This window comes from Chroicocephalus ridibundus, chromosome 2 (genome assembly GCF_963924245.1).
Source record: "Chroicocephalus ridibundus chromosome 2, bChrRid1.1, whole genome shotgun sequence".
Taxonomy (NCBI): domain Eukaryota; kingdom Metazoa; phylum Chordata; class Aves; order Charadriiformes; family Laridae; genus Chroicocephalus; species Chroicocephalus ridibundus.
Window position 1 is genome coordinate 163,199,756 of NC_086285.1, and position 288,358 is coordinate 163,488,113.

The 288,358-nt window shown below is 40.9% G+C and overlaps 1 protein-coding gene across 3 annotated transcripts; it reads right to left on the minus strand.

The window, feature by feature from the left end:
* Positions 1 to 6,612: 6,612 nt before the first annotated feature.
* Positions 6,613 to 230,525, minus strand: FAM135B (family with sequence similarity 135 member B). Of its 3 annotated transcripts, none has more exons than XM_063327583.1 (21): positions 230,337 to 230,525; positions 164,251 to 164,346; positions 132,110 to 132,189; positions 96,860 to 96,999; positions 89,866 to 89,936; positions 87,946 to 88,119; positions 74,482 to 74,608; positions 45,901 to 46,054; positions 43,174 to 43,223; positions 39,416 to 39,571; positions 37,232 to 37,305; positions 33,706 to 33,860; positions 30,548 to 32,621; positions 28,417 to 28,583; positions 26,627 to 26,718; positions 23,911 to 24,008; positions 23,474 to 23,625; positions 22,824 to 22,934; positions 20,212 to 20,325; positions 18,595 to 18,892; positions 6,613 to 7,982 (listed from the first exon to the last, which is right to left on the minus strand). In XM_063327583.1, the coding sequence occupies exons 2-20, from the start codon at positions 164,325 to 164,327 to the stop codon at positions 18,687 to 18,689; spliced, it is 4,272 nt and encodes a 1,423-aa protein (XP_063183653.1). In that variant the 5' UTR covers positions 164,328 to 164,346; positions 230,337 to 230,525; the 3' UTR covers positions 6,613 to 7,982; positions 18,595 to 18,686. The 3 variants fall into 3 exon arrangements, with proteins under 3 accessions (XP_063183653.1, XP_063183652.1, XP_063183655.1); XM_063327582.1 differs by having other exon boundaries at positions 18,139 to 18,892; XM_063327585.1 differs by lacking the exons at positions 6,613 to 7,982; positions 18,595 to 18,892 and having other exon boundaries at positions 23,484 to 23,625.
* Between the last annotated feature and the right edge of the window lie 57,833 nt (positions 230,526 to 288,358).

Genomic DNA, 288,358 nt, shown 5'->3' on the forward strand with positions numbered 1-288,358 from the left:
TTCCCAGTGCAGATCTAAAGTTGCACCACAAACTCTTCTAAGAGTCAAGGACCACCATGCAGAAATTGTACTCCTGGGATCTGCTTCTTCCAATATATTTGTGGTAGAGGATGGGAATAAAACTGATAATCCCCTCGACAGTAAAAAATGTTCTACTCGATGTGCTCAGTTCCCCTCTGGATAATTAATGAGTAATTTGCAGTCCTGTGGGAAGTGCACTGGGCAGGAGGGCATTCGGTGCATGCTGCTGATGAGGGCAGTCCTAAAGGGGGAGAGACTTAGAGGTAGGTTTTGATGTTTGGGTCTGCAAAATGGGACCTTGATTATGTGTTGGAAACTTTCTTCCAAGACAAACTGACGGGCATTGCAGTATGCCTCAAATTAAGGTAGAAGAATTGTGTGCTTGGCAGTATTTTTCATGGCTTGAACTTCCCTTTTCCTTATATTTGTTTATGACAAAAAGCCCATTGAAAGCCTGTCATCGAGAGACTGTCACATTCACTATTGTAGGTTGGTTGAAAGCAAGATCGCTCCTTTCACTTGTCCCTCATAGGAGTAATTCCACTCTATCTGTCAGATCCCAGGGTAATGCAGAGAGTAGCGTCTGATCCTCCCTCCATCCCTTTGGAGTAAGAGGTAATGGAAGAGGAAGAACGGTGATATAGTGGGATCCTGTAATTTACTGAGGAAGTCAGAAGGGCTGAAGTACTTCCACTTTAGGTCTGACACGTTTTCACCTTGGATTTAATTTCTAGAGCAGAGCGGTTTACTGTGGCACTTGAATCTGACCTGATCTAAGGATGCCAGTCCAGAAATTAGGCAAATGGAGTTGTTCTATCTCTGATGAGTCAGTAATATCAAGGCTATTCCAGAATGCTTCAAGAGAACTCTAGCTTGGAAAGACCTCAGTGTTTCTAACAGCCATTAATTTCCATTCATTTTGACAAAAAGAGAAGGAGACACATAGAAAGCTGTTGTGATACCTGTAGAGAAGAGACAAGGTGGTGGCTGATGGCAGCAGCAGAGCAGTGAAAAGCTGGCTGAATTGATGCATCTGTTTTTTCCAGAGGGGATCACACTGAAAGACTTTTAAACAAATATAATGAAAAAAATTCTAATATTAATCTAAAATAGAAACTTGTTGCTTAACTATAACAACTCCACCAGCTGGCTGCCTACTAAAGGGATTTAAGAGGATTTCAGTATTTAACTATGATTTGTCTTTTTGTTGTTGTTTGTGTTTAAACCATCAAAATATGACAACAGAGAATTTATATAACATTAACAGCAGAGTTTTAGTACAGCACTAATCTTTCTCTGTGAATGACTCATCTTATAGGAAAGGAAGTGTAGAGCACCAGAAACCTAAGAAGTTTTACAGAATGTATCTAGCTTATGCTTTCAGCTGAGCTTTGTCCTGTTACCAGTGTAATGGATTGAGCTTTTCAATACAAGCTCTCCAGCATCATTCCTTAAAAAGTTGAGGGATATTTAACCCTGAAGGAGAAATCCAGGAATGGAGTAGCCAAGTAACAGATCTGTTCCTTTTCCAGTTCAGTATTTTCACATTCTTCAATGAAAAAAATACATCCAAGCTTTTATATAAACTTCATGTCAGACAATTACTGTCTTCTGCTGGAGGGCATGTCCATACCAAAGTTTCACTGGCCATTTTAATCAGTCTGTAAGAAGTACAAAGGTGGTGTTTGACTAATGCCTCATGGCAATTCCTGTGTTAAGAGCTGGATCCATTGAAATCTTACTGTTAAATCCCAGCAGGCTCTGTGCCCTCACACTTTTTGATAGCACAATAGCCTAATCTGAGCTCACAGTTTTGTTAATAAGAAGCATCGAGTCCTGAACAGCCTGTAAAAGAAATCAGATTTGTAAGAACTCAGTGCACAACTTCTAAGAAAGTCATGAGGTAAAACACAAAGCAAGCCCATGGGCACTAAGCTTAAATTTGCCATGTGCTGGGTCTGAATCTCAAGTTCATGTGGTCTGCAGTTGAAAAAACATAAGGAAACAGTGATTCATATACCCTTGGGATACATCATGGGAGTCTAGAAAAGAGAAATGATTTATCAGAGGCAAAATTGCGCATCAGGAGAACACGCAGCTCTGCCTTTACAGCCACCCCGTCGTGCACGTGGTTCTGTGCTTAGGCATTGTGTGCCACATACCTGGGGTTGCTTCTACCATCATGTCCTTGGCCTGTCGTAGTCATTCCAGGAGTACATGATGACAGCCAAGGAAATTCACAGTTTATTGTATTTGTATGAACTAATACTGACATCATGTGGCTGCCTGGCAAGGGGAGGCGATGTCTTCCTCTGGCTTCTTCTGTGACTGCCCACTGACTATAGGGCTAGCAAACCCTGTGATTTTTAAAAACATCTCTTAGTGATTTGCAGCTTGGGAAGCCAATATAAAGTAACAAAACCTGAGTCGTCCCTCCTGTTTGCCTTCTGAAAATTTCCAGTGGCAAGGGCCACCCTTTTTGTGTCAGTACAAATGAATTGTGCAGGTTACTGGGGGCTGGTAATGACACCCCACCATTTCACCTGCCTACTCAGTGGCATTTCAGCTACAAAGGAAATGACATAGCCATGCAGGCGCTACACTGAATTCGAAGTTTATGGTGGAGAATAGAAAAAAAAAAATATTTGCTGCCTGTTTAGCCGTGCCAAAGACATTGCTTTTCAAAGACTTTCACAAGGAGACGAGGCAGCATGCCACTTTCACAACCACATCTCCGTGTAGCACAAAATGCGCTTGGGAAAGTTCACATCTAGAACTCCAGAAAGTTCACATCACATCTCCAGACACGGAGAGCCTCCAGTTACTGTTACTGGTGGTTTAAAATAGCTTTCATTTTGACTAGCTGTTTCTCCCTGCCATGTAGAGATTGCTTTTATGATTTATCAAAGCTTCTTAAGGATGTTCTTTCTGAGCTGCCTGCTGCTTCTTTACAGTTAGCACAGTAGTGTGCGGCACTGGAGAGATATTGCTGTATATATTCCACATTAAAGATCAGACAGGGTAATCCCTAAATAACTCTACAGCTAAAAAGCTTGTGGCAGCTTTGGGTTATACAATCAGGCGAGATGTGTGCTTGTGGCAAGAGGCTGTACAATTTAAAGCGAGACGATTCTATGATTTTGATGTCCAGGTTCACCAAATAATTTGAAATTTCACAGAGAAGTCACCAGACCTGTCTAACAAATTGATGGAGCACAGTCAGTGTTTCCTGAGCTAATCTCTCTCTGTTGCACAGTGCAAGGTAGACTCCTCGTATTGCTATAGAATAACACCATCACTCTCTGCAGTCCCCGCAATGAACCTTGTTTTGAAATCCCTCCTCATGCTGCTTATGGCATGAAGCTATTCTGGATGCAGGAGCAACAATTCCTGTTGATGATTAATTAATACCTGAGCTTCAATACAAAATGCAATGAGAGGGGGAAAAGGCAAGCAATTATGAAAGATGGCATTTCCAGTCCGGGTGTTGATTCTTATTTGCAATTTCATGGCTCAAGGAAGAAGAGTACAGCCCAAGTTTCATCTGCCTCTCCAAATGTGTACAATTTTGCATGAATATGAAGCTATGAGCTGCCTATTTGGACAAAGACCTACAGCAGAATTAACTGTGAGTAGATGCTGGTGTTATCTCTGTGTGCACATATGTGAGCATGCGTGAATACGTCACCCCCCCTTCTCTGACTCAGAGATGTCTTTGAGGCAAAATGAAAACCTGATCAGGCCAGTGTGAGCTCTCAGCAACCATCCAAGCTGAAGAACAGGTTGCTAATATAACTGTTCTGTACGTATCAGTGTCCGATCAATGGCACCTGGAAGGATGAAATGCAGAAAGCGCAGACTCTCATTCTTTTCTTCAGTAATTAGGCCTCATTTCCAGCACAGTAATGAACTCCAAATCCAGTAGTCAAGTTTTGGCTTATTAGTTTGCTAATTACAGTCTTAATTGTGTCAATAGGTGTTTGGGTCTGCTCTAATTCAGTCTCTTTAGTTTTAGATTTGCCTCCTGACTTTTCAGCCAATTGTCCATCATGCTATGTACTATCTTTGGTAATGGGCAGCGGGGAAGAAGGATGTCTTTGGGTTGGGGGCGCAGGTTGGACGGAAGGAGAGAGAAAATGGGATATAAAGATTATGGGAAGGATGACAGCTTACAGCTACAGGTATAAGTTACAACTGGAAGAACAAGACCAAAGCCCAGCTATACGCAAGCTGGTGCCACGCAGAATGCTCTGTGCTTCCAGGTGCTTCAGAGGCCTTAGACCAGATTCACTTTGGGCTATATACAGTAACATTTTACTAGCCTGCCTACGTGCTTTTAGCTCTCCAACCTTAAAGGAAAAAAAGCACTGACTAGCCCTAGTCTTGCGAAGACAAGAAAAGCTTGCGTGACCTGTTCTCTGCTTCACAATGCTCCCACCTGCCATGGGGTTATTTGTGATTCACCCTATGTCTCAAGGCCATACATGTCCCTTGCAGTTATACTCCCCTAAGAAGGTATCCAAAGGACAAAACAGACCATTTGCCCCCACATAGGCGTCTGCCTATTGCCTTTTAGAAAACAGGGACTTGTCTTTCCAAGTGTTGCTCCTGTCTTACTTTATTGGCCTGTGAAACCCGTGTGTCTCCGAAATCTGGACTAAAATCTAACCAGGGTGCAGACTGTACCATAGATCTTTTTGGAAAATACCTACTTCATCTTGGACATTCATGGCAACAAACCATAGTGTTTCTTCACCAGGAGTCCCGAGCACAATACTAGAGTATATAGTTTGCCATACAGTACCACAATTTGACTTACAAAAATAATCAGGTGTATTTAGCATTTTTTTAAAAACAATGGACTTGAAAATACCAATTTGCACCAGATATAATAAAACTGGGATTAGTTTGGCTTTCCAGCATAGTCGTGGCAACGAGTGTCTCCTGATATTGACAAGAGTATCTGCTTATCTGCTTATCATGATTGCTTTGAGGTGCATTCTGCCAAATCCCAGAAAATATGACAGCTCCTGTTACATTTTGAGGATAGACAAATGACTTGTTGGGATTAAGATGGGGCCAATTCATTTTCTGCCTGTGTGAGTGGAATGTAATTATAATCAAAAGGGAAATGCATTTAACCAATGCACTAATTATGCTCTCCCTGCTGCTGGTCCTTTTGTCATTTGATATGATTGAGAAATGAGTCAGAAAAAAACCTATCTACACAGCCACAGGCGGAACACCACAGCCCTTTGTTGGCTATTAATCAGTTTGCAACATGAAGGCAGCAATCCCCAAATTTGGCACTCCCTCCTTTCTTGTGTCTGGGCTCCTGTCAGCTTCTCCATGTATTTGCTGCTTTTTGGAGTCTTTGTGGAAGACACCATCAAACAGGTCTTTTTCCACAAGAATTGTCTGAAATAGCATAAAGATACAGTAGTTAGGGTCAGGAAATTTCTTCTGGGACTGTATTCTGCTCTGCTTCACTTCCTTCCTTTCCTTTTCCCAAGATGGATCCCATCATACCACACTGTACTGCCGATGCCATCAGCAGTCTGTAAATATCTCTGGGGTAAAATTGAACAAATAGAGAAGGATATATCCTTGCTACTAGGTAAGGATAAAGAGATGCTTGTGTTTCTGACATACAGCTGTGACTAATTTTAAGTACAGATGAATTTTTCTGGAAATTTGTGGAGTAAAACCGGAACTAATGGCTGTATTCCCTCTTCACTTGGCTGGGCAAAAATCAGAAATGTTCTTTCTTTGTTCTTTTAACTGGTATAGACATTGCCATAGAGGCATGAGGAAACAGCAAACCCCTCCAATCCCACCACACCAATTTCTATAACCTCCTGATTATAACCTGATTATAACCAGTGTACAGCTGGGAGTAAGGAAGTTCACAGCCTCAGTGCATGGGGGCAGAGGAACTCAAGTCTTCTCATGAATTACATTCCTGAAATGAGTTCTTAAGCATTAAACTCAGAAAGATCCATAAAAAAAGTGTTCAAGCATTTACTAATGCTGCCTTCAAGGTTTTGCTGCTTCAAGGTCTTGTTCATTTAATCGGTCAACAAGAGCTCCATGTTAAAAGACATTTAAGCCATAATTAGTTTATTTAATAATTACTGATTCAGTATCTCAGAGCTGTTTTGCATTCTTCAAACAGGACAGTCTGAATCAGCCATGGTCCTTAGTAAGACATAGTGCTTAGAGGTACAGTTTAGTGATGTTTTTTGTCAGAGTTAGGTTGATGGTTGGACGAGATGATCTGAAAGGTCCCTTCCAACCTAGGCAATTCTATGACTCTCTGATTCTATATACCATCTCATCTATTCTCTTGCTTCATGCTTGAGAACATTTTCTTCTACTTCTCTTTATGATTGTCATCGTGTTTGCCCCATACTACATGGACAAAAGGAGTTGGGGAACGTCCTAAGTATCAAGAATCACACAAAATACAGACAAAAGGAAGCAAAGATTTTATTGACATCTCTTTACACAGAACACAAGCTACACAAAATGCCACGATAAAGCATATGTAGAAAAATAGTAGAATCATATTGGCACTGATGACTATTCATTATTATTATTATTATCATCATCATCTTATTATACAGGTTTCATCATAACTATAATAAATAAGCATTAAAATTTCACAGTGGCATTATAAGCTTTACATTCATGATCTTGTTTATACAAGGGACCATGTCAGATTTCTTCAGCTTTTTTTGTATGATCATGATTCAAAGTAGTAGATTTAAAAATTAAAAGCCCTTTCCCTTAACCTATAAGGATCTGTCCACATTAATCTATTGACTTGATCCCTTGGAGAGGTCTGCATTTGTCTAAAAAGACATTGTTTTTTAAAACAGGATAGACCAACTGAAAAATTGGCCTTAAAAATAACCCAGGACATTTGCTATCTTCTGGTGGTCTGACTGTGAGATGCCATGAATGCTACTGGTTGCCATTCAGCAAGATCCTTAGGCTTTATAAACTGCTCGATCAGGCTAATCCACGTGGGGATCTGGCCCATTATATCAAAAGTGCATCTGAGCAGCATTTCTCAGGGTCAGACCCTTAGTTAAGACCTTGTGGATGCTGTTGAGTCAGAACCTACATTTCAAGAACTTTGATTTGCATCTCCGTTTTCCTTAAAATGTCAAGGAATTGACTCAACTTCATTTGTTTCCACTTTGTGAGTTCAGTTTTGTTTTTTTCGATATAAGTCTCACTTAAATCTTGACAGACATAGTTAAAGAAAATTGAAGTGTATGGCAGTTGACAAATGTTCATTAGGGAAAGGGAAGTAAATTAGAGAGAGGCAGAACGGAGCATGGGTTGTAAATCTTGGTGTCTTAAAAAATAAATAAAGAAACAGTACAGATTTTCCAAGCTCACAGCCTCTAATTATTGCCTCTTCTGCCTGATTTGAAATATAATTTGCGAGAAACATAACTGCCTCAATCGGATGTAATAATGTGTCATTTAACTGTGCAACCTCTAGTGTCACGTGACAGGATCAGTTGCACTCACATTCAGACCACAGAAACGGTTATAACTAAAAATGCCATAGACTACTCATCTGCAAAGTTCAGCCTCAGTATAAAGTTACTGTCTTTAAATCCAGATTTGCAGAAGGCTGTACTTAACTGTTACATGCACCAGTGATATCATGCATATTGCTTGCCCTGAACAATCAGCCTTAAAGGAAGTACTTGGAGGACGATATATCTCTGATGCATTGCCTTGCAGCCTGTGTGCACAAACACGGGCGTGTACACCAATGTTAGCATTTTACATCCACTATGCATGGGTACAAATGGTTAGTAAATCCAGGGGGCAGCTGCTTGAATCTTTTATAGTTTTTTTTATGAAGAAAAATATTGACCTCCGTAAAGCTGAAATTAATTTCTCGAAACTCAGCCCAACAGTATTTGTCAGTTGCTCATCTGAAAAAAAAATATTTCTTTTTAAAAAAGAATTTCTAGCTTTGTCCTCGTTAACCAAAAACTGTATAAGTGTACTTAAAGAAAACCACTTTCAGAGCTAATTACTTACAGGAAACAGTAGGTTTTAATTCTAAGGGGTACTTTCTTATCATTTAAAAAATAAGTAAAACATAACTCTTTGAAACACAGGATAAGGATCTTCACAGAACTGTGCTCCTGTCCGATGAATTCTACTCCACGTGTCAGTTGAGGAACAGTGAAGGTGCAATTTTAGGTGTTAACATTGTGCTGAGAATTAATCCAGCAGTCTAAGGTGTTCCATTTGAATAGATACCGTACAACTGAGAAGTTCTTTCTGATGACGTTGCTAACTTTTTAACTATTAAAAAGTTAGCCTGATTTTGAGGGTTACAATTTTAATACACTTTAAAGAGAGTTTCATCAAGGTTTCCAAGACTCTCAAACCAAGATAATGGTTCTAGCATCAAAATCAGAGTAATTGTGTTTGTACATTGCATACAGGGAAAGATAGAACATCAGTCAAGACCTGCTTCACAGATACGTTTTATTTGGAATATAAAACAGAATTATCTAACTTTAAGTGCCTGAGTGTGAATTTGCAGCGTGGAAGAGAGTGATAACAGAGAGGACAGGATTCATCTATTTCCTTGATTTGCCTAAATTAGAGACCAGTTACCATAAACTCCCTCTAAACAAGAATGAACGTCCCCCAACAGGCAAGTCTTCCCAGTTAAGGCTTGTACTGTGCACTGAAGGTAATTCTATCTGCAGAGAAAGCTTAATTTTCTGATATCTCAAATGCTGTGGCTAATTGTCTAAACATAAGTGGAGATGGAGATTTAAGATCAGATTTTTATTTTTTTTTAAGGACTTGAGTACATATTTAGGCATTTATGAAGATGATTGAGACCTTAGTCTAAGACTGTTGTTAAAAAAAAACCTCAATAATTCATTGTTCAAGTCCAGGAAAGCCAGTCCTGGGTTACACTGTTCATCATTTAGGAAAGCTTAGTATTAGAGACAAATCCAAGTAACAAAACATAGGCATAAATTTCAATTTATTTCTGAATTTTGTGTTTTGTTATATACTGATCTATGTTTTGATTTTGACCCAATACTTTTCCCAAAAGTGCAATAATATTCTGGAATTATTTATTTTAGTGAAGTGGATAGGGTTGGGGAAACTGTTCTTTTGCTCTCTCTGTCATCGCTGCCATCTTGGTGAGGGGTATCTTCCTGTCACATCATAGATAGAAGGAGGGTTTCTGCATCTTTTCCTTCTCCCATCCTTAGTCTACTAGAGCTATATCTGGACTCTTACTCACCTGGAGACCCTAAAACGCATGGGACAAAACACCAACATATCTTCTTTTTCAGAAAAACAAACACAGTGGAAAATAAACCTAGAAAACACTATAGATTACTAGTGGGTTTTTGGTGGTGTTTTTTTTCCAGACATGCAGTTGCAAAAGAGTACCGTGGCTTGTACAGACTGTTCTCTCTCATATTTCATACTTCATAAGAAGATTTAGTGGCAGAAAACTGAAAAAGCTGATTTCCCAAACTGGATGCATAGTCAAATATACACAAGACTAAAATTATAAGAGAAGCGGAAAACTGATAAATCAATTTTCTATCAGCCTATAAATGGATGATTGGTTGAAGAGGATGGATGTCAAGGAAAATTAAAAAAATGGCAACAAGCTTCCTGTCTCAGGAGATAGGGCAGCTCAGTTTGACATGTTGCATTGACCATGGAAACCATGGAGGTGGTAGATAACAAACATCAAGTTCAAGACTGCTTAGATAAGATTAGTTGACTAATGGTGTGCCAAGAGGTTGGCAAATCACTGAACAAAATAATCACTCTCCTCCAATGTGGTGGGTGAAGCCAGCAAACTGCTCCTTCACAGGAGCTCTGGAGGATAACCAAAGGAAACCAGTAAAACCATTAGACTCAACAATCACCACCGGCTTTTAAGTATGGTACGACATACATACACTGCATATGGGAACACCCATGCATCACATATGTAGATATAACATACATTCCATAAAAGAAAAGGTATTTTGTGTACACATATGTATGTAGGGGATACCACACATATGGCATAAAAAACATGCATTTTTTATTATCATTTGAACTGAAAGTGATGACACACTTTAGGTCAAAAAGGCTCCCACAGTCTCTTCTTCAGCCTTTCCAGTGCAGGTAGGTGCATATATGATAGTGTATCAGAAATGCCTTCACATATTTCCATGGTAAGGAACAATGCAGGTAGTCTTATCCATATAAAAATAGCAAATGTAAGTGAGCATTTGGGACAGGTAGGATTCTACCAGCACTTATGCTTTCAGGAAGGAATGAAAAACTTCTGAAATTAGTTGCTAGAAACTGCCATGAGAATTGAAATATTGGGGCTTTCAGCACTGGAAACTGTCATACTTATTAGTGTAACCCCATTTGTGGAAAGTATAGAATAGGTGAAGCTATCACAGTACTCAAACCACCCACTCCAAAAAAAAAGAGTTGTTTGTGTCTGGACTTCTATGTGGAGGAGGTTTTTTTGTTCCTTTGGATAAGCTGTTTGTGTTTGTGGCTGATAGCTTTCAAAGACTGAAAGGCACGCTGGATTGCAATCAGAGTAGCCCTGGTCACTGTGTCACAGTTTCATTTTTTCAGAGGCAGAAGATACTTGAAGACATGCAGCTCCAGGCTGACAGCCAATGGACTTCTGGCATGTGTATGTATGTGTGCAAATCAGTTTTGGACAGATGTGGTTAGTTTGCTACGCAGATAATAGGATCTTGCAACACTTTGGGTGAAAGTAGAGAGCTGAATTTTCAAAAGCAGAGAAATCAAGTTTCAAGGTTGTAACAGAAGTTAATTTAGTCTGACCTTTTGTATAAGAAGAGTTTATACATATTTATTCTTTTTATACATATTTATTCTTTATGCTCTTATCCTGTGCAGGGAAGGACGGACTCATCTGCATTTAAAGCAACTCTACGCTGATTTTCATAAGCATTTCTATTCAGTGTGTGAATTTCTTTTAGGGAAGTGCATATGTATTATATAGTCTTATTAAAACAGAGAAGAAACAGCAGCAGCAGCTCTTTCAGAGACTGTCAGGAAGCAGCATGCCATGGACCTGATGGTCACAACGTAAGTGATCGTCCCTGTCTGTCATGCAAGGGTGGAGAAGATTCACATCAGGCTTCCTCACTATCTGTGCCTCAAGTTTACCAGTGACTAAGATCGCCTCAAATAAGACGTGCAAAAATGGAAGGGAAACAAATAGCACGGCATTGAGCACGCCAACAGTGCAACGGGGGGGCAGATGTGTTGTATGCTGAAAAAGAGGCCCATAAATGGTGGTGGTATGCCATGGGTCACAGCTCTCTGCCCTGTCCAGTACGCTTACCTTAACCAAGACAACACAGGAGCAAGAAGCAAAGTTGAACTCATAGACCGATGCAAGCTGCAAGTTTGCAAACTGTGGCAAGCAGAAAACAGCTCTTCAGATTAAAACCTGATTTAGGAAGAAGATGTGATGAGACCTAACAGCCAGTGAGCCCCTCCTGCACAGGGAAAAGATCCCAGTCTGCACAAGAGCTATCATCCAAGGAAGTTTGCCAGTACCTTTGGCCTCCTAAACCCAGTTCAGGGTTGAGAAACTGGAAAGGGCCCAGAAAGGGTCTACCAAGATGGTGAGCAGTCTAAGCACATGGCTTCTGAGGAGAGGCTGAGAATTAGGCTTGTTTGATCTGGTAAAGAGGAGACCAAGTAACAACCTAAGAGCTGTCTGCAGGTGTTGAAAAGGAAGTTACAAGTACATCAGAAACATGGCCTTCCCATGGAATAAAAAGGTGGTATAATAAAAGGTAACAGCAAGAAGCTGCAGCTTGGAAAGTTTGAATTGGATTTTCTTTTTTTTTTTTCCTTAGGAGTGATGTACAGCAGTTGAAAAGGTAATCCAGAGTAGCTGGAGTATGTTCATCACCACGTGTTTTCAAGACTCAGCAAGACAAAGACATGGCTGACCTTAACATGATGCTCATGATAATCCTGCTTTGAACAGGAATTAGACAGAGAGATTTCCAGCAGCTCCTTCTGAAACAAAATATTCTGTGTTCTGTAATACATTTGGAGAGGCGGATAACAGTTCTTACATAAAGGGCTGAGAAAATTGACTAGAATGAATGTGTGAACACGATGTAGCACTCCTGGATAAGTGGAAAGGCAATGCTGAATGTATTTGTGAATGCATGTCCGCAATGAATTCAGAGTCTCTGGAGCAAACACTATCAACCGAATATTCACTGTGGCGAGAAGCTCTGTGTGTGGCCTTATGTGGCACTCCGAAAGGTACCGAGAGCTTTTAATTAATTTCAGATTGAGCTAGACCGGGCCTATAGAACTTCATAAGTATAAATAATTATCTTCTTCTTTTTTTCTTTAAAAGGGTATATCCCTTACTAATTTGTGTCATTTTAAATAGATGATAATCACCTGCATGACACTTTTTTATTTAATTTCTAGAGTTCTGTTCTGAGCAACTATGAATGTCACAGAAGGAAGGGAGGAAGGGAGGAAGGGAGGAAGGGAGGAAGGAAGGAAGGAAGGAAGGAAGGAAGGAAGGAAGGAAGGAAGGAAGGAAGGAAGGAAGGAAGGAAGGAAGGAAGGAAGGAAGGAAGGAAGGAAAGGAGGGAGGAAGGAAAGGAGGGAGGAAGGAAGGGAGGGAGGAAAGAAGGGAAGAAGGAAGGGAGGAAGGGAGGAAGGAAGGGAGGGAGGGAGGAAGGAAGGGAGGGAGGGAGGAAGGAAGGGAGGGAGGAAGAAAGGAAGGGAGGGAGGGAGGGAGGAAGGAAGGAAGGAAGGAAGGAAGGAAGGAAGGAAGGAAGGAAGGAAGGAAGGAAGGAAGGAAGGAAGGAAGGAAGGAAGGAAGGAAGGAAGGAAGGAAGGAAGGAAGGAAGGAAGGAAGGAAGGAAGGAGGGAGGGAAGGGAGGAGGGAAGGAAGTCACAATCAGCAGCATATGCAAGTGATACAGGGAAAACATACTGAAAGACTTTGCAAAGCAGACTGGAGTAAACCAGGGTGAATTGATTCGAACACCTATCCAGAATCAGCAAAATATCTTCTGTCCGTTACAAAGCCCAAGTTAATGAGGGGATCTGTATTTCTTCTTCCCACTAAGGATTCATGAAGGATAAGCTTGAATCCTGGGAAAGTTCTGCTGGGTCACTAATGAAAACCTCACATAAATGAAACCTCACACTAATGAAAACACACATAAAATGCAGCTTGAAGGACTGGATCTGTACAAATCTGTCATGGTGTAACCCCAGTAGACAGCTAAGCACCACACAGCTGCGTGTTCACACCCTCTCTCAGTGGGATAGGGGAGAGAACAGGAAAGGCAAAAGTGCAAAAATTCACATGTTGAGATACAGACAGTTTAATAATTAAAAACAGGATGGTTGGGGAACAAAAAAAAAGAGGAAAAAAAGAAAGAAAAACAAGTGATGCAAAAACCCCCAATTGCTCATCACCAACTAACTGATGCACAGCTAGTCTCGGAGAAATGGCAGCCCAGCCAACCTCCCCTGCCCCGTACCCCCAGCTTTATTGCTAAGTACAACGTCCTATGGGGTGGAATATCCATTTGGTCAGTTGGGATCGGCTGTCGCGGCTGTGTCCTCTCCCAGCTTCTTGTGCTCCTCCAGCCTACTCACTGGTGAGGCAGTGTGAGAAGCAGAAAAGGCCTTGACTCTGTGTAAGCACTGCTCAGCAATAACTAAAATATCCAACACTGTTTTGGTCACAAATCAAAGACAGCCCCATACAAGTTACTATGAAGAAATCTATCTGTATCCCAGTCAAAACCAGTAGAAAATCTAAAACTGAGAGTACCTCAGAGGGTGGTAGAAAGTAAGTTCTTTGATTAGTTAGACAATTTTGTAGCTTTGCATGATGGCAAGGACAGAGGGATAAAGAGAAGAGGAACTCATGTAAGACACAGGCAAAAGAAAAGCAGGAGATGTAGTCAGACCACAGAAAGGCATCCATGCAAACTTGGGAATACCTGGGCAAAGCAGAACAGTAGTTTAGGGCAATTTAGGCTACTCAAAGGACAGCAAATTAGGGGAACCATGAACAAACAGAGCAAGAGGGGCAGCCTTGCTCTGGTCGCATTTGATCCAAAAGGCAAAACCAAACCAGAGAAGACTGAGATGTAGCTAAACGAGTCCTAATCTTTGTATTTTATGACTCCAAATATTGATGGACTAATATTTACTTCAGTGGTTATATGTGCACAGAGTTGTGCTATATCTCATGAAGTTCCTGAGGCTCTGGTACTGTAACTTGCCATAAAGAAACTGCATTAAAGATTGAGAATGGATAGGCTGAACTCTGATGTCAACAGACCTGGATTTATACTGATTTATAACTGAAAACAATTCAATGATTAAATACACACTGGAAATTTGGGGGAGGGAGTAAATAAATATTAAAGATCGAGCTAGAAATTTTCAATTACTTAACAACATTTAACATCAAAATTGCTGAGCATATATGTATTGAAAAAAACCCAAAACACTCCATAAGAGTTCTTCACAGACATGACCTTTAGCATCTAAATGACTAGCTGGAGTGAAATATATTAGGTGTTCTGATGATAATTCTTAGATGGAAACTTAAGTCCACAAAGGAAATAATCATTCAGCTAGGACGACACATATTGGCGTGCTGAGACCGCTGCAGAAGTGCCCCATGACCATTCATTATATAGAAAGTTTCATGGGATATTTGCATAAACCTTCACAAGAGCCTAACCCTGTTATTAGCAGTTCTCACCTTTCCTTTCTCCTGCACCACCGCTTAGCTATTTCAAATGCAGAGGCAGAAAGGAAGAGATCTTTTTTTTTTTTTTTTAAACATGCAGAAAGTACCAGAGGAACCTACAAATGTGAATGAAAGCTTTGGCTTGAATTCCCAGTTTTTGCATCATTTTGTGATAGCTTTCTCTCTCAAGCATGGCTCTTCTCTGGCAAGGGAACAGTGAAGGGGATCGGTCAGTGGGTATTTATGAAGTGCTTTGAAGTAAAATAGTGCTCAGTATTCCTGTTAGTAATTTCCAAAGCTCTGTGCTAAGATTTCAGCCTTTGGAATACAATCCTTTAAAGCTAAGCGATTTCAACTTCCTCTGTTGCCAGTGGACAGACCTGATTTTGAAAACAAATTCACAATTTCATTAAAGACAGAATGGGCATCCATTGGAGGCTGGGAAAAGACAAATTTCCTGCCAAATTTTAAAGTAGCCTGATTCATCTCTTCAGTGCTTGCTTTTAAGAACAAATTAGGTGATTAATTTAGACAGGCTATATTCTGTCATTGAAGTAGAAACATCTCCAGAGGTTTCATGCAGGTCAGCATGCAACTATTGTCAGGAGACTGGAAACAAAGCCCTTGAAAATCCTCAGCCCAGATGCGGAAAGAACTAGCTCTTCTGCCCCTCATCTACACACACTTAGTCACTACTGCAATTTCTTTCCATCCATATTCAAGAAACAAATCTTTCATTTCAGAAGAGATAAAATTCTTTCTAAAGTGGAGCTCAATGGGCTTTAGGAGCCCCAAAATAGTGGAAAAACATCATCCAGCTATTAATAAAGGCATGATACCCACGGAATTGTTATAACCACACTGTTTTCAACTGCTTCAAGTTTTTAAAAATAGTTAATGCGAAACCTTTTAAATGTTATAGACTGCTTTTATATAATTTTATTTGAAGGTGAAGTAGAGATTGAAAACAAGTCAAGGATTTTTGTGTCTTTTAACATGTCCCTTTACAAACTTGTCAATAAAATTGGATAAGTTTGTGTTCTTATTTCTTCCAGAATTACTGTGCCATTCTAAGCTAGATAACTGTCATTGAAAAGGAAATGGCTTCAACAGCCAGGTGCTATTTCAAGGCACAATATCCTTTCTTTAGGTGTTTGGGGTTGGGATAGCATGCCATAAGAGTTCCAGCACTCTGTGGGATTCATCTGATCAAGGGTAACTGTCAAGTAAATAGATAGCTAAACCTGATATCCTGCATAGTCAGTGAAAAAGGACAGGCCTAGAGAAAATTAGACCAGAAAAGTAAAATATGTCTGATCAGTCGCACCCTAAAAATGCATCTTTCCTTCCACTTGTCATAAAAGGAATAAAACTCCCCCTATTAGGCCACAGACAGACATCTACACCGCAATTGCCTAAAGTTAGGTGAGATGATACTACTCTGTGTTGAATTTTTCAATTCTTTACAAGGAGTTTTTTTTTACGCTCAGGGTGGTGAGACACTGGCCCAGGTTGCCCAGAGAAGCTGTGGCTGCCCCATCCCTGGAGGTGTTCAAGGCCAGGCTGGATGGGGCTTGGAGCAGCCTGGTCTAGTGGGAGGTGTCCCTGCCCATGGCAGGGGGGTTGGAACGAGATGATCTTTAAGGTCCCTTCCAACCCAAACTATTCTATGATTCTATGATTAACCTACATGTCGCACTATATTTAATATTCTGTAGACAATTTACCAAGGAAGAAGTAAGCTGTGACATGCAAGTGCAGCTGGCGACAAAATGATGAGGCCAAAAAGTGATAAAGAATTTCCAAACAAGAAGTGGGAAGCAGAAATTCTTGATTACTGACAGAATTTATTTGTTAACTGGGTAAATCCGGCTTTTAGCTTTAAACTGTCAATTTATAAAAAGGGGAAAAAAAAAAGGGGGGGGGGAAATAGTATCTACCTATGTAATTCCAGTACTGAGGTAATGTTTAATGTTTAAAAAAATTTCCAGTATTGAAACACACAATGTAACTGTTTATATATAATTTCTACCCCTTTGAGGGGCAGATTATTTTTAAGTGCAATATACCTTCTTATTTATAGGTGATCTTAATCTCACCCTTTTATATATTCCTTCTTTATTCTTTCCATTTTAAAAAAAAATGCCTACATTATCAAAGCAGCCTTGTTCTTTACCAGTTTGATAGCAACTCTTTTCTTGAACTAATTCTGTGTAAGTTTTCCACTTTTCCTCTTTTGAAAAAAACCCTGCTTTTACTTTTTGCATGTACAAATATTTCCCTGTGGTTGTGAATTTTTTGTTTTCATTTTTTAACTCTCTTATTTCAGAAATCTCCACTATCTTGGTATTGATTTACTGATGAGAGTCTTGACACCTGAAACCACCCTTGTGATTTTTTTATAGCTTTTGTCCCAAAACATAGAGGGCTGGTCACTAATGTTTTTAAACAAATTATGTTTGCATTAAAAAATTGCCCGCCTTCCAAAAAAAAATAACTGTGAAGAATTATTCACTTTCTCTCTTTTGAAAAACCTGCTGTGACATTGAAAAATTTATAAAAATGGTATGAAAATGTATAGAAAGTTATTGAAATTTGTCACTTTAAATCTGATATCTTTTTGATAAAAATTTTAATTAAAAATTTGGGGAAAAAAACACTAAAAAAGTGAAAAATGGGACCTGTTCTGAACCCATAAAAATAACTTGGGTATCTTGGTATGAATAAAGTTTTAAACGTTTCAAACAACTGTAACCATATAATAATTAGGACTGTATATAGCACTGCAAATGGGCATTTGTAAAGCATTAATAGAGCATTGCAGAGGAGCCTAAGAAGACATCTTTATAGTTTTTAAGCTTTCCACAATCCTTAGCACTCTATCTCTCCAGCCTATTTTCATCTGATTAATTGGGGGTTTTTTTAGGGGTATTACTGGTTAGATTTTGAATTTCATATCAGAGAAATAAATTTAAAAAAAAATAAAAAAATTGTTGGGGTAAATGTACTTAGATATACATGTAAAAGTAAAAATTGTACCTCTAAGGTTATAACAAGCGTAATAATGATCCTCTATAAATGTAAACAGAAGAAATGTTAACAGATGCCACTGATATTTTACAAGTAATCCAATAGACTCCTCTTGGTTTGGCAGCTTCTAACTTGAACCAAATTCTTCCCAACTTAAAGTTCGGGGTTTTTTAAAAAATAAATATCAAGTTTTCTTCAGTCTATGTTAAACACTTTACTCCTTCCCATTATCTGAATGTATGTATGTTACAAATTATTACCAGTACTGGAACCATCCGGATATTTTCTTCCGACAAATGGAAACACTGAAACTTTCATAAATGTTTTTCAGACTTCTCAGTTCATCACAAAGGAGGTTTTATCCTGAGTTCATATATGTTTGTTTCCTCTTGTGTTAACTACCCCAAAAGTGCTACAAATTTATAGCTTTGTTAATACATAAATAAGCATTAAATCAAGGAAAGCCAAGTTCCCGCGTTAATATTCAGGAGAAATGGGAATCATATTGATCCAATCACGTTTAGAGAATTAGCCGCCTTATTCTGCTTCTGTACTTCAGAAGTGTCTCATGTCTTTATGTGGACAAAGAACATAGAAACTGAAGAGGAATATTTATTTCTTCCAAAAGCACCAATATTTGGAAGCTTGAATGCCTTAAAGCCATAGCACTTTACTCTCTGAAACAGAAATGGGAATGGAGAGTTTGAAAGTCCCACCTGATCTCATTTCTAACACTGCGCTCTTTTGGCAAAGGGATTCTCCTCCACTTGATGAAAATGTTTGCCTCTGCTATCCCATAGTTCAGGCACTATTTGAAGTAGTTGAGTCCTGCCACGAGGAAAAACTTCTCCAGGAAAAGTTCAGAGTCCAGCACGGCAATGTGGGCAGCTCGGCCTATCAACGTGTTGGCGGTGTTTGGCAGAGCATGGAACACGTTGTGTCTGATCAAAGTGCAGTCCTTTGCCCCAATCAAAGGCTGGAGCAGGTTGTTAATCATTTCTGCATAAACAGGACCTGCAAAAAAGAGTTTAGATGTCACACCTACATGCCAAAGCTGACAGATACCCTCTTTCCTTACAATATCGTTTAATTACACTCACAATGAGAAGGAAAAAGGAGGGGAAATTTCAAAGATTTGCCAAGTGCTAGGACGCTGATAATCTAATGGAGACACTGGTTATCTGAAGAGGTCCGCTGAAGCTGCAAGTATGAAGAGTGTGACACTCCTCAGCATTCAGTCTCATTTCCTCTGTGGTGGAAGGAGATGTGCTTGTTTCCGTCAGGGAAAAAGGGTTGGACTCATGCTGCCCGTGAATCTGAATGCAAAAGAGGCTGGCAAAGCACAGAGGCCCATTCGGGTTTCTCTGGGGAATCTAATGCAGAAAGGGCGTCATGCAGATAGTTGAGGAGTTGATAGAGCAAAACCAATGGCTCAGGAAACTTGTACTCATAAATGATCTACAGTGAATGTAGATCCATCTCCTGCTAGGTCAAACATCTCCCTGAGGAAAAACCACTGGAAGAAAGCGTTAGAAAATTACCTTTTAATTCATATCTGAGGTAGGGTAGAAAGAGCTGCAACTTAAGTAAGATGTGTGAAGGTAACCATGTTGATTATTGGACCTGGGTGTCTTTTTCTATTTCAAAAGAGTACCTCCATTTCTAGGTAAGCACATGTGCGAAACAGGTATGAAATTACACTGAACATTATTTCTGGAAGCGGTATCAAACTGAGGCCATGGAACATTTCATAAAGGAGGGAGACCGCTAATAACAAAGGCCATACTTGGGACAATGCACAGCCTGAGCTCACAGGAGGGCTGGGCCTCCGATGCCATGGTGTGCTTTACAGATTTTATTACAAACCAATATGATTTTAGATCCGTCCCTGAAATTACCTGGCAATCATCCAAGTGCTATTGAAAACAAATCAAAACCCCCCGACTTTGGATGTGCTGAGAGAGATTTCATTATGTGAAAACAAAGGTGAGACAATCCTAGTAAATCAGTAGACTACAGAAAAACATTGTCAAGAGCTAGTTCTATTATCATCACTTTTAAAAAAAGAAACTAGAGGTAAGGGGAAGACACAATAAGAAATCTTTGATTATGACCTGACTGAAAACTGTTTTCATCAGACAAAGAGCTTCTTAAAAAGCTTCTTTTACTGATTTCAGTCATTTCCTGTGGGAAGAGAACACTTTCTTCCTTATCAAATAAACATTTGAGTTTTCATCATGCTGATGAAAAACCCTTGTAGTGAAATGATCTCAGTTACACAAAAACGCGGTTCCTCAACAACTTTGTAAATATAGAAAGGATCTTAAACATACCTGTGTGTCTGTCCTTAAGTGCATTTTTGCACATTTCTATTCTTGCTGAATGAAAGGGTACGTATCTGTCTTGGGGTGAGGCCACTAACACAACATTTTTAAAGTACTGAAGACCTGTGGCAAATGCATTAAATACATTTATCACAATGATGCACAGCAAAGAAAATACATACAGTGTCAGCATGACTACTTCCTGTTCAAACACATTTGAAAATCTACATTGCAAAATAGATTATAAGAATAAAAACATGCAACACAAGCTTGGAAAGATTCATAATAGCTTAAGCCCATTTCTGCTGCTTCTGAGGACTATTTGTTACTTATCAACACTCACACAGGTTAAATGTATGTCAACCAAAAATGTAAGAACTTGCAGTATTCAAAAAAAAAATGTGTGATTAAAACCTTAGTCTTGCAGGTATTTGTACCTTTTAACATTGGAAACACATGTACAGCCCCGCTATGGTCAATGCGTGGTTTTGGATAAATGAGTGTTCACAGGAATGAACTGTGTTTCACATATTTCACAATGATTCACTGTGTTCACATATTCAAAAATAACACAACAAATTACTACAATTTTCAAACAAAATAGAGAGGGAGGAGAAGAGGAACCAACTTCACTGCTATGATGTCATACTATATACATCAGTGTTGAGGGAGCCTTGGGATCCAGTCCCTGCATTCAGCAGTTCCTTGATAAATGCACACTGCTGGTACATGGACTGGAAACCAGGAATCCTCCCTCTTCCCTGGAGACAACAGGGCCACTGATGGACTGTAGAAACATGCTCCTGCTGTTTGCCCTGTCTGTGGTCTCTTGAGCCCTCCACCACCCACATTCAGCAGAAAAGTAGGAAAATGGGCACAGATTATTTAGTCTACTAGTCCAGAGAGTATCCTGAACACAGAAGAGCTGTTGGTTTGACCTTCATCTTTCTCTGCCCCTTATAGGAAAGGGGCCCAGAACCAAGTCCTTTGATTTCCAGATTTTCATAGAAAAGTTGACCATCACCACCACAAAAAGTCCTGCTGGCTGCCTTTACTAAGCCTGTCTGAAGCTGTCTATCATTTTCTTCTTGTGCAATCAAACCAACTGAATTTGTGACTTCAGCCTGAGGTAAACGGTAGGAGAAGCAGCAGTGAGTGTTACCATATCTAAAATCTCATATGAAGAGTTTCAATAGGGAATCATGTTTATTTTTTCTTTAAAGACAAACACCAGAGACATTTAAAGAGATTGAAAAGTATCAGGGACTTCTGCTTTAAGAATAAAGTCAGAAATCGCTGGAGGCTTAAAGCGTTATCTGGGAAAGCAGACACGACACTGCTGCTGATATTTCTCCCTGTAGGTTCTCTCAATGACTTTGGGAGCAGGGTGCTAGAGTAGGGGCACCTCTATTTTGACTCAGTATCCCCAGCTCATATGTTCACGTGAAGTAGGTAGGACCTACCTACTACAGATTCTGACTTTACAGACAACCCTCTTCACATTTAAGTTTCTGCTTTCTACTTTTGCAAGGACAACACCTTCATTTATAGCTCCTCAGATCTCCAGCCTACCAAGCTAACAAACAATGATTCGCTTTGACTCACACCACATGCTTAGGAATTCTCTGTTTGGGAAGTTATGATGTGAGCTTCCTGTGTAGACCCAATTTTTTTTTTGAACATGTCAGATGGAAAGCAGACATCAACTGCACTCCGTAGAAATGAGAGACAGGGAAATAATACAGAAATTCATTAAATGTCCTGATACAGCAGCTTCTTGTCATTGATTATGTCATGTAGCGTGTGCATAAAATTGTGAAACAGCTCTATGTCTGTCACACTAAGAATTTAGAAGTTATATTTATCATGTTAAGATGTTAACTATGTTAAAGTCTCTGTTTCCTATTAGCAATGTACCAAAGTACAAAACAAGAATTAAATGTCAAGCAGTGACCTAGTGACTACACACTTAGCACCAGTTTGCTCACACACAATATTAAAAATAACTCATAAAAGAAAACATTTGCTTGAACCGAAGGATCATGCTTGCTTTCTTTTCTCAAGAAAATCCTGACATTTCATTTATCCATGACAGACCAAGAAGGATAAAAAGATCTCAATTTAGATATCATTTTTCCAGTGTGAGGCCATACATCTCTCTTTGTAGTACAAAGTTGTCAAAATAGACATGAATAAAATTTGTTCTTCATCTCACAGAGTCATATTTCCTAGAGACAAGAGATGTTAAACTTGAAAAAAAATAATAAAAAAGGAAAAATGGTTTTCATCTAGTAGCGTAAATTAAGCAATAGTGGCCTGACAAGAATGATATTTCTTGCTTGCAGAATATAAACTTAGGTGCATGTTTACTACAGCATGGAGGTTGTATTTGGTGCTAACAGTTTAGCAAATATATTCACTGACAACTGGCGTGGAAAAAATGCACAGATAAAATAGATATTGGATTTTAGACAGAACAGCCCCTCTCGAAAGCAAGAACATTTACAGAAAGATCATTAAAAAAATGCAGGTTTCCTTTGCTCCCTGGACAACATGGCAATCCATCACAATCCTTTGGAACAGCCCTTGATATTTACACAGCCACATCAAGCCCTACTCACCCGTTTTTTGGCTGAGCTGATAGAGGAAACACTTGCGCAGGTCTGCGTTGTCCCTGAAGGTCAGTTGCAAAAGTGACCCTGACTTTTTCAACTTCTGCATGAGCCATAGACCTGGAATGAGAATTGATGCATATTTTTATCCTGTTTGCTAATTATCAACCGAGGGGATTAAAGACATGTGCCTACAGTAAGGGTAGTGCTGTAACTCAATACAAGTCTTTGATTCCTCTTGTATTGTTAATCAACAGGGAGAAAATTCTAAGGGTCTCACTTGATTATCCATGTCATGGTAGCATAAACACTCAAGAAGGCTGAACTGTGAGACATTCCATTGTTATAGCACTATAAGTGTCTTCTTCAGCCTTGCAGGTCCTCTCTTTATTGGCATTATACAGTGGAAGCAAGGTCCCCTCTCCCTGCTGCACACCCTTGGGTTTTCCACATAGCACTGTGCTCGACCTTGTAGTCGACACTGAAAGCCCCTCTCATTGCAATTTTTTTCTTTGTGGGTTTCCAGTGTTCAGCAAATATTTCACACAACTTGAGTGTACAAGTCACGTTGTTACGATTTACTGCTACCTCCACGTGTTGCTGTCTCATGCACTCTGCCACGGACTGCAGCTACTTATAGCTTTCCCATTAACTCTTACCTGTACTAACCAAAGTACTGTTGTTGTAAAGGGTTCCCAGGTGAGGCCCAGATAGGGATAGGAAGGTGTGTAACTTGTTGAGGTAATAGCGAAACCTGGGGCGAGTTAGTACAGATCGAATAATGACGTTACCAAGGGAATGTCCAATAAAACTGTTGGGAAAGAAAGAATTACATTAACCCCAAAAAAATCTGTATTTTATTTAAATTAAACATAAGAGTGGCATAAATTGGTCTTGAGGGGATTCTATCAGGCTCTAGTTACCATTTCACATTTTTTTTCAGCCTAGTAGATACTCTTCTATCGATAACAATGTAAAAATTCATCTCACTGATTCAATGGCTTTTGACACAGGGCACTTTTGGAAAAGCTAATTTCACTAAATGTTGCTCATGTAACTCAAACAGTTACAGACTATTAACTACCAGAACGCTTACCTTATTCGGGATATGGAGAGGTTGTACAATTGGATATGCTGAATAATTTCATCCAATAATCGGTCTGTCATTGTATCAAAATCAGCAAAAGTATCAGTCTGGTGAAAAATGGAATGAATCAGTGAATTAAAATATATTGCACTTACTGCAGACTGATGTTATTATCTAAGTAAAATGCAAGCAGAAACGTTAATAACCAGTCCAAATTTTCTTTATACGAGCTTAAGCAGGAAGAGGCCAGGGGGGGAGCGATTTTTCTCAGTCTCCAGGTCCTCTAAAAATTGAAGTTCTCCTTTGAAAAGAGAGTCATGAAGTTTCATTTTCAGTTTATTAACAAATAGCTTCCAACTCATATTGAAAACTTACTCAAGACAAGTATTTTCTTTCTCACATAGCATCAACAGTAACAACATACCACAGGTCAGTATGGGTCCCACAGCTCTCCTTACAGCCCATGTGGAAATTCACTCTCTTCAGTGAGCTAGTAGGTAAAGTAAGGCAAAATTCTTTGATGCTATATTGTGCCTTTTAGCTTCAAGAACACAACCTGAGAATTCAAATTAGGACTACCGTAAACCTACACTTTGTAGGGCATGGGAAGAGGGCCCGCTAGAAGGCAATTTTTATTTTAAGGGGATTAAGTTACTGCCTGTGGTTACTCCTCTTTCTCTACCAACTGTGCCTCTAACTTCAGCATGTGTCATGATAGGATAAACCCAGACCTACAGTTTTTTAATAGTAAGATTAACAATATTAGGCTGAGTGATTCCAGAGTCGTAAGTACAACGTTAAAGCAGCCTGACTTGACACTTGTGAGAACTGGTAACGCTCATCCACTCCAGACACCATACCCTGCACATGGGAAAAAAAAAAGCTTTTGGCATTTAGTATTTAAAAGATTACTACAATAGAATAGTTTACAGCATTATACACTGACACGTGGCTTATGCTGATGCTATAGAAGTAATCACAAAATTATTTGGCTATTTAATGAAATGCTCTGTGTTTGTTATTCAACAGTTATCAGTAAGAGAATGAGTGTTAGAGAAAGACAAACAATTTGTTGCTTGCAAGAGTACTGCCAGTTGTGATACAACGAAACAAATAATATATTGTCCAGTCTACGCGATTGTAGGCAGATCTTATTCAGAACTGTGTCGTTTGGCAATCCAACAGGACTCTAAATCAAATTCATAATTAATGAGATGCCACAAAAACAATCATCAAATGTTGGAAGAGCTATTCAGAGCAAACATATCAGTAATTAATGCTTTTGTGACACAATTCATCTTGCTAATTGCAGCTCTTGCAAAGGAAAACATGAGTATATTCACTTTCCAATACGGCCTTCAAATAAATGTTCTCATAAACTACAAACAGTCCACTAACCTCCTGCCTGTTTGTTTTGCCTTTGTTGATAATTAATGATTTCCTCCTAGGCTCATTATCCCAAATCTTTCAGGTTGTTTTAAAGTGGGAGAACACCAGCCTGAACATTAATCATAAACAATACACATCAAGCATCGTATTTCACCTGGTTATATCTCCATCCTTTAGTATCATCTAAGCCTGATTGAGTTTGCCAAATGTATCAGAAATGAATGCCTAAAAAAAGTGATTTGCATTTTCCTCTATAAGGCAAACTCCAGGTAAATGACTGATTTCTTGCGTCATTTTCAGTGTGCTTCTCAGAGCACGGAAAAAGAGTGACAGGATGCTCTACAGCATTCAAATAGTCATCAAACCACATGGGTCCTATTTCCAGTGCCATGGGAACTTCTTCGCCTTCCCAAACTATAAGAGCACTAAACGTTCCTATTATGGAGTCTGGATAATGTTAAATAGAGATGTTGTAAGATGTTTCATCCTCTAAAAACATGACAAGAGGCTTTGAAGCAAGTCCGAAGTGGTCTCATTATTTTCATCTTACTCACGTTCACCAGGCATGTCTCCTGCTGACAGATGTGCACTGGAAGGTGGCAAGTTCACAGACTAACACCAACTGGCCACTTCAACATATAAAAGGTGTTGAACAACGAAGGTTGAAAAGTTTTGACGCAAGTTTCTCAGCTGCTCGTAAATCAGAACAATGTTTCTGACTGGGCACTGGAAATCCTTACCTTGTGCATAAAGTTAGGCCTCTGTCTCATAAATATGGGTTCAGTGCAGAGCAAAGCGCAGAATTCATTTATGTTTCTCTGCCTAGCCTAGCAATGAATTTTTCTGGAAGATGTTTCTTTATCGTTCAAGGAAATAAATCTCGCAAACATTGCACCGGGAGAAACAATGGCTGATGCAGCAAAGGAAGCTGACAACACCCGCTGGACAGTCCACATTCTCCAGATAATTTAGCATCACTAAACCTTCTGCTTTCTATCAGTGCTGTGTCGCCTGGCATCTGACAGGCAGAGGCACCAGGCCGTTAAGTTTGCAAGCTGACAGGAAAAATCAACTTTCTTCTTCTAAGGTCTAGTCCTATAAGTGTCAATGCCATTGCCTTTGACTTTAATACTAGGAATATTTTGTGGTGGGATTGACCACCCTATCAAATTAGCCAGGAGCAGGCCTTTGCACTAAATTCTACATAAAATTCCCTGAATTCCCTGGTACTTTTGCTGCATTCAGTTGGTGAAGTGGCTTTCCTGAAGGCCCTGTTTCAGCAATGTCAACAGCTTGTAGCAGATCTAAAGGAAGACAGAAATTAGCTCTGTACTACCTGATTTCTTTCAGACATTAGGAAGTCCAGTTTTCCACCAGGGAGTCCCAGTTCTATAAAAGTCTTTACCAGCCGCAGATCTGCACTGTTACCTAGAAATAAACGGTACTTTATAAGATGTAATTCAACAGAAAAATAACTAATATAGAGTCAATTTAATACATTCATCTTCCTATAAACCTTGACACCAGGGAGCTCTTGCTAAGTGCTGCTAAGACAGCTCACCACACCAAGGGGTCATGCACTGAAACAGCAGGAGAGCAAGAATAACCACAGCCTGCACCATGTGGGGCTGGATCCCCTGCTGCTGGGCACTGCATAAATGGTGGGGAAGAAAGGGCAAAGATCAGGCCCAGAATAACTCTGTCTCCTATTTGCCAGACAGCAGAGGTAAGACAAAAAGACAAAAAGCTGAGGTCTGTCCTTACGCCTTCACAGCTGGTGAGGCTCCCAGGGGACACTACAGCCCTGCCAGGGACCTCGGCACATGTGCTGGGGTATAGGACTGCACCTTCAGGTGTAGAGTAGCCTGCCTTTGCACATTCACAATTAGAGATGGTGCTGAAATACTGCCAGGCTCCTAATATTTTGGAAGCTGCCCCATTCCATACTAGAAAATTCCAGAGTCTTCTGCAACTTTATCTTGAAAAACATTTGGCTGAGAGAGTTGGGGTTGCTCAGCCAGGAAAAGAGAAGACTCTGGGGACACCTCATAGCAGCCTTGCAGTACCTAAAGGGGGTCGACAGGAAAGATGGGCAGGGACTCTTGATCAGGGAGTGTAGTGATAGGACGAGGGGTAATGGCTTTAAACTGAAAGAGGGGAGATTTAGATTGGATATTAGGAAGAAATTCTTTACTGTGAGGGTGGTGAGACACTGGAATAGGTTGCCGAGGGAAGTTGTGGCTGCCCCATCCCTGGAGGTGTTCAAGGCCAGGCTGGATGGGTCTTTGAGCAACCTGGTCTAGTGGGAGGTGTCCCTGCACAGGTCAGGGGGCTTGGATGATCTTTAAGGTCCCTTCCAACCCGAACCATTCTATTATTCTATGAAAAGGAGGTACCTCTACCTCGTGAGAAGGACATTACTGCCACTAAAATATCGAATGGCAAATGGTCCTTGCTCAAGCCAGCAAGTGTTTGTTTTCCACCTTTCTGAGAGTGCCTGAGATTTCAAAGTCTCTGCCCCTCCTTCTCTGTAGTTTCAAGGTTAGCATCTACACCTTCCCCATTGATAACAATAATTTGTCAAGAGAAGTTTCAAGTTTAACATAGCTGTTTTCTGCTTAGAAAGCACAATGTAAAAAATTCCAAGCTATGCTGGAGTTCACTCTACAGTGAATAATTATTTTTATTCTCTCACTTTCTAAAGCCAGCCACTATCTACCTTATAACGGGGGGGTGAGTGGGGTGGAGTGGGGGGAAGGGAGGGAGGGGGTTGGTTGAAATAATGTTTTCATCCTGATGACATACTGCAAAACACCCAAGTAACGGCGGAAAGACAAGAAGAGCTACTGTAATACACTCCTCCTATACAGAGAAGGACTGATGTGCCTTGGTATAGAATTCTGTTTAAACAACAACAAAAAAAACTTGCAGCACCCATTAGAGCAAATATTTCATATTTTCCTAGATCCTTTATTACAATGGACTGAATAACATACTAAGGCCTAAATATTTAGCTAAGATAAATACTGTCGTCAGACTCTCCATTCTTTCATACTTGCTGAATATCTGCCCTTTTTTTTGTTTACATCAAAATGACGCGGTGTAAACAATCCCTCCTGGCCTTACCATCCAATCCATGGACACAGACAACCAGGTGAATTCCATCTTCCAAATTTTCTTCCTCTTCCTCTGGTGGAAAATATGGGATATCAGAAGCTAGTACAGATAAGTCACTGTACAGAAATCCTTCAATCTTCATTTCTTTTTTAAATTTTTCTTTGGCCTGATAAAAACTGGAGAATACATTCATTAATCACAATAGAACTGGGTGTTCAACAACAAACCTTAAAACTAGAAATGAGGACGTTGGTCTTTGCAGGAAGTTACGTGTGCAACTTGCAAACAGAGACCTGGATGCTATTCCTTATCTATTCTGATTGAGACAAATCAGGATGCAGGGAAGAAAACCTGTTTCTGAGTGATTTGGCTATATACAGGTAATAGCTAAAGCCTATTAGCACCTCACAGCTGCCAAAGGAATGAAGCATTTACAAAAAATAATCTTTAATAAAAGAATTTCCAAAAAAATCATAACAGCAAGACTAAGATACAGAATTAGCAATTTTGCATCTTAACAGTGTCATCAGCCTTAAAGACACTGAAATGCAAAATGTATAATTTTGCTAGTGTCAGATGCATTTATAGGCATGTAGAAGGTGTTACCCCCATTCCTCAGACTGTGGAGTTAAAGGATGCATCTCATATGGTAGATACTTTTGGATTTGTTTGGTTTCGGGTTCTTTTGAAAACATTAAGTAGCTAAGAGGAAGAGTAGCTCAGTGCTGAAAGAATTAACCAGGGCCTAAAATTTGACACACACAAACTCACCCTGAAGCATTCTGCTGGCTGAACACGCCAAACTCTTCAGTGTCTTTTAGGAATGAATAATCACAACAGAAGTGTAGAATTAGGTAGAAAACTGGGATGGACCAGGTTAGGAGATATAAACCTTCAAAGCTTGGGGATAGCTTAAAGCCACAATATAATGGTAAGCAACTACTTCCATCAGCCCTACTGACTTTAAATGGACACAAGAACAAAAAATTCAGTATTTGGTCCATGGACCTGGGGGCCCTGGATTCATGTGCATGAATGCGTGCTTAAATATTTTGCTTCACAAAGAAGGAACAAATTTTGTGCTTAGATTAAGCAGCACTTTCATCAGGGTCTATAAAAGAAACTTCAAGATGCTTTTAGGAAATAAAAGTAAAGCCTTGGGCTACAAATGAATGCACATGCAGAAATCCAACATTTTGGACAGCTGAATGGGTTGAGAAATTCCCACGCTACTGTTTTCCCTCAGCACAGCAGAGACATCAAAGTATAACAGAAGTATACATCTGCTAGTGTGTCAATCTCTGAAATGGGCCACTGTGACATCAAGGCCATGATGTGGCACTTTTGCCATTGACAGTGAAACAAGAAAAGAAATAAAAGCCTCTCCAGCTACCCAGGATGCCAGTTCTCCCGTTATCCAGTTTGAGAAACTGAAGCTGAAACCCTACCAGCCAATCTTTTTAAACTTTAAAAAGAGCAGGGTACGTTTAGATTAGACATTAGGAAGAAGTTCTTTACGATGAGGGTGGTGAGACACTGGAACAGGTTGCCCAGAGAGGTGGTGGAGGCCCCATCCCTGGAGACATTCAAGGCCAGGCTTGATGAGGCTCTGAGCAACCTGATCTAGTTGAAGATGTCCCTGCTGACTGCAGTGGGGTTGGACTGGATGGCCTTTAAACGTCCCTTCTAACCCAACACATTCTATGATTCTATGATTCTAATCTGTACTCCTGTTTCCTAATTTAGCTAATGAGTGCAATTATTGAAGCAGAAGAGAAAAACAAGCTATGGCACTGCAGTAGTGAACTGAATGCTGGGGATCAATACCCAAGTTTGGGTAACCTTGACTTCATGAAGGAGATAAATAATCTTAAAGATTATTTAGGCATCTAAATCTTACTGATTTTCATGAGGATTAAGGACCTAATGTCATTGATGACCTCAGTCTCTCTGCATTTTCATCCTTCGTGTCTATTTAGATTATTTATTCTATATAAACTATCTGTCTGTTTGGATTATTTATTTTAGATGACTCTGAATGCAAGCTTGCCCTATGCTTACTCTGTTAATGCCCTGAACTTTGACAGGGTCTCTTGGCACTACAGTAACGATAATGAAGAAAGCAATTAGACATTCTTACTTCAGCATCCTTTCATTGGTCTCTTCATCCACCTCATTCGAATTAGAAGAGACAACTCCGAAAGAGCCCAGAGGCTGGCGTGTGATGGGGAATGCAGCCTGCTTTGCAGAGAAGCCGACCATAGCAGGGGTCTCTTTGAGCACAGAAGAAAAGGGAAGACATGTGGCTGTGCAAGAGACAGACAGGTTAACCACATCAACAGCCTTTCTGCTTTCCAGGGCTACTCCCTCCGCTGTCGCCGAATGAAACACGGTGCCATTGGCTACAAGTTTATGCTCTTGACCGTTGGGTTCTTGAGGATCTTCAGGCTGGTAGGATCCTGCAGCAGGGTCTGCTGAGGCAGGTGAGTCATTGAGCTCGATTTCTTGTAAGCCCTGCATTTCTGCATACACTGCCGGGCTCTCATCAGCAAGAGAGCTACCACATTCTCCTTGCATTGAGCCAAATTCAGTTGAGGTCTCTGAAGGAGCTGGAACAGGATAGCAAAAATCTGGTACCAGCTTTATGCTTTGTGAGAAACTCTCCTCGCCTGAAATTCTGCTATCGGAATAAAAGCCTTGTTGGGTTTTTAAATTGTCCGGCTTAAGTTTATCCTTTGGATCCTCAATACATGTATCAAATTTATCTATATTTTTGTCCAAGTAATTACAAGCCCTTGGTGTTTTTAAGCTGCACTCATCATTGCTCTCCAGTGACTGGCATTCAGAGACATTTTCTCTGAGCTGCTTTGGACAAACGGGTGGTCTTGCACTTTCCAAACTACAGTAAGTCTCTGGAAAATCTTCCTTCTCCTCCTCCCCTTGTAACTCAATGTTACTGCTACTGTGTTTGACATAGGGTTTGGGATGTCCTCCTTGTTCTAATTGCTCACTTTCAGTGGTGATTTGACACCCAAGAGAGTCCACAACTAATTGCCCATCCTCACCCTCTCTTTCCATGCAACTTTTTAAGTTTTCTCCTGAATCTCCTGAGGATGCTTCCCTGTGTTTGGATATATCCACCTCCTCTGCAGGCTCTTCTGGGCTACTGATCTGAGGAGCGGAGACAGATTTGGTCAGCTTGGTAAGCTCCACTTCCCTCTCATCTTCCTCAAAGGGCAAAGAGCTTATGGATGTGAGCGACGCTTGGATCCCACTGGGCAAGCTCGTATTGCTTTCTGTGTGGCCACCCTCCAGGGAATTTCGGTGGATGGCGTGCCTTCGTACCAAGTGATGCAGAATCTCTCGATCGCTGGGCAGCTCCAGTGCCCGGCTACGAGCATCAGACCACGCCACCGAACTTGGTTCACTTTCAATGCCTGAATCAGATATTATAGAGGAGGATCTCTTTATAACCCCTGACATCAGGGTAAATTCTTCACACTCCTCGCCTCGTTGCTCCTTTGTGAACAATTTCACTCCAACGCTGTGTGTGGGCAAAGTTTTCAAAACAGGGAGCAGAGCCTTGGTGTCTGGATCTTCTGTTTTTTCAAGACTGGTTAATTCATTCAACGCAAGCTCAGATGAAGTGAGATTATTCTCAGGATGACTAGATTCATCTGTTTTACGTATTTCGGTCCTGTCTTCCAAGCCCTCAGTTCCACATGCTCCACACTCATACTGAGCACTGACGATTAACATAGGCTCACTTCTGTGGGAATCCTTATTGCTAGGTTTCGTATCTTTGCAGATTACATCTGCCACAAGTCTATTGTCTTTTAATAAAACTTCCTGGGATGTTTTAAAGTCTTCTGATGTGCATTCTGTATTGCCTGGCTCTGAGTCAGAAGTAGTTTCCTTACTTGAAACAAAAATACTTTCAGTTTTCCTTTGGCCTTCTTTGTTCACTGTACATACCTGAGATGTGGAGTGCTGGTTTAAACCCTTAGATGTATAAGCAGCACCTTCAGTACCACTGTATATGCAGGAGGGATTCCCATTTATCCTGTCTGTGTGTATTATCAGAGTACGTTTCCCAAAGTCTCCTTTTATTACTGCAGTGGCATCATTTGATGTAAAATCTTCATTGTCACCTATTATGTCCATTTGGGTATTTGCAGGAACCTCAAAATCTGGGAAAACTTCCAAATTCTGGTCTGAAAGAGAGAAAAAAAAAAAAAAAAAAAAAAAAGAATTGATACCTGCAAGACCACAACAGAATACCCAAAGGTGCAAAGGTGATGTAGAACTTTGAAAAGTGATTGTAAGGCCTAAGAAAATATTTATATTATATTATAGAAATAATACATACATTAGAGGCATATTATATAAGTGCCAGAGTGCATTTAGCTAGAATTATACTCAATGAACAGGTATTGTTCAGCCAAAGAAGACAATATGAATAAAATACACTTTCCTCAGTATCGTTGTATCTAAACTGCTAGTTTCTACAGCATGGGTAAGTGAAACAGAGCTCACACTTCTTTGTATTCCTGCTGCCATACGACATTGTTCATAGTACATCTCTTGCTTGTGCGTCAGTTTAATACTTAGTTTAATAGTTTAAATACCTGTAATGAGCATTTTCAAAATCTATGCAGTTGGATAACTCTGGAAGAGAGTAAATTTTGGACCACAGGTCGTATTCACTAGACTATTAGCACCTATAATATTAATGCACATTGCTTCCTTGCTTCTTGATAGTTGAGTAAAAAGAAAAGTGAGCTAAGGGCTATGAGGTTTTAGTAAAAATCTACAGAGCTAAATAACTTCTTGATTAAAAGTTTGATTTGATTACTCAAGGGGAAATTTTTTTTTTTTTTTTGAAAGCAATGCTGCCTTTCAGGGACAGTGTTGGACTTTATGCTGAAATTGTGGGGGTTCATTCTGAGTTTTCTTGCCACTAGATGTCACACTAGGGATGAGATTCACAGTGCTGTTTTTCCTTTAAATTTGTACTGTAACAAAAATCCGAAAGATTTTGTTTTCTTTCTAGATTTTGCCTCCAGGTCTTGTAACTAAACAGCTTACTTTGAAGATGAAAAATGTGAAGCTACAGGAAATACTCTAGTTTGTCACTAGGGAAAACAGAATCATTCAACTCGTTACATAGTGGATCACACTCTGATCCAAGCCAGAGTCAGCCCAAGGGCTGTGAAATCGCTTACCCTGGGCTGGGGAAGTGAACCTCCCTCAGCCCAAGCTGTCTTACGAAGCTGTACCTTCTGGTGTTTCACTCACCTTTGCAAGGCATATCCATGTACCTATCTTCAAAGATAACTGGGAGTGTGTTCCAGTCCCCGTCTATGTCAAGGCATTCTGCCGGAAGCGGGGGCATGCTGGTGAAGTACTCCGAATTACGAATTTCTGTAGAAATCTGTCCATGACTTTGGATCCTAGCAGCAAAGTACAAGAGAAATTGAATGTTTGCATAGTTACCGTGCTGTTTCTCCATCACTCCTGCAAGCCCAGCAGCAAAGCTGGATGTGTAGGCAGAAGACACATAGTACTGCCTGATGAGGGGGTTCCCCCCGCTCCTAGGAAGTCTCCCATCAGCTGATTTCTTTCTCAGTTAGATACCTACAACTTGTACACTGCCTTACTGCAAAACCTCTGTCTTTTCTCAAAATTGTTCCAGCTGTTCCTGCCACAGGCTTCTGTTAGCTAACACGACTCATTGCTCTCCTCCCAGGGGTCACTACATACCTCAATTAGCTTCCTGGTCAGGAAAAGAGGTCCACCAAGGGTTTCAAAACCCAGATGCGGGAAGCAATAATCAAAAATTTGGTTGGGCAGTATAGGGAGGAATGAGTCCGAGAAGGACGCATGGCAGGTCCTCAATCTCACTTATAGCAGTCCTCAGAGCACTGCGATATCTCACATACATATGCATCCGGAAGAGCTAAGACACATCAGTTCAGCTTCTGCCTGTTGACAGAACTAGAATGACTGCCTGTTTCCGTCTTTTGGGCCATGTAAAATGCCACCTGGTTTTCATCAGGGAACGTGACATTAAACTGGCACATGGCTCTGGGTTTGGCTACAATAAATACAACAATTATTACTTCTGATGAGCTTTCCTATGTAAGCATCTTCCTCAAAAAACGAGGAAAACATCAGTGTGTTTATTTGTGTTGACACTTCGATTAATTTGTCTGTTTATCCTAAGGAATAAAGAGGAAGGCAACAAGCTTTTTGTAGATGGCCAGCTGAAAGCAACTCTGCACAGATCCTATAGGACAGCACAACGGCAATATTTCAGATTATCATTGGCAGAAGACAGGTAACCACCACGTGGCAGTTAACTGGAAGAAACAAACTTCATACGTTACGAAGCAAAACTCAAAACAGGAGCTTTGCCATTCAATTGGTCTGTCCTCGTGCCAGCATGGAAGAATACCGTGTTCAGACACAAATATCAACTTCAACTCCAGAACAGAGTTGTTGCTGTCAATCATTTGCTCTTACCTGTAGGCCAGTTATTTTTTCCTCAAAGATAAGCAACTCATTGGTTGCTAAAACATGACTCAGACAGGAGTCACAACCAGCTAACTGCTCATTATTGCCTGCAGCACCACCTGGGTATTTAGAGTTAACTCCTAGCACCATGATAAGTTCTCACTGACATACTAATTAATGTCATGTGTTTTACTAAAGACCACATGCAAAAATAATAAACTAAACTTGCTTTGAGACCAATCTCTGGCACTAAAGATGAATCACTTATATTGATAGGTGTGGAAAAAATATTTTTTCTGTAAAATATTGGGAGGATATGTCACCCACTGGAGCCTCCCACCCTGTGTGACACCCAGCCTATTGAAAATGCTGTGTCCTCCTCTGTCTAGGCAGTCAAATGCTGCCAGGTATGTAGGCGCATGGCCTCACACGGAACTCACAGCAGCAGTACGGGAGGCAAAAAACAGCTCTTGTCTGGTAAGAAGGAAGAAAGAACTGGGGGGAAAAACTGTTACTGTTTGAGGTGGTTGTACAGCACCTGTACAGCACCTGACATGCTGAGAGCTGATCTCACCTGGAGACCCTGTGAACCCAATTAAGGCTCCCTACCGCCACACCCAACGTTAATAATACTCTGGCAGCCAAGACTCTGTTTTTCCAACTACATCGTTTAGCAAATCAAAAAGAAAACATGATTCTGCCATGAGGCCTGTGTAGACCGAATTTACTACATAGACAAATTTTAAAGTTTGTAAACTATTTTACTTTTTTTTTAACTCAGTCTCCTTGATAATCACTGAGGTAAAAAATATGTTTATTTCTAGGAAATGGGCTAGTTCCGTGGCTGCCTGGAGAAATAAAAGCACTTCATGCAATTAGGCTTCCCCCTTGGCAGGGTTATGTTTGCTTGAATGGGGCCATAAGCATCTGTGCCCTCACCCCGGCATCTTGACATTGGGATTTCCTTGTACATAACTCACTCAAAACCTGACACGGGAGGACTAAGTGAGCACAGCTGGGCCCCTGCAGCCACGGCGCTGCTCCAATTTGGCAGAACAAGGTAGCCTTGTACAACCCATACGCTAATGAAGTCATGACCCTTTCTACCAACACTGAATCAGCCCTAATATCCCTAGTGACAGCTCCGAGAAAGTAATTTTCTTCTTTGCGCTAGGTCAGGAGCAGATGTCTCACTTAAGCCTCATCATCATAACAGGACCTGATGTCATGGCCTTTAAACCTTCTGAAAGATGGGTTTCCATACTCTTAATGCTGTGGTCTCCCTGTGGTGACAGGCTGTTTCACTGCGCAAATAGTCCCTCATTACTCAGAAATTCAAATCTGAGCATCTTTCTTTGAACTCTGCCTTCAGGTGTCGGGTGCTGAGCATTATCCATGTGCTCTAACTGGATCATTGGCTAAAACTGAAGGCAGGATTTGTCCTGGTGTAGCTTTAAAACTGGGTCCTCATACTGCCCAGCTTGGCTCCAAGCAAGAAGTGTCAAGTAGAAGGAAATACCTTGCCAATTTTTTATAGTATATTTTTATGAAAGCAGCCCACTGCGGCACTTGTTTTCCTGGACTATTTTGCACTGTTGATTCTTGGACAATTAATTATCAGCCCTGAGCTCACATCACTCCCACAGTTCCTCTAGCTATTGTGGTGGTATTCCCCATTCCCATCCTCAACTGCTGCATCTAGTGAACATTCACAACTTTGCATTGGCTGTTTAATGCTCCTCTCTGCATTTAAAGATTTTTTCTGCCATAGAAAGTAGAGCTGCACTAAACACCAAAAGAAATCCCTGACTGCCTACCCTCAAAAATGTATATTAGGAGTGGTAAAAAGCAAATTTTTAATGTTCAGCTTTTGTTGCTTGTCAGCAGTTATTTCCCATTAAAAGCACCAGTACTGGATCTGGTATAGTGGGTTTAGGAAGTTAATTGAAGAAAGACATCAAAAACTACTTCTGCCTGTTCTGAGGCTGGTGGTGGTGGTGGAGATACGCTCTGAAGAGAAATGCACCCAACTGTGACTAGAAGAGAGGTGGGGAAAGAGGATCTCCTTCATCATATCCCTAGAATATAGGAATCTTGAAATTAATACTCTCTGAGGCTTGATTGGCGTCACTTACTTTTAACACTGGTTTCAATGGTTTTACAATATGGAGCTAGAACAGACCCAGTGACTTCTCTCAAACTAAACTCCTCCATATCCAGCAGAGAAGACCTCAATCTTCTTTGCAAAATGTTTTAAACTACATTTTCAGTTGTTCCAGTGACAGGGAAGGGTCAATGGGCTACTTACAGGCCTTCCTGGAATGTGAGCACAGCGAGTTTCTGGTGCTCGGTGTAGAAGAAGGCTTCTGAGAATCTCCTCACCTGAGAGAGAAACACACAAGTAAATCCTAAGATCTGTTGAAAGGTGCCAAGTACAATCAAGTGAATAACAAAGCAGAGACTGTCAGGACCAGATTCCTTAGTACGCTCTGTCTGCTTTGCACCACTCTGGTGACAGAAAGACACAAAGAACTCAATTCTGCTTTACTTTCCCAGTCCAGCACACACCAGCTGGTGTTGTTGCATATTTTACTGGGAGGTAAGAAATGTCCCTTGACCGTAAATCATGATTTCCTTATGTGCATCTTCTGACTACTTTTCTAAAACTTCCCGTTTTCCCCTGTAATCTTAAAATTGAGAAGCTTGCTTTCTTTCCCACCATGCAAATCATATAGCAGCAGTGGAGTGAGTTACTAAATTATAACAACTCGTAATTGATCATGTCTTCTATGGGAACATCCACAGTGACTCCCAAGAGAGTAAAAGAAGCCTTATATACCAGCCCAGAGGAGAATAGGCCCTATCGTGGTAGAAACACATCTGCCTGTGTCATGATATTTACCAACGAGAGTTCTTTGAATCTCTTCATGGACATTAGATCTGTTCAATGTTGGATAATCAATTACAAAAGAGTCACAGATCTGAAGCGGCTGGCAGAGCACAGAGTGTGAAATAAGCTATAAAAAATTCAGTGCTGCTATCTGCCCTGGAATAAGCTTTGAGTTTCAATGAATCAAGCATAATATGCAATCAAATGTACTAAGCTGTTAAACTGCAGCCCATACATTACTAATAATATTTGTAAAAGTGACCTCTGTTACAGTGTCAGAAAATGGTAGCGAAAAGCATACGTCATAGCATCTCCCTAAATCCCAGCTGTGCTCCAACAAACGACCTTTCTAAAAAAAGCACTACCGTCTCTTCAAAAAGATTGTATCTTAATAGCAAGTCTTTTCATCTGGGACTCTCAAACTGTTTTCCAGAGCTGAGAAAGTATCGTTACACACAGCTGATATGGGGAGGAACTGAAGCACACAAAAGTATGTAATTTGCCAAAGATCAAGCAGGCAGTCGGCGTCAATGGAGGCTGGAACCACAGGCTGGGATTTACCTTGCTGGAGCTGGGAGCCTAGAGCGTTGGTTCCCTTGGCTGATAGTTAAGGGAGACCTAGTCAAAATAACCAGGGGAATTTCAGCATCGGTCACCTCTTCCTGAATTTTATGTCTCCTTTTCGCAAGCTCAGGCATGCTCTTTGGGAAAGCAACCAGAGAGTTGATCTTATTACTCTAGAGAGTAACTGGACCTCCACTGACTTTGACAGGAAGCAGAACATAAGCTGAGACATCAATACCTACACTGTAGATGCCTATATCTAAGCAAGGTGAATCCTACCCTTTTCTCTAATGATTAGAACAGACTACGAGTTCAGCTCAGGTGATGTGCTGAACTTAGGTCTGGTCAATAACCAAAAACACCCTAATGGAAGACACATCACTTTGAGATAATCAGATAAGCAGATCTGACAAAGTTAGTTCAAAAGACAAGTGCTTTTGTGCCTTCTTTATTATCAAGTCCAAGAAGCAATTTCCACATGAACAATATCAATATTTTGTGTGAGGTGTGCACCTCACTAGGCGAAAGGTGAGAACTATAGATATAGATATAGATATAGAAATAGATATAGATATAGATATAGATATAGATGACATAGTGAAGAGAACAAGTCAATATTCCTTATGGTAGTTTTGTGAAAGAGGTTTAGGTAAAATCATCTATTTTTGGTTATTTGACATTGTGATGCTTGTGCTTTTTAAAACAAATGTTCATGATTTATGGAAATCTAGCAAGTACAGGAGGTATCTACTTCTTCCCACCCACCTCCCGTTCCACATTGTATTCTGGTGTTTGAAGTCTATTAATTGTACACAGGATCCTGGGCCCCATAAAAGTAACAGCCTTCATTTCAGAAATTGAAATCTGTGATTTCAAATCCTGTGCTTCACCTCATCTTCACCCCTTGTCCTGCTTACCCCATCTCCAATAAATACTCATATGGGCAGAATAGTATTGGAAATATATATCCAGCTAAATCATTAATGTCTATCAGGAAGCTCTCATTACTGAACTTGCTTTTAACTTCTTTAACAGTACCCTTAGCATGTGATGTTCCTGAGTCAGATAAGCTGTGACTTCTGGGTGGAGAGTTGCCACCTCCAGGAACTGGGTCCACAGGGCCAGGAGGTGGGAGCAAAGCCAGGCGAGGTCCTTGCTTATCTGTTCTGCTATCTTCTCTGGATTGCTCAGAAGCTGGAGGAGAGAGAGGACATTTTGAGAGAGGGGAAATCAGTTTATTAAAGATTAAATCCTTTTAGGAACAACAACAACAAGAAAAATTCCTCATGATTTAGAATTATTGTTAAAGCTACTATTTATTTTACCCCAAATAAAGCTGGTGAGACTTTTTCTTTTACTCTTTAGAAGCCATGTATTTTAGCACAAAGGGTCTCAGCTACACAATTGGAGAGCAAGAAGTGGGAACAGCCTCACTTTTTGTGGACACTTTACTGCAGATGTAGTAATTGGGAAAAAAAATAATCAAAGAAAGCGGGTTCCAAATTATCCACCAGATGGTGCTGGATGCTCTGAAATAATAAACCATGGCTGTCATCTCCTTTCTGGCAGCAAAAGGAGCCTTCTCAGCCATGTCACACTAGGAAACCAGATGGATAACTGGGGCGGGGGGGACGAACAACAAACCCCAAACCCAAACCACCGTATCCCCAAACACGCGATGAAAACAGACATCCCAGAGTCTGCCGTTGATTCTCTCCCACACCAGGACATGCTGGGGCCCTCCCTGCCCTCCAGCTCTAGGCTGCAATTCTGCGTTAAAGCTCGGCAGCCCAGGAAGTGCATGTCAGCAGCAGTCTCTGCATATCAATCTCCCTGGTTTCACAATGTCTTTAACAAGAGACAGACATTGCATTTTACCTCCATGTTTTGGCACAAAGAGTACAGAACTGAGTCCTCTATTCCTAGGGTCCCTATCTCCTTCCATGAAAACGGTAATACTACCAGAAATACACCAGAAATGATACCAGAGGAATCACTTATCAGTTATCGGCCAGGTCATTTTTGGGTTAGGACTGTAGTCTAGCTGAAAGCCTCCTTATTTTTTGCATTTTATTATGCAGGTAGTTTCCAGATTGGTGACACTGCAAACTAAGCCTTGATTAAAAGCAAATTGTCTGTGTGAGAGAGAGAGAAACAGAGAAAATGTGTGTATGGACAACACAGATACTGTCACGGAGTTTACATTATTTGGGTGCTATTTGGGTTTAACAACTTGTCAAAAATGGCACAAGCTCCAGTACCCATTCTGGAACTGGAAAAACCAGGGGGGTACTGGTAGACAAAAGATCCTGCCCAAACATTTCTCTTTGCAGAGGCAGGGCACTACCTTATTTACTGCACTCAATTTTATATGCTGTATGTCGATTTTTAGGGTTTTTTGTTTAGTCAGTAAGCTGCCTCTTACATCATAAACTAGAAGCACAGTCTTCAAAGAAGATGCATTATTAATGCAAGCCATACTAGGAATAAGTGTATGATGGCTGTTTTTCTAGTTTATTGGTTCTTAACCTTTTGAACATATTAGGGAGGAAGGAAGGAAGGAAGGAAGGAAGGAAGGAAGGAAGGAAGGAAGGAAGGAAGGAAGGAAGGAAGGAGGGAAGGAAGGAAGGAGGGAAGGAAGGAAGGAAGGGAGGAAGGAAGGGAGGAAGGGAGGAAGGGAGGAAGGGAGGAAGGAAGGAAGGGAGGAAGGAAGGAAGGAAGGAAGGAAGGAAGGAAGGAAGGAAGGAAGGAAGGAAGGAAGGAAGGAAGGAAGGAAGGAAGGAAGGAAGGAAGGAAGGAAGGAAGGAAGGAAGGAAGGAAAGAAAAGACTAATGTCTGCTTCTAGTTGTGAGACCCTTACTGCACTGCCACACACAGGACGAGCTTAACAACACTAGCAATGCAGGTCAAATCCCAGGGACTAAGTCCCTCAGAGCAAACCCCAGCAATTAAAATGACCACCAAATGTGATTCTGGCTACTCCATTCACATACCTCCTGCTGGGCTGTTCCCTGTGACTGCACCTTTCAAGCCCCACTCAGGGTAGTCTGGCTTTAACAATACTGTCACACAATACAAATCGTGAAGTTTTTTTGAGGAGTTATTTTTGCATGTTTGTTGACAAATCAATCACAATTACAAAAATATTTCCCTTCCACTTTTTCCTGCATTGAGTACCTGCTGTGTTCTTGGGTTGAATACAAAGCTATGTCAGGTTAAACTCACTTTTTTCCCCTTCTTTTGTTTGTATTTAGTTTTAAACATGGACCTGGCTCTGGTAACACAGTGGTAATGGGAGACTAACCCCACAGGCTTCTCTCTGTATGGTTTTTAATAGCATTTTCTTCCTTTATAAATAACTGTTTTTCGTATGTTCTGCTGAAAAGAAATGGGTTTAGTTCATATACTCCTAGAGGCAAAATACTGGGAGAGCATTGCCAATACTAAACTGTACATCTTCCAGCAGTACATGTGACCTCAGCACTTACACTGCAGGGACGGTCAATGCTGTGCCTATTTCCCACCAATATTGTACAAGAGTTCAACATTTATGTCTTGAGAGCGTCTGCAAATTCACTGTCTTTATCATCACATTATGCATAGATGGATCAAATCTATCATCCCAGGATGCTAAGGCAAAATGTTTTCATGACGTACAAGAAAACCAAAGTTTTTATAACGCTCCAGACGACCAGCTGTTCCAGTTGTTGTGTTCACCTATCTGTTGCTATGCTCTTCCCAGCAGCTATCAAATGACAGTCAAAGCAGTCTGGCTTTATTAATATTGTCATGCAAAACAAGTCAATAAGCCTTTTGGGAGAACAAGGATTGTACAGAAATTAGAAAATACAGAGAAATTAATGCTAGCATTAATTTGCTATTGCTAAGCCAACTTGGACTTTCCCAGACAAAGAGAAAATAAGTTCAAAGGAGACATACACAGATTGTATGGTTTGACTTCCTATGCCCTTACAGCTTCCAGATCTAGTAGAGCTGAACCCAGTAACTTATATTTCTCTAAATCATATTCATATGAAATCAGATTTCTTGCAAATTATCCAGGTCATGACTTAAAATTAAAATATTTGCCATTTCAAATATTTTTCACCTATGGCTAACAAAAATTAGCTGGAGTGTGAATGCACTTCCATTTTGGTTTGGATTCAGCTTCCCTCCATTAATTGTTATTTTGTCATTCTTCCTTATGCTGTCCCTCCTGCTAATAAACTGAGGATATCAAATCTATTAAATCTCCAATTATAAAGGATTTTCCCCAGTGATCAGCTGACGCTTGCATTTTTTCCTGGCACCGTTGAGGGCTTGTTTGTATCTCACTTGAAATGAACATGGCAGAAGCAAGTTCAAGAGAGTAGTTCAGTTGTTTCTGTGCCAAAATCACTTTTTTCATCCCATGAGCTACCCTACATACTGAGGCATTTTTATTTGAAAAGATACGGTTGTACAACCTGCCAAAGGGTCTTTTCTCCTGTCAGCATAAAAGCTGTAATTGCAACCTACCCCCAAACCGTATTTTTCTGCATACTCTCATACTCAGGGCTAGGCTCACTAAAGGATGTTAAAGCAATGCAGCTGGTGACTTGCTAAAAGTGACAGAAACATCTTGTAAGTGACTAATTGAAATTATGTGAAATTGTTGGTGGAAGAGGAACATTCAACAAACTTTCTGCTGGCAACACATTCCTTTTCTCCCCACTCCAATATGTGACTGGGCTGTCTCAGAGCACTCAAAAAATGGACTTGAAAAAAGTATGGGCAGATTCTGCTGAAGAAAATACCTGCAGCTCCGTACAAAACTGAGATAACGTCTCTTCCACAGATAGCTCCTCTAGGGAAAAAACACAAAGACAGACATCAGGGTTGAGAACAATAAATATGAAATGTTAATGCTCTGCTGTTTATTCATGTGAGAAATAGGTTATTTGATATTCTTTCCTGACAGACAAGTTTCTGTTTGGATGTGGGTTCTCCACAGCCCACCTTGTACCGGTGCAGGTGCAGGTACAGCTTCTGCTCATATAGCCTGGACCACTAAAACTGTAGAAGTTCTGGAATGATGTTGACAGGACAAAGATGACAGAATTTGGCTTTTCATTGTCTGCCCTCTCTTTTACTAAAAGTTTGCTTATTCGCCTTTAATATTTATGGCCAACTCCAGAACTGAATGCAAAGTCTCACCGTGGCAAAGTCTGAGCAACTGATGTGCAAGAAATGGTTCTCCCTGTTGTGCTACACAGGACTGTGTAAATGATACCAGATGTCCAACTAGTAGAAGGTTGGGCACCTCTGTACTGCCTTGTGGAGTGTGCAGTACCTCTCCACTCCTACAGCAAGAAGCAGTGCTTTGATGTAGTCCTGAGAGAATCCAGCACAGGGACACTCCACTTTAAATGCACCACTGACCATAAGGCAAAAGAGGACATAAATCAACTCTCCGACTTTGGCAGCTTGATTTTGCAATGCGGAGCTTTCTAATAGTATCCGTAAAAAAACAAAGCAGAACAACCAACAGGCCAGTCCCCTCCCCAGTCCCCAAATGACTCTTAAATAGTACTAAGGAATGGGAACGGGGAAACTGAGATGGGTAGCGCCTTGAAAAGAGCCATCCTCAGCTGGTCACATATGGGAAATATTCATTCCCAATTTAAATGTCTAAACAAGGCTATTTTTTTTTATATGCTATTCAGGGAGCTAAAAAAAAATAATAATAATTAAGAAAGTCTGCAGAGACTTACAGTCTTGGATTTATCTTGACTATCTTTAGAAACCTATGACGAGATTAATCTGACCAATATAGATGTTTACAACAGAATGAGTCATTTACATTGTCCCCCTGGTCAGTGGAGAAAAATGAGCAAGAGCAAGGTGCGATTCCTGCCATCCCAAGGCATAAAGCACTACTTGTCAGATAACATATTTTATTGTCCTAAATGGGCCTGATTCTTCCTAATGATTGTAAGGAGACAGATATGAATGTTTTTTTCATATTCATCATACTGGTTGAATCTTACACCCCATGGTTTTGCTGAGTTTTGCAACAGGCATCAGATTAGCTTTAAAACTAAATCTTCAGAAGATTTTCAGACTCTGAATAAAATGATGCAAATAGCACTTTGCTCAAGAGGCTAAAAAGGGTATTTGCATTTAGCAAATTTGCATGCATTCCAACAAGCACATTTGCAAATTAAGTGCCTGCTTCAGTACCGGTAGTCATTTGAAAACCAAGCTAATTGTATTTAGAAAGCCCATATATGCTCTGGGGTAGTTCAAGTTGTGGTCAACCAACCATACATAACTGCCATCTCCCAACCTATTAGCCTCTGCAGGTGAGACACAAATCACCTATTACATGTGCCTGATAACCAAGATGCCTGAAGCATGAGTTTGGTTGCTTGTTGGATTCTGAGAGCTTATAAGTTGCAAATAAAAATGCTGTAATTTATTTTTTTTCTCATAGCTGGATTGAATAACACAGTATGTGCTCTTCCCACCCTAAGAGTTTTAGGCTATCTTGAAGGAAAATGTATGCTGGGGAACAAAACATGAAGTGGAAAACAGGAGCTATAAAGCCCGTAAGTCTGTAAAGTATAATTTATTATGTTTGATAGTTCTTGTGTACAAGCACTATACAGTGAAACTAGAAAATGGGTTTTGCTCCTTTTTTAAATCTCCTGGCCAGTGTAATCGAGTCTCCTAATATAATTATCTCTGCAACATAACAAACTGATAACATCAAAACCTGTGTACAGAAATACAAAGACATAAACACACAGATGTGAAATCATGAGCCACATTCCTTGAATTCAAAGAAATAGGTGGGAGAGCAGGAATTAGTCAGGGATGTGCCTCATTTTCACAGGAGCTCATGCTGTCGTTACAAACATGACTAAGCACAAATTACAGAGCTCCATCACGCAAACCCAGCCAGCCAGCACTTGCACATTGGACCCAACGGGCCTGACTAGCCAAAAAAAGCTGCTGCCAAAACCAGAAAATCTATTAAACAATCAAATTAGGAAGAAAAACACAATCATTTTAAAAAGCGAGTTGTAATTATGTAATTGGCAGGGAAGAAATACATTGTAAATTGTAAATGAGGGAATATGTTTCAAAAATACTCATATCACCTTTCAGATTTTTCTTTTCAGTTTTAAAAAAAGATGTTAGAGTCCTCCCCAGATCTCACGGCAATTCAGAACTGGAAGTTCAAGTCTTCAAAAAGCAACTGGGACAAAAATCACTGAAAAGCAAGTATTTTGAGAAATTTATCAAAACATTTTACCCCTCTACACATCAGGCTACCTCCAGTTCCTATAAAAGGATTTATATAAACTGAGAAGGCAGTCATCTTTAACATTGCGCAAAAAAAAAACCCCACTAGTCAGAAAACAGGGACAAAAATCCTCTAAAAATCTATGAAAAGCCCAAGAATTTTTGTACTACAATGTGTATTGAAAATGCAGCACTGTACAATCCTCAGTGATTTTAAATGTCTGTTCACTTACCCAATTTCAGCTGTGGTAAATCAGGAATCTCCTTCATTATGAGGGCGTAGTACGTGTGAAGTCCTCTTTGAGCATTCAAGAGCAGATGACAGAGGTCCTTATGCCATTTGTATGCATGCTGCATGCAGTTTTCAGACGGGGCATAAAAGCTGCCCTGTGCAACAGAGGATCAAGAAAATAAAATACAGAGATTAAAATTCATAGTCTCCATTTGTTCTAGAGGTTTTCACAAAAAAAAAAAACCCAACGTTTGTGGGCAGCCTTTCACTTCTAATCAAGCAGCTGGCAAACAAAGAGGCGTTTTAAACACCCCTACCTCCTAGCCACCTAACTAGCTAGATGTGCAACCATAATAGTGCCTCATTTTACATGTATATTTTGCCCAAACCGTACCAAAACTATTAGGCCCCAGCAATACTGCCACAGGTACAAAGACCCTCGGTCCAAACACTCTAAGAGAGAAGTCCATCTCTGTCCTTCGCACACGTCCCACTGTGGAGTCGATGCCTCCCCACAACGTAGGGAGTGCTGTGCAAAAGCACGTCCCCTCTGCCACAGGAGAAGGGGTGGAAAGGTCTATAAGGATGGCTACAATCACTTTCCTTTTTCCTCATATCCTCTTATCCCCTTCTGCAAAGGCTGTAGCTTGATGTCATTGTGGTATGTTTTGTTATGAGTATTAGCAGAAAAAATGCAGACCAGTATGAGCCACTCTGTACTGCAGGACCAATGTCTGGATTAGTGTATCTCTCGTGGGAGAGGAGATGTAATTGGACAGATCACAGCATGTTTAATGTAAAAATTCCCCAAATAACACATTTACACTTAGAACGTAAGGTGAGTTTGCATTAGGGCACCATAAATCAAAAGTTTTCACTTCTGTCAAAAAACACCTCTTGTATAAATTACTCATTTCTGAAATTTGCAGACTTAAAATAAAACTATTTATTAAACTGCGGGTTTGTGCCCAGGATTTCATGGAGAGTTGCAAGGAGTAGTACGACAACTATCAATAACAGCTCATATTTTTGAGGTCTCTGTATGCGTTTTACAATTTTTATCCAACGATGCGGTAGAAAAGTGTGTGAGCGCTTGCAATCCATGATTATATCTGGTTGTTATTCCCCCAAACAGGAGTAAGTTATCTGTACTGCAGGAGAAGAAAGGGTTATGAAAACAGAGAAGTGAGAAAGCCACCTAGGTGCTTTGTCCTTGAACTCTACGAAACATCAGAGAATACATCTAAATCTGCTTTTTACAGCATATGGGATGCACAAAGGCACCAGAATAGAACTCTCAATGTTGCACGACTGTGGGGAAACATGAACAATCTGCAATTTAATCCACTGCTGATCTCCAGTGGGGTAAGAATACAATTCCTACATGCCAACTAGGTACTGATTCCCTTTTTGGACCCTAACGGTCCCAATAGCTATGCATCTCCAGGAGCAACAGTGAAGACTCACGAACCACACAGCAGTGCCTCTCCTGTGCTGTTCTCCCTTTGACTTCCCTAAAATCTGTATTTCATGCCTCTCAGCTCGAGCTGGGATGTTTCTCTGAGCTTTCGCATGCAAATCTTCACGATGTTAACTAGCATTCTGTGGTAGACACAAAGGGAACTGCTTGTCTTGACCCACAGAGAAACGGCTGATGATAATTGAGGGAGCTGGTTGTTCTTGGAAGGTTGCAAAACCTCCAGGTTCAGCACGAATCTATTTTTTTTCTTACTATGGAATATAGAAAAAAGGAGCATAAAGCAACGCTGATGGAAACAATAGAAAATTGGAAGTGGGTTGATATACAATGTCACGAAAAAATGTCCTTTTTTATAATCCACTGCTGGTTTTTTTAGGCAAAAATTACTCTGCCATTTAAATGCTACACTGACGAGAAGAAGGAAAAATATGAGATAATTTCATAGTTTATATCAATACTATAACATGATATTGTTGTGCAAGACTACACTTTAATAGGTCTATTTTCAGCCGTTCTTGGCATAGATTATTGTTTAAAACTAAAAATAAAAAGTAATAGGAAAATGCAACTGCAAGTGCACTCAAAAAATGTGTGAGTTAAAGATGCTGAAAATCTGTTTTAAATTCTTTAGTGTTTGCCCTTATGGTGTGCTTTCAAATTTGACCTCAGTTGAATTCATAAAAATTCTTAGAGACCAGACAGGTTTCAGGAGAATATACTTTGCAAAGATTTACGCAGTAGTAGAACGTGAATGGGGAAAGAACCATTATAAAAAAAAATCATAAAACCAATTCATTGGGCACTATATGTTCGCAGCGTAACTTGGTCACTGTTATAGAAATTTAGAATAATTTAGGCTGGAAGGGACATCTGGAGATCATCTAGTCCAACTGCCTGCTTGACACAGGTCTAATCAGATCAAGTTGCTCAGAGTTGTGCCCTGCTGAGTCTTGAACATCTCTGAGGAAGCAGATTCCACCACCTCTCTGGGAAACACGTTCCAGGGTTTGACTGCCTTCACAGTCATTTTTTTTCCCTTATATCAAGTCAGAATTTCCCAGGTTTCAACTTGTGTGTGTCGCCTCTCATCAGACAACACCTCTCATCCCACATGCCTTGCAAAAACAACAGGCACCTGGAGTCATTGCCTTACTAATCTGTCAGCTGAGGATTTTAAATACGAACCTAAAATTGTTTATTTACTGTAAAGACAACTCTAGGATTGATATCACTGTGGGGATTTTAAATGTGTGAATAGCAAGAGCGTATGTATGGGGGATTAGACTGTTTTTTTAGCAACAGAGACAAGCCACCTCATTAATTGTTTCAGAGCTCTAGGGTCCTCTGGAATCAAGAGAAAGAGCAGAGCCTTGGCCATCATTTTAGCCATACTCTATACAATTCAGTCTGGATCCTCATTTTGGAAAAGGAAGTGCTTTAGAATGGAAGAAGTATGGCTAGCAAATGGTACAGTCCGAAGTGATGTTGGTTTTCTGCATAAGTAGGATCATACTGAGTCCACACAAGGTGTTCCTTCTGCTCCCTCCTTAAAGGAGTGCCATCTTCTAATATTAAGCACTAAGCACTAAGATGTATTTCTCATAGAAAAAGGTTCCAGTTTTATACCTTCCTCTTTAAGAGAAAATATATAAGGAGAAAGATTGTCAAATATCTTCATTAAAAGCAAACAATACGAAAATTCTGGGCTCTGAGACAAGGACTCACGCATGCAAACTTAGATACCTATTTCTGAGCTACCACCTCTGTTGAGAGATGGAGAACTGATAAAGAAAAAGACATTGCTGGGGAATGATTGTTTTCATCATAAAGCTGACATCTAAAATCAAGGAACTGAACTGCGGCCATTTCCTCCCATTAATTATGAAGGAAGCATAAGACAACTGACCATGTTCTAAACTGTAGACACAGAATAATCAGGAGCGCTGAGTACAACCACAACAGACAAGAAAAATTTCCTCTAGCATTGCTGTCCATTGAAATGTAAACTTTCTTCAAATTACTGTAAGATATGGATCATATACGCGTGTGCATAGAGGGCTGAAAAGATTGCTCCCAGATCTCCTTTCTCTTCCTGTCCCGTCTCTCTAGGAGGAATACCTGTGCCAAAGAAAGGTGCTGTGCTTTGAGAATATCGTTGCATGGTGGGAACAGCACTGCACAGTTGCAATTCAAGGCAATGCCAAACTGGCACAGCCCAGGCCATGTCGTGGGTGAGTAAGAGGCCATATCATTAAGCTGAAGGATTTTGATGAAACTCTATTAAATGGCAACTGACTTTGAAACCCTATTGTTTAATAGGAACATCCATCCTAATTTGAAAAATCATCACGTCAAGGTGGAAAGTGAGCGTGATAGGAAAAAAGACATGAAGCTCCAAATCTCTGGTCCTTCAGTGACTTAAAGACATTACTGCTCTCAGGACTGTTTCTTTGGAAAGTTGTCACACACATAGAGGAGGCAGAGCAGGACATAGCAGCGATTATTAAACCCACCTCAGGGACAGTTTAAGCTAATGTGAACTGAGGTCTGTGCATCCTCATCTGCAGGGATCCCAGCAGGGCAGGCATCTGTCAGATGATGCCACTACAAACTGCTGCAGCTAAATCAGCTTATCTGTCACCGTTCAGTTATCTGAGAAATGTCGAGAAATGTCTTCCTTTGGGATGGTCTGAAGAATGCTAACCTTCCACATTTGTTATTTTAATTGCATCTTCTTCTGTGCATTTATTTAGGTGGTCCCCCATTTCCTAGGTTATAGCCTGAAACAGAGATTCAGTCTACAATACTAACAAATCAAGTTCAGTAACAAACATGGTACATGTTATTCTGAGGAAAAGCACTGCCATAAAACTATCAGTCAGGAAAACCAGTAGCTGTGACCCATTAAACAGCTCGAAAATGTTCAGCTCTCTGGGTTTCTTGAATCAGGAGGACAGATATCTTATATTCCGAAGAGTTTACTTCTGATCAAGACAAAATTATCAAAAGAAAAGTTCATACCGAAGCTGACAATGCCAGCTTGTGCAAAGCATGATGGCTGCCCTGGCCTTGTGACATCCATTGTAAAAAGTACAGTTAGTTTCCTTTTGTAAAGAACCTCATGACCCTTTAAATTAATTCCTTTGTTCTACTGTTATTTTAATCTCATTAGTTTGTAGGTAGACAGATTTTTCTATGCTAGTTGTAAAATGCACCTGCACTGATTTCCTTTTCCATGACCTTATCTGTCTGTAACAGTAGACTGTATCTCCGGCTTTTGCCATTTTTTACTTCTGAAAACGTTGGGAGCAAATGAATGCCTGACAAACCTTCATTTCAAGACGTACCACCTAAAGGTACTCTGATAGCAATGATGGATGACAACACAGAAGCTAATAGGACTGACACCAGAGAAAAGTATGACTTCTATTGTGCCAACATCAACAGAGGCAAAACAGATCAAGAAAAACAAGACATGATGGTAAAAAACGAAGTCAGGAAAACAATGCAAACAACTGCAAATAATGCGGATAATTGCAGACTCTGCAATGATTTGTTTTGAGAATTGTTGGGGTTTTTTTTCCTGTGTGTTTGAAAGAACATCATCTGTATTGATCCCAGATGAAAAAAAAAAAAAAAGTTGTCCCATTAGCTGACAAATTAGATTATTTTCCAGAATCTATCTGATGAACTCAGCTATGGGATTCCTTTTCATGTTGAGCAAGTTACCGGTAGGGAGGCAGGCATATTATCAGGACTGAACTATTTCTGTGAGTGCTAGATTTGAAAAGCTGGAGACAAGGAAGTCGATGAGGTTGCACCTTGTGTAATTTCTGACAGAAAATGTTCTTTTGGTGTGCTCCCAGACTAGAAGTGAGGTATCAAACTGCATGTATTATACTGAAAGTAGAATCATAGAATCATTTAGGTTGGAAAAGACCTTTAAGATCATCGAGTACTACCATAAACCAAGGACTGCTAAGTCCAGCACTAAACCATGTCCCTAAGTGCCATGTCTACACGTCCTTTAAATACCTTCAGGGATGGTGACTTAACCTCTTCCCTGGGCAGTTGTGGGACACAGTGTCAAAGGCTTTACTAAAGTCCAAGTAAACAACATCCACAATCTTTCCCTTATCCACCAAGTGGGTCACCTTGTCATAGAAGGAGTAGTTTAGTCAAGCAGGACCTGCCTTTCATGATGACTGGGCCTGATCACCTGGTTGTCCTGTACGTGCCATGTGATGGCACTCAAGATGATCTGCTCCATAACCTTTCCTGGCACTGACGTCAGACTGACAGGCCTGTAGTTCCCCGGATCCAAGTGAATGTGACATTTTCTAACCTGTAGTCAACTGGCAGCTCCCTGGTTAGCCAGGACTGCTGATAAATGATGGAAAATGGCTTTGTGAGCACATCTGCCAGCTCCCTCAATAACCTCGGGTGGATCTTATCTGACCCCATAGACTTATGTATGTCTGAGTGGTGTAACAAATGCTAAACATTTCTTCTTGGATTATGGGAGCTTCATTCTGCTCCCTATGTCTGTCTTCCAGCTCAGGGGGCTGGGTATCCTGAGAACAATTGTCTTAAAGACTGGCAGCATATTCCCATTGGAGCCCTGTCTGGGAAGTTGAGTCAGTCGTGGTGGGTGCAGAGTTTAGGAGGACGGGGCCTTCTGCCAGGTGGATACCACGGGTCAAGCCAGCAGAGTTACAGCGCCCTTCCCGTGCGCCCTTCCCATGCAAACTGGAGCTGCTCACCTCGGCAACTGGTTAAATGTAAAATACTTCATAGTTCCTTGCTTCTCAGTGGTGAAATAGAGAAAACAATTACCCTAAGTGTCAGCTGAGGACACATTATATCAAAAAGGATATATCATTTAAGGTATGTTTGCAGGGTGTAATGAAGAATCATGTACATATAGCCTTAATTTCTCCATTTCTCAGTTTACTGAGCAGTGATGCATAAAGAAAAACCTAGACAAATGGCAGATAAAACCAACTGCCTGGTGTTTTGGAAATTTCAAGGCTTTGGTCCAACTTGATCATGTTCTGCAAAGCTAAATCCCAACACTGGACTGTGATTATCCCTTGTCCACTCTCCTCTAGTACGTTCTCCTAGATTTACCCAGCCAAGTAAAATAGCCTACAAAATCAACAACTCCAAACAAACTAAATATTCTTGACAATATCACTGCTGAATACATTTAAATAAATCAGCCTTTTAAATGAATAGGTGTCCTGTGCAATGGTCTTTTCAGTCAATAGATTTCTCCTATAATTAAAGTATATTACTTTATAAATGTACTTTTCCTTTATTAGAAGAGAAAGGAAAATTACTTGAGAAAAGCAAACACTGTAATTAAATTAGGTTCATGCCAATTCATTATTCAAACGCAGAGAACAATTTGTGAATATCCACTTCCAGTGTACTAAATCCATCTAATACCAAAAGGCATCAATTGGATTTTACGCTTTGTAATATACAGTAAGTTGCTTGTATTTGTTTTGTATTAGAGTAATTTCACAAGCTACATTAACTGTGTGCAATATTGAACAATAGCACTAACAGTTGGTAAATTACACCCTTTACATTTAATCCAATTCAAAATGGCATTTCATAGTTCAGATTCAAATTCAAATTGCTTGTGAAGAATTTTAAGTTACTAAAAAGCCCTTCCAGGCTAAGTAGACAAGATATGCAATCTCCAGTGGTATTTCATATATAGCAGAACCAGCTCACCCTGCCTACTTCTGGTGAAGATCTAGAGAACTGTTAGAAACAGGAACAAATCCCAGCATCCTGAGACGAATGCAGTTTCTCAGAGCACAGTGTCTTCCCATTTGTCTGCATGCCCATATTGGTCACCTAATATATAAATTTTATTCTAGCTTTGAACCAACTGACCAAGGAGATTCTTCATCTGTACTTTGGAGGCTGTTTTCTAAGATAGGAGATTTCCTGCTATTTGGTGGCTGGAAATGAAATTATAGCTATGGCTTGAGTTAATAATTAGTGTTTACACCCCATTATCATTTTTTGTAAAAGAAAGCAGATTAAAAGATAACAATTTCTGGTAATTAGGGATATGACTGAAGCACACGCACGCAATATTACTCTGTCACATGTGTAGGACCACAAATGGCAGAGAGGGATATTTTTATTTTAGAATTAAAGAAAAAAAAAGGCAAAACGGGAAAGGAACCAGGAATTACATCATGCCAGCTATGCTTGTTAATTACTTCACAAACATTTATATCTGTAAAGTGTTTGTTGAAAAGCAACAACCAAACAATGCAACAACCAAACAAAACCCCCCCTAATTGATTGGGATCTTTGCATCAGGTGACACTTGTACGGGACTCCAGTCTCCTGAGCAGGACAGTGGGTTGCTGCCCAGAGGATGGTGCAAGTCTCCGTTGCAAGTGTCCTTACACTGACCTTCAGCTGGATCAGGTGCGATTCCCCCAGCTGTTGTTCTGCTGAATTCCTGTACCAGCCAGGCTGTGGTCCTGTGTGACCACTCCAGCACACGCATCTTCCAGTGTTGTTAAGTATCTTAAACTGCATCTGAAACATCTCATTAATATCTCAACTGTTTATGAAAGACTGTTCCAGAAAGACCTCTGCAGGAATACTTCCTATTCACCATCCACGAGAGTCTCATCTGTGTTCAGTTTGATCACTTCTGCATCACGAACCTCTCATCAGAATGTCTGTGACAGCCAGACTGAGCACCCAGGATGTTTGTCGTCATACCAAAGCACACCAGTTGCACTGATCAGTTTTTCTAGGAGATGCTTGGAGGAATCTCTGGGTCTGACCAAAATTCCCACCCAGAAATATTCTATAGCAATGAATTAATGCTGTTTCTAATTGTTGTCACCTTATCTCAGGTTGATCCATTATCTCATCCATATAGGAGACAAACCGAGGGGCTCCTGGACCACCAGAGAATTAATGCCTAAGTGCACTGAGTGTCCATACGATCGCAGCACTGTCACCCTTCTATTCCATGACTATAACTATAGGATGAACTTGAACTTCATATTTATAACACATTTCACTTAAATTCATAGCTCTTGCCACCAATGATAAAATGCTTTATTTTGCAGAAGCTGACAAATGCTTTCAGAAGCACAATTTCCAAAAGATTCATATTACTTATATTGCAGTTAAGACAGAGACCTCCATAAAAACAGAAGGTCTTCCTACTTAGCCCTCCACAGAGACGGACAGCAAACGTAGATTTACTAAATGGCTAAACTTGTTTTAGTTTTTCATTTTTCCTGACCTTCATTTCTCTCTTTCTCCCTTAATCCTGTTTTTTATTTCTTGCTGAGTAACCAATAGTAGACCAACAGATGTTCCCTTTTCATATGACTACGCACGTAGAGGGAGATATGATATATCCTTGTTAATCAAATCAGTGTTGTGAATGTAAAATGTAAAATCTAAACCTTGAGCAGAGAGCACCAGTGGTGGGAGAAAGTTTTTATCCCATTTACTGAAACCAGTTGCATGGCGGAAATTGTTTTTGTCTTAAAGAAATTATTGTGTAAGTACGCTAAATTGAACTCTGAGAGAAGACCAAAGAGGCAAAGAACGTCTTATGAGCCCCAAAGTAGTTCCTATGTCAGAAATTACATGGAATCCAAAGGAAAAAAAAGAACCTTGATTATTTAAAATTAATTAGTTTCAATGGGAACATTTCATGAGAAAAACAGGAAAAAAAAAAGAAAAATAATGCATAAATATATATCATATATATAAAAAAAACCTATATGTATACACACATGTGCGTATATATTTACATTTTCGTACAGCTGTGAAAAAAAACCCAAACCAAAAAAATTCCCTTTCATTAATTCACTCATCAATTGAAAATAATTTCTAGATCCCCGTGCCAGACAGTGAAAAATTATTGGCAAATCTGAAACCACACCATAGTTCAAAGACATGAAAGTCCACAGTGGCCAACTTGTGGATGCCATCCTGCGGTGACATACTGTTTCTCCTTAGCCTGGTTTCCGCAGCAAACACTGCATATTCAGTCCTCCTGTCTGTGTATGTGTCACTCTGCCAGGGCTGATGGCAATTTTTCTAAATGGTGACTGAATTCAACCTTCTTTGAGAAACAGGAAAAAGTCCCCAAGAAAACTAAATGCCTAGAGGTGTCATGAAAATGGGCAGCCAAGAAAGAAAAGGGACTTTAAATATTTGTCTAACAGAAAGACTGTAGACTGTATATAAGAGGCATGGTACACAAACCTTGATCCTATCTGACAGAGACACAATACTTCTCAGTGCTCTCCGTTTGTCAGCAGCAGAGCTGTGAACACAAACTTTCTTGAGGGATGGGTGACAACCACTTAAGCCAGCTCCTGTAAACTTCATTCTTCTAATAACCACTAACAGGAAGACAACGTGCTTATGGGACAAACAGTGATGGAAAACTGGGGAAATGAAGGATCTTCCATCAAACAAAGCGAAAGCTAGAAACAAACGTGAGATAAACAGATATATTGGACTAGGAGGCACTTGAATGTGCATATTCTATCAATGTAATAAACTGCCTTTCTTGTATTGATTTACTAGTCTGTTATATGATATGATGGTTCATTACCCAAAGCTCTAAAATAGAATAAAAAGAAAATCACTGTATTATATTTACCTTTGATTTATATGACACTGGTAACACTAATCAAAAATGTCCATAAAGGACAATAGTTAGAAAGGCATTGACAATATATGGAACGATTTATGTTTCTCACTAAATCTGCTATGTAAGAAAATGGTATTTCATAAATACAAGATGCAATTTGACATTTATATTAAGTCTTAGAGTTACTTTGTCAAAATCACTGGGATGATAATATAGTAGTAAAAATATGTGAGATTGGAGTCAGATTTTGGGACAATTTACACTTTGTACAAAATTAGCAGGAAGAAAGTATTTGACAGGAGACCCTCAAAAAACAGGAACCATTAGGTTTGAAAAAGAGCCATCCTCTGAACAGGTAGTAGAGAATTATCTTTGTCAGCTCTAAGCGTTCTGTCTTAGGGTTTCAATACTGTAAGTTATTGTTGAAAACACAAGCTGTAGGTTTCTTAATTACAAGTGGCTGAGAAAGAAGAAGTGGTCGAGAAAGTATTTGACACGAAAATTTCCATCTAAAAATAGCATTCTAGTAAAACAAAAATGCTTTACAGGTCACATTAAGGTTTCCCTCAAAGTCCTTCTAGGAGAAAAATCTAGTAAAACACTGATAAAATTCCAAATGTTGACACTCTTAGAATAAATTGATTTTTCATTTCAAATACAACTTCTGGCTTTTTTTTTTGTTTTCTTTTCCATCAAGATCATGTTCAGATAGCAGTATATCATACAGTTTATAGGCCCAAAACAAAACCAAGAGCTTTCTTCTATGCACAGGTCTTTTTGTCTGTTGTGGCTTTTCCCCAGATTTTTCTTTTAGGTGACATTTCACAATTTTTTTATTTCTGTTCATTAGAAATGAAGCCAAATTCTGAAATCTGCTCAATTTGTATGAAATCTCTTTCCCACATTACTTTGAAAACTGAACGTGATGTCTAGAGGTCAAGTTACATCCTAATATATCATCACAAGCATCTACAATCATGATGGCTCTTCATGTAAAAGGACACATAGGGTATTCTGTAGAAGTCTTAAAAAGTTCTGACGATGATGAGTAAGAAGGGAAAAAAATTACATTTCCTCCACCTGATCTCTAGGGTTATACATCACTATAGGGAAAATTAAAGCCATAAAAAGATGTCTTTAGCAGTAAATTAAGCACTGTGGAAGACATCTCATGAAAGTTAGAGCAGGTGTCTGACAGGAGGCATACTTCTTCCAAGATGAGCATTGAATCATCTGGCACAAGAAAAGTCATATGCTTTCCTTTCCCTGTTGGACACATGTATGAAAATGAGACATATTAGTCCATATCTTCATCTTGTTATTATTAAGAAGCTGTGTAGGGAACATTCACAAAGCACTCTGAAGTGTATTTTGGCTAAGAAATGGTACAGCAATACTGAATAGCTATTTTACGGGGAAAAAAAATGGTTGATTTTCAAACTGTTTGACAATAATTGTTTATGCAAAAAAGGGGTCAGCTTAGACGTATAGATAGAGAGACAGACAGATATATATATAAAAGCTGGTCTTTATATGTAATTTTCCATTTAATATTTATGAATACAGACACAAACAGACACATACATATAGTGTAAATTTGACCTCCTAAACAAAGTAACACAGTGGAGGCATCAAAAAGGGCCTTAATATATTGTCCTTTCTGATTAAAGAGAGCCCGTGCTGCTCACTCACAGATAAGGAAAGCAAACCCACTCCTGTCGCTGTGATCAAACACGGGCCCCTGAGATGAAGAACTGCCTTGTTATTACACATCACTGCAGGCAGCAGGCATAAAACCAGTCAAGTTTCAAAAGGACACTTGTTAACATTTTTTTGTCCCTCCCACCTGAATGTACACACTCACACGTACGGAAGGAGATACTGCTCAGTGGCATAATGCAATTGTGCCATTAGAATTGACATTCAGGACAACAGAAAGTACTAAAAAGGTTTAGATTCAACTTTTACACATAGCAACAGGGAAGGATATGTTCAGCTGCTGCTCTGGCTGGGGCGTAGATGGCTTTATGCTAATTAATCCTGCAGGTTAGCAGCTGGTGGAGGAATTTTACTCTTTGCATCAATGTTCTGTGCTGCCCGACACTAAATACATAAATAAATAAATAAATAAATAAATAAGTGCATCCTGGGATTTTATAACATCCAAGTAGTTTTGTTTTTAAAAGTTTGCAATTAATTACATAGATGGTTATGATCAAAGCTCTAACATATACCCCAGTTTGCTTACATAGGAAAAGTAAGATTAGTTACTAGCAAAACTTTTATAGTTAGACTGTAAATGTGTCCAGCTCAGCTTATCACCCTGTACTCCCTCCATAGCACATAGATAAGCAGGCATTTTTGGAGCACAGTTCACCCCCTCGTCTTCAAATATTGATGTTATGATACATTATTCCCTAGAAATGCTCCTTGTTTTCCACAGACTGTATATGAAGGATAATTAAACTAGAAGCTCGGATGCAGACAATTCAGAGATGTGCAGAGCAGTTCCACCCCAGTGCTTACTAAAACAATAAAAGTAATTCATACAGTTTTGAACTGTCCTTTCCTAGTGATCTGTGGCATTTCAGGTCTTAGAGGTAACAGAGCTTTTAATTTATTTTACTTTTTTTAATTCTCCAGTTTTTGGAGCAAGAATCAGGATTTAATTGAGGGGTTATATTTATGTCAGCCTGGAAATACTGAAATATCAATGGCAATAAAAACAGATGAAGATTAACAGTCTCTGTTTTTATACAGTGCTTGTCATTTATAAAATCTGAAGCGTACCATAAATAAGTCAGTACCATTTTTCGTGTTTTACATTTGAGAAAACTAATGCTCAGAAAGATCATCTGGGCAACTCTTTTCAGGTTCAGGCAGAGGAAGAGAACCGCAGAGCATCCTGGATTTGAATAGATATTGTCTTCCTTCAAATAGTATGAACGTTTCAGACGTAACAGTTTGGATTCTTCACCCAGTGGTAACTGCTGACTCCAAGGAGGTGACCCCCAGCCCCAGAGTCTTTGTCTGAGTCTAGTGTGAGCTTGGAAATCCTCTAACTTAGAGCAGAAGCAGGAACTGGAGGGACCTGAGATAGAAGTGAAGAGGTGTGTTGGGAAGCAAAGGTCCCATCTTGTGTTGTCCTCACGGTGTTGCCTGCACAAGGGTAAGGCCATGGCTGATTGATAGAAAAGCCAACTGAAGATACTTTGCCAGAGCATGTGTGCTAATTTGGACCTGACAAACAAATTAGTTAAAAACAGTTCTCTTACCGATGCCATTTCTTTCATTGTGTTTGGCACAATATGCTATTAAACACAGAGAACTTCTATCACTGGATGCACCAAACTCCTTGGCTCAGTGTTGCTTTCTGATGCACAGACCCAGAGGAAATGCTCTTTTATTTAATAAAAGCAACAGCGAGGACCACAGCTTCCTTTTTAGAAATGCCAGGCTCTATTAAATACTGCCAGTCACTGGCATGGAGAAAGTGACTTCAGGCTTGGATCTCTATTCACGTCGGAGTAGAGATACAGGAATAATTGATTTTACGGTTTGACGCCCAAACTGGGAAAAAAAGAACTTGCTAGGTCAACTTAGAAAGTGAGTATTACCTTGTTCGGACTGAAATGAAACACACTTCTTTTTTTCTTTTTTTTTTTTTTTCTTTTTTAAAAGACATTTTTAATAGCAGTTGCAAGTTATCTAATTGTTGTGGCTTGACAATGTCAAGACTTGTCATTAAGCACCATAACAAACCTTGCACGCTCTCTTAATGCACTACAGATACAAATTAAAACATACCTTAAAGTCATCCGCATGTTCTGCAGCTAGATAAATTGCCATGTGCTGAACCATGCGACATAGCATAGGATGCCACAGCAATTTTTTAAGCTGGGGAACAATAGACAGTAGGATCCAGAGAGGATGTTCCTATGGAAAATATATTCCAACATACTATAATACGTGCCCATTTCACAGTTTCCCACAAAGGTCGTGGACTGAACTCAGCGATGGCATCACCCCTTCTGATCTCTGACCACAGTATTTGGGCTCTCCCGCTTGTTAGGAAAGTGGCATACCAATGGGTTACAATCTATATGAGAAGAACTAGGCTGACCCTGTGTCCTCTGCATGTCATTCAGTTTTAAGAAATAACCCAAGTTTCAGTGCACTTGTCTCACCGCTACTCCATTTGGGCTTTCGGAAATTTGGGGGGGTTTTTGCCCTTCCAAAATGTTCACTTAAAATCGCTTCAAAATTCAATACCACAGTGATAAAACATTTGATGAGTCCTATTTTTAAGGTGGAGTATTATCACTGGAATCAGAGGAAGAGGGTCCTGACTGATATCCTGCCACTGAGCACAGGATCAACTCAGCAGTCTCATTAAAAAAATCTACCTATAGCAACCAAGCTCACTTTGTTTATGCAGCAGATCACGACAATGAAAACTTAGCTTAGGCCTAGTGAAACTTCCCAACAAGCTGTGCTTGAGTTGTGAGAAGACCTTGAGAAAGTAGCACACAAAGCTGCCATTTTAAGCCTAAAAAGAACAACCACTTTGCATTCTGCTAATCTCTTAAAACAAAACCATACTCAGCTACAAATATGTCCATACGGGGAGGAAGAGTCAATTAGTTCAAACACTGGAGCACCAACTTGTTATAACATGAAGGACGGATTTTTAGTGCTACTACGGTCTGAAAAAATTGTTTCTTCTGAAGACTGTGTTCCAAATATGGACGTTAAGTAAAAAATATCAGCCAGGAAGTTATCACAGAATCATAGAATTGTTAGGGTTGGAAGGGAAAGGGACCTTAAAGATCATCTAGTTCCAACTCCCCTGCCATGGGCAGGGACACCTCCCACTAGATCAGGTCGCTCAGAGCCCCATCCAGCCTGGCCTTGAACACCTCCAGAGATGGGGCTTTCACCACCTCTCTGGGCAACCTGTTCCAGTGTCTCACCACCCTCATGCTGAAGAACTTCTTCCTAATGTCCACTCTGAATCGACCCATCTCTAGTTTTAATCCATTCCCTCTAGTCCTACCATTACCTGACATCCTAAAAAGTCCTTCCCTATCTTTCCTGCAGGCCCCCTTAAGATACTGGTAGGCCACTAGAAGGTCTCCTCGGAGCCTTATCTTCTCCAGACTGAACAACCCCAACTCTGTCTGTCCTCATAGGAGAGGTGCTCCAGCCCTCTGATCATCCTCGTGGCCCTTCTCTGGACACATTCCAGCACGTCCATATCCTTCCTGTAGTAGGGGCTCCAGAATTGGATGCAGTACTCCAGGTGGGGTCTCACAACAGTGGGGTACTTATGACCCTGGTGGTACACAAATTATGCACAAGTTAAACAAAGCAGTAAACTGAGTTAGAGAAATTTATTTGAATTGAAAGGTGAACTCATTTGTGCAGCTTATTGACTATTTATCAGAATTATATATAAGGTAAGCAGAGAGAAAAAGAACACACTGGGTGACAAAGTGGGCATGAATCCTGATCTATGGATAAATTAGATGGAGACATAAGACTGGAGTCTTTCTTTGCAAGATGTATAATAAGAAATGGGAGGAGATGGATTGCTGGTTACTCCAAGAAGTAGTATTCTGTTTCTGTATCTCTTCTTTCATGACTGATGTAAGACTTACAAGTAGAAATAGAATTTGCTTCTCAGATATCATTGAGATGAGTGTGTTGTGTTTGACATTTGGCAGAAGGGAAGATTAAAAGGCAAAGACAGGGATCCTCCTGTCCAAACAAACGAATATATAAAGAACCAGGCAGAACAAAATGCAGAAAAGGTACTAACAAGATTATAAAAAAGCAAGTTCCGCTTAAATGAGGTGATGAATTTCCTCATTTCCAGTTCACATTTTGCAGAAGAGATCTTTATGAGTTTGATGCTGACCCAATGAAAATCTGAGGAACATTATTCAAGCATCATGCACTATAAAATATTTCCTTTTTTGGGGGAACTTAGAATTAAAAAAGGCTGGAAAAAAAAGCCACCAAACAACAAAAAAACCAAACCAACAAAACCCAGGAAGACAAAACAAGATTTCTGTGTATTACAGCATTTGTCTATATTCCCTATCAAGCTAATGGCCCGAGCCTTTTCTTTAATCAAGACCCACTGCCATTAGCTGTGGGGAACCTATATCTACTGTCTTGCAACATGGCATGGTGACATCAAGAAACCAAGAAGGCTTGTGAATTATTTTAATAGAAAGAGTATAGGGACATGAGCCTCTTGGGATCTGTGATATGTTGTCATTCCTGCCTATGAACAGGAAGTTTGTAAATTGCACCATTTTCTTTTCAGACTATTTCTGTAGGTGGCCAAGACCACTTTGAAGCCTGTCATTCTACTCCCACTGGCTTGGCTTCTGAAATGACTTTTACAATAGGTATTATCTGAAAATAGTTTTCCAGTGGGTCATTTTAGTTCTTGATCACGTAGAGTCTCATAGGAGAGAAGGGATATGGTGCCAACCAGGCCCACCCAAATCTATGTATTTGAGAACTTTGCCCAGAATTCAGTATGGAGATCTCTATAATCAGAGCAGTTGCTGCCTGCTGGCTAATTACCTTTGTCTTCACAAATGGAGATAAGAATTAGAACAATCATAACATTATTTCTGATCTCTTCCTCAACTTGGTAAATTTAAACATTAGTAATGCTGTCAAACAATGGCTAAAGAGGAAATATTTAGTTATCATTTGGCAGTGACAAATTACTTCAACCTTTATGGGTTCATTTTTTTAAGCAGTCTGACATTTCGTTACTAAGGCAGATTTTTTATTTTATTGTTTCTTTCAGTCTGTTACACAGCCACGCTGCTACCAAGTAGGTTCCAATGAGTCATATGCAGGTGGGAAGAAATCATGTCTCTATTGATAGAACTATTATTTTTTTCTTATTATTTGCAGTTTTTCTTGCACATTCCCCTCTTTCTACTTGGTTCAAGTTTGACTTCTTATTTTTTCCCAAAGATGTCAGCAAAATGTGCTGGTTTGTGTAGGATCTGTGAAACTGTATTGGGAAAGAAGTCCAACAAGTTTTGTGTTTTACAACTGATCATAGTTAAGTATCAAATGTTCAATGAGGACATAGAAGTAAACAAAAAAAAGAAAACCCAAACCTAAACCTGACAGCTTCAGAAATTGCATGCCTTGAGGAAAAAACTTCCTCAGATTGCCCAAATATTGGCTTATGCCACAGCGCTCACAGTTCCCATCCTTTCTGAACAAGGACTGTAGGAATGATTGTGTCATTTTGCACAATTATGGCAAACCCTACAAAGTTCCCAGAAGCAGCTTCTGGCAATGTGTTATACCAGCTATCTTGTGGTCAATAAAACTGGAGAAAAACTGGAAAACCAATCTTTTGTTGGTTCTAAATATGCTATTTTTCAGGTTACCTGAATTTTGGCCATTCTTCTATTGTGAAAAATAATCAATAGAAGATCTCTTGCAAGGCCCTACTCAAAGGTTTGTTGTAAAACAAAGTAAGATAAATTGATTTTCATTCCCTTCCCAATTATTTTGCTGAAGATAAATTTGTATCTCGGAGAGCTCCATCACTCAGATAATTCAAGTTTTCAAAGTGGCCAAACGAGATCCATTGGCTTTTTCTCTTAGCAGTGTTTGAAAACTGGTTCTTTCTGGAGTATTACTTTATTTCAACAAATCACACCCCAGAATAATCATTTACAGTCCTGGTTACAGGCACCTTCCTTCTTGCAAACAATTATTCTGCACAAGAAATGCTCCGCTTCGGCCTAGGTGTTATATTGCTGTCTGTTTTCTCTGATGGGGGGGGATGTCTTTCCTGCCAGGAAACAGCTCAATGTCTAATGCTGTCATTATGCTGCATTCCTGAAGTCTTCGCTTATGACACTCTCAGGCAATGAATCATTTATAGCTCCTTGACATGCATGCAAACATATACCGACACACAAAGCCAATTATACAACAATGTACAGTCCTCTTTATCACTTGGGAAATCCACAATTTTTGTTTAACACTGAAACAGAAGCAATGGCTAAACAGAAACTTTCCTGGGTATGTTACTTCAAGGCAATTATATTAATTTGCTATAATTTACTGTAACAAAATGGGGAACTTTTGAATAGCTGGAGCTGTATAAATTTGCATAAGTATTACATTTTCATAGGTTCATTTTCCCAGCCCAGTAGTTACCTCCTGTATTATGCATAGTACATATAGCAGCCCTCAAGTAATTTATACTCGGAGACAATCAAATTTCATGAGCCATGAGTAGCTTACCATTTATTCTGCAGGCCATCATTTTATGGTTTTAAATAAAATACTTCTAGTGAGTTTAGTAGAGGAGAAAGAGGGTTTGACTGACAGCTCTGGAGAGTCGAACTGTATTTGTTTGACAAAAGAGACACAATATGTAGAGTAGAAACAGTGCTTTACCACCCCAAGGAACATGACTTAACACTGCTTTGGAGGTACTCTCCTGTCCTGTTCAGGCCTTCACCCTTGCTTCTCATCAGCCAACTCTTTCTACCAATGCAAGGTAGACCTAATTCCAACAGAGACGTTGCAGATTGCTTCAAGAACTAACAAAAACCTGTGAGATGACAAAGACTTTTCGTTTGAGTCATCAGAAAGCAGACATATAGTGCCTTCAATTGACTTTATGGTTTTCTCTCACACATGGAAAGAGTTTTGGAACACCCTGGGGGACCTTATTGCAGCCTTTCAATGCTGAAAGGGGGCTTATAAGAAAGATGGGGACAAAGCTTTTAGTAGGACCTGTAGCAGTAGGACAAGGGGTAATGGTTTTAAACTAAAAGAGGGGAGATTCAGACTAGATACAAGGATACTTTTTATTCTGAGGCTCTGAGCAACCTGATCTAGTTGAAGATGTCCCTGCTCATTGCAGGGGTTTGGACTAGATGACTATCGTGGTTTAACACCAGGCAGTAATTAAACACCACGCAGCCACTCGCTCACTCACCCCACAGCAGAACAGGGAAGAGAATCAGAAAAGTGAGAAAACTCGTGGTTGGGTTGAGATAAGGTTGAGATAAGGACAGTATAATAAGTAAAGTAAAAGCCACACATAAAAGCAAAGCAAAACAAGAAATTCATTCACTGCTTCCATCAGCAAGCAGGAGTTCAGACATCTCCAGGAAAGCAGGGCTCCATCACATGTAATGGTTACTTTGGAAGACAAAATGCCAGAACTCCGAACATTCCCCCCTTCCTTCTTCTTCCCCCAGTTTTACATGCTGAGCACAACGTCATGTGGTACGGAATATCCTTTTGGTCAGTTGGGGTCAGCTGTCCCAGCTGTGTCCCTTCCCAGCTTCTTGGATGCTTCTTGTTGGCAGGCCAGTGTAAGAAGCTGAAAAGTCCTTGACTGCTTAGCAAATACTGAAATAACAGTGTGTTATCAAAATTATTCTCATCCTAAATCCAAAACACAGCACTATACCATCTGCTAGTAAGAAAATTAACTCTATCCCAGCCGAAACCAGGACAACGACCTTTAAATGTCCTTCCAACCCAAATTATTCTATGATTCTATGAACTTGACAATGAGGAAAAATGATGGGAATACACCGCTGACCTTATCTGACTTACTAGAAACCAGAGGCTACAGATAAATAGTACTGCAGCTACTCTACACTTCACGACACTGGGATCGTACAGTGACTGGCTGCATGGACAGGATCAACACACCACGTCCTATTCAAATACCGTACTATAAAGCTGGGAACAGCAGAGGTAAATGTTATTGTAAAACCAGACTGGCTGGAAGCTTGATTTCTCAAGTTTTATGCCAGTTGAAGAAGTAATATAAATTCATATGCATACTGTCCATGTCCAGCTTACCCTAGATAAATCTTTAGCCCCAGCTTCTCACCCGAATACTCTTATGTCTAACTGCTTGAATACTCATGCCTTTCTCAGTTATGCAAAGAGCTTCCTTGCAGCATTGCCTAATTCTGCTCAAAAATTATTTTTTTCCCACTCATCAAAACACTCGAGTACAGGCTCTGAACATGTGACTAAGTCAAATCAACTTTAGGGGAAGTTATTCTTGTACTGAAGAGCTTCCAAAATTATTCTTATCTTGCCATGAAGCTTCAAAAAATGCTTTATCTTTACTGGCTAAACTTCTGTCTAATGTTATTCACCTCTGACTAGCAATACTTTTGAGAATCATAACACACTGACCCATCTCTATTCTCCTAGCCCATTTTTTTCTGTTTGTCGGATTGCTGAAACTTGTCTGATCCTCAGAGAACTCATGAGATCATTGGAGCAGGGACAGTCGTTTGTGCACAAGCTGATGTTGTGGGGAGTGTGCTTCTAAGTGTTCCTCCCAAGCACTGCACCAAAACTTATAATTCATATTAGCTGTGAAACTGATTCTTGGGTCGTTATGACTAGCGTGATGGCTTTGAACAGAGGTACAGGCTCTTGTTGTCACTAGAAGATTTGTTTCCACAAAACAAGACAAAGTGTTTGGAAAAAGAGGGAATCTCTTTTCTCGTTCCCCAGTCCCTGAGCTGCTGTCTGGGACACTTGCCAATAGCAAAGAGTTAGCTTCCAGGTGATGGATCTCGACTGTGCTGTTGTTGGCATCTGTGCTCCTGTTGAAAAGGCCATCAGCTTGGAAGCTATGAGACTTGATTAGGTCTCCTTTCAGGAACTCTCTCATCATCAGTCAGTGGGAATTATTGTAGTGTCCTTTAGGGCGTATGAAGACAATTTTTCAACAATGTACCACTGGGAAAAAATACCGAGAAGAAAGAAAAACTGGATCATAGAGCAGTCTATCAAAAGGTAGAGAGCAGCCAAGTCCATTTCCAGAAGTGAAGAGTAGAAAGGCCGTTCCTGCTGCTCGTGTGCTCCTTTTCAGGGAAGAAAGAAAGAAACACCTGCCTCAAGCCCACTCCTATAAAATTCCTCAGAAATCAACGCTGAAATCTTTAGAAAGGGAAAACTTTCATTGAAAGAATGTCAGTCAAGTGAATGACCGTACAAACCACATCAGTGGATTTCAGCCCTGTGAGTGGGGTGAAAAGTGAGAAATCATGGTGATGGAAGTCAAATAAGTTCTTCAGTATATAACTGTAATAGTAGCTGTGAAAGAGAAATAAATGCTCTGCGCTCAGTCTGCCTTTTACCACTCTACTCACAATTACTCTAAATTAACCATAAAATACTTCTTTTCAGTTATACAAGTCTAGGTGTGATTGACTTTTTCACAGTGGTATGCAGAGAAACAGGGAGATTTGTTAAAAGAATGCAGCAGGGAGATTTTTAAAGAGAATGCAGCAGTCTGATTCTTTCCAATACATAAGCATTGCAGAAAAATAGCAAAAAAAAAGATATGAAAAGTGGAACTTTCTATGCAGTTTCTATTGATTTTCAAAAGGAACAAAATATCAGTCCAATACGAGCAATTGCTGAGGATTTTCTACAGAAGAAGACTCCATCACCTTCCTGTCTGGAGTCTCACAAGAATCTCCAGGTAATTTCTTGACATTTTAATTGAACACCCACAGTGAAAAGATTATAAAGCTTTTTCAACATCATATTTTAGGCCTAATCCCAAGTTAATCTCAGTTTTGGACTCTACCATAATGCAGATCATTGCCTTGCTGTACCCTTCATATGACAGATCAAAAAGTAAAAGAGCCACAGAAAAGAAAGAAGCCAATGATTAAAGAAACCAGTTATTTTCACATTATTAGTTACCATGTTTTCTGCTACAGCTAGGAAATCATTTAGTTCTTTCTAAAGATCAGCCATTTATCTTCAGGCAACTGAAGATTAAAGACTTCATCAGTAATTATCACAAATGGTGCCCTGAACACACTGATTAAAGATACTTGTCATTATACCTTATAAAGAAGAGTGTATCAGCTCTCTTACTATTTCAGAATAATCATGCGTTGGACATCTGCTGGAGTCCCAGTCGCAACTATTCACCATTTGCGTAAACAAGACACTGAAAGAATCCTGTTCCTTTAAAACCAGCCATTACAAACACATGCATGAGAGATGTGCTTTCCATACCACGCTCACACCAAAGCAGAGAAGTGTGAGACAAAAAATAAAGCCGTTTCCATATAAAATTAACAATTCTGGGTGAAACTGTGATGTAAACGACACTTCTGCCGTCTGGATTAGTTATGTGGAATAATTATAAGTAAAAGCTCTTTTAAATACTGTTGTTTTGTGGGTTTTTTTGTTTATTTGTTTTTTTAGGGGTTTTTTGTTGTTTGTTTTGGGGTTTTTTTTATTTTTTTTTAAATTTTATGTTTTTAAATGTTAAATAGTATATACCAGCTATTTTACATACTCAAGTCCTAAATTGGTAAAACCAGAATCTTAACTATGCCTTAAGTTTGTAAATAGTCAGGTATTGTTTGTGAAACATCTTCCTTGGTACACAGTTACAAAAAAGAAAAAAAAAAAAGAAATTTAAAAAATGCTTGGCAACTTCACATCCCTTTAGACACACCACATCCCTTTTTTCCTAGCAGGAGACAGAGAATGTCTGCTAGTTTCAAAGGGGAAAAAAGAGAAAAATACACATTTCCCTTCCTCTAAGAGGGAACAGCAGAGTTTTAGTCTTTTGCAAAGCTTTAATTCTTTTGCAATGCTAACACCCTTTTTTTGCCTTGCCTTGCTTTGCCTGACCTTCCCTCACCTGTACCTCTGTCCCTGAGCCTTCACCTTGTCCATCCCTTCCTTCCTCCCTCCCTCTCTCTCTCTTTCTCAGGCAATTGTGTTTTAGGGTCAGGACACAGCAGATGCCTTGGGGAAAAAAAAAGAAAAAAACAAAACAAAACAAAACAAAAAACCCCACAAAATCAAAACCTAAAAAGGCAATGGCACTAAGTTAGAAAGACGGCTGCTGTGCCAAAAAATACCAAAAAAAAAAAAAAAAGAGATAACAGTAATCTCTACATTAAGGTTCCTATGTCTGAAAAGGAATTAAGTTTGCAGCTGTGTATTCCTCTTCTCCCAGCTAACCTGGGATTTCAGGGCATATTACAATTCCCACAATGGAGCCTACACGGGGTATTCTCTGATGCACACCCTTCCTTTTTCAAGAGCTGAAAAAGTGAAGTATTGTGGCCAACGACCCATAACTATACAGAAGAAAAGAAGAACAAAACACAGATGACTCCCACGTGAAATAAAATTGCAGGTTTGAATAATGTTTTGATGTTAGGCAGAAACAGCCTAGGTTTTTCATGTGTTGCTGAAAAGTCGAAAATATTAGCAAACCGTCTGTGGAAAAGAACTCTTATCATCAATGCAATTTTAATTGAATGACACTCCTAGTTCTTGTATTATGCCAGGCATAAACTTGATGTCTTTTGGGATAGGTACATCAATGCTAGATTGAAGAAGAACACTTCTTATCAAACACCAGTGCCTTATTAATGGGAAGTCATCTGATTAATCAATCTGATTACTTAGAAGTCAATTTATCTGCAGTGCAACTGCTATCCAAATGAAAATAAGATTACTGTGAGTACAGTTTATTAATAACCACCAGTATGTCATTGACTCAACTTGATTATAACACAGCAGGCATGTGATGCACAATATTACAAAGACATTAAAATGGTCTGACAACAGTGGATACAGAAGAGGTGTGTGGTACAGGGTAAGGCATAAAACTCCTGAAGTGTAAGTGACCATTCAATTTTCAGCTCTGCAAGGAAAATTTTCTTTTTATTTTATTGTAGATGTAGGATCTGTAGATATTTTTCAGCGTCCAGCTCTTATGGCTGCTGAGATCGCCTGAAAGCATGAGTCAGTGTGACGTTCAGAAACAGACCTTGTAACATCCGAAACAACCCCTTGAACTTCCTCACAGGGAAAAGCAATTTAGCAGACCCAAAGGGGAATTCAGATGTCCCTGAGGGAAACCAGTCACAAATAGCTCATGAGTCTGTTTCACCCCACTAGATGTCCCAAGCCTGCAGCAGATATGATCCTATTTTGAACATACTGTTAATATACTGTGATATATATTCCCTGTGAGTATAGGTTATGGGCTGAAGAGAGCTTGAGAAACTTCTAGCACATTTTCTTATACTGCGGATTGTCCTCTACTAGGTTTTTGACCATAAAAGCATCTTCCTTCATATTTATCTGACAACAAAAAAATCTTAATAAGAAATATCTTTGTTGTCTTAATTGTGCTTGAAAGTAAAAGCACAGTATAGGTAGAGAGAAAATATTAGAGAGGGAGGGAAGGAGAAATAAAGAAAAGGAAGACCCCTGTCTGCTGCGTAGAGTGGGAAGAAACTGGAAGACTTAAAAAAAAAAATCACCAAGGCTTAAATAGGATTAATTATTATAACTATTCTGCTAAACCAGGATATGAGGAAACTGTCAGTGGTATTCAGAATTCACTTGGGGAGAGCGAGGGAAAATGCACGTGTACAGTCTAAAGCCGCTGGCATTTAATTAGTCGCTGCACTGAGAATTCAGAACTGCAGAATGAGGAGCCTTCAGGATCTGTCATTAAGCAGTGGCACCTCAGCAGCCCAAATGTAAAAGATTAGCTCAGGAAGTGGCAAGAGGAGCTGATGATTGATATGGACTTTCTTTAGAAATGAAGGCACTCACATTTTCAGTAAGGAAACAGCAAATCAACTACATAAACTAGATGAGAACTTCCACAGACAATCTATGGGCCTAAAAATGAAAATTGTCTCTCTGATGGATCCATGTTTTATGAGGAAGAAAGAGGTAAAATGGGATGTATGACCTAGAGATGATATGTCAAGATAAGAGTCCTCTACTTTGCATTCAGGAGATGTCTGGAAAACATGACTTAGTAGTATTGACATCACATTTCTTCACAATTCTGTCTTTCCTGAAGGCTTAACACTACTGTAAATAGAGCCACTACTCTACTGAAGTTACACGTTCAAATCTTGTCTGAACCATGTGTGGCGGGTTGACCTTGTCTGGCTGCCAGGTAGGGACCCACCAAGCTGCTCTATCACTCCCTTCTTCAACAGGACAGACGGAGAAAAATACAACAAAAAGCTTGCAGGTCAAGATACGGATAGGGAGATCACTTATCAGTTACCATCATGGACAAAACATGGGGAAACTAATACTTAGGGAAATTAATTTAATTTATTACCAATTAAACAGAGCAAAATGAGAAATAAGAACAACTCTAAAAACACCTTCCTTCAGGGCACAGCCACCTGCTCCAGCGTGTGGTCCTCCATGGGCTGCAGTGGGACAACCTGCATCACCGTGGTCTTCACCACAGGCTGAAGGGGAATCTCTGCACTGGCACCTGGAGCACCTCCTCTCTTCCTTCTTCACTGACTTTGGTGCCTGCACTGTTGTTTCTCTCACAATTTCTCACTCTTCTTTCTCACAGCTGCTGCACAGCATTTTTTACCCTTTCTTAAATATGTTATCACAGAAGTGCTACGAACGCTGCTGATGGGCTCAGCTTTGGCCAGAGGTGAGTCCGTCTTGGAGCCAGCTGGAACTGGCTCTGTCAGACATGGGGGCAGCTTCCGGCGCCTTCTCACAGAAGCCAGTCCTGCTCCCATCCCCCTCTGCTACCAAAATCTTGCATCATAAACCAAATATACCACGCCACTAGCCCATCTACTCAGTATAACGAGAGCAAAGTTTACTTTTGTGAACCAGTCTGCTTTATGACTTTGTAGAAGTTATGCCAAACCTACGAAATTGAATAAATTGTGGAGGTAGTAAGTGCCTCAGACACAGCAAAACACTAATTGGCTGGGGCTTCAAGTCATACATCTCCTATACTTGAGGAAGAGGATGCAATAGGAATGATTTAGAGTTCCTGCCCGTTACAAGCTTCCACGCAAATAGAAGTATTCTGGAAAAATAATCTGGCTGCAACTATGGGGAAAAAAAGCTTTTTTTGCTTTACTCACAATAGGTAGACCTCAAATAAGGAAAGTCTCAATTGTCTGCAGTCTTACAGAGAACTGAATAATCAGGTTCAGTTCCCCAGAAAAGACTTCAGACAGAAGACGCAGAGGAGATGCATCTTAAGAGCTTAAGCCTGGCGACTTCTCAGATATGGAAAATACAGAAATGTACATGAAAAGTAGAAGGATCCAAATTCAGCTTTGCAGAGATGAAAATAAAACAAAAGGAAAAACAGGACAGACCAACATTAACCGTTTCACAGCATTTTACAACATAAAAAGGAACTAATCAAAATGCCTTTAAAATTCATTTTCTCATGTCCCGCTGCCCAGTGAAGCTCCGTCTGCCTTGTAAGACAGATATATTAATTGTTCTAGCCTAGATTTAGCCAGTTGCATCAAACTAGAGTATTTTACAAAGAAAAAAAAAAAAGTGTTGTATATCTTGAGTTAAGGTATTCAACAGTAACTAATTTGGACTTGCAGTAGGCAAGGTCCAACGAAAAATATAAACAAAGTGAGTAGAAAAGCCTGCAGTTTTCATCTAATGTCCAGACAGTGATTACAAAATTCCCCAAACCTAGACATGTCTATAGTCCAGCTGAAGTTACATTTAACAAACGCATTCAAACAACCTGGAATGGAATCTACAAATTTGTAAAGGGAAGTAAACTTGACCCAGTGCAAAGCATTGCAGCATTATAAGAAATAATATTACTCCTCTTCCTTCAGTTCCTTATGGCTTGATATAAACTCCCACACAAACCAGCAGTCAGTCACAAGGCCCTCACCTGGAGTTAGCTTTACTCCTGCAGCAGTTTCTTTTCAAGCTCTGAATTCTTATTTTTCACATTAAACCAAGAGAAATAGTCTTTGCTCATTATCATGCATCATGGATAGCATATGCAAAAAGGACATCACTGTCTATTAAATTAAAATGCTCAGATCAAGAGCAGATGTCATGACATACAGAGGTTTCGGAAGCTAAGCAAATCCACCTCCATGTGGAGATGGAGTGTGCAGCATTATATTTATGATTGTTCGGTGTGTGACATTCTGATGACCTGCAGGGTAGCAGGGTGCTAAAGCCGGTTCATGATAAAGTGCTTTCATTTTGGTATTTAATAGGTCACCTGCTAGGATAATAATTATGCTGTCACTTAAAAAAAAAAAAAAAAAAAGGAAGAAGAAAAGCCTCTAATCAAAGAAGATTAGTCAACCAGGACAGGTAGAAAATAGAGTTTGAAGCTAAGGAAAACATTTGGGAAGGAAATAAGGTTTCCTAATCGCAACGGACTAAGATTTTTCTATGGAGAGTAAAAGGAAAAATGGGAGTGGAGAGCTAGCCTTTCCATTTGCCTTCTTACAATAGAGTTTTGTCCAGAGGATAATGAAAAGTAGGAACCGCTCTCCTAAGAAACCTCTCTCTTGTGTGATGTACAGAGGTATACAGAGATTAGTCTACAAAGACAAATGCTCAAATCAGTTATTTAAATTTTTATGTTGTGACTGTCCACCAGAGAGGCAGAGGTTGAGGTCAGTTTGTTTGCCAAAAGCATACAATGACCCAATGGTTCGGATAGCAGCCTCAGGCCAAATATTCTCTCAGCCCACGTTAATTCCCTAGTAGTTCTTCTGCACGAGACGCTTTAGGCTAGCATATTTTTAATATTTATACAGAACACCTTCGACAAGAAAGGTTGGGGAAAGCTGAGGGCAGCATGTTAATCAGAACCTTTGAATCAGAGTTTCCAAACAATTTAATTTAATTCAATATTCTGGGTTGAGTTTCTAGATCTGAGGTAATATTTCTGACAAAAAACACTGCAAAGCTAACACTTAAAAAAAACCAAACCCAAACAAAACACAACAAAAAGCCCAAACAAACAAACAAACAACAACAAAAAACCCAACCCCCAATTAATCATTATTTTCAAACCAAACAACTTTGTACTAAAAACTGCACAACAAGCTCTCCTCTTCACCAGTGGTAAGTAAGGCATACACCACCTGTGGGACCTGCCTTGAGTAAGGCAGCGTGCGTAACGCCCCGTCACCAACACACAATGCTCATTACTCCAGACACAAACCCTTCCTTCAAAACATCCTTAACAATGACTCTAGTTCTCTGGCTGTAGAACATAAGACCTGAAAGCAAGGATCTTTTACTGAATAATTAATTTCACCTTACAGCAGACACCTGGTCAGGTGAATCCAGCCTCAAAAGTGTCACTGGCAATAAAGGTTACATCCAAACTTTTCTGAAACGGTTCATATAGGTGGGGGCTGAACACCCGGGAACTGTGTATCCAAGTCCTAGGTGGTTCATGGAGAAATGTTTGAAGGGTTCTTCTTCCAACAAAATCCCTCTACTAGCAACATAAACCAGGCACGTTCTTCACAGATAACGTGGACACTACACTCTGTGTGACCAAATGGAAGAAAGATATCATTGTTCATCCTCCTTACCTCTGAAGATGTGGGTTTGCAGTAACCAGCTCCAAACACTAGATTTTCTAATGACATACTGGACTGGTCTGGTCCCGCCTCCAGGTTTCCCTTACCAAGCCATGAACCTTTCCCTGGACGAGCAAAACTAAAAGAAGAAAAATTGAGAAGAAAAATAATTAGAGCAGTATTGTTACAGAACAGTAATTGTTGTCCCGGTGCTATTTCCTTCCTTATAAAATGTTTGCAGTTTTGGTTTTGATGGTGGTGGGTTTTATTTTTATTTATTTCAAGCTGACACTGTAAGTCCACACATTTCCCTTTCAAAATTAACCTTGTCCAATATGCACTAGCTCAAAGGATGTGAATTGAATTTTCTTTCCTGGTATTCAGTCCAGTGCCTTGAGTGTTGTTTTTCACTCAGTTCTTTCTCGGCTGTCTTACAGATCTTCTTCCAGCATAACTTCTCAATAATACAACCTTTCCATCTGTCCACATAGATAATACTCTTATCTGACTTCTCATCAGGTTGCATCTTGATTGATGCAACATCTTTCTCTTTGGCTTTAACCACATCACCCTTCCTTGTTGAATTATGCACCATCTCTGTTCACTATAAATGTCCTTTATAGCTCATCCCAATCTTTTTAACAGATTCGAAGTTTATTTCCCATTTTTCACTGTCCCATAACATAAGCCTCCAGAACCAAAATGACAAGACTTCGGCCCAAAAACTGCACTTCCTTTTGCTGGGTGCACTCCATTCATTTGGGATGCGTTCTCCCATACTCATCTGCAACATGAATTCACTATTATCCAATTTCTTCCTGAAAAACCTGATAGAATTTAAGTTGGTTTAATGCTGAGGTCATTACCTCTCAGCGCTGACTATTAGGTCACAGTGTTCCCTTCTGACTGTACCTTTATGTCTCCTATCTTAGAGCATGAACCCATTAAGAGTGGAACGTCTTATTTGGAGTTTTCTCAGCATCGAGCGCACCAGAGTCCTGATGCACAGCTAGTGCTCTTACTCTGGATTAATCTGAGCAAATGTCTACATCCCAGTTAATGATGTAGGCTGCCTTTATATTCGCTGGAGGCGAACTGGCATTTCCAGGGTATGAGTCATCTCTTTCTGAAGTAGTGATATCAAATAGGTCAGACACATTTCGCCCTCGAAGTGCTTATTTCTTATTGTAGACTATAAAGAGAGGCCAGGATGACTGCCTCATAAACAACTTAATTTAGGTGAGATAAACCCCACTGTTAGTCCCTGTGATAACCTGTGCTTTACATAAACCTCATCAAGATTTCAAGAGAGAAATCAGGCTACTTGTGGTGAATACAATAAACTGAAGTACTGAATCTAAATGGTGATGCAAGCAACTGTGTTCTTAAAAAGCATGTAGGCAAAGGTGGAATTGAAATAATAAACTGCCAAGAAAAAAGAAAAACGCGTTTGCTGTTCATACTCAGTGCAGACATAATGCCACTGAGCTTGTGCTACAGCTTTCCAACTGGGATCACCATCCACAGGCACATGATGCCCATCCAGGCATCCCAAATTACATCATACCCAGGAGATCTGGTCTCCTTGAAACAACAAAAACTTACAAGGTGGGAAGGACAAAAAACCATTTTAAAACCGTAATGTGCCAGCAGGCACAAGGCAGTGCCATCCATTCTGCCAAAACTTTCCAGTCTGAGGATATTCCTCTATGTAGATGTGTATCATGAGGCCACATCAGCTCAGATCAGCCATAATTCGTGGATATCTACACTTGATTCAGTTTTAAAGACAGATCAGAGTCCAGGCTGCTGTACAGAGACACACAACAAAAGAAAGGATGCTTATGCCAAGGATACAAGACAAAGGAGAGGTGCAGCAATACTTGTTATCACCCAAATAACTGGTGAGGCTCTGATGTGCAGGGAAACTCAGTGATGTGTGCAACATCAGAAAAAGAATCTCAAGCAAAATTAGGAATTGGACCAGTTTCAGGAGGTTAACCACAAATCCCTGCCTCGCCTCTAAGTCAAAACTGTTGTTTGCTATGTATCACCTAGCATTCGTATACTGGCAAAAGGGACATCCCACAGAATCACAGAATGACAGGGGTTGGAAGGAACCTCTGGAGATCATCTAGTCCAACCCCCCTGCCAGAGCAGGGTCACCCAGAGCAGGTTGCACAGGAACATGTCGAGGCGGGTTTTGGATGTCTCCAGAGACGGAGACTCCACCACCTCTCTGGGCAGCCTGTGCCAGGGCTCTGCCACCCTCAAAGAAAAGAAGTTCCTCCTCATGTTTAGGTGGAACTTCCTATGCTCAAGTTTGTGCCCGTTACCTCTTGTCCTGTCACTGGCCACCACCGAAGAAAGACTGGCCCCATCCTCCTGACACCCACCCTTTAAGTATTTATAAGTGTTGATAAGATCCCCTCTCAGTCTTCTTTTTTCCAGACTGAAGAGACCCAAATCCCTCAGCCTTTCTTCGTAAGAGAGGTGTTCTGGTCCCCTTTGTAGCCCATCCCATAAGGGGGAGGATGGTGTAGAAGACCGTAGCATATATCTGGCCTTGCTTATGTCTGTTTAAATTCATGCGATCCAAGAAACTTCCAGCTGGCTGCTTCTAAGCAGCATCAAGTCTTTCCATGTATTTCCTACGTGCAATGCTTAAGATAAAAATAAATAAATAAACTAAAGCAATTTCAAACAGCCGAGAGATAAGCGCTGCTCTGAATAATTTCAGCTGTTATTGGATGATGTTGTCTGCCCTGGTCTGCTGGAAAGGCTCAAGAAGCAGAAATAAAAAATGATTGCTGTGGTATCAGAGAGAGAAGCTTAAACAAATGTTGCCTGCAAACGAAAACCTCCTCATTTGAATATGAGCAAAGCTTTCAAAGGTTTTAAGGGGTAGAAAAGCACTTTTTAATGCCTCTTTTATTTATTTATCTTTTGCTTTTACAGCAGAGAAGGGATTTTAATCTGCTGGGTTTATGGAAATTGATTTCACATAGAACCGTAAAACAAAAACCTTTTTTTGGGAAACCTGCCAAAATGTCATCTGTCTGTTGAGGGAAAGTTTAACTGGAAGGCTCAGAAACTGTCGAGGTTCCCCTTATGCTTTCTGAAGTACGTAATACTTGAAGACAATTTTTATTAGCAATAACAGGTTAACTTGCTATGTCAAATTCTGTTTTCTGTGTTTATTTTTTCCTGCATTCCTAAATATTGATGCAACCATGCTCATTTGTACGAATCTTGAAGCCTGGTTATTTACATGTCCATTTGGACTATCTATTTAGTACCTTTGATTTAACATTAACATTTATATCTTCATCCTGTATGTTAACTTTAGTTTTTATTTGGAGTCAGGATAAAGAAGGTCAAAAGAGGTACGTGTGCACATCCAAGAGAATGAACATGTGTGCAGAATTATTAATATTATCAGTGAAATAAACAAATTATTTTTACTTTTATTTTTTGAGCTGTTTTTTTGGTGACCTTCTCTGTGAGATGCCATTATCCTTCAGAGGAGTCTCATAGCGCTAATAGCAGTCATTTATGGGCACATGCTGTAGTAAGCTGCCTTGAAAAGTCCATTTTTATTTTTTTTTCTGTGGTATAACCTGCAAGATACCAGCAATCAAAATTTAAGAACTTTCTGACTCAGAGGTTATGGTTAGGGAATTATTTCCAGCAGTCATGGTTACCTTCTGTGAATTTGTGTACGTGCCTTTTTGATTTATACTTTTGGCCTCTGTAACATCTCTTGGAATGAATCACATGTTATAGTATGTGCTGCACTTTCTGTTTGTTTTGAACCTGCTGTTGGAGAACTGAATGTGGCTCCTCTTAGTTCCTGTATGGCGCAAATTATTAAATAATCCTTCCCTGTTTTTTATCTTCTGTGGACAACTCTGTAACATAGAAAGGAGATGACAGTTCCCTGGCATAAGAAATGGTTTGACCTTGATGTGTTATTGAAGTAATTCAGAATAAATGTTTTTTGGTTTTTTTTTTTTCCAGTTTAATAAAACATAGTATTACTCTCGAGATTAAACTGCCCCAAAATGAAATAAACTATTTTAATTTTTAATTCACTTTTTTCAAGTGAATGAAACTTTTCAATACATTTTGGTTTTTTGGGTAAGCAAAGCTTAATTTTGTCACAAATTGTAGTTTCCAGCAGAATGGGGCAAAAAAAAATTAACAGATTGGGATCTGAATCTTGTTTGGGAAAAAAAAACCAAACTATTTTGCATTATATAAAATGGTCAAACTGTAAAAAAATGAAAAAACAAAACCCAACACAATCATCACATTTCTAATGACAAGAAATGATTAATTCTGTGACTAAACCAAGAGTGGAAGTTCGGGAAATGAACTTGCATCCTATTTAGGCCAGATCCTATGGAGAAATCACTTCTTTTTCTCTCAGTCCCTTATGCAGTAAATATTACTGATTTTAAAATGAAAAATATAAGTAAGACCCATAGAAATAACACACCTCAGAATCAAACCCTCACATCCTCCACTGACAGCACTGTTTGCATTTTACCAGGAACTTCTTTTTAACTCCCACAGATCAGGAAAGATGTAATGCACAACACTAATTTCCCTCAGTGTTTTAACTCAAAGCTTTAATATATATAATTTTTGGCAAATTGATACTTATTTTTGAGAATTATATGTGGATATTTACAGATTGTGCTCATCTAGACATGCTTCTCTCTTCCACAAGGACTTTCACTAAGATTATAATACAATCAGTGACTGTAAACCATTCTGAGCTTCTTGGGTAAAACTGATAAGATTTATTAAAATAAAATCTGTAATGGAAACAGATATCTATCCCTAGATCCCAAACAGAGCCAGGGCAGAATCTGGTTTGAAATCTCTAGTGATTTTGACTGCTTGAAAATGATGGTTCATTTGTCCTGAAATTAAACTTGGTTGCTATAAAATTTGAAAGCAGGTAAAGTCAGCTTGAGAGGTGGGCACATGCCAGCCTCATGAAGTTCAAACAGGCCAAGTGCAAGGTCCTACACTTGGGTCATGGCAATCCCAGGCACAAATACAGGTTGGGGAGAGAATGGCTTGAGAGCAGCCCTGAGGAGAAAGACTTGGGGGTGCTGGTAGATGAGAAGCTGAACATGAGCCAACAACGTTCACTTTCAGCTCACAAGGTGAATTGCATCCTGGGTTGCATCAATCAACTGTGGACAGCAGATCGAGAAAGGTGATTCTGCCCCTCTACTCTGCTCTGGTGAGACCCCACCTGGAGTACTATGTCCAGCTCTGGAGCCCTCAGCACAAGAAATACATGCACCTGTTGGAGTGGGTCCAGAGGAGAGCCACAAAGATGATCCGAGGGCTGGAGCACCTCTCCTATGAGGACAGGCTGAGAGAGCTGGGGTTGTTCAGCCTGGAGAAGAGAAGGCTCCGGGGAGGCCTTATAGCAGCCTTCCAGTACCTGAAGGGGGCCTACAAGAAAGCTGGTGAGGGGCTGTTTGCAAGGGCATGTAGCGATAGGACGAGGGGCAATGGTTTTAAACTAGAGCAGGGCAGGGTTAGATTAGACATTAGGAAGACGTTCTTTCCAATGAGGGTGGTGAGACACTGGAACAGGTTGCCCAGAGAGGTGGAGGAGGCCCCATCCCTGGAGACATTCAAGGCCAGGCTTGATGAGGCTCTGAGCAACCTGATCTAGTTAAAGACGTCCCTGCTGACTGCAGGGGGCTTGGACTAGATGACCTTTAATGGTCCCTTCCAACACAACACATTCTATGATTCTATGATTCAAGGTGCACAGGGTAGTACAGCGTGTGTATCACATACAGATGTATCAGTTGTGCTTTTGAGGAACAGGAGGATGCCTAGGAATAAAAGAATGTAAGTGAGATAAAATTGCTCAAGGATGGCCATGGTTGACCTAATTCCTCAGTGCAGTGGAGCAGAGCAGAATTAGGTCAGGGCTGAAACCTTTAAATACCCTGTGTCCCTTTGATTTTGTTTCCTCTTCCCAGAGCGGAACAAACTCAAGGCACTGAAAAATTCAGTATCTGTGTCTTGGTTTCTCCACCTGCAAAATTTCTATTATGTTATTTCCCCATCTCAGATGCCACCAAAATTTCTTGTTTCTCGTACAATGAATTGGATGTGGGCAATTAAGACTTCAATGTTAACAAGTAATATCCTGAAAGTCTACTTTGTTTTTTCACATACGTACAAAAGTGAGGAAGAGAATAGAAAGTTGAGGAGAATCCAGAAACCTGCGGAAATTAGACGCCTTTCTTGTGCAAACAAGAACAGTTTTGCTAGCTGCCTGTGATGAAGGATCTTGCTTATCTGCAGCAATTTCAAGCCTTTTTTTTTTATTATTTTCCCTTAGTCGTTTGTTTTGCTTTGATTTGTTTTTTTTCAGACTGAAAATGTTGTTAGCTGAAGCTAGTAAGACTGCAGATGCTGTGGCCATCGAATGAGCTGGATTCTGCACAGCCCTTAGACAAAGCATGGCTTTGGGGAGACCAGCCCGTGCAAACAGTAGCAGTCTGGTGCTGAAACACAGCTTTACATTTCCAGAAAGCTTCCAGAAAGCTGAAATCACTGGATAAACTTTCAATAGAAGATCCTATTGTCCATGTTGCGTGACAGGAAATACAATGTATAGGGCATTGTTTTCAGTGTGGGAAACTATATGTGTGTGGGGAATAATGTATTTGGGTACTTGTTTCAGAGATTATTTATGAGTTGTATATTTATTTATAAACAGTAGCATATGCTAACTCCTCTCGGGAAGGAGGGGTGCAGAGGTCTATGGAATTAATGAAGCGGGTAACCATGTTTCTTGCTGTTTGCTGCCTAAATGAGTTCAATACAAGAAAGGCAGCTCGCAGCATGCCTGAGACTAAGTAGACCTGTACACCATAGACACGGATGTATCCCTTTGGGAAAAATAGAAATATTGCTTGAAGCCTGAACTATGCTGGAGCAAAGTGCCCTTTCTAACAGCTGATGCTGGGCTAATAGAATCATAGAATCATTTAGGTTGGAAAAGACCCTTGGGATCATCGAGTCCAACCACCAGCTCCACTCTGCAAAGTTCTCCCCTACACCATATCCCCTAACACCACATCTAAATGACTCTTAAACACATTCAGGGATGGTGACTCCACCACCTCCCTGGGCAGCCTGTTCCAGTGTCTGACCACTCTTTCCGTGAAGAATTTTTTCCTAATGTCCAGCCTAAACCTACCCTGCTGCAGCTTGAAGCCATTCCCTCTTGTTCTATCGCTAATTACCTGTGAGAAGAGACCAGCACCAACCTCTCTACAATGTCCTTTCAAGTAGTTGTAGAGAGTGATGAGGTCTCCCCTCAGCCTCCTCTTCCTCAAACTAAACAGTCCCAGCTCCTTCAATCGCTCCTCATCAGATTTATTCTCCAGGCCCTTCACCAGCTTCGTTGCCCTCCTCTGCACTCGCTCCAGCACCTCGAGATCTCTCTCGTTTTGAGGTGCCCAGAACTGGACACAAGACTCAAGGTGTGGCCTCACCAGTGCTGAGTACAGGGGGACAATCACCTCCCTCCTTCTGCTGGTCACACTATGTCTAATACAAGCCAGGATGGCATTGGCCCTCTTGGCCACCTGGGCACACTGCTGGCTCATGTTCAGCCACTTGTCAATTAGAACCCCCAGGTCCTTTTCTGCCAGGCAGCTCTGCAGCCACACTTCCCCAAGCCTGTAGCGCTGCATGGGGTTGTTGTGGCCCAAGTGCAGGACCCGGCACTTGGCCTTGTTGAAGCACATTCCATTAGCATTGGCCCATCGGTCCAATCTACCCAAGTCTCTGTAGAGCCTCCCTATCCTCATGCAGATCAACACTCCCGCTTAGCTTCGTGTCACCTGCAAACTTGCTGATGATACACTCTATGTCCTTATCAAGGTCATCAATAAAGATGTTAAACAGAAATGGTCCCAACACCGAGCCCTGAGGAACACCCCTTGTGACCGGCCGCCAGCTGGATTTAACTCCATCGACCACCACTCTTTGGGACCGCCCATCCAGCCAGTGCTTGTTCCATCAGATCTTATGCTCATCCAGGCCACGAGCAGCCAGTTTTTCCATGAGAATTCTATGGGGAACAGTGTCAAATGCTTTTCAAAAGTCTAAGTACACAATGTCCACAGCCTTTCCCTCATCCAATAATTGGGTCATCTTGTCATAGAAGGAGATCAGGTTCGTCAGGCAGGACCTGCCTTTCATAAACCCATGCTGACTAGGCCTGATCCCCTGCTTGTCCATTATATGACTTGTAATGGCACTCAAGATGATCTGCTCCCTGACCTTCCCTGCTACCGAGGTCAGACTGACAGGCCTATAGTTTCCCAGATCCTCCTTTCTGCCTTTTCTGTAGATGGGCACTACATTTGCTACCCTCCAGTCCATTGGGACCTCCCCAGTTAGCCATGACTTCAGGTAGGTAATGGAAGGTGGCTTGGTGAGCACGTCTGCCAACTCTTTCAGCACTCTTCGATGTAACCCATCCGGTCCCATAGACTTGTGCGCATCCAAGTGGTGTAGCAGGTCACTGATCACTTCCTCTTTAATTGTGATGACCTCGTTCAGCTTCCCCTCCCTGTCTCCTAGCTCACGAGGCTGGGTGCCCAGGGAACAGCTCGTTCCACTGCTAAAGACTGAGGCAAAGTAGGCATTGAGCACCTCAGCCTTTTCCTCATCCTTTGTGACTATGTTTTCCTCTGCATCCAGTAAGGGAGGGAGATTTTCCCTAATCCTCCTTTTGTTGTAAATCAATTTATAGAAACATTTTTTGTTATCCTTAACTGCTGTAGAGGTTGAGCTCCAGCTGCGCTTTGGCTCTCCTAATCTTATCCCTGAATAGCTTCGCTATATCCTTATAGTCTTCATGAGAGACCTGCCCCTTCTTCCAGAGGTCATAGGCTCTCCTTTTGCTCTTGAGGTCCCGCCAAAGGTCCCTATTTAGCCAGGCTGTTCTCCTTCCCCGCCTACTTATTTTTCGGCACACAGGGACAGCCTCCTCCTGTGCCTTTAAGACGTCTCTCTTGAAGTATGTCCAGCCTTCCTGGGCTCCTATATCCTTCAGGGCAGCCTCCCAAGGGATTTTGTCCAGCAGTCTTCTGAACAGGTCAAAGTTTGCCCTCCGGAAGTCTAAGGTGGCAGTTTTACTAACCCCTCTCCTTGTTTCCCCAAGAACCAGAAATTCGATCATCTCATGATCACTGTGCCCTAGACGGCCACCAACCTTCACTTCCCCCACAAGTTCTTCCCTGTTCACAAGAAGCAGGTCCAGGAGGGCACCTTCCCTCATCAGCTCACTTACCAGCTGCGTGAGGAAGTTATCTTCCACGAATTCCAGGAACCTCCTGGATTGTTCCCTCTCTGCTGTGTTGTATTCCCAGCAGATATCCAGGAGGTTAAAGTCCCCCACAAGAACAACGGCAAGTGACCGCAAGATTTCCCCCAGCTGCTTATAGAAAGCTTCATCTGCCTCACTGCTTTGGTTGGGAGGTCTATAGCAGACTCCCACAGCGATATCAGCTTTATCGGCCCTTAACCTAATCCAAGCACTCTCCACCCCATCATCACTATATTGATTTCCGAGCTCTCATAGCATTCTCTAACATACAGGGCTACTCCACAGCCTCTCCTTTCCTGTCTGTCCCTCCTGAAGAGCTTGTAGCCATCGATTGTGTCACTCCAGTCGTGTGAGGCATCCCACCACATTTCCGTGATAGCCACTATGTCATAGTTTTCCTGGTGCATATAATAATAATAATGCATAATAACTGCTGGTTCCACTTGTGGACTGGACCAGTTGCAGAGCCAGTGAAAAGGAGCTAAGGGAGACTCCAATGCCTCAGGCCAGAAACCAAACTGTTATACACAAACCAGAAAACTGGAGTCCAAAAACCCTAACTCCGCCTCACCTTCCTCCTGCAATTATCTACTCACAGTTAGCCTCCGGAGCCTAGGTAAGAGAATAAAAAAAGTTATTTGAGCAGTTTGTGGAGGCTACTGCACTCAGCAGGGGAGTGCTCTAAAGCTTGAACATCATTCACTTTTTCTGCTTATCTTTTGACAGACTTTCTGGGATCATCTTCTGTCATCCTGGGTAAAACGAGGTCACCGGAGGCAAGCCCTTCGCTTTCCAAAGAGAACTGTCATTGCTGTGACGTTAGGAGAGAGATGCCAGCTAACTCCTGCTGTAGATTCTCGTCTATTTCTCCCACATCCCAAAAGTCTGAAAATACTGCTCCGGAATCGGCAACTGCCAAAAGCATTCCGTGCAGACACCATCGACCTGCACAGTAGAAGAACAAGGGGCTTGGGGTCTGCAGCAGCACAGCTCGAGCCCTGTGGTTTGCAAGCAGTGGTGTGACAATGTCCTGCTGTGCCTGGTGACAGGGTTTGGGTGTAGGGCAAGATGCAGGTGAGGGGTCGAGGTGTTTCAGGTCGAGACAACAGCTATCCCAACCACTGCACCCTACATCCTGGTTCTCCCCTATTACTGCACTCCTGCCTGGAATACCAAAGTTTTGGACTTGGGCCCAAGCGGTCCAGCTTTCCCAGACACTTCTGGGGAGCTTTTTAGAGTAATCAAAGAAGTCTAAAGGTCAAAGTGAGGATTTTTAACCAAGCTCTGTCTCAGTGCTCTGTAAGGACAAGTCAAAGCCACCCAGCTCCTTCTCTGCTGCTCAGAGTCCCCTCATTCAGAGGGATGCAGCTGCCCAAGAAGCCAAGGGAGGAGGCGATCCAAGCCCCAAAGCATCCCACCGTGCTCCTGGTCATCCTACGTCTAGACCAAATATGATTGCTGTAGAGAAAATAAAGCTAGATGTAAGTTGACTGCAAGTCTGCCTCATCACCTTCCGACCCAGCCTCTCACCTCCTTAGGAAATGCATAAAGCCATTGGCAGCTGCCATTAATTGGGACCCCACTAAGTAGCTGAGGGTTATACTCCGTAGAAAAGCTGAATCACAAAATTTCCATCCAGAATTCAGCGAAGGATCCCAGAAACTTGAATTTCACTCATTCTCAGTTTGGTAAGAGGTGAGGGCTTCAAAGTATCAAACCTAATGTAATATTTATTATATAAGAATTATTAACCAGGACAAACATCAATATCAAAACATTCACTTGTCAAAACACAGGAGGTGACGGAGGCACCCCGGCAAGTTTTGCCCACCAGGAGCTATTTGCGGGGGTATGTTACCCTGCAGGGAAAGGCCTGAATCGATCTTGCTGGTTTCCCTACCGTTTTCACTGCTTAAATACAGGCAACGGGGAAGAACTTTGGCGAAGAGTATCTAATTTGCCAACAGAGCTGACAAAATATGAAAAGCTGAGTCCACGGGGCATATGTGAGCAGATAGCTGTGCTTCAGGCAACTTTGTTTTCCAGGACAACTTCAGGACAGCAGTGAATTTCAATTTTACATAATGTGTGATCCTTATTTTCAGGGTAGGTATAAAACTGTTGTTGTTGTTGTTGTTTTACATTTAAATGTATACCTATATGTAGAAATAATATGTATATATGCATAATGTACATACTATGATGGGACAGGTCAAGGTAGCAAGTTAAAACACAGTGAAATACTGCATAGATTTTTTTCCCAAACAATTTAACTATCGGGTGTTTATTTTTTTCTATAATGTGACAAAAAAAACTTTCCAGTCATTCAGGTTCCTTTGTGCTACAAAAATAAAGATCTGATTTTACAATTAAAACTTTTTTTTTTAATATATTCCTAGTAAACTCCAGTGATAAGCAGGAAAGCTCTGGGCTGTGAGAAAAACAAGCACGTTTTAGTTGGCTAGTTTTGTTTCAGAATGCTTGGAATTTTAAACTACTGTCTTCACCCTGATTTATATTTAGAGAACACATGATATAAAAACTCTTTGGGTTTTGAATATTTATCAAGAAGAAGATAAATCCTCAGTATCACACTTTAAAGTTATTTTACTGGCTTGAGCAAATGAGACACTATATTGTGTTGTCAAAATTCTTCATTCCACTGCATTAAGTAAAAATATTGTATACTTCATAAATGCCCACAAAATTGCATTTTAAAAGCTATAATAATCTGACTGTGTTGCTCATCATGTGATTTATGCCTAATAACAGTAACAAGTCTTTGCAGCCCCATTCATTGGAGGATAACAAAGCACTGAAAACAGTGATTAAGCCTGTTAGCTGTTGTTCTTTCATCCTTTTATATAATAGAACAATAGGCAAATTATCTGACCAAAATTATCTGGTTAGTAGTCTGTTACAATCTAATTCGCTATCTAAAAAGTCAACACATAGCAGAAGAGAGATACAGTAGTCACCTGTATCTCAGCAGCAGAAACGACAGATATGTCACTTCTGGTCTGCTAACACGACTCACGTCACTGTCACAACGCAGCCTCTTACGATCTTAATTCATTCTATGGCGTTGTGTACAGCCAATGCCTTTACACAAATGCAGAACTGAAGCAAAGTTGTGTCAAGTCAAAACACGAAACCTGAGGAAAAAAAAAGGCGTCTACAGGTCCATCTTTTCTTTCTGACACAGTGCTCTTCGCACAATATTTGACAAACGTAAAAGAATCTCCTGGTGCTCTGGTAAACAGCAAGGACTTGCTGGAGTAAGGGAAGCTGAACAACGCTGAACACCGCATTTCGGCTTCAGGACCAAAGGAGTTCCCTCCCTCTCAGCACTCTTTATCTCACGCGATGACAAGATTGGACACAAAGTAAATTGCCAGCAAGACCTTTGCTTCCCCTCCCCTGCTCTAAATATTAGAGGATATTGACCTCCAGCCCTGTTTTATTTGAAGGAGTTCTGAATTATTTTCTTGTCATTACGAATCAGATAACATAAATCACACCTAGACACCATGGCAGCTAGTATCCTGCTGCTGCACGGCTAAATCAGATGATGCTGCAAAGGAAAAATTCAACTGAGCCTTATCCAGCACTGACTCATGCATGCTTCCTTCTAGCCGTGTTATGAATTATGCTAATGCACAGAAGCCACAGATGAGGTTGGAGTCCAACTGTCCTAAATGCTTTACAAAACCACAGGAGAAAAAAAAAACCAAAACATAAATGCTCTTTATTGCTTTTAGAATAAAGAGGAAAAACAGCCAAGAAGAGGAGAATTTTCACTTCCCTCACGTTACAGATGGGGAATAGAGAGATCAAGACTAATCAAAATTTCTGAACCTCTTCACAAAGATTTTGCTGGTTTTTGATCACACCCCAAGTCTTTCACCAAGGGAAGGAGCCAGTGTTTAGGCTGGCTCTAAACCCCGATCTCCAGAATCCTATCCCAGGAGCAAAAAAAAACCTTGAAATTAAATTATCCTTTCTGCTTCTCTTATACAATAAGCAAATGAACTCAGAAGAGGAATCTCCCTCTGCCTTTCAACAGGCATTCCTGTGTCCTTTACCTGATCAGAGGCTGGTGTAATGCTACCAGTGACGCGTGCACCGTGACGGATATCACTGACAGGTGGAAATAGTCAAACATGACAGGAACATGGTGGTGCAGACCTCTCCGGGGGTGGAAGTGAAGACACAGTGTACGGCTGCTGATCATGGGGATTGCTGGGACATCTCTCAGCCTGGAGGAGAAAGAGGTTTCGCAGGGTTAGTGAAAGCTTGAGTTGTCACAGCCTGTAACACGCTACGGGCAGCAGACTGAGAGACGGCTTGAGGTGAATTTTTATCACTTCCCAGCTTCGTAAGGGTTTACATAACTAATGAGTATCTTGTGTTGTACTTGCGTCTAGCAGAAATTATAAATATAAATGCAAATATATATATACATATACGTAGAAAAATAAATAATAAACAACAGATGTAGAGATATCTATAAATATACAGTATAAAAGAAAAATAGGTGTGATGCAATTCCAGCTTCCCCTGGTGACTGTCCTTGGTGTCCACCTATGCACCAGTTCTGGGGACATCAAGAACTACGTAGCAGAAGGAAACACATTTAGCAAACTGCTCATCTTATTTGATGAGCAAGAGGCCAAAAAAAAAAAAAAAAGAGTAGGTGAAGTAACTGGAGAGAAAGATTCAAGTTGGACAGGCTTCTCCTTGTTCCAGTAAATAAAACCTAAGACTTCAATTTAAAGTTTGATTGTAACTATTCCAGAATAACTTTCCTAGTGTACAGTCAACCACTTAACACCTGAGTCACCTATAGTGCAGGAGAACGAGATGTGAATCTGGAGCATGCCTAACAACGTCTTCCCAATGCAAATGAAACTCACTTCTAAAGAAAACTTCTTTTACAGTATTAAAGACCCTTCTGAAACCAATTGTTTCCCAGAACTAAGAATGAGATGGTTGAGTATGGTGCATGGTTAATCTCAAGAAGTGTTTCAATGAGATTTGCAGAATATCCTTTTATAAAAATCACTGCTTTTATTATAGTAAATAGGATTAATCATTCAGATGGTAACAGAAATTAAATGTATGTGTTAGAGCACAATTTCATAACTTGAAAGCTTTAGTTCTTTTTATCCTTGGCTAATGTTTGTTTTTTCTCTCTTCTAGACCCATCAGTGTCACAGCTGATGACTGATGGTCCAGTCCCATCTGCCTGAGAGAACAAGTTTTCACTTTTTGTATCTTGAAGAAAAAGGAAACATGTTCTTGAAATTTGTTTAGGTGCCCTATGGATATGAATAAAATCACATGGGGACAGTCTGGGCATGAAACATGGCTCAGATGATTTCTCTGCACCTTCTCCCACCCCCCCATAAATTCTGCTGATGTCATTGGAAGCCTTTTCTGTGATTCAGAGAGGCTGAATAATGTCTGTGATCACACTTTCTGCTATGTCTCAGGAAGGCATGTTACTCCCACATCACCTAAGATTAGGGAATCAAATGCAGTGGGAAGCGATCAAAGTCAATGGGAAGACTTTTTCCTCCTAAAATACAGAGACAGCTTTGGTTCTTATACAAGAAAAGTGCTTAGCATGTTCATACACTCATCTTCAGCCAGAAAATACTTTGTTGTCTCCTGAGATAAATGCATTCCTGAACCATAGCCCCTGCTCTCATGGAGGTCAGCGATGATATTCCCTTTGGCTTTAACAGCAGCAGAGATAGAGCAACACTTAACATCTTTGAAAACCTCACACTTAAAGGAGAAAAAATGTTGTTCATTTAAAGAGGAGTATGAGATACACTCTTCAAACACAGAAAGGAGAAACAGAAAGACTTCAACACTGATGCAAAGGAAAGACTTATCAAAGCTATCCCTTTTTCCAAAGGGCTCTCACTTCATCAAAGCAATTTCCCAATTGAACAAACCTCTGCATTACCAATTGAGCACTTTAAAACAGCACTTACTGTTGTTCGCTATCAGTAAAGTGCAGGTCCAACTTGAGCTGAAAATCTGCCTCACTCAATGCATCTTCCACCTACAAAAAGAGAAAGGCGTGGTTACCTTTAGAGGTTGGCACCTACAACACTGAAGACAAAGGTGGATGGGTTTGTCTGATAAGAGGAAAGTCAAAAACATGGAGCAACGGCAGCACCCGGACACAGTGCCAGAAAGGAGCAAATGAGACATCAAGTCAAGGTAATTGCTGAAGGAGTCAGAGGGAACCAGGGCAGTCAGAGGTGTTATGTGCTCCCAGCTGTCCTGTCTTGTCAAAAAAAAAATCACTCCAGACAAGAGAAACCAGAGTGTGTGGAGCACTTCTTCTGTTGGATGCATGTTCTTTGCACGCTGAGAGTCAATGGAGTATTTATGAAGCTGAGCACCCTCATTCAGCGAGTATTCGCTTGGGTTCTCGTCACCTGAATGAGAACAAAGACTCAGTTTTCTTGGTTGAGAAATAGCCATGAACCCTTCTGGTAACCTGCCTGTAACTGATGCAATGTTCAAAATTTACAGCTTAAAACACACAGCAATGGCTCAAATAATTCTGACAATTTCTGATCTGTGACCATTAGTGTTTTAGTTTCTCAGTGAATCGAGGCTTTTCCTGCCTCCCAGTCACTCTTTCTGGCCTTTGACAGATTTATGGAGGAAGTTTGTCATCGATTCTCATCTAGACCATTTTCTTTGCAAAGGCTTTTGTTGTTTTAAAAGCTTCATTTAACAGAAGTTGAAGTATTCAACTTCTAAGCAGGATTCAGCTTACCAAATACACTGAAGATGTCATGTGTGGTCATAGGCCGACTCACTAGTACCTTCATCTGATAGGTCCCACCATTAAGATTACCCTTCTTTTATTGTCAATAAAATACTTTCATTGGATTTTCTGAAACGGTACGTGAAGGGAGATGTCAGATCGTTACCTTCACCTGGAAAGGACTACATTGGATAACACAACCCAGCTTGGCACGTTTAAAGCAACTATAACAAATGGACATAAATAATTTAGAACGAAAGAAGGATGAAGCTGCCCAGCATTTTCTCCTTCACTCCTTTGAAATGTCTTTTCTTCCCCAGCAACGTAGGTTTATCAGAATAAAAAAAAAGGTTTTATTTCTCTCAACCTAAATGGAAGTATGAATAAAAAATCACTCACTTTATTAGCAAAGTAGTCTTTTTTCTGTGATTGTAAACATCCTTTATTGTATAAAAGAGTACAACAGGAGATGCACAGGAATGCAGGTGGAAAAGTGGAGTTGTTCACTGGGGATAGGGTATACAACTACTTTTTACCCAATTTTTGCCACAAAAAGGTGGGATGAGACATTTAGGTTCTGCCTTTTGTCAGTGGAAAGCAACAAGCGGAAGCACACAGTGAGCTGAGCCATCCTGAGATACACATCTGAAAAGGACAAGTGATTTCTGTTGGTGCCTGTCTCTTTCCATTGACAATAGATAGAGCCTAGAGAAATACATTGGTCTAGATACACTTGAATTTTAGATAGCTTCAGTTAGACAAGACGAATTCTGCTTTCTCCAGCTGATTAGCACCTTCTTAACTGCAGACTATACCAAAAAGGCACTGAAGGCAAAGTCAGAGGCATTTCCAAAGGTGAAACTCCATCTACAGTGTGCCTTTTTCTGTTAAAGCAAGAGAATTGAGAGTCAAGAATTGATTGCGCTTTGACAAAACTATCAAAGATGTAAAATTTAAATCCTTCTGAAGTGATATGGTATTCCTTCTGGCAGGACCACAGGCACAGAGGTGTGAGGAGAAAATTCCAGCTTCTGTTTATTGAAAATGTTCTTTCTCTTTTGCGTTTGTCTCAAAACACCTGGAAGTATGTCTTTCGGAAAAAAAAAAAAAAAGACTACTTCTTTTTTAATGAGTTGTTGTCACTAAAAATCACAGTTGCTGGCAGTTGCAAAGGAAATAATCATTATTGAAGCTACAGTCTGAATTTAAACTAGGAATTCAACTCAAGTATAGTGCTTCAGACAAAGCAAGCCTCATCCTCCAACAGAGGGGATGAAATTTTGGGTCTGTGCCTAATACTGCTGAGCACCTGCAACTGTCACTGAAATCTGAGTCTGTGTTTAAAACAAGTTCAATAGGGAGTGACATCAAAACACCTTGAGGCAATGAGCAGATGTCTGAGAGTCTTGGAGGTATTCATCACCGCATGGGGTCGTGCATTAAGGCGCAAGTATAGGATATTTTTAATCCCCAAACTCTATTGAAATCAGACTGCTCAGAATAGTGCAAAAACCCGCATAAAATTACATCACAGTTCTCACTACAGAGTTTACATGCTCTCTTTGTATATTGGACGTGTAAATATTAAGGCAAGTGAAAATTGGACAGTTGTTCAAAAATCACTGAACTCTTCATGAGAAAAATATCATTAAAAGGATTATACATAGGTTGAGATAGAAAAGAATTACGTGCAGTAATTACATGACAGAAGTTACTATACAGCTCTGATACCTGCTGTACTTTCCCGTGGTTTACTTTCACTTATTAGAACCACAGGTGGACAAGATCCTTTATATGGGGAAAAAATGAAGGGGCCTTTCCATAGCTCATACAGATGGGGAGAGGAGGCACTGAAATGTCTATCATTCCTCAGACTCCTGTACGAAATACTATTGTCCTTAAACGAAATATTGGCAGCGTATTTTAGCACTACTGGGATTATTATGGTACTTTCCACAGTTCTCATTTACGAACTGTACAATTTTCCAAAAGTTGGAGAGATTATCAGATATTTATTTTTTTTTTCCCCTGAAGAAAAGCTTTATTATTTCACACCAACATACTTAAGAAATTAGCCAGAAAAATGTCTCTGGAATATAATTAGTGCTTGACTGGCTAAACTAAGCAGTGTCCTCCCAGATACTCAGTGAAGTGCCTTCCAGTGGTTTTTACAAAGTTTTTGACCTTTCAGCTGTGTTAATAGTCAAAATCAAAACTCATGACAGAAAAAAATAAAGATCTGTGTTTGTGGAAATACCTTCATACTAAACAAGGAATATTATTTTGTTCTGTAATATTTCATACAACCAAATAAAAGTAAAGGAAATTCAGAATGTTTGAACTTTGGGAAATATTATTGCATTTTACATGCTGATCTCATCTCCAGTCAAAAATAAAATAAGTAAAGACAGTTCTGAATAGAAATTATGAACTTTCTTTGAAATAGTATATGCATTTTGTTCTTTTTTATCCCCCTAAAATCAAGCAAGGCTAAAATTAATTTCGTTATTTCTGATTTGATTAATTCTTCATTGTTTGCATCAGTTTAATATTACTCTGCACTTACTCATTACATCATCTTGTGTCTTGTGGAAAGTAAAGTCTGCAGACGCAGTATCCCATTCTCCAGCGCTGGAGGGTGCCTGCATTTCCCCCAGTGCTCCCTCTTTGGGCCCCATTGCTCGTGCAAAAGACCCCTTATTCATCTGTGAGCAAATGTAAATTTCCAGAAGGTGCTTTTTAACATCCGCCTCTCTTGCCAAGGGCTGCACTGATGGGGAAATGCATTTTATTCAACACTGTTTGGAATCTGTACAATAAAAAGTATAAAAAGTAAAAATATTTATACAACAAAAGTGTACGCAAAGCAAAGTATTCCAATTACTGTTGAACTGGCCTTGAATCAACTGTATCATTTCAGTTTTGAATTCTAATTTTTCAGGTTTACATTTACAAATTTGGGTTAGGTTTTAAGAGCTGCAATAATAGTTATAACTGAAGTTTCCAGCATTCTAGTGATGTACTTCCATAATATTTATCCATTTAGCCAGAATGTCAGACTGAATGATCCGCATGTCCCATCTCACTTAAATTTCTCTGGAAAGTACAAAATCTAATATACTGCGATATCCCAGCATGCCTCACACTGTCCTCTCCCTGCTACTAAATTGTCCCTGTATGGAGCCAGCAAGCAGGGAGACAGACAAGTTACCTGTTTTATTGCTCGATGAAAGAGGCAGAGTTCCTTCTTCAATAAGAATGAAAGCAAAAGCTTATGAAAATAAATTAGACTTCTTTGTAACACTAAAGGGTGCCTCAGCCCTGCAATATTGTTTCCTATAATGAATTCAAAGAATGATGCATTCTGGGATAATATAGAAAAAGGCTTCTAATAAACCAGAGAGTTTTAAAGCACAATTTACGTGGTGAAAGGTATGTTCAGTGCCAATTCTAGGTGGATAATTGAAGCTTTTTCCATTTAATGCCAGACAAAAAAAAAAAAAGTTGTATTTCCATATTTAAGCTTATCTAGGGTTATGCAAGAGAAGGGGGATAAAAGAAAAAAAAAAAAAAAAAAAAAAAGAAACCAGTAGCAAATTATCTGATCTGGAAACACACAATGGGTTTTGTTGTTTGGGCTTTTTTTTGTATTCAGCCTAACTCACTAACCTATCTCAGCAACAAAACTACCCTAGAACCATGAGGAGAAAGCATACTGCTCGCTTGGTATAATATTCGATAATTCCAGCTCTGACAGAAGAAACTACATGGAGCATGCAAATTCATCGTTTTCATTACCCACTCTAACTTCCTCATCTATTTACCATAGAATTACCCAGGTTGGAAGGGACCTTCCAGATCATCGAGTCCAACCATCAACCGAACTCTGACAAAAAACATCACTAAACCACATCTCTAAGCACTATGTCTACCCGTCTTTTAAACACCTCCAGGGATGGTGCCTCAACCACTTCCCTTGGGCAGCCTGTTCCAACGCTTAATAACTCTTTCATTGTAAAATTTTTCCTAATATCCAGTCTAAACCTCCCCTGGTGCAACTTTAAGCCGTTTCATAACTTCCATTTACAGAAAAAGCAGTGAACAGATCCTTCACCCTCAACCATAAAAACTGACCATGGCACACAATTGGCACAACAAGGATTTGTATCCATTGTGTGCTAAATAAGTTAAGAAGTTATGAACCGAGATAACATTTAAAGCACTTTACAAATCTCTAGTTTTGCCAATGCCACATTGCAAGGATCACAGCCAATATACGAGATCACATGGCAGAAGTGCAAAATGTTCTCTGAACAATAGTTTTTGGATATAGTTGGTTTCTTCTGAGCATGGTGCCTAGTGAAGTAGCACACTTTGATCTCTCGCATATTTATATGAAATTTGTAAAGTTGTGGAGGGCAAAACATCAAAGCAGAAAAAAGGAGGCTTCGGACCATTAAGCAGAAGTGAATTGCGCAAATCTGCTCAATACACTGAAAGTTTTACAGACCTCTATTTTTTGCATTTTGTTCTTTAGAGTTTCTTCAGCAACTCATCCGGGACCACCAAACCTGTTTACCCTCTTATTCTACACCCCTGAAAATCCAAAGCAACTTCATCAGACAGAGATAATGGAGCTTTCTCTGTGCAAAACTGTCCTGCAAGTACAGAATTGGGCAGCTGTCCTTTTCCCAAGGGACCTTCTATGGAAAGACAAGCGTGAAGCACACAGCTCATCCAGAGTCAGAATGTGGTTTAGCTGTGAGGAATATTGTGGGATTTTTATATTTTTTTTCCCAATTTGTGACATGCACAACTTTCCTGAATATTAATGTAAGAATCATCAGAAAGTATCCCTGCTCAACACAGCAGAAACTGCTATAATTTGAGGGGAGGGACTTTTAATCAGAGATGTTCCACTGAGGAAAGATAAAATTAATATTCAATTAAACATGTTGGAACATTTCCCTAACAAATATTGATAAACTTGCATTTAGCAATTTTTCATATAAGCACAAAACAACAATTCTAGGGAGGAATAAATTGATGACTCTATGTTAAAAAAAAACAAACAAAAACACACAAAAAAACCCCAAACCACCAAGAAAAAAGTGGGAGGGAAAGGGAAGTATGTGAAATAAGCTTCAACTAGGTTCTCCAGCTGTTTTAATATAGATCTTTATGTAAGCCATGTATATATCAGTTGAAATCAGACAAAACAGTAATTTTAAATTGCTCAAATATAAAGCTACATAAGGAAGGACAGGTGAGAATCTCTGGCCCCAAGTTGAGCACACAGCATTTGATTCATGCTGGCTAAATAACTAAGTTTGATGGCATGCTGATTTTATGAAAACAGCTGATGTCATAGAATCATAGAATAATCTAGGTTGGAAGGGACCCTTGAGATCATCAAGTGCAACCATTAACCTAACACTGCCAAAACCACCACTAAACAATGCCCCTCAGCACCACGTCTACCCATCTTTTAAATACCTCCATGGATGGTGATTCAAGCACTTCCCTGGGCATGTGTCTCTCTACTGATGGAAAGCAAAGGGGTGGGACTTATAGGGAGTTGCTGCCATGCGCTCCTGCAACCAGGGGTGGCAGAAAGGAACTGTAGCAAAAACCAGTCACAAGGAGAGAGGAGGAGAAGAGAACAGTAATGGATGGTAGGGGTAAAAGCTGGTCATAACAAGATGCAGAAGATTCCCGGTTTTCTCAGATGAGGTTGAGCTATGTAGATATGTAGAATGAGTGATCTAGTGCACAAATGATAAATTACGGTTGATACACTTGAATTTCTGATGTACTGATTTACCAGTATATGTCAACACTTTATTCCACTGGAAAGCCAAGCTGTAGACTACTCTTCATAACAGGCACAGTGCAAGGGTCTATCTGACCTAATGCAGATGCTCATAGTGTCAGCATTTACAAATAAACAAATCACGGCAGGCACCCTTGTCAGCATAGGTAATGATGAGTACAGGGCAGTCGACCACCTTCTAACGCAGATGCTGGTATTTGGTCAGATAAATCATGCCTTTACCTCTGCCATCTACATTGATGAGACCTCTGACAGTGCAGGGACCCCATGACAGCTTCTCAAATGGAGATATCTATGCAATGGACACCTAAAGTTAGGCAAGAGGAATCCCAGCCCTCCTCGTTTTCCTGTGTATCCCAAGAAAACTCACCCTTTCGCCATCCAGCAGCAGGTGCACTCTGAAGTTCATTGATTCATTAAGAATGATTTCTTCGTTTCTGTACAAAATCTGAAATATTCTGCTGTAAACGTTGTTTTCATGAACGCAGGCTGAGCAGAGGCTGGAATCACCTGCACAAAACACAGACAGACTCCTGGTGTGATTTCTGCAGAGAGATTATTTTTTCTCCTACGCTTTCACTTCAGGATTATCTAGGCCAGTTGTATTAGTACCTGTAATGAAACACTTGCGTTCTCAATAATTAATGGTAATGGAGCAGATTGTTATTGTGGGTTGCAGGTTCCCGAACATCGTATTTAAAGAAACTAATTATTGAACTGTAGGCAGGCTGGATTTCAAAATGAGAATAGCTGACCCTGTGACAGTAATTACCCTATCGACTTCATTTCTAATGACAGCTAAAACGTCAAATGTCTTCTAGGCAGGTTTGCTACGCAGCACCATGAAGACTGTGAGTGTTCACCTGTGAAATTTCATCTTTTATCTTCAGTGGGCATCTTTCAGAAGAAGGAGTTTTTTTGTCATTTCTGGTGCTCCCAGAAGTTACTGCCCAGAAGTTATTACCTGGGAGGGGGGACAATGGCCAATATCACACCTCAAATGTAAAGCCTGGAAGTGCAGAGGCATCTTAAGTTAAAATACAGAAAAATAACAATGTAGCCATTTTTTCAAGTGCCAAAAGTCCTGTGTAATCTTTCAGACCCTTGACCCATGTGAGAGCTGCCAAGTTGGCCCATACAATTGGGACTAATTCCAGGAACTCAAGAACCAAAACCCTAAGCTTCTCACATTGAATTCAGAGAGTCAATAGCTTCATCTGCGTGCTGATGCATCACATCATCACAAATGAAATTCACATAAACTCAGGTGGGATTTGTCCTTCCTAACTTTTAGCTGCTTCCAGTATATGTATTTTGTTGTGGTTCCAATGGAGACCATGGAATTTAAGGCATCATTCATCTAATAAAAAGAAGTGCATGATTTAGATTGAGGCAAATTTTTGCTTGAAGTCCACAGCTTATTGAGTCATTTTTCTTTCACTAACAGGAAAACAGTGTGACTTGCTTATCTGTACAAAGCCACATTGGAGGCAACAACATTTACTACAATGAATTCCTTCTAGAGGAGTCCGTGATGCCTATATGACTATTTAATTAACAACTGGGCACCAGAGTTAAGTACTTTCAAGTTGCATCTTGGCTATTAATGAGAATCCCCTGCTAATTCCACTTGCATAGTCCCTGAGCAACAACTTCTTGCAAAATTTACTCAGAGCCAGTTTTGTTTCTTTACAGCATTCATTGCTATAGGAGTCTGAGCTTTTGAAATATATTCTTTTAGCAAATGGTATTTTGGAACTCTCATGACAAAACGTGCTTAAAAAAGGTGCACCAGTTTCAGTCCTTCAAAGAGAGATACATCTGTGATCACCATGAAGAAGTCCGGAGGCACGTGCTTTTTACAAAGAATAATAGCTTTTGAGAAGGTTCTTCCAGGAATTTGGGCCTTTGCAGAATTGTTTTGAGTCCACGAGCTGTGGTAAGATAAAAGTCTAGGTGAGGAAGCCTTAGGGACTGCTGGTTTTTCAAGAGTCTGAAATCAGGACAGGTCTATTCTGCTGTGCTAAAGCTACTGGTTTGCTTTCCAATGTGAGAATCATACATAATTTGCAATCAGAAGTCAGTGAGTTGAGACTGACAGAGGACTAAAGATTTCCTGAGGTAAGGTTTGTTTAGGTGGAAAAACTAAAAGATGAGAAAAACTAAAAGATGAGAGAGTACTTTTTTGTTTGTTTGTTTGTTTTTTTGTTGTTGTTGTTTTTTAAATGTACTATTGGCCCTGGTAGACAAGTGAATGGAGCTTTGTCATTGCAATGATTAGTTTTTGTGGCGTCGGTCTGCTGGGACTGGAATAGTGCAGACAAAAGCACCTTCTTGGAAAAAAAAAAAATGCACATGGGGCAGAAGGAAGAGTTGATTAAATACCAATAAGACTAATAAGACTTGAGCTAATTAATTAGCGGAACCATAGGGTTGTCATCCAGACTGCATTCAAATCATTTTCCTATTACTGACTTTTACCAAGCACACCCAGGAACAGCCGAAGTGTTTCACCCTGCTATTGTCTTCCCATCACGTGTCCTGTACAACAGTTATGCGTAAGTCCAGGCGGCCTAGATAACTACACATTTATTTCCTTCTGCTGCACTGGTTAGGCTAGAACGTTTCAGCCTGATTAGCTCTTCAAAAGCATGCAGTCATATTTATTTTAATTTAAACCTCATCATATTAGAGACACTGCAAAAATCATATTAGAGGTATAATGCATTCTTATTCCTAGCTGGCAGACAAAAGAAGCTTTATATTATTTGATTTGGATATTGATATACTGGTACTCTTCTAGGATGGAAAGTTTAATGTCATTTTCTTTTCAAACACACTCTTGCACGAACCACTCCTAGTGTGTAATTGCTTTAGGAGCAAGATTTGCAAGGTGGCATAAAGAGTCATTTCTTTTGCTGGAAAGGTTGAAGTCAAAGACATGCTACAGTGCTTAGGGTTGTCTCAAATCAGTGTGAGTGCATATGATACTACAGGGCCAAAAATCGCTCAGCTTTAAGCACAGAGATCTACCTTTGAAGAGATCTGGCAGAGAATTACAGCAGATGTGCCTGATCATCTCCTAACCACAACCCATCCCTGCCTATTTCAATGGCCGCGGCCTACTGCTTTCTCTCTTTAAGTATGGCAAAAGGCTGTGGCACGAGTTTCCCCAGTGGAGCCCTGGTCAGCATGAAGATATCTCAGTAACACTGACAGCAATGAAGGCATCCTGCCCCTCAAAGCAAAGGGGACCGATAACATCTCCCAGGAGATGCTATTGCACTTCAGGCAGTAGCACTCAGACAGGGACTAGGCTGTATGACTGGGCTCAAGTTCTTTCACTAACAAGAAGTGGCACCTCACCACTAGGATTTGCACTATTTTCTTCCCTTTCTCAAAAGCTTCTTCTGTTGTGCGTGATGTCATCAATGTATTGCAGGTGTTCCGGGGCTTCACCCTGCTCCAGTGCAGTCTGGATCAGTCCATGGCAAATGGTAGGGCTGTGTTTTCACTCCTGGGGCAGTTGATTCCAAGTATACTGGATGTCCCTCCAAGTGAAAACAAACTGTGGCCTGCACTCTGTTGCCAAAGGAATTGAGAAGAATGCATTAGCGATGTCAATTGTGGCATGTCACTTGGCTGCCTTTGACTCCAATATGTATTGAAGTTCTAGCACGTCCAGCACAGCAGCACTCAGCGGTGTCGTGACTTCATTCAGGCCATGGTAGTCTACTGTTAGTCTCCACTCTCCTTTGGACTTTCACACTGGCCTTATGGGACTGTTAAAAGGTGAGTGAGTCTTGCTGTTCACTCCTTGGCTCTCGAGTCAACAAATCTGCTTATGGATGGGTATCAGGGAGCCTCAGTTGGTGCGATACTGCCACTGCTCACTACTGTGGTAGTGATTGGCACCTGTTGTTCTTCGACCCTCAGCAACTGCACTACAGAAGGTTCCTCTGTGAGACTGAGCAAGGTAGACAGCTGTTGAATTTCCTACATCTCCAAGGCAAGTATACCAAAACCCAACGGTACCCTTTCGGGTCCTTGAAATACCCTCTCTTAAGGTAGTCTATGCCAGGGATGCACGGAGCCTTTGGGCCAGTCACAATGGGGTGCATTTGCCACTTATTCCCAGCTAGGCTCACCTCAGCCTCTAAACACAGTTAGCTGTTAGGATCCCCTTGTCACTCCAGAAATACATGTGGGTTCTGACCCTTTATAGCTTGATGACATTAAAGTACACTGTGCACCAGCCTCCACGAGAGCCTTAAACTCCTATGGGTCTGAAGTGCCAAGAATATTCAAAATTCTCAAGAGCTATTGTAACTAGCCTGGAGGAGAAGGGGAAGGGGAAGGAGCAGGGGAACAGGGTCCTCCTTGTCTGGCCCATAGATTGGCACTCCAAGGAGAAAAGGTAAAGAGTGTAGTTATTAATACTTTTCAAGAGATGGCTCCGGAAGTGTGGAGGTGACAGCAACGCTGAGCACAAATATCAGATTAGTCTCATGACTGGTAATTTTATCATATCGTAAACCAGTGTTACACAGCACAGCAAAATTATAACCTTAATCCAGCCTCCAGACATGATAAACAGCATCAAAGGGAGTATATACCGCAAGTAAGGTGTTGCATAACACAACTCTGACAACACGCACCGCAACTCTGAGAACAAATAAATCAACATTGCAACCAGCGACTACTAAACTAAGAAAATGAATGCTTATAACAAATTTGTTTTAACACAATCTGGTCATGTCTGTTGGTATCTCAATCCTTTGTGCCCCGCGTTGGGTGTGAAAAAAAGACTGTTGTGGTTTAACCCAGCAGGCAGCTAAACAGCACAAAGCCATTCGCTCACTCCCCCAAAGCGGGATGGGGGAGAGAATTGGAAAAAACAAGGTACAAACTCATGGGGTGAGATAAAGACAGTTTAAGAGGACAGAAAAGGAGGGTAAAATAGTAGTAGTAGTAGTAATAACAATAATAATAATACAATATACAAAAAAGGTGATGCACAGTGCAATTGCTCACCAGCAGCTGACCAATGTCCGTCCGTCCATCCATCTATCCCAGAGCAGTGGCTGCCGCCCCCCCAGCTAAGTCCCCCCAGTTTTATGGTTGCATGATGTCATATGTTATGGAATACCCCTTTGGCCAGTTGGGGTCAGCTGTCCTGTCCTGACTGTGTCTCCTCCCATCTTCTTGTGCACCCTCAGCCTCCTCACTGGCAGGGTGGTGTCAGAAGCTGAAAAGTCCTTGACTTAGTGTAAACACAGCCTAGCAACACCTAATGTGATGCTTTAGTCACTGCCTAGCAACACCTGAAGTGTTGCTTTAGTTATCAGGGCGTTATCAACATTATTCTCATCCTCATTCCAAAACACAACACTATGCCAGGTACTAGGAAGAAGATTAACTCTATCCCAGCCAAAACCAGGACACTTTTACAAAATCTCCCTTGTTTCTGGGATACCTTCTGACACTCATATCTCCTTAAACCCCCAGGCTTGTCTGCTAACAGACAGTGGCAATAAGGTTGGGATTTGCCACAGCTGACATTGTTCAGGGAGGGTTGCTGGCAGGAGACACAGCAGATGTACCCCCATGTTCACACAAGCACAGGATGTTGTGAGAGAGAAGCTTGAAACTATAGGCTCTCCCAAATCTCTTTAGCATAATCTCGGATACGCAACCAGCTCTGAGCTGTGCCTGCGCGGCTCAGCAGACACAGGCAGTCCAAGGAAGACAGACTTAGTGGTGGCAACTGCTGGGAGCTCTCACTCCCTGGTGAGAGTTGGAACTAAGACTATATTGGCCTGCATTTATCTCTTTATTCCATAGTTTCTAAGACTTGAGCTTTGCTAAACTCAATAAGGAAAGTCTAATTTTGTGGTAATGAGCTCCTACTCAGTGAATTTCCTTGTTAGGAGATTTATTTGTGACACTTGCAGTGTCCCCTAAGCTAGAAGGAATCCCATGTTCTTTTCTTCTTTTCCTAAGTGGCTATTCCATTTACTGCTTATCTTCTTTGGGTTGAATAGGTCTTCAAATTATCTGGAAAGTGAAAGAGTTCTCAGGACTGTAAGAACCATCGCAAGCATGAACAGGACAGTTGTGCTCCACAACCATTTGTTTAAGAAAATGTGAAAAGCCATCAATAGTAGCTCTCTCTTTCTGTTCTTTCCACGGCAAATATATTGCCATCCCACCATCACCTCTAGCAATCCCTTTACAGACTATTAAGTAATGACATTTTTAAAAAAGGAAGGGAAAAAAAGGCTTTTTGCAGTTGTGCACAATTTCATACACATAACATAGGCGCCTGTACACACCAGCCAGTATATCATGTCCTGCTTTCCCACTGTCTCTGTATCCAATTTACAAAGCTCCCCCAGTTACATCCTAGTCTACCTAATCTTCCCATCTGGAAGTTTCTAAATGTTATTGCAGCGCGTCATACAGAAATTATTCACGCCTTTAAAGAATCAGAGAGAGTCATTGCTATTTAGATCCTGGAGGCCCCTGACAACAGCTGGCCAGATAATCTTACAAGGAAGGAACCGATAGACAGGTGACATGTACACAATTTTTTATTTGTTTTCCGCCTAATTTAGTGAGAATAGAAACTATACTGTTCTGACGACCACTGCCAGCAGCAAGGCACTAGTGCATTGGTGGTGGGTGTCTGTGGCAGGTGTGCAAAAGCCCCTGAAAGAATAGAACAGAACAGAACAGAACAGAATAGCATACAATACTTTTGCATAATTCCTCAGAATGTATAATAAGGGTCGGGATAGGAAAGTAGAAAGAAGTAAGCAATGGATAAGAAAATCTGGTTTAACATCTTCAAGAAAGCGTATTGGAACCTGAAGGACACCACCAGAAACCGTAGTCCCCTACAGAGACATGTGACTTCTGGTCAAATTCACTTAACCATAGCTTTGTTGTTGGTAGTAAGTATAATTTGATAAAGTTGATAATGAAATCAACTTTAATTGACTAATGTGCTAGTCTATTTGTGTTTTGATGATGTATGAAATCAACTTTAAGGGACTAATGTGCTATTCTATTTGTGTTTTGATGATGTATGATAAGCCAGAATAGGTTGCCCTTCTACTTGAAGGGCCCACTAGTACATCAACTGCAAGTATTGCCTGGCCAGACTGGCAGCATCCCTTAGCTGGTGCAAAGCTCTGACAGGGACCTAAGTTTTCCTGATTTTCAAATGTTCTCATTTGTGTTGTTTTCCCCAGAAGCACCCTCACACCACTTCTGTTCATGTGAGGAGAGGAAGATATTTGTGGGGAAAAGTAATCAAAGATGCTGATAAAATTCTGCAGGTCAGAACTGTTCCCCTGACCTTGCTAAGATCCTAGTACACACACCAGATAGATTAGCACTCCTCCTCCCAAACTCCACTGGCCAACTGTCCCAGTTGTCCTCTCCAGATATCGCACTTTCTTCTTTTTAAACTCTGAGATTTTATAGAATCCTTCTTCTGCTTTCACCACAACTAAATCATCTCCCTTCTTCCCTTTAAATCTCCTATATTTGAACCATCCTTTACTCACTTTTCTTTTTTATAACGTCTATAAAAATGGTTTGATCAGTTTCACATTTGTTCTATGTCAATAACATTTCCATGGAGCAAACAAACAATGAACTCACCTTGGCAGAATCAACTGACAATGGCACACATATACCTCAACCTCTGATTTCAGCCAAGGACAGACTCTGAAATGGCAATGTCTTGGTGTAGCTGAGACTTGATGATAAATTATTTCCCCAGAGCCACCTAAGTCATATAAGCCCTTGTTATTTGCAAAGCAATAGCATTGGTCAGTTTTTATGCCCTCTGCAATCTGTTTGGCGTGTAAGTGTTTAGCATGTTCCAATCCCAACAGATAGATTCTTTCCATAATTATATTTTCGATTGTGCTTCCTCCTGATGTCTATAACTTCCAAAGAAAACCAGAATAAGTGTTAAACAACAAATCTTTTCAAGGATGGTAGACATTCTGCTCTGAGACCTAGATTTGCCCAATTGGACCTTTGAGAAATGCTGGAATTTTTATTTATCTATTTATTTTCAGGGCCTTAAAACTTGTAAATGTCTAATAGCATAGCCCCTAACTCAGAACTCTTGAATGAGGTAATGTTCCTATGATAGGAGGGTGCCTTCAAAGCAATGAGTACGTTTTAGAGAGTTTTTGAAGACAAAACAACTGTTCTAAAGGAAGAGGTTCTCATTTGCAGTACTACAGAGACCATACACAACTAGCGTGATCATCATCACATCACTTTGCATTACTTTCTAACTCTTCTTCCAACAGGTGCCAGAAGCAAGAAGAAGGCCTTAGAATTAGGTCCTTGGTTTATTTTAAAATTTACTACCTTGCTAGGAATAACTTTTAATGTTAGATTTCCTGACACAACAAGGAGCATGAGATCTAAATGAAATGTGAAAAACGGTGTTCTCTTGAGGAAACACATTAAAAGCTCCTTCACAGCAAAATTTTTCCTATACAACTTTTCTGTTAAACTTGTAGGACTTGACTACAGCTTTGCTGATAATTAGAAGGGAAAATAACATATTTATACCCCTCCATTACCTCTGCTTTTAGTATATTTCAGCTGCTGGGTTTAACAAAGAAAGAGCAAAGATAGGATTTACCCTGAATCTGTCCTCTATTCAGTAGCCCAGTGAAGTGACATCAATTAATACTTTTTCAAAACAAGGAAGGAGGAAATGTGACGACTCAGTCCTGACTCTCTGCTGCTGGAGAGATTACATCGCTTCCTATGCCCCACGCAAGGTAGAGTGCAAAGAAAGTCTTTTTTTTTTTTTTTATTCTAAATACAAAATTACAGCTCCAGGGAATATAGCCTTTCAGAAAGATGAGTTCAGGTTTACATCCTGCTTTCACCAGAATTATCTCTGTGTGGTTTATTGAGCACTGTGCGAGAGGTCTAAAAGGAACAGGGAATGATTATACAGTCAGGAAAAAATCCATATGGAAAACAGATCTAACTTCAGATCTAGCGTCTTTAATGCCTTTATGACTATAGAACTGGAAACAAGATAATTACTCAATTGCTGGCAGCTTCTTGAATCTCTTACTGTCTGAGAAAAGCAGTACTGTTAGGCTGCTGTTCACATGAACGGAAAAGCAGGGTTCTGCTAAGTTTTGCTTTAATGAAAGAGTTGCTCTTCAATAACATGGGGAAATCAAGATGCTGCAGTTGTAAACAGGGCTTTACTGTAGATATTTCTTTATGAATAACAGTGCATGCTTAAGCGTTTGTATTTCATATTAATTCAGAACCACAAGAAGCATATCATAGTCTCTGTGTTGGGGTTCCCACACAAGGAAATCTCAGAGACATATGATGCCTTGAAACGTAGATGGGTTCATTCTCCCAGGTCACTCGTGCACAGAGGGATGAAGGGCACGGCAACACACTCACTTGAGAAAGAGCTGTGAGCATTTTGAAATCTTCCTACCCACAAACCTTATGCCGCTACCCACACAGACATGTTGTGGCAGCGGTTCATGCGGTCTTTCCTGTGATCTGCTTCAGTGGAAAGTCAACTGTTGGTAAACCACAGCAGAAGGCAGTTTAAACTGAGCTAGATCTCCTTGCCTGAAGCAAATCGAAAGCAATCACATAGTCTATTAACATAGGTGAACAGGGAGAGCGATAACAAATGGGTATAGATAGCACTGCCTTTAAAAGCTCAGTCTGGACTAGCTGTAGCCCACCGACCAGTAATCTGAGTGACCTCTAGAGCACACATCGTCCAGGTTGGGACCATCATAAACATAACCCAAATCTATCTCGGGGATGACTACCCCCCTCCCCCATCCAGACACACATTTTGGGCCTACTGGTCTTCAGCACCTGAAATTCCCACTAGCCTCACAAAGAGAGTTGGTTCTTGTTCACAGACCCTGCAAAATAGGTATGGATTTTCTAATTTCTAAGTTTCCTTGTTATGTAATTTCTACTATTGCCAAAATTCTCAAACACTTGTGGACCATATTGATTTTGCTATTTTTTAGACAAAATTAAGACATGTGGGCATTCCTCGAATGAACAGTATGCCATCTTGCTAGAACCTAAGCACTGTACTGCAAAATATAACCAAAGGAGACCAGAAAATCTTGTGCAAATAGCCTCGTTGATCTAACTTGCTTTTTTTCCTTTACCATCTGTTGGAGCCATATGCCTTCTTAAAAAAGAGCTAATTATAGGTCTCTACCACAACTAATCAAACACTGGTAACTGTTGAAAACTTCAGCTGGAAATATCGTTTCTTCTTTACAAAAAATTCCCCCAAAACCAGACACTGAGATGGTTGCCTTTCTCTGTTTTTTTGGATTTGGGTACACAGTAGTTGCAGTTGATGCACACATGCTTGTGTTAACATATGGGAGAAATTCATAACAAGCTGGAGAAATTAATAATAAGAGCCAAAGTACAGTTCCCGTCAAGCAAGTTAGGAGGGGTGACTTTGGGACAGAAAGTGACTGTGTCTAATAAATATCCACTGACATGTACTGTAGCAGAGCTAGTGTTTTACTAGTTTTTGCTAGTAGCAGTGTTTTGAGTTTTCCTGCACTGGCCCTGTGCTGTTGTACTGAGTGAAAGAGAGAACAAAACAACGCTGTCACAAAATTATCTGGCTTGTAGCACTGAGGAACTGGAGCAAAGAAGGATCCAATACTAAAATTAAATTTTGGAAGAGAGATTCCAGCCCATTTAGAGAACAATAAATCTCCTAATGAGCTCAAGAGAGACAAGACTTCACTTTCATGTCCAACGGGCATTTGTATAACTGCCCATTTGTATAAATGTCAATTTACACCATTCAGGCAAATGTTTTATAACTGCCTCCGGTGTCAATGTCACTCTGCATTGCTGTGTAATGCGAAAGGACTGAAGGATAAAAATTAATCCAGTCCTAAATATGACAAATAAAGAATTGAAGTGCCTTTTAAAAATCCCAAACACTAAATAGCTCTTTCAGCATCACAAGACTGTGGCAATTTCAGGCTGATATGCTGACCTTCCAGGAAGTTTTGAACTGCTCTGGCAGAAATTAGGATTTAAAAAAAAAGCAAAAAAAAAAAAGAAAATGGAAAGAGTGTGTTTTAAGTTAATTCATTCCAGCCATCAGGCAGGTAGTTGTTTCCCATTATAACCACCACAACTTTTTTGTGTAAATGAGTGGGTCATATAGAAGAAAGAAAACACCTCCAGGATTTCATTTCAGCTAGTCTTTCCCTCTGGCTACCAATGGGAAGGTTCCCTTCCACTTTTCTCACCACTGCTCGCAGGATGTTTTGAAAGCTGGAACACCACAAGTGTTTAAAGATCCAGATATGTAAGAGTTTAAATACATACTGAAAATGTGAATATATGCACTTTAGAGACACTTCTAGCATGTGTACAACATTACCATGCACCTGCTATTCCTCAGTGCCACATAGCGTATCTGGCATCATCTCATCAACGACTGAATCAGAAAAATCCTGAGCTAAAATCACAGACTTTAAGCCAAACTGGAAATTAAAGATTTCCCAGATGGGGCTGTTACACTTTCAAGTCCTCTGATCAATGGTATGGATTGGGAACTAAATGCTCTCCTAGTATACTATTGAAATGCCGCCTGTGTTCAAGAAGGTGATAAATGGAGGTTGTATAATTACCAAACCTTTATCTTCAGCATTACGGCCAGTTGCACTTTACTCAGAGGGTAAATCACTGTGAATTAAATATGTAAAACAATTTGTGACAGTCTAATGGAAAATCTGAAAATAAATCTAATTTGTCAGATGTAAGAGGTAGCCCTTAAGAACCTACTGTAAAATAAAAAGCCTGAGGATTCAGAGTGAAGGACCTCAGACTCCCTCTGGAAGAAGCCACCACTGCTGGTTAGTGTTTCTGAAAAGCCAGGCAAGTTATCTAGCTATTTAAATACAGGTTTCTGAACCCCACTCTGGATCACTAAAGTAAATACACAATAAAGCTTCAAGGTCCTACAGGTTTTTTCCTCTTTGAGTACAATACCAGCCAGGAGGTATTTCATGTCCTTTTTATGATCAACCTTCAGAGCTAAGTTAGATACAAGAAACCTGATTCCTCACCTGCAGCTGCTTCAGCCGAGGATCTTTTATTCTACAGGCTGCAGGTTCAATTTCTAATGTGATGTTCAAGGTGGGTTTGTCACATCCACATTTGCGAGGTGATCCCTCCACATTCTGTTCTTCCCCCACGTTCAGGTGGACACAATCAGATCCTTTGCTTATTCAGGAGAGACCTGATCCTAGTGCCCAGGTGGTCTGTGATTCTGACCACTGGATTTGGTATTTGTATTCAGTGGGAGAAAGGGTAGAAACACATATACCTCCTTACCTGCCCATAAAATGGATGGAAGAACTTGCCGAGTTCCCAGGGCAAGATAATGAGCTATAAATCACATGTGCCTATTCTGACTCCCATTCTTTCCACAAATGACTATACGGTCTTTGTTCTGGAGACATTCCACATGAACAGCACGTTTCTCAAGGTGAAGAAATACAAACCAGCCTCTGGAAAGGCAGTCAATGTGATGGAGATTGGCAGAATCAGAACTCAGGTAAGTTATGTCAAGGCCTCATATTTTCAACAAAAGTGCTACTACATCCCTTGAAGCAGATGGGTGCCACTTAGATACTCAAGCAAAACTGTACAAAGCAAAACAATTTTGTCTGCTTAGTAAAGGGGCTAAAGGAATAAAAATATCACCTAAATACTAGCACACATGCACACGAAAATAACTGCAGTTCCATTTGCTGAAAAACAATTTCTGTTAAATATAGAAACAATATCATTATAAAGTAGCTTCCAAATAAGTGAACTATATTGCTAATCTGTAATAGGAACTGTTTCCATATAACCCATTAACTGAAACACAAAATGTTCTTCTGTGTGTTTTGTATCTTTTAAACATTCATTTGAACAGATATTTTAAAACTTCCCATCCAGCTGAGACAAGAGATTGCTCCTTTCCTCGGTCAGCCAGCTCTTGTCTGATTAGTGATTTAATTGCTCAACTGTTTATACAGCTCAGCACAAAAATGCAATGGAATTATTTTTTCTTATTCATTTACTTCTCCAATTTGATTCTATCAACCTCTGCCACTGCATCAGTAAATATTATTTTTTTTGCTTTTTAATTATGCACATTACCTCAATCGAAATCCTGTAGCTTCATCTGGATCACACATGCACATAAATCAGCAAGAGACCGATCATACTTTGTCAATGCATGTCAGGCACAAGCCATTTGGCTTTCTGTCTGTGATTTCATTAAACTGCATTAATGTTCTCTCTGTCTGCGATGTGCCAAGAGTATCATTAGCTGTTCTCTTTCTTTGGGCTGTTTTCTGGTAAGGCCATTCATCGCCTTCAGTCTGAGTTAAGGGTCATTCAGGAGAAGGATGTTATCACTTTCTCAACAGTCTGTCTTTTTGTTTGGCAAAAACTTTGCGTACATATGATGGTCCTGCAGTAAGCTCTTAAACGGACTAAGCAATACAAGACAAAGGGTCCTAAATCTAATCCTACCCACCTTCCTGCATAAAACCTATCTAACACTTTTTGAAAATTAAATGAGCCAAATGCTGCCTCTCCAAAAAATCTCATATAAACTCCCCTATACTCAAAATTTTAAATGCCTTTACCTCTCCAAGACAAATAAAGGTGCTACAAAGGTCTTATTACTCTTATTACCACCACACTATAGAGAGTAAACTTGCACAGAGTTATGGTAGATTGCTCAAGACAATCCTGAAAACAATGGCAAAGCTGGGAATGAACTCACACCTAGTGTGACAAAAATCCTGTATTTGCTACCAGACAGACATAACACACTGCTGTTGTACCAGACATCACCTAGGGGTATGTGGTACACCAACACTACTTAGCACTTGAGAGATCTGGATTCCCATGCGATCACCGTCTTCTTGAGACACATTAGAAAAATCACGAGGCATCTCTGTGCCTCAGTTTCCCCTCGCTCTCTCCCTCATTTAACCAGTCTCCAGCTGCCATTTGAGCTCTGAGTTTTGTTACAATACTTACCACGCTGCTCTCAGCTGTTGCATCTAATTCAGTTGAGAAATACTGCTGAACCTGGGATGCAAGTCTTTAATCACTTTCACAATAGATAAATTGTGCAGATATTTCCCTAGATATTTTTTGCCTTGTGACAATCATACTCACAAGTTTTTCTAAAGATTTAATAAAATCTTGGCTCTTTTTCTTCATCCTCTAAACTTATCCATCAACATTCCTAATAATTTTGGAAGTAACGATCCCAAGTGCAGTCCATGGAGACAAATACACCTCCCTGACATAAGCTGACAACATTCAGGACATGAGATATGCAAGATTTGAATTGAAGTCCATGGGATCATTTCCTGGATGTATTATAAATTTTTACCAGGTTTGCAGAAGACGACAGATTAAGCCTGTATTGTGGCTGTTTCCAGGTCCCTTCCTAGCTTTTAAACTCTTTCCCAAAGAATAATAAAATGAACAGTATATATTCAAGTGACATAACTTTGGAAACAACCCATCATTTCTGCTGCTACATTTGAATTAAGAGAAGGGACATGTAACTGCATTGTTCCTCTGGATATTGTTGGTAGGAAAGTCTGAAAGAACAAATATTGGAGATATCAACTAGGAAATATTGCACTATAGTTATCAGAAAGGCACCTGTAATGTAGGGTAAGAAGACTCAAAACTAGTAAAACAAAGTTCCTTCTCTTTTCAATACTTTTACAAATGCTGAGAACCAAGGAGTTGTTTTCCATCACCCGGAGAATAGTGATTTACGTTAAGATTGTTCTACAGATAATACGAAGGAGAAAAAAAAATACAGTGCATTTTGTATAAGGCTTTTCCACGTGCCTGTATCCTTGTAAGGATGGCTGTCCTTGAAAATGAGAGCTATGGGAAATCATGTAAGAGCCCGTGGATATGAATCATGGGGAAAAGACTAAGAGTTAGCTTGTTCTTATTTAAAATTAATAGAGGGAATTTAAAGACTTGATGGCAACTTTTCATGAAGGCAAAAAGAATGAAAAACTGTGGGGAAACTGGAAAGCATCCAAAATAGGCTTTGCAAGAACCTTTAGCAGAAATGGTAGAAAAGCTTCATAAATTATAAGCAGAATAAAGAAGAAAGAAAACAAAAAGAGTAAAGGAAGGAAGGAAGGAAAGAAGACTTTATTTTTTTCTCAGGACTAAATCATCACTATTGTATAACAAACACCTTACTGCATGAGCTGTTCAAACTTCCCCGGTTTCTGGAGAAAAAATGTGTAATACTGTACTGGACATCTAGTTGCTTCCTTAGCGTTTCACAAGCAGCTGAATTTCTTGAGGGCTCCATCAGTTCACTCCGCTGTTCTCATCCCTATTGAGGTATCTGGATATTCTTATGCATCTTTGTCCACTGTTACTGAATTCAACAGTATTTGGTGTCAGAGAGTTTCAGAGGCTCATTATCCTGAAAAACATTTCCTTTGATGATGCCTAAGCATCCTGGATACTCCTTTGTTCCCTTTCTGCCTGAAAGGTTGGATTCAGAGGTCAGCCTTAGAATTTATGTTGTTTATAGGAGAGGTGCAGACAAGAAGTCATGAGTTGAAGGAGCTTAGCAGCTACAGACATTCAGAATTGAAGAGTTTATCCATACAACACGACAGCCATTTCCATGCTGCAGTTAATATTTAGCTGTTATAGACTTTCTGGACAGACATTTTAGAAACTACAACTGAAATTCAGTAGTTTTCTATCACATTGCTCTTCCTGTGTTACTACTCTTATTTTCTTCTGCACACTGAAGCCGGGTACCTTCCCCTTGCACTGCCTGCCACACGTCTACTTTATATTTTAAATCACACTTCTATCTGGACACCTAGCCTTGAGTAAATAAACAACAGCAGAGGCTTAAAATGTCAATCAAAACCAGTAGATGCAAGTTTTGGCAGATAGCTCTTACAGAATTTCCATAACATTGCCTCTATTAGTTTGTGAGCCAACCTTGCAATGATGGTCAGAGCTAGAATTATCTTGTCTTTGGAAGGAAACCCTGTGAGTTATTGTGAAACCTCTTAACAAAATAAGCTTGAAATAGAAGACATGCACAGTCAGATAGGTGTTTAACCAGTGTTTTGTGAAGAGTTTGTGCTCCTCCCTTACTTATTACAAAAAATAGAGAGCCGAGAAGGACAAAATAAAACCATGGCACAAATGCTAATCCTGTTCCAATGAGCTCAGCACTGAACTTGCAACTAAAAACTCCTGTTCCATCTTTATCAGACACTTGGTCTGTGGCACTAAGTAAATTACATGTGACTGGATTAAAATCCTGCCTACTTATTCCTGCAGCTGGATCATTAATACACACCTCCTCACCTACTCCTCTATACCCAAATCTGGGCAAAAGCAAAGTATTCTGGTTCTCTGAAGCATTGTGCAACCAGAAGACCTTTCTGGAGACAGAGATGGTTGTTAGAAGCTCAGGACTTCTGGAAAAGTGGTCAGTTCAGCAAACTAGCACCAAAATAAAAAAATAGGCTTCGTTTTTCTTTGAAAAAGAAAAATATTCTTAGTTGTGGCTGAAGTTCTGCAGAGGATAAAGGCAAGAAGGTTCTTTGCAGGATTGAATCCTGCAGAAACTGTATGTAAATCAGCCAGAATTAGGGCTGAACAGCTGACTGAATCTTAATTTCTAAAAGCAAATGAATAATTTAAAGAACACTAACATCAACACCTGGTAAATGTTTCTTTAATATCTTGTTGCCATTTTCTTAATTTCTACATTTCTCTGACTGAAATTACTCAAATTCAACCAGTATTCCTTCATACTTTTAATACAGACTTTGAAGTCTTTTTGAGAAAATACTCTGTCAGGAAAAGAAATATAAGTGCAACAGTTTCAAGCAAAATTTCATCTAATGCTGTGTCAGCACCTCTGAAAGGAGCTCATGCTGGAACAGCGACTCTTTCTTCAGTGCACCTGTGCTTTTCCTGCCTGAGAACGTTGTCAAATCATTTATGATGGGGTCATTTCTGGGAACTGTCTCAAAATATACGGAAAGGAAATGGTTTTCAACTCAAGCCTGCAGGCTTTAAGGAGTAATCCTTACTGGAGTGCTTTTGTTTCTTTTCTGCTACAGTCTACCAAGGTGTTTCATCAGTTTGAGCTCCTCCAAGCTGAGGGTGGCTTCTCCCTTCCTGCTGTTCCCTTTCAGCAACAGTTGTATACTAAGGTCTGCCTTATATTCTGATTGTCACAAAACTTGCAACAAGAAGTTCCTGATCACCTGGTGAAAAATAGGAAACACTTTGATGAACTCACCCAGTTACACCTGTTACTCACCCTTTACCTTTTCCCTTGTTTAACTCCACCTTCTGATCCTTTAAATCATGGACAATGCTGAAGTCTCCTTGGCCTGTGTTGAACTACGTTTGCAGAGACGGGAGTGATATCAAAATCAGGTGCCTTCAATGTGAGGTTTGGGTCAGTGGAGAATCAGCTTTTTAGTGGACTATAAAGTACGTGAGCCCTATGATTAACCCCCATGGAGGCATTGCTCCTTCCTGAATTCTTTGAGGAAAAAAGGATGGAATTTGATAATTTGTTTGCACAAAAGCACCACCAACATACTGTTTACCCTTGCCCTAGTGATGGATCAGCCACTTGAATCAAGAAGTAAAAGTGAATGCAACCAAACTTCTGTGCAGGAACAGGCTGGCTACATCAGGTGTCTGCATTCCCTGTTTTCCCCAGGCTGCTGGTAGACCTAAAGGCTTAAAGAACAAGGAGGCTTTTTTATCCTTTTTATCCATTATTATATTCTACATCACAAGGCAGACTACAAAGCGTGTATTTAGTCTATGGAGATCACACTGTGTGAAATAGAACTACCTCTTCCCATACTTCCCTGAGTTTGTATTCACCATCTTGTTTTGCTGTATGAATATAGTCATCAGGCTTTTGTTTGCAATCACCATGCAAGCAACTTCACAGACACAGGCAAGCACTAAATTCAGTTCAATTCACGTGTGTTTTCATTAATTGGCTGGCTAACGTGAAATGTATCCCCTAAGACCACCCACATCCTGCAACCGAACTCTATGACGGGGAGCGCTCTCTCTTCTGAAGATGCTTGTCACTAATGAGCCTCAGATTTCTTCCTTGCATAAGCCAATTTCCCAACGCACAGAGGAAATACGTAAATAAAGGTGAAGTTCCTGATAACTTCCATTGGTTCCTCTCGCCTCACAATTAAAGAGATGAAAAACATTAAATAACTTTCATTTCAGTCTAGGGAAAGGGCTGTCTACCCAAATGAAAAAATAAAATAAAAAAAAGTCTTTTAAAAGGACATTTTTAAATGGGCTTTCCTCTTTATGCCAAAAGGACAACAATAAATGGATGAAAACCCACCTCCAGATGATATTGTTCAAAGAGTTTACTTCATTGTGTGTAGTCACTTAATTTCCTGTTGCAGCTAACTGCTGCCAAAATCAGGCACTATGCAACATCAACAGTGAGCCACATTCTAGATTAAATTTATTTGGTATGACATGAAAGCCTTCAACAGTGCTTGAATGGCTTAGAGGCAATCTATCTTGTGAAAATTTTTATGGCCTTCAGCACACCCTCACAGTAGGAGTTCTTCACCTTCTTTATCTCTCACAATGCTGATTGTAGATATTCTTGATACCCCTTTTACAGGTGGGAACCTGAGGCAGAGCATGACTCCAGCATGTCTCATCAGGAATATTCAATATAAACCAATGTCAATTAGGCCATGAGGGACTTCGAAGATCTGAATCTGAGTATCTTGCCTAACATTGGAGAGAAAGCCTGTTGGAGAGTAGGAAATTGAAGCCAGATCTCACAGTTCAATGACAGTCTAGACCCCCTGTTCTCTTCCTCTCTTCCTGATAGTATGGAAACTTCTATTACTGGAAATGAAAAAAAGACATAACAATTTGCAATTTAATTTAGTGTCATTAAAACCTAAAACCCAATTCAACAAAAAAAGCCAAAACCCAGCCTTCCTATTGTAATCTACAAACAAGACAAACTCATTACAGAAGTCTAAAACTCTGCTTTTGTTTCCTGTGTGCAACACTAGTACGAAAGCACAGGGTAATTCCTTGGATCCCGTCAGAGGTCCTTTGTAGTCTCTTCTAATCTAAATCTTGAGACTCGGAGCTCTGGTGAGTGTATTTTCAATCAAATATTATTATGTCTTGTAACACAGAGATCCTTATTGTGTTATTTGTACGAAAGATTTTTCACCTCCAAAAATATAATACCTACTTTATCAGTGGTTGAATGGAGTTATTACACTACTTCCCACTACTTAAAAGGGAGGGGATTAAACCTTGATATTTTTGAGTCAGTCACATGGTGAAAACTCAGATCCTAATTTCCATATACTTCTTAGAACAGAGCCTACTGATGAGGCTCCCCAGATATGCATCATACCACTCTTAGTGCTCAGTTGCACCCACTAGCCTTGAATAAAATTTCTAGTGTGGGATCTGTCATGTCTCATTTTGGTCACAGAAAAGGCAGACAACTAATTTAAGTTGATTTATTTTATGATCAGTGGAGAGAAATCAAGACCTTACAGGAGAAAATCACTGTAACCTAAAATTCATCCTTCAGGTATGTGGAAACTTGCACTATCATTGTAGGCTACTCAATCTGACTCTAAGACTACTCAAGTCTGTAATTACTGCTAAAATCATGTGAGAAACTCCCTTTCCTCCTCCTGAGATTGTGAGTTGAATTCCAATGCCAAGGCCAGCAGAAATGCAAGAGGTGATTCAACCCTACCGTGGATATCGTAGAAACTGTAAAAACATACATGCAAAACTCAAATCCAAAGCAAAGTGATATTCACTTTTGTAAAACAGTTTCTAGGTGATGTGTAATATGAGAGGTAACAGATGGATAGACATAAACAGACAAATCCAGGAAATAATGCAACAATATTAGTCACCATGACTGGAAGTACTCCCAGTGCAAGAGTAGTATGGACTTGCGTGAGGTCTTCACCTTCACCAAAGCACCATTACTGTTGAAAAACCTCACAATAGTCAGTGGAAAGGGAGGAGGTTCGGGGCAGTTGCATTAAAAAAACCTCACTCAGTACTTTCCATTATTTCTGTGGATAAAACTTGACCTCCAGTAATACTGTTTTCCAGCTCCTGGGACGGCTTGTAGACAAAACACAAAATTTTTGGCATACATCTGTCTGGGGCTTTGGGTGGCATTTTTTTGGTGAAAACTATGGGAAAAAAACTTGTCATGATACCAACAACCACACAACAGAGCATGGTGCAAATACATCTAAAATGACAGCCACCAAACTTCTATTGGAGCAAGAGGCAGTATGAATAATGTACAATGTGCTGATGAAGAAACATTCAGCACAAGTACACTGCTCTCAGGGGGTAAGCTGGTTTAGAGAAGGTGTTGTACTAGGTTGCAGAATGTACCAGCTCAAAGCCAGGCTAGAGATCTTCAATACAGTCTTGCGCTTCACAGCACAGCCATAAGCTCTTGTTTACCTCACAAGAACTTGGCCTCAAAGCTGAGTTAACTCATAGCACTAAGGCATGTTGAAATGTGCAGATGGAAAGTGCTACACAGAAGTGCCAAGACCCACTAGCTGTTAATGAGCAAATACCAAAAATCATTAAGCTGTTTAAAAAGAAATAATTTTTTTTCCTTGCATTTTTAATTGATTTACTCTGTTGCTTCTGAAGGCATAAATATGCATCTTCCTCCGTATACATGACAGGCATTAAGCTTAGGTTTTCCAGAAAGTGAAAGAACATTGCCCAGCAAACAGGAAGATGTCATCTGCCCTAAGGTGAAGAAGGTGTTAAAGAGAAAATTTCCACCGAGATAGTATCTTGCTGTATATCTTATGCTACTCAGGCACTGTGCAGAAGGGAAGTAGCTAAGCTGGTAGGGGAAGTCATTTTTGCTGTTTGAGGCTTAAACCTCCTTCCCTCTGGATAGCCCTTAACTGTACACGCACCTTAACTGGTCTCTGTTTCATATTCACATTCAACACGTTGTGCATCCATAGTGTCCCTTCAGCTCCCAGCTTTGATGGTGGCAGAGGGTGATGGTGCAAGTGAAGCAGTGCAGTCCCCTGCGATGGGGTGGCAGCCCGAGCTCCAAGGAAGCTCTGCATTCAGCTCTGAGCTCAGCAAGTGATTCACCTCCTGGACCTGGATCCAGAGGCGTCCATCACGCACAACGGACACTCTGAGGCACCAGACACTCTGAGAGGAGTCTCCCTGGTTGGAGTTCAGGTGAATTGACAATAGTTTTGATGAGCATATAAAGGAAGTAGGTTTATATTTTCCTTTGCACATAATAAAAGAACAGGTCCTAGACAATCCTTCGCTCCTTCACAATGCCACCTACACTGGAGTGCTTAGGGCCAACATCTTCTGTCAATCTAACCCTCGTTTCTCACCGTGAGGGACCATGGGACTGGTGACACTACAGACCTGCTGGCTGTATTCAGATTCTGCAAAGCAGAAGCTGGTCCACTGCTGCAGATTTTCCACACACACATTAGTTATTTCTGGCAGGTTAATCTGTAGAGGTGGGGGAGAAATATTTTCATGAGCAGAATTATTCTCCTAATTTTGGATGTGGTACAGCAGCTATGATGATGTTGCTGCATACTTCCATTTAGGACATAAGCCATATTAGAAAAACCTCCCACACAGAAGAAAAGTCAGTGGTTTTAATTATATTAACACACTCCCAGATTACTGTTATTATTGCAACTCATTATGCAGTGTGTGGTAGAAAGAGTAGGTCAAACATTTCCCTCTTTGGATCCACTGTATTACTCTCTAAAATGTGAACCGACCATAAAAAGTTTCAAGACCACAAATAATTCTCTGCTCTCCTACACTGTCACACATCCAAGAATATCAAAGCTCTTTATATTAAGTAATTAAGTTTCACAATACCCTTATGATACAGACACAATTAACCCCATTACACATATGGGGAAACTAAAACAGAGGGAGGCTGATTGCTCAAGATCAGAGTGAGGAAAAAGAGCCCAGCAATCATAGGAATTAAAGACTAGTAAATCCTTCTGGGTCCTCAAATCCTCCAGCTATCATGTGCCACGGAGGCACACTTATAACTTCAACATGGCTCAGTGCTACAAACCCTCAGGGGTTCTTGGCTTTGTTAAATTCTGTCCTGAGGTTTTGTTTTTGGTATTCACTGGCTTGAGTGAGTACATTAGATTTGGGGTATTGGACATATACTTTGGCTACTATCCAGATGCACCATAGTTTCATTTTTTTTTATTTATTTGTTTAACGAAGTGAAATGTCAGTAACATAAGGATCTTCTCTACACAAAATTTCAGTGTGTTTCTTTTGTAAAGGCAACAAATGCTATAAGTTTCTCTGAACTAAATATGAGTACCAATTTCATGACTCTTTCAACTAACGTAATGAGGACGCTTTATTCTTACATTTAAGAGATACTGTTTACGTCCTAGATTTTTTTCCTAATTTACTTTTGTTATGTTTTTTTTTTTACATTGTTTAAATTTCAACTTTTGATACTAACATCTGCTGCCTATTACATAACATGCGATATCATTTGTTTAAGAAGAAAAAACAGCAGGTAGAGTACCATCCCTCGGTTATATGTGGTTTTTTAATAATATATTTTCTTTTGCTCTTCAAACATTATTCACAGAATATATAAAATACTCTTTGTGAAACAGATCTTTCAATGTTATAGTTTGCAATACTAGAGTAAAAAATTGTCCCATAGTGGCTGGAGACTGACTTTGTCACTTTCTGCTATGACATAGAAAGATGCAGTGAGCCAACTACTCTACTGATCTACCCACTTCACGTGCCATCCTCGGAGGCACATTTAAATGGACACAGTGCAATTGCAGGGAGTTAATGATCTTACCAGTGGAAGGTATTGCAGTAGCAAATTTTTAATACACATTATGACTTCCCCCACACGTACGCAAGGGAAGACTAAGTTAGACGGTAGCTGCAGTAGAAGGTGAGCTTTTGCCAACTGCCTGTAAAAGCCAAGTCCATCATTTTGAACTTCCTTAGTTTCTACAGAATGCGTGCTGCTGCACCATATATTTTTATGCCTCCAGCTACATAATTTAGAAGCAAGGGGAAAACAGTCTTCCTGACATTTATCTCTACTCTATCAAACCTTTAAGCGGGTGTTTATCCAATAAATGAGCAGGATCTACTTTATGCCAACAGGATTGTTTTCAAGCATCAAGTCACAAACCAGCATTTTACTACACAGAATTTTACAGCAGCCACCAGAGAAAGTGTCTGCTTCTGACAGATCAGGCCATATTCAGAGGCTCCATGTAGTCTGGAGGAAGTTGTTTGTTCATGGAATATGAAAGAGGACCCAAATTTACTAGACTCTAGATACAGAAAAGAAGAAAACACACAAAAAAAGTGTGGTTGGTTGGGTTTTTTGTTTGTTTTTATTTTTCCCCATGTGGCTTGCACCTGTTTGAGCCATTTGGTTTGTTATCCTGCTTCAAGTACTTCCTAATCATTCATGCAGGTTGAAAGACAATGCAAATTGTTCCCTGTGCAGGATGAAAGTTTTGCATGAAATCCAAGCCAAAAAAGGGTATTTAAGTAAATGTATAAACATACACACAACATTACTTCTGCATGCAGAAATCTGTGGGAAAGGAAGTGTTGAGTTCCAGCACTACCCGCAGGCTCTGTGGTGTCACACCAGCACGGAATGCAAGTCTACAGAAGGAAGAAGAAGGTTGGAATTGTTCTCCTATTCTTCAGTGTGTTATACAAGCCTGAGATCTCGTTTTCCTCAGGCCTCTATCTTCTTCCACGGTTTGCTGTAGTTGCCTTGACTTCCTAATGACTCCCTCGCAAGATTTTTTGTCAGACAAAGATCTGGCCTTGTAGCCAGCAAATGGTTCAAGGCTGCTGTTCAAACCAGACTCAGTCTCCATGCAAAAGGATGCTGCCAAGCAAAGTTTAAAGCAAGACTGGGGTTTTCCCACTGGGACTTATGATCCAATGCCAGGACGGATCAGTGAATCATCAGTAGGTTGCTAGGCACTGCTGGATGGGTTGCCTACAGCATGTCTCAAAGGTCCCGCTACAGATGGGATATTGAAAGATACGAGAGCACCTACACAATGAGGTCTTTCTTTAAGGGCAGTACACACATCATCAGTGAGAAAGCGATTTGACTCTAGGCACGGTTTTATACTGTCACACACATCCCATCTGTGCAACTTAAACATCAAAATGAAATGTAAGTACTTAAAGGGCAATCTCAGTCCAGCAAAAGTGCTTATGCTTAAATGAATCAGTTTATTTATTCATTTCTTCTCACACTTAACGGGTATATAAGGCAACCGTAAAAAGAAAATTGAAATTAATGCATTCAAACCTATACTCTTTGTTCATGCTGCTCATGACAATTCATACTTTGAATTAAAGAAACAGGGAATGGTTGGGGTTGGAAGAGACATTTAAAATTCACTCATTTCCAACGCCCCTGCCATGGACAAAGACATCTTTCACTAGATTAGGTTGATCAAAGCCCTATCCAACAGATTGTATCTGATTTTTTTTTGCTTCTTTCAGCAGTAAGGAGAACACGAAGAAGATGAACTAAAACCACAAGAGAAGGAGACATCAAGTCTCTCTGATTACAGTTGCTAGAAAGGCAATGAGTATTCCATTTGCTTCTAGTATAAAAAAATATTCCTAGAAGGCAGACCAATCCTTCCTCTTAAGTGGAAATAAAATTTAAAAAACAAACAACAACAACAAAAAACCAAACCCCAAACCCCCCTCTTTCTTAAAAATTATCATAGAACATCCTTCTACAAAGATATGCTACAGCTCAATCACCAGAGCTGTGCAAAACACGGGCTGAAGTTTTATGGCTTACGTTCAGAGGCTATCACATTAGCTATAGGAATTGTCCTTTCTGAACATAAAAGAATCGATGAACAAATCCCCCAGAACTATTCCCTCTCATGGTGACATCATTATCCTACGTAGGACATAGCTTTTCTGCTGATGGAAGATTTTGAAGGTATATCTCTCTAGCTATTTGGATTCCTGTAGTTTATCTTACACTTTTGGGAAGTTAATAAGTTATATATATTTGGATCTTTGAAGCAGTACCATCATTTTACAGATAAGACAGTGACAAGGACACACAGTTTGTCCTGCTGCCTGTGTTCCCTGGTTTGATCCGTAGGCCACAAGACCTTTCAAAGCAGTCCTTGTCAGTGTTATCGACGGGAAATTAAACCAACCAGCATTCCTTGGCTGGAATAGCAAATTAAGCAAATACTTCTGAAAGGCTTATACATACACTTGAATGCACAGAAAACTATCTCATTTTTCTAATTTATGTTCACATCTAATACATAATGTTAAGCTTTAGAGCTACTGACTATTGCATAATGCCCTAGAGAACTGTCAATAACACAGAATCCTTTGCTGAACCTCAAATTCAGCTCCTGGTTCATCAAAATTCAAGCCTGCTTTATATTTCCAAGTATATTCTTTGTTGATCTATGAAATTTACGGTTAAAATAGAATCATAGTTTTACTTTTACAAAATAGAAATAAACAAACTACACCACTTCCACAACTTCATTTTCAATGAATAAATCACCGTGCCATTCCAGAAGGAAAATTTGAATTCATTTTTTGCTCATTTAGCTTTTTTTTTTTTTTTTTCTCTGTTAGGGGCAGAATGAGGGCCAAAGACAATAATAAAATGGTTCTCACACTGGAGTTTTCTCCATGCTCTTATTTTTTACCTTGAGAAACCATTCAGAAGCATTATGTGAAATCCTGAATCAAGTTATCACCTTTGATTATTTGCTAGGAAAGAAAAGGGTACCATTTGCTATCTTTGTTGACTGTGTCACCTTTCCTACTTTTTATTATTACTTGCCTAATTTGCATACATACATAAAGGTGCAAACTGCAATCACAGCCTTTTTGTGCCAGGTCTTTCACAAACACAATGAAAACGTCTCTCTCTGCAGAAATTCCTGCAACTTCTTCTATAGTAAAAGGACAGAAATAGGTGTGATTCAACTCATCTTAAAATAGATATGTTAAATTACTCCCTCAAATTACCTGTTTCTCTCCTCTGACTATAAAGGGAGACTGGCTGATTAGCTTAGATGGAGACACTCACAGCACAGATATCAGCAGTTGGGTAAGAAGATTTTTACCCTTAGTCACAGGTTCCCAGGGCTTCTTCCATCTCACAGCCATAACCAAGGTTACAGATGATTTATATCCGGCCTTTAGAATACAACTGAACGCAACATTACAAGACAGCTATTTCCTGCTGGTATAGAAAACTTGGTGAAATAAGATTTGTTAGAAAGCTTATATATAAATCATGTAAGATACCGTCCCCAGGGAAGAACCACTATTATCTGTAACTGTTTAGAGTACATACATATGCTTTAACCAATGAATATCTACTTCTTACAGAGCAACTGTCATCTCTAGATCTCATGATATTCAAATCCTAATTTTTTATGATCTTCCCATAGTCACTAAGACAGCCTGAAGACCTATACTCTCAAGAAGCCATCACTCCCTGTGGCATGTCTGTAATGATCTGCCAAGCAGAACACTGGGACATAATCCACCACCCATATGAATTTTTAAAGGAAGGCTTAGAAATACTTGTAGTCCCCATAGAAAAATACAGTTGCACCTTCCTGAAATTATAGTCATTTAGTTCCTACTATGACCCCAAAGTCTTTCAGCTCAGATGGCTGGTGAGACTTCATATTTATCACCTTGGTTGGAGAGCAAAATCTTCATTTCAGAATTACCTGCTAAATCTGAAGGTAAAACTTATGAAGAGGCTGAGGTGACGGAGACTCTAATCATGCCAAACAAACTCCTTACTGGGGAACCCCTCTAACACAAAGCTGCAGACATGGAATCATAGAATCATAGAATGGTTTGAGTTGGAAGGGACCTTAAAGATCATCTAGTTCCAACTCCCAGTGTCTGTGCCCCTTCTTTTAGGAGCTGAACTGTCTAAAAACTGCATAAAACACTTCGTTGCAATGTGTGCTTATTTCCTGGCTACCATAAATCCAGCATGGTGGCATGTTCTGCACAATTTTCTCATATTTTTATAGACCTCTATTCCGTATGTTGTATTGCCTCTGATATATCCTACATAGAAGGAATATGAGGTTATTACAGCTCTCATTTAAATATGATACTGCCCCAAGTTCACACTGAATTCAAGAGATGCAGGACAAACTTTCAGTTTTATCTGTTACATCTGTAGAAAGACAATATACTTGTCATTCAATCTTAGCACTACTGCTGCATTGTCCTTGCAAGTACTTGGAGCTCACAGGAATTTATAGCTCCCATGAGGAGGAGCGATTTGAGGAGCGATTGAAGGAGCTGGGACTGTTTAGTTTGAGGAAGAGGAGGCTGAGGGGAGACCTCATCACTCTCTACAACTACTTGAAAGGACATTGTGGAGAGGTTGGTGCAGGTCTCTTCTCACAGGTCATTAGCGATAGAACAAGAGGGAATGGGTTCAAGCTGCAGCAGGGTAGGTTTAGGCTGGACATTAGGAAAAAATTCTTCATGGAAAGAGTGGTCAGACACTGGAACAGGCTACCCAGGGAGGTGGTGGAGTCACCATCCCTGGATGTGTTTAAGACTCGTTTAGATGTGGTGTTAGGGGATATGGTGTAGGGGAGAACTTTGTGTAGAGTGGAGTTGATGGTTGGACTCGATGATCCCAAGGGTCTTTTCCAACCTAAACGATTCTATGATTCTATGAAGTACTAAGGCAAACGCATTCTGGTTTTGGCTCTGATGACAGACTTGAAGGACCTTTGCTAGTAAAATAGGGTTGTCTCCTGCATAGAATTTCAGGTACATTTTGTGGGGTTTTTTTGTGCTGTGATCTATATAAAATTGCTATACACTAGTTTGTAACAGTTGATTGTCAAAGTTTTGGTGATTTGTTGCAAGCTTTCCATTTCTTAATGCAACTTCACCTTTTTGGCACTCGGTGAACAGAAAATATTATATTTTATTGCAGATTTTAAGCTGTGATAGCTTATTTAGTTAGCCCACTTTGACATTCCAGTTTCAGAAGTACTTTTCTACTGAAATTCAAGTGTTTCAGGCTGAAAAAAAAGAAAAGACTAAAGCAATACCAATAACCAATGATTTCTGAAATTTTAGGTTCTAAAGGCAACAAAACAGGGTTGAACACGCCACATTTATCTGCATGTACTGAGTTGCACATCTGCTTTTTAGATGGCTTGAAAACTCAATTGCTGAAGTTTGAAAATATGCATTCTTTAGTAGAGGAACAGTCGTGCAGACCCTCCATTTTTACAACTGAGCTAAAATAAGCCTACTTTGAAAGTGCAAAGACAACATTTTTCAGGCACAAACTCTCTCAATTCCTCATCATTTCCCTATTTAAATGTTTGAAGAGACTTGTTGTAGTTTTGAAATATTATGTTTAGCACATTTAAATTTGGAATAAATGCAGATTTTATATTTAGGATAAATAATTTCTAAAGGAGAAACCATTATTTTTAAATTGCTTGATCAAAAAGTTCAGAATGTTTTCTCTCTCAGTGTGACTTTGGATTAAGGCTGCACATTTCTGAGATGAATCCTTTATCTTAACCTTGCCTTTTGACATTTTAAATTAGCCTCATGGAAAGAATTACATAAAACTGCCTCTCTACCCATACATAGATTCAATGATGATAAAAAACAAGATGTCCTATTAATTTCCTTGTACGAAAGAGCCTAACATAAAAGCAGTCTCTTATCGCTGTATTGCTCTATAAACCAAGGTTCATTTCTCAGACATGCTGAAATGTGAGATGATAGAATAACTGACCCACTTAGGATCAGCAGGAAGTTTTGTCTTTTCTTTTTTTGAATACTTAATGTTTTGTTAAAACTAACAGAATCTGCTTTTCGTAATGTTTCATTTCCTTTTCAAAACTCATTGCCAGTTCCCAAAGAGCTTGTTCAGTCAGAGAATTCACTTCTGAAAATAATTCTGTCCTTTGGAAACTTAGGTGAGCAAATATTCATTTGCTGTGACACCTACCTGTGTAGCTGTCACTCCATATATTTATTCCAAATATTAGTTCAGATGAGAAAAACCCCTGAGTGAAGTACAGGACATCACAATAGGACACCACATAGTTTTTCATCGGTGCAGAGCAGGAGGAAGTAGTTGTCTGGTTGCAATTTATCTACTGAATTAGTATAAATGAATACTCAATATTTAGGGCAGTGGTGTATTTTAAAGGACTTGCAAGATTGAACCTTACATTAGGCTGAAGGCAGCAAGGATGTGGGGAAATCAGAGACATGTTAAGTAAACCTGGAAGAGAAGAAAGCTCTGTGAAAGTCCAGTTCACATCTGAGTTGCGTGTCTGAAAAATCTGTCTGGCCTATTTAACCACAGAGCTGAATCTCATTCTTGGCCTGAAGCAGCAGAAATACTGTGTTGGCTCTCTGCATCTGAACAACTGGATTCTGTTTCTACCATACCTTCAGGTGGCCGCTGATGATGAAATTTTGTGTCTCAGACTCACTCCCTAGAGGAACAGACTTGTGGCACGTGCTGATGTTTACAGGCTCTTCCTAGTTCTGGCTTTCGCCACTGACCAGGTCACTCTTTTGCATTGGGACGCTCTTCAGCATCTCCAAGTCTGTGGCCTGCCCCAGTGCCATCTGTGTGATCTGCCCCAGCTTCTGGAGGGAGGACTGGAGGGCGTCCTGCAGACTTCAGGGTCTGTAATGGAAAATCTCCCAGCCACAAATACATCTTTCAGCTTCCAACCTTTGAGACATTTATGAAAGGCCTTGACTGGAAGAGGATTGAGACATGCATACAGAAGTAGCATGTTAGTCTGGGATAAATTTGGCTTCATTCTTTTAATCTTTTCCCTCTGTTTCTTTCTTATCTCTTGAAAGATAATGAAGTTAGTTCTGTTTAGATTGTGGATTAATGACTCATAAAATGTCTCACCACCTCTTATGATCTCACAGCTAATAAGGTTTTCTAAGACAATTCAGCCCCAAAATATCTTCTCTCCCGGTAAGGTCCCCTCTAGCTATAATTTGTATTTTTCAGATATGCTTTATTTTACATATAAAACACATATTTATTTTCAGATTAATAACCTTTCAAAAATAAGACCATGTGTTTGCTAAAACATGAATCTCTCCTCCCTTTTCTCATGCTTCAAAAGCAGAAGCTTATCTTCACTTAATGGAGGCAGAAATTACCTTTCAAAAAATTATTGAAAGTAATGACTACAATTTCATATTGTTCCACAAGTCATGGTGCTGTTTCTTCTTGCTCTAATGAGCAACCAACTGCACATGCTTGTTTTGACTGCATTAAGATGCCATTTTCCAGAAAAGGTTTTTCTTTAATAGTCAAAGTAGAATCCCTTTACCAGGAACTTCTTTGAGATATCCAAATACTAATAAAGAGATTAGGATCACTAATTGTTTATTAAAAACAGGCATAAACAGATAGTTAAGGAGCATATCAGAAACGTAAATAACCCTTCAATAAGGGTTCAATAAGAAACATAAGGTCTTAGGTGCAAGGTACTCACTGACCAACACTTAATTTCCAGGAAAAGGCATTCAGTGTGGGTGACCATGAACTTGTACAGCACAATGCAGACACAGGTTACAGCAATATTCTTCACTTTCTGATATTCTCTCCTACTTTCCTTTTTGCACATCACAATTTAAATCATGCTAATCGTTTCTTGTCACCTGACGTCAGATTGTCCATTTTAGGAGAAAGCATCAGGCTGTGTGTACATGAAACATCTCTACATCACCAACCAAAACAGTTAATGTGTAATGGCAGTCACAGATACTTTTTCTTAACTTCTATGTAACAAATATTGCATCTTCTCTCCCCTGCCTTATATGAGACAGATGAAGAAAGAAACACATTACTGGGCTATCTTTGGCTTTCAGCACTCTTAGACAATAACCTAATTTAACAGAATAAAATTAGGTGGAACATTGCTACAATCTAATAAAGATTTGCCTGACAGTTAATAATTTTTCTTAAATATTTTGTATTACTTGCAATTAGATTTTCAGGCCAACTTTTCAAAAATATTTGTCTCTTTGAAAAGTTTTGAAAGTCGGTGATGTGGTACTTCTGGATAGGAGAAACAGAGGAAATCTGGACAAAAATCAAAGTCCTAAGTAATTTCTTTAGTTATATGCCATGCAAAATAATTTTTTTATTCATGTTCACCCATGAAAAAAATGTCCTTTGCCTGGAAGGTAAACAGCTAGGCAAGCTGATAGCCAAGCAGCTACCCATGGTTGCCGTACATGTAAATGAGGTATAGTGGGTCTAAAAACAGAACTTATAAAAAAAATCTGACTGCAACTGTCGCTAATAAAGAATAATTCTCTCCAAACAGTAATGCATCCAGGTGGTGCGTAGACTACTGTAAAACACTGCAGAGGAAATTGAAATTTATACTTATCCTAAGATTTGGCTTAGCTAGCATCTTCAACAATGTAATTCACGCTCATATTCTTTGTAGGCAGTAATGCTGCTAAGATTTACCCCATCCATACCATGTTTCTTAAGTAATCCTCACCTATACTGTTCTTCTGGTCTCTACCATTCTCTGCTCTTTCAGGTGGTGCAGGAAATCAAGATTAAAGGGCTAATCCTAACTATTTTCTGCCCAGTGTTATCTCTCCCAGTGCTTAGAACAATTATTTTGTGTGCTTGTGGGTAAACTTTAAAAAAATGTTAAACTCCTGCAGTCTTTCATCTTGTATCAATATACTGAAAATCACTGAATGACTGTATATTCATAACTTCTATGAATCCTTGTCCCAGAATTTATACAGTAGCCTAAAAATTTACGGAAGACACTTACTGGATAATAAAACAACTCAGACAAGGAGCTAATTATATAAATGTGCTACTATGAGATGGTATATTCACCTGCCCAGTTCCTTTGGCTGTTCGTGCTTGGGTCATGCAGATTCAGCCCACTGTGCGCTGCAGGTGGACACCATCACACAGCGACTTTAACAAGCCATGCTGCTGAAGAGTACCAGGGGCAAAAGCCCCACAAATCCACTCAGAAAGACATTTCTAGATTTTAGCTTTAAGATATGTCTGCATAAGCTCAGCCCTGCAGAACTCATGAGGAGGCCAATGAAGTATGCACTGTTATGAGCTGCGCAAGAACAAGCAGAGAGCATAATTTGTTCTTTACAAGCCAAAAGCAGGCTGCATCAGTCATGATATCTATTCAAAGACAGGAAGCTAAATTTCACAGCCTCTGAAAACCAGCATGGGAGCAACTAAGGACAGTGCACAACAAGCCTTGTTCCCTCTCTCCTTTTCATTGCTCAAAAAGTCACAAGCCACCAGACTTCTCTTGTCTTTAAGGAAACCCACCTTGCTAAAAATGCTTAGGAGTATGAATGAAATGTACATATATTTTTTATGAATAAATATATATATGCACGTCTATATATGCTACATGGCTTATTTATGTTCATACAGCCAGACTCAGCACAAGCTAATGTGCAGCCGTGACGATCTAAGTGACCAAACCACAGGGGCTACTGCTCTCCAGCACAGCACCCCTTTGCCTTGACTGCGGCACATCGACCATTCTCTTCCCACAATGCAGACAGGATGCAGCCAACCCATAGACCACGTCAGCAAGGTTATCAAGGCTTCCTATGCAGCCTGCCAGTCCTGCCATGGATGGAGTCTTTCCTGTTCAGCTTTGGCTGGCAATCACCAAGGGAATGCCTGATACTGGCTTCAGCTTCTCCTCTGATGAATTCTTAAAAGCTACTTTTTTTTTTTGCCTCTGTTGGTGAAAACATCTAGTGGGAAGCAAGTATCGCTAATGCTGTCAGTTCCTATGGTTTTATTGTAAATCCTGCAGATTTAATAAAAATAAAAGGCCACATGCACTGAAAGAGAAGTACTATTTCTTGTTTCTGTTGAATATTACATATTTTAGATACTTTATTACTGCATATATTTACAGATTTTACTTTATAAATTTACATAATTGCTTTCAAAATATATACTCAGTTCTCATAGATGCTACAAACCTGATAAGGAAAAGATTAAAAATATCTTCTTTAAACCAAAGGCATGAATCCCACCTATTTTGTATTCATTCCTTTTGGTGCTGTAGGAGTTTATTTGCTATTTTATAACACCACCCTCATTTTGTTGTAATATGACTTTAAAAGGAGTGTCTTATTGAAACATACACAGCAATTTAATTAGTCTTATCCCAGTTATCCGAATACTGAGAGAGATCAGTGGCATGAGAACAAAAAGAACATTACAGCCTGTTTGCCTTTAAGTTCAATCCCATTAAATGATGCTCTCTTGCAGGCCTATGAAATCAATTAACAAGTACTTGTGAAGATAGCCAAGGAAAAACTGTTTAAATCCTTAATAGCTTAAATACCCCCTGTCTTGATGTTAGCCCTATAAACCTATTAGAGTCCAGTCTGGATTGCATTAGCACTATAAAGTCAGCTGCTAATCCTGTAACCACAATGCCAGCCTTGACTCTCTCCTGCCCATGCTTATACAGGAATTGTTTTGAGCGGATGTGAAAGAAGACTGAATAAAAAATAAATAGAGAAAATATTTGATTCTCTTCCTTAAATAATATAGCCATCCCTGCCTTCATGAGAATAGGAATAGTGGGTTTTGTTGTTTGCTGTTGAGAGTGTTTTGCTCCTAGAAAATAAAATTCTAGATATCTTCATACTGAGAGTACTTCATTAGTTCAAGACTGCCTATACCATAAACTAATGGAAATTGAGGACTTTTCCAGAGAGCAAAGGAACTCGAGGGGATTCGGCATACACCAAGGGCAAATTACACTGGAACATGATGAAAAATAGTTTTCTTTCTTCCTTGGGGACTTCAAGGGTTGCCAAATCTGGACTAGGTTTGTTCATTTCTGTCTTTGTTTGTTCATTTCCCAAATCAATTTCTTTACTTAGATTTTGAGTTCGCAAATTTTTATTCAGGTGATTTCTTCTTTTGTTTTTTTTTTTTTAATAACCCTTTGTGTTTTATACAAATATAATTTGTATAATAATTTTGTGTTTTAATGTATATATGTAATTGAACCAGACTTCCAAATTGAAAAAAAAAAAATTTTTACTTAAAGAGAACCTTTAACCCACCAAATAATGTTAAATTGGAATATGTCAAATGTAAAAAGTATAAGAACTACAACGTGATACCCAAGCTCAGGAATTCATTAATCTTGCACTCAAATTTTGCCTTCCTCTGTGCACACTATTGAGTCAAAAGGACTCTATAAGTCGTTTTTTACATGCTGCCGTTAACACTGAAACAATTTGCATCCAGAAATCACTTAGAATAGTAAACCAACTCTTTCCATTGTCAGCAAGGAAAGCCACACATAAGAAACGCTGCTTGCAGACAAGACGGTAAGAATTTCCTCTGCTTTTCTGACATGAAGTCCCAACAGGAAAAGCGCAATTTAAATTCCACAAGAAGTTACGCGATCTATGCTGGTAATAATAATGTTGCAATAAATTAACAGATGTGACAGACTGTGATGTCTGCCCGGAAATGTCCGAATAATGAAGATACACCTGGAGAACAACTAGCAGAGAAAGCTCTGCAATAATCCTACGGTACAACATTGCTCTACCAGTAAATATCCTTATGCGAAGGACCTTGCATCCAGCCTGCACCAGTTTCTTCCAGGGTGAACTTAGGCGTGCACTTGGTCAGGTTTCTTTCAACACTCATTCCCACACTAACTGGGATGCTCCCACCTCCGCAGCACCACGTGACAGCACTCCATGTTAACCACACATTTAAGGCAGGTTGTAAAGTTTTCTCTTTACATGCACAGCTTTTCCCCAGTGTGCAATTTTGTTTTCCTTCTTTCAGTTGCAGCACAATTCATAAGGCTTCCCAGGTTTTGCAAGTTCAGAAAAAAAGAAAAAAAAAAAAAAGTCTAAAAAAGTCTAAGTAACATCTGGATTACTCAGTGCTCTCCTGGACCAATTCTGTCCACCTCAGCAGACTTTCCTCCTGCTGCTCTTTCCACACAACGGCAAGGACTGCTCTTCATCCACCTCCTCCAAGCATGACCTGGTCTGAAACAAGCCCCCTTGCACATATCCAGAGAGAAACATGGAAACAGACACAAAACTCAAGCCCAATTCAGTAATAACCCATACGAGAGCAGAGAGCTGAACAGCCACTAATCATTAGGAAATTCAGGTTTGGATCCAAATCCAAGCTCATGCTTTGAAATTCATAGCCTTAATTCACCAGGTCCCCACACGCCCCCTCCTCCGCCATCTCACGCCACGTCACATCCTTCTGCAACCTGCTTACCTGTCTGTCCCGCAATCGTAGCAAACACCCTGTGGGGAATCCTGGATGGGATCTTCACTCCAGCTCTTATCTGGTAATACCTGCGGAGAAAGAATTAAAAACGACATGCTGTTACACAGGCGACTACTTGATTCAATCTAAAAATCTGTGCAAACATATCCTGGGCATCCACACTCAAAGAGAAGTGCTGGAGAGACCAGGCATGCTCAAAAATACTGAGCCTGTTATTCTGCTTTGGAGTTTTAATTAAAGTGGGTTTATACCGATTTCAATTTGGCCCCTCTTATTTTACAGTAGTTGGAGTGGACACACTGGCCTGACATGTGAGTAATGAGGAAAGACTGTGAAAAGCGCCTGGCTTCTTGTAGGGAAGAGAGACATAGAGAAATATCTACAATAAAAGGCAGTGAGATCAGACAAGAGTGAAAAAAATTAATACAAAATAAAGAAAGTGGAAACTTCTGTGGAAAGAAAACAAATGTGTTAATCTCACATCTAGGAAAATTCAATTTATACATAGTGATTATCATTCTGCTGTTCCATATTGAGGCTATCATATCATGAAAATGTTAGCATTAATCATATCTAAACCAGCTGTATTCTAGTCATTTGCTATCCCATAGGTCATCACTATGTTAGATGAAGGAAGACGGAAAAAGAAAACATCAGCAATTTCACTGGCTTAAGTTATGCATGGTGCAGGTTACTTCAGAAAGTTGGCATATATGAGCTCAGCCTAAAGAGAGAAAAAAATTCATCTCAGTCTTTCCTTATCATCACTTTCATGAACGAGGAATAAGAGTCAGCGTACAGTACAGTATTTAATCCACCACTTGGTAGCTCAGGATACCTCCACCTGTTCACAGATGTCCCACTGACCTACTGGAACACAATGTTGGTGTCAATCCCCCTTTCTCTGCATTTTCCCTCATACTTGTTTGTTTGGTCTATTTGTTTATAAATTCCTCATATCTCACAAGTGTTTGCAGATATTTTCAGGCTGATTTGTGTCTGAGCCTCTAAACACTAAAATAAAGGTTAATTAAAAAAAAAAAAACAAGCAAACAAACAAACAAAAAACCCACCAAAATCCCAATTGATGCAAACACAGACCCACCCTCAGTGAAGGAAGAGTTGGTATGTGAACTATTGCAGGAACTTGACCCTTAATAATTGATGGACCCTGACGTTATCCACCCAAGGGTGTTAGGAGAGCTGGCTGATGTCATTGCAAGGCCACTCTCCATAATCTTTGAGAAGTCGTGGCAATCAGGGGACATCCCAGAAGACTGGAAGAAAGCTAATGTCACCCCCATCTACAAGAAGGGCTTAAAGGAGGACCCAGGAAATCATAGGCCCATCAGTCTTACTTCGGTTCCCGGGAAAGTTATGGAACAAATCCTCCTTAGGGATATCACAAGTCAAATGAAGCACGTGACTGGGAGAAGCCAGCACAGATTCACCAAGGGCAAATCATATTTGATAAACCTGATCACTATCTATGACAAAGTAACCTGTTCAGTTCATGTGGGGCAAGGGGTGGACATTGTTACCTGGATTTCTCAGAGGCTTTCAATACAGCTCCCCACAGTCCCCACAGCTAGAGAAACTGACAGGTTACAGTCTAGACAAGTGGTCTGTGCGGTGGCTGGGGAACTGGCTGACAAGCTGCACCCAGAAGGTGGTGGTCAATAGTTCTTTTTCAAACTGACAACCTGTCACAAGTAGGTTCTGCTAGGGATCGATAGTGGGCCCAACGCTGTTCAATATCTTCATAAGTGATTAGGATGATGGGATCAAGTGTACCCTGATGAAGTCTGCTGATGATACCAAACTGAGTGGGGAAGAAGCCACTTCGGAAGGGAGAGCCACCCTGCAGGAAGACCTGGATAGGCTGGAAGAGTGGGCTAACAAGGACCTTATGAGGTTCAACAAGGGCAAGTGTAAGGTCTTGCACCTGGAAAAACATAACCCAGGAGTGCAGCAAAGACTGGGATTTACCTGCCTGGAGAGCAGCTCTATGGAAAGGGGCCTGGTGAGTCTGGTGGACAACAAGCTCAATATGAATGAACAGAGTGCTGCTGCGGCAAAGAAAGTCCACAGGATGCTGGGTTGCATCAACAAGGGCATCACCAGCAGAGATAAAGAAGTCATTATCCCACTCTAATCAGCACTTGTCAGGCCCTGCCTGGAATATTGTGTTCAGTTTTGCTCCCCACCATACAAAAAGGGCGTGGACAGGCTGGAGAGGGTCCAGAGATGGGCCACAAAGATGACCAAAGGATTGGGAAGCCTGCCATACGAGGAAAGGTTGAGAGAATTGGCCTTGTTCAACCTTAAGAAAAGAAGGCTTAGGGAAGACCTTATCATCACGTTCCAGTATTTAAAGGGTCGCTACAAAGAAAATGGAGACTCTCTCTTTACAAGGAGTCACACAGAAAGGACAAGGGGCAATGGGTACAACTTACTCCTGGGGAGATTCCAATTGGACACAAGATGAAAATTTTATATAATGACAGCAATCAGCTGTTGGAATAATCTCCCCAGTGAAGTGGTGGGTTTCCCATCACTGGACACTTTTAAGTTTCAGCTGCACAGGGTTCTGGGCCATCTTGTCTAGACTGTGTTTTTGCCAAGAAAGGTTGGATCAGATGATCTTTGAGGTCCCTTCCAATCTGGTATTCTATGACTCTATGATTATAACTGTAAAGGTCCACCCAGCACCTGAAGACATTATGACGCTTAGCAGAACTATTTCCTCAGAAGAGTATAACAGTATGTGGAAATGAACAGTTAAAACACCCAGATTTCTGTGAACTGCTGTATAAAGAACAGCTCATACAGGTTGCACTTAGAATAAAATCTTTGCTAGGGGTGTAATAGTGGATAAACCAGATCTGTCTTTGCTAGGTTAAAAGCTGAAGAAAGAGGTTTGATGAGGAGAAAAAACAAACATCGAAAACCAAACACCTCAGAAGCAATTGTATCATGGTCCTCCTCAGCTCAAAGTTCATGTTACCCTACCTACTCCAACTGGCAGATCCTTGCCAACCTGGATATAATTCCAGCACAACCTTTAACATTTTTAGATATCTGTTTTAGGCAAGATTTCAGGCATGAAAACTCTCCATTTGCATTTTAGTTTTCAGAAAAGAAAATAAAAGAAGTTCAGATTCTAAATACACGCAGTATCTAGTTAAAAATAACAGCAACCAAATCTAAACTTTCTCTCCCTTATGCTGTCCTTGCACTATGGTAGGAGTTTTTAATTAATGCTGTGCTCCTGATTTCTTCCAGAGCAAGTGCAAGAATTATGTATGTATTTTCATTACAATTATATGCAATACAATTTTCTAACTAACAAAAATACCCTATTTGGACTACCCATACAGCCTAATCATTTCCAAACAACAGCAATATGGTATTAAAGGGGGATTGCCACAGCAGTGTAATGAGGCACTCCTCAATATGCAGATATTAATGTTCTACTGCATGTCCATTCCACCAGACTTGTTCCCAAGAATAGCATGCTATAACTGTCTGGCTACCGCTTTTAGACTTTTGCTGCTTAATATTGCGGTGGGTTATACTTGGCTGAGGGCCAAATTCCCATCCAGACACTCTCTCACTCCCCCTCATAAACAGGACAAGATAAAGACAGGGAGACTGCTTACCAGTTACTGTCACAGGCAAAACAAACTAAATCTGGGGAAAATTAATTTAATTTATTCACAATTGGATAGTAAGAAAGAAAACTGAGCATTAAAAAAACACCTTGCCCCACTCCACCCCCTTCTTCCGAGGCCCAACTTCACTCTTTCTGACTCCTCTCCTCCCAAGCAGCTCAGAGGGCTGGGGAAGGGAGTTAGAGTCTCATTTACAAAACTGATTCCCTGAGGCTTGGCTGGTGCTTCAGATTAAGTCACACAAAGCCGGGGACACTATACCAATGTGCCAGTTTCAATGACCGCGTAGTCAAAACTCTCAGTGGACTCAGAGACATTCAGCTCCTAAGAGAGGATGCTGGACAGACCTTGGCTTCACTCATGGTCCAGTCAAGAACCATTGACTACAATACAGCCTTGGATATCAGAAACACATGAACATATCTCAATACTGGTGACTTCATAGCAAGGTTATTTACACCCTTTATTGCCTTTGCAAACTGGACTAGTTGTAATGACATAAAGGAACTAGGTCTTCATCTTACTTTAAGCTTTCCCTGTTCACCCCCAAAATTTTGGCAAATTCATTTGAATGCCAGAGATATTCTAGAAGTCATAAGTAGACATCTTCCTGTGTACCCACCAGGTTTAACTGCTCAAAACAAAAACTGCATAGGAAAGCCATAGAAACCTAAGTTAAGGTTAAACGTTAAGGTTAAAGGTCCAGATGTAAAGAGAATATGAAGACTAGTAAGATCTGCAATACTAAGGAATGTGGGCAAAAATGCCACTCATCATATTTTACAGGCGACCAAACATGTTTTCATCTTAATACAAAGAATGACATTAATTAGTTACTAATAAACAATTTATTGCAGAGTGTTTGGCACCTGATGTCAAAAGGTCTGGCCTTGATAATAGAATGCTGTAAAGCAATTCTGGTATGAACCATCATGGAAATAGATACGTTCTTCCTAAAAAGAGACTATAACAAATGGTCCTATGCCCAGAAGACACAAGAGGCTTCTGAATATTCTGTCGTTTCAAGATTTGTGCAATTGCGCATATGTGTGCATTGCAATGCCTTGCACCTCAAGGTAGTGACACTGTTTGTCAATTCGGTTAATGCAGGGAAGGACAGTGATGTAGAGGACCTCAGATTAAAGTCCCCCAACACCCCAGTGACATTCATGGAAATTAACACACAGGGCCATGAAAGTGTTAAAGGCTCAAACCCAAAGATTACATTCAAAATCAAAAAGAAATAGAAATGTTCAAAATTTATCAGTTTATTCCTTTTAAAATTGAATGGTTTTCCTGAAAATCTTTGAGAACAAGTCAGTTTTCAATGAAAGCTTCAGGCAAAATGTTAAAAATAGCTCCAAAGGAGGTTATAAATATCACAAGCAGAATATCAGCTTCACCTTGGGTGGCCGGAAAAAGCTAAAGACATCCTCAGTTGAGTTGCACCAGACTTCTTCTTGTCCAGTTAAAATAAACAAGCCCCATACAGGAAACAATAAAACCCATTACCTGTTTTTTTTCTCTATTTTTAAGCCACATATCAATATATAATTCATAAGACAGTCAAATAATATCCATTCCTCAGAGTTTCCTCTGAGTCTTTGCAGGCAGGGAGGAATTGCCAAACAGTGACTTTATGCCTAAACAAAAGCATAAAAATAAGGGTTCCTACTCCCACACTGTGAAGTTGGATCTTACTTCGTAACAGTGCATTGTAAGGAGGGTTTTCCTGATCAAAATACAGGTCACTGCAAGATGCAGAGTCCCACACATTTTCTTCAGCAGCAAACACAGATAAAAATCTGATCTAGTTAAAGATGTCCCAGCTTACTGCAGGGGAGTTGGACTAGATGACCTTTAAAGGTCCTTTCCAACCCGACGCATTCTATGATTCTGTGATCTCTGCTTCCCCACTCCCCTGCCTACACACCTCTTGGTCGTGCCGGTACCAGTAATAGTGAGAGCAAGATGTAAAACAGAACCACGTTAATGTGAGCACAAATAAATAAAACAGCCTTTTTGTCATTACGTCTACAGAAATCCACACTGTTGTATGACTGTGCTCAGTCCCTGCTAACAGGACAGTAGACGGAAAACGGTTTTGACAGGCTAAAACAACCCTTTCTGTTACAGTGAAGTACTGTCTGAACTAGAAATGGCATAAATCATGCTGAGAATCAACAGGTAGAGCTGACCATACAGTGTTTCTGGTTTTCCTCAGAATGAAATAAACCATCTCCAGCTGGCTCTAAATACTCCCATGAGGAAGTTGCCTCATGGGCTGGTCATCCTCGTGGGCTGGTCATCCTCACCAGTCTCTTCCAATCCACCCAAGCAAAAGAGGGATCAGTTTTATGGCCTGAGCTCTCCTAGAGTCTGCGTGACCTGTTCTCACCTGAGTGGAACATTTGCTGTATGGACGCTGTGGCAGCAGAGCCTTCAGAGTGGGCTGCTATCTGCGTGGAGGCAATTGCACAGACATGACTTCTTCCTCTTTGTGTAATTAGCTGCTGTCTGCTTTTCAGGCTTGGGAAAAAATCCTGAAGACAAGAGTTTTATCTCTGGCCAGCTGAGTGAACCTCTCCAAAATTATATGAGGCATAAACAGAAAAACTACAAATAAGAACCGGACCTGGAGGTCAAAATCTACACCTGAACCTGGAAAATCAGGCTGCAAAAGCCACCAAAACAGTTACAGGAGGTCCTCCACCACAAAGGTGCAGGAAAGGACTTCTTGATAGTGATATGAGGCTGACAGTAATGATAAATGAGAAATTGCCTCCAAAAATAATAAGCTATTTTGCCCTCCTGCTTACCTTTTTTATAAAGAGCACAGATAGGAAGGCTAAAGGGAAGGTTCAAAGCTTTTTCAAAGCTTTGAAAAAGATCACAGCCAAGGTGCTAAGATCAAAGAGGTCAAGCATGCTTAGTGAAGATGAAGCTGGAGAACCGCGGCAGAAGCGGCATGTGAACTGGGCACTCAGTAATACAGGTTTACAACAAATCCAAGAGATCCATAAAGGTACAGAAGAGCTGGTGATGAGCAGAAGCTAAAGTAATTTTGCAAAGGGACTGAAGTGGACATCGTTATGGGTCCCTGAGTGTGACCCCAGAAATACATAAGGCTTTATGGTAGATTTTGAAGGAAAGAATAGTTAGGAAATAAATGAGAAATTTCAGTACAATTCATGTTTTACTAAAATTAGGCTAAGTCTGGCTCATTAGAATTAGGCTAGGTAGTACCTCTCTGAGTGTACAGCTGGTTTGTGGTTTGTTTTGGTTTGGCTTGTTTGTTTTTTTGTTTTGTTTTGTTTTGTTCTGTTTTTTTTAAGATAAGAGCAGTGCAGAAAAGCTTACTTAGACTTCAGTAAAGTAGGGAGACCACAGAAAATCGCCAATTAATGCGGAACAGGCACTGTGAAAGGAAGATCAGGAAACAGCAAGGTGATTTTAAGAAAAGAACTAAAGGAACTTGGCACATTTAACTAAGCAAAACACAGAGCAATCAGATCCCCTCTCCATCTATAAATACACTGGAAGGAAAAACATCAGGAAGGAAGAAGAAGAGTGAGGTACAAGAAAGTACAACATTGGCACAAGAACGATGACATATAAACTGCCCATGAATAAATGCAATTTAGACATAAGAAGTTGTAGCTGGCAAAGGACTAAGACTGAAACAACCTCCTAACAGAAGCAGGAATGAAAAAGCCAATTTTCTTTTATGGGAAGCTCAGTAAATTTCCAAATGATTTATAGGACATGGATCCTTCTTATTTGCAGGATCAATGTTATTTATGCAGGCAGTGCATACCACCCCAAGTCCCTTCTCTCTTATGAGACAGATTTGTGAATTGGTCATCTTTAAAATTAAATAGTGAATTTGAATATTCACTTTGTTTTCCTGTGCCTGGACACGTATTAATCCCTGATGACCTGTACTGACTCACCTAGCATATTGACGTTAAAGCCTTCCTCATGAGGCTGGCTCCACTAATGGATGTGTTGGGTGGCACTGTCTCCCCTTGCCTCCCCCTTCAAGAGGCAGAGCTACTGCCACCTTTCAGTCTTTCGGCGCTCCGGTGGTCAGACCTCCCCTCAGGAGCACCAAGATAACTCTCAGACTTTAAGTCTTAATGATCAGGCAGGGTGCAGAGGGTTGGGGTTTTCTTGCTGTCCGTTAATTATTACATTGAACTCAAATGAACCGAAGAAATATTTAATTTCAGAAGAATAAATTTTTTTAGCTTCAGATAACTCATCGTGTCATCTCTAGTGTTCTAGCCATACCACAGGGCATTACCTAATCCCAAAGGAATCATGGAATCACGGAATGATGGAATTTTTCAGAGTTGGAAGGGACCTCTAGAGATCATATAGTCCAACTGCCCTGCCAAAGCAGGATTGCCTAGAGCACATTACTCAGGATTGCATCCAGGCGGGTCTTGAATGTCTCCAGAGAAGGGACCCCACAACCTCCCTGGGCAGCCTGTTCCAGTGCTCTGTCACCCTCACTGTAAAGAAGTTTTTTCTCATATTTGTTCAGAACTTCCTATGTTCCAGCTTGTGCCCGTTACCCCTTGTCCTGTCACTGGGAACCACTGAAAAGAGTCTGGCTCCATTCTCCTTAAACCCACCCTTTAGATACTTGTAAACGTTCATAAGGTCTCCCCTCAGCCTTCTCTTCTCCAGGCTAAAGAGTCCCAGCTCTCTCAGCCTTTCCTCATAAGGGAGATGCTCCAATCCCTCAATCATCTTATTTGCCCTACGCTGGACTCTATCCAGTAGATCCCTGTCTCTCTTGAACTGGGGAGCCCAGAGCAGGACACAGTATTCCAGTTGTGGCCTCACCAGTGCAGAGTAGAGGGGGAGAATGGCCTCCCTTGACCTGCTGGCCAAACTCTTTTCTATGCAGCCCAGAATTCCGTTGGCCTTCTTGGCAACAAGGGCACATTGCTGGCTCATGGATAATTTACTGTCTACCAAGACCCCCAGATCCTTTTCTTCAGAGCTGCTTTCCAGCAGGTCCACCCCTAACCTATACTGGTGCCTGACATTCTTCCTCTCCAGGTGCAGGACCCTACACTTGTCCTTGTTGAACCTCAGTAGGTTCTTCTCTGCCCAGCTCTCCAGCTTGTCTAGGTCATGCTGGATGGCAGCACGGCCCTCTGGGGTGTCAGCCATCCCACCCAGTTTGGTATCATCAGTGAACTTGCTGAGCATACGCTCTGTCCCCTCGTCCAGGTCGTTGATGAATACGTTAAACAATGCTGGTCCAAGGATTGAGACCTGGGGGACACCACTGGTCACAGGCCTCCAACTCAACCCTGCTCCATTAATCACGACCCTCTGAGTCTTGTCTCAAAGCGAGCTCTCAATCCACCTCACTGTCCCCTTGTCTAATCCACACTTCCTCAGTTTCCTAATGAGAATGGTATGAGAGACAGTGTCAAAAGCCTTGCTAAAGTCAAGGTAGATGACATCTCCTGCTCTGCCCTCATCTAGCCAACCAGTTATAACATCATAGAAGGCTATGAGATTGGTCAAGCATGATTTACCCTTGGTAAATCCATGTTGACCACTTCCAATAACTTCCTGCTCTTGAACGTGTTTGGATATGACATCCAGAACAAGTCACTCCATTACCTTCCCAGGGATGGAGGTGAGACTAACCGGTCTGTAGTTCCCTGGGTCGTCCTTCCTGCCCTTTTTGAAGACTGGATTGATATTGGCCTTCCTCCAGTCCTCAGGCACCTCTCCTGTCCTCCATGACCTTTCAAAGATGATGGAGAGTGGACAAGCAATAACATCTGCCAGCTCTCTCAGTACTCGCAGGTGCATCTCATCAGGGCCCATGGACTTACATCAAAGGATTTATATCGAAAACAGTAGAGGGAGAAGTTAGGGGAGCAGGCTGTTACTGACACTTTGAACTCCATCCTTCCCTTGCTTCCTCCCCTCAGATCAATGCCACACCATCTCAGTTCTCATCTGGTCCTACAAATTGCTGCCTACTTTTCTTCCCGTGCCATTCACTGGTGATGGTATTGTGAGTGAAGCAATTTGTTGGATAATATTGATGCGTCATGCTGCCAAACCAGATCAATCCCACCAGGAGCCCTGACAGACCAGACTGCTCCTCCCTGATCATTCCTGCGGCATGTAAATCAAAAAGATTGGCTCAGTAACACTGAGCCAGACAAGTTCAAAACTACATAGCTTCCACCTTGCTTTGAATTATACCCGAACAGCTCCAAGGCTTAAAATTTCATCACGAGTTAGGCTACATTTTAATAAACAACCCTTAAGCTAACACATACTGCAGACAATCTAGCTGTTTCCTGAGACTGGAGCTCCTGTTGCTCCTCAGGCCAGTGTTGGAGTTGCCCTCCAGCGGCCCCTGTCACCAGAACTTCTGTTTGAATTACTGCAGCCAGGGAGCCGAGGCAGCACACTGTTTGGCAAGTCAATGAGGAAAAGCCTTACAGGCAAGAAAAAAGATTTCTTCATGGAAACAGCATGAGAAGGGACGTCAAATATCTATGCAAGACATGACTTCATTGACCATAAAAAAAGTTTGAACTCAGGGTTTTCAGGTGCAAAAAACCACATTCCCTCTCAGGAAACATTAACAGACCTTTCTGTCCTGTGCTGGTGATCCTTGGAAGAAGACTCCCGAGTGTGTTGCCATCTGAGAGCTGCCTGCTACATATTACAGAAGTTTATGCAGGACAGAGGAAATATCTGTGATCATCCATGCTGATTCCCAGAAAAACATAGTAATCAATGATAAGCCAAACACATTATCACTTCCTATACAGACTCTGGATGCTGAAACTTAAAAAATAAAAAGCCCCCTATCCAATTCGCTTCATGCTGAAAAAGTGAAAAGCAATACCTTTCAAACGTATAGGGAGAAAGACTGGGTAAAGATAGCAGCCAGACCACTGTTCATTTCTCCTTTCCCTTCAGTGAAATAAATCAGAGGTGTAGCCATTAAAAATTCTGTAACTTTGCATCAAATAACAGAGGATTTTCCTTGCTTCTGGTGACAATGTTTGAGGTTACGTATCTATCAGAGTCAATAATATTTCACAGATCTATAAAATGCATTAGTCAAACAGCTGTGCACTGTATGAATTCATCCTCTGTTCCTTTACTGCCTATTTTCTATATAAATATTTTGGTGGGTTCTTTGGCTATTCAAACAGTAGCATGTGGGAAAAGGCAATAATTTTACATGCAGGATTGAAGACAGACAGACTATGGAGCATAACAGAAAAATGTTCCCGTTGCTAAATAAACACATAAAATGTGCAACACCCATATGCATGAGGAAGCCCTACAAGATCGTAGAATCATAGAATGGTTTAGGTTGGAAGGGACGTTAAAGGTCATGTAGTTCCAACCCCACTGCCATGGGCAGGGAGACCTCCCACTAGACCAGGCTGCTCAAAGCCCCATCCAGCCTGGCCTTGAACACCTCCAGGGATGGGGCAGCCACAGCTTCTCTGGGTAACCTGCTCCTCACCACCCTCATAGTGAAAAATTTCTTCGTAATATCTAATCTAAATCTCCCCTCTTTCAGTTTAAAACCATTACCCCTCATCCTATCACTACACTCCCTGATAAAAAGTCCCTCCCCATCCTTCCTGTAGGCCCCCTTTAGGTACTGGAAGGCTTCTATGAGATCTCCCCGGAGCCTTCTCTTCTCCAGGCTGACCAACCCCAACTCTCTCAGCCTGTCCTCATAGCATAGGTGCTCCAGCCCTCGGATCATCTTTGTGGCCCTCCCCTGGGCTCAGAGGTCCATGTCCTTTTTATGTTGGAGTCTCCAGAGGTGGATGCAGTACTGGAGGTGGGGTCTCACCAGAGCAGAGTAGGGGGTAGAATCACCTCCCTTGACCTCCTGGCCCTGCTTCTTTTGATGCAGCCCAGGATACGGTTGGCCTTCTAGGCTGCAAGTACATCAAGTTTCTACAATTCTCACCCCAGATTCATTCTCAGGATCTTTAACTTCTAATGAAGGACAGTCTAAAATTAATAGGGAAAGAGGAGGGCAAACCATGCCCCCCTTGCAGTACATTAAGTAATGTAGCCCTTGTCTCCAGCTAGAAGGCATAGTGGGTCTACTGAAAGCAAACTTCTCACCTACAAGGAGGCTGTAGCATGCAGACACAAGGAAGCATGACAAAGGGAGTTGTGCATCCAATAAGAGGGAGTCATTCAATTCTCAGTTTATGACATCCCTCTTTTTTGATTTTTGATTCTGACAGAAAATCCTATTTTAACAATAAACACTGTCCAGTTCTGCAGACCTAAGAGGTACTTGGTGTGATTCATCCTCACCCAAGCAAACAGCATGCAAGGGTTCTCATCATCTTCTGAAGGTGCCCAGCACATCCCAGGATCAAACACAGATAAATATGTTTTAATTCCAAGATTTAGAGCTGGAAGCTCTCAAGAGATGAGTGCTCTGGGTACAATGCAGAGAAAATATAGACATCTTTTGGCAAATGAACACCAGTGTTATCAGGAGACCTCCCATATTTCGGTGCATTAGTGAATCAGAGACTACACTTGGCACTTGATGCTTTGAGGCAAGGTTTCCATTTGGATCCAGGTAAGCCACAACCTTGATCATTTTTACATTTCCAGCTTCTCGTAGCTTTTCATCAGATCATCTCTTCTCTGCAGAAACTTGCAGTCCTACAGGCCATAAAAGCTCCAGCCCTGGCATCCCTGCAGCTCTCTGACAATTACACCAACCAGAACTCTTTACATCTCCTTTCATGCTCACCTCAGGGGCTCTTGCCCTTTTATGCTCACCAAGGTAGCAACGCTGACTTTTATTTGGTCCTATATCCATACTCTTAAAGCAATTTGCCCTTTACTTCCCTTTCATACAGCACAGCAATGTAGGGGTGAAGAGGAGTGGGCGGTAGAATGGTGAACAGCAAAGTAAAATGGTGACGTGAAAGCAAAATGAAAGAAACATGCTTTATTGTTGGAAAAGAGAGACTGGGAAAGGAAAGGGCAGAAAAATTAAGAACCCAATACGGATATGAGCACTTATATCCTTGTCTCAAAGGCAGTAAGAAACCTTGGAAACATAGCTTAATTTAGTCTCACAGTCAAGCAGTAACCTTTCTTGATCTGCTCTTACGTTACACGAGCAGCTAGAGATCGAGGGATTTTGTGCTCTTCTAACTGAAGCACCTGAGAAATCTGTGATAATCTCAGAGAGTTAAGTAACCCTTAACTGTCCTGGGTGCAAACAAGAGGCACTCTATAGCAGTGATTTAATAGATATAAAAAAACATATTTCTGAAGGTCGTTCTCTTTCTTTCTAAATTCAAACTTTCATATTACATCTTTTTTACTAGAATAAGATGAATGAGAATTCTAAAGTGTTTTTGTAATTCTTATAGACTGAAATGCATAAACAGGTTTGTAGTAGTGGTTATTTACACTAGATTTTGTTAAGTTTTGGATCTCATTGCTGAAAACAGGAGGCGACAGAAAATGACAGCCAGGAAATGGCTTCTCAGAGGCTACTGCTTTAAAAGTATACAAATCTTTTCACATTCTGATTCTCAGAACCTCCTAGAAGATTGAAAGACAAAGTTACCTTGAAACAGATATACCAACTGGTTGGGGGCAAAATGGATGTGTCTAACCCAGCAGACCAAGAAAAGATTTTCATGTCATTTACAACCTGGAAATTGTCTAATCCCAAATGAATACAAAACCTGCGTATCTTCTAGCCATTGACCCTGAATTAGTTTCCAAAAGAAGGAAGTCTGGGGACATGAGCAAAGTGGAGATGCAGTGTGATCTGACACACACTGAATCATGATCCCAAGACAAGTTATGACACTTAGTCCATCCAGCAGATGTCTAAATTCTGCTGTCAGTAAATTGGCCAGTTCAAATATCTGGAAGTCTCATACAAGTTGAACGCTTCCTATGATGGAAGAAAGTCATGCAGTTGGGTCAAGTTGTGTGGTCTCAGCATAAGAGTTGCTTTGTTCCATGGCTATGCCTGTATCTCCTGCAATTTCAGGACAGTCTTCTGGTCCATGATCCCAGTCCATTGCTCTAGTACTGGTCTGCCAGCATTGGACTTGGAAAGCCAGCATTGGAAAGCAGCTCGACAGAAAAGGACTTGGGAGTGTTGGTTGACAGCCGGCTGAATATGAGCCAGCAGTGTGCCCAGGTGGCCAAGAAGGCCAACAGCATCCTAGCCTGTATCAGGAATAGTGTGGTGGGCCGGACTAGGGAAGTGATCATCCCCCTGTACTCGGCACTGGTGAGGCCCCACCTCGAGTACTGCGTTCAGTTTTGGGCCCCTCGCTACAAGAGGGACATTGAGGTGTTGGAGCGTGTCCAGAGAAGGGCTACAAAGCTGGTGAGGGGCCTGGAGGACAAACCTTATGAGGAACGACTGAGGGAGCTGGGGTTGTTTAGCCTGGAGAAGAGGAGGCTGAGGGGAGACCTTATCACCCTCTACAACTACCTGAAAGGAGGTTGTAGAGAGATGGGGGCTGACCTCTTTTCCCTGGTGACAAGTGATAGGACGAGGGGAAACGGGTTCAAGTTACGTCAGGGGAGGTTTAGATTAGATATTAGGAGACATTTTTTCACTGAAAGGGTTATTAAACATTGGAATAGGCTGCCCAGGGAGGTGGTGGATTCACCATCTCTGGAGGTGTTTAAAAAAAGGGTAGATGGGGCACTGAGGGACATGGTTTAGAAGTGGCTCTTGTCAGGGTAGGCTAAAGGTTGGACTCGATGATCTTAAAGGTCCCTTCCAACCTCAACAATTCTATGATTCTATGATTCTATGATTCTATGACTTTGTTTCAGTTATTGCTGGCAAGCTGGTAGAACAAGGAGAGGGGAGGAGCCACATTACCATACTGCAACTGGAAAGTGCCTCCCACCAAGGCCTGACATTTACAGGAGCCCAAAAGGAATTCATAGTCACTGCCGCCTCTTCTCCCCATTGCGATTTGGTGTTACAGTCTCTGCTTCACATCAGTGACCCAAGGCATCAGGTCTCCACTCTGCTCAGGTGCATCAGCAGGGGCAAGGTTGAAGCATCTGGCAATAGCACACAGTGCGCTTCCCAAGGGCAATGCAGAGCTGCATAAAACTGAGCCCAGTGATGGCAGATCACTACCAGAGCAAAGAGAAATTCAAAACAGCCACCCATCACAAATTCTGAGAATCCAGAATTTCTATCTGGGTCCAGCTGAATTCTTAAGGTACCTCTCAGAAAAGAGACATTTATCTCAGAAGTGCAACAACACTGTTTCAGTGGTTTCTGCTGAAATGAAACTTTTTTTGCTCTCGCTGGGTATTTTGAGGGGGAGTATAGTTTTTTCATTCAAATCACAGAATCATAGAAACACAGAATATCTCAAGATGGAAGGAACCCATAAGGATCATAGAGTCCAACTCCCTACTCCTCACAGGACTACCTAAAACTAAATCATATGACTAAGAGCGTTGTCCAGACACTCCTTGAACTCTGACAGCCATTTCCTAAGATGTCTCAGGTGGGTTTGAGAGAGGAATTTCATCCTGTTCTCTTTTGGACCCTGATTCCTACATCTTATTACAACTCGATTTTCTCCTGTTAAAGAGAATAAGGTTGCAGTGGTTCATCTCTTCTCAAAATGAGGTGCTGAATTCAGTTAGACAGCCTTATTTATGAGGATAACTCCTACGAGATGTAAACACAGATTAAGACATGACTGTGTCATACATTTAACAAAAACAGAAATAAAACCAAAAAAAAAAAAAGGCAGCATTCCCTATTCTAAAAGGCTAAAGATCTCCATACAGAATCAGAAAAAAACAATCAAACAAAACTAGGAAATGTGGACATTTTTCAGTGTTTCATGATTCAAATGTGGAGCAAAACCTACAGTTTTTGTACAAACAGAGCATTAGTTTTTTGACAAGTTTCACATATGCTGTACCACTCCATAAGACAATAAAGAGAAAGTGATATGCTACTAAACAGTAAAAGAAATAATGCAACCCTTGGATCCTGTTATAAATACTTTCTAGGACTGGAAGTGGAATTTTTAGCAAAGGAGAATTTAGAGCTTCACTGTCAGGCAGGAAAGGATTATTTGAGCTTGTCCTCTCAAATGAAAAAAATAGGATGTAGAACATGAGGAACAACTGCATAGTTATCAAGACTTGGCTAAGTAATTATTGGAGACTGTATATCTAAACAAGCAAATTACAGTCCTTGTATAAAAGCATGCAAAAGTGGCAACTGATGGATAAGTAAGATATAGGAAGTAAAAATTAATGGTATGCAAGAAATTAAGGAACTGGAAGAACAGTTAAAACTTACAGTGACATCAAAGATTTCTGGAATGTTTAGAGAATACGAGGCAGAAGCTTTGCAAGCAGAAATAAAATAGAAGATGGATGAACACAATAAGTTTTTATTAAAAAAGGAGCAAAACCATCAAGAATTTACAGCCTGTGAGAAAGAAATAGAGAAACTGGTGGCACAGATACAAGAACTGGAGAACAGAGGTACTGAAGTCTCAAAGACTGTAAGCTTGTTGGAACAACAACTACAAAAAAATTAAGAAAGTGGAAACAGAATTAAAACAAAATGAAGACAGATTACAACAGCAACAGCACAATAACCTGATTCAGATGTCCGCTCTACAGTTTAAATTGGATGATACAAGGCATGGTGTACCTACAGAAGGCAGTTCTGATCAAGTGCTAAAGGAACAGTCAGAGGCAGAACAGGAAGCACTTGTGACAAGAGAGAGAGATTGCAGCCTTATTAGACCAAATAGGGCAATACAAAGATAATTTGATCAGTAAAAATTAGGAGATATTACAGCTGAGCTTGCAGTAAGAGATGCAGGAAAACCACAGGACTTCCAGCATCACTCAGCTTCAGTCAGAGAATGCGCACCCGAAGGTGGACCTGTGTGTTGTGGGTTGACCTGAGGCAGCTGCCAGATCCCACCCAGCCTCTCACTCCCCCACCTCAACAGGACAGGGGGAGAAAATAAGACAAAGAAACTCTCGGATCAAGATAAAGACAGGGAGATCACTTACCAATTACCATCACAGGCAAACCAGACTTGATTTGGAAAAAAATAATTTATTTAAAAGTAGAATAGGATGCTAAGAAACAAAAACTAAACCACTTCCTCCTCACCAACTCCTTTTTCCAAGGCTCAGCTAGCCACAGGCTTTCACTCCTGACTCCTCCCTTTGCCTTTTTCCCGATCTCAACCCTACTCCTTCATTCCCAGCTCCTACATCTCCTTGCCCCTGACAAGTGGCACAAGGGCTGGGGCTGGGGGTGTGGGTCCGTCCGTGCCAGCCCCTCGGGGCCGCTCCTCCCTCCTCACCCCTCTCCCTGCTCCAGCGCGGGCCCTGCCCCGGGCTGCAGTCCTTCAGGGACAACCTGCTCCCGCCTGGGCTCTCCACGGCCGCAGCTCCTGCAGGAAATATCCCCCCGCTGCGGCCTGGGGCCCTCCCCGGCCTGCAGGGGGGGTCTCTGCTCCAGCGGGGTCTCTGCAGGGCTGCAGGGGATCCCTGCTCCGGGCCTGCAGCACCTCCTGCCCTCCTCCTCCTCCGCCCTGGGGCTCCCTCTGCTGCTGCTCCCTCCTTGCCTTCCTCCTCCTCTGCCTGGGCCGCCTTCGGCCCTTTCGCAAACCTCTTTTCCCCCCGGCGCCCCCAGCTTGGCTGAGGGGCTCAGCTGTGTCCTGCGCTGGGGCCCTTGGAGCCGGCTGGGACCGGCTGGGACCGGCTGTGTCCGGCATGTGGCAGCCCCGGCCGCTCCACACACAGGCCGCCGGGCACCCCCACTGTCAACAGGCACCTTACACACTGGATAACAGTGACTCTTCAGCTTTCCTTTTCCCACAAACACTGTTTCAAGAGATGAATCAAGAAACTGACCCTTTGAATGAGTAGATGAAGAGACGCCAGGCTTTCTGACAAAGGCGCATTTCTCCCACACCAGGAGCGGTGATGACCCAATCAGGGGCACCCGAAGGAAATCCTCCTCCACCTCCTCCCTTTCTCCTTATTTTTCTCATTGTTACTTTCTGCATCAGATCTGCTTTCCTAGTCTTTCTCAGGAAATGGGTCATCTCTATTTCCACCCACTCCCTCACACAAATAAAACTAATTGCTAAATGTGGGATCTTACCCAAATTTACATATTTTTCTCACTGAACTCTTGGCAGTAGTGGAGGGACTTTTCCCCCTGTTGTCCCATTTAAAGTACATCACCCCTCTTCCAAGAAGGATGAATACTCTCTTCTAAAAGTACACTTGGTGCTGGCACAAGCCTGACAGCTCTGGAGATGGAAACCCCATTTTCTGCAGATATACAAACAACTGCATCAGAACCTCTCTTCACAATGTTTTTGTTAGTATGAGTCCTCTTCCCTTTACGGAAAATCTGTACAGAGAGGTAAAGGGTTTTCATTCAGAATTGCATCATGGATCTGTCCCCTCTGCTAAACCTCTGGACTCATCTTTGAGCTAACCTATAAATATTGATACTAATCATGAAAGAATTCACAAAAACCTGTGTTTCAGAAATTTTCTCCCGGGAGAAATTTTTCACAGAAAACAAAATAGAACCAGAGCAGTACTGAACAACACAGCAGTGTATACAAATGATGTGTCCACCTGAGCCACCACCAAATCCTGGAAATGCCAAGAGTTTGTAACCACTTAGCCTTACATTAGTAAAGTCTCCAAGTTAGTTGCAAATATGTTCTTGGTATGAGGAGGACTTATTTCCAAAACTGCTAGAAGTGAAACCCACACTTATCTTCCATCAAGATCCACAAATCAAGTATTCTTCACAGAGTCATGGAATCATAGATGATTCTGGGATGAAAGGGACCTCAAAAGATCATCCAGTTCAGCCTTTCATGGGAAAGGGAGATGAGATGGAATTATCTAGTAGCATGTCCAATCATACCTTGAAAACCTACAGCAATGGCAACTCTACTATGTCCCTGTGAATGTTGTTCCAGTGAATGGTTCTTCTCACTGTAAAAACTTCCTTTCTTTTACAGGGAGATGAAACCTCTTCTGGTATAAATTGTACCCACTGCCCTTTGTCGTCTCCGTGTGGCTCCTTGTGAAGAGAAAGCCTTGGTCCTCTCTGAAGTTGCCCTTTAAGATGGCTTTCCCTTCTGACTTGTCCACCTCACCACCCAGCTTGGTGTCATTAGCAAACTTGGTGAGGGTGCTGTCAGTCTGATAATCCAAGTCATTTATGGTGATGTTGAACAGTGTGGGGCCCAGTATGAATTCCTGGTGGACCCCACTTGCGACAGGCTGCCAGCCTGAGCTAAAACCATTGATCTCCATCTCCGAATGCAGCCTTTTGGCCCATTTCCTACCCATTTCGCAGACAACCTTTCCAGACTGTATCTTGACAGTTTGTCGTGGTGGAGGCTGTGGGAAACAGTGTTGAACACTTTGGTGAAGTTCAGTATCACGTTCAGTATCACGTTTGCTCAGACAAGATCTGTGCAGACTCCTTTCAGAGGAGAAAGCACTCCTGCACTTTTCTGCAGTTTTTCTGTAACCTAAGTCAAACCTTTTAATAAGGCCAAGTGCTGGGTCCCGCATTTCGGTCACAACAGCCCCAAGCAATGCTACAGGCTTGGGGAAGAGTGGCTGGAAAGCTGCCCAGCAGAAAAGGACCTGGGGGTGCTGGTGGACATGAGCCAGCAGTGTGCCCAGGTGGCCAAGAAGGCCAACAGCATTCTGGCTTGTATCAGGAATAACGTGGCCAGCAGGAGTAGGGAAGTGATCGTGCCTCTGTACTCAGCACTGGTGAGGCCTCACCTCGAGTGCTGTGTCCAGTTCTGGGCCCCTCTGTACAAGAGGGACATTGAAGTGCTGGAGCGTGTCCAGAGGAGAGCTTCCAGGCTGGTGAGGGGTCTGGAGACCAGGGCATATGAGGAGAGGCTGAGGGCGCTGGGCATGTTTAGCTTGGAGAAGAGGAGGCTGAGGGGAGGCCTCATTGCCCTCTACAACTACCTGAAAGGAGGTTGGAGAGAGGTGGGTGTTGACCTCTTCTCCCAAGTGAATAATGACAGGACCAGAGGAAATGGTCTGAAGTTGTGGCAGGGGAGGTTTAGATTAGTTATTAGGAAGAATGACTTCACTGAAAGAGTGGTCAGGCACTGGAACAGCCTGCCCAGGGAGGTGGTTGAGTCACCATCCCTAGAGGTGTTTAAGAAACGTCTAGATTTGGCACTTCAGGGCATGCTCTAGTGGCAGAGACTGTAGGGGTTTTTTTTGTGTGTGTATGGTTGGACTCGATGATCTCAAAGGTCCTTTCCAACCATGAAGATTCTATGATTCTATGATTCTATGATTCTATATCTAGGTCCAGTTCCCTCCCATGTCTGAGATCATCTGCATATTTTATCTTTTCTGTGCTTATCCATATGGTATTGTTTTCATTCCTGCTGAGGCTGTTCCTGTTTTCCTCGAATAAAAATATCATTGGATCTCAAATCAGCATTGTATATTAGGCATTAGCAGAAGCAAGAATAAAAAATGAGGACTCCATTGACATTAAATGAATTCGCTATTTATCCTATTTTATCCTATTCACGTTTATCCTATTCCGGAATACAAGAACTCACCTAACTTGCTCCGTCCATTCACTGTGTATCAGATAAACTGGACTTGTGAATTGCTGGGAAGCAAAGCACCTAAGCATTTGGTCTGATAACACTAAACACCACCAGACTCAAGCCTCTCTGTGAATCTGGATCTTCATGCCATTATTTAACATACTAATGACAGATACGTGAAATCTTTTATCAACCATATGAGATGCTCCAAAGGGAGGCTTCTATCACAGACAAGGCTGATAAGAATTTCAGGTGGTGCCTAATCTTAAAAATATTCTCTTCACATCAAGAACATCACAAGAGTATGGATAGTCATTGATGAAGTAATCCTAATCTGTTTATTCTTTCTCTCTCCAATAAACTAAATTTGCCATTTACCTCAGACAATTAAAGCCTCACTAGCTCCCTTTAACTGGTTTCCTACTTTCATTAATCTTTGCCACAACCTTAAGTGCCCAAATTGAGTGTATTTAGTACCTTGTAAATTTGGCTAGCAGGGAGTCTTGTAAAATATAGGATGCCATCTGACATTGGGCTAATCTTTGGATTGGGCCATCCAAAAAGCACAGTGTCTCTCTGAAGGTAGCAGATAGGCTTGACCATCAACTAAGTTCTGCAGAGTCGAGAAGCAGTGCAACAGGTCAAGAATAACATTGCTTTCAAGGAGGGAAGCATTAGGACCTGAGAACAGGGGCAAGTTAAGTGTGTGTCCTGGCAGTATCTAAACCAAAGAGAATATGTTAAACTGGTCAGAAATAAAAATATTAATCACAAAATAAATTAAAAACCCCACAGCTTCCTCAGCACTTTTGATGTTGGCTGGTTGCAGACATTGCTCCAAACAGTCACATTATAAACTGATTTCTCATTTGTTGCAGGATATCATTATAAATATTTCTCATGCATAGCCAAATGGGAACAAGAGATTACTAAAGAACAGTTCATTTTTCAGCTGCATTTTATTTGTAATACCTTTTCTTGGCAGATGTTATCCCCACAAATGAATGAATGTTCTGAAGGAACAAAGTGAACATGGATTGATGGGAGAAATTGATCTGCATTTGTTAATGTACTTGTGCTGCAGCAAGCACATTAAGTAATTAAAGTGCTAAAAAAGATCTTCCTATCCAGGCACACAATATACTGAACTCCACTAATGCAAGGACAAAGACCAATTATTTTTTTCATGGCATCTGAAGTGCACCTTGTCTGCAGTGTACACACCATATTGTTTGATGGCATCCATAGAATTAAACTATCTAGTTACACAAACAGTTATGATCCCAAGGCAACTCTAAAGGATGAAGTGTCAAAAAAGAAAAATGATTCTGAGTTCCCACCATAAGCCATGTTAAAAGGATCTGGTAAGGAGATGGTGTACAATTTTCCATTTTGAAAATTAGATTTTTGAGTGTTTTAAGACGAATATAAAAATATCTGGAAAATAAAATTCAGAGACGCTTTGGAACAATTTTTCCCCATTTTCAGTGATGTTTTCTACTATCACAGCATCTGAGTGTTTGTGGTTGTACCCTGTTAAGAACAATCTTTTGAGATATTATTACTACTCCCATGTTTGTAGATAATAGCTGATGAGGTAAAAGGCTGTTCAAGCCTGTCTCAAGAAATTTCTTGAACTCATTACTCACTCCAGCAAATAATAACAGTCATAGATCATTTGGATTTGGAACAGTTATATTGAAATGCACCTTACAAAACTGTGCAGAAGTGTGTGGACAGTATTGCCAAGAGATGGCTTCCTCTAAGGGAAGGGGAATAGATTTCCCTTCATAAGGCAGAGAAATAAAGCTGAACTACATCTCCTAGCCACTAGGCAGTGCTTCCTCTGAAAATGATGGGCGTGGGGCACTAAGTGAGGGACACAACAGTAAGGAAATTACTGGTGTGGTTTTCCCTTTCAACCCTAGTTTGCATGGCAACGTGAAATTTTTCACATACAGGTCCCAGCAATCATTAATACCGAGTTGAAACCAGGCATGTGCAATATCAGAGGGCCTGATATGTGCAATATCTGGACAACATGATTATTTAAAACAAAGACATATTGGAGAACCCAGAAATGTTATATGAATTTGAGAGCTTATGAGAACTCCAAATGTCGTCTTATCACTTCTCAACCCTTATGGGACAGATTCACCACTTGTTCTCCTCCCATTTGGTGCCCATGTAGCACAACAAGAACTGTCTGACTCATGTCAAGAAAGAGTGTGCTCACCTTCAGTCACCTTTCATACATGGATAGCAGCTGATTTTTCTTGGTCCTGAACACTAGAATAATAACTAGTAATTAAAACAAATTATTTTAAAGTATACATTGCACAACATTCAGCAAATGGCCTCCATTTAGTCAGAGATATCAGGGTAAAAAAAACCAAAGTATAATCTAGTGAATCAGTACATTCACTGCCTAGCTTTCTTTCTGATCCTTCTTACAGTTGTCTCAGCTTTTTCCCATATGTAGAATACAAATAACTAGCATTTAAGGAAGACATTTTGAAGGATACGTAAAGGTTGCAAAGTGATTTCTGATCCAAAGATAAAAGGTGGTAATACTTATGCAGAGCACAGTTTGGTATAGATACTCTGGCTATCCAGGTGAAAACCTTTGTACACACCACGAAAATTCAGAAGTCAAGATGGAAGGATACAGACAGAAGGCATTCTACTTGCTCCTGGAAGACAAACATTAAAATATATCATACAGATGGTGCTAGCCAAAGGAATGTCATGCAAACAGATGGGATCCACTCTCTTAGGAAATAAAATGCAAGGTGATGTTAGATTAAAATCTTGGGTAAAAAAAATATAACTAAAGAGAGAAGAAGAAACTAAAATGAAACTTTTGGGATTTAGCCAGCTTTTAATGCTCATCAGTCATTAAGCTGGAAGACAGCTCATTCTATCATCTATAACATTAAAAATTGACCCTCATAAGATTTTCTTCAAAGCTCTTGGTGTGCTTTGCACATTTTCATGAATCCAATTCATAAAATAAAAATATTTCTGCAAGCAGAGATCTTAAATTTAAAGGATTATCCTCTGGAGCATCACAGAGTGCCTTTGATCACCCCTAAGAAAGTTAATTAAGTTTTAACTTGAGTAAAGCAAAGGTTTTAATTTAATATGCTAAACCCATGTCTTTGAGATGAATTTCTACTTGAATCAATAGACTTTATACAATAAGTGCTTGCATTTCATTCTTGGGTCTTCTAAAGACAGTTGTGATCTTCACTGATGCACTCAGGTCTAACTGTTTTACCTTCTGAGTATTTGTGCTTAACGATATCATGGACAATTGATGACATAAACCCCATAAATTCATAGAATAAGTCGGCATTAAATGCAGCATAAAAATTGGTCTTCCTTCAGGATGTGACATATTTGTTGAGGAACTGGACACAATAACATTAAGACTTAAGATGTGAAGCATCGCATATAGATGAGAAACAGAAGTTAATTTTATTTGGAAACTGCATTTCTCAGGTAAAATCACTTTTTAATGTTAATCAAATAAACCTATTTTGTGCTGTAAGCTAAACAGCTAGATGAATTACTGAAGACCATGGTGCTGACCATAAATCACTAAAACATAGTGTCTACTGCACGGGCTGAAACTGAACGATGCAGAATAAAGCTGCACAAGGTTGTTTCAGTGCCGAGGAAGGCGATGGTCACACCCACCCTAGTGTCAGGGAATCACTCAGGCTGGAAGTGAAGTTCGGTGGTCTCCAGCCCAATGTGTGCTCAAAGCAGGACCAGTTATTGAATTTGACCAAATTGGTCACATCAATGTCCAGCCAGATCTTGAAAATTCCCCAGCGTCTCTGAGCGGCAAATTCCAGAGCTTGATTATTCTCATAGGATATATATATATTTTTTTTTTTTTAAATCTTGCAACCAGGAACTGTAGCAAGGGACCAGGTCTAGCTGTTCTCTCAACAGCTTGTCCTATATTTAAAGACAAGATTTGCTGCTGGTGATTATGCCATGCTTCCTTTAGGGATATGCACTGTGTGTAACAAAGTGGTAACACATTCTGAACACAGATAACTTCATCTGGCTCAATTAGTTGCTCTTTGCAAAGTGCTTTAGAAAGGAAAAGTGCCAAAAGAGCTGCAAAGCACCACAGTCACCCTCACATGAAAAGCTGGAGAAAACCTTCCCGTTCCCTGAAAATTGCACACAAGGAACACAGTGTTTTTTTGAAGCATCTCATAGTTATTTTATTACCAGAGCTGCTCATTCAGTAATTTCTGGCACCCTCTCTTGTTTAAAATAATTGCAGTGACACAGTCTATGCTCGTGTCATGTTTCTGGCTTGTTCTAATTAAGTTCAGTGCTTTAAAAATATGTCACTTTACTTGCTCTTAAGTAATAAGATGTTGCAGCACATACACATATATCCTTTCACAAGCCTGAGGGCTTAAGACTCCCTTCTCTGACACACATACATGCATGCGTGCACACACACACAGAGCTGAGTGATTACCAGCTTTAGACACGGGTCCATCTGTGACTCTATGAATTAGGAACTGCAGTCAACATTTGAAGTGTAGCTCTGTATGAATGTAAATCATGTTAGGTGAAATTGAAGCTGCTTTCCAACATAATTCACTCAGAAAGTCATCAAAGCAGCAATGTAAATGTCACTTGGATTAGGGTGATATTTGCTCTCCATAGAGGAGATAGTGTCCAGATGTTAATGGACAAAGGTTTATTTTTCGGTCAACCAAGTACAACAGTTAGCTGAGCTTGGGGTTTTCTTCTTTTTATCTTTCTTTTTAAAAAAATAAATATAAAAGACTTGCAAGGAACACGCTTCCTTTCCACTCTTCCAGCACTGATTGCCAACAAAGGGATGTTTAATAAGTGAATGGAACCTGCAGTTAATATTTTAAAAATATTTTTTTAAAACTAATAAATACGCAATTAATTTTGAAGCTTTGGGATACAACCTTCCATGGTTTTCATCGCAATCAGGAGCATTAAAAGGTTAATTTTAAATGGTACAATAGTTTCTTGTCTAATTGCCTGACTCCAAGAAACATGACTCTAAAAAAAAGGAGTAGGACGCATAGACATTACCAAAGACTCAGCTACAAACTCTGGCACAGAAATCTTACTAGAAATGTCCTTGCTTAATATTAGGTATCACAAAGACTCATGCCTTCTTTGGAGGCATGAGTTACAGAGGTGCGTTGCTTGCCAACCTCTAAATCAGAGAAGACAATCCAACAAGCTGATTGAGACACTCCCGTTAATGTCAGTGGTTTTGAAGAAGGCTATAGAAACCTGATGAACATAAAATGCCACGTGGTTTTAATTGATTTCCTGACTGTTTAGCAGTCTTGAAAACTGTGGCTGGAAGAATAGCAAAAGCCCTGTTTTTTCTGAGATGTAGAGTTTTGTATTATTCTATTCAGCTATCACAACTCATTGCTGACAAGATCACTACTAAGTGTCCATCGTGCTATGCTTTGTCTAAACATGTAAAATTTTATACCTTTTTTAGTTGAAAACGTGCATAAACACACCAGCTGTGTTTCTTTTTTCTTTTGAAGCTTTTTTTTTTTAATACCATTCAGTATGGTATTTTATATTATGCTCATCACTAATACCTGAGCAGTGCTTCCACAAAGACCAATATCTGTCATATAATTTTCCTTTTATTCTTTCCCCTGGGGTAGAAACTTGAGCAGTAGAGCGTTTTCTGTTTTAACTCTAATAGTTTTTGCATTCAGAAACACGCTTTTGTCAGAAATGCCAGATCAGTTCTAAGACGCCTGACCCTTGGAGATGATCCCTTGTCCCTAGGGGTTTACTGCACTGCTCCAGTCAGGTCCCAGAGAAGGGATGATCCTTCTTGCAGGTGCATTTTCCTTTTCTGACACAAAGTTCTACTTTGCCTAAAAAAAAAAAAAAAAAAAAAAAAAACCAAAAACGGAAAAAAAGAAAAGAAGCTTCCTATATGAGCCTGTGTCCAAGGTGCTCACAGTAACCTGTGGGGCTGAGGAGATAATGTGCAGTGTTTTGTAGCATTTCCCTCATGATGACATTTCTGCAGCTCAGAAAAACTGTCATTAGGCCATGAGAGCAAGAGGGCATCATCACCTCCATCATCTCCTTTGCAGAGATAGTAGGAATATCAGTCATACCTGGTATGGTTATTACCAACAAGCAGCCAAGGGATAGTCCCAAGCTGCAATCCAGACAGACGAGTTACGGGTGTATGTATATATCTCTTTCATCAAAGGATAGTGAGCCACACTCTACAAGAAGCTGTCATCTTAACTGCTACCTTGTGTCTTGCTTAGGCTCACCTCTCCTTTTTCCCTGCTGCTCACTGAACCATCGTAGTGTGACATGCTTACACACAACAGAGGGGTATGCACATTCTCTGCATAATGATGTCACTTGATTTTGTGTCATCTGGTTAATTGTACAGTCAGTAATTATTACACAAAAATGGCAGAAAAGACACAGTAGGTCACAGAAGAAGAAGCTCCAGCAGGCAAGACATTGTACACTGGCTGCATTTCAGAGATGACACTCTAAGGTTCTCTGCCACATCTAGCATACGAAACATTATCTCAGGGTCCTGAGTGCTATCTATCCAGGCCTCTTATTTATGAATCTAGATTGTACTAAATCGGTGATATTGCCTTGGTCAGCAAACCTATTAGACGAGCTGGCTTTTAGCTTAGCTCTCTGTAAGTAAAGAAGTGACACAGAACAGTTACCTAATGTATTTAGGGTAAGGTAAGTCAGAGTATTGCTTATCTGAAGGAGGAAAATAATTTCCAGATACAAGAGTATCCTACTTTCCACTGACTAGTTTGATCGTGAGTCAATGGAGTTTGTTGAGATGCTGCTCTTCACTTGAGAACAGTCTCCTATCTTAGGCTTTACTCTATTTAGTTTCAATCATCTTTTCCAAAATACTACTGACACTGGAGATCTCACCTCTCTTCTGGAGTCACAGTGTGCCTGAAAATTAAAGTTGCTTACACTAATTAATCAAATGAGAGATTTGTCTTCACAAATTGTCATGAAAATAACATGAAAATAATCATCATACATGATTCTCCTGAATTTGGACATTTGCTAGACTTTGGGACATTGATGTTCAGCTTACTGAACACAAGCACCTCAGCTACTTTCATGAGTTCGGATTTGTGCTATACTAGTCTCAAGCCTGCCAGTTCATGGCAGCAGGTTCTCAACTATCACTGCAAGACCATGTAGATAGTCATTGTCTTCTTACTCCTGAGCTTTTTTTGCCTTTTTTTTTTTTTTTTTGGAAAGTATCTGCTGCTGCCTTAAAGTTAAGGTCTGTTCAAGAGTCACAGAAATAATGTCTTCATGCCAAGAAAAAAGTCAGTTCTGTCAATACATCTATTCCAAGGGCCGGCACTAATTATTCCAGAAATGCATCACTTTAGCATGCCTGTTAGCCCTCTTCTTTTTCTTTTTTTATTTTTTTTAACCTCATTTATATTAAAGAGAATACATGCATCATAAATGAACTAGGTAAGTATTTTCAAAATGACATAGATTTACAGTCCAAAAGTCATTTGTATTTCATTACAGGTGAGAAGTTTGAAGAAAGGCATATGGTTATGAACAAAGTAACAAGATTTGTCCTAGACTGTCAATTTTATTTTTTTTTTTTTTTTTTGCATGTACTGACACTGAACCTCAAAGACTCCAGAAATAAGGTCTGAACGTCTGAATACCATGTGTATTTCGCAGGTATCCATCCTGAATCTGAACCTGTATGCTGAGGAAGGGAGCTGCTGCATTTTGTCTCTGAAGAGGATGATTTCATGACTAAGTACACTGAAACACCGTTGTCCATCTGGTAGGCAAGAGGGATGTTTTCCAACATAAAGGCTTTCTCTGTTCAGGCAGAATATCACGTTTTCAGCAGCTCTTAATGCTATTGGTACTTGGTCTGATGCTTGTAGGGTCTTGGAAACTCTGAGACCACTGATCTTTTCCCCAGGGCAATGTTACATTCATTTTAGAAGAAGCTGGACTTTATTTTTCCACTCATTTTCAATTGTCACTACCCCTTACACACATAAACCACCAGTCTAAGTGTTAGACACTTAAAAATTGCAGCCCGGAATTTGAGGAGTGAAAAAACTGATAAGCAGTTGATTCGGTCCTGTGATTGGCAACTAGTGGCTTACCTTGATCCTTGCTTTATAATACATCATTGCCGGAATCCCAGCATTAGTAAGTCACTGTCTCACCTTCTTTGTGCCCTCTTTTCCCTCACAGGCTCCAAATGTTACTTACCCTCTGAACGCAGTAGTTGTGGGCTTGTTTTTTTCAGTCTGTCAAATAGATTTTGAAAAGCTTTAAGAAAAGAAGGTGCATAAGGATTGCATCTGACAGAGCCAGACAAATCAATTAATTGATCTCTGGCAGTCAGGGATAATTTTATTTCCTACTCTATTAAGGAAAATCAGAATCAGTTAGGTAATTTCACTAGAGAAAATATCTGTCACCAGTTATTAAGCAGCACATGATGGAGAGAATTAAGGATGGAAAACTTAAAAACTTTTTTCTTCCAGAAACTGCATTACCTGTTACTCAACCTTTAGAACTCCAGCATCAAACAGCATTGCAATTCCTTTGGTTTGACCAATTAAAAGGTTCTTTCTTCCCCTATAGTAGCACCTACAGCATTTAACCTTTGATGTCTATAAATACTAACACTGTTATGTTCGTGCTTCAAAAGAAGATAAATTTAACACTAATTGACCAAAGTAAACTACCTGCAACACATAATTTACTGATGACTGTTCCTGTTATATAAGACAGAAATAAGACAGAAACATATAACCACAAGCAATATTTACAAAAAAAAAAAAAAAAAAAAAACAACCCAAAACAACCAAACTGATTACTTTTATACCGGAATCTCTTTTCAGCATTAACTGTTCACACGGGTTAAGAAACATGATTCAAGTATCACAAGGTGCAATTCAGATAGATTAAGGAGTTTCCATTCCTCCTGAGGAGAGAGGTGGCAACTGGCTGTGTGTGCATACAGAATTCAAAATAGCTTCCAGCGCAATCAGAAATAGAAGAGGACCATTACTGAAGGCCTAACATTTTAAAGCACTTTGACTCCGTGCCAGCAGATCATGTCTTTAATCAAGTTTGATTATTAACCGTCACCTAACGGGTCCAGAAGGGCTGATTCTCCCAGGATTCTCTTGCTATACCTTTTTGATTTACTTATTCCTTTATTTGCATGGAGTGCTCTTCTCCAAAGGGCTCACTGTTGGCCCAGACACGCTCTCCCTAAAGGTACCGTCTTTAGAAGGACAGTTAGCCAAGACTAAGTGTTTTGGAAAATACTGTCCTTACTTCTGCACAATTACACAGTTCCAACCCAGGAATATCAACCTTATGTCAATTAGGCATACAGTAGCAGAACTGCTGTGTATTTGTGGAGATACATAATAAGGTTTTTTATTATGGTGGGTTTTTTTATTTTGTTTTTGTACCAAAGTATCAGGAGGAAAAGTAAACAACATAAATTTTTATTAATATTCTTCATTGTTGTTCTTGCTTTTGTTGTTAAAAATACGCAGCATGTTAGGTTCCCATAGAAATTAAGATTTTTTTCAGCTGCACTGCTATCCTGATGGACAACTTTTCATAAATCATCTTTCTGGCCTTCCTCAGGACAGAAGGATATTGACTCAATTTACAAGGCACTGAAAGAAGGAAAACAGTACTTAAATATAAAATTCCCTTCATTATTACTTCAATCACCCTCTCCTCTGGGGAGACCATATGTCAACCCAAGGTATCCCAGATGTCTATAGTGAATATCAACAATGGTAACAGGGTAAAAAATGAAAAATATGCCCAACTTAAAATGAAATTGGACAAGTTATTTACCCCTTTTCTTCACATATTCATGCTATAGTGATAGGGGCTGCTGCGTAGATGAAGCCAGGCAGAGGATAGCGATCAGCAAACATGAGACACAATAAAGGATTTTGTTGGAAATGCAAAGGTTAAAACTATGGAAGGAAAGCAGACTTAATACTATGCAGTATATATAGAAAGAAAAATTACTGTAAACAAATTAATGCAGTATAACCTATAGTACCATGTGTTTGGAATATTAATCAGTAAAGCCAGGTAAGCACCAGTGGGGAAAAAAGCAAGGGTAATTAGGAACTCATTAGTGTGACAGCAGAATATATTATCTGTCTTAGTGCTAGGTTTACCCCCACACCAGAGATCTGATCTGACTGTCAAAGCCAAAGAAAGCATTTTACAGACATTATTGAATGCAAAAGCAGACCGATATGACAAAAAGCAGGCAGCTCGTCACACAGTAACATGAGAAGTGGGAATATTCCTAGCTAACCTTTGAACATCCTACTGTCTAAGTGCAAAAAAATCACTGAACTCACAGATGGGTGTGGATTTTCAAATGTGAGGAAGATCAAAGACATTACCCTGATTGTCAGAAGCCAAGAAAAAAATCTATAGCTAGGACTGTCTTCTAAGGTCATAAGGACAGGAATACACAGCAGATTTCTTTTATAACTCAGATAAACCAAACACCTCAAGCACAGAGGATTTTTTTTTTTATTTTCCTATTTAACACAGTACTTGGTATAGTCAGAGTGCTTTCTAACATAAAGCTGGTGGATATGCACTTGGAGACAAGAACAGAATGACAGATGTCAGCTGTTAAAACAAAATGTTTCCTTCATTCAACTTCACAGCATCTTTTCCACGTAGTTCCTCACAGTGAAAGCAATTAACAAAAAGCCCGTGCACAGGTAGGAATGGCTCTACTTAATCTATCCCAATACCTGAAACAATTCCATAGTTTTCTTGCTTGAAATGGTTCTCAAGATGGACAAATCAGCTGTGAACCACCCCTGTGCAAAGCTAAGGCTCGAAAGAGAACATCTAGTGTACTGTACACATCAGTCCTCATAGATGGAAGAAAATAATATTCCGCTAGACCCACTACTGTCCATTAAGTACATTCTTTTGACCCATCTGGGTCTTCTGATCTCCTCAAAAAGTGTTTCAGTACCTTGTCTTTTCCTCACTGGAAAACACTGTAGGGTCCAATACGCAAACAGAGTAACAACTCACATGTGGTTAGGCTGCTGCACTTCACGGCCACTAGGTTGCTATAAAAGCTATTGGGAAGAGAGGTGTAAAAGAATAGGGGCAAAAGTTTCGGTAAGTTGTACATGTTTTTCTAACTTACAGGGATGTGAAAGAAACATTACGGCCAGCAGAACCAGAGCTTCAGGCAAACATGAGTATTCATGTTCCCTTCTGAAATGGTAAGATTCAGCTAAAATTCGTTAAAAGAATGTTGTCATTAGATTTATGACCCTAAAATTAACATGTTTTCATGATGGTTCAACACAGCTGTCGTTTAGCAGAGGCTCAACACCAGTCCAAAAGCATTTAAAGCAGCTATCGTGCTTATATCAAAACAGATACTTAAAATAATTTGGATCATTACAACATGGTATTACAAAAACAAGTCAGTCAGTCTGACTTTATAGTGAAAGTGATGTACATTGATCTTCCTTGACAGCAATGAAAGCCCAATGACATCCTTCCCTGCCCCAGAGATTGCATAAAATATAACTGCATTTGGCAGAAAAGAACCTGTTTTGTAGTTTAACTCTTTTCTATAAACTACTCCTCTGTAATCGGATGCAAATTAATGGAAATGTCAACTCACCCTCTCTGGAAGAGGTCCACATTATGGAATTTGTGTAGCTCCACAGAAAACTCGACCGTTCCCTGGACCTCAGACATGATTTTTTCAGGTCATCACCTAAAGAACACATATATAGAGGCATTATAAACATTTAAAGTATTTTGCTTAACAAATCCATGGATAGATTACTACATTTTATTCGTCATCTCGGGGTTCATGCAAAGATTGAAATCAACTGCAATCAACTGGAATCTTTCCAATAACATCATTGGGCTCCATCTTCAGGAAGACTTGCTAAAAGCCAGATCAAAGCAGTAATTAAGAGAGGTAAAAAGCCTAATTGAGCCTAAGGACAGAATGATAATATTATGGAAAGTATAAGAAGCAAAAAGTAAATAACATATTATGTGGAAGAATCTCAGAGCAAATTTTAATTAACTCTCTTGCTTCTCTTGTACGGGAAATTGATTTTTTTATTCCCATTTTACCAAATGGCAGATATCCAGGGTCAGCGCAGCTCATTTCTGTAAAAGCATAAGCCAAAAAGACATAAACCCTAGGCAGATGAGAGCAGAATTCAGAATCCTCTTGCTTTTGACCCTTCTTATGACTTAACTAAAGTCCCGGAAGGGAAGCTTCTGTGGGAATGTGAATAATTTAAAGATTAATGAATGGAAGAGATTCTTCTAAGGAAAATGCTGACAATCAAAGCACCTAATAGGCCACAACAGTCAGATCAAGATTTTGAAGCATTACAGCCGTTTACAGATAATAACTCATACGTTCATTGAATCACAGAATAATTCAGGTTGGAAGGGATCTCAGGAGGTCATACCTTACTCAAGGAAGCTTTGCAAAAATAAATTTCCAATCCAGCAATATTTAATACACCAGTGCAAACCCTTAGCAATTCCCTCATAGCAGCAGAGGCAAGCTAAGGGCTTTTACAGCTTTTGGACAGATTTTGAATTTTCTATTACCTTTTCCTCCTTTTCTCCCTGCAAGTCTACTCCAGGCAATCTGCAAGCTGTCTGGAAATGGCCTATAGCATCACTGAGAAAACGGAGATCAGATTTGTTTAATTAATAAGTTAATAAGCACGATTTTGGTAGCTGTTTGACAGCAGTCAAGTGCAATATCTGAGGAAGACCCATGACAGGGCTATTAATAATTACCTGTCTGAGACACGGGGGGCTTTAAGGGGACATCCAGCTCAGACTGCAAAGGGGAGAATTTCTCCATATTTGATAACCACTAATTTCCATGGCACTCAAAGATTTGTTCATTTTCTCCAATGAAGCAGGAATGAAGAGGGGTTTGATACATGAATTCCTCAGATAAGCATTAGGCTGTAGCTTTCTGATAAGTCTTAATGCTCAGTCCTGATTAGTAATTTTCCAACTGACTGGCTTATTACACCCATTATTTTAAACTATGGGGTTTCTTTCTGGCTATCCTCTCAAGCACTACTATTTTTCAAAAAGACCTCATTCCAAAGTTAAAAGGTTGTTGATTTTTCATTCACGCTCCTCAAAAACAAACATTGCAGATGTTGACTCTGGAATGACAAGAATGGGACCTAAAATGTATGTAATACATCTAATATTTGTCAATAACTGTGAGAAAGAAAATTAGAACAATTGCTAAGTTACCCATCTGATATACTTCCAAGGTAAGGAACTCTACATTAACTTGTGTCAGGCCATGATTTAGGAGCAGTGAAGGTAAACCCAAACATTATCACTTGACAATGTACTATTCTTTTTTTTTTCCTTTTTTTTTTTCTTTTTTTTTCCCTTCCATTTGAACGGGAATGAGACTAATCCTTTCTTGCTTTGCCTTTCTGCAGTTGTATACCGTTTATAAGTCTCGTATATCACATATCGACCTGCTTATGTGTGTGATAGTCTTGTCTGAGTGTACAGTATCAAAGCAAAGGAGACCATGTGTGGGAAGCCAAGAGACAACCACACAATACCACAAAGCAATACTCTGACAGGTTATTTAGCCTTGAGGAGGGTGTTAATTGGGAGAATTGCCTCTGGGTAAATCTGCATGTTGTGCTGAGGCGTATTTCCCTAGACCAAAAGCTCAGGATCAAAGGGAAATACATGCTTTTGAAGACACCAGTTTAAAGAGGAGAGGTATGAACGGATGCCCAACCAGTTCAGACCAGCACCAATGTTGTCAAAGATCGAAAGAATGATGTGAGGCTAAGGTTAGCTAGGGTAAATGAAAAATTAAATACATGGAATAAACACACAAATCTTCACTGTATTTACATTTTATTTTGCATGCTTTTCAAAAAAAATGTAGAAGAATCATCCTGCAAAAGAAAAACCTGTTCCTGTAACTTTATTTCCCTCAGTGATCACCAGAATGAAAGAGTAAATAGTTACTACGCCAGGCTGGACTTCCATCCACCCCACCGGTGCACCAGAGGATCAGAGCACATACACCTACATCAGGCAGTGATAGAGACAGGGCCTCCAGCAGCAGGGCCTGGAGCTTCATGGAACCCTCAACAATTCCTAAAAGGGGCCTCTGCTGCACCTTATCAGCATGGCACTTAACAAGGTTCAAAGAAAACCTACTCAGAGACATGGGCATCATGCTTCAATGAAAGAAGCTATGAAATTTGACAAAACAGTTGCAGGAACCCCTGGATCAAGAACACACAAGTGCTTAAAATGATGCACAAATTTTTTTGGTACTCTACCAAGTGCCTCCTTAAAGGAACCTGACCACACCCCTTCAAAATCCAGGACTTGTGAAGGACCTCTGACCACCCCTTGCTCAGTGATCACTCTGTCAGACAACCTTGGCATGTAAATAGAGGAATAGTCAGTAAAAATAACACTGAAGTGAAGGATGCCCTTACATCAGTATTGTAAACACAATAGGGAATGTTGCCAATAGGGAATGTTGCCAGTATTGAAGTATCATCAATTTATCTAATAAGCAGTTCAAAGAAAAATAGAGGTGATTCTTGGGAAGGCTTTAGTACATTGTTTTTTTTCTGAAATGTCTATTTTTAAGTCAATCTCTTTGCATTTTGCAGAAGAGAACTGAAGACAACACTAATAAACAGCCATGTGAAGCTACTAAATTAACATGGGAAGTGTTTTGGCCATATGCTTCTGTAAAAGCAGTCCGCATGAACATTCTCATCGCTCAAAAGCACTGGATTGCTTCATAAAGTGCTGCCATTGTCACTGGTTGTGCTGTGCTGTCCTACATGCACCAGTGTTACGAGTCAGACCACAGCTTTGGCAGTTTGTCCTTCCAACAAGCGTTGGTGTCCTAGCAAGAGACAGTCAATTTCAATTGTCATTTTGCTTGTAGCAAGGAGACACGAACTGAAGATCAAAAATCCTTTATACAAATAAAGCCCTATGAAAATCAATGTGTTTAAAGATTGGAGACTGTCTCACTTGCATTTTTAAAGGAAGGCTTGATTTTACGCCCCACATCTCCATTGTTGTCAGTGGAGATATCTTCTGGATTGGAGATTGTTCAACATTGGATACTGGCCAAAGTGCAATAGCTTTATTCATCTTTATCCTCCATTGCTCTCTGCAATCTTTTTGACTCACAGTATTTGTGCTAATGACATTTTAGAGACACAGTCAACTGACCGAGCCCTCTGACAGCAGGTGATTAGTTGGTTACATACCACACACACACAACTGTTAAACACCTTGAAGTTAAAAATGAGTCTGACAATTCCCTGCTGAGATAGCAATCAGCATCCACCCAACCGAAGGGAGTAAAGGAAGGTGATATGGGGACAGAGCAGGGTGGAAATAAGGACTCTACATACTCTGACAGTCCATGAACTTTCTAGCATTTGTGTAATTTAATCTGAGTTAAAAATAAAGTAGACATTCACCATTCTTGTCCATCTCCATCACAGAAGCCAGAAAAAAAGAAAAGAAAAAAAAAAAACAACGCAACACCACCAAGGACAAAAGAACAAAACAAACTGTGATAAAGGGCAATGACTCATAAACATAGAAACATTCATTTAGGAGAATAAAGCTGCCTCTCAGGAAACACAGCACATACTATCTCCAGGATAGCACCACTGTCCTTAGTGCTTTTAAAGCATCTTTTATTTTATTGTGAATTTCTTCAGAAGCTGGTGTTTGTTGGTGGCTGGGCATTTTATTTATTTATTTATTTATTAATAATTCCTTGGTTAAGTGTGTAGAATAAAGTCACAGCGAGATAACCTTATTCTCTTCTCCCCAGATTACTTCACCTACTGTAAAATTCTAAGTAAGGAACAGAGGAATAAAGTAAAAGGAGGACTATAAACACACACAAATACACTCTGAGACTAAAACATTAGGAGAAAAAGGACATTCGTTAGGCCAAGTCTCTTTTTTCTGGTTGTTTTACTTTATTAATTAAATTGTTCCAGTGTTCATCCCAGTGTGGATCCGGGTTCTTAGGGCAGTGATTGCACCTCAATGGACTTCTGGGCATACATTATCTGGATTCTGAGCATACATTAATTGCTTGAGTGAAAGCAGTCACAAATGTCAGTAAGTCCTTTCTACACTACAACACTGTCATTAACCGTTCTCCAGTTTACAGAATCTGTCATTTTTTTCTGCCAGTGCATCAGTAAAATGGGAGAGGTGAGGTCTTCAGCAAAACAATGATTTCAAAAGTTAACATCTCATTTTATTAAAATAAATTAAGCCAGTAATTCTCTTCTAAGATTTTAGGTGACAGCAAGATATCTCCTTTATACTTTTAAAAGGAGCCAATCTAAATATAATACTAAAGTTACAAATCAATGACAAGGCTTGTTAAGAAAAACTATTAAATAAGTAGTTATAATATTTTACATTTTACCGTTTCTTTGTAGAAATCGCTGACATTACAGGGCCTAGAACCTGGATCTCCCATGAGTAATATATTTTTAGACTATTCTAGGGTAGAGGTGGCATTGAATTTTATTCAGAATACCTCTTCTTTTCCTAAAACATTTTTTTTTTGTTTCCCAGCACTGCAGAGGCTACATAATTACTGAAATGTAAACTTTTTACTTGAATTATTATAAAACTTCATTTTTTCTGAGACTTGCGTCAACCCTGAGGAAGCCACCAGAGATAATGTTTATACTTTAGCAAAGTGATTCAAGCATGGGTTTATGTTCCTTTGACTTGTCGAGTTAGACCTTTCATCTTACTATAGCACAGCAACAAGCTAGAGCATTTATCTTGACTCATGGAAAGTTAATGAAGGATGTGGTCCCTCAAGACTCACCTTTTGCCACAGCTTTAACAGTAACAAAAAACCTCTGACTAATATTCAGTTTCTCACATTCAAGTACCAGAACTTCATCACATTGATAAAACAAAATATCTACACTCAGTGGAAAACAGCTATCATGTCATTCAATATTTGGCCTCACTCGAACAGTATGCGATGAAGTTGAAAGAAAGGAATATATGCAATAAAATTTGAATAGATGATGCACATACACAATCTAGAAATCAACCAGAAGGCTTGTTAGTTTGTTTTCTAAATGAACTTACAAAATCCACAACTTCTGGGTCACTGCTTTTTTGTAATTTTTCTGTTTGTTTTGTTTGTCTGTTTTTGTATTACCATTTAAGACTTCAGTCTCAAGTAGTGACCAGTGACGAGTGGCAATCCTCTGGGGTCGGCACTGGGACCAGTGCTGTTTAACATCTTTGTTGGCAACATTGATGGTGGGATCAAGTGCAGCCTCAGTGAGTTTGCTGATGACACCAAGCCATGTGGAGAGGTCGACACGCTGGAGGGAAGGGATACCATCCAGAGGGACCTGGACAGGATTGAGAAGTGGGCCTGTACAAACCTCATGATGTTCAACAAAGTCAAGTGCAAGGTCCTTCACGTGGGTCAGGGTAATCCCAAACAAACACAAACGCCGACTGGATAGAGAATGGATTGATAGCAGCCCTGAGGAGAAGGACTTATGAGTATTAGTTGATGAGAAGCTTAACAATTCGTGCTTGCACCCCACAAAGCCAACCATATCCTTGGCTGCATCAAGAGAAGTGTGTCCAGCAGGGTAAGGGAGGGGATTCTGCTCCTCTACTCCACTCTGGTGAGATCCCACCTGGAGTACTGCATCCAGCTCTGGAGCCCCCCACCATAAGAAGGACATGGACCTGTTGGAGTGGATCCAGAGGAGACCACGAAGATGCCCAGAGGTCTGGAGCCCCTCTGCTGTGAGGACAGGCTGAGAGAGTTGGGATTGTTCAGCCTGGAGAAGAGGCCCCCTTTCAGTACCTAAACGGGACCTACAGGAAAGATGGGGAGGGACTTTTTATCAGGGAGTGTAGCGATAGATAAAGAGGTAATGGTTTTAAACCGAAAGTGTGTAGATTTAGATTAGATATTAGGAAGAAACTGTTTACTGTGAGGGTGGAGAGACACTGCCCCAGGTTGCCCAGGGAAGTTGTGTATGCCCCATCCCTGGAAGCATTCAAGACCATTCTATGAGTCTAAGTCTTCTTCAGAAATCATGTTATTCTTGGGCATGAGAAACCTTGTAATGCTCTGTTTAGTCATGTAAGTATCAGGGATTATTTTGTAAGATCTCCAGTCTACATTCCTCTAACATTACCCAGTATAGTTCACAGAATGAGATACTATCACAGCACAAGATAACAATAATCCCTTGCAGCTATTTTGCTAAGGTTTCTAGGTTTCCAGTCCATTGCAAACCTTTGAATTTTTTCTTCAATATGTAAGCAAATTAAACACTTGTGTTACAGGTGAAAAATAATGCCAGGCACATAGTTTTATTCAATTATATTCATTAAACTTTTTTTTTTCCACTGCATAAGCATTTAGCCTTGTTCAAAATATTAAAGACACATATTTTTTTTTATATTCTAAAGAGCTAACTCAGTTTGGCTGCAAGCCCTGAAAATAATCTTCCAATATTAAAAAAAAAAAAATTAAAAAATAACAATTTACTGCTTAGTATTCTCAGGGAAATCAATATTCACAATTTTGTCAAATGTATTAGACATATGTTCATAAAGCGTGCCACACCATTAATCACTTTTACCAAGGTTCGTTGATTGCTACCACCCAAATGGTATGAGTTAGAGACACAGAAGACAAATAATAAATGATCCTTTAAAAAATTACTCATAACCCAGAGAGTATTCAGAGTGGAGCAAATAAGAAAGGAGATGTTTTATTTTATGTATTTTTTTTTTTGCACTTACGAACGCCACTGTGTTTTGCCTTTTGCCAGCACAGCTGGAATTCTCAGAGTACCAGTGGTGCCAAGTTCACTAGGGGTAGATACCCATTCAACCTCCAGCAACAAAATTAGTGTTATGAGTCAAACCAGTTGCACCTCACAGTTGAGGACCTTCAGTCTAGATCAGTAGCTTCAGATATATGGTCTACATAGTCACGAGCGAAAATAGAGCGTACAGAAGGGATCCAGAGAAAGTCACTTAGGAAAACAAGTCAACAACTTCAATTTGTCTCACATTCTGTTTGTGGGACTAATACATATTTGAGAATTTGCCCAGGTCTCCAAATCCAAGAAGCTTGAAAAGCAATGATCTAGATTATACCCGTCATAGACTGGTCATTTCAAGGGTATTTAGATGAAGGAATAAATCTACCAGGGAAAAAAAACAAAAACACCAGGTTATGCCAGAGGATTTGTAGGGCAGAACTGAACGAGGGCCAGAATACATGTCAGGTGCCAGTAGGCTGCTCTTATGAGATATAAAGCCTTTGAGCTATTAGGCAGGATTAAATGTGAACACAGCTGTGCAAATTTAGGTCAGACCACTCAAAAAAAAAAGGAAGAACAACCTCAATTTGTCCTCTGTTAGCACGTGCCTATCAGGACACCAGTCTGAGTTCAGCTCAGCACAAATCACTATCTGCTTACAACAGTTAGTAATAACCTGCTGTTGGTATTGTGCACAAAATGAAACAGCAGGGAAAATTCAGACAGAAGAGGAGGGAGAGCAAAACAGAAGGAAAAAAGAGATAATACAAATTTTCTCCTGGACTAGCTTCCCACTGCTACATAATCCTCTCTCTTTCACCCCTTCCCTACCTCTTCCTTCCCCAACTTGTATTTCTTCTTTATGACCTTCAAAAGAAAAAGAGGTTTTAAAGTTCTATGTACAACTGAGAGCTAAAACTCCAGACTCCTAAGAACTGCTTCGTCTTCAATCCTGAGCAGCTTTTGAGACTTATTCCCATCATTCATTCATCTGAATCTTTTTTTTTTCTGATATTCCCACTGTCAGTCTTAGAAACACAAAATGCATCAAAAAGCAGCAAGTTATTTGAAGCCTATTTTGGACACTCAGAATTATCCACCATTCTCACATTTGACTGTGCTCCTCTCACCAATAAAAGGAGTTATATTCTTCTCAGTCTGGGCCAACCAACAAAAAAGTTGGTTTCATACAGGAAATTTGAGCTCTTTAGGACACATATCACATATTATTTTCCTGTACTCACAAAAGATCCCTCAAGATGTGTGTGTGTATATATATATATATATGTATGGTTTTTTTTTTAAGTTCTACGCAAGTTCATACATGACAGATATCCAGACTGCATGGACATCGATCTATACTAAGTCCTTGGGAGTATATTTGACCTCATTCGAATTATTAGCAACACCTAAAGCTCAATTCTGTGTTCCAGGTCACACCTGGACATGACAGGCAGTTGACCGAGATCCTCCTTGGAAAGGTTCCAGCATCAGGTGCTGTAGTGCTGGAAAGGACATGTAAGAAGATGGATGAGATGCATCCTCTTGTAAGAGCCACGTGGCTGCCTGATGCATCTGTAAAGGAGCTAACTGCTTTTGAGCACAAACCGACATGTCAACAGAGACATCAGCAAAGAATCCAAGTACATAACAGAGGAACTTTAATGTCACCATGATGCTACTGACTAATGGCAGCTAATGAACTAGTGACAGCTATGACAGTGAAAAGCTAACGGATTATATGGTTTTTGGGACTGTTCTGACTGCATTTCCATTTCTGGTCATGAAAAATTTCATGGCACTGTCAAACTCCAGTGTAAACTCAGCTGTCTTTGTCAGATTTTAAATGCTTATATTGCATTTTGCCTGATCAAATTCACTCCAGAGTTTCACTCAGACAAGTTCCAGACTTTAGATGTTCTGAGAACATTCTAAGTAAGCACATAATTTACGTTCGTCTCACTGATTATCCTTGTTCATGAAAAATTTTAATCGCAGACACTTGTCCATGAGATTCATCTCACTAACTAGAAATGCCTTCAGATGCATGAGGTTTTTAGAGTCACGCTATAGTGAATAGAGATCTAGCAAATACATTCAACAAGATTCATGTGGCCATTGACAACTACTTCTGTGCTGACTACTAAGGGAGCTGAAGGTCACTTGCTTGGACGTAGCCATATGAGCGAAGTCCGCATCTGGTTAGATGAATGTCATTCGTATCAAAATTGCACATATAAACAGGATTTTGAATGTGTCTGCAGAATCACACATGAAAAGGGTGAGAGAGGAAAAATGTGTGTATCTGTAAAGATATTATTGCCTTATATGTTTATAAAGGCTAAAGTAAAACAAACAAACCAACAAACAAATACTCAAAACTTAGTGATACTACATTTTGCCTTTTTTTTCCCTACAATATTTTGCCTTTTATAATACAGATGTAGACACCTAGCTGGGATCAGTATTCAGAGTATGACTGGACTGAAAGGTGTTCGGCATTCAGAAGAGAGGAAATGACAAAGATAATATTGGCTGTGGAGTCTCCATTCTCTCCTTACTTAACACACATGCATCATGTTATGATCAGACACTGATCTACAAAACCACTTCTGTCTCTTGCAGTGCTCAGGACAGACGTGCTCAGGGAATGAACCTGGAATTTTTAGAAGTTTCTTCCCTTTTTCAGATTTCAGAAGATCTGTTATAAAGGAGATAAGGGAACCCAGGAAAAAAGCGAGGACTCTGCTGGTTCAAGAAAATATGTGTGTATTTAGCAAGTCAGGTTCTCTGATGTCTTGATCTCTTGATCCAAGTTTTGGTCAAGTTAAAGGCTTTTAACACAGCCCTTTTTATGTAATCAAATTTTCTGAAATTGCTACCAAAGTAAACATTGTCAGCAGCTGCATTAAGGTTTCATGTGGAATCAGCAGAGCTACTGACGCTCGTACAGAGCTGTTGTCTGTTTGCAGTGATGGGGCAAAAGAGAACAGCACAGCAAGCAGTGTTGTATCGTCACATGCTGGGCAAGACAAGAGCTCAGAGCATTGAAAGTTTGACAAGCAGTTGTGATTTGGATTATTATCACCAGAAATACTCACAGGCTGGGACAGCGTGGGGAGAAGATAAGGATATTGGTGAGAGAACTTGACATAGACCATCAGAGCAGCATCAGCAGAACTAGGGTCTTGGTACTACTGGAAGAGGGAATATTTGCAATACAGAAATTAATACAGCATGATGCTTTAATTTCAGGCTCACACACCCACAAATGTTATGGCCATCCTCAGCTGTAAAATATTTAACAAATTGCACTCAAACTTTGAAACAAATGTTTATTCCAAGGAACACTGACTACTGAAAGTAAATAATCTGTAGACCATTTTCCATCATGATGGCTCTTTGGACAGGCAGCAACTATTAAACTGGAATGCGATAGTAGAGGAACAGGTGCCAATTTAGAGCAGTATGATTTAAATATAGGCAATAAAATATGCAGAGCCATAATCAGAATGTTGACTTGTTTTAAGTGCTTGGGGCCATGTTGATATAAATAACTGCACCAGGTTTTGCTGTAGAGCAAGAGCTAAATTAAGCAGTTTACAAACAGAGGAAAAGGCTGACTTATTTGTCATGGCATTGCTTGGTGACAAAAAAAGAGAGGACCAAGTGAGCCACTGCTAGACATGGAGCCATCACAGCAGAGCCTGAGGTACAGCTGCTGAATAAAACGAGGCTAGCAGGGTCTATCAAAATGACAGGAAAAGCATTTCTTTCTCAAATTCAGGCCAGCACCTAGGTAAACTTCACCAGAAAGATGGCTCTACACAGCTACAAAGTTTGCCTCATAGAAGGGCCGTATTTTCTCCTGGAGGCCTTGGCTCTTATTCTAGCTTCAGCACACCTGTCCCTCAAGTTTTGCCTGAAAACCTGTCATACTGCAAGTGTGCTGCTTGGTCATCTCATGGAGCTAATGACCCGTGCCTAATGAGTGAGGACTTGCAGGATAGATGTTGAGCTCTTGACGTTCATTTGGACAGGGAGCTGGATTTCCCTTTGGAGAGCTGTGGGCACTGGCAACCCATCACATGGTTCAAATCATTGGTTCTCCAAAGCATCTGAATGTTGGCATCGGTCTTGTCATTAACACACTTACTTGAGCACGTATAAAGTAAACAGTGCCTGAAGAGGAAGGAGATATGCTAACAAGATAAATATATCCAACTCAAGGTTATTTATTTCCCTGAAATCCTCTTTGCCTGTGCCCGACTACTTCCAGCCACACAAACTTGGGCAACACAAACAGAGAGCTTTCACAAAAGGCAGTTGCTGAGGCACCACCACCCTGCCACTCCACCGCTGTGACCCTTGAAGTTCTGCTTTCCTAGCCCTGGTTAAGTGTGAGCAGACTCAATGCCCACAGCACGCTGCAGATGTTTACAAACCAGCAACAAATTACACATTCTGGTGCAGGTAACAGTCTGATGGTAGCAACACAACAGAAAACCACCCTCTTTCTGCAGTCCTTTTGCAGCCTGTAATGAATTACATGCTGCCAAAATTTACACTGCCACCAGGGCTCAGCCAGGCTGTTTTGAGGCAAGCAAGGTACCCAATACCCTGAAGTTATAGAGACCACCATTTAGACATACCCCTCATCTTGTAAGGTCTAAGCAGATGGCAGGAGGAGATGCTTCTTGCCAAAATCAGACAGAAATGTGTTACTAACAGCTCTCTACACCCAGGAGACAATCACCTGCTGAGGCGTGGGCAGCGGAGAAACTTTCCCCTTTCAAATGGGGCTTCTGAGGCCACGCTTCTTTCTAGAGAACTTTAGCTGCGCTGATGGCTGGCTCTTCCTGGAGACCAGAGCTGTTGTCCTGACATTGTAAGCACAGAGCAAGTCTTGAAAGCTTATGAGCAGTGTCCTCCTTCATGGTCTTCAATGGGGTTAATAATGAAGTAGTGGAAGAAATTAAATTTTTGTCCCAAATGGTTACTGGGGCCTTTTGTGGTAACTGATCATCTTTACAACTAATGGAAAGGCCTGTTATGTACAGACTTCCTTTTCATCTATAAATGAGTGCCTTATAAGCAAAGTGTTAAAGACTTCTTCAATATTTTTGTGATCTAGGCAAGTGTCTAAGCTCTCTCCTAACTCTTCCCACACAGACAAGACTATGCACAGGACAACCCTGTCAGAAGATGCCAACAGCAAAGCTAGGAGCAGCAGAGTTTTACCCTCATGATCACTCCAAAAGCTGAGGCAGAGAGCAGTTACATCAAAGGCATTATAATCTTCTAATTAAAACACCAACACTATTGCAAAATATAAAGATTATGGGCAGCAGTTCCTCTAACAGTCACTGGAGAATGAGGGCAATACAGAAACACACGTAGCAAACCCATACTTGGTTCTTCCTTGCTTAGTAGCCAATCTCTAGCAACTCACGGAAGAAAGTTAGGCAAACAATGTAGTGGTAGAAGAAATTTCATATGGTCATTCACATGAGAAACACCATCGGGTACAGAAATCTGGAGGCTTTGTAAGGGTGAGGCTGTAAGAAAATCACATCTTCAAAACACCTGGTGAGGCTCTCCTTCCACCCAGCCATCTTCCCTAATTTTGTTGTCAGACTACTGTTCCTGACAAGTAAAATATTTTTTTTGCCTGTTTTGTTTGTTTGTTTGTTTGTTTTTTAAACATCCTTTGTCAAATCTCTGTGTCCACGGGGGCAGTGTATGGCATATTGCAGAAATACTTAGAAAAAATAAGGAACATTTCATTGTCATTCTTCATCACTGACATACAGCGGTACTAACCGTGTTCTGGGTACCGGGCTATTTACAATATAACAGTGGTGACTGCATTTACTAGTTTGCGAGATTACAGCTGGTTATCTATCTCAGAACCCTATTTAATTTTTCATTGTTTTAGGTAATGCAGACACACAATTTCAATCAGCACCCAGAACCAGACTGTGAACACACCAAATACTGTAATTTTATAGAAACTCCAAGACTTCCCATATAAACATTTATACTCAAATAGACACAACATGGGAAAAGATTCTAGGAAACTATCACACAGGAACTCTTCCCAAGCCAAAATATTGCAAATTTGGAAATTATGGAGGAATTCCCCCAGCTATGTGGCTTTCCCATCTTAAAGTCCTGCTTTGTCATTTCAGTAAGGACAGAAAGTTTACTACTGCTCTTTCTCATGTCTTCTCATGTTTTTAGGACATTAGATACGCAAGGAATAAAAATACACTGTATGAAGATAACTACTCGGTATCCATTGGTCCAGATGGATATTTTCATACAGTTTCAGAAAAAAAAAAAAAACAGATGTAAATGTGTAACTGCCTGAAAAAAAAGAAATTATAATGTTTCCTGCTAGACCTTTTCATATCTTGTGGGATAATCTCAGCAAAATGAAGTGATGTACCCAACACCATGTACTCAATGTGACCAATTTGCAGCCAGCAAAGGTGTCATTTTGATTATTTTCCTCCCATTTCACTAATACAATACAATTTCAGGAACAACAATATCTTGATGAAAATACATATCACCAAAAATATCTTGTACAACTCTACAATTGCACCATCGCGCCCAGAGCTGCTGCGCTAAAAATCAGAACAAAACAACTTCATGTACTCCAGGCCAGGAATTCAGTAGGAATAAAACACCTAGTCAGAACCAGAGGGGTTGTCAATGAGCAGAGGAAATTTCATCGTCCAAGCAGAAACTGGACAGCATTTTGGATTAAACACTTCTATTCTGGAGAAGGAATCTTTAGCAAACAAGGATGAGACACGGCCCAATTTTTGAGTTTTATGACAACCGGAAAAACAATACTATTCAGATTTCCACTGGCACATCAGAACTTAACAGATCATTGCTTCTTACTGGTTTGATATAAGGTGTCATCTCAAAAATTATTGATATTATTTCCTAAATAACAGATTTCTCTATAGAGGACTAGCCTCCAAATCCTGACCCTGATAAATTTTGAGCTCCTTGTACTTACATATCTCACAGACAACATTCAAAATCTCTTAAGAATGAAGACTCAGTTTAGGAGAGGCACTAACAGTTTCTGGAGCAAGACGTGACATGACTGTCAGGCACAGATCAAGCATCTATATTAAAACAAGCAGAGAGCTTTTCCTCAGTCTCCAAACAAGAAAGTGAGGTGTGCATCAAATTGAAGTCAAGCGAATGTAGTTAACAATACGGTTATAAAAAAAATAGGTACATAAGAATCTAAATGAAAGTCCCCGTCATGTGAACTTCTCTGTTCAGAGGGGTGTTCCCTGTGCATATTTAGCACAACTGCCTGCATTGTTCCTGTGTGTTTTTCCTAGCTTGATTCTTGGTAACAGATGAATCATTCCTGGTGTCCCACAATCAAATGCTTAAGCCCCGTTCTTTTTAATTTTTGTATTAGAAATACAATCAATATGTAGAACATACTCTTCTCCCAAGTGATAGGCAATAGGACAAGAGGAAATGGCCTCAAGTTGCACCAGGGGAGGTTTAGACTGGATATTAGGAAAAATTCTTACACTGAAAGGATTATTAAGCATTGGAACAGGCTGCCCAGGGAAGTGGTTGAGGCACCATCCCTGCAGGTATTTAAAAGATGGGTAGGCATAATGCTTAGAGATATGTCTTAGTAATGGTTTTTGTCAGAGTTCAGTTGGTGGTTGGACTAGATGATCTGAAAGGTCCCTTCCACCCTAGGCAATTCTATGATTCTATGATTCTAACATTAGGAGAACTTACAATGCACTCAGTGCTATATGCAGCTTAATGAAACATGAACAAAACCCAGCAAATTTCTTGGATTTCTTATGACCTCATTTTACCTCTGTTGTATAGGATCTAGGTGTTTTAAAAATTCTGCATGGCTTTTGTTAGAAGCATAATTTTGTTTCCAGAATTTACAATGGCAATGATGATGGACCTGTGGGGATGCATGTTTGCATCTCACTCTGAATTTTAGACACTAGCTCGTTGTGCAAGCAAACATTTCAAATTTCATCTGAAAATAAACAGGATGTGATAAACAGAGAGCCTCCAAGATCTTCGTACTGCCTTCTTAGGAGCAATGGCATTTTTGCCTTATATTTTGACCCCTGCAAATATTTATACCAATGTAAGATACTTTGGGAAAAGGGTAATTTTGGACATCTTGCAGACGCAGATGCATAGCCAGAAAGTCAAACCACTGCTATTTTCACCCATGACACAAGATATGAACGTATTAAAGCTCTATTTTCGCCAGCAATTAGACACCTAGGGAGAAATTCTAATGCCTAAACATAGTGATCTAGTGTCATTTTGTACCCCCTAAGGTATAAAATAAGACATCTAGTCGCAAACAGCAGTTTACCCACGATGTAGGGGAGTCCTGTTTCCTTTTGAAGCAGCAGCTGAATACCAGATGAGACATCCTAAAGCATCTCAAATGGCATCATACACTTATGGTTAGGCAACCAAATCTTCCCTCTGAAGTCTGCAGACAAATAAAGCCTAGAAAATTATTGAACTTAGCCTGAAACAGTCACCTAGGCTGAACTGATTTAGACTTTAGCGACTGCATCTTTTTTGGCTGTAATGGAAGCTTAAACACTCGGAGCACTGACAACAAAATGTAGGTGTCTCAATGTGGGAATGTATCCCATTCTCCAGCTGAAATTCGTCTCACCTATATTACGTATATACATTGTCTACTCTACATATGGGCTGCTTGTCTAGCAAAGAGAAAAAAAAGTAGACACCTTTAGAAAGAGATTCCTGTGACCCAGTTTTCTACATCCATTTTACACCGAAATGAGTCACCCCCTTTCTCTCCACACATCAGCAGGGGAATCTCAGTGCTTATCTCTGCTGTAAAATTCCTAAGGACAGATGACAAATCCCACTTCTGGAAAAGTGGGTATTGATCAAGAACTAGCTACCTGCCTCTCAGAAATACCACTAGACATCCACACGTATCTTTAGACACCTAAGATGCATTTGAAACTCTAAATTTTAAATTGCTAGATTTCACTGTTCTCCAAAACACAACTCAAAACAATACCCTTAAAGGAAATAGAATTTTTAATTATATACATATTCAACAAAAAAACTATTAATAGGCATCTAAATGCAACTTTGACCTACAGACTATATACCTCAAACAGAAAAATAAATCACAGAATTTAGAAATGGATCCAAAAGTTTGATGTAGGGACTTCGTGTATGAACATCAGAATAATGACTGTCAGTAATTTTAAATGGAATTTTGTTTGTTTATCTTCTTGATATTTTACTAACTTCTAATGACTCTCCATGGAAAGGAAAGGTAAGATTAAATAATAGCAAAAAAGACCCTAGATGCAATAGGAATTATGCTATGAAACTAAGTCCTACCCACTCACAGGTGGAAATGCCATTGCCCTTCACTTAACTCCCAATATAGGGAATTACATTTTCTGGTTAATAAATTTTCTGGCTAATAAATTTTCCTCTACCATATTGTCTGTTTCAAACCAATTTTCAGTTTTGATGCTATAAAATAGCAGCTTTCTTCACCTCATAAGAAGAAAATAAATACACGTATGCTGGAGAGCACTTTGGTGCTCCTCTGGGTTAAAGAAATGTGAATTATTTTTAGGACAAAGTAACAAAGCAGCAAGCCACTTCTTCCCCAGGAGTGATGGCCTGTCATTCTGTGCAAGAAAATATAAAGACTTATTTTCTCCAGCTCATGTTATCATCATCATCAACATCAGTTTTCAGTGCCTCAGAAGATCCCTCTCTTGAAAAAAATAAAGTTTAAAATTTGAAAACAAGTGTGATATCAAGGGTCAAAGTCTCAACGAGTCTTCAGGGTTTTAATCATAATCTTGAACCTTTTTGATCAATCATCATGGATTTCTGAGATTTTATCCTCCTATTAGCAGCCAAACACCTATGAAATGTAATTCTTACACAGCGCTGAAAATGGGGAAAACAGACAGAATGCACGGCTATGGCAGGCACAGGATTTCATCAGGCCATAAATAGCAAGTTGTGAAATGTTCTGTTCTTCTGCATTTGAATAAATATCACTATGAAGCAGATGAAGACAGGCCACCCAAGCTATTTTACAACTTCTGCCATAAGGAAAACACAGTCGTGTTTCCATAATGTCCTGACAGCAGGGACAGAAGATGGCAAAGCATTTCCCAAGTGTGCTCTTCATGCTTTATAGCTGCTGAGCAACGCACAGGCTGCCAGGTAATAAATTCGATTGTGGGCCAGAATAAACATTTCACCTGGTCTAGAATCTCACCCTGATCCTGCAAAGGAGAGGCAGAGTCGCTGAGTCCTGTGTGCAAGACCTAACTCTCACAGGAAAAGCATGTTTTAGGCTGCTCCAGCACTTTTTACTTTGTGTTTATATGCAGAAACATGCCATCTGTGTGTCTTCTGAGATAAAATCTTGGCAGCAAAGACAACATCACATGCTGAGTAATAGCCCAGTGATTCCTGGAATATACTGATTGCAATAAGAGTAACGATGGTGGGTAAAATTCTGGTCATGCTGGCATCAACAGAATAGCTTTGTACTCCGTCTATGCGTGTTAAACACCTATTCAGGGATATCAGAAAAATGAGAAAATAGAAACCATTATATCTGTCCTCTTACTCCAAAGTTTCATCTAAGGTCAGTGTTAAGACTTTATCAATAGCAACACTATGTGCACTAGAGAGCGCAAAAGACTATTACTTTAGTGGTCTAGATTCTCACACAAATTTGATGTTGAGCATCTGAAACATCAAGCGAACTTTGATACTGTGTCCATTAAATTCAAAAGCAGCTTCAGTATTGTAGAAGTAAAATCTTTGCAGGCTAAATAACACATTTAACATCGTATACTCTTCTGGCACAGTGTACACTTTGACATTTAGCCCTCTTTACAGATGTTTCTCATTTAGGTAGAACAACTTGCAACAACCTGTGGAATTGTTTTTTTTGTTTTTCATGATAGCAAATGACGCTTTTTTTCTACTCGCATGATCAAAGGAAGGATATACCAAGCCATAAGATGTGATTCTACTGAAATCTACTTATTGCACATAATCTTATTTCATGCACATGTTAAGCCAGGAAAAAATGTCTCTGTCTGTAGAAGTAAAAAATAACGTAAATTCTGCATCTTATTTATGAAACATGCCAAATTTGGCCATCAATAAAACTTTCTCCAGAAAAGGTCCCGCTCCCATCCAAAGCAGTAATATGGCTATTTTCAAAATTTTTTGCATATGACTACGTGTCACTATTAAGATCAGGAGATTCAAACGACTCTGAAAATTACAAAAAGTGTTCTCACGAATCTGTCAAGCTGAATGGGTTTGTGGGCTGATACTGTACAAAGAACATTAATTATCAAACAGCATAGAATGTGAGCAACATGGTATCTGAAATATTTCTCATTATTGTCAGGTGCTCAGCCAGTGAATATCAGTATAGTTTGACTGAGACCAAGGGGGTTTTTTTTGCCTACTTATACCACGGGAGAATGTTTCCCACTAAATGTTTAAAATATCTTGTCCTTTTCTGTTCTTGTATAATAAGGCATTATTTCTGCAGTCGAGGCTTCTGAAAAACATGATTTCTGTGTCAAAGGGATAAAAATATCCCTGACACAACACCGGATTTCATTTAGAAAAGCATCAGAAGATTCACAGTTTGAGATGGAATTTATAATTGATCCTTTCAGCTCAATGCAAATTTGAAATTGTTCTCTGAAACAAACAATACACTTTCATTAGTCAAATCCTTACAGCAGCATTAAAAAAAAGATCAAAACAGTTCTAAAATTAACCACTATTTTTTAAAGTATTTTATGGATCTATCATTAGATATACAGCCAAAAAAAAAAAAAGGCAGGAATCTGATTTTGATAAGAACTAGTGAAACTTGCATTTTCTTCCTTTTGGTTTGTATTTCTCTGATACAATTGTAATTTGTGTTCTGAGAGCACCAAGCTGAGATGGGAGACCCATTTTAATAAGCCCTATAGAGACAGAGTAACAATATGTAATTAACCCTTGGAACTTCACAAAACTGCTTTAAATATGAATCATAGAATCATTTTGGTTGGAAGAGACCTTTAAGATCACCAAGTCCACCACTAAACCATGTCCCTCAGATGTCCCTCAGCACCACATCTACTTGTCTTTTAAATACCTCCAGGGATGGTGCCTCAACCACTTCCCTGGGCAGCCTGTTCCAATGCTTAATAACCCTTTCAGTGTAAAAATTTTTCCTAATAGCCATCCTAAACCTCCCCTGGTGCAACTTGAGGCCGTTTCCTCTTGTCTTATCGTCTGTTACCTGGGAGAAGAGCCCGACCTCCACCTCGCTACACCCTCCTTTCAGGTAGTTGTACAGAGCGAGAAGGTCTCCCCTCAGCCTCCTTTTCTCCAGGCTGAACAACCCCAGCTCCCTCAGACAGTCCTCATAAGACTTGTTCTCCAGACCCCTCACCAGCTCCATTGCCCTTCTCTGGACCCGCTCCAGCACCTCAATGTCTTTCTTGTGTTGAGGGGCCCAAAACTGGACACAGAACTTGAGGTGGGGCCTCACCAGTGCCGAGTACAGGGGGATGATCACTTCCCTGGTCCTACTCACCACACTGTTCCTGACACAGGCCAGGACACTGTTGGCCTTCTTGGCCCCCTGGGCACACTGCTGGCTCATATTCAGCCGGCTGTCGACCAACACCCCCAGGTCCTTTTCTGCTGGGCAGCTCTCCAGCCACTCCTCCCCAATCCTGTAGCGTTGCATGGGTTTATTGTGACCCGAGTGCAGGACCCGGCACTTGGCCTTGTTGAACATCACACCACTGGCCTTGGCCCATTGATCCAGTCCATTGATCCTGCAAAACAAACCTAACCTCTTGGTGTCATCTGCAAACTTCCTGAGGGTGCACTCGATCTTCTCGTCCAGGTCATCGATAAAGATATCAAACAGAACCGGTCGCAGTACTGAGCCATGGAGACACGACTTGTGACCACCTGCCAACTGGATTTAACTCCTTTCACCACCACTCTCTGGCCCCGGCCCTCCAGACAGTTTTTCACCCAACAAAGAGTATTCCCATCCAAGCCATGGGCAGCCAGTTTCTGTCGGAGAATTCTGTGGGAAATGGTGTCAAAGGCTTTACTAAAGTCTAGGTAGACAACATCCACAGCCTTGTGGCTGTGAAGAAGCAACCCCTTTTGAAGAAAAATCAACATACTGTGCCACTAGAATCTTCTGCACAAAAACTAAACTCCAATTTATTTTTTTTATGGGGTTTTTTTAGGCATAACTAAATGCTCAAACTTCTCAAACATTTAAAATCCAGAAGCACAAAGTGGCTTGGGTATTTATAGCCCTACTATACCAAAATTAAGGTCAGGAACCAGTCTTATCACTGTCCTTCTTCCACTCCATCCAGTGCCTTACCTGAGTTTTCACTGGTAGGGCTTTCTTGGTACCTGCAATTCTGTATAAGGCCCGACTGACATAATTTTTGCTGGGCTGAGCAGTTACATTCCTATTTCCCAGCTGAATGGGACAGGGCAGCTTCAAAGCGTGCATCTTTTTGATGAGGTCCCCTGAGTGGCCCAGTCCAGAAAGCATCTTCTGGACACGCACAAACATATGGTAAAGAGCAAACTACACCCCAAATACAGTGTCCAGGAGTGCTTTCACCCCAACCCAAAAATGCTGATTGCAAAGGGTGTAAAGGGAGAGGGTTTGGGGACTGCAGGAAGCACCCTAAGGATCAGAGTGGAGATACATAGTATAAACATAGTCAACACTCATTTACTACTATATATCCCCACCTTATGCCTTGCCTGACAACTCCTACATTTAAATTCCTGGATTTGTCTTTGACAAATTTAGTCTTGATGCTCTAAGCAGTCCTTGTCTGTCACTCTCAGCCTTCCACCAGAAGTTTGTCTGCTGGAGCACAGGCTGCAGAAGGTATGTGTGCTGAGAGTTTCCAACACGCTTCTTTAGCAAGATACCACTTTCATCAACATTTCATCTAATAAGCTGAACTCTGAAGTGAACCTCAGATACCTCCCGCCCGTACTCTCCTTGGCTGGTGGGGCAAAAACTTCCTATAGAGGGACAGAGGAGACACGAGTATGACAGTGTCCTTAACATTCAGAGATCTAACTATAGTCATTCATCTGTCAGGGACCTCATCATCTGAAACTCCATCACTTCAGAAGCCAACAAAAATCCTTACTGGTGCCCTTTATTTTCAAGCTTTCTACAATTTGAGTATTTTAAAAGAAAAGCCATAAATGTGCAGAGAGTAGGACTTTCCTAGGGAGTATCATTTTTGGCAGCAGGAGCAGTTAGCAAGCTGCAGCTGGAACTTTCAGTCTTTGAACACCTCATTTACGACACGGTCTTTCTCCGGAATAAGCCTTTTAGTGATGTTACAGCTGTTAAGGTTGTAATTCTACAGAACCAGCACATCACAGACTCCTTCTGAAATCACCAGCTATTTCGGAGGTATAAAAGAACGCACTGGATTTCAGTGGGAATTCAGTACCCTAGAAAGTGTGTGAGGAAGCCAGCTTTTTAACAAGCAGGTTTTCAAAGAGACTGCTTTTACAAGGCTAGTTTGTGAACTGCTGGCTAAGCAGCCAGATGCTGGAGCTGATTCCAGATATAGCAGGTCTTAAAAATTACAACAGCGCTGTATAAAAATAAGATGGGGAGAATATAAACTCTGAAGAGGAGAAAAATTTGTTTCCATGTTTCAAAAAAATTTGGGTTTTGGCTAAAAGGATTCTGGGGTATGTCAGTAGCAACTGACTATGTGTGACCTCTTCTGAGTAAACTTATGAACTTTACACAAACTTTATGCGTAAAGACTCTGGTATAAAACACTGTATTTCATTACTGTTGCTAATAGTAGGGAAAATGTATCAGTGGCAAAATTTAGTGGTTCTGCAGAACCCATCACATGGGAACTTCAGCAGCGCTTCATCTCCATATTCCCCTGGGGAGTAAACTTACGTTATCATCCTTATTCTATAACTACGTGTAGGCAGTGAAATATTGGCTAAGAGCAGATCAGGAGAAAAGTGCTGAACAGAGAATGCCGTAAGCACAGTCATAAATGATCAAACTAAAGGTCCCTCTAGGCCTGCAACATGTTTTAGAGACCAAGAGAGTCAGAAAAAGCAAGGAGCCATCCTCCTTGCAGATCCTTCCAGCCCCCTGCAGTAACGCCCTGGCTCCCAGGCAGTTCCTCCCCAGGCTGAATACACCAGTCTATTTGCCTCTTTCATTACAGAAATTATTCTGTGTTTGCATTTTCAGAAACAAAGACGGAAACATAAACTATTTAAAGAGACCAAAATATAAACTATTTAAAGTGCGTACTCACTGTTGACGGCATACAATACAATGGCATAATGAATTTCTAAGCTTGTTCACTATTCGTTCCCTACTACTTCCTACCTCTGATTTGCCTTTTTCTTTTCTCAGCAGTGAGCTGCTTGCAAGAATTTTTCACCGTCTTTCCAATATTTCTTTGTGCTCTAAGCAACTACCTTAGAGCTTTAGTTTTGTTTAACTATTGAGGTTTTAAGGATTTTCTTCCTTGGGCATTTTTCCTCATCAACTGACACGGAAATTCTGCTTCTACAGAAAAGTTAATCTGGGCTTAACTCCACTTTCACTGAAATCAAGGACAGGTTGAACATTAAACATCACTTGTGTTTTGATGGTTAGCATGTCAAACCAGGTGTCAGCAGAAGGGAAAATCCTTCTCTCTTATCACAAGGAAGATGACAGAGAAGCCAATATACAGCTAGGAATTTCATATCAGGCAGAGGATGATACTACGGTGATAACAACAATAACAAAGTATAATCGTCTTTTCAAATCTAAAGATAAGTACCTTTCTAAGAACCTTTTAGTGGATTGTCCTAAAATCCTCAATATCAGCATGTAGGTCAGTTAATCCAGGGTTGGGGAAAGTCCCCAGGCAAATAAAAAAGAACAACAATCAGAAAAAAGGGGAAAAAAAGGAGAGTAACAGAAAACCGTAAAGGCGCAGCTGTGAGCACATAGCGCGTACAGGGACATGCATCTCCTCGCTGCTCACAGAGAAATACAACTTCACCTCTCACCTTATTTGAACCAACAAAAGCAAATCTGATCTGAGAAGCATTCTGCAGTAGGAGTATAAAAAGGATAATTGAAAGTTTATTACTTAATGCTTGGCAAAGCTATTTCCCATGGCAATTTGATAAATACCTTGACTTTTCTGCCCGTCATAACCTCAGACGTTTATTGCCTCATTTGCTATAACAAACGTTCAGTTATCTTCCAACTACGCAGCTTATATTTAACAGACTGCACAGCAGGAATGTTGCCACGGCAGAAAAAAGCCAAGAGATGAGACTGGAAGTTCAGGTGGTGGGAGACACGACAGCTTTCCAGAGAACTGCACCCACCTTACACAAGAAAAGCTGCTTAATTTTAGCAGAAATCCTGCTTCAACAAGCTTGGGGAAGCAGAGTGTCCTTTCTGCTGATGGAGTCTCTCTTCGCTCTTTCCCAGCTACAGGGAGAGCAGAGACACACATCTCCACAAAATACTATATGGCAGACAGCAGAAATCATCATGGGTCAAGTCACTTGTTCTGTTGACGTGAAGTATTTATTGCTTTATTTACTGCAAGCCAGTTCTTGCTTAGGCAAGGTGATCTTAGACAGCAGAACTTTGCAATCAAAACAGAATTGGGGGGTGAGGGGCAGAAAATCCATTATTGGATGGGATTGTAAGCCTCCACAACGGTGGAATTTTTATGGCCAAAAGGATAAACAGAACTCTTGTAGCAACTCGCTCCGCATCCTCTCTTCGGTTAATGCAGGCTGACACTGCCGCCAGTTTGAGCTCTCTCTGCTGCGATGAGTTAGTTGCTTGGAGGCACAGGGCTATGGGGAGCACTGTCATGGTGGAGCAAGACAAGGTTCTCCTCCTCCCTGTGGGGAATCAGGGGAAGCATGTCCCCAGCCAGCAATGCAAAATACATACTACAACGCTGCGGGCACTTTGGGGGAGAGATGGAAAGATATCCCAATGATCACTTGAGAACGATGGGGGAAATACTGTCATCAGAGGACAGATCCAGCTTCAGCGAGGCTGGGTACCTCACTCATTGCAACTCACTCCAAACGCCGGGTATTTGGAGTCACCAGGTGTATGTGCCACCTGCACAGTGAGGCACAACCTGCCCTCCTCGCAGAGTGTCTGTGAGTACAGGCGGTGATTACGAGGCAAACCTGTCCCAAGTCATCGCCCAGTGACACTAAGTGACACTCGTGGCGCCCATCCAGGCACCGCCCAAAGCTATTGCATCCTCCACATCTGGAGAGGTTTTATCTTTTGTATAAAGAAGTGAAATGGAACAAATTCCCAAGCCACTAAAAAAGAACCTGAAATTTCCAAAAGAAAACAGGTAATACTCATGAAACAGGGAAAAATATGCACAGACAGTGATTGCAGTGTAAAACATCAGTCCTGTTGTTCTCAGTGTCTCCTTCGGTGCTTGGGTACTTCCAGCAGCTAAGGAAAGATCAAAGGATGCCAAATAGACCAATGGATTATAACGTCCTATGGAGCCAGTATTAGAAGTTTATTCTTTGGTCTGCATTTCTCTGATACTATTCTAATTAGCTGTATTATGAATATGGCGCCTAGAGGCTCAATTATTTCATTTCACCAGGGATGGCTGCTGTATTAATTTTTAAACAGTACGCTTTAAATATTTACCGAACTTGTTAAGAACCTGCAGTGAGATGCCAAGGCTCTTCTTATCAATCGGAAGGATTCCACTGTTTTTAGAGAAGTTCTGCTTGGTTTATCATTCAGCCAAACACCAAAACTTCATGGGAAATACTAACCTGTCTTGTTCTGTAGTAACTCTCCAAACTAAAAGAATTTGTGATGTGTTTTTTTTCCTTTTCTTTTATTTACAAATTTAACCTGGAGACATTTTCTTCAAAAGACTTAATCCTTTTAGTGGTAAATCCCACACCCTGAAGAAGGGAGAAAACAAAGACAAAAAAGAGGAAATGGTAAAAATGTTATTTATTTCCAAATATTTGTCTGTTTTCTTGAAATTCCAGATCTCAGATGCAACTGGATAGAGAAATGTTCATCTTCTGTTACACAAAGGCAAAACAGGGAAAAAAAATAGATTTCAAAGTTTTAAAGGAAAATTATGAAAAACACAGAAGTATTTAAATCTGAATTTCAAAATCAAGTTGACAAATAACAGAAATGTTTATATACTTATATGTATATACTTTGATTAAACATTTGAACAGCTGCCCAGAGAGGCTGTGGGATCTCCATCCATGGAGATACTCAGAGTTCACCTGGAAAAGGCCCTGAGCAACCTGACATGACTTTTAAGGTGGCTCTGCTTTAAGCAGGAGTTTTGTCTATGTGACTTATAGAAGTCATCTTAAATCAGTCTATGATTCTATGTATATAAATGATAAATTATTTTGGAGGACCTTTAATGAAATTACAAAGCATGGAGTGAATTTCCAGGAAGGAGACCCTCTCTGCAGGCCCAGATTTCTCCAGATATTTAGAGATGCAAGCACATGGCTAAACGGGGACTCCAAGCACTCCCCCTGACCATGTTGTTCGTAGACTAGATCCAAACAAAGCAATATTAGGTCATTCTTCAGAGATAAAGATTGGGGTTTGAATAAGAACCAATGCTGAATTTCGAAGTTTCCTATGGTCAGACTTTCAGTGAAACAATCTTGGGAGACAGTTTCTTCTTTTTCTTCTTCTTTTTCTGCTTTTTGTCATCGTCTTCTGTTTTGAGAGGTACAGGATATATTTTGTTCTTGTTACTTTGGAGTGAAAAGAAACATCTAATACCCTTTTTTTTTTTTTGAAACAGATGATTTTGGCACTGCTGATGTGTTTCAGTATGTTTCAGTTCTGTTGTTTATTTTTCCCCCTCAAAACAAAATTTCAACACAATCAACACGTTCTTGTAAAAATTACTACCTTTTTTGATAAAAGCAGCATTTTCTGATAGGAAAATATTTCATCACAGTTTTTTTCCTCCAGCTTGATATTTGTTCAGGACATTTTATTCCCCACCCAGTAACTGTGATATCACTGTGCCATGGGCACTAAATAAAAATGAAAATAAACTAAGGACAAAATGCTCATCTAGCCTGAAGCGGTGGAGACGGAAGGAAGTCAATAGAGCTATGCTCAATTACACACATGAAGGACCAAACCTGCAATGTAACGTACAAGATTTGTAGTAACACTTCAAAAACAGTCTACTAAAGAACTCCCATCTTGACCATTTGCAGGGAAGACTTCTCATCTTCTTACTCAGCTCTGCAGCATCATACCTCACTTACTTCCTTCTCTGCTTGTCTAAGTATTTCTGTTCATACGCTAATTTAACATCAACATCCTCAAGCTAATTTATTGGGCTTTCTTGGTTCACAGATGAGAAATTAGGTGGCTCTGGTAGGACTGAGCATTCAGTGGTTGAAGTGGTTCTTCATGGTGCTAACCTCTATATTATCCTGATTGATATGGGCAAAGCCAAAGATCTGCACCTGCTGCTGGAATCTATGGGTCCATTACAATTTTAGCCTAACAAAGGTGACACTCAGAGCACCCAGGATTTACACAAAAGCCAAGTTAAATCCTTGACCTCAAAGTTCTGTCCTCTTTCTGCAATACAGAACTTCTCCATAACAATATTATCTGTCCACTGAGAAATCTGCATAAATAACTAAGAATCACCTTATACACGAGACAGAGTTGATTACATCACCAAAAATGTTTTGCTTAGATTACAATGGGCATAAGTTGCAGCAAAGGAAAATACGATCAGAGGTAAGGGAAATACTTTTCACTCTGCAGGTGCTTGCACACTGGGAACTTTCCCAGATGTGATGGAATCTCCATCCCTGGAGATATTTAAAACTCAACAGGACATGGTCCTGTGGAACCTGGTATGCCCTCAGAGGCACCCCTTGTTTGGGCAGGTGTTGGACCAGATCTCCAGAGGTCCCTTCCAACCCAAATTAGTCTTTAATTATATGACCAAGTTTTGCAGTCCATTGCAGCCATGCCATGCTGACAGACAGCTTAATCTAATCACGATGCCTGTTTAAACTGACTGTAAATCTACAACATAAGGATGATCCCCTCCCAAGAGGCATAGCTAAATCAGGGCATTTAAGACTACACATCTGTGTTGTTACAACAGGAAGGATAAAAGGGGAAAGGGTACCAAGAAGTGCCATATTTGCTGGCATATGTACAGAAACATCATCCACTGTAGAGAAAGTCATCAACAAAGCTATTGTGGCCCTTTCTTCAGGAGCAAGAATATTTCAGAGCAAAAAATCAATGCATAACTCAGCCGTCATAACTGTAAGAAAAAATCTTCAAGTGCTACAAAAAGGCTATCAGGTCCACCTCCTTGATGTCCTTATACCCTAGGACTCTGTAACGTTGAGATTAAAACCTGAGAACAATCAGACAAACAAGAGGAGCTGTAGGTACTATCTCAAGAGGGAAGTAGGTGGAAGCTCTGCAGCCCTCTGAGCTTTCATGGCAGGCTCCTGGCAAACACCTACACAGAGTTGCTCATGACTGTGAGACTCACAGCTTGTACCCACCCACCCGAATTTCTCTGTGCTTCTCAATCCCGCAGGCCTGGGTACAGAAGGGTAACTGGAGCAGCGCACATGCAGAGAGCAGAGGGAAGAGAGGAGGGCAGCCCAGGATGGAGATGAGCACTGTAGGCTGGTGGTACAACAGTCATAGGGGTCTTTGGCTTGGGAGGTCCAGGGGTCAAGATATAAAGGTAATGGACTGGAGGATGCCCAAGCTGATGTATCCTTCTCATTCCTTGCCTCATATTGCCCATGTCAACCATGTTACAAAGTTAGGTGTAAGAGCAGGAGTGGAAGAAATGAGACTGAAAGGCTTCATGGCATTGGTATGAGGCAGACTATAGAAAAAGACTGTCAGGCTTGCAAACTTAAATGCGTACCTGTGCTCATACACCACAGCAATATGTGGAGCAATTAATAGTCAGACAAGGTCATCCCTATCTGAAAAGCATCTCCATAGTATTAAATCACTTTCTGCATTTATAGTTTGAGCTTAATTTAAAGAATATTGAGAGAAGGTGAAACCTGAAAATACTGGCTAGTAACTATCACTTTCTTACTCGGCAGAACTTTGTTTTAAAACTGTAGGAGAACATTAGCTCTGAAATCAAAACAAAGAATTTGGAGAGGATGCAAGAGACATTGGCTCCAACCACAGTCATTAGTGTTTAATTTTTTAAATACGAAATAGGACAATTTAAATAAATCAAGAAACAACCATTCTAAAACTGAAAACCCTCTACAACACTGACAGACCTCTCTCCTGGGAAATGGGAGATTAATTTCTTCTTCAGGTGGTCTTGTCTAGTGAGCAAACCACCCGAATAGAGGATTTAAAATTCCTACAGTCTCATGGATGGCACTTGAGCTTTGAGTTACTTAACTCTAAATTTGAGGGGAGTCACGGGGGCTGCAGCTGCAACAGCACTGCAGGCAAATCAGAGTTTTTCTGAAGACTCTTTGCTTATCTCTCCTTTAAAGAGCTTCTGAACACCTGCAGCTCACATTAACTGCAATTTGTGGAAGCCCAGCTAGTCTGGAAATCAGCCCCTGTGCCCACACCACTAAGTACATTAAAATGAAGCACGCTGGTACCTTAACATCAGCAAGTCACTAATAATCTAAGTAACTAATAATTACGGGAAAACACCTGTATACAGCCTGCCTGAAAGTCTTCTATTGAAGAAGTATGCATGTGCCAAGCAAGCAAATGCCTAACCCTTTCACCACCTCATTTAGCTCAATACATTATCTGCACATCTGCTTTTTCAAAGAGCTGTTAAACAAATTATATTGTGGTACATCCTTTTTTTGAAACAACCCACCAATTCAGAACTCACTCCCATCCCTCTGTGTAATTTTTGTGCCAGGAAGAGATTGAAATACCAATATAGCTGTTTTAGGAGCAATTCACTGTTGCTAAGAGGACATCAACACAACTGGTAGCCAGCAGCAGTCATGGTAATGTTTCAATGGATTTTTGTCTAGCTTCATAGTCTAAATCGAGGGAACAATAGAAGTTATTTTCTTTTACTGTAAAAATCTCCCATCAGTAATTTAAAGTCATTTAGTCAGTTGAACTGGCATTTGTTCCAAACAGATCCACCAATGAGCTGTTTTACCACAGTCAATATATCACCATTAGTCTCACTGGGGAAATAAAACATGATTTTCAAAACGGAACACAACCACTCATGTCCATTATAACAGGTATGTAACTACTCACTGAACAAATGTGTGATCACATAAACTCTAACATACACAAGACACACACAAGTGTGTGCAGAGGAACAGTATGGTGCATACATTTCCATTCCAACAGCTGTGTACCTGCACGTGTCAAATTTTCAAGATTTCATCATGTACATGTACGTCTTGTAGGTATCCCTACCTGCAAAGGTTGTTCAGCAATGCATTTTGATACTGCTTTTAAGGACAACATTCTGCAATTTCAGATTTGTACAGTAAAACGTTTATTCATTTACCTGAGTTGAAAGCATCCGTGGTGTGGTCAGGGGGCAATAGCCTTCCCCCTGGATTTTTAAGTACACTGGTGCCATCCTATCAAGAGTAATGTCTGGACATTAAAGTGCTAAGAGTTGTAGACTGCAGAGCAAAGTGTTGAACTTGCCTTTTCTTGCACAAAGCGAACGTCATGTGGCTTGACGACACGTGAAAGCTTCTCTTTTAATATAGTCAGTATCTATGATATAAAAACTTCCTGCTAGTAAATTACTTACACAGCACCCTAGTTGGGCAGTGTTTATAGGGATTTTTTTTTAGAAGAGAAAAAAGGACAAAGAGAAACTTCTTTCTTTTATTAAAAGTAGAAGGATAAAGGAAAAACTGAAAATGCACAAGGTGTCATCTGACGTGTGGATGATTCCCCCATTCATGAACTTAGATCTATAATCTGCAGCTACCTATTCAATATTATTACCACTGAGCTCAAATAGGAGCAATGCAAGTCAGAGTAGGAGCGTACATTCCCAGAGAAGCTGGGAATGTACAAAGTCTTCTATTATAAGAAAATGACTACAAACAGGATTATAGGAGCATCTTTTTGTTTCCTTCTCCTGAGATGTTGAGTCTGCTGTTATTACTGCTTCTTTATTTTTTGTCATATGAAGATTTAACAACCAGACATTTGGTTCAATGAGAAACACAAAATGCCAAAAAAAAAAAAAAAAGAAAGAGAAAATAATTCCATAGTGAACAACATGCCAGGAAAAATGCTATTAATTTGTTGGCTTTGGATGCTTTGCAATAAAAGCATTCCAATTTTGAAGTTCTGCTTATTTTTTTCCTGTTGCTGCATGAAAGATTGAAATAAGCAACCACTTCATTGAATTTAAACACAAAATACTTAAAAGGTATGTAAAAAAAAGACACCGCACGATCAAACTTTAAGAAATTGATTTTTTCTCCCTTCTTGACTTTCAGCTCAGAGCACTTTTATACTTTTATTACCACCGTGGTAGAAATACTCTCAAGAATATATATGACTTCAGAGGGCAAGGACAGTGCCAGGACAAGACGGGTAGAAAGCTGCACATCCAGCCTAGACAAACTGGTATCACACAATAAAGATACCACACCAGAACTGAAGACTTTAGAGGAATTGACTCAAGTCCTTTCAACCTTTCCTTTATATATGAAGGGAACATGATTTTTTTAAATGACAGAAAAATTGCTGGTCAGCCACTTCAAAATACCAAGACCAACAAGCCACAACAACAAACTATAGGAAATGCAAACATTGGCTCAACCTGAGCTGCAGGAACAAGATAGGAAAGATATCTTCCTCCCTTAACCCTGGTAGACATGAAAATTGACCTTAGGAGCTGTATTGTGTTGGCCTGCAGACATGGGACACAACCGGGGTGAATGGGATTCTTTACAGGATGAGAAAATGGTTGTCATTTCCCTTTTCCCCGTGCTAAAATCCTCCCTCCACCACGAGAAAATGCTCCCTCTTGGTTTGATGAGTCAGAAAAGACCCAAAAAAAGGAAAACAAAGGTTAAGTCTTCCTTTCCAGTGCATTATTTTGGAAGCAAGATATCAATATTCAGCCATCGGCTGCATCTGATCTAGCAACCTCAAACCCAAAATTCACTATTGATGCTTCAATCAAAACCTCAGTAAAGAAAGCTCAGGTTTAGCCCAGACCCTAGGTGTTCTGTCAATCTGGCGTACAAATATGGTGATATACGTCTAGGCATTTAACCAGCAAAGACGAGAGCTGAAATACCAGGGAGCTGTTTTGAATTTGAAGTACCCAATGTAATTCAGTTTTAGGTAAATTCATAATTAAATTCTTAATCTTGCTATACACAGTCAACAGCTGAAAGAAATGAAGCAACTTCCATCCCTCCTTCCAAGGGATTTTCACATTAAAATATATAAAGTTCTTACATTTTGAAACATATAAAATTCCAGCTGAGTGGAGTGAGTGGATTATTACACTTTACTGCAGCAAGAAGTGCACACAGGAGGTATCCACACACTGTATTTTGTGAAGTCTGTCTTCATTTCTCTCTGCCTGTCAACAGCCCAGAATGTTTTCTAACTACAAAAGGGTGGCTAAACATTTTAATAAGAAACAGTATTTTCTTTTTCAGTCCTCAGGAGGGAGAGGGAATAGCTGGGTACTTAAAGACTGCAAGTAGGATATGAAGTTATATTACCATTGAAGGATTTCCTAAGTCATAGAATCATAGAATCATAGAATCTTCATGGTTGGAAGGGACCTTTGAGATCATCGAGTCCAACCATACACACACAAAAAAAACCCCTACAGTCTCTGCCACTAGAGCATGCCCTGAAGTGCCAAATCTACACATTTCTTAAATACCTCTGGGGATGGTGACTCAACCACCTCCCTGGGCAGGCTGTTCCAGTGCCTCACCACTCCTTCAGTAAAGTCATTCTTCCTAATATCTAATCTAAACCTCCCCTGCTGCAACTTCAGACCATTTCCTCTGGTCCTGTCATTATTCACCTGGGAGAAGAGGCCAACACCCACCTCTCTCCAACCTCCTTTCAGGTAGTTGTAGAGGGCAATGAGGTCTCCCCTCAGCCTCCTCTTCTCCAAGCTAAACATGCCCAGCTCTCTCAGCCTCTCCTCATATGACCTGGTCTCCAGAGCCCTCACCAGCCTGGTAGCTCTCCTCTGGACACGCTCCAGCACTTCAATGTCCCTCTTGTACAGTGGGGCCCAGAACTGAACACAGCACTCGAGGTGAGGCCTCACCAGTGCCGAGTACAGAGGCACCATCACTTCCCTACTCCTGCTGGCCACGCTATTCCTGATACAAGCCAGAATGCTGTTGGCCTTCTTGGCCACCTGGGCACACTGCTGGCTCATGTTAAGCTGGCCGTCCCCCAGCACTCCCAGGTCCTTTCTGCTGGGCAGCTTTCCAGCCACTCTTCCTCAAGCCTGTAGCGTTGCTTGGGGTTGTTGTGACCAAAATGCAGGACCCGGCACTTGGTCTCATTAAACCTCATACAGTTGGCCTTGGCCCATTGATCCAGCCTGTCCAGGTCCCTCTGTAGGCCCTTCCTACCCTCAAGCAGATCAACACTCCCACCTAGTTTGGTGTCATCTGCAAACTTACTGAGGATGCACTCAACCCCCTCATCCAGATCACTGATAAAGATATTAAACAAAAGTGGCCCCAAAACTGAGGCCTGAGGGACACCACTGGTGACCGTCTGCCAAGAGGATTTGACTCCATTAATCACAACTCTCTGGGCATGGCCATCCAGCCAGTTTTTAACCCAGTGAAGAATACACTTGTCTATGCCATGATTCGCCAGCTTCTCCAGGAGAATGCTGTGGGGGACGGTGTCAAAGGCCTTACTAATGTCCAGATAGACAACGTCCACAGCCCTCCCCACATCCAGAAGGCGGGTCACATGGTCATAGAAAGAGATCAGGTTGGTTAAGCAGGACCTCCCTTTCCTAAACCCCTGCTGGCTGGCCCTGATCCCTTGGCTGCCCTGCACTTGCCGTGAGAGCTCACTCAAGATTATCCTCTCCATGATCTTTCCTGGTACTGAGGTCAGGCTGACAGGCCTGTAGTTCCCCGGATCCTCCTTCTGACCCTCCTTGTAGATGGGCGTCACATTAGCCACCCTCCAGTCATCTGGTACCTCCCCTGTTGACCAAGATTGTCGGTAAATGATGGAGAGAAGTTTGGTGAGCTCTCCTGCCAGCCTGTGGTCAACAGACCACAGACACTGGAAGACAAGAAAACCCATGACTGAGGCTGATAGTTATTCAAAATATGTTTATTATAGACTGAAAGAAGACATACGCCTACCAACACATGTGCATACATACACAAAGACACACACACAAAATTATACACACACGTTGTATGTAAGGCTTTCGACATGGTCTCCCACAGCATACTCATAGGGAAGCTTAGGAAGAGTGGGTTAAATGAATGGACAGTAAGGTGGATAGATAACTGGTTGAAAGACAGAGCTCAGAGGGTCGTGATTAGGGGCACAGAGTCTAGTTGGAGGTCAGTGACGAGTGGTGTTCCCCAGGGGTCAGTACTGGGCCCAGTCCTGTTCAACATATTCATCAATGACCTGGACAAGGGGATAGAGTGCACCCTCAGCAAGTTTGCTGATGACACAAAGCTGGGGGGGGTGGATGACACACCGGAAGGCTGTGTCACCATACAGCAAGATCTGGACAGGCTGGAGAGTTGGGCAGAGAGAAACCTTATGAAATTCAATAAGGGCAAGTGTAGGGTGCTGCACCTGGGGAGGAACAACCCCATGCACCAGTACAGGTTGGGTGCTGACCTGCTTGAAAGCACCTTTATGGAAAAAGAACTGGGAGTCCTGGTGGACAACAGGATGACCATGCGCCAGCAATGTGCCCTTGTGGCCAAGAAGGCCAATGGCATCCTGGGGTGCATCAAGGAGAGTGTGGTCAGCAGGTCGAGGGAGGTCATCCTCCCCCTCTATTCTGCCCTGGTGAGGCCACACCTGGAGTGCTGTGTCCAGTTCTGGGCTCCTCGGTTCAAGAGGGACAGGGAACTGCTGGAGAGGGTGCAGCAAAGGGCTACCAAGAGGATTAGGGGACTGGGACACCCCTCTTATGAAGAAAGGCTGAAGGATTTGGGTCTTTTTAGTCTGCAAAAAAAGACGACTGAGGGGGGATCTTATCAACACTTATAGATACTTAAAGGGTGGGTGTCAGGAGGATGGGGCCAGGCTCTTTTCAGTGGTGCCCAGGGACAGGACAAGAGGTAATGGGCACAAACTTGAGCATAGGAAGTTCCATCTCAACATGAGGAGGAACTTTTTTCCTTTGAGGGTGGCAGAGCACTGGAACAGGCTGCCCAGAGAGGTGGTGAAGTCTCCATCTCTGGAGACATTCAAAACCTGACTGGACGCGTTCCTGTGCAACCTGCTCTGGGTGACCCTGCTCTGGCAGGGGGGTTGGACTAGATGATCTCCAGAGGTCCCTTCCAACTCCCATCATTCTGTGATTCTGTTGAGCTATATAATGTGAGTGCAGGACAATTCTTTATTTCATTTCCATGCTTGTTTCTTGGATGATGATATTGAATGGGAAAATCTAAATGTCTAGAAGACCATATTCCTCTTGTTTGTGAGTTTGGCTAGCAATCCCTGCCTCAGGCCTGATAATAGTAGGGTTTTTTTTCCGTATCTGAGCACGTCCTCTGCTACAGCGTCTGAAAATATCCCGAGAGCTTATTCGAAGCAGAGAGAGATGGTGAATGAAGATTGTACAGACATGCCAAGTGCATGTCAATGCTGAAAAGCAGTCCTTGCAGATCTAAGAGTGTTTTTTTGTTATTTGTGCTGAAAATGCTTCAAATTGCAGCCAGTCGCCATGCTGTTGTCTCATCTCTCCCTTCACCAAGCTTTAGTACTTGCCACTGAGGGAGCACCCTTTTAAATTGCCGCCTCAAATCCAAAACCAAAAAGGGCACCATCAAGTTAATTGATCCTGACAAAAATGAACAATATTGAAACAAGTTACAGAAGCAAAACCAGTCAGAAATCAAAGCACGTCTCTACTCAAGCCTGGGTTCTGCAGCAAGTCTAGTCAGAACTGCATTCACTGCCTTTCTCTTACAAGAATTGCTCAAAACCAGCAGAAATCTCACAACAATTGTGAATGCTGTTCCAGAACCACAAAGGAATTTTCTGGGGTTTGATTTTATTATTTTTTTTTCAATTTAGTTGCTGTTAATAGGCATTCATGTCACTATCTGAATTAGAGAAAGAATATTAAAAGAACATATTTCTTACAGACAGAACAGTGAGACTTAATGTCAGTCCTTTGCTGCTTCTGAAAGGTCACTTTGTGGCTTTCCACTGAAAAATTCCTCTCTTACACACATAATAGCTTTTATTCCGTAGAGTTCAAACAGATCAGAAGAGCTGTCTAACAAACTATGTTTTTCATCATCATTAGATGATCTCCAAGGTGTCGTGTAGCTGTCTGATGCTATTGAAGACTAAAATGTTTCAGCTATTCTTGGACAGAAGATAAAATATATATGCATGGGGTTGGTTGCCTGATGTCTCTGAAGATACATGTGTCACTGTTCTGTATAATTTGGAGTTTCTAAGGTTTATGTACAGAAATATCACATTTTCATAACTCAGCTGAGAAGAAATGAAGTTAATATCTGTCCCTTGCCTGTCAGCATAGAGTGGATTTTCATATATAGCCAGGGTTAACTGCTGGCACTCTTGGATGTTGCTAAAAACTCAGAAAGAATTAAATAGCCAAGTTTCCAACCAAAGGAAACTATATAAAGGCTTAAAACTCCTATGAACTCTAAAAGAATTTTCCTCTGCCTATGAGTTTTGCCTCTGTTTTGCTCATAGTCGCTTCAGCCAGTGCAACTGGTCAAGAGACAGAGTCACTGTAAGCATCATTTTTATTCACTAAACATTAGTGAATATTCCATTCACTAAACATTTTGATGAAATTACCTGACCTAGTTAGCTCTTGGATCTCTTCACTGTTTTCTTCTTGGCTGGATCCACAGCAAACATGGTCAGCTCTGCAAATCTGTCCTCCCTGTATCCTTTCAAAAGTTCATTTCGCAGTCCCACTCTCGCATAGACATTCGTTCAATACAGAATAGCCTGGCATCCTGCTCCCATCTCAAGGTGGAAGAATGATTCAATGAACACTGTGCAACCTTGTGATACAAGAAATTGGATTTTTTTTCTGTGTTGTGACACATTTTATAGTTTGGATGAGTCATTTAGTTTCTTTATGTTTCTACTCCCTTTATGAAAAAAACAACCAACAACACAAAACCAAAAAAAAACCCAAACAAACAAACAAACAAACAAAAAAAACCCTAACCCACAGAATAAATAGCACTCACTTGGCTCAAAGACTACAATGAAATGCTTGGGCATGAGAGCTACAGAAAAGTGCTTCAGATAGTGTCTTTCTCACACTACTCCAAGCATTTTCTTCTTCCTCCAACACACCAGGCAATTGGTGCTCCAGTAGCTTGCTGGTATTGAACCTCTTTCCACAAATGCCCACCAACCACTCCTACTTCTTGCAGGAAGTGTTTTCTTTAGCTCATGTTTAACCAGACAGCTTTGGAATTGGCTGAAGGGCTTAGACAATGACTACCAACCTGCATGTATCCCTACTGCAGTCTCATGATTTTTTTTCCAGACCTGAAATCTCCCCTTGAATACTTTTTGAACTCTTTTGCATAACACTGGTTACAGGCAGACAATGGGAGTCTTTCAAAATCTTTAATGCTTCAATCCGGTATCATCTCTTTTTTAATCCTTGGTGAAATATATACAAAACTTTGCAAACAGCATGACTGTTCAGGGGAGCGACCAGGACCTGATCAGTTTATCACTTCAGAGACAGATCTACACTGGGATGTTCATGCTACCTTCTGCTACAGTTGCAGTTTTTAAATAGCTTCTGTCTGACAGCACAGCCAAATAGCAAGGAATTTTACCAAAAAAAAAAAAAAAGAAAGAAAGAAAAAAAGATTCTAAATAAAAGGTGGAACATAATTTTAAAGGTTAAATGTGGTAATTTTTACTCAAGAATGATCAGCACAGAATGGATTAATTCTGCATTGGTCTATATCCATACAACCTTACCAGATCTGGTACAAAGGGAAGAAGGGCAGAACTCGATTTTTTGAAAGATAGGGAACTGAGAGTGCGTCATGAAGAAGGCAGGTTCCCCCCGGGGCCAGTGTCTCTGGTAACAACACACAATGAGTTTGGGCACCACTAGTTTCAATAAAGGGTCACAATCTGCATTCCCAATAAATGCTTTCAGCTATAAAAATGCATCAACCTCCCCAAAAAAAGTCTGAATGTGCACCTGCAGTGATGAAGCTGTAATGAGCTTTACGTGTAACAGAGTAGGATCTATATTAAAACAGTGTCCCTGTCCCAGGAAAGCTATGGTTCTCCAGTGTGGTACATCCAAGTCATCTGAGGACTTCAGGAATTGCGTCTTTGTAATGTATTACAGGCTGACAGTTGGGGTTGTTCAGCCTAGAGAAGAGAAGGTTATAGGGGCGTTCCAGTATCTGAAGGGGGCCTACAGGAAAGCTGAAGAGGGACTTTTTACAAGGGCATGTAGTGATAGGACGAGGGGTAATGGCTTCAAACTGGAACAGGGTAGACTTAGATTAGACATCAGGAAGAAATTTTTGACTCTGAGGGTGGTGAGACCCTGTCACAGGTTGCCCAGAGAAGCTGTGGCTGCCCGATCCTTGGAGGGGTTCAAGGCCAGGTTGGATGGGGCTTTGAGCAGCCTGGTCTGGTGGGAGGTGTCCCTGCCCAGGGCAGGGCGGTTGGAACTACATGACCTTTAAGGTCCCTTCCAACTCTAACCATTCTATCATTCTATGAATCTATGAACATCTGAGTGAAGTATCACAGATTAAAGAGGTTTTGGTAGACAGAGTCACAGGAATATTACTTAGATCAAATGATGTAAAACATGGGTACTACAGATTACCAACACTGCTGAAAAACAGCAACACAATGGGACACAGGGAGATGGGACAAGGTAGTCATGGCATGACCATTGGTCACGCCATGCTATTAAGATTACATGGAATACTCCCAAAATAGTGTTGAAAGTGAACATGGAAGACACACGCAATAACAACATTGACAAAAAGTGAAAGAGTTGACAGTCAAGCAAGTACTACCACACAATGATGGAGAATATTTAAAGAACCTCTTCATATGGTATTTGGCTCCATATTCAGACATACAAATTTAGGTGTCTACATGTGCACCTGAGTACCCCCCATTGCAGACAATAGAATTGGTGGAGCCTGGAGTCCAGTTTACTCTAAAATAGGAAAATCAGAATTGCAGCTTGTCAGCTGAGTTGATTGTTTCTAAGTTTCTCATTATTTCCAAGAAGTTTAGTAGTTTTGGAACTCTTTTTAAAACCCTTCATTTTTCCAGTAACCTATTTGAAATCAGAATAAAGTATTCCAGTAGTAGTCACTGAGCCTCAGTAAAGATTTAGTGCTTCCTTCCCATTGGTATTGGTAGTCCCCCTCACACAAAGTCCAACAGAACACAAACCCACTTATTAAAGCCTGGATCTTTATATGTGAAAATATTTGGCTTTTTTTATTATTATTATTATTAACTTAATTCCTGAATGTATTCTAACATTACATTAAAAAAGTTAGCAGGTAAAGTGCTTTTAAAGTTACATAAATCGCAAATGATATTTGTTAACTTAGCTGACCCTAATATGGTAATTAACATAGAATTAATCTCTCTTGAGGAGATATGAAACATATGAAATCAAGACAATCTGGAACCCAGCCCAGCAAAAGGGTTATATAAAGAGGATGTACTGAACAAATTTAGTCAACAACTTTGCACTAATCTTTTAAAATAAGGTTCTAAATGCTAAATTTTAAAGTGCTAGAATAAACAAAAAAATTGAGGACTTTATTCCTAGCCCCATGAAGCAGAATCTTAATTAAGATGAGATGAATATCTCATCTTCAGGATGAGATAATTTCATATTCAACACTGTTCACAGGTTAGCCATCCTTTTTGCTAGAGGGCTTTGTCAGCTAGGAAGATCCATTCTTTTAAATGAAAATAATTAAAAAAAAACCACCAACCCAGACACATGCTGTCAATCTTATTGTAATGGCAAGGAATAAATCTGGCAAGAGCATCTAGTGGCCAAATCTTTGACTCAGTCTCTCTAGCAAAACCTCCAGCTAGAAGCTGGAGAAGAGACATGCTATTGGAAAAAGAGATGCAGAGCCTGTTTTTTAAAATAAAAACAACACAATGTTCCAAGGAAGTGGAATACATTCATCAAGAAATGAGAGCAATGAACAAAAGAAGAAGGGTTTAGGAGAGAAAGAGTCCTCTATAGGAGGACCCATAGCCTCACACAGGGAACCTGTAATCTCAAAGCAATGAAAACTAAGCACATAATCGTGAGTCTCCACCCTCCATAACTTATAGGTACTTTTTTTTGTCAGAGAAGAGGGCTCATCGCTTGTTCCTTTGCAAATTTTGGATCTTCAGTTTCTTTGAGGCTCTAAAAATGTTGAAGTGTGATCCTGAGATGAGCAAAAACAAGCTATGGAGGAAATTTAAATGAAGATAAAGTCTAAAGGTATCACATTGCAGGACTGTATGCAGGAAGAATGCAATTGTGTGTGCAGCATCAAATTGACAGGGCACCATCCAAACCCAAACAGGAATGTATCGCTTTCTCCAGTGCCTCCGAGGTCAAATGGACGTAAAGGAAATCTATGCCTCTCAGGAGATGTATGGTTGCATCCTTCACAAGACGACCAGTGATTTCTAATCCCCCCCTTTTGTTAACCCAAATCAGCATGGACCCATTAGACAACACCGGCAGAAAGCATAGGAACGCAATTAGAGAAGCTGCTTTTTCATGCCAACAGTCTAAATACACTCGATCATCACTCACAAAGCCTAAACACACACCTCGGTCCCAAAAAAGTCTAAGCAAAGTTATCAAAGGAAGCCCTAAAGATGCCTAAATATGATAAATACATTTAAATAGGCACATCTGCATTTTAAAAATTGTAGACTTTGTAAAGGGGGCACAGAAATTGGAGCTTTATTAGGCACTGAACAATTCCCATGTCATTTATATCTCTTCTTTGCCCTTAGCAAAAAAACTCCTCCCCTTGCCTGTTTGTAGAGCCTTGGCACTAGGGGTCCATCATTCCCAGTGTTTAGCTCTCAAGGCTCTGACCGCCGAACATATTTAGTCTTATAAATAGAAAAACATTTGCGTCAGCCACTACACTATGTTAATTCCCTAAATTACCATATTTTCATTACTCGTTGTAAAACATCCCTTTTTCCCCCTCATCAGGGAATGATCTCTTGTGTAAAGGAGATAAATGTGGTTAACAGTCTAATTAATCCTCACGTTATATCATATTTTCTTAGAAGGAAGTACTTAAATTTGTAGAAGGCAAGGAAAGAATATCAATGAAGTGGAAGCTCCCCTTTCCCCAAAAAAGGCAGTTCAGATTTTCTGTCCACTTACAATCCCTCTAACTGGAATACTTCAGGCATTATTCCTTTCATCCGTAGCATTTCCATTCCCATTTCTCAGGAGGAGCTTGCAAAGATGACAGTTCTCTGCTTGTTAAGCCACATTCCCACCACAGTGGATTCCCATATGAACTGAAGGAGATTCTTTGCTCCCATGACTGGACAAACTTCCCTTCGCTCTTCCTGTTCTCCCAGGTCATCTGCCACAATACAGGAATTATACTGTAGCACTGAATAACCTTTGCAGTGAAAGTGCCCATAACAGGTGGTCTCAGCGCCCCCACTTAGCAAGAACTTCTTTGGATTTTCCACCATACGTAACCTAGTCTTATAACTGGTATTATTATTCTCCTTTACTGGAGGACCAGATAATCAGATAACTATCAGGATATTTCACAGGGCAATGAAGCAGCAATTAATTTGTTAATAATTGTGCAGTGCTTTGAAGAGGTAAATAGCTGTAAGTGCTGGGTATTATAATTAAGAAATTGCTAGATGCAGATAAACTGAAAAACAAAATTTCATGTCTGGAATTGCTACAGAGCTATTCGCCCTCCATCTGTGGGTACTGTTCTTGCAGCAGCTATTGATTGCGCAGCAGTAAACTTGAGAAGGCTTAATTCTGAAAAACTAGCAGGTGAAGTGCTAGTCTTATTCAAGCCAATAAACACCTTGCCCTGACTTCAGAGGGTCCCTGTCTTGAGAAACTGTATTTCGTGGTGATATTTTTCTAGTTTATGCAGCAGCAGGCCATTCTAGGTCATCAGAATTATTTCTCAAGAAGCCGCTTTATCTGCGCACAATGATTGACTGGAATCATTGGCTGTGTCCATCTCAGGTGCTTTAGCATCATTGCAGGGGGAAGGCAGGTATGAAGAAAAACCTTCTCTGCTTGCATGCCTGGAGATCAGTTTCAGCAGCCTAAAATACCCAGAACTAGCGGAAAACCTTTAAATTTTCATTGTGCTTGTAAGTGGCAACGAATATACTCATATTGCAAATCAGACTTAATTTTTACTTCAAAGCAGCCCCTGAACTCTTTACTTTGTGTCATATTCACCAATATCGTTAGAGTCACTTTGGCAATTAATTGGCCACAAAGTGCTACCACCTCGTTCTGCATCGATCAACAGAGGACAGTGACCTGCAGTAAGGAGTGACTTGGGCAGAGATCAGCCTGGCTCACCACAGGGTCGTTAATGATTTGCATCACTGATGGAGAAAGAACAGCATTACTGTAGTTCAGACACTGTAAAAAAGATATAAGGGAATTATCTATTGTGGTCTATTGAGTTGAGCAATCCCAAAGAAAATAATCTATTCTTTATGTGAAACTAGAGAGCTCAACTAAAATGTTGTCCCTCTATACAAGAAATCAAGTAAAATCATTCTTCCATTAATGAAAAAAATACTGAATTAAAGGCACTCTGACTTGCCTTATGTGTGCTCTTCCAGGACAACGACCGAAAACTGGTCTCACTGGTTGTATATGGAGGATTTCTACAGCTAACTTGTTTGCAACACCTAAGAAAACAAAATCTGCTTTTCCAGACAAAACTTGATACTGAGGTCAACCTGGGTGCATACCAACTCAAGTCCACTCTCAGCCCAGACTGATTTTGGAGGCACAACACCCAGGGTAGAGAGAGCGCAGGTTAATAGTGCAAACCCATGCCTAAACCCAAGCAACCAAATCTTCAGGGGATTAGGCTTTTCTACCCACAGTACACTCCAAACCACTCTTCTTTCTTTCGTGATATTTCTTCATGTTGTCTGTCAAATACTGAGTTGGCACCAGTGGATTGATTGCTCCCAAAATGTGTTTCCTCACATTTCTAGTAAAATTAACCAAATTTAAGCAACAGCACTGTTTGCTTTCAAAAACATGCGCAGATCTACTACTTTATTTTATTTTGTGGTAGTCAAAAAGATCTGCAGCCTCTCCCCAATCCCCAAAATAAATCATTGAACTGAAAAACAGCATTTGAGGCATTATGGGTGAACAGTCACTTCTGGTAATACAAGCATGGGGAGCTCAGCTGCAGAGCTTGGCTACGTGGAAACCCAAGACTCTCCAGGGCTCGTTACAACAGTAGGAACTTGCTGCACTAAGAAGAAATTTCCAGCTCACATGCAGTTAGGTAGGCAAAAAGCAGGTTTGCTCAGCACAAGATTTCTTTGTGTTGGGAGAAAGCCACAAAAGTCTAGGAAAATAAAATGAAACAAAATAATCCTTTGCATAAAGAGGTTCGCCCACATGATACTGAAAAGACACTCCAAAATACAAAGGAAAATTCACCATCCCTCATTTTTTTGGTCAGGTATCATGTGATAAAATGGACTACCTTGAACAGACTCTGATGAGGCAGCATCTCAACAAAACACAACTTAAACCTACACCACAGCGTCTTTGGAGACACAGAGTGCAATGTTCTGCAGGACGGCAGCAGCGTGGAGAAGCCATTTTTCACATTGCAGATGCCCAAGTAAAACAGAAGAAACTGTATTGTGCAAGTTCCCCACAGCTTTACAAAGACAGTCTCATACTACTGAAGGTATCCTACGTTTCTTTTTCAGTTTTGCACTGGAAGTTTCTTGCCTCAGTGCGCTACAAAGACAGTAGACTGTTTTAAAGCTACATATGTTCATGTTCGTGTTGTCGTTCCAAGACAGAATTCTCATCATTAGCTTCACTTGGTAAAGTTTGTTAGCATTTCTGTGTCTTAACCAGTCTAATTAAGGCTGCTTTTTCCTTAGTGGAAAGATTACAAATAAAAAAAAAAAAAACCCAAACCATTTAGCATCTACACTCCACCTCCAAATTTTTGTAGTTTTGAGAAACACACAATGCTGTGTAGCAGTTAATGTATTTGGACAACTTGGGGGGATTGCAGGTGAAATACTGGCTGAAGCACAAAGAAAGATAATAAATTATCTACCCTGGGTATTGCTACAACAATAATTAAATAAATAAATAAAACTGAACATGGCTGCAAGGTCACTATTCACCAGAGCTTCACTGCTACAAAATATAACAAGGTATTGTGTCCGTCTTCCTTCCTCTGAAACTCTTACCACCACATCTCTAGGTGTTCAAAGACAAACCTGCAGATCTAAAAATAAACATCCAAGACAGTGAATAAGTGATTCCTCTTCTCCATTTGACAGCAATTGTAGTAATGAAAACTTCGTTGAAAAATAAACAAGCTACATAATTAGTCTACTATCCCGAGTCTCTTATCTTCCTCATTTCAAGGAACATCAGTCATGTGCATCCCATGTTACTTCCATTCCAGTCAGGCACAGCGTCCTTCTAACTGCTACCACAGAGCATTAATTCTGTTAGAAATGCCAAATCACATAAGCAAAGTGATACAGAACATTGTTTACAACGCTGTAAGGAATCCCATAATGTTTTATATTTCCTGCCTAAATTATATATATGTTTCCACTTCACATTTGAGCCTTGGCAGGCTCAGAATTATGCTTAGCGGCTCAGTTAAAAGATTAGTTCACACTCTCACAAGATGCTCCTATAGCTCCAAGTGAACCAGTCAGGTGTTGGGAGATAGCTTCCAGATCACAACCACAGAAGTCAAGAAACACAGCGCACTTTATAAAACCTGACTATTAAAGGGTATCAGGGAGGAATGGAAAGATGTAATCTCAAACCTTAAGGGAACGCACACCATTTAGCTATCACCGTCTCCTGGCTGGCTTGCTGAATGATGACAAGAGCTGCAGATGGAAACGGTGGGAGGGAGTTAAATGGAAAGCTGTCCAGCTTTTACACTTTCCAGACTGCCAACAGCCCTTCTCTGTTACTTTTTATGAAGCTTTTTGAGTTTCCCTAGGAAGAATTGTTCATAGCTTTAATTACTCTAAATTTCTAAGAAACAACATTGAAACAGAAAACAAAGACACCGGAGTTTTTCTCTGCTCCTAAATTCAGTAAGGACCAAGTCATTGACTCCCACCAGCTCACGGGGAGAGCTGTTCGTCTCTGCCAGAGAGCAATGACAACAGGTCAGCACAATTTAGGGACTGCTTCTTTCAGGGCTTGGCTGTCCAAAGCTCTGTTACGAACCACAAGGGCCCATCTTTTTACAAGATCCACACGCTTCCAAACTGATGCCTGTTTCTTTGAAGTCCTCCCGTGGTGTTTTGTCCCATGCTGAAACTCAACAATTCCCTCAGATCAGCCTGTACATCTGGGGGTATCTCACTAGAGATAGATTTTAAATATGAGATTGTTTTTCTTCCTTACCCTTTCCCCTCCTATCCTGAAAAGCCAGTTATGCACAAACCAAGCTGAAAAGAGAGTAATAAGGTTTGACAGAGATCTGAAGCCTAAGATAATATCTCACCAAGGCGTTAAGTCTCCCGAGCCTTTTGTAATAAATAAATGGCATACTGTAAAACACAAATGAGCATCACTGCGGCTGTGATTTCATTGTCCCGATGGGGGACCTGTGCCTGGCATGAGGCCAGCTACGTAATTCAATACTGAGAGCGAGCGCACAAATGGACCTCGGGAGGAGGATCGATTTTAATGTAATCCCATCTACTAATCAAAAGAGACTTGGGGATTAACATTCACTAGGAAATGTCTGCTCAAAGTTGTCATAGCTTATTGATAAAGATAGCTTTGTTTTAATTAAGATACAAAATGCCAATTCCAGGTCTAATTTTAGCTGCAAATATTATTATTGATGATGCGTCTGGCCGAATTGTTTTAACCTGACCTAGAATGTTGGGGTTTTTAACTAGATTGGTCAGTTTTAATTGTTTTTTTCATACTACAAGGAGACCACATTCTTATACTGTCTTCACCCTCCAGGCATGAGTTGTCCACAGTTGCTCATTTTCCCAATATGAAATGCATTGTTGGCCCCATGCTAAACCTAACTCATGACGCTCCACCCACCGCTGTCTATCCACCTGCAAGACTCTGTCCACCTTTGCATATCCTATGACATGCTGAAAGCAGCAAGCCAATATGCATACCTCAAAAGGCCAGGTGACATCTCAAAAACCCAGTGCCCCAAAAGGTAAGTGCATTATCTTCTCAGAGAGAGCAGAAAACACTGTAGGTGGTCTAGGATGTGTGAGACTTCCAAGATAAGCAAAACTAACTTGCTTAAGACTGCATCCAATGACAAAGAACAAGACACGTATCTTCTGAGCCCTGTGCCCCACCCTCCCCATAACTCTTCAACATTACCATCTGTAAACACTAATCCTGTCAATCCCTCTGGCTGTACTTATCTTTCAAAAATACAAATCATACAAACAGCCATTTTCAGTGGAACATGGCAAACTGACGCACTCTTTTATGACCCACAAGAAGCTTTATCCATCAGTGGGGCAGTGCTTGCAGAAGATGTCCACACAGATGGTGCTTCCCCCTGCATCTCATAAAGAAACTACAGGCCAAGGCTTAGCTTCAGAGGGCTGACAAACCTCTTCTGATCTAGCGCTGTAACACACAAACAGCAGTTAGGCTGAGCAGCAACACGTGGAAGGCAGGGTGTTTTGCTGCAGTGAGGTGTACAAAATCATTTCCCCCCGTTTCCTTCATTCTGGGTTTTCCTCACTCAAAAAAAAAAAAAAAAAAAAAACCAACAACAAAAAAAAACCACTGACCACTGCAGAGTTTTGCTACAAATGAAACACAACACACCTTAGCCTCTGCAAGATCCTGGGGGGAAGCAAGGACCCTCTGACATAATTTCACCAAATCTTGGGCTCAGATGCAGGTTCAGAACTGACTTTTGCATCTGGAGCCTCTGTCTAACAGGCCATGGATACAGATTGCTTAATCACATTGATCTTAAACACTGGAACTTGAATGGGTTTTCTGATTTGACTCAAACCACAGCGCATTCCGATTCCAAATGTTGGTGTTGAAGGACCAAGGCACAAAGACTAAATCCTACACCACCTGTGCTAAAACACACAGCCTCACAGCCTGACTGATCCTCTGCTCATCTCCCCTTTCCATCGCTTGCATGGGTTGCTTTCAAGGTGTGATTTAACTTGAAAGCTCAGGCTTTACGTCTTTGAAAAGCACTCGGGTGCCTCCACCTCCCTGCTGCAGAGCTGTCACTCCAAACTCACCCCTGCTCATTTCCCAGGCCTGCTGATCACTCTTTTTTCATACCTTGCCAGTAGAAAGTACAGGGCCTGCTCCCCTCCCTCCCACTTATTTGCAATCAGCTGGTGCAACTCTGACTCATCCACGTCTCATACAGGCTTCCAAGACCTGCTCCAGGAGTTTATTAGCTGATCTCACAGTAGCTGTAGCCTTCGTAATTGGTTGCGACCATTTAGAGAGGAATAATTTTAAAGACTGCCATTTTCTTTCTCTTCTTTCCCTGGGTTAGAAGAGGATGGGGTCCTTCCAGAAGACAGATGGCAGCGGAGATAAGAACATGGTCCTACCTGGGAAAACTGGTCCCCTCCGCAGGACAGGGGGTCTGGGTGCTTAGAACTCTATAGAAGAGACAGAGATGGGAAAGAAAGCCCACTTCCTATGGAAAGATGCTGAGATTTTTTGAGAAACAGAGATAGGTTATAGGTTGGAAGGAAAGGGAATGAAGGTATGGAGAGAGAAGCCAGTGAATGAAAGGAAGACCATGGATGATCCAGCTTTTTTTACCAGAAAATACAGCAATCTCACCTAACATGAAGGGGTTACAGATATCAGTAAAGATGTATTTATTTCTGCATCACTTCAGTTATTTTCAGGGATTTGTTCAATCTTTAGAGCTGAACAAACTTCTGGGATGCAGAACTCGCGTTCTGCTTCCCAGAGACGAGTCCAAAGGAGGGAAGGAACTGAGTATCTCTTATGAGACAAAGAAGCACAAGGATAGACCCACCTCAGAACCACCCTTCCCAAACTGGAAAAAAGCATAGAAGAAAGAGATTTAATTTTGAGGGTAAGAGAGGGAGGAAAGGGAGGAGCTACACTCCAAAAGCAGATTCAGGTCAAGCACAGCTCCCTTCCTTGGCTAATGGGGAGAAGGACAAAAGGGAAAGCAAATACCTGGGGGCCATGCCCTAGCAGTCAGCACGGTGGTTTTCTGGGCTTAACGCTGAGATGAAACAGAAATGTGGAAGGTTCCCATGCAGGGACAACAGAGATGAGGAGAGAGGAGGTGAGGGCAAGTCAGCAGGAGGCAATGGTCAGCACGCGCCCATGGAACTGGAGACGAACAGCCCATGAAACTGGAGACGAACAGGCCAACCTTACCACGTGCTGAAGCACCACTGACGTCAGGACCTGGCCCACTCAGAGAACTATGCCTGGGTAGATTAGCATGAAGCAGTAATGGCACAACACAACTGCAGGGAAGTGGCAATGAGATGATTTCCCTTGTTTCTGCAGCAATCTGCGGTATGGGGACATGGAGATAAGAATGGGCTCAAGCATTATGAGAAGTCCATTATATTGAGAGCTATTTTACGTAACTCTGCCTCCATCCTACATGTGACCTAGAGCAGGTCATAGACTATGCTGGCAAAGTGGGGGAAAAGAAGGGGGACAAGCTGTGAAGGGGTGTTTCTAAGATGGGAGAAAAAAAAAAGAAAGAAAAATGCCTACTGGAGTTTTGCTACATTTAGCTTTCCTGTTTTAAACATGCCGTCATGAACACTGCGGTTTTTAACAGCTGCCTTTTACAATCACAGCTACACGATAATGGCAAATATCAAATCCTACTATGGCACAATGGGGAATTTTCTTGAGAAAGACACGGAATGTTCCCATCTACTGTGGTAAAGCAGATGGGTCTCCTCTGAGCCCTGAAGAAGAGATTGCTAATAATCAATTTATTATAGGACAACTTCACCATGCAGGTGAAAGAGAAAAAAACTGTTTTCAGTTTTATTTTCTGTTGTCACAAACATCTTATTTCTCTGTCTGTGTGCTGAGCCTTGGAATTTTGCACTGCCTTTATATTTCCTCTCCTCCATTTTCGGTATAGAGGTCTCTATTCTTATTTTCTACCCATTGAACAAATGTAATTCTCATTTTTACAAAAAAAAAAAAAGGTGCTGAGAAAGTTAATTAACAGGTTTGGTTGTTTTTTTTTTAAAAATGTCTTGCATAACACAGTATGCAGCACCAAAACCAAGCTTTCTGAATGTTTTTAGCAAGGAAGGCACTGTGACATTTAAAAGCAAAGCAAAATACAGACATCATTCTATGTACTAAAGTCTAGTGTTATGTGCACAATGACCTAACAATTTTAGCACTGAAAAAAACCCACAAAACTACAAACATCTCTCCATATGGATATGGGTTTAGGAACCAAGAAATAGATGTCAGAGTTCACCCTTTGATTTCAGAGTACTGGAGGGAAATCTGGCACACAGATACACAATAGCAAGACCAATGACACAGGTTTCGATGAAAAGTAAAAATAATCCTGTAATGACAAACTATACAAACTCTACCTATGAGACAAACTGGCAAGACTGGATGGGTGGTCTGCGATATCAGTAGGAAATGCGCTAACAAGCCGCACTCAGAGGGTGGTGATCAATGGTTTTTACTCAGGCTGGCAGCCTGTCACAAATGGGATCAGCCCAGCCAGGGATCGATATGGGGCTTCCACGCTGTTCAACGTCTTCATAAATGGTGAAGATGATGGGACTGAAAAGCACCCTCACCACGTTTGTTGATAACACTAAACTGAGTAATGAGGAGGACGCATCAGAAGGGAGACCCATGTTACAGAGAGACCCGGACAGGCTGGAACAGTAGGCAAGCAACAACTGTATGAAGTTTAATAAGTACAAAGTCCTCCACCTGGGATGACCTAACCAAAGAGCCCTGTGCTGGCCAGACCCGTGTGGCTGGGGAGCAGCCTTGCTGAAAGGGACCTGGTGATCCTGGTAGACAACCAGAAGAACAATAGTCAGCAGTGCGCTCCTGCAGCAACAAAGGCAAATTGGATCTTGGACTGCATCCACAGTGGTTTTATTAGCAGAGACAGACGTGATCATCCCACTACTCAGCACTTGTCCAGCCACATTTGGAGTGCTGTGTGCAGCTCTGGTCCCCACTATTCAAGAAAGGCACGGACAGACCAGAGTGAGTCCAAAGCAGGGCCACAAAGATGATCAAAGCAGGAGTGGATCACCTGCCTTATGAGGGAAGACTGAAGGAGGACTCTTTTCCCTTGAGAAGAGCAGGGTCAGGGGAGATCTCATCCCAGTACTCCCATACTTAAAGGGCACACAAAGGGGATGGAGGCTCTCTCTTCACGAGGAGCTACATGAAGAGGACAATTACATTTGTCCATTACAATTTGCACTGGGAGAGTTGTTCTGTTTAGGAAATTTTTTACTGTGAGAACAATCAGCCACTGGAACAACCTTCCTATGGACATGGTAGAGTCCCCATCACTGGAGGTTTCCAAGATGCAACTGGACAGGCTGCTAGTTGATCCTGTCTCAGCTCCCTTTCCCACAAAACATTGGACCAGATGATCGCTTCCAATCTGGGCTGCTCTGTGATTCTATGGTAGTGAAAAGTTAGTATATTTTCCAGTGTGCAGGTTTTGTTCTAATTTCCCCCAGATATTGCTTGATACAAAAATGAATCTGATGGGAATTTTTCTATTTTTTTCAGCCTCTGTGTCAGCACCTGGGAGATTTTAAACTCATCCGGTAACTGCAGATATTTTCATTGGCTGTAAAAACGAGTAATACTTTTCTCCCTCTCCCCCATTTTCTTTCTTTAAACTCTTCTAAGCCTTGACCTCTGTTGTGGTTTTTTTTGTTAGTTAGTTGGGGTTTTTGCAAGCTTCATGGCTTAAAAAATGTTTTTTAATAGAGAATCAATGTATTCACTTTCACAGAATGCTATCTTCCTCTTACATTTTGGACAATGAAAGAGACAAATATAAATTGTTTCACCTTTTATTATTCTAGGTACTCACCAGTTAGCTCTGCAGAGCACTACAGCACCTAGCCTGGTATATAAGTTACCTTGCTGATATCAAAACCAGGGGTGAAAACCCTTCCCCATCCAAGGAGAAGTTTTTCCATTAACTTCCCAGGAGCTGAGAGCATCAGTACCTGGCCAGCTGCTTCTGAAACCTCCTGCTTATGATGTGGACTCCATAGGAGACAATGACCAGATTAAAATGCACTATGTTAGGAGATGCCATGCTTCTGGTAAGAGATTGCAATGTTTTGGAGAGAACACCCATGGGACATACAGCACGCAATTCTCCGACTGTGAGTGGGTGGGTATTTGTGTTCAGACATAAAATGAAAACCTTATATTTCCCACAAAATAGATTTTTTTTTTGACAGAAATAAAAATATTTCAATGGCTCTAAAACACTGTGTTTCAGTGAATCAGCACATCTCATTTTGAGGTTTTGGATTTGTTTGTTTGTTTGTTTGATTTTTATCTAAATAGCTTTTTTTTTTTCTAAAACAATTACAATTTGAAATTAAAAAAAAGGCATTTCAAAACAAAGCAAACCCCGAACTTTCCAATAGGATTATGGAACATTTAATTTCTAACTTTTCCCTCAAAGCAAATTTCAGAAGATCAATACTTCACAAAGGTTGATGCTAATTTAAGTGAAAACATTTTTTAATTGACAAATATTTCACTGCAGGTTAAAAAAAAAATATTAATTATTATATTCTGAAATAATCCTCATCCCAGTTCTTATGCACCAAATATTCTATTTACTCACAGAGGATTTTATTTCCTGAGACAGCCAGACATGTAGAAAGGTTTTCTGGAGGATCTCACCTTAAGTGGTGAGAATTTATTTAGAACCCAGCAAGAGTAATGAATCGTTCAAGTTACTTCTTTCCATTGTATATTACTTTGTATTCATCAACAGAAAATTTCATTTTCCTTCATATAGCTTTGTTAAGTTTATACAAGTCTCGTCTAAGCATAATTATTCTGCATTTTCTACCATCTTTATTACTTTTTGATCGTTAAATCAATGATCTGGGGGAAAAAATGATGTATTCAACACTGATTTGGGGCTTACAGTAGATTTGCTGAGACTTGACAACAACTCATAAACAAAACAAGAAAAATATTGTTCTTAAAATTCAAAGGAAGGAGTTTCCATCCTCTCTCAGTGGTTCCATTGCTCCAGACTGGAAGAGACAAAATTTTTATATTAATAGTTTAGGTTCCTGGTGAGCACCCACCCACCTGACCTGCAAATCCTACCGAAGCAACCACAGGAGTCAAGTGAACAGCAGTTGCACAAGATCGTGTACTACATTGGACAATGACACAGAGAGAAGAAAACAAGCATTTAGGTTGTCCCCTCAACATATTTTCAGCAATGCCTAGGACGCAGCTCTCCCCAGCAGGTATAGCCTCTCACATCAGCAGCTGCAGCAGCGAAGCATCTCAGCCTCCTTCCTGCACCACCGGCTGGTGTCGGTGAGGGCACCGCAGGCTGGACCAGCACGATACACATCCCCCAGCTGGCGAGCAGCTGCTGTGAGAGCCACATGTGGTTTGTGGCATGGCACTCAGCACCAGGGCAGCTGGAGCCAGAGGTAGGTGGACTGTATCTTACATATATCAGGCTGACAGGTCTGTGCGCTGGGTGCGGGAAGACAGGCACGGGTCTGGGGCTTGGTTTACTAAGTCTGATTCTTCAGGGTTTTTTTCTCATTTCTACACACCTTGGGCTTTAGGTATTCATCCAGCATCATACTGTTGTTCTCCTTGACTTCAACCAGAGTCAGAAAGACTTGTGTTAATGAGCCAGGAAAAATCTACAATCACATTAGAAGTTTAGACTCCAGAGTGACAAAAAGAAAAGTCCGTGGGAGTCCTGAAGCAGACAGTGAGGGCCAAGCCTCAGCATGCTCATTGTCAAGATAATAGCAGTTAGAATCATGGAATAGTTTGGATTGGAAGGGACCTTTAAAGGTCATCTAGTCCAGCCCCCCTGCAATAAGCAGGGACATCTTCAACTGGATCAAGTTGTTCAGTTTCCTCCAAACTGACCTTGAATGTTTCCAGGGATGGGCCATCTACCACCTCTCTGAGCAACTTGGGCCAGTGTTTCACCACCCTCAGCATAAAAAACTTCTTTCTTCTATCTAGTCTAAATCTTCCTTCTTTTAGTTTAAAACCATTAGCCCTTGCCCTATCGCAACAGGCCATGCTAAAAAGTTTGTCCCCATCTTTCCTGTAGGCCCCCTTTAAGTACTGAGAGCCCACAATAAGGTCTCCCCAGAGCCTTCTCTTCTCCAGGCTGAACAATCCCAACTCTCTTAGCCTCTCCTCATAGGAGAGGTGCTCCGGTCTTTTGATGGAACAAGGCCTTAAGGTGCAATTCTTTTCATAAGGTGGTTGATTTGCTTACTACCAGACATACTTCATCCCTTTGGGAATCAACTTCAAACCCCTCTTCTCTCCCCACACAGAATCACGGAATCACAGCATCATAGGGTTGGAAGGGACCTCTGGAGATCATCTAGTCCAACCCCCCTGCCAAAACGTGTTCATCTAGAGCAGGTTGCACAGGAACGTGTCCAGGTGAGTTTTGAATGTCTCCAGAGACGGAGACTCCACCACCTCTCTGGGCAGCCTGTGCCAGGGCTCTGCCACCGTCACAGTAAAGAAGTTCCTCCTCATGTTTAGGTGGAACTTCCTATGCTCAAGTTTGTGCCCATTACCTCTTGTCCTGTCCCCGGGAACCCCTGAAAAGAGCCTGGCCCCATCCTCCTGACACCCACCTTTTAAGTATTTATAAGTATTTAAACATATATTTATATAGATTATTTTTTAACACGGAAAAAGCTACTAAGGTGCAAATAAGATATTAACATATTCCCAACTGAAAGTATTGTCTGCAAAGAACTGATGGTGAATAATGGATATTTCCTCCACTAAAATATCTTTTCTCTTTTTCTCCTAATGTGCAACCATAACATCTGCAAACACCAGAAACGTGCATATTTCTTTAAGAGAAGCTGTGTGTTCCCATAAATACACCCACACAAAGCACTAAATTACTCCTCCAAACAAAGGGTACTGCATATCTGAACCTCTGCAGAGGTGTGCTCAACCTATGTCTGATCAAATTCTCTCTGGAGCAATGAAAGGCTGATTCTCTGCATGGGCTGAAGGACCCTGCCGAACAGGAGTGGATCCCAGTGATGTCCTGATGCCGCTGGGCACCATGCTAAGACAGTTTTAGTGCCTCCGTTATCACAGATGGCTCATGGGGTTTGCAGCCTCAAAGCTCAAATGCACTTTGCGAACATGCTACATTTTTACCAAATGCACCATTTATTCCCTGACTATATCTTACCACTAAAATCCTTCAGTATAGGTACTGTGAAGCAACGCTAGGGGCTGCTTCACCGTTCTTTCGCTGTGGTGCTGCAGCAACCAGCCAGTCATTCAAAGTGGGATATCATGCAGAGGAACGCGATAGCAGATCAGAGGAAAAGGGATCTTGCCAGAACAGACCGGGAATTACAAGGGCAGGACACTTACATATGATCCCTCCTGCAAAAAAGATCACTATACCACACATCTTAGGAAACCTAAAGACAAGTGACAAGGCTGCCTGGAGAAGAGGGACAAGGCTCAGGATGTCCACTCTCTGTTACATATTTTGACAGTAAATAAGATTGAATACACTCGGTAAAATGTAAATGGCTGTTCCTCAATTACTTGTCCAGGTTCACATTTAGACAGTGTAGACAAAGTCTGAGTGTGATCTTTCTGTCCTAAAGTAAGCATTTTAGAAAAGTTGTCTCTGTATTGCCTTGGAAATATCTGTTTCTCTGGTGGCTACTTTGGATGAAGTTGACTCTGCTGCAGATCACTCAAGTAAAGCAAATTAAATTCCACCCTTGTGCAGGCTGTCATATTAAATGCAAACACTCATGGGCCTGTATTTTTCCATACATGAACTAGCATGGAGATCCTTGCATAAAAAGGTGAAGGGAGGATGCGGCTCCATGTAAGCTCCTCAGTGCGGGCGAGGAGCAGACTTCACTGCAGTTCAAAGAGCTCCCAGATTGTATGACTGGTCCCCAAAGCCAAGGTGGGTAGGGAATGGCATGGCGTTCATCCCCTCCCCCAGTGGTCTGGCTGCATAAACTAATGTCTCACAGGATAAGACGGAGACAGCGTCCCTCCAATTTTCCACCTGGAGAACAATCAGACGAAATATCCTCACTCAATGCAAGTCTGGACTCCATAGTGGGAGTAAAAGGAGCTGCATTGCCTCCAGATGAAGGTGGGATGAAGGCAGGAAAGAAGACTGCTGATAACGAGACCATCATCCTTATCACAAATGCACCGTGGCTGAATAACCATCTCCATTTATAAAATGTCTTGGAATAGAAACTACTCATAACCAAGATTGACTCCACCACTCACACTATATAGCTAGTGGTATATACCAATTTTAAATCGTATGTCTGTCCTAAGACTAAGAAATGCTGTTCTTTCTAGCCAGAACAGGCTACAGGGATTCTGTTGCCAACCATAACATATAAAAGAACCTATAAAATTACAGTCACACACTAAGGCATATGTCTCACATTTAACTTAATGTTTATCTTGACAGGAAATCCAGCTAGACCATGCCAACATTTTGTTTCATTCATGCTGTCTTCAAAATCATCTGTTGTTGAGGGAGGAAAAGGAAGGGGAGAGAAAAGAAAATGCAAGAGAGTTATCCAAATATATAAAAATAGCACAAAATTCAAGTTAATCTCACAAATGAGGCTCAAAAATGAAAGCATTGTGCAAAAGAGTCCATCAGTTACAGCATTCACCTTTACTCCTCTCCCATGGATTGGAGTCGTCATCCCCTTTTTCATCTGGAAAATAAACAACGGTTCTAAAATCTGCCCTTTGCACATCTACAATAGGAATTGGACTCCTCAGCTTCTGATAAGCCTTATTCTGCTCAAAGGTTTTGTGATTTTTGCTGCTGAGGAAGTCACCTTGACGTGCTATAGACCTGGTATCATCCACTCCTGAAGAACACACTCATGACAAAAATCAATTGCAACATAGACAGAAGCAAAAGAGTGAAATGGCAGCTACTTCTTTCAAAATTATCTAAAATATCTGCATTTCCTTCACATTAAGAAAAGCATTTCCTTACGTAAAACACAGCTTACACAACTAAATAATTAATTATGATGAATTATTTAGAGACATGTGGACCCAGTATGTTTACAAGTCCCAAGCTGTTTTACAAAAGAGGAAACATTTATATAATTGGTCCTCAAACCCTTTTTTAAATGTTCTTATGATAAGAGGTTTCTGATTATCAGTGGCACTGGTCCTGAAAGCAAAGCTTTTATAAACTGAGCTCTTGGTGGGAAGACGGGATAAGAAGGAAATGACTAAATAAGGTGATCTTTTCTTAGTAATTGGTGATTATTGCTGCCGAACAGATGATTCTTCCAAAAGCCATCCTTTAAGCCTTGAGTTATCTCAGGTATGGTAAAAGGTCTCCAAACAAGACATAATTAAATCATTGACCTGAGGCATTATCTCTCATAACAGTCACCTGCCATGTACAGAAGCAGGGCAAGCCAGACCCATTTCACTATAAACATCAGCACTTTCCCCCCAGCAACACACTATTTCACAAGTCCCCAGAGGAAGCCATTTATGCATAGGAATAAACCTGCCCTTGACAGCCCAAGGATGCTTTTGATAAGTTCATCTGCACCTCTGTCACGCTTTGCATACCGCTCTCGTCTCACAGTCTCTGCCAGCTTCCTCTTGGGTATCTCCATGGTCGGAAGTCCTCATGGAAATGCTCTTCACACATGCTGTAAGATCTCCTCTCTCTGTCTCTCCAAAAGCTCGTGCTGACCCGAGTCCTGACAATTCAAAAGCTTTTACAGGCCACCCACTTTTCACTATAGATGGGAAAAAAGCAGGACACGATAAAAAGCTGAGAAAGCTGGTCTGACCCCACAGGTGACCATGTTTCGCGTAGGTGATTGGAACAGAGGTATGTCCCAACCTGAATTATTCTATAAACCTATCCTATGAACAAAAATGACTTTTCGTTATTCGCTTCATCAAAGAGTAAGTAGAATAGCAGTCCTAGAAAGGAGTTAAGACTGTCTAAGAAGGACAGGCAAGCAAGTTTATCATTCCTGGTGCTCTCTTTTTCTAGAGTAAGCTCAGCCCAGAGAAGTCCACACTGGAGGCACCTATTGCAAGAGAAATAACCTGTATGCTTTGCCTGGCCCATCTACAACTGATCCCCATAACTCCAGTGAGTCACAGATGAGACACAAGATTGGTGTCCTCAGATTTACTGTTTGCAATATAGCACAGAAGGAAAATAGACAGAAGAAAAGCTCAAGTGCTTTCAGAAAATGGCTCACCTGTAGGTTGAATCTTTTAAAAACAGTTCTGTTAGCTACATTTCCTCATACAATATACTGCCATGTTCTGCTCCGAGGGAAGCACTTGTGCTTGTATAGTAAGGACACACCTGACTTCGGGAGGGGAAGCAAGGCAGGAGTGCTGATGCACATCTCCTGCCTGCAGGTGTGGTGGCCAATGTAGCTACAGTCATATCCTTGTCCACTCCTTTCCCAGACAAAGTTGCCTCTGTATTCAAACCAGGGAAGCATTCCCACCACAGCCAGGGTTTTATTACACATAATGCAGGAATTTCAAATCAAAGCATTCAGCCCTTTCTTCCTGTCTTCACTCCTTCAGCACAATGTTGTGTTTGTGTCCTTTATTCAGACGCAATTTCTCATCGCTTGTGCCCAACACAGTCAGTTAATTCCCTCTTTTCATTGAGCACTTTTCTTCATCTACAGTGTGTTCCTCATCTTTGATCTACCATCTGACAATGCAGCAGGTACTCCCTGTTGCACTGCTGATTCTGGCATTAGATGTGTCCTAATTTAATCTAACTAACCCATTTCAGGGTCCCCCATCACCACTGCATCTGGGCCACTCAGCTTATTGTCATGGAGACTTCAAAGGTCATAGCAGAAAAAAACATGTACATGCTAAATCAAATTTCACTCTTATAAAGCCAAAGTTAAGAGGTTGGGTATGCCCTGGGAGGCTGTAGAAAAAAATGGATAAATCTCTTTAAGCACAAACATCTCTTGCACAGCGATAACTCCAAGGCTCATAATTCAGCAGGGATCTTGACATCTGCTGTTTATCCCCAAGGAGGAGCATGGAGCAGAAGAACAGAGTAGCCATGGTTACTTCCCTGTCCCTGCTGCAGGTCACTCCCACCTCATCGGGTGCTACCACAATCATGTAATCCCACCCTAGGACAAACTAGCTTCCCAAGTCACCCTGTATAGTCTGCTTCGCCCTACCTAGTCTGTTCGTGGCTCTGGATAATGACTAACTTGCTGAGGATACTAATTAACTTGCTACGAGAGCCCTTGCACATCTGAGGTAGAGTTTGGCGGTCAGACACGAGGGTCACCACAAAGCACTTGCTGATCTAGCAGCTGCCGAAACAAAGGAAAGCCATTCTCCCCATGGCCAGAGCCCAATGTGTGTTCTGCATGTGCTACTGTAGGCAAGAGGGTTATGCTGTTGTGTATTTTTAGTTCAACCAGCAGCGACTATTTCTGCATTCCAATTTCTGATGCCGAGTTATCCCACCTTCTGTTTCTCGATTAGGGTATTATTATTAGCTACACTAAACCGATGAGCTTCTCAGCACGGCAAGTTTAATAAAGCACTAATGTCACCCACTACCAACGCAAGTCACCTAAAGAAAACAAGGCCTAATTTACAGTGCTACTAAAAATTAGCAAGAGTCTGCTGATCATTCCTCACTAGGTTTTTTTCTGCTTCCCCCCCGCCCTCCCAACAATCTTTCTTCCCTCTGCAGACAAAAGAACTGATGCAATACAAAATCGGTTCCTCCCTTCCCCACCATAAAAGATGGAACATATCTAAGGGCTTTTCACATAACCTTCTGGAATTATTGTTCCTCTCTGTTTTGGGCCAACCTGCGGATGGTGACTTCTTGCAAAAAACAGTAGCCTTCCTGAAATGATATCTCTCTCTACCTTGTCCCTCTTCTGCCTCCCAGTGCCCCTGACTTTGCTGCTCGGTTCCCCACACAAAGACAAGGAACGTTCTGGTGGTCATGACGTCCGAGGCTAAAACAGCAGCATGACTTTGATCCATCCACGACAGCCAACAAAAGCTTTTTGACTGGCAGGGTTCAGGCTTCCACGCCTTTATCAAACAACAGTCTCCTCACAGCCTTGTGCATTATCTTTCCTTCTGAAAAGACTTTTGTGCATGGGGATGAATCCTGCTGTTTCTGAGGTCAGTGGCAAGCATCCTATAGCCTCCAGCGGAGAAAGGGCTGGGTGGCTGTAGCAAAAACCACTCTAGAACATCACACAATGCAACTTCATTTTCTCTAACGTCTGCCCTGGAAGACTGTACCCTCATACAGCCCAGCTTAAACACAGCTGCAAAGGGAGAGGGAAACAGAGAGAAAACAATGAGGAGACATGGACAGAAAAGAGATGTTTTCAGCTGAGATTTTAAACCGAGACAGGCAGGCAAAGAAAATAAATAGGGTTGTGCTGCTGGGTGGTGTAGAATAGATTTATGCAGTGCAGTGTACTCTGTAAGAGCCTGTAAGAAGAGTCACTTGCAGCAGCAGACGGTGCTCAGCTCTAATGAAATCCATCTGCCTTGTCCCACAGAGATTCTCATATTGTAAGACGTGGGATAGTTGGGTCCTAATAGCACAGAAGAGCTGTGCAGATGTAAGCCAGTACCTGCTGAACTCAGATACTCAATCACACAGAGGGTGAGCAGTTGCTACAGGTATCGGCAGCTAGCAAGCCTGCATCATAGGCTCAAAACCTGTAGCTCAGAGTCTCAGTCCTCTGCAGAAGCTAAAATACCACTAAGAACCCAAATTTTGTTAGATCATATAAATACAGAAAAGTGGTATAAAAAGAGACATGATCTTCCATAATTGTGTGTTGCCCCGTGCTTCCCCATCACTTCTAAAACAAATGGGAGTCTTTCTTATGGAAACAAAATTACAGAATCACAGAATCGCAGAATGGTAGGGGTTGGAAGGGACCTCTGGAGATCATCTAGTCCAACCCCCTGCCAGAGCAGGGTCACCCACAGCAGGTTGCACAGCAACACGTCCAGGCAGGTTTTGAATGTCTCCAGAGACGGAGACTCCACCACCTCTCTGGGCAGCCTGTGCCAGGGCTCTGCCACCCTCACAGTAAAGAAGTTCCTCCTCATGTTTAGGTGGAACTTCCTATGTTCAAGTTTGTGCCCATTACCTCTTGTCCTGTCCCCAGGCACCACTGAAAAGAGCCTGGCCCCATCCTCCTGACACCCACCCTTTAAGTATTTACAAGCATTGATAATATCCTCCCTCAGACGTCTTTTTTCCAGGCTGAAGAGACCCAAATCCCTCAGCCTTTCTTCATAAGAGGTGTTCCAGTCCCCTCATCATCTTGGTAGCCCTTTGCTGTCCCCTCTCCAGCAGTTCCCTGTCCTTCTTGAGCCCAGGAAGAACCATTTCAGCAGTTGTTTCATGCAGACATCCTTAAAGCTGACACTGACAAGCCAAGGGACTATTTAGCTAGACTGTGAAGTTACACCATCTACAAGCACCATCTGCAAACAATAAGGTCAAGCCACAGACACTGAGAAGAACAAGAGGCTATGAGTGGAAAGGAGAAGGAGATAATATAGGGATGGAAATTTTCATACTGAAACACCCCACTTGTAGAGGACTCAGTGGAGGGAAATCTTGGTCCTTTTGCTCTGTTCTTTATGAAATCTTTCTCAGAAAACAAGATTGCTTTCCCTACTGCCACAGCAGTTTTGGCAGTATGGGCTGAAAAATTGACAGAGATACAAACAATGTTTCACTCGAGCCACATCCTCCAAGAAATACTCGTGGTTTTTTGGGCCATAAAAAAGGAATGGAACACTGCTTTCTAGCTTCAGAAATAAATGCAATGTTAGCAGCATGTTAGGAACTAAAATCACACATTAGAAGATGCTGGCAGAGACAAATTCCTTCCCAGTCACACAGATCTGGATAGTAATACAACAGGAGAGATTTGTTTGCCCAACCAGGGGATAAAGAAAGCGCCTGCTGTTCCCCAGGCTACTGAATGGTGGCATCAGGGTCCTAAGAGCACAAGTAGTCCCTACCAAGCCAAGTTACTTCAAGAAAGTCCCACTTGTCATTGTGCTGCATGTTGTGAATCCTTAAAAGCGACGCTGTTACCAGGAGGTCAGAATTTTAAATTTCCATGCAAGAGAGACAGACCCCAACTTATTGTAGCACCATTGCTATGCATTATCAATACAAGTCTGTCATATCATGAGTAATATCTGCAATTCCACCTTTAAAGTCCAATAGGATGCATAAGGTCTGACCTATCCATAGCAACACCACACAGCTAAGAACAAGTAAGAACAAATGTAGATATCTACTAGACACAGATCAGAAAATACAAAAGCAAGAATTTGGTAAGTGTATATGCCAGCAGAAGGTCAAATTACTTCTTAGGCTGTCTTATACCTATGATCCTAAGAATGAGAAAACCCAACAGGTATCAAGAACATGTCAGGATATTGCATCTACCTACAGTGCCTTACGTGCAGTAAGAGACATAAACTTTGTGGACTTCTTTGTGGACGCCTCTGGACACTGAACATGAACTTAGAATTCTCTATGGACATCAGGAAAACCAGAACCACTCTTTATCTGACACAGCCATAAAAACGTCTTACTTCAGTATTGAAACAAAGCCACATCTGAGGTGTAGGGGCTCCAGACACAAAGAAACCCCACCAAGGCATGTCTGAACCCAAGAGAGAAGCAGAAATGCCATGAGATTTCTGGCAGATTTGTAGGAGGACCAGAGAGAGCAGCCACAGCCCTCCAAGGGATTTTCTTTTGATCTGGGAAAATGCATGGATGTCAGTACCAACTGAGTATAGAAAAGAAAGACATTTTCCCTTTTACACTTTGTTTGGGTGCTCCTTCTGCTGCAGTGAAACAGGGAAGAAGTAAAACTGCTGAATAACAGAGTCCTTAATATTGCAGGCACTAATAATAGTATTAGAGAGAGAATAAAATCAGATCTTCTTGGATTTGGAAGATCTGGAAGAAGCTAACTTCTGACTCACTCACCCGACCGGTCGAGATCAGGCATGTCATGGTGTTGACCTTCTGAAGAAGGACTCTGATCAGCCCAGCAGCCACTACCGCTCCGGGTAGTTTCAGCCCATTACCTCCTGGAGCAGTGTTAGCAAAGGTCATGCTACATCACAGGTCCTGGGTTCTTTGCAGCGTGTCAGGCATTGCCAGCGTGCAAGGAAGGGAATCGGGTACAGGGAAGATCAGAAGAAATACGCACGAAGTGAGACACCTGCACTATTCCTGCCCTTAGACACACTTTTCTCAATGCCGCACTGCTGGGAAGCGCAGACACACAGTCCATCACACTGACTGGGGGGAGGTTTTAACCCATGAGCAAGGAAGCTGATGGACCCCAGGAGATGCTGAACAAAGAGACCAAGAGCTTCTGCTACCTAAGCCAATGGTCTAGAAAGGAGTCTTGACCTTTCCTGGTGAGGGCATCTGTTGGGTGGACACAAAGGTCCATATTACATGAGCATGGGTATGATTCAGACTTGAGGAGAACTTGCCAAAACCAGGCTGACCCCTCAAGGAGATAAATATTGGCAAAAAGAGGATATTTCCTTATCAGGTACGGATGGGCCACAGCTCCTGATCATTTCAAGGGGACCGAACAGTTAGGGAGCATCCAATCTCCAAAGTAAAGATCTCACCCTCCCCCTACTCACTGAGAAAACTTTTATTTTCCATGGTTACATGTCTGTCTCATTAAGCGGCAAATCTAGCCAATCACCATACAGTGTAAAGGGAAAAAACTACAATATTGCAACAGGGAAAAGGACAGAACATGGTTATTAAATGGAGTAATAAACAGCAGTTTAAACATAGCCTCAAAATAAAATGAATAGCATTTTTAAACTAAATGCAAGGTAAAACATTCATCATCAAATCATCTCTTGCCTCAGGTTACTACAGAGTAGGATCTGGAAAACGGCAGCTTCCTTATTTAAAAATAATAATAAAAAAAAAGTAAAAGCCCTGGCTGCAGCATTTCAGAAATCCCTGTTTCAACCTGTTGGCAAACACTGACTTTTGAACAGCAACTGTTGTATAAGTCTGCTTTTGTTCTGAGCTCCAAGAGACACAGTGGGTGACTAATGAAAATAAGGATCGGGATTTTAAAAGATGCTTAGTAATATCATTAGATGCAAAAATAGCTTTCTTCCTTAGAATAGTGCTAGTGAACAACACCAAGTGGGCATCAAGAGACCAGCTCTTAACAGCCATGCACAAGGCAAAAGGACTGCGTTCCCTTCCATTAATAGAGAAATAAAATATAATAGAACAAGCCATAAGGTAAAAATGACAAAATCTCTCCTAAGCTTTCCAGTTTAAGCGAGGGAAAGAGGTGTGGGGGTGGGGGGCACTGAGCATTGAAAATCAGTTATCTGAGGTGGGGAACGTCTTTGCTGTTTACACTGACATGAGACACAGTGCCCTGGCTTTCCATAAACAAACACCCCTCCACAGAGGGTTTTTACGGCAAAGCAGCACTCACGAAAACATCAACCTCTCCTGCATTTCCCAGAGCCATTTCTAAGAGAAGTTTTGCAGCCCCGTGGTTATCAAAAGTCCATGTGTATGAGTTCTGGCTTCCCTCTAATCATCTGCCCACAGCTAGCAGCAAAGGAAGAGTAGAGAAGAACACTTGCAGGGTGTTAATGTGTAATCCCACCAGCCCTTTGACCTTCAGTCGTTCGCTTGCGCTGACGAGAGGATCGCTGCTCCGCGCCTCACCGAGGTGCCCCTTGATTCTGCACTTTACGTCTCTGCAACACGTATAAATGGGATTTTGATTCTGCCACTAACACCTCAGTGTCAGAAGCGTGATTGTGTGTGTGCTCTTTTTACAGGCATTTTTACAGGCACTTTTATCGCTTCTCTGTTATTACAGAGAAGTTGAAAGATTTAAATATTCTCTAGCTTTGAAGCAAGAAACACACTGTGAAATGTGGCCAGGCTAGCCTACTGTCCTGAGGACTGTAGCCATGCAGTGCCTCAGTTTAATTGAGAAGTGTCCAAAACCATCCTTTTCAGTCAAACGTGGTGTCTGTGAGCGCTGTTATTAACACGGATCAAGCAGCCCCTTGGAGAGAAGACCTGTTGTGATGATAAGGTCAGGTTCCTAAGGAAATTATTTCGCAAATCAAAGCACTGATTCCAGATACTTGTCTGTGGTTTCTTTTTCTATCCCTCATCCTATCGAGTTCCCTTGGGACAAGATATAATTCCCAGGTAATATTTTCAACACTTCTGCATAAGAACGGGGCATGAGGTCCTGCCCACCCTAATGCCCTTTTTTCCTGTAGTTTGCAGGAGGAGGATGCTTATAATCAGAGAGAAAAGGTGGGCACAATTCTGCCTTCTGTTCCATACCTATAATCTCAAATTATCTTCAGGCTCCTGCTGATTTTACAAGCATCTGCAGGCAAGTAGCAAAACACAGGACTGGGACCAAAAAGCCCTGTGACTTCCAAATCGGGTTTAGCATGGAAAACAAGCGCCTCTTAGTCTGTGCTGTATTACTTGGTATTGGGTCATACCCAGACTGTCCCCACAGTACAAATAGGAAGCAGAATTACAACTGTATCATATCATGGGACAGGCTCAAAAGCCTTCTATTAAAATGTTTATCATCATTAAAGCCAGCAGCGTTTCCATGCGTAGAGACAAGGATGATTTGGGGAAGACAGGGGAAGATCGGGACACCAGGCAGGGAGAACAGGGGTTTAGAGGAGGACATAGAGACAGCAGCAGCAGCTCTCCTTCTCCTTGCTGCTGACGAAATAAATAAATAAATAAATGAAAATAGTTACGTGGAAGTGGAAAGAGCTCTCTGCAGTCATTACATAGCAAACACTTACCGCTTGGCTTAAACTTACTTCTTATTCTCTCCCCCTTCATGCTCCTCAGACATGTACGCACTCATCCACAGATATTTGCCTGCACAAGGACACTCCACAGCTTTGGCCCTCTTCTGTTTTTAAAATGACAAGGACTGTGCCCCCCTGTGCCTTTGGATTAGAGCTATTCTTCCTACCTTTTTTAATCTACCCACTACATGCTTTCTCACACACAGATGGAGAGAGCATCTCTTCCTGCCTGGCCATCACATCCACATGTTTAGGAAGATTTTATTTTTATTTTTTTTTCATCTTAGAAAGTGTAATGGTTTAAAAGCAGCATTTTTACAAATACACAACTACGTATATTCACAGGTATGATTGTGTTGTTATTGCAATGATTTAGTCTGGCTTTAAAGCACTTAAGGTAAATGTGCCAGTTGTGGACTACAGCGAGGTTTCTAGTCTTGCCTCTTCATACACCTCTCTGGTTTACAGCTCTCTGCTGAATATGATGAGAGAGATTTATTTGCGGAGTGGGCAGAGACAGAAGTGCATTGTCGCATGGTATTTTTTATTTTTTTAAAGGTTATTAATTACCATGTCAACCTTTGCTCTGCCGCTGCTGCCCACTTTTATTTTGGAAGCAGAGCCCGTTCCACACTCTGATCACATCGGGTTCCCCAGTCACCCCCTTTTCTACCAACCTTTTTAAGTATTACTTATTATTCCTTATGTATCTGGGTGGAGGAGAGGGAAGAGGGACAGTATGGCAGAGATGGGAAACACGAGCCGGAAAACACGCTTGCCTTGAATTGTCATCACCCTGCCATTGGAAGGAGCGAGCCGGAAAACTAGCAACAAACACTCGCACGCAAACACACGCCAGGCACACACCACATCGATCACGGGGAGTTTGCGAGCAGCCCCACAGCTCTTACCTGGGTTGTCTGGGATCCCTCTGCAGTGCACCTCCCTCTGCTCCCTCTCCCTTATTTTTGCCCCCGCCGGGGTCGGTGCCGGTGCGGTGCCGGGGTGACGGTGCAGGTAGGGGACGGGCAGGCAGCTGGCTGCAGCCTCGGCTGCCGGGCTCTGGCTCCTGCCAGGACTGCTGCTGCTGCCGCCGCTGCTGCTGCTCCTGGTGATGCCGAGGAGGAGGAGAGCCGAGTGAGGAGGAGGAGGATGCTGGCGGTGATGCTGTTGCCATGGTTACCCCACTCGGTGGCGGCGGCGGCACGGCTCAGCGCAACAGCTGCCCCAGCACCCAGATCTCCTCGGTACCCACCACAGCCACACAGCCCTTGATGTACAGGGGCGGATATTTCACCCCAGAGCCCTTGCAGAGAGACGGAGATGGTGGGGAGAATGGAGGTCACCCCTCGGCGCGGCGTTGGGGCTCGGGAAAAACAGACGGAGTGATGCATCCCAAATGTTTGCATTCTACACTTGTGGGCAAAGAGCTCGCTGCCCTGCAAAGGTCAAACACCAGCTTCTAGGAGGCCTGGGTGGCATTTTTTGGGGGGTCCTTTGCATTTTTATAGAGGAGTGAACAAAACAGCAAAGCTGAGGAGGGGAATAATTTTCAGAGTTCCTGTTTTGATGCAATTCAAAACTTTTTAAAGCTGAAGGTCGACCCTCTTTCTTTAAAACAGGACTTAAAAGTGTGATTTTACTGCCTTCTTGTGTGAAGGTGCTTTTCGCACAGAGAAATCGCCTTATAAGCCAGTTCCTTGTGAGAGGGAGAGCTGCCTCTTACCACAAAACTGTGAGAAAAACCTTTCTGAAAGGAATGCTTTTGCACAGCCCAGGACACTAATATTTCCATGCCTAATTGCATGAAGCAAGAAAGCTGAACTTTGCCTTTCTCCATGGATCTGAAAAATAGGAAAGGAAAAAGACCTCAGGTGGATGGGCTGCCACATGATCAAAATGCAGAGTCCTAACGGAGTGAGACATGTGAAATCAAGGCATTCAGTTGCCATTTATCTATCAAATACGCATGTCACGAGGCTCTCATTTTGCACGGGAGCATCACAAGACAGAGCAAGGTCACAACAATCAAATGTCACTTCCATCCAAAAATGTCAGTGCAAAGCTGCGTAACGCTCATAAGCCATGACAGTTCTTTCAAAAGCTGGTGCGGTTTGCAAGACATTGCGAAACCCTGTCTAAAACCTACTGAAAAAGAAAAATCACGGGTAGAAACTTTCTAAAGGGATTTTCTTCCTACTGCCAGAGCTCTGCTTGCAGCCTGGATGCTGCAGGCGATATGAATCTATGAGCTTGAGGCACCAAGAAGATGCACTGGGTGGTGTTTCCTGTTAAAGTATCAGACCTGGAGAAACAGACCTGGAGATGTGCTGGTAGCGCCTCTTCTCAAGGTGTTCTGGAAGACAGCGTCTCCACATCATGTTCATTTGAAGAGTCATAATATGGTTCATATAAAGGCATTTTCTTATGTATCTCATTACTATGGGAGAACCTGGAACCACCTAACTGAGGAGCAAAGTGCACCAGCCAGTACATGTTGTCAGACTTCCTTGGAGTAGCTTCCCATTTCCCAGTCTCTATGTATCTTATAAAACTAGTCATCATATAAATCACTCCCCCTATAAGTTTTTTAATTAATATCCTCTACGGCAACAACTCTGATGTTCTCTCAGAGACTACATGGAATAGTTGATTCAAAGGGCCTTTCTACCATTCAAAAAAGAAACAAGAAGCATGTTACCTATTTTAATCTTTTTAAAAGTCATGTATGTAAAATTAGACAGTACCTCGAACCTTTTCTCAAGAGCTAAAAAATAATATTTGGTGCATGTATGGCCCAGGGGCTTCCCTGCTGGAATTCTGGGCGCAGGGGGATAAGATCTCATTGCATTAATGATTATGAGCAAATCCAAATCACCCACTCCATAATGAACTAGCTGACAGCAAAACTCGTGGTTATTCTGAATAGATCACTGAAACCACAGACAGATCTTATTACTGCTACATCAGGGAGCCTCCTGCAAAATGTATCTGCTGAGGTACGTGTAATCAGCTTGCAAGCTTATATTTTCCAACTTTGCTTATTAGGGCTATTTTTTGAGAGCTGCATCACTGATTTCAAGAATGCATATAAGAATAGCAGAAGATAGTTGGCCTTTTTGTCTCCAGGTGCTTCAGCTCAGCATGGCTCTGTTGCACCACTGAGGATCTGCCCACCTTAATTCTCCTGTTGGCACCAGTCTGCAACACTGAGGGAAAATCCACCCCTGAGGACACACAGACCCCACTAGATCCAATGGCTTCTCTACCTCACTGTCTGGACTCTGAAGAGTGCACATCTGCGACTGTGCTGAGGGAGTACAAAGTGGATATAAAGTTCTAACGAAATGCAAAACCAGCCAACAAAAAAAAAAAATGGTGAACAAATGTCATTTTACCTCAGTCATGCAGGGAACTCCTGTATGGTAAGATCAATCACAGAATCACAGAATCACAGAATCTTCATGGCTGGAAAGGACCCTTAAGATCATCGAGTCCAACCAAACAGCCTACAATCTCTGCCACCAGAGCATGCCCTGAAGTGCCACATCTAGATGTTTCTTAAACACCTCTAGGGATGGTGACTCAACCACCTCCCTGGGCAGGCTGTTCCAGTGCCTGACCACTCTTTCAGTAAAGTCATTCTTCCTAATATCTAATCTAAACCTCCCCTGCCGCAACTTCAGACCATTTCCTCTAGTCCCGTCATTATTCACTTGGGAGAAGAGGCCAACCCCCTCCTCTCTCCAACCTCCTTTCAGGGAGTTGTAGAGGGCAATGAGGTCTCCCCTCAGCCTCCTCTTCTCCAAGCTAAACATGCCCAGCTCCCTCAGCCTCTCCTCATATGCCCTGGTCTCCAGACCCCTCAGCAGCTTGGTAGCTCTCCTCTGGACACACTCCAGCACTTCAATGTCCCTCTTGTAGAGAGGGGCCCAGAACTGAACACAGCACTCGAGGTGAGGCCTCACCAGTGCCGAGTACAGAGGCACGATCACTTCCCTGCTCCTGCTGGCCACGCTATTCCTGATACAAGCCAGAATGCTGTTGGCCTTCTTGGCCACCTGGGCACACTGCTGGCTCATGTTAAGCTGGCCGTCCACCAGCACCCCCAGGTCCTTTTCTGCCAGGCAGCTTTCCAGCCACTCTTCCCCAAGCCTGTAGCGCTGCTTGGGGTTGTTGCGACCAAAGTGCAGGACCCGGCACTTGGCCTTATTAAACCTCATACAGTTGGCCTTGGCCCATTGATCCAGCCTGTCCAGGTCCCTCTGTAGAGCCTTCCTACCCTCAAGCAGATCAACACTCCCACCTAGTTTGGTGTCGTCTGCAAACTTACTGAGGGTGCACTCAATCCCCTCGTCCAGATCATTGATAAAGATATTAAACAAAACTGGCCCCAAAACTGAGGCCTGAGGGACACCACTGGTGACCGGCTGCCAAGAGGATTTCACCCCATTAATCACAACTCTCTGGGCACGGCCATCCAGCCAGTTTTTAACCCAGTGAAGAATACACTTGTCTATGCCATGATTTGCCAGCTTCTCCAGGAGAATTCTGTGGAGGACGGTGTCAAAGGCCTTACTAAAGTCCAGATAAACAACATCCACAGCCTTCCCCGCATCCAGAATATCCAGTGCAATGACCGAATATTCAGAATATCCAGTGCAATGACTGGCATTGGTTTACTACGGAAGTCATGTAAAATATGTAAAACATGATTTCATAAGTAGATATGATTCTATAAAGAAAGGAACTGTCACAGACGTATTTAACAGAGCCTAGAGGAAAGGCTGCATTTTCAGTCAGAGCTTTCATTTTTAAGGGTAGAACCTATGTCATATCTTCCAGCCCTGCTTAGAAATTACACACCCCTCAGGACATCTCAGATGGTACTAGACACCTGTGTTTATGCACCTTAGTCATATCTAGATTATTTTCTTGCTTTAGATACTGAAGAGTGGTAAATCAACTTAGCCTAACACAGACTTCTAAAACAAACCAATTAAATTTTCCCTTATGTCTCCTTTTCTCTACGCTGTTGTTAGGAATACACCAAGGCTGAGTAACTTAGCTGTACTTATCTACAAGACCCAGCGGCAAAACCAAATCCCATCCCTAATTCTTGTTTGGAAGAGCTATCCCACCAAATCAGACATCTGAGCCTGTCAACAGAGATTAAAACCAAAATGTACCTTCTGGAAACACCTTCTTAGCTGCCACCTTAGCCCCACAGGAGTGGGTTTCAGCAGTGAAGACATACTTGGTGTCCCATATCCCAGCATTGGCAGCAAATACCATATTACACATTATCACAGAATGGTAGGGGTTGGAAGGGACCTCTGGAGATCATCTAGTCCAACCCCCTGCCAGAGCAGGGTCACCCAGAGCAGGTTGCACAGGAACGCGTCCAGGCGGGTTTGGAATGTCTCCAGAGACCGAGACTCCACCACCTCTCTGGGCAGCCTGTGCCAGTGCTCTGCCACCCTCAAAGGAAAGAAGTTCCTCCTCATGTTTAGGTGGAACTTCCTATGCTCAAGATTGTGCCCATTACCTCTTGTCCTGTCCCTGGGCACCACTGAAAAGAGCCTGGCCCCATCCTCCTGACACCCACCCTTCAAGTATTTATAAGCATTGATAAGATCCCCCCTCTATTCTAGATTCTTTGTGTAGAGCCTTTGGATTATTTAAGAATAACCTGGAGCAGATATTCCCATTAGGTAGCAGGATACCTAATAGATGTTCAGTGGAGCAGTCCATCCTGCAGAGCACACGTTAGGCTGTGAATCACATGGTGGGGAAAGGCCACAACACGAAGATTCCAGCTGGAGCACCCAATGAGCGGTCGCAGGCAGAGACCACATCCTGGCTGTGACAGCTTTCTTCAAGCTCTGGGACACAGCCTGCAGCACGAAAACCCTGCGGCAGTGCACTGTGGATGGGCAACATGTCAGCAATGTGGCTAGGGTGCAGAAGGCAGGACCAAATGCATGCTTCAGGCTAGCAGCAGGAGACTCGACAGCTCTGTAGTTAATGGAGAGAGAAAGCTAAGCTTCTCTTTCGATTAACTGAGAGAGAAGCTGAATTTACCCCTTGGTTGCAGTGCAGAGTTTCCAGGGACTTTTTCTTTCTACTCAGTCTTTATAATTTCAGGTAAAGTCCAAAGGGAAAGTGCCTGGCCCACAAGAACAGGCAGCATTTTCAGTCTTTGGGCTTTGATTTCTTCTGGATCCTTTATACCCTCTAGGAGCATTCAGATGGCCGAGACCCTTTCAGGAAGCATTGCAGCATATTGCTATAGTGGGTTTGAAAAACCCTCTGATGTGACAGGCAACACAGTCTCACATAATCCAGTTTCACACTATGCAACAAAGGAGCAGTTAAGCAAAGGAAGGAGAAAAATAGGAGAGGGGATGAGATGCTTGCCTTTCATGCAACTATTTAGTAAAGAAATATATCTATTTTGACGCAGCTGGTGACAGTCAGAGCTCCATCATTCCTGTCCCATCGTTGTAAGTGCTTGAAGTCAGGTTGGATGGGGCTTTGAGCGACTTGATCTAGAGTCCTGTCCATGGCAGGAGCATTGATCTGTAAAGGTCCCTTCCAACTCAAGCCATTCTGTGATTCTATGGGTCTAATAAATATAACAGATTCTTGGGGAGTACCACAGTACAAAGGTGTTTTTAAAACAATGCAGCATTTTTGAAGTCATGCAGCATTTAAAATCATGCAGCATTTTCGTGTATCGTACAGAAGAATTAAAGGTAAAGACTACAGCACTAGAAAATGGATAATCCCTTGCAGTATGAAGTATAATTTATCATTCTACTAAGTATTTATTTCACACGCAGCATAATATATACAAGGATCACAAATTGTATACAAGAAAAGCTTTAAGGGCATAAGCTTATACTTCTTACAAGTCCTTACGCTTATCCTGTCCTCAAGCCACAGAGTCCTCATTCCATTTAATATTTTGTTCCATTTTGCCATTCAATTTGTAGCCCGGCATCCTATTTGCTACAGCCAAGCTGCCAAGCCTTCCTTTAAGTAAGAAAAAACTACATTTACCCACCAGTGCTTCCCTTCCCTGGACAGCAATTGGAAATCTCAGGATAGTCTTCTCATTCAGGATTTTGGAAGATTGCATACTAGACAGAAAACTCAGAGTAAATAAACTAAGCACTTTTCAAATGCTTAACATGATACAAACGTCTGATAGGACTTGAAGGAACTACAGCAGTATCAGGAGTTCTCTGAGATGTCTCTGTGTATCGTAGAACGATGTTGTGGAAAAATAACACAACTACTGACAGTGAACTATAGGAATGAGAGAAACACATTCTGGACATCTTCAAAGAGTGACCAATATCAGATATCTACTTAAGCACATCTTTCTAGGTTCTTCTGCAAAACGCAGTAGTTTAGTAGTTTGATTGGGAGGTATGTTTCTTATCTTACCAGTGGCAGAAGCAAAAAGTGAGCACAAGCACGTAAGATTATAATCCTCCTTCCTCAACTTTATGCCCACCAGGGGGAAGGAGGATTTTGTGAATTATCCAGCCCAGGCCTGAAAGATCACATTACAGACAGCCTCAGGAGCTGCAGAGCACTTCGCTCACCACTGTAGTACCTCATGTAATCACAAACAACCATTATTTTTCTAAACACCCCTATGGAAAAAGGGCTGTCATTGTCATTTATTTTTGGATTGAAAACAAGGCACGGACTTTCTCAAAGGCACCCACACAAGCAGCTGAGACTTTCTGAAGGTCAATACTGAGCTCTGAACACTGGGACAGGTTGCCCAGGCAGGTTGTACATCATTGAAAATATTCAAAACTTGATTGAACAGTGTTCTGTGCAACTTGCTCTAGCTGATCCTGCTTTGAGCAGGGCTATGGGCAATGTGATATCAAGAGGTGCCTTCCCACGTCAACCATTCTGTGAAACCCTAAGCGAGTCCCATATCCCGCCGCTCCCAGCATGTATTCCACAGATTCCTGATCTCTGCTGCCTTAGTTCACCCACTGCTAACCTCTCCCTTAGTTTTGCACGTAGGCTCATTTTTCCTCCACATGTGCATATTGCCATACACCTACAGTCACACCCTACACACATCCACCCCAGTCAACATACAATATCTTAAATCCAAATCACTTGGTTTCTTCCTACGTCTCTTGTTGCCTCCTAGATGTCCCTCTGCCAATTTTGTTCCATAAACCACAAGAGCAACTTCCTCCCTTATTTAGCTTGGGCATAGTGCAGGGAGCCTTCCTCCCACCTTGGATGTCCCACCTCCCACCTCGTGTCCCACCTTGGACCTGATCTAACCTATAGCATTCCAGAAGAAGGAAGGTAAGTTGCAGAGAAATTCTTGTTTGACGCAGACTGGAACACAGCCAGTGCAGTCAGCATGTCGAGGGAACTTAGCTGTTTATGTCTAGTTGCTGATGAACACCAGAAAACTGTGTTTATTCAAAAGTTTATGGGCTGTCTTAAGACAGAAGTTCTGAGCAATGGACGCAATAGAAAGGCCATTTCTTCTTTTCTTTTCTCTTTGGAGTATCTGCTCCCAAGCACATGAGTGCAAGTCTTCCAAAGAAAAGCATACAATCTCTTTCTAATGTGGGCAATACTGATTATTTCTCCTAGATACTTTTATGGAAACAGCTAAACTATTTTGGCTGTAGTTTTCCAAAATTAATTCAGTGCAAGGCAGATGCCCTGGCATAAAGAGTTTCAGCCCATGCAATTAAGATACAGCAAAATTATAAGCAATAAAAGCTAGAGTATTATATAAGAAATGCTGGACAACCTTAACAACACTCATCGGTATCAATCCAGCCTAAAATACATATTAATTCACTAAACAGCCAGATGGGCTTGTTTGTTTAAGACTCTTCCCTAGTGGTTTTCAGCATCTTTTTTATATACGTCTTTTATAATGCAAAATACCAATTGGCAGGCAGTACTAGTAGTACCTTGCTATCAAGTGGAAATTGCACATAAAGTTTTAAAAAAAGAAAAAAAAAAAAAAGAGAAACAAACACTTATCTAACATTACTTCCGAAAAGCTTCACATTGCAGCGCTGCCAGTAGAGGAGAAACATCATCCTCATTTGTGTCTCGGTAAACCATGGTGCAGATAAGCTAAATGTGCTTGAGGAAATTTCTATTACAGGTCGAAAATGGACAGGGTAGCAAACAGCTTACTCAAAGATATGCTGCATGCAACACATTATTCAGCCACTGGATAGCAATCTGTTGTACGAAACCCAATCGAGTGGCAAACCAACACTTTCAACAGCGGAAGAGGTTAGTATTTGAGACCTGAACACCTGGTTTAAGTTGCTTTAAGTGCTGACCTATAACTTCAAACAACCATATTGCTTTACAGGTCAATGACACTCCAAAGCCCATTTACACAGTGGTAAGACGGAAACGTCTAAAGACATTATTGTCTTCCTTGGCTCAAGGTGGAAGCGCAATGGTATGAAGGAGCAAGATCACGAAAAGTCAAATTCTAAACAGTTCTGACAAGTCTGGGCAAAGCAATTTAAGATGTCATTATCCAGACTGATGAGTCCCACCTTTCTACCACAGCTCTATAGATTCCATTGCAGAAAAAACGGAATAGGATATTTTTTCAGTGTCCTAACAATCTCTGTTAATGATAGCAGTAGTTAGTGGACACTTCCTTACCTCACATTCAAAACAGCTTTCAGCAAAGCTGTTCAGCCTGTGGAAGAGAAGACTCTGAGGAAACCTTATAGCAGCGTTCCAGTACCTGAAGGGGGCCTACAGGAAAGATGGGGAGGGACTCTTTATCAGGGAGTGTAGTGATAGGATGAGGGGTAATGGTTTTAAATTGAAAGAGGGGAGACTTAGATGAGATATTAGGAAGAAATTCTTTATTTGAGGGTGGTGAGGCACTGGCACAGGTTACCCAAAGAAGTTGTGGAAGTCCCATCCCTGGAGGTGTTCAAGGCCAGGTTGGATGGGGCTTTGAGAAGCCTGGTCTAGTGGGAGGTGTCCCTGCCCATGGCAGGGGGTTGGAACTAGATGATCTTTAAGGTCCCTTTTAACCCAAACCATTCTATGATTCTGTGAAATGGGTCATTCATAACATCATAGGGTGGAAGAACCTCAGTGTAACAACTTTTGAGGCATGTCTACATTGCAGACTGCTTTGGAAAGACTTGCACAGCTATTGGATGGAGTGTAAATGCAGCAGTACGTTGCTTAAGTGAATCTATTACAAATAGAGATACAGATCCATTGATTTCCTCTCTCACTACTGTATGTTCCTTCTCTTTTCTTGAGTTACTAGTAGGTATGAAGCTTCAGATTCTCCCTCAGCAAAGCAAGCCAAGTTAGCAAGTTTGTAACAGCTACAATAAAATCATCTAGGGGATGGTAGAGAGGAACAATGAACCTACAACCAAAAGGCCATGAAGATAATATATACCAAAAAGCTGAGTTCCTGTGTTCTGGCAAGTCAGCAGAGCAGAAGCACAGATCAAAGTAAACCATCCACAAGCATTAGTGGTTGAGAGGCTATGACTTCCTCCTTTCATTTTGTAAATGGCTACAATTTCATGAGATCTCACTGTAAAAAATAAAAAGAACAGAGGATTTCTGGTGTTAAAGTAAATTTCATTTCTGCTCTTCCTGTCCCTGAATGAACTCAGACAAGCGTCCATCCCATGGTTACCCTGCCTCAGCTATAGGAATACAGCTACTGTGTAATTGCTGTGCATTACAGCAAGCACACACACCACACAGCCTAAGGGATAATCAGCTGTCGGGGACGAGATTCCAGGAACCTTCTCTGATCATTTTGTAGCGCAGCCGCTGGCTCATTTCAGGGGAGCTTTTCCTTTGATGCCTGCTTTCATTTTCTTTGTTATTTTCAGGGAAGGAATGAACTGGAATATCAAAGAAAATACTGGGATGTTTTGGGTGGAGAGAAAAAAATATAGTTCATGTAGAAAGGTGGGAGTTTAGTATACCCAGACTTCTTGAAGTGCCTTATGATTTTTGAACTTGCCTATGTAATTTGAGGATTGGAGGCAGCAAATTGCTTGCCATTCAGACCACAGTGTCTGAGTCTCAGTCTTACTAGCCTCTGAAATCTCACAGACCATGGCTACGTAGTGCCAAAGGACTAGTTCTCACCTGTCTCCTGGGTGGCTGGAAAAATTAGTCAGAAGAAATGAAACTTACCTGCTTTGTGGAGCTAATGCCAAAAAGAAAAAATCCTGTCTTTGCATGCAAGGCCAAACAGTGGTTATGAAACACACAACGTGCTGTAAGTTTAAGATAAGCTAAACATTAAGGGTTTTCATAAAGGGGGCTCTGCAAGCTATATGACGCTCTTCAGTCTGTGGTAGTTCAAAGAAAGGTGAAAGATATTATCTTGCATAAGAAGTCACAGAACCGTGTCTTAATATCTGTGTAGACATCTGCTCTTCTTATAGCTTATTATTTATCGAAGAGAGAATGAAAACTACTACAACTCTACATCAAGAGGTAAACCACAGGTGCAGAGAGCAACCGGAGGGCTTCAGGGATTTACTGTAACATAGGATTTATCTTGAAGTCCACAGGTACACAATTCAAACACATTTCCTCCTCTTCATGTGCTAGTATGCTTCCACTGAACACATGACAACAGGAGTCAGTGATAATACATGCCACCAAATGGTTTATCTCAATGGGGAGGACAAAAACTGAGTAGATGTGGAGACAGAGCTAATCTGGGACGATGACAACATAGCACCCTCTCACTGCACGTCCCAGTCATGTAGGCATATCTTTAACACTGAGACCATACAACGTGGATATTGACACCTAAAGATATTTGAGTGACTCGAGGTGGAAGGACTTGGGTGTTTGTGTTTACTAACTTCTCAGCTGGAGGCTTGACATGAACAGAGGGGGAATTTGGCTTCCCAGCAGAAGTCACATTTGGCATTCACTCAAAGCAGAGTATCCTTCTTCATGCTATTACAGAAAATACTGATTAAGAAAAGGCATTATTCAGCTCCAAAGGAAGAAAAAAGATAATTGTTGAGGATATTCCCTGCAGATTGTCCCTGTTATTCTTGCGGAACAGCTGCAGTACACCTGGTATAGTTTAGTGTGGTCAGAGTCCAGGGGAGGACTGCAAAGGCTGGACGACATGTGACAGAAGGAAAGACACTTTCTTTTTCTTTCTCTGCTTCACAGATCTGAGGGGGAGGAAAAAACATGGTTTTGTTCCCCCTGTCCCATTCCACCCCAGCAGGAAAAGTCTCCACCTGCACTAACAGCAACAGAGCCTTAATCAGAGCCAAAGCCCTGGGCACAGCTCCATTCTTAGAGTATATTTTATGGTCTTCCCTGCCAGAGAAGTGAAGTAGGAAACTCTATGTGCACACACCACAGCAGATGGCATAGGTGGGAGGGTGATGCACCTGGCACTACTCTGCCCACAGCAACATCATGGCATAACATCCAGAATCTTGTTATATATAGATCCAGCAACCAATGAGGGGAAGTGCAAAACACGGCTCTTGTAAAAACACTGCTGTATCCTTGGAATCACCGATTCAGTGTAGAGGATTGGGAAGTAAGAAACACTGGAAACAGCAGAGGCTGTGGCTGATGGACTGCAGAAAAGGCTCAGGGTGTTCTCATGGACAGTGAGCTGAATGAGAGCCTTATCAGCAAAGACCAACAGCCTCCTGGGCTTTAACAACAGGGCCACAGCCTGCAGATTAAGGGAAGAGAATATCCCTCCTCTCCTCAGCACTCGTCAGACCACCTGAACACCATGTCCAGTTGTGGTCCCTCCAGTAGAAAAAGAACATGGATAAACTGGAGCAAGTTCAGCAAAAGGCCACTGGGATGGTAGGACCTGAAGCAGTTGCCCAGTAAGGAGAGGGTGAGGGACCAGGGCCTGTTCAACCTGGGTAAGAGACTGCTTTGGAGAGACTGTTGAGAGGTCAGCAGCCCCCACACTACCTATGGGGTGAGGTCATCAAGAAGATAGAAAAGGGTTCTTCACAGCAGTACATTGCAGGGGGACAAGAGACAGTAGGCATAAGCCTTAAATAAGAGAGAGTCAAACCTTTTCCCCATGAGGACAGTCAAGCAGTGGAACATATTGTCCAGAGAGATTGGGTGGTCTCCATCCTTGGAAGTTTTCAAGACTGAACCAGAGCCCTGAGCAGTCTTAACTGACCCCACAGCTGACTCTGCTTTCAGCATGGAGCTGAGCTAAAGACCTCCTGAATTGTGCTATGATACCTGTGACTTGTCTCACTACAGAAGTCACTTTCCCCATTTTCCAAATCTTCCCTTAGTAGCCTGCCTTGCATTCAGTCTGTGAAAGGAAAAAAAAGAGATTATATGCAGGCGTATTTCTCAATGACGACATTCTGGCTAACAGATTGGCACAGCAGGTATATGTCAACCAATAAAAAGGAAAATTAAAGAAAGCTAAAGATAATCACTGAATTTATCAGAGCATTATATCACGTGCTTTTTATTTTCCTTTCTTCTCTAGTCACAAACACAATAATAACTTGGCTTCATTACCCAGCTCTGAAATTAAATGGGGCAAGAGACTCAATCCCTTCAACACAAAGGGAAAAGTAAACATTTCCCTCTGCCTTGAAAGCCTGCATGACCCAGTTCCCTGCCAACACCCAGATATGAACGAGATATGAAAAAGAAAGGAGGGATAGATCAAGGTGAAAAGCAGTAAAGGCTCTTCTCATAGCCTGTGTGTTGAGAAGTGATGAACCCTTATCTATTGCTTTGTCCAGTTCCCATCACAGAGCATGACCTTTTTTGCCCTGCCACATGGGACAGGGCAATGTTCCCTCTATGTCTAAATTAGGTGTTAGCATCATCCCCTGTAATTGACACAAACAGCCCAAACCAGCACACAGTGTTTGGATTTTAACAGGGAAAAATAACATCCTTTTGCCACAGCACCAAGCCATGACAAGCACTACCTCCTAACAGAAATCACAACATATTGGATGTTGCATGTCACTGGACATAAGGTGGCAAAGACCTTGAGAGCTTTTTCCGATCCTATCTTGCCACAAACTCCAAAGGCTCCTCCAGGATCCCAGTCCTCAGAAGCCAGGTATACCTTTCCCTTCCAGGCTAAAGCAGGCTCGTTAACGTGGCCAGATATCCTATACCTATATTTTTTTTCATAATAGAGAAAAAAGTGGGACTGTTTTTGTTCTGTCACCAAACAGCATCATTACTCACTTCAAGGTGAACTTTAATAAATCCTCTGCTGAGCTACAGCCCTGACATAAGGAACAAATAGGGTCAAGGTAGGTGCAGAATAATGATGTGCCACTCAACAAGCAGTTGGAAGTGATTCTGCACAGGGTGTAAAGAGATTGAAATAAGAGAATTGTCAAACCTATCCCTGAGCAACAGGACTGCGTGCTTTGGCTAGTCCTGCTGCGTGTACTTCACTGCAGCCCTGGAGAAGGGAAATCCTGGAGGGGTAATTACAGTTTGCTTAGGTAGGAGAGCTCCCTCTTCTGCAGAGACCTGGTTTTCCAGAAAGCCATTCAAAGGTCACCCATTTGAGCTTATCTCCAGCCTACCCTCAGGAGTCGCTAGGAAAAATGTCAGAATCAAGCTATCAATCGTGTGGGGCTACTTCATCTTAGGGAGCCAGTAGACTGAATTCCCCTGGGAGGCCTCAGAGGGCTCCCAATTTCCAGGAAATATGCCCGGAGACCAGAACCAGTGTCTACCAAAGCTAGTGATTTCTCTGCCTGTTCAGTGAAGGTGGGCCAGCCTGCAGGCAAGAGGGTTCTGTCACTGTAACCTCCTAAGGGTGTCCCTTGGCGCAGCACAAGGACTGTTGCACATATCTCCTTCCAGGGGGAGATGGGAGTCAAATGTCTTAAATTCTGTTTAAGCACCACAGTGGGAAACTCAGCTGGGTGGTCTGAAGTATGTGGCTGAGCACCTCATTCCAAATCTACAAAAACAATACAGAAGTCACAGTTTTCTATTTCCTTATGTTTTAGTGATCTAGAACCACACATGCACATACATACATAAATATATATATATATATATACACACACACACTCATTCATACTTATAGAATCATAGTATCATAGAACCATTTTGGTTGTAAGAGACCTTTAAGATCAAGTCCAACCGTTAACCTAACATTGCCAAGTTACCACTAAACCATGTCCCTCAGCACTACATCTACACATCTTTTAAATATCTTTGCCACTTCCCTGGGCAGCCTGTGCCAATGCTTTATAACAGTGTAGAAATTTTTCCTAATATCCGTCCTAAACCTCCCCTGGTGCAACTCGAAGCCGTTTGCTCTTGTCCTATCGCTTCTTACTTGGGAGAAGAGACTGACCCCCTCTTGCTACATCCTCCTTTCAGGTAGTTGTAGAGATCGATAAGGTCTCCCCTCAGCCTCCTTTTCTCCAGGCTGAACACCCCCAGCTCCCTCAGCCGCTCCTCAGAAGACTTGTGCTCTAAAGCAGCTTCGTTGCCCTTCTCTGGACCTGCTCCAGCACCTCAGTGTCCTTCTTGTAGTGAGGGGCCCAAAACTGAACACAGTATTCAAGGTGCAACCTCACCAGTGCTGAGGACGGGGGGACAATCACTTCCCTTGTCCTGCTGGCCAGAACATTATGTCCACAAATACACCCTGTAAATATATATATATATATATGAATTTATACAAAAGCACACAGAAATTACTTATAGAAGCATATACACACAATATAATTTAGTCCATAATCACGTACTGACAAGGTATTTTACGTGTTCGTGTGTGCTTTTGTACACACAGGCACAAACACAAATTCTGTAAGTCTCACAGAACTAAGCTAGTTAGGCATAGTTTTAGTGTACATTTAATATAAGTACAGTTTCAGTCCATGTTTCTAGAACGAGTTAATATTTTGTATGCAAAATCTCTTTTCCTATTGAATTTGAAATTTTAAAACTATTTTGAGATGACTAATACAATGCTTGTTCTACAGGATCAGTTCAGTTTCAATAAAAAGTTATTTTCTGAAATATTCACATATTTATATTTCTAAAGTTTGAAATTACCATAAATTTATATTTTAAATTAACGAAAAGGTTTTTCCAAGAAAGTTCAACAAATCTATTTCAATCACAAGGAAAATAATCTCTGAACATATCAATCTTTCCATAATTTCATGTATATACAAAGATTTTGTCATCTTAATCTTTTGAAAGACTAAGAAATCTGAGATGAGATCGGAACTGTTGATTAGTTTTGCCATGTATTTTTTTCTCCTTTTTCTCTAATACAACAAATCAATGAAATAAAACGAATCCTTTAACTTCACACTATGAAGGACATTAGAAAGTTTTTTCTACTATTTCAATCATTATTCCATTTCCAATTTTTTCTGCACTTCCCTTGTTCATTTCCCATCCTCAAACAAGTCCTTGGATAGGAGTGTGCACCAGAAGACAAGGTGTCCTGAACACTAGAGGGCAGAGTAGAAACAAACCATCAAATTCATCGCTCATCATTCAGCCGCTGAAATAAAAATTTTCTACTAGTAATTTTGAATCTTTCTTTTTGCATTCCGTAATCAATTGGAATCATTTTAACTTTAAATATCTATGCCAGTGATCATAGTTGGGTGTTGTATAGCATTTTATTTTCTCTTAAGTATTCCTTGTGAACCAAAGTAGTAAACTTCATGAGAAGAAAAATCTCATTCATACTTCCAGGTTGAAGGACTGTTGCTTACGTGCTTCCTGCAGGGGATGAGAAATAACTCATGGCAATAAGACTATACATAGAGCAAGCTCTACTGCAGACCAAACCAGAAAGAACCTTCACACCTTTGCGCACATACGGGTACTGCAAGCAGATCTGAGTGACAGTGTGTCCTGGTTTGAGCAACACAGGATCAATTACTCTTTCAGTAATTTTACTTTTCAGTGAGGTCTCTTCTAACTGCGTTTAAAAAAAAAAAAATTAGTGTCTGGATTTGTGAAAATATTTGCTTTATAGCTAGCTATGATACGCGGGTTTCAAGGTCTCAGTGTTTTCCAGTTAGACAGATGCGGGGATGAAGAGGAGCGAGACCCAGGCACATGACCCAAGCTGGCCAACAGGATTATTTCATATCATGAGGGTCACATTCAATATAAATTAGAAAGGCTGCTGAGGAGTTTCTCCTCTTCTATGACGGCTGCGATCCAGAGAGCTTCTTGCTTGCCCCAGTGCCGGAGTCCTGAGCCCTTCCTCCCGAAGCCGCCGTGCGCGCGGTGTCCCACATTTGCTGTCCCTGCTGGGAGCGCACGGCTTCCTGCTAACAGAGTGGGTCGAGTATAATCCTTGTATATTTTATATTGGTATCAGGATCAATATTGGTTCTTTGGTATTATTATTGTTAATTATTTAGTATTATTCTATTAAATCTGTATATATTTCAGCCCTCAGGTTTCCTTGTTTTTTCCCAATTCCCTTTCCCAAGTAGGGAGGGGTTATCAGGCGATAGAATAATTGTTTAAATGACAATAAATTGTTGTGTGTTCCTCAAACCATAACATTGACCAACAGCCAGGGCTAAATGTTTGCACATAAAAAATGAGATTCACTTGCTTGGCACTCATTGCACTGCATGCAGTCTCACTCCAGCCTGTCCTGCATTTCCTCCACCCCTGCAAACACTGATGAGCAATTAGGCATCCCGCTTCCTATAACATCATCCACTGATTTTCCTGCATTTGGGAGACAAAGGTGAGATTTCCATCACTCCCAGCCATTGGTAGTCTCTGCTACAGAGGCAGAAGTGACATGTAAAGCAGAAGTGATTTACATTTATGAACATTAGAGGGTTTACCTCCCTCATGCTGCCCGAAGCAGCCAGCTCATAAACGTTTGAGACAATTCACCTCATATCTCAGGACAGCTTGAGTGAATACTTTTTTTTTTTTTGTAAGTCAGCCACGGCCTCACAGAAAGCTCTGAATCACACCTGGGGCGAGGCAATCATGCTTAACTCTTTTGCACATCCTTAGCGTGTCTCTTCTCACCACCGGGAACCTAGCAGACTGACGCAATTCAGGGGGAAGTCTCAGTACTATTTACAAACACACCTCCTTGTGCAGCACTGCCCTCTCAGCATAAATGCAAATACAGTCTCTGCAGTATCTCACACACATAACATTTAATGCTGTGCGGTTCACGCCTAGATGTTTTGGGAGGCTGCTTTCTTCAGAATGCTGAAACAAATAAAAAAAAAAAATTGCCGTTCTTCAGGCTGTGATTTTTCCTGGCAAACCTCAGTCCAGGGCAACTCAGAATATACCTCATGGATTTATGCCGGCAGAGGAAATAAAAATAGCCAGTCTCTGCTGGCTGAGTGTATAGGCAGAGACACACAGCTGCATTAGCGTGGCTCAAAGCCTGAACTCATATATAACAAGGGCTCTCAGAAGGACTTACTAACTTGGGTAGAGAAACACGTACCCATGTTATATGGCATCTGGCTCCGAGTGGGCTCTCACAAGCACGCAAAAATGCAGACCACAGCCTTCATGCTTCTAGCCTCTTCTCGGCCAGCAAGGAGAGTGAAGACGCTTCTTTCAGCAGTCCAAAAATGGAGAAGAAATGCAACATGTGCATGATAAAGGCAGGGCGAAATGGGCACATCAATTGTTCACACACCAGGTCCCCCTTAGTAAAACACCAGGGACAGTGAGATCCCTTAAAAATCACTCTGAGAAACCATATAAGAACCAGATAATATGGTCTTTCCTGCTTTTTTCAGTGGTGGGTTAACCTTAGCGGAGGGCCAAACTCCCACCCAGATGTTCACTTACTCTCCCCCTCCACAGTGGTACAGGGGCACAAAGTAGGATGAGAAAGCTCAGGGGCTGAGATAAAGCCAGGGGGATACAGTTTTACCATCAACAAGAAAAACAGGAAAGATGAAAGAGGAAACGGCCTCAAGTTGCGCCAGGGGAGGTTTAGGTTGGATATTAGGAAAAATTTCTACACTGATAGGGTTATCAAACATTGGAACAGGCTGCCCAGGGAAGTGGTGGAATCGCCATCCCTGGAGGTATTTAAAAGATGGGTAGATGTGGAAGTTCCTCACAGCTAGGACAAAGCCAACACAGTACAGGTACAAACAACAAAGTATTCTGAATTTGTTTTAGTACAGGTAAGGCATTACACATACAGTTGCAAAAAAAGCCTGGTGTGGCCTCAGATAGAATTGTATTTACATTTCTAAGCACCTTTTCAAGAGAAAAGAACATAAATGGAAAGAGGAACGAAAAAGGTCAACTAAGATTGTGGGCGGACAAGGACACACAAACAGCTTGGCTTGGAATATAAAGGTTGAGGGAGAATATGGTGACATGCTTGTAAAGATGAATGTCAAGGCAGTCGAAGAGTTCGCTAACTTCAAGTATGATAGTGGCACAAGATCAATTTGATATATAACGTTCAGAAATAGACTTAGGTTGGAAAGTTACAAGATGATTTCTAAAAATCCAAGAATGGTGGTTTGCCCAGGCAAGATTGATAAGGTTTGTCATGGACTGAAAAGAGAAAAAAAAAATTGCTTCTCTTGATACTACTAGACATCGTCTTCTTCCTCAGATCTCAGAGGGGATTTCTTAGATTGAATTTCTGCTGCTGCAGGAAGATAGGATAAGTGCTAACAGCCACGTCTCCTACTTCTTGAGGAGTCCTATCATAGCAGCTCTAGGTTTTGCACTGGGGATGGGGAGGTTAGTATTATTTATCAAGCACCAAATGATTCCAGTAGTTCTGCTAAAAAAATGGACTTATTTTGGAAAGGGTGTTGGCAAGCTTGAGGGCAATTTATGCCTCTGGCCAAGACCTGGTGTAATTTTTTTAGACATCACTGTAAGCCAGTTTTGTAAACGACAATTTGGCACTTAATTCACATTCATTTAAATGGGAGTGAGGGAACAAAACACGTTGGTAAAACGGGCCCCAGACGTTTTTCATACTTAAATCCCTGGTCAATAAATAAAACATAGAAAATATGTGCAGCTGTTCTTTGGCCTTTCTCTACACTCAGTTGTGTGCTCTGTGGTTCACTGAAGATACCTTAGTCTTAGGGTGTGCTTGCGCAGCAAGTCAGTCTGGTGGGGAGTCCTGTTGTTATTGTGAGACAAGTAACAATAGGAGCTGGGAATGCGTAAGTAATTCACATGTGCCAGCAAGTATGAATCCTCCACCCTCTTTAATAAAAGAATACTCTGCAAAAATACCTCTTAAACCTCTGTAAGAAACTATAAGGGGGAGGGGGGGGAAATCCCAGTGCATTCATTTGTTCTGGTTTTGTAACACTCAAGCAGGTTTTGCCCATCTATTAATTTTGCATGCATTACGCACTCGGGCTAGGTACTAACTGCACATTTGTACTTATCTAGAAGAAAGGAGGTCAATGCTAGAACTCTCCTGGATGGCAAACTGCTTCTCTTTCAACTTAATCAAATAATGAAAGAATTAAAAGTAATAATGAACCTATAATAGAGCGCAGAAATGTTATGTAATCAGGTCCATTCATATAAATGGGTCCTAAATTCCTGCTTATTTAACATTCTAAATTTCCTCTATTGAATAATACATAGTCTATTGAACGATTTGACTTAGAACACAGAGCTGAATGTTACATATTAAATATTAAGCTTATAGCAAGGAAAACAGTTGTGTTCCTTGGAGGCATACAACTCTGGGCTGCCGGCTTAGTGTTTCAGAGGGAAGCAGGAGGTCAGAGTCCCTGCGCGGGGAACCCTGGTGGAAAATAAGGATAGAAGGAAGCAAAGGGAAGATTTCTGTGACTGGCAGTTTCGACAAATTTAGTGAATCTACGTTGATGCATGTCATAAAAATAAGACATACCTAAAAAATCATCTCTCCCACTCTACCGAATATTTTTCATGGAACAGTTCCTTTGGCAGCAAAAGAAGTTGTAAAAGACTGATAAATCATATCAGCCACACTGATTGTATAATGTTAGAGTGTAGTGCAGTATTTCTCATTCCTTTCATTATTTATTTAACCTTTTCAATGGAAAAAAAAGGGTCTTTTTATGGACTATTATCCCTTGAAATGCAGAACTTCACCAAGTTGAAAGGATTCTGATGAGGCAATTCATCCAATTATTTTGGTACAAAAAAATTTATTTGACTATGTTCACCTCCTCTGACCCCCTAAGCAAGCAGCCACAAGAGCAGAAGGTTTTCAAGAGCACAGTGCCCTTTGAAAATCTGTGAACTACCTCAAAACAATCAAAGAAACTGGGCAGCGTATGAGGTAGTATAAACGAGAAAAGAATTACTGAAGTGAATGGCCAAAAATGGTAGATGGCTGAATATCAAACTCATATCAGGGTCCGTCAATGAGAAGTTTGGAAACTTTCTATAAAGTTTGTTCCTTTAAACAGTTTTGATCACTATTGAAATGCTTAACCGGGTGCAAGAGCACCTGGTGTGCTCTATTGGACACATTTGATGAGTTGTTCTGAACGCCCTGGTCATCTAAACTGGAAAAGGTTGGCTAATACCTGGAGACAGGGCAGAGATTTGTCTTTCTGAGATCCAGCCGTGGTAAATCTCACGTCCCAGTGTAATTGCAGGTGACTTTTCAGCTAGCTTTAGGACTGAGCACAGGCGAACTGTGTGAAACAACAGCTGTACTAAAAAGTACAAGGTTATATTCTGGCCTTAACATTCTCAAACTGGAATTTTACTGCTCACTTTGCATGAAACAAGCGTGACCTTCAGTTATGTTAACAGTGAACAGCGATGGATGTTTGCCTGGGCAAGGTCAGAAATAGGGGCCCTTATTCTTTTGCCTGATGCGACTGTTCTGTCTTTCATAAACCTAATTACTATTCACTGCAGCTATGATTTTTATTGAATTATTTAGCAAGATTTATACGGTGGAAAAGGCTGAAATAACACTGCTACCATTCCCTTTGTGAATCGATTAAAAAGGGAGCATACACCTTACCCTTGAGCAAAAACACAGCAAGGAATTTTTCTTGTCCCCAATATTTACTCAAAGTTGAAATTAAACAATAAAGTATCAGAGAAATGCATCATCCATCCAGAAATATACTTTCAATAACTAAGCACCTCTTATGTCTTGCCTCCTCTTTATACTTTCCTAGAGAAAGGATATAGGTGCGCTTGTACATTTTTCAGCCTGTAACTGTGTTGTTTTAAGTGCTGTATGAACAGAAAAAGAAACCCCATGTCTCTTGAAATAAACATATCAACCAAAAGCAGAATTTAAACTATTCTTTACTGTCCCACAGAATCCACAAAATACCAAACACAAGGTGCCCATTAGGTTAATTGGAAACCTGAACCTTCTCAGTGATCATCGACATTTTCATAAAGACAACGCACATGGAAAAAGCTCCCTTAGATTAGGTTGCCAGGATATGAAGTTTTTAATTCCAACTGAAAGAGCAACAGGTATTGTCAGGTCACTTGAAATTTTTGGTTTGGTACAAGCATATTCTTATGTTGCACAGATCTATTTAGAATGCAGCTCCTGAAATTGTGCACTATTGTAACAAAGAAAAAAAAAATATTAACTGTGCGGCCAGCCAGTTGTGATGGAGAGGCCATTGCAGCAGTGAAAACGTTTTACTAAGAAGAAGAAACTTGAGGCCTGCCTGCAATATTCTCTAAAAATGTTAGGGCTGAATATGCACTTTAAAACATTCAGTGGAAAATTTCAAATTCGTGCTGACTTCATTCATTTTTTACAGCTTCTTCCTGTAACATTTTATGAAGAGGAAGGTTTTCTTGAGAGTAAACATATTCCTACACAACAACACATTTAGAGAAGTGTTTAATTTCAAGTACATACTTAATTCCCATCGTTTGCTGAATCATGTTTTAAATCTTAGCTGAAAGCCTAAGGCACTTTTGCCTGGTATCCCAGATTACCATGCTGGATCAGAGAGGTCATCCGTTTATTACAGTATATTGTATCTCCCTGGTATTAGAGGCTTCAAGGGATGACACACCTAAAACCACAAGGGTCTGATCTGTCGCACCTGATCTTTATCAGTCTTCTGGATGCCAAAACACAAGATTTATGATCCACTCCAAAACATTTACCACCAACACCGCTGAGTCTCTTGTTGTCCATGTACAAACATCTAATCCCTTTCTAATTCACTGTCACTGCTGTTTTCGGGAGTTTGCACATCTTAATCAGAAAATGTATGGAAAAGAACATTTTTGTTGGTTGAATTTGAACTTCTCACTATTTAGCTTCATTGACTGTGCTTTGGTCTAAATCTTCATATATAGGGAAAATGCAGAAGCTCTTGATCTATTTCCTCTGGAGTATTAAATATGGTTTTTTGGGGTTTTTATCATGTCAAATTTCATAGCTTTGCTTCAGAGGTGACCTCTCCCAGCACTCTATTAGAGTCATTATTTTTTTTTGCATTCATTTGAGGTCTGAAATATCCTTTTTGAGATAAGGCATCAGTTCAGCGTATAGTATCTGAAGTAAAGATGCACTGTTTTCTCAGTAGCCTCCAGCACCGTCCTTATATATCACAATGTGTTTTCTGCTTTACTGTTTAAAATTGCAGACGGCAAAACCAGAACTAGTTGGATTTTTTGGTTCAATGACATCTATTCTGAAACAGTTAAAACTGTAAACGTAGTCACATTTTTCTCTCCAAATAACAATGACCATCCCACTTTGGACCAAATGATTGTTTGAGATGTCTTTCAAGAAAGTAAAATAGTTTGTTTATACATTTATAGACATAAAAATTTTATTTCTAATCTTCTCAACAGCAGTTATGATTCCAGTTGCAGTGGACATAAAAGGAAGCTGGTTAAAATTCATCCTTCTTAAAAAAATAGTTACCACACTGAATTCTGCTTCTGTCTTTACACACTCTCTCCGACACTCTTTATGCTTTCATAATCACATTATCTGGCTTTTGAAATATTTTCCCCCTTTCCATATGAAAGCCTGAGCTACGCAAAAGAGTCAATCAATCTGCCCCTCATCAGCATATTGCTGTATGTGAGTAATGGAAGCCAATGGAAGAAAAGGAGTGATTTCACACCCCCCACCTGTTCTAATCTCTTTCTCTTAGGATCGTATTTTGGACGGTGCCTTTAGAGAGCACCGTGCAGTTTAATTTGACTGCAGTCTTCGGAACTGAAAGAGGACTGCATTTCTCAGGTGTGCGGGGCAGCTACAGCCCTTCCAGCAGTTTCAGCCAGAGCACGTGGGTGTGCGGCCCTCCCAAATCTGGCCATTAATGAGTGTCCCTCAAACAGCCTACGAAGTGAAGTCTGCTGCTTGGTGGCATTACTGCTGAGGAAGGAACAAGACATTTCAAATTTAGAGAGTTAACCGGGCTTAGCAAGCTTGGTGGAGCCTGCAAGAGGAACAAACGTTAAAGACACTAGTGGAAAGAGAGAAAGGTGGAAAGTAAAAGCTGACTGACTGACTGCCAGGAGCAGAGCACAAAATTAGTCTTGATTTCTATCTTTATTTCCTTTCTGCATAGTTCTATTTTTATTTTTTTTTCCCAAGTATGAAGTTCTTGAAATAGCAATAGCTAGTGTTAATGCAATAGAGATCCTTTTAGAAATGTGAGGTTCATTTGTGTAAGTGAAAGGAAACAGTGAGGAACTACTCAAAGCTAAACGCCAAATGCAATAGATTTAGAGTATTCAGAGCATCTATATTGCAATGCTGTAGTAACATTTGGTGGTACCTCCTGCTAGGTGGTACTGATATTGGAATATGGAGTTTTCTCCATATCTTAAAAGTAACATTTAAGTAATTTGGAAAAGATACTTCAAGTGGTTAAGTCTGTCCCAAAAATCTTTCAGAGATACCAAACACTCCACAGCAATTAGTTTAGTGACAGACATTGTGAGCTCAGGCATGATCTGCTCCAGAGTAAGATGAAAGATCTCCATCAACAACAAAATAAAGAAACCGCGATTTCTTTTTTTTCTTTTCCAATTGTTTGCTTCTTTGCTCATTTCAACTGCAATCTGATGGAAGTTGAACTGGACCTTTGGGACATGCTAAGAATCTCTACAGTGGGGCACTAGCAATAAGTTCACTCTATGCTCAGCAGAATTTATACACATGGGAGAAGGTAAAACTTCTAACAGTAATGTAAGCCCATTAGAAGGCAATATTAAGAGGCAGGAAAGGGACGGATAGTTTTTGGTGTAAGCCATCAGAGCTCAACTGTAATTATGGAAGTCCTGCTATTATATAGTCCTGCTATATAATTACACAGAAACATAAAGTTCTCATCACCAAAAAGAAAAAAGAGAAATTTATTTTCATGGGAAAGAAAATGAAAATTTAATCCCTTCTGCCTTTTTTTTTTTTTACTATCAGCTCCATCAAATGGCAAATACCTCCCTACTGCAAATATGGCCATCAAGCCAGACTGTCCTTGGAAAGCTGCACAGTACCACTACTATCCTAAGCCTTCTCGCACTGCAGAAGTACGAAATTGGTCATCAGTATGGTCTTGCTAAAAAGTAAAATATTTTCTCACCCCCTTGTTAGATAAGAACATAATCACTCATGCAAATCCACAGAATTCAAGTTTAAAGCCAAGGTCTCTGAAAGGTGCTAATATGGCACATGGCACTATTAGAATGTGCAGGGCTGAGAGACGATAAATTAACACAGACAACTAGAAGTCCTTGGGCTTCAAATCTCATTGGGAATATAAACCATCAATAACAAGTGAGATGAGGGGGAGGACACGCAAAACTCCCTAAGGAACCTTCATGAAAACATATTTCATCAGCAGATATGAAAATAAAGATGCCACAATGAACATGAGGAGGTATCTAAAGTGGAAGCTAGCAAAAGCCACAGGATATAGTCTGAAGCAAACCACAGCAACCACATACCTCAGAAATTAATGCAATAAATAATCTTCTGTATACAGACAGGTATAAGCAAAGCATTAAGGAGAAGATGGAGAAGAGGGGTCAGGATATTTTGAAGTAAGCAAGAAACAAGCTCAAGCCAACTTCCAGCTATGGGAAGATAAACAGGAGAGAAGTCTAACTTTGTCTCTTTTCACCTGCATCTCGTGTGGTTGCTTCTCTGCTTATATCACAGCAGGCTCTGAAGTGACAAGCACCATTCTTCATCCTCTCAGTTCTATCATCAGTAAAGGAATGATCAGGATCCCTTTCCCTCTTTTGGGACAGAGCTCAATTAATGTTATTAACTTCTTAGGTTACTTGGGTTATTCATTTGCACCTCTACTTCAGTAACTATGTTCAATCCCTATATATGTTTTATTCATCTTTTCTAGAGAGAAAATGCACACACGTACAAATGTTTGAGAAAATGCAAACCTACAGCACTGGGTTTTCGGAGGTGTGTGTCAGAGAAGACGACCAGGGAAGAAAAAAAGACAAAAATTTTCAGAGATTTTAAATAGATGTTTCAAAACTTCTAAATAGATTTCATAGACCATATCAATATAATCTGATTTTTTAAATTCCTGATAAAATTTGTAGTTTTCACAATAACACAACTGAGAATTTTATCTTCTTACAACACTGCAACAATGTTTTCCCCATACTGTTTTTTTTTCCCATTCTACCTGCAAAAATATTCATCACTAATTTTGCTTCCTGCAATCTTTGCAGAAAGATTCTGAAATTCTACAGAGTTCGATGTGAATAAGTGCAAGGATTTTAATCTTTATTACAGTAGATAAGAAGCACTTGCATTTTCTGGGACCTTGTGTTGAGAGCACAAAGCCAAGCCTACCAAGAGGTCAGTAGCTATGTAGGAAAAGACCATCTGCAGGAGAGTATCTTTAGTACACCAAGTCTCCCAAATACTCCAATATCAACACATATACAATTTGATAAGAGGGACACTTGTTAGTCTTCCCGGAGCAAATCTGTGTGGAATAGTAAGGGCAAAGGAGGAAAGAGAGGAAAGGAAAGGGATGTAACTGTTAAACTCCACCTGCTTCACTTCTCAAAAGAAAAGTTGACCACCTTGAGCAACTGGTCCATAAGCATTCAGCAACATTCAAATGGAACCACGTAAATGTTCTGAAAATGTTTGCAACCCAGAGGACCGATTTTTCAAAGACCAAGCACAATGTGTGCTTCCTGGAGAGCCAGAACTAGTATCTTTGCCTGGAAACTTTTGCTGAGCTAACTGACTCTACGTAGACAGCTGACTGCTTTTGTCCCATAAAATTCTGCATTCTTCCATTTCTGCATTCGTCACAAGGCACTAGAGGTTTCCTTAACACCACTATCAATACGACACAACACTGGTCAGAGATAAGAAAAACAAAGTGATTGTAAACATACTGCCATTACAAAAACGGGATTGTCCTGATCGTCTGAGAGACAAAAGCTGCTCTTTCAGAGTAATGACAGAGCATTTAACACTGCCAGCTGCAGAGGAAACTGTTCAGTACAGATCAGGACATAGCTAAATTGCAAAATGTGCCTTGTTCTAGCATGGCTATGCCTGTGGCAGCTTCGAATACAATCCATCTGAGAGAGTTTGTGCCAGCCAATGCACAAGGGCTATAATAAAAAAGCTATTAAACACTTCTTGAGTTGCAGTCTCAACCCTTGTCTCCGTCTTAAGGGACTTAATACAGCAATAATGTCTTGCCTGAAAATACATTCAAAGAATCATTATGGGTATTTCACGTAGGTATTTCAGCTAGCAGAGGAATGTTATTTGGGAAGATGATCTTGGCTTTCTGTCTGTAGATGGGGTTATTACGTGGAATTCTTTACAGTCCCACCACCATCGCTTTAGACTTTTGTTTTTCCTCTATAACATGAAGTCTGGTTCCGATTGCTCTGAAAGAAATAGAGGTATCAAGGCATCTTTATTTTCCTGCGATACGGAACACTTTGTTGACTAGGAGATCCTCACTAGGACATCTCCACTAGCTGAAAGCTAACTTTTTTTTTTTTTTCCTATTGCATGCTCCCTGCAAATCTACTAACTCTTGATTTGAATTGGTAGGAAAAATAGCTATTGTAAAAGGCTGTGTTTGATTATATAGGGATTTGTTTGTTTTTCACTATTTTTAATTACAAACATGTTTGACAGCATTTAATGAAAACTTTTGTTTTCAGCCTCCATTGCAAAGGTATTTTTGGGGGGGAAAAATATCAGAATAATGAAATATACTAAGAAAGAGGTGTTCTGTATGCACTACTCTTAAGAAAGAGGTGTTCTGTATGCACTACTCTGTATTAAACTAATAGCAGTGACAACACACAGCATGAACGGCTCTAAAGGTTCTGCTGAATTATGCTAAGCTCCTCCTAAAATGCTGACCTCCAGTCACTCACTTTCTTGATCACTATGGATTTAATCATTACTCTGCCTGCAACACAAGGTTTAATCTAGCAAGACCTTAAACTTAAATGGAAACATCTAGGTCCTTACATTTAGGCTGTGTGTTGGCAGTTTCATTCCACAGAAACTTTGCTATCTCTGCACATACCTAAAACTCATCCCCTGGCTCTCCTTATCTCACTCTCTGACTAGCAACAGCCTTTTCCCTGGCCTTGATGAATGCAGTCTTGCTGTGCTCATTGTCTACTTGGCATGGTGTTTCAGAGGCCGTTTTCCTAGCCTGCCATGGGGTTATTTTCTATTAGTGTAACCCTTCACCCGTCCTCCATTGCCAAAAGCAGTTTGAATACTAACCCTTCACCTCACTTTTTGTACTTTCCTCACTTCATCCCTCATTCAGCACTAGTGAGAATCACAGATCATGGAAGATTTCAGATGTCGTTTTCTCATCTTGCCCTGGTATTCCTGCTTTCAAGCAACATGCAGAAACACACAGCGGGCTACCTTATTATTCTCCTTCAAATACTTCCTTTGCCATGATGCACTTCACAAATATGGCATGGCTTATAAGAAAAAGCATAGGACTTACTGACACTCAGATCCTAAAAGTAAGACTCAATATGTTAAAGAAAGATGTGCTCTAATACAAATATGGTACAAAATTCTTCTATCTGCCCTTTGAGAGGGCTTGGGTTAAATAACTATGATGAGCCTTTTCAGCCTTAGTGTTCATAAATCAGAGCCTGCACATCTCCCCGGCTCTCTTCCTTCCTAAGCCACAGAAAACACAAGAGAAATCCACTTGAAATCCTCATGACAGTCTTTACCATTACACGTCTGTCTTACATGAGTTATAGACAAACTCATTTTGCCCATTACCTGTGAAGTCTTTCCCTCCAGAAAAAAATCTGTTTTGCAGGACATATCAAAACATCTGAATTTCTTGGTAAATAGGAGTCATGTAGACTAGGATAGGTTGGCTCTCTAGAGAATGCCCTTTTAGCCATTTGGAATATGAAAGAGGGGAACTAAAGAGACCAATTGAATCCACAAATATCATGAATGTTGTTCAAAGCAAAGGGATGTGTGGTAGTATAACACACCATCTTTTTTTAGTACCAAGTATGACCAAATCCCGCATTTTCAGGCACACTGATTCAGTCTAGACATTTGTAGGCATTCATCAGGAGGTCAGGTTTCCATCTCATTGTGAAAAACTAACCAGGTCTATTGTTTCTGGAGAGGCAATAAACCCTCGATGTAGAATCCTAATGTCCTACTTTGTCTTCTAAACTCATTTTAAGTACTGATCACTGGAGAATGAAAATAAGCCGTGGTCTTTTGATATTAAAACACAGTTACTGTTGTAATAGAGTCCTTTATGTCCAAGGGAACAGAGTAGGACAAATGAAATGGAAGTTCTCCCCATGGCATTTTCTAGGATAGCAAAGCTTGTGTTGATCTGCAGTCAACACTTCCTACCGTTTTACTCAAACATTGAATCAAACAAGGATGGAATTAAATCATGCGTTTTCACTTCTTCACCCACTAAATATACTTTCGTATGCAGAATCCTTCCAAGTATATCATTGAGAGCCAGACACCATCTACCCCACATTGAGTCTATGTAATCAAGTCTCCATTGAAAATACAAATATAGTGCTGGCTGAGTGACTGATAGGCAAATTAGTTCCTGATCTAAGCCCTGCAAGATAGGCTTGGCAAAGTAAGAGAGTATTTGCTATCTTCTAGAAAACCAAAGGAAAGAAAAATGCAGAAAGCTCTCAGTTCAGGAATTACTGCTTCATACTACTCTTTAGTAAATACAGATGCTAGAAATAGAAGCTTGCTTTTACTCTCTTTGCCAGAGAAGGCGAGAAGCCATATTCATTATTTTGAAAGAGAATGCAGCTTTTTTGCACAGAGAGTCCATTTTACTTTCATAGAGCTAAGGCAAATTCCAAACTATTGGGCTTAGTGAAAGTGCATTGCTCTTAAAGGTGTTCAAGAGCCAGATCTCCAAGAAACCCAGACCCATAGCTGTAACCTAACTTTTAGATATGTGCTGGCCTCATCAGCTCTCATTGAATTCATCCTCAGTACCTTTGTCTCACTGTCAAGGCTGACAAATTATTTCAGAGCCTGTTCCTAAAAGTGTGCTGAATATGGAGCTATAGTTCATATACCACTAGTTTGAAAACTATAAAGAATCAACACCTCTACCAAATACTTCTTTTTACAAACAGGTATGCCATCGCTATCAATTCTGTCTTCAATGAAGTAAAGTAGGTAGGAAAGAGAGTAATTCAAATTTATTATGTGATTGGACACCTAGGTGGGTAGGCACAGTTGATGTATTGATTCATTCAACGTAGTAGACACCTCCGAGGTCAGAAGAGAACAACATATGGTTCACTAACTTTCTGTAGATAACAAGTATCACCAATCTTAACCACTTAACTGTCAATATACTTTCTTGCTGTAGACATAGCTGAGGAGAGGAGAGAGAGAAGGAAATTCAGGAGCAGGAAAGGAAATGCCAATTTCCCTGTAAGATTATACGAGCTCTACTGCTGTTTCCAGTTGTGTTTTTCATTCCTTGAACAAGCCCATTTCTTTGCAGGTCTCCAGTGAATCACAAATGCATCAGATAAATAAGTAACAGCAGCAAAACGGTACGCTAAGGTTTCATTTTGCCTTCGCTGCTCTCTTGAGCATATTACCTTTCACAGTCATCCTAAACAACAAAAACTCACTCAGGAAGTTTCATCAATACTCAAAGTACAAAAAAAAAACCAAAAAACCCACAAACCCACAAACAAAAAACCCAGAGAAACAAACACTAACAACACAGTATGAAAGAGATGGTAAGGCTGGAAAAGGTGCAAAGCAGGTGGAAAACATCTACATGCAAGATGGAGTGACACAGCTTACACAGCTGTTTTTGTTTTGGAACAGCACAACAGGATCTCAAGTGCCCGAGACTTGACCTTAGAAAGCTAGCAAGAGGCAATAGCAGAGCTCTCGTGAGAGTAAAAGTGAAACAGCTATTTAAACCTGAGTGAAATTTTTTTTTAAAAACTCCTGAAAACTACCATAATATTCCAAAGCCTTTGAAATAAATTGGCAAGGATTTCGGAGATGCTTATTTTGTTTCAGCCCATTTGATTACTTGATTTTTTCCTTGAGGAAGAGATAATAATCTCTTCCACTGGAATTAAGTTCCTCAGCCAAAAAAAGCCATGGGGCTGATCAGATCTCAGTAATACCTCCTTCTCACTCATATTATTTGTTAGTCTGTGGGGTTTTTTTAATGCTGTATATGTATCAGAATAGTTAGTACATTCCCAGCTAAATGCATGTGGGAGGGTAGCACAGACCTACAACTTTGCTCAGAAACTGTCAAATTAGTAAAACTTGACAGAAAGGTACAATTCATCCAAAGAAAAAAAGTGTTACTGCCACAGTTCCTTATCAATGAAGAATTTTTATCTGTCTTCCTTGGTATCTTTGGCCATGTAGGACACTAAATGGGAAGGGAAAAGTCAAGGCTTCACAAACCCTTGCTTTCAGCATGCATAAATTGTGCTGGACCCTCTTCTGTGCCTTCTCTGAAATGGAAAAGATTTGTTTCTTCTTATTCCTTGCTATTTTCAAAAGCAACTCAATGGGGAGAGATAAATGAACTCTTTCTTGTTCCCATCAGCTTTGCTACCATCTGGACTTTGGTTCCAAGAAACAAGTTGGAGTGGAGGGGGAAAGCAGAGTATCAATAGACATTTTATATTTTGTAACATAACACTTCCTACCCCTTAAGTATACAGCTCCTGAAAGGTGCTAAGGTGTTGATTTGAAACACCTACAGCTCTAAATATTTCTCTTTCCATGAAACAACCTTCCTGGGTTGCAACAATCCAGCCTTTTCCAGACTTCAGTTAGGAAGCACATTGCTTTACTTTGCCTGCGCGAACAACTGTGGGTTTGGGATCTGGGTTTTTGGCTTGTTAGGATCAGTTTTGGGGGGCGGTTCTGGTTTTTGTGTGTTTTGTTTTGGGGGCTGGGAGTAGGGGGTGGAGCAGGGAGGTGATGAATCAGGACTGAACAGGGGCATTAGGCACCACAGAGGCAGCATGAATAATTTCAAGCACGCAAGTCTGTGTGGTGTCAAAGTGAGATAAGACAAGTTCAGTGAAGAGAAATCCACTGAGAGTTTCCAAAGGCATAGCACCTAGTTGTGTCTCAGGATGTCCCTGAAGGTGAAAACAGTAGAAGGCTGGGAGAGATACGTCAGGGGAAAACATCATGAGGATACTCACCTCTTTTTTACTCCCACTTGGATATCCACTTCAAACCCCAGGGCCAGTAAGACCTTTTGTCTTGCATAGTTTGGCTATGAGGGTCTAGTGAATAGTTGATATTTCAACACATGGAATGAAAAACCAGGTCTGCCGAATGCCATCTGGCACCTACTGAAAAAAACGGTTCTGAATGAATCACTAACAAAAGAGAGTTGAACACTGAAGGTGCATCTGTAATCTTCTTCTCTGAACTTTCTCTTGCCAATCGATAGTGTAAGAACCCCTTTTGTAGTAAAGGGACTTTTTTACTCTGTGGCAGTCTTCACTGATCTGATCCTCTAGGACTTAGAGCACTTCTTTTTCCAGTGAGGTGGTAAAGCATCTTTGCATTGTCAAAGGTAAGCAGATTGTACAGCGCATTGCTGGGTTAATGCCAGGGTACCCGCTCTGGCAAGCGAAAGTTGCCCCCTGTGAAACAGTCTTTGTAATAGCTCCAAAATAAAACTTCCTGTGCCCAGGAAAACACACATCCTAGTATCTTCCACCAGCTGCTGTTAATATTTCCCTTCATTTCACAAACAATCTATCAAAGTTCTCTTATAGAAGCAGAATTAAAGTCAGGATCTGGATAGTTAGGACTATAAATTAAAGAAAGTCAGGCTAGACATACTACTAGAAATACACACTACGTTTTCTGTATTAGAAAAAGGTAATGAAGTATTGAAAAAACTAATGGGTATCTTCATCATCGAATGCAGAAATTATATCAATTATCAGATGTCTTTCCCTAAAGTTGCAGAAATTATTGGCCATATCTTGGAAGTCCTTTGGCTTACTTCACACTGATGGTCAGATAAGAAGATATCAGTTCCATCTGGTTTCAAATTCTGTGTCTCTGGGGAAATTATTTGCTTATGTATCAGTCCCTTCATTATGAAGAGGTGATAAATTCTTTAATAATGTACTGGGCCTGGTTAGATTTGTAACCAATGTATAATACTGATAACACATTAATATTTTAGGTATTGCTGAATAGTGTTTGCACAATGCCAAGGCCTTCTCTGTTTCTCACTCTGCCACCCCCTCCCCACAAATAGATTGGGAGGGGTACAGTAGACTGGGAGGGGACACAAGCAGACAGATGACACTAACTAACCGAGGACATATTCCATGCCATAAAATAGCAAGCTCATTAAAAAAAAAGAAGGGTTTTTTTATTTTAGTTAGCCATCTTTTGCTCAGGAAGTGGATAGGCATCAGTTGACCCATTGGAGATGATAAGTGATTGCCTTTGAATTGATGTTTTGTTGTTTTCTATCTTCTTCCATTTACCCTTCACTAATTAAACATTTTTATTATTTTTATTTTTATTTTTTATCTCAAATGCCAAGTTTTCTTGCTTTTACTCTTCCTTTCCTCTTCCCTCATCCCACTGTGGGGGTGGAAGTGAGCAAGCAGCTGTGTGGTGCTTAGTTGCCTGCCAGGGTTATCCCACAACAAATGGGATCAGTATTAGATTCTCATCAAGAAGAGTTCATTGTAGAAAACAGCGCAGGAAAGTTTGGGGTTTGTAACTTGCATAAAATAGGCAGTAACCCTTGATTTTCCACTACAAGCCTGTGAAAGGGTCAGAAACTTGTTTATTTTCTTTTTTAGTTATTTCCAAGGTCCCAGAAATCCTAACATCTATCAACAGAGATCCACAGCCAAGACTGTTGTACACGAGGGTACTTGACATAGGTGGATCCATTTGCGCAGGAAGGGCCACCTCTGAGTAATGGGCTCAGAACAGCAAAGAGTGTGATGGGTATGATGAAAAGATAATGCAAATCATCTTTTCCCTGCTGAATAGAGTTAGGGTAATCCATGCCCTGAAGCGGACAGGCAGTGGACTAGCTTATCATTGTAGGTCCCTTCCAACTGGAATTATTCTGTCACTGAAGACAATGAGGACTGAAGATCACAGCTCAAGAACGTGTGTAACAGCAGCAATCCATGAGAGATAGGATGATGGCTAGAAACAGGGATGTTTTGCCTTAACTCAGTCTAAGTAGGACTGCAACACTTTCAACCAGGGTGGCTTTTCCTAGAAAAGTATCTGGAAAATTTAAACAAGCCCCTCATGCAAACATATGTAGGGGGAGAGGAGCACGAAGCACTTCACCAGATCCATGAAGTTGGAGTAGGTTGATGAAAAGCCAGTTTAGAGACAAAGAGACATGAAAGTCATTTGATTTGCGTTTGATTTTGGCTACCTCTTACTGAACAGGAAAAACAATGTAAATTTAAATTAACATCAAACTAATGGTTTATATTTCACAGAATCACAGACCTTGCAGAAAGAACTCACTGCTCTGAATGAAAAACAGGACTCAGTAGAAGGTGAATGACTTTCAGGACAGGACAGAGTCTGATACAGATGAGTCATAAGGTGATGGAAGGGAGGGTTTCTTTTTCATGGAATATAAAAAGGTCATGGGAAGAGTAGAATGCTACAAGATCCTGTCCAGATAGCCTGGTCCTAAACAGACAAGTCCAATCTGAATGCAAGTAGAAATGATGGGAGCCTGTCAGTTCCTTCAGTGAGGTTCTTCAGCTTGTCATGGAGAGGCAGATGAGTTGCCCAAAAGTAGCACAGCTCTTTATTTCCTGAGTCCCTCATTTTCCTCTCATACACTTCACTGGTGGAGCTTTCACTGCTAGATCCTTCACAGGAGGCTAAAAACTAGGCAGCCATGAGATACAGTGAAAGCTCTGGGGGTGTGAAGAACAAGTGCAGGAAGGCAGAAGGACACCACAGTTCTCCACCATCCTCACCACATGAAGAAATGAAAGTTAAATACAAAATGTGACAAGTGTTGTAGATGTTATCACAATTGATACGAAAGCATGGAACCCTATCCCATGGGGTGGGTGATGCCCTGAAGACATCCCTAACAGTCCTAGCTTAGTCGTAAACAGCCTCAACTTTATGTTAAGATGAGTCCATTCTCCCATTCAACTCCATCTGCCCACTTGTATCCTCACAGCTAGGCAGGAAGCTCTTTGGCACAAGTATATGTTTAGTCACTTTTTAAAAGTAATTCTGTGCCTGGAAGGTTATCTATCTTTGTAGTCTATTAAGAGACACTACCTCTCCTTGCAGACCTTGCTTTACAGAAATCCTTAGGCCCTCAGACTACAACAGTAATACTAATTCATCTCTCTCTCTTTTTATATAAAATATTTTTCAAACCTTGAGTGGAGTTTCCTTAGCAGAACCATAATACAAATGAATAATGTCATTGTAAAGATCACTCTTCGCAAATGAACACAGGTCATTCCTAGCTATGAAGTAGGAGGACTGTCATTCTCTGTTCTGACACTAGAAATTTTGGGTTTCGTTTATGTTGCTTCATGTTCGGTTTCTGGATGGTCAACAGACACATCCACCCTTCGAAATCAGACCCCTAAAGTTAAGTTTTAACAAGCCCTTGGCAGAGGTTTTAGCTCTGAGTACTTTCTTTTAACATGAACACTTTAATATAATCTTTTTCTGTTGTTACCTGGCTGAGCTTCAACAAGAGTGGGACAGCCACTTAGCAAATGAGATATTTCTAAACAGAGAGAGGGGACAAGAAATCTGTTATCAGAGACAGCCCTGCATTGCCTTGGCGATTAAAAAACTAATGACCCCATAGCTGGAGCCAAAAGACTTTATTGTCCTCTTCTACTATAAATCAGCCAAGCAGAATTCATTCCAACTAATTATTATGCCTACAACCTAGAGCAGAGAGTGCCTTATGGAATTATGAGCCATAGAAAGTAATCAGTCACTCTTTGGAGCCTCACATTGGAGATGGACTTTGCAAAGCTTCCTTTTAACCATGTCAGATTATGAACCTATAGATCTGGGCTAGCAGGCAGGTCCTGGACAAAGCCTGGTGTCATCACGGAAGGGTTAGAAAGTGGAAGTAGGTTTGACAGGGCAGACGGTAACAAGCAGAGGAATCAGAGGAATCTTTGCTGAGAGTGTAATTTAAGTAATTTAAGACTTCCTCCTGAGTTGTCCACTCTTTACCATCATTTTGAATTATTGGTATTGCCCAACCAACTGATACTCAGACACCTATTTAGCCATTCTGCAATGCTGCTATCATTTTCCATTCAGTGATACATGCCAACTGAAACAACACTCCACTGATCTTGCATCAACCAAAAACACATTTGAAAGGTTCAGCCCCTTCTGACAAAGCCCAGCTAACTCTGCTTCAGCCTTTCTGATGTGGAATTGCCCACAGAGCTTCCTTGCCATGGATATCAGACATTGACCCTGTGTGAATGGCATTCAAATAGAAATGAGTTTTCCAGTCTCACTGTACACTGCAACTCTTGTTATGGAGTGAATTTTTCCATTAAAATCCTTTGCAATGCATTCAACAGACATACATCTATCCATCAAAATAAGAATCTTCACATCTTTCTATAAATCTACCTCTCACTCCCTCAAGTAAAGTATTGCCAAAGCTAAATCTCAGTATTTTCCCCCAGGGTATTTACTTTGCTGTAATTTTTTCCCTTTAAATCAAATTTATGGAAGACAATATAGAAGCTTTGTCAAAATGTCTGCAAGAGGGAAGGGGGAGATGTGCAGAAAAGAAGTAGACCTTTGCTGCCAACACCACCCGTTCGATCCATTCCTGTAAGATCTCTTTGCTGTCACAGAGAACTCTCCAGGGAAGCACTTCCTGAGAAAGTGGACTTCAATGGGTTCAGGAAAGCGCAGCTGAGTGGAAAACAAATTTTGTAGTGACCTACGCAGCCATGCCAAACACGCCAGTCTGGAGTTTAATGAGCTGCTGTAAAAGTCCCCTAAAGACTTTACTGGCCACAGTGTCCAAAGCTCCAATTTCAGAAAAAAACAACCATGTCTCACTCATACCCTTGACCTCAACTTCAGCCAAGAGATGAGGGTGAGAGACAGCAATCTCCACTTCCTTCACACCATGACCTCCAGGAGTGACCCTACTGTCACCTCTTACCCCCCTTGAATTTCCAAGCAATTCACCATACACACTCTCGCCCTGCATTTGAGGTTTCAGAGTGACCCAGGGAAAGAAATAAGCTGCACATTAATTAAATCCACATCTGCTACAGCAAATATTGCTGCTGCTAGCACTGCAGAGAAATGCTATAAAAGGACCCCAAGCCATTAGAGAGAAATTCACTTGATTTCCTTCCAGTGCTGCTGACTCAGAGCTGTCTCCCCTGCTCTTGATCTCTATCTCTTTGGCTTGCCCTCTTGACCCCATCACTCCAGGGTTTCTGACTGGCTCACTTTCAGCCTAATTCTGTCCTCCTCATTCAATGCCTGTCATAGTCATGCCTGTCTCCCAAGTACAACAAGAACATACTTTTCACCCCCCATCTTTGAACCCATGAATGCCTCTTCATGCATTCAAACTTTGATGGCACAGTCTGCTTCATAATTTTAATGGCCTCACCACTCTGTTTCATTGGGTGAGATGTGTTAGTAGACAAAAACAGGGCCATGACATGGACTCAAATGTTAATTGCAATCATTCATGTGTTTTAATTGTTAGCACAGGCTTGCTCTGTTGTAATTAGAATGTCAATTAGCAGCCTTTCAGGCAGGTTTAGGAAGAGCACTTGCCAGGGACAATTCCCTGAAGGCAAGGTGGGCTGAGGGAAGAGCAGGAGAGGGAGTTTAGTTATGTGGATACAAGCAACCCCTCACCATTTGACCTCTCGTCTGGAGACAATGCCTAGCCAGTTTTATTTAGCAATGCTGCAGCACCTTTGCAGTTTAGGTTCTTCTGTTCTCATTGAAAACCATCTTGATATCTTTACAGTGAACCCATTTGCTGCTGGATGTGATCTTATTTATCAGTTGTCAAAAAATATCCTCTTTTCCTTCTGCTATTGCACTGAGCCGCCATTCAGTTGTTTTGAATGTTGTCACTCCTCTATCTTCTAGAACACGTCACCACTGGTCATGTCCCTTTAGGACCTGTGCTTAGTTCACCCCTTTGACATGTGTGGGCTTTGCTTTGATGACAAACACTCAACATTTGTTTCTGTCTCCCACACCTGTCAACTCCCAAAAGCTCAGCTGGCCTCTGCCGAATTTCGCATTCACATCTCCATGCAGGCCGTCCAGCAGCCAACTCTGACAACAGGTTCACTTATCATTCATGTCTGGCAGGTTCATTTCTAACCTTGTGCAGCAAGATCAGAGAACTCCAATACAGTTTTCGGTAGGATTTTTCCAACAAGATGGTATAAAAAATAAAAATGTCAGGCCTCTCAACTTTTTCTTTTCTTCATCCTTCTTTCATCATCAATTGACATCTCCATCTAAGATGCATACTGCAGCTCAGACAGGAACTATATACAGCAGTTGTTGATTAGGATCAAGGGCAGCTCTACGCACAAAATTAACATTGGTACCTTAACGGCCTTTTCCCCCCCCAAACTGTTAATTGATTACCCTTTTTCTTTCACAGCCACAGTGGAATATCCTCTCTCTTGCTTTCTAAGTGTCTGAGGCCTATCTAAATTCCTTGATTTCTTCTTTTGCAGCATCTAGTAACATGGACAATCCACCGCAAGAATTTGGACAACTTTTCTCCATCACTGCAGCTACTGCAGCCTTTGCTTCTTTCTGAGGTCTTCATTCTCTTCTCATTATATTTGGAATAATCGTTTAGGAAAGAAACATCTCTCCTGCCCAAACTCTTTAACGACTTTTATTGTCTTTCTTTTGCCTGCATCCCCTTTTTATCTTCTCCTTCCATGACTTCTGCTTCCACAGACCTGAGCCTGTCTTTCTTTCCTCACTGCTCTTTCCTGAATCATTCTCATCATCTACCACTCTTTCCTTTCCCACAGGAACTTTCTGGCAGCATCTATCTATCTGTCTGTCTGTCTGTCTGTCTGTCTATCTATCTATCTATCTTCATTAAAAACATAAGAAATTTCATGGAAACACACATTTGATAAACATTGTTATATTATAATCTGAACCTGGTTAGATTGAAAATCAAATCCACACAGTATACTTGATAACTTCATGTCAAAGGAAGACCATGTTTTATTTTAAAATAAATACATGATTGTGTTTCTAAATAAACACCCTGAAACTCCCAGTATTTTGACCTGCAGAGATTGCATTAGCAACAAACACACATAGAAGGATTTTCTAGGCTCTTTTTTAAAAATGAAAACACAGGCTTATATTTTTCCTATATTTCTACTTATATCTAATAAGCTGCACACCCTAACTTTTCATGCTATGTTATGCGCCTGTTTTCATTTCATATTATACTGGCAATTTATATGACACTGCAAGGATTGTTTGTGAAGACGTGGAGTGATTAAGATAAAGCTACTTTCTTTCTTAATTACATCAAGGTATTTAACGATGCTCAATGTATTAAGTGACAGAAACGTAAATTATTACCTTCTGGCGCTGTTATTTCAGAAACAGAGGTATAGTAGGCAATATGCAGACTAATACACTGACATAATCTCTGAGGAATCGTATAATTTTCATTCTTTCTAACACTTCTATTGTTCTTCTTGGAAAGAAAGGTTCTTCTATGATAAATTCACCATTAAGTTTACATTCTGCTGTTCCTTAATTATATTCAAACATTACTTGAAGATTTTAGTTATATTGGCACTAGCAGCTACTGAAGGTGTGTTAGTCTTGGTATTGCAGTCATTTCAGTTTTCTGAGTTCATCTCCAACAAAGGGACATAAAATAATGTATAGAATCATAGAATCATAGAATCGCTGAGGTTGGAAGGGACCTTTAAGATCATCGAGTCCAACCATTAACCTACCCTGACAAAAGCCACTTCTAAACCACGTCCCTAAGTGCCCCATCTACCCTTTTTTTAAACACCTCCAGGGATGGTGAATCCACCACCTCCCTGGGCAGCCTATTCCAATGTTTAATAACCCTTTCACTGAAAAAATGTTTCCTGATATCCAATCTAAACCTCCCCTGACGTAACTTGAACCCGTTTCCCCTCGTCCTATCACTTGTCACCAGGGAGAAGAGGTCAGCCCCCACCTCTCTACAACCTCCTTTCAGGTAGTTGTAGAAGGTGATAAGGTCTCCCCTCAGCCTCCTTTTCTCCAGGCTAAACAACCAACCAACAAACGACTGAAGTGTGAGATACTTCAATTCTAATGCATAAGTCTCCTCTTCAGAAAAGGTAAGCAATTATTCTATCAAAAATCAACTGCTCAACCATCGCAAAGCCTCTGCTCTTCTGTCCACAATTACTTTACCTTAGACATCCTAACTTTGAAGCAATATCCTCAATAATAGCAACAAAACATGGCCTCTTTACCTGTTTAAGTTGGCATCATTATTACAATCATTCTTGGTATGTACTTAAAAAAAAGCTATGGTCCCATGCAGCAATGCTGCTTTAGAGAGTTCAGCTAAAAAAGAACACAGGTCAATGCATCGAGGCTAGTTTCATTTCTGGGAACCGTAGGAGCTGTTTGCACCAAAATTAAAAGTTAAAATACCTTGTAGGATACTGGAAAATACAGCATGGAGTAGAGCGTACAATGGACTGCAACTGGAGACACATCTACATGAACCTCTGCAGAACTGCAGCAGAGGAAAAACTCTTTGAAAGTGCTGGCAAATCTGCATGCCTGCAGCACATGACACCATCTGACCAGAGTGGTCTTCTCCTAGCCTTTAAGGCACTCTGCTCATCTTTTAAAAATATATTTATTCTCCAGGTTTTCTACCTATTTTCAGTCTTTGTGGATGACAGTGGTGCAGTAACATCTTCAGCAGGGACAACCTGTCAGGCACACACCCACAACCATTCTAATTTGGGTGTCATGAAGAGCTGCATCAAATTCTGTGCCTATTTTAGGGATGCACAGTCCCCTCCACCCCTCCTAGATGCATCCGTTCACCATGCCCAAGTTCCTGCTGGAATCCAGTCTTTTAATAGCTATATAGCACAATGCAGTAAAGTCTGTCTGACACCGTGTTTCTCCTCTCCTCCGAACCAGTGCTGTTCGGTAAGTACACCATGCTAATTGAAAGGCTGCTTAAAAAACAATATATAAATAGATAAATAAAAAAAATCATCAGGTGTCCCTGCTGTCCAACGAGTAAGCCTGCTCCTCAGATGATGGCTTAGGAATCGCGTGGGGACAGCACAGATAGCCCGTAGTGCTGCAAAGAGGCTGACAGTAATGCGGTTGGACGTTCCCTTTGAACAAAACTTGGCTGCTGGCATGCAATCTGTTTGAGACAGTACCAAGAGGACAGCTCTGACAAAAGCCTTGAAATTCAGCGCCCGTGGCCCTGCCCTTGCCGTGCTGCAGCGTGTAGCAGAGAATGGTGACAGTTCAAATGGCTGGCTGGCAGATACATTCACAATACATTAACATTTTGCTAGAATCCTGCCAAGTGTCTCTCTGGTCTCAGTGGGAACCAACCAACTGCTTCAGTTACATTTGGATGGGACAGCTGCTTCATCAAAATATTCCATCTGTGGAAGGTTTTGCAGGGTGCAGAGCATAGTAATAGCTTCTTTCACCCCTTTCCAAATGTATCTTTCATGTTAGAAAAGTCTAGTTTAATCTGCATTTGTCCAGTCCACAAGCATCTTGTTAATAGAAACCAAAGATTCTCATTTTCCCGAAGTCCAACACAGAGACCACAAACTCTTAGGGCAGCACCACCAAGATCTGGATCATGCTTTCATTCTGCCTCCAGAAGTATGTAGGGGTTTTATTAATAGAAGGTCAAATTACCTTGACACTTCTAAAGGTACTAGTCCAGCCACCACCGTGCACCCTAGCAGAACCTGTGAGGCAGCCCCTGAATTACCCAAAGGTGAATTATCTCACCTTGATTAGGTTCATGGAAAGTTTCTAACTGTGGGAAGATTCCTGCTTCCCTGCAGGGAGCTCCTGACATGCCCTCAGATGTATGTGGGGTCAGAGAAGGGCTGAAGCAGAAAAGTCAGCAAAAGCTTCAGTGAGAAAGTTCTTCCTCCTGACTTCCAGGAGACTGGAAAAATAACACAACCTGGGTGTACGTTAGCTCATCGGCTCTCTACTCTGCTACGGAGAAACTCTACCTCCCATTCCACAGTTCAGGGTCCTCCACTCCTGTTAAGTCCTTATTGACTCAGGGCAGTGATGAAAGAGAGCTGAATTTTAGCCCAGCCTGGTAACGCTAAGCCTCTTGCCGATTAACCAGGCTGGTGCAAAGCCAAAAAACTTAGTGTTCAACTCTGACCGAAGAAATAGAATTACAGGTAATGAAAAATCTGCTTCCCACTCTGCAAATGGTGTATCATTGGCTGCTTTGGAGTTGATACAAGCTGCACTCTGGAAACCAAGGGTCCCACTGTTACAGCACTGCAGCAATCCTGTTCCCCCTCTAACTCACGCTGCACTGGACGTAGCTTTCTAGACTAAAATAGCCACAGGAATAGTCAAGAATCAGGTAGTAAGTTGCAGTTCACATTAGGGTGCAGGGATCAGAGGTGAGGTTAAAGGAAGTTTAAGATTATGAAGAAAAAAGGAACAAAACGAAGAAGAAAGACCAGGGTGCAATTGGACTGCTGTTTTACCGGGCAGCGTACCTGCAGGGCAGCTCAACATGTTGCAGTGTGAGCACCTTCCTACCTAATGCACATTAAACTGAAAATACTGGGTGGAAGAGGAGGGAGGCAATGTTCAGAGATCAGCCTTCAGATGGAGACAGGTTCTGTTTGGGTTTTGTACAGTATAATTTCAGAGAACAAATCAGATGTCATCTTAGACGATCAATACAGTAACTCTGAGCATAAATCCAAGTCAGCAAAAGCAGCAACAATTTATGCACACAGCTATCGGATCCAGAGCATTTACTCCAAGTGTAACACAAAGAGCTTTTTGGCTTGCAGTCAAGAAAGCAGACAGTATAGGAGAAAGGAGCTAGTTGAACATTACCTTTTCAACTGGAAACTAATCCTCAACCCTTTTAGGTCCAATTTTGAAGAGGACTGAAATGGACAGAAGCTAAAATGGATCACAGAGTATTACGGAGAGATTCTTAAATCACTCTGCCAGCAAATCAGAAAATTGATCATGGTAAGAATGGACCATAAAGCAGTCGACATGCATAAAAAGATAAAATAAATTAGACTTCACAGATATTGTCTTCTCCATCTCCAGTCTATACATCTGTCCATAACCTGTTCTTAAGTACTTCAATGTGAAACCTGCTACAGCCTAGAGATGAATCCAGTAGAGGCTTACCTATTGTAACTTATAAGTGCCCAGTTTTTCCTTACTTACTGGTGGCTCTGATTGCCCTTGGCTGAAGAACTCAGCTGTCTGTGAGCCAAGATCCAGCTTGGTGCAGAACCCCTGTGTGACCCTGATTCTGTTTTCCTAATAAAGCTGTTGTTGGGAGGTGGTGGTGAACGTGTCCCTCCTCATAGTGAGAACACACAAGAGTTAAAACCGTGCAAGACCAGAAAAGTGAAAACAAAGACAGAAAAGTAACAGCAGAGATGTATTACCTAGGAGCTCCGGCATTCAAGAGGGAAAAAATATTGACATGAAAAAGGTATGAGACCCTAATTAAAAAAAACAGGCAATCAGAAGATGGCAGCTCAGTGGCATCAGGGATCAGCCTGTTCCAAGGAGCAATGGAGATGAGCCCTTCCCCGTCTGATTGATGAGTGCCTTGCCAACAGAAATACTGTGGTGAGCATATTAATGCTGAACCCACTAGCTCATTAAACCTAGCTATCTACTCTGTGTCGTAGTAAAGAATTGCTGTGTACGAGTTGCCTACATCCTGCTTGGAAACTCTCTGTGTGCACACTAAAGTTGCCTGAGTCAAGTACGTTGGAAAAGGAGAGTTACAGTTCATCCGGAAAATTGTCCACACAACCATGTTTCTGTAGTTGGCCAAGAAGGTTTCTCCTTTCTGTGCCTTCTCCCACTTGCAATCACCTTTTTCTACTCTCTGACCAAGAGGAAGGCTAACTGAAATCCTGGCTCTGAAGAAAACCAAAAGGAGGAATGGGTTAAGGCAGCAATGATTTCTGGATCACTGCTGATACATTTCCTCCTCCCATCATAACTCTCCTTCTACTGCTCAGGTATAGCTTAAAAGGGGCAGATGTTCCCTCAGTCCAAATGATGACTGAGCAGTAAATAATGGTTATGATACAACTAGACACTCTCAGACACCTTTCAGGAGAAGTTCATTTTTTCTTTTGGGGTCAAATCTAGTCATTTATTGCTGCATCTCTTAACAATCTGAGGAAAAAGGAAAAAAAAAACCAAATCAGGCGGCTTCAGACAACCAAACACTATGATGAAAACTGAAAGAAATATACAGCAAGATCTAGAAATCTCAGTGAGGAAAAAACTCTAAAAAGCACGTAACTAATAAAAGGCACTGAGATGTTAAATGGTTCAAACACTATTGTAACATTAACAGTATTGAAACATGGCTAGCAAAAACTACAAAAAAACCCACCCATATTTCTTTTTTTTATTTTTGTACTGAAATAAAAGTGCTAAATCCCAATGCAAAGAAAAAAAATCTTTTAAAATCAAGATTTATATATTGCCACTTGGCTTTTAATTTATCTCCTTTCTCTAATTAACAGGCTATGTCACTGGAAGAGAAGAACATTAATGGCACAAGACAACAGTGTCATCTCCTACTACAGAGTAAATCTTGATGAAAAAAAATCAAAGCAGCTGTCTAAAATAAATCAACAGCCTTGGCCAAGTTGGCTGTCTGCAAGACAGATATTTATTGCCTGTCACAATCTTTACAGAGACACAATATCTGGCACCAACTGGTTAAAAATAAATTAGGAAAGGTACTTCCAACAAAAGAAACAAATAATACTGTTCCATATTTTCTTTCTGGTTAAAGTAGTCTCTTAAGCAGAGGGAGCACAAAACAGAGATGTATTTAAATCACAGTGCTCAGCCATGAATTCTATCCTCAGTCAATTCTAGTGTCAATTTAACAATATATATTGCTATTTCATTTTTATTTCATTTCGTATTTCATTTTATTCAAGAACACACTATATCATATTTTCAAGGCCAGTCATCTTGGAAGATTCCTTCTTCAGGCACAGGCTGCTTAGATCTTTCTGGGCTCCAGTTGGAGACACTTTAGGCATGATCCCACAGTCACTATGACCACTACAAAGCATAAAGCACCAAAGTTTTTCTGCTGTGAGGCCCAAACCCATGGGGCTAACCATCACTTGGGAACAGAATCCTAAAATCATAGAATTACCCAGGTTGGAAGGGACCTTTCAGATCATCTAGTCCAACCATCAACCTTACTCTGACAAAAAACATCACTAGACCATATCTCTAAGCACTATGTCTACCCATCTTTTAAATAAATACCTCCAGGGATGGTGCCTCAACCACTTCCCTGGGCAGCCTGTTCCAATGCTTAATAACCCTGTCAGTGTAAAAATTTTTCCTAATAGCCATCCTAAACCTCCCCTGGTGCAACTTGAGGCTGTTTCCCCTTGTCCTCTCGCCTGTTATTTGGGAGAAGAGACCAACACCCACCTCTCTACCCCCTCCTTTCAGGTAGTTGCAGAGAGAGATAAGGTCTCCCCTCAGAATACTTTCTAGCTCCTATCTTCCCTGGAGGAGGCACTGCGCTCTCAGAAAGCTCAGATATTTTCCAATTTAGGCAAAAGTGGCTCCTGCTGCAGGTATTATCTCCCAACCTAGCCCTGCTGCAAATGCGCATTTTCAGTGCTCAGCACCCAGACCTGATAGACAGTCCAAAGTCAATCATCCAAACATTCGCATAGACTTTTAAAGTTTAGTGTATTTGGATTAATAAAAACTGCATTTTTAACCTTTACATCAGTAAATAAAGCAATCCCACAATCTGTTCTGCTAAAAATATAATTTCAATTGACACAGACTTAGGTTTTTTTAGGGGAATTAAGTGCAATATCAACAAATAGGGCAGTGTAGCTACTCTCAGGGTAAATGTAAAGCAGGATTACAAAGTTTAGCAAAGGTCACAGATCTCCCACTGCAGACATTTGCGGTTTCCAAGATAAGACCAGAGGGAACAATGCAATCATCTATTCTGAGCTACACCATGACGTTAGACCCTTTTACTCAGTGCAGCAGGGAAAACCCTTCTTCCTCAGTGTGTTTTTACCTTTGAGTTCTTTAAACTGTCATTGAACTAGGTCAAATATTTTCTAAGAGATATGATACTGACCCTGTTTAAGATTTCATCTGGGCCAACTGAGTCTGATGTTTCATACAAAGAGCTTTATAAAATAAATGGTCACAGTCCTTTCCTCTCAGTTTGTGTGGCATTTTTCAGGAATAATAAAGAAAGATCAGGATCTTCAAGCAATGGTATAAGAGTTTAGCTTTGTTGTCACAAGGTCTTGCCTTGTCTTTGACCAAAATGCCGTCCGCTTTCCTAGAGAAAAACAAGGCTTACGATTTTTCAAATCTCAGTGCTCAGAATCTCTCACAACAGTTGGAACAAACCTTGATGCCTGTGGAAACTCTCTCCCTCCATGCTGTAGAGAGTCTGTGTACCAACAAAGGATGACAGTCTCAGAAATCAGTTCAGATTTCATGGAAGAGGAAAAATATACTTTTGTGGTCCTTTTGGTTTATTTTTGCTTATATTTGCTAAGAACTTTCCAGACAAGCTTTATGGGGTTATGACAAAACAATCTTAAAAAAAAAATAAATCCATTCTAGGATAAATGTTTATTTTCAAGGAGAAAAAGAAATTGCATTTTAATAACATTTTTTACCTTGAACTTTCTACCTACACCAGAAAGGGTTCCCTGACATCCAGATAGGTCCTGTGTGTGGAGAAAAGAAAATTAAAAGAAATCTGGTCAAGAGTTTGTATGTAACATTACACCCAGCTGTTGGATCACTAAGGTAAGAGTATTGGGTTTACGCAATGAGATATCCAGGTAGCCAGGGGGAGGGCAGAGGTGGCTTCTGCGAGAGGCTGCCAGAAGTTGTCCCCATGTCAGACAGAAACAGCTCCAGCTGACTACAAGACAGACCCGACACTCAACAAAGCTGAGCCCATCAGAGACAATAACCCCCTGTGATAATGCATTTAAGAAAGGGTAAAAAATGCTGCTCAGCAGCTGTGAGAGAGGAGTGAGAAAATGTGAGAGAAACGGCCCTGCAGACACCAAGGTCAGTGAAGAAGATGGAGGTGCTCCAGGCACTGGAGAAGAGATTCCCCTGCAGCCCGTGGAGAAGACCATGGTGAGGCAGGTTGTCCCCCTGCAGCCCATGGAGGACCCCACGCGGGTGCATGTAGAAATGCCCTGAAGGAAGCTGCAGCCCATGGAGAGCCTACACTGGAGCAGGCTCCTGGTCAGGACCTGTGGCCCATGGGGGACCCAGGCTGGAGTGTTTCTTGAGGAACTGCAGTCTGTGAAAAGGACCCACATCGGAGAAGTTAGCGAAGGACTGTTTCCAGGGGAGGGACCCCACACTAGAGCAGGGGAGCAGCACGAGGAGGAAGGAGCAGCAGAGATGAAGTGCAATGGACTGACCAGGACCCCATTCCCCATCCCCCTGCACAGCTCAAGCTGAAGCAGGTGGAAGAGTCAAGAGTGAAAGGGAGCCTCGGAAGAAGGGAGGCGGTGGGAAGGTGGGTTTAGTTTTATTTTTCACTATCCTACTGTATTATTAATTGGCAATAAATGAAAATAAACTTCCCCAAGTTGTCTGTTTTGCCCATGGTAATAACTGTTGAACGATCTGCCTGTCTTTATCTCAACCCACAAGATTTTCATCTTATTCTCTCCCCCCATCCTGCTGAGGAGGAGAGAGAGAGATGCTTGGTGGCTACTTGATGGCCAGCCAAAGTTAACCCACCACAGTAAGGCTTATACAGTATGGCACTGAGTATTCAGTATGTGCTTTTGAATGCTTAAACGAAGGGTGATGCGTACAGGCAAAAAAACATGAAGAACAAGGGGCTCAGACAACACAACTGGGACACAGAAAGGAGGATACAGCAGAAGTACTAGGATGAGCAACGTGTGATTTTCCGACTAGAGATAAGGAAGCCATTTTTTACAAAGAAGGTGGTGAAACACTGGAAAGTAGTTGTAGGTGCCCCATCCCTGGAAACATTCCAGATCAGGTTGGACGGAGCTCTGTGCAATCTGATCTAGTTGAAGATGTCCCTGCTCATTGCAGGGGAGGTTGGACTAAATGACCTTCAAAGGTCCTTTCCAACCCAAACTATCCTGTGATTCTATAGCACGGTGCTGAGCTATCAGCCTGCAGTGGCTAATCAACAGCAGGATCAGCTACCACATGTATCACACCAGGTCTACCCCAAAACACTTATAATGAAATATAAATTAAACCCATAGCATAAATGGTATCTGGAATTTAAGTAAATGCTTAGCACAGAGATTAAATAGTTCAAATAAATGTGTGACAAACAAAAGCAACCAATAGGAAAATACATGATATCATGTACAGGGACGTGTTTACATGCTCATGACAGGGACCTGCACTATATGTCTCGACAGCAGTCGCATGGCAGTTGCGTCTCATGGTGTCCTGGTTAACCATGGATACCTGGGCTTCATATTTACTCAATGAAGAAGCCTGTGACACAAACATGCTGTTGAAATCTAGTTCTGTGGCTAAAGGTAATGAAGTCAGGGTCCTCAGCAAAAGGGCCCAAGTGACAAGCCAGAGGTCATGACGTGAGCCCATGACACAAAAATGAGTCAAACTCCCATTTTCTGAGTGCATGGGCTTAACCACACAGCACTGGACCATCTTTCATATGAAACTCTCTAGAAGGTAGAAAATCAGCAGTGGACATGAGAACAGAGAAGACTTAATTTGATCGTGAAGCTGGCATGCAGTATTACAACTGAAATGCCTGCATTTTCTTTTTCCTTTTGGCTTTGTATTTCTTTTGTTCACCCTCTTTTTCATGTGCGTTATTGCAGAGGAGCTGCTGACAGTCACTACTTCAGATGTGGGACTCTATCACAGCAGGATTAACTAAATCACAAAGACAGAGCCCATACAGCATCAACCCCCTTCCTTTTCACATCCCAGAGGCAGATGGCAATAAGAAATGAATTTTCTCATATTGTTAAAGCTTATGCTTTTTCACCTGTGAGAAGGATTTTTGCTTTGGTTCAAGGAGGAAACTGATTTTACAATTACAATGGAAAAGGTGAATAGGTTCTACATCAAGGTGACTAACATATTCTGTAAGTTTGTGAAAAGCAGGGGGTTTTTTTCTTCTTTTTTTTTTTTTAAATTAAAGTTGTCAAGAACTGTTTTTGCTTTGCATAGAGCCTTGTGCTAAGACATATGTAGATTATTAGCATGAATTCTTGCAACGCAAACATCTAATGACACAATCCCACGTTAGAGATGCTTTTTATCCCACACACAGACTGGGAGCTCCCATGATATTGAGGTATGGTAGACTGGTACATGACACGTTTCTGAATTTCAGGCTATCACAGGATTATTACCGATGGCAAGGCACTGAACCTGATGCAGCCAGAACTAACTTTCTCAAGATCTTTGAGATACAGCAGAAAAAGAACCCCTGCTAGAATAAGACAACAGAAGAATTGTATAAGAATAGCTTGGAGATACGAATCCTTTAACAAGATTTCTCCCTGCAAAGACACTTCTTTAGGGTGATAGGGTATATCGTGTGCAAGCTATTAGTCCAAGGATGAGGTTAAAACCACTGTACTTTTGCTAAGGATACATCGTACAGCTGAATGATACCAAATAGGCCCCAGAAATGCAGAAAAGCCATTTTTGGTTCAATGCAGATAGAAACAAAAAAAGGTTCTTACTACTTTCAGATGCAAGGCAATGAATAGCCATGGAAAACTGTGTCCTGCTTGTGGTTGCTATGGCAAAAGCAAATTTCTCCCAGACAAGCTACTTTCATCCTGGGCAGCTCGTGGGCCATACAGGAAAGCTGTTTCAAGGTGAACCCCAGCACGGACAGCCAGTACATCGCTCCCAACCTCTTCTTGTGATGCTCACCCTGCTGCAAGGGACCTTTCGAGGTTTCTTCACATTCAGTCCCAAACAGACGTATGTTAACTAACACAAAAACACTGTTCTGAAGAAATTGCATGAGGAAAAGTCATTCCAGGCAAATTACTGAGACAGATAAAGTCTTAAAAAAACATTTAATCAGCATTGTTCTAAGTCTTTGAGCTTTGCATAACAATATTGTTAAGCGGAATGTTGTGACTGTATTAATGACTTCCTCCAACAAACTATTTAACAAAAATAAGGGGATCAGGTTTTGGGGCCTGTTCCTGATATGCTCTGGAACTGAACCATGAACCACACCCTTCCTCCTCACAGACATAAAACAATAAAACCTTTTCCTTACTCATAAATGAGGCTGGATTTGAGTTGTGAATGACTGACAATGGGCTGTTAAATCTCCCAAGCCATTCTGCTTTTTTTTTTTCTCCCTATTCATTTTCCCCTTGAGAAACTTTGAAGGATGACCCACATGATTCATTGGAATTTAATCACACAAAAGAAATGGACGAGTGCAATCTCCATATTTCTGGACAATTTTTTTTTCATTAACATATTGGTTAATAATTGGTTTTCCTTTACTGTACATCATATTGATTATGCATTAGATCTTCATAGCAGTAGTGGCAACGTAGACATCGTCTTCCATTATTGAGACATTTAATATAAAAGGATGTCTGGAACAGATTAGGTAGCCATGTCAAACTAGAATGAACCTGAAGCTGTTAAAAAAGCACTATTGTTTAAGTTTTGGTTTGGTTTGTTTGGTTGTTTAAATTATGTTTGTTAAAGTCAATACTGGTGCCTTTATCAGGACAAATTTCATGTAGAAGACTGTCTGCCTCCTGGTAACTTGTTCACATAGCCATATGCATAACCAAATTTTAAGTTTTTGGCTTGCTTTTCTACCGTGACAAATTTATAGTAACTTATTGCTTTTTAAATGAAGGCTGGTCTTCCTTCTGCTCCCCACAACGTCAACACCTGTGTTGGTCATTATGATGAAGTAGTTGTGAGTTTCCATCCAGCTGATCTCCAGGTCATGTGGCTGTATATGCATGTACTTGCTTTGAGAGTTATTCCTCTTCTCTCTGCTTACAGAATATCTCTGGTACGTGGTACATCCTGTGTTTACTTGACTGTCAGTGCTGTGACTATGCAGATCCAGAGCCCACTGATGAGTAATGATTGAGCCTAGCTGTTCTGTCTAAATTCCACAGATTAAAATTTCCAAGGTACAGAAGGTAGACAGCCTAGAACTTAAATTGCTAGACTTCTGACGTGTTTTACACAATATGCAAGTCAGCCTTAAGCTCCACAACAAAGGCATGTTTTTATGACACTGTCTCATTCCCTTTTTTCTTTCCTTGCACATCTTTTCACATCACTAACAGTTAGCATCAATGAAAAATATAGTTCAGCTTTATTTAGCAATTGTTCTCTTGAAATCCAGAGGAACTTTGCAGTGCAACTATTACTCACTCGCCATTTTCTTTTTGGGCCTCACAACATTTGCTGTTTTTCTTAAATTACCCCACTGCAGAAACAGAGGTCTGAAGTGAAAATTCAGTTTTCATGCTTTATTGTTGGAGAAAAATCCTTCAAATGTAATCCCTAAAAAAGGAATCAAGATAGAAAAAGAACCCAGTATAATTTAGCTCTGTGAATTTTTAACATTTCAGATTAAAAAATCTGAAATGAGAGCATTTGATTGTAGCTGCTTCTAAAAAAAATTCCTATGGGCAAACATAGGATTCTGCTTTCACTTTTTTCTATCCCTTTTCAACATGTCTGTGTTCATCTTTCACTGGTTGATCTTTGTTCCTAATGAACTCTCAAGATTCAATGAACTCTCAAGAACAACTCCCAAGTTGTTTTTAAACTGGTTCAAGTTTGAGTTCAGTCCCAAATGCAGGGTGTACAACACACCATGGAAAGCATTTTTACAGGACACATCTCTTTACAAAACATTCTTCAGTTAGTGTATAAGCAGTCTGACTTGAACACAAATACAAGTAAGAAAAAGATTTAGAAAAAAACCCCACTTATTCAAATGAAAGAGTCAAAGAGCTTTAAAATTTGGTTTACTTAACCTGTCACAAAAAAAAAAAAAAAAGATTGCTTTCTACAAACACTTGGAGAAGAAAAAGAGGTCTATCTATGCATTTCTCACAGAAAGATTCATCTATGTTTTATAGCCACACATGGTGCACACCACTGAAACATTTCTGTATCCCAGATGGGAAAAAGAAACTCTTAGTCAAGTGGTTCCCTATTTTTTTTAGACCAAACCTTCCTGATACTCTGTTTTCCCCAGCAGTCCATCCCAATTCATCCCATCAGCAGGTTCATCTCCTGACCTGTTTCTAAGTCCTCTCCCCAGAACACCAACTCTCCTCACACTTTGGTCTCTTCACACCTCCAAAACACACAGGTGATACTGGAAATCCATGAGCTTCAAGTACCACCAATTAATCTGATTAACCAGGGTATGGGTAACTTCAAATCAGTTTGGGCTGACTAACTGTGAAGGAGATAACTGGCTAAGAAAAGGTGGGAGGCTTTGTGAGGACACACAGCACAGCTACAATTTCAAGCTTACTCAAAGTCCCAGTGCCACCTCCTTCCTGGAGAAATGAAGGCAACAGTAGTGTTAGAACAGGAAGAGAAATAGGAAGGAGCAAGAAGAGCTATTGAACCACCCCAGCCTATATTTTACCTGCAAGATTTCTTGCCTTAGTGACTGGGTACACTGGATTAGACCACGCACATTAGTGAAGAAAAGAAAACTAAGGCCAGGGTAGAAGAACAAATCACCATGACTCCAAATGCTTCCAAAAGCACAAATGCTTTTAACACCTATTCAAATGAATCGTAATCTTTCTCTTTGAGTAACAGCAAAGAGCAATGCTGTAAGTGCTATTTAAGACACTGACTGTACTGAAGATATTTACAGCTACTGCATTGGTGCATATATTAATTGCCCTTGTAACTTTACTGTCCTATCGAAGTGTTCAGGAGTGATAGAGCCAATGATAGTAGCTGTTTTGAAGTTTTAATTAGACACAATCAGAATTCATTTAATGAGCTCAGTTTTCAGTAAACATGTCAAGTAGCTTATGCTGCACAAACAGGCGCTGCAACATCACTGATCACTGCTTACATGTCAGATCGTAGTGCTTTTCTGCCTCTGACAACTGGACCAAGTCCACTTTCCTCTCAGACACCCCAACATTTAGCCGTTAGCTCTTCCCACCGCTGCTCCAACCACTCCAGGCATCCAGCACCACTTTCACCTTCTCCGCTGCTGCCTGCTGGCTCCGCAATAACTTGCCAAAAATATATACCATATAGTTTCTTCCGGAAATGAAAAGGGGAGCATTTTCCCAGGAAAATATTTCATGCATTGAAGTTTCCATTTGTTCCTTCTAAGCAATATGAACCTGTTGGCTTCTACACCTTAAAGTTGTTGAAGATCAAAACAAGCTTTACTGTCCCAGCAAGAGAACATGAGATATGTTTATCTCTCAGTTTATCTGCCCTGGTGTTCCATCATAATGTTTGTAATCTGTTCTCAGATAGCATTGTGACAAATAGCACTACATACAGCACTGATTCCAGATTGGTGCTAATAAAAACAAGACTGGTAATAATATCTAGAGTTTTCCCACTGGCTGTGATTGTGCTGGAGTACAAATGATGCTTGCAGACTGCGCAGAAGGAGATGGGAATTTTATTTTTTTCTTACAGATGATTCACACCATCTTCTTTTGCCTTTAGGATTGCTCCCCTCTAGCGAGAGCAGAGACAAGCATAGCTGATTCCCTTTATGGCTACCACTTAGTGACACGTAAGTACTAGTTGCTTTATGCAGGGAAGGATATCAAATGCAAAACAAGTAACAGCATAGAAAGTGAATGAACAAGAGAATCTGTGGGTTCTGAACAAGCAGAATCCTTAGCAAGCTGAGCAGTTTTGTTGGTATGATATACAAAAACTGTAGATTTCCTTCTACAGGAAAAAAAAAAAACAAACCAAAAAAAAACCAACCCCCCCCCAAAAAAAACCCAAAAAACAAGCAAACAAACAAAACCCCAAACAAACAAAAAAACTCAAACCACCATCCAAACAGCATCCTGATGCCCACCTCACATTCTGGGGGACAAGTTCTGTGGAAGTCATTTTCAGACTCAGTGGCTGAGAGAAGGTTGGCTTCATGGTCACAGTGTGAGACAGATTTCACCTTCATCAATCAGAGATATTTTTGACTTACTGCAGCACTACAGGTACATTACAGAATGATAGACCCATCATGACTATATTCAGGATTTCCTTATGAAAAGGGGGCGCTATGCTCATTCCCAAAATCCCTCTACAGCCTATTGGCTGACAGCATCCATGTTTTGAGACACAGACTGTCTAGATGTATACAGTGTAGGTGTACAAATACAACCTTTCTAATAACAATCTAGGGCACAACTGGGGGCTTGGACTAGATGACCTTTAAAGGTCCCTTCTAACCCAAACTATTCTATGATTTTGTAATATTGCTCCAAAGGAAAAGCCAAAACTGGGCTGGGGGATAGTGGCAAAAGAACTCATTTATCTCCCCTGGCTATAGAGAGGGGTTAAGTGGGTAGCTCAGATCTTGACCACAACAGGGTAAGCTTTCAAAACAAAACAAACAAACAAACAAACAAACAAAAAAATAAAGCAGAATTAATCCCGCCTTCTGGCTCTGTATCTGTCTTACACTCACAATTTACTTGCTTTGCATGAGACAACTTCTTGTGTCAACCAAGGACCTGCCTTCAGGGACAACCTCTTAGAGTTCATGATTTACACCATACTTGCAAAGTGCAATAAAAAGTGACTATACTAAACACTTTTTTTTTTATTTTTTTTAATGTAAACACCTAGTTTCCCAGATTGTGATAGACTTTTTATTTGTAATACTATTTTGTCTTCTGTAGCACCTAGCATCTCAGCATGATGGAATACTTCACAAACATTTAATTAAGCCTTATGATGTCCCACCGAGATTGGCAGGTAGGTGTTTCATAAAGGCATCAGATATTTAAAATTACTTACGCGCACAGACACACAAAAACTGATCATTAGGTTAGGGGCAGAAGTGGGACCACAATATGGAAATTTCGTTGCCACTTCTCCAGCCTGACTATTGGAGGACTCTTTGACTTTGAAGGGCCTTGGGTGCTATCTCAGGCAGCAGTAAAGCTGACAGCTAGAAAGGAAGGTGAAACAGAGTGTGTTATGGCAATCTTCCCAGCATTTCAAGTGACAGAAGTCAGAGTGTCTAGCCCTTGGATTCGTTCGCAGATGGACAGAAGGGTATAAGTTTATTCTCCATCTCTGAAGAGGCTACGGACAACTGCAGTGCCCAAGTGCAGTGTGTTCTGTTCTGGCATCCGGAATGGCATCCCAAAACAGAACAGCAAGGTCAAACCCTTGCCCACACGAGCTGGCAGAGCTGGCTGTGGAGCTGCAAGATGGCAGATGACATGCAATTCCCAGACCTCCCCCAGGCTGTGGTAATTTGTGGCCACAGCACCTGTCTCACTAAATTACAGAGATATGTGCATCCTCCGAAAACAGAAAGAGGAACTAAAAGCAAGGAAGTTGACACTGAGATCAAACGTATGCTCTATAGTGAGGTCTCAGCCCACTGGCTAATGAAATCACAACTCATCTGGGGATTTATCCACAAGTCCAATTCATCATAATCTTTATGTCTAAAGCTAACTCTTAAAATCCTACCTTAATCTATCCTTTTTCTTCTGCTCCAGAAGATTTCTGGTCACCCACTGACTTGCAGAGGTGGCCTAAGAGAGCCACAGGACTTGTGTCTGCTCACAGTGGGTTTCTAAACGTCTTTGGCTGATACCTTTAACTTTGTTTGCCGTATTCCAGTGACATGAAATCAGAGCTGGCAATTTGGTAGATGGCAAAGAGTTTCCCACTCGCTGGTCAAGAGTCTTAGCTCTGAATCCCAGCCCAGGCCAGACTTCTTCAGTTATATGAGCCAAGTCACTTCTCCATGGCATACCACAGCACCCAAACTTTAAAAACGTGACTCGTAGGCATGCTCTGAAAATGTGGCTTGTAGGCATGCTCTGAAGCAGGACATACATCGAACTAATAACATTTTGCACAGGTACTAATGAACTAAATATTACCTAAATGCTGTATTTAGATAAATAAAAACTCGGGTGGGAGGCGATCCTTTAATTGCCATGCTCTTAGTTCCTCCGTCTCAGCTTTCCTATCTAACAAGGCAGTCGTCAGTATCTGAAAGAGACGTCAGATATTCAGGGCTCCTTGGGCACCTTCCACACTGCTGCGCTGGTAGAGGCTGCTTAAGCCTCTTACTCATTTCTCTTATTTATCCCTTTTTATTCCATAAGCGTTGATTGAGTAACAGCCCAGGGAACAAGTCCAAAGGACAGAGGGGAAAGGAGCACCTGCCAGACAAATATAACTGGTATGTGCACACCCATCTGAGCCAAGCAGGGTGGGTAATTAACTAAATCATTTAATCCAACCCTTCCAAGCTCTCTGTATGTAAATGCATTTGGGACGTTCTAGTCAATCACTACATACAATAGATTTAAAGATCTCTAAAAGAAAAAGATTACTGCAGGATTTTATACAACTTAAGGTTTTTTTTATCTCTGCTTGTAGAGGAATGTTGTTGGAGGCTATGAAATATCGCTACCTATTCCATAAGCACACTTTGTATTAGTAGGATGCACTGCAAGTAATTTGGTTAATGTGCTGCATTTGGAGAAGACCAACAAGAGCCACATGAAGTAGCTTTTCCGTCACTCCTTAAAAGCTCCAGTCTGCTTTGTCATGTCCATATTTTACAAATGTATATGCTGGCATTTCTAAGTAAGATTTATGGCGGCTTGCTAAATGCAGAAGATTGCTTAAAATAGCCATCAAGCACTCAGCCTAGCCTAGCTTTCCTGAGACCTAGAGGCTTTTTAGTGGCACTATGCACCTACAACACATTTGAAATTCAAAGCACTTAAAATCAAGATGCCCTTTTCAACAGTACCATGTCAAAGGGCCTTAAATAACCTGCCTAGGATCTTATACTGAGTCCACAACCATAACCAGTCCTCTTCTTTTACTGCACAACTGATCCTAACTCTTTCAATGGCTTTGCGAAAAAAAAAACGGCCTTAACAAACGTGTCACTGATCAGCAAAGCAGCAACTGAAACGCTTTCTGCTGGAAATCCCTCTATGTACCAGCAAAACCCCAAAAGAACGGCATAAAGAGTAAATGCCCACTTTTAGAAAGATTTTGCATCCTACTGCTGAGAGAACACACAGTGCCTTTGGTTATTCTCGAGAAGCAATGCAGGGACCCGTGCTCTGTAGGAGCTCTCAGAACTGCAGACGACAGCACACTTGCAGGTGAGGACAGACACCAGATAGTTCCCTTCCTACCTCATTTCATTTCTTGAAGCTGAACACTGGTGCAAATTTGAGCAGGATGGGAGTGTTCAGCTGCACACAACATTCTCTGAGAATGATTGCCAGGAAATGTAAATTGACAGGTACCCACTGATTTCAGCTGAGACCAGAAAAGAAGCCAAGATGCTCTACAAAAGCAATCAGTGTGACAGTTTAGACCTGACTCTCCTTCCCATGGATGTGAGGAGCTCTAGGAATTTGGGGCCGTTTAAGACTTGTGGGAAACTATGTGTGGGAATACCAGCAGCAGCTCCCAGAAGACTTAAAAGCAACTTGTCAAATTCTTGGGAGATTCTGAATTCCCTTTTTCAGATCAAAAAGGTTTAAGAAGGGCAGAGTTCTCCTAGATTCATTCGTTAAGGATGGTGTTTCCCTTGGCATTTCCAATGGGTTCAGCACCCTGATGAAATTGAGGAGGCACCACAGGGAGAGTCATAAAATGTTTTGAGCAGCCTGGTCTAGTGGGAGGTGTCCCTGCCCAAGGCAGCGGGTTGGAACTAGATGATCTTTAAGGTCCCTTCCAACTTAAACCATTTTACGATTCTGTGATTCTGTGATTAGGGAACCTTTTCTCTCTACGGCCAGG

What these genes read in the sequence shown, in the direction of transcription:
- FAM135B (XM_063327583.1), bottom strand. Translation starts at nt 164,327, where the DNA reads ATGTCTGAGGTCCAGGGAACGGTCGAGTTTTCTGTGGAGCTACACAAA. An exon ending in TGCTGCTGGATGGCGAAAGG is followed by an intron (nt 89,937 to 96,859) that starts GTGAGTTTTCTT and finishes CTCTTTTTGTAG; the next exon opens with GTGGAAGATGCATTGAGTGA. An exon ending in CTGTGTCCATGGATTGGATG is followed by an intron (nt 26,719 to 28,416) that starts GTAAGGCCAGGA and finishes GTTTATTTCTAG; the next exon opens with GTAACAGTGCAGATCTGCGG.